The 239,909-nt window shown below is 44.3% G+C and overlaps 11 protein-coding genes, 2 long non-coding RNA genes and 1 pseudogene across 39 annotated transcripts; 9 read left to right on the forward strand and 5 right to left on the reverse strand.

Moving 5' to 3' along the window:
• Positions 1-3,381: 3,381 nt before the first annotated feature.
• G6PC1 (glucose-6-phosphatase catalytic subunit 1) lies at positions 3,382-14,053 on the forward strand. Of its 2 annotated transcripts, none has more exons than XM_069541577.1 (5): positions 3,382-3,957; positions 6,421-6,530; positions 8,862-8,967; positions 9,586-9,701; positions 12,062-14,053. In XM_069541577.1, the coding sequence occupies exons 1-5, from the start codon at positions 3,728-3,730 to the stop codon at positions 12,571-12,573; spliced, it is 1,074 nt and encodes a 357-aa protein (XP_069397678.1). In that variant the 5' UTR covers positions 3,382-3,727; the 3' UTR covers positions 12,574-14,053. The 2 variants fall into 2 exon arrangements, with proteins under 2 accessions (XP_069397678.1, XP_069397679.1); XM_069541578.1 differs by having other exon boundaries at positions 3,426-3,787.
• An 8,428-nt stretch (positions 14,054-22,481) lies between these two features.
• LOC138414351 (uncharacterized) lies at positions 22,482-36,024 on the reverse strand. The gene is made up of 3 exons (XR_011246797.1): positions 35,427-36,024; positions 32,559-32,628; positions 22,482-23,657 (listed from the first exon to the last, which is right to left on the reverse strand). It is a non-coding gene; the product is annotated as an uncharacterized lncRNA (long non-coding RNA).
• LOC138414353 (uncharacterized) lies at positions 22,991-38,048 on the forward strand. The gene is made up of 3 exons (XR_011246799.1): positions 22,991-23,101; positions 23,442-23,760; positions 36,685-38,048. It is a non-coding gene; the product is annotated as an uncharacterized lncRNA (long non-coding RNA).
• Positions 38,049-47,673: 9,625 nt separating this feature from the next.
• On the reverse strand, positions 47,674-56,987 carry AARSD1 (alanyl-tRNA synthetase domain containing 1). Of its 3 annotated transcripts, XM_069541574.1 has the most exons (13): positions 56,476-56,987; positions 56,209-56,340; positions 54,642-54,754; positions 54,386-54,545; positions 52,603-52,660; positions 52,052-52,208; positions 51,839-51,955; positions 51,486-51,616; positions 51,092-51,158; positions 50,825-50,916; positions 50,333-50,387; positions 49,167-49,261; positions 47,674-47,901 (listed from the first exon to the last, which is right to left on the reverse strand). In XM_069541574.1, exons 3-13 carry the CDS (start codon positions 54,693-54,695, stop codon positions 47,766-47,768), a joined length of 1,122 nt encoding a protein of 373 aa, XP_069397675.1. In that variant the 5' UTR covers positions 54,696-54,754; positions 56,209-56,340; positions 56,476-56,987; the 3' UTR covers positions 47,674-47,765. The 3 variants fall into 3 exon arrangements, with proteins under 3 accessions (XP_069397675.1, XP_069397674.1, XP_069459923.1); XM_069541573.1 differs by lacking the exon at positions 54,642-54,754 and having other exon boundaries at positions 56,476-56,873; XM_069603822.1 differs by lacking the exons at positions 56,209-56,340; positions 56,476-56,987 and adding an exon at positions 54,836-54,933.
• Positions 56,988-59,519: 2,532 nt separating this feature from the next.
• PTGES3L (prostaglandin E synthase 3 like) lies at positions 59,520-66,035 on the reverse strand. Of its 2 annotated transcripts, XM_069541610.1 has the most exons (7): positions 65,201-66,035; positions 64,715-64,828; positions 64,543-64,609; positions 64,341-64,439; positions 61,761-61,850; positions 60,894-60,947; positions 59,520-60,095 (listed from the first exon to the last, which is right to left on the reverse strand). In XM_069541610.1, exons 1-7 carry the CDS (start codon positions 65,206-65,208, stop codon positions 60,060-60,062), a joined length of 468 nt encoding a protein of 155 aa, XP_069397711.1. In that variant the 5' UTR covers positions 65,209-66,035; the 3' UTR covers positions 59,520-60,059. The 2 variants fall into 2 exon arrangements, with proteins under 2 accessions (XP_069397711.1, XP_069397712.1); XM_069541611.1 differs by lacking the exon at positions 60,894-60,947 and having other exon boundaries at positions 65,201-66,004.
• RUNDC1 (RUN domain containing 1) lies at positions 65,357-74,411 on the forward strand. The gene is made up of 5 exons (XM_069603804.1): positions 65,357-66,237; positions 69,857-70,015; positions 71,000-71,198; positions 71,656-71,775; positions 72,168-74,411. Exons 1-5 carry the CDS (start codon positions 65,740-65,742, stop codon positions 73,031-73,033), a joined length of 1,842 nt encoding a protein of 613 aa, XP_069459905.1. The 5' UTR covers positions 65,357-65,739; the 3' UTR covers positions 73,034-74,411.
• A 5,760-nt stretch (positions 74,412-80,171) lies between these two features.
• RPL27 (ribosomal protein L27) lies at positions 80,172-83,294 on the forward strand. Its single transcript, XM_069541612.1, has 5 exons — positions 80,172-80,892; positions 81,134-81,216; positions 82,061-82,230; positions 82,987-83,097; positions 83,212-83,294. The coding sequence occupies exons 2-5, from the start codon at positions 81,136-81,138 to the stop codon at positions 83,258-83,260; spliced, it is 411 nt and encodes a 136-aa protein (XP_069397713.1). The 5' UTR covers positions 80,172-80,892; positions 81,134-81,135; the 3' UTR covers positions 83,261-83,294.
• Positions 83,295-84,786: 1,492 nt separating this feature from the next.
• On the forward strand, positions 84,787-98,178 carry IFI35 (interferon induced protein 35). 2 transcript variants are annotated; one of them, XM_069541582.1, is made up of 7 exons: positions 84,787-84,972; positions 96,402-96,491; positions 96,783-96,930; positions 97,001-97,107; positions 97,209-97,395; positions 97,489-97,595; positions 97,825-98,178. In XM_069541582.1, exons 1-7 carry the CDS (start codon positions 84,931-84,933, stop codon positions 98,014-98,016), a joined length of 873 nt encoding a protein of 290 aa, XP_069397683.1. In that variant the 5' UTR covers positions 84,787-84,930; the 3' UTR covers positions 98,017-98,178. The 2 variants fall into 2 exon arrangements, with proteins under 2 accessions (XP_069397683.1, XP_069397681.1); XM_069541580.1 differs by having other exon boundaries at positions 84,792-84,972; positions 97,717-98,178.
• Positions 87,683-88,505, forward strand: LOC138414789 (RNA-binding protein with serine-rich domain 1-like; annotated as a pseudogene).
• Positions 98,179-98,325: 147 nt separating the features above from the next.
• On the reverse strand, positions 98,326-106,381 carry VAT1 (vesicle amine transport 1). The gene is made up of 6 exons (XM_069541575.1): positions 104,678-106,381; positions 101,564-101,771; positions 101,000-101,170; positions 100,805-100,894; positions 100,023-100,264; positions 98,326-99,859 (listed from the first exon to the last, which is right to left on the reverse strand). Exons 1-6 carry the CDS (start codon positions 105,089-105,091, stop codon positions 99,776-99,778), a joined length of 1,209 nt encoding a protein of 402 aa, XP_069397676.1. The 5' UTR covers positions 105,092-106,381; the 3' UTR covers positions 98,326-99,775.
• On the forward strand, positions 103,702-110,072 carry RND2 (Rho family GTPase 2). 10 transcript variants are annotated; one of them, XM_069541597.1, is made up of 7 exons: positions 103,702-103,839; positions 105,546-105,658; positions 105,808-106,034; positions 107,230-107,317; positions 108,123-108,232; positions 108,915-109,049; positions 109,244-110,072. In XM_069541597.1, the coding sequence occupies exons 3-7, from the start codon at positions 105,999-106,001 to the stop codon at positions 109,508-109,510; spliced, it is 636 nt and encodes a 211-aa protein (XP_069397698.1). In that variant the 5' UTR covers positions 103,702-103,839; positions 105,546-105,658; positions 105,808-105,998; the 3' UTR covers positions 109,511-110,072. The 10 variants fall into 10 exon arrangements, with proteins under 10 accessions (XP_069397698.1, XP_069397696.1, XP_069397694.1 ...); XM_069541595.1 differs by having other exon boundaries at positions 103,708-103,833; positions 105,805-106,034; XM_069541593.1 differs by having other exon boundaries at positions 103,717-103,839; positions 105,862-106,034.
• Positions 110,073-122,870: 12,798 nt separating this feature from the next.
• BRCA1 (BRCA1 DNA repair associated) lies at positions 122,871-191,756 on the reverse strand. 6 transcript variants are annotated; one of them, XM_069603731.1, is made up of 25 exons: positions 191,627-191,756; positions 190,195-190,400; positions 189,226-189,336; positions 184,181-184,234; positions 175,226-175,303; positions 174,181-174,269; positions 172,003-172,142; positions 170,883-170,985; positions 169,448-169,493; positions 168,379-168,455; positions 167,317-167,448; positions 164,020-164,091; positions 163,560-163,648; positions 153,833-154,004; positions 148,636-148,762; positions 146,694-146,878; positions 143,763-144,073; positions 140,551-140,638; positions 138,041-138,118; positions 137,509-137,549; positions 131,827-131,910; positions 127,226-127,280; positions 125,593-125,666; positions 124,917-124,977; positions 122,871-124,067 (listed from the first exon to the last, which is right to left on the reverse strand). In XM_069603731.1, exons 3-25 carry the CDS (start codon positions 189,303-189,305, stop codon positions 123,943-123,945), a joined length of 2,361 nt encoding a protein of 786 aa, XP_069459832.1. In that variant the 5' UTR covers positions 189,306-189,336; positions 190,195-190,400; positions 191,627-191,756; the 3' UTR covers positions 122,871-123,942. The 6 variants fall into 6 exon arrangements, with proteins under 6 accessions (XP_069459832.1, XP_069459830.1, XP_069459831.1 ...); XM_069603729.1 differs by having other exon boundaries at positions 170,883-170,988; XM_069603730.1 differs by lacking the exon at positions 191,627-191,756 and having other exon boundaries at positions 170,883-170,988; positions 189,226-189,324; positions 190,195-190,310.
• On the forward strand, positions 191,726-219,925 carry NBR1 (NBR1 autophagy cargo receptor). 7 transcript variants are annotated; one of them, XM_069603747.1, is made up of 22 exons: positions 191,726-191,826; positions 194,972-195,082; positions 196,280-196,342; positions 197,066-197,084; positions 197,839-197,861; positions 204,281-204,475; positions 204,789-204,866; positions 205,357-205,571; positions 206,051-206,218; positions 206,642-206,851; positions 207,642-207,801; positions 207,893-208,183; positions 208,944-209,090; positions 209,579-209,654; positions 210,175-210,285; positions 210,542-210,706; positions 210,922-210,999; positions 212,155-212,572; positions 213,017-213,111; positions 213,745-213,802; positions 214,547-214,664; positions 218,152-219,925. In XM_069603747.1, the coding sequence occupies exons 2-22, from the start codon at positions 194,981-194,983 to the stop codon at positions 218,323-218,325; spliced, it is 2,964 nt and encodes a 987-aa protein (XP_069459848.1). In that variant the 5' UTR covers positions 191,726-191,826; positions 194,972-194,980; the 3' UTR covers positions 218,326-219,925. The 7 variants fall into 7 exon arrangements, with proteins under 7 accessions (XP_069459848.1, XP_069459849.1, XP_069459850.1 ...); XM_069603748.1 differs by having other exon boundaries at positions 204,792-204,866; XM_069603749.1 differs by lacking the exon at positions 210,922-210,999.
• A 113-nt stretch (positions 219,926-220,038) lies between these two features.
• TMEM106A (transmembrane protein 106A) lies at positions 220,039-227,065 on the forward strand. 2 transcript variants are annotated; one of them, XM_069541588.1, is made up of 9 exons: positions 220,088-220,192; positions 220,539-220,572; positions 221,394-221,620; positions 222,153-222,216; positions 223,376-223,529; positions 224,109-224,249; positions 224,358-224,401; positions 225,073-225,126; positions 225,632-227,065. In XM_069541588.1, exons 3-9 carry the CDS (start codon positions 221,413-221,415, stop codon positions 225,750-225,752), a joined length of 786 nt encoding a protein of 261 aa, XP_069397689.1. In that variant the 5' UTR covers positions 220,088-220,192; positions 220,539-220,572; positions 221,394-221,412; the 3' UTR covers positions 225,753-227,065. The 2 variants fall into 2 exon arrangements, with proteins under 2 accessions (XP_069397688.1, XP_069397689.1); XM_069541587.1 differs by lacking the exon at positions 220,539-220,572 and having other exon boundaries at positions 220,039-220,192.
• Positions 227,066-239,909: the final 12,844 nt, after the last annotated feature.

Raw genomic sequence — 239,909 nt, forward strand, 5'->3', positions numbered from 1 at the left:
ATCTGGGTCACTCACATCAAAGGTAACAGCAGCTGATCCAGCCGATTTCTGTCTGCCCCTCAACCCCACCCCCCACCCCATGCCCCCATCACTGATCACTTTGGTAAGAAAAAGAGCACCCAAAAAGAAATTTGGTGGAGTGGGAGGAGAGTTCTTATTTTATTTTACTTTGGCTACAGTGGGTCTTCATTGCTGCACACAGGCTTTCCTTAGCACAGGCTTAATTGCCCTGAGGCATGTAGGATTTTAATTCCCCAAACCAGGGATCAAACCTGCATCCCCTGCATTGGAAGGTGAAGTCCTAACCACTGAACCACCAGGGAAGTCCCAAGAAATTAAAAAAACAAACTTTGTACATCTTGCGGTTACAGCTATCACCCTTCAGAGACATCTACATTGTACTCAAAGCCTTGGACTGAAGCTGGGTTTGGCCTCCCTGCTACTATGTGCAGACAAGATCCATTCTAGTGATCATAGCTGAGCAGAAAGGCAGCTCCTCTCTCAATAGGACCTAGAGCCCCAGCCACTAGAGAGGATTTGGCTGTAGATAAAGTCACAATCTCTTTTTGTTAATAAATGTAGTTTTTGGATGAGGTGCATGGTCAATTATGGCTCCTTCCCTTTTGCTTTCCTGTCAGCAAAGAAGCTTGTCTGAGTGAATGAGTCAACCTTGCTCTGGGAAGAAGGTGCCAGATACACTGGAACCAGCTGCTTTTAGTTAACGGCAGACCAGACTGTACTTTCTGGAACCTTGCCTTTATGTTCTTCCCAAACCAAGATCTCCAAGCCTCTGAATTTCTGTTTGTGCAGAGAGTGCCTGGGGAGTGCCCAGCTAATGTGCCTGGTGAAGAGGGAGGGACCTGTATAATTTTCCATCGTCACTGTTTCCTAGACTCAGCAGTTGTTCCCCCAGAGAGCATTAAGAAGCCTTGAGTTACTAAACTAAATCTTGTCATATTATTTAGCTAAACTAAATCTTGTCATATTATTTGTATGACTTTGAAGCTCCTTAATAAATTAACATTTGTGTTCCAAAAAACCAAACAGTCTTGAGCCATCTCTGCCAAGGACAAAATAATAGGGAACTCACTGACATTTGTATAAACGGATTCTGTTTTCATCAAAGGATCTCGCACTGGACATAGTTAAGTAAATGGCTTCCCTGCCCCACTAGAGACAGTGTGGAGATCCCTGAGGACAGCCAGGATTTAACTTTGAATTCCTCTGAGAGCCAGGCATGGTGCTTTGCTCAAGAAATGTTTGTTGAATTAAACTGGAGAACTTCTTGAAAGATGCCAGAAGCTGGAGGGAGATGATGGAATCCTCTCTCTGGAGATAGTTCTTTAAATGAGAATTCTCACCAAAACCTCCAGCCACTCAAATGCTTCTTCCACTGTATTCACCACAAATAGCCACAAGTCCCTGGAGGATTTGAAAGCTCCCAGCTTTTCTCTTCAGTCGGCTTTCTAGCAGGCTCAAGTTCTCGGGCTGGGGGGGCCTCACCTCTTTCTGCACCTGATAAAAATTTGCTGGAAGCAGCAGGTAGGGGCTGGAAGTTAGAAAAGTAGAGACCAGCAAATAGTCTCATGATGTAGGCAATTGCTCCAGACAAGAGAGTCCCCCTGCCAGGCAGGCGATCTGTCAGAAAGACTCCCCAGCCGCCGTGTGTGCCCAGAATGGGATATCAGCTCCATCTGCCCTCCTTATCAACTGGCTCATGCTCCCTGAGTTTCCCCCAGAAGATAGGGCTCTCCCCTGGCTCCCCATATGCTGAGCACGTGATGGTACCCCACCCAGCTGAGGCTCCTAGCAGCCGGCAGAGGGTGGAGACACAGATAGTGCCTCTAAATATGTTGTCAGAGCATCTGCCCAACTTGCCCTTGTCTCACCTCTGACTATAGAAACTTCAGTCCTGAGGGATCATTGCAATAGATACTCAATACTTTCTAGGAAGGCTTATCTGGTTAGAGGGAGGGGGTCACCTCTTCTATGGGGCCCACTCCCCGTGAACTGGCAGTCGCGACAGTGTAGAACACCCTCCCCCTCAACACCACAAGGACATCCACCATTTGCAGCCCACTCACGGCCACCAACACCACCATTACCCCAGCTCTCCCTGCAAGGGGTGGCAGGATAGGGATGCCTGGACCAGCAGAGACAGTAGAGTCAAAGGCAGTTAAATTCTGCTCGAGCTGAGGAGGAGCCCAGATGGGTGGGAATGAGACTCCAGATCATATCTCCTGGATGAGGTTTTAATCATTTCCAGCATGGAATGTGGTCAACCTTTGCTACAAACTCGTTTGCTCTGAGTTTCTTTTCCCTGTCCCCGAACTACCCCTTACAAAGCAATTGTGGACTGGCTAAGGGAGAATTCAGGTGGATTTTAACAAGTTTTATTCCCACCAGCTCTTATCCTTGGAAGTGCATCAGTCTGTCACCTGACTCGGACCCTGCTCTCTTCAGTCCTAGGTCATGTGAGTGTGAGGTTTTGGTCTCTGTGCTGATGCAGGGTGGTTTCTGCCTGTAGGGGTGAGCAGGCAGCAGTGCTTTGCATAACCTGATGTTTCTTACTTTATTTCTTGTCTATATCAATGGCTATAATAGTACTGTTTTGACTTCTTGGTGATTATTCTTATCTATCTGTATATCTCCAAGCACAAATGAAAGAAAACTCAAAGTACAAAGCCCTTTCCAGAGTCCCCAGTGCCCAGTTTGCTTGTGATTTTATTTAGAACCATTTATTCATCGTATGGGCCTCCCAGGGAGCTGAGTAGTAAAGAATCCGCCTGCCAATGCAGGAGACTCGGGTTTAATCCCTGGGTTGGGAAGATTCCCTGGAGAAGGAAATGGCAACCCACTCCAGTATTCTTGCTTAGGAAATCCCATGGAAGGAGGAGCCTGATGGGCTACAGTCCATGGAGTCACAAAGAGTCACGACTTAGTGACTAAACGGCAGCAGCAGCAGTTCATCATACTGTTTTTGACTGAGCCACCAAGCACAGACATATGTACTCTACTGCTTATACTTATGTGTTAAAACCCCAAAGGTCCTTCCTTTAAGGACGTTAAATGAATTAATCAGTGCATTCAAAGATGATTATTTTCTGGACCCAAGAGATACAGAGCCAATCCTGGAAAGAGGGTTTGATCTCCCAAATCAGAGGCATTTTCCAGATCCTAGTGAAATTCAGAAATGTCCAGCAATGTGACAGTCCCCATGACAATAGAACTTATTATATTTTAAAATTTAACTATTTAAAAGTTGAATTGCTAGAGCACCAAGACTTTTCTTTGTTCCCAAATAAGTGCAATTGCAGACAGGAAGTCAGACATCTTTGCAAGTACCATGGCTGATTTAGACTCTGTCCTGTGTCTCTGACCAGGTTTCAGAACCAGGAGGGCAACCCCTCGTACCGTCAGGCAGCAATGCCAAAGTTAATAATTGGCTGTGCCAGCCCGTGGCTGATCAGGCTGTTTTTGTGTGCCTGTTTTTCTATTTTACGTAAATCACGCTTTACATGTTTGCATCAACCTACTGGTGATGCACCTTTGATCAATAGATTTTAGACAAAAGTGGTTTTTGAGTCCAAAGATCAGGGCTGGGTTGGCCTGCAGACTGGATACAGGGTGTATAAAACAGAGAGGCAAGGCACAGGCTGATAGCAGAGCAATCACCACCCAGTCTGAAATAACTGCAAGGGCACAGCCGAAGGCTTCCGGAGTGAGGATGGAGAAGGGAATGAACGTTCTACATGACTTTGGGATCCAGTCAACACATTACCTCCAGGTGAATTACCAGAACTCCCAGGATTGGTTCATCTTGGTGTCTGTGATTGCAGATCTCAGGAATGCCTTTTATGTCCTCTTCCCCATTTGGTTCCATCTTCGAGAAGCTGTGGGCATCAAACTCCTCTGGGTAGCTGTGATTGGAGATTGGCTCAACCTCGTCTTTAAGTGGTGAGTAAGAGCCGGACAAAGAGGAAATCAGCAAAGAAAGAGGCTGGCATTGTCTTTGGAAATGTCTCTCCATCAGAAGTTGCTTTTTCATGCTATTCACGCAATTATAGTTTACTCCCCTCCTTTCTCTGGATCCTCTATAGAAAGAGAGAAGACAGAGAAAACCCTGTTAGTGAGTGAAGATAAAGGAAAGGCTGTTTCATATGGATGCAAGGCCAGCTAGACCTAGTGAATTATAGGCTATAAGCAAAGAAACGCCATTTTTCTGTTTGCTTGTTTTTGTGTTTTTTGTTTGTTTTTATGGCTGCTCTGGGTCTTGGTGGCTGTGTGCAGGGTTTCTCGAGTTGGAGAGAGCAGGCTACCCTCTAGTTGGGATGCACGGGCTTCTTGTTGTGGTGGCTTCCCTTAATGTGGTGCACGGGCTCTAGAGCTCAGGCTTCAGGAATTCTGGCACATGGGTTTGGTTGCTTCGCAGCATGTGGAATCTTCCCAGAGCAGGGATCAAACTCATGTCCCCTGATTTGGCAGGTGAATTCTTAACCAATGGACTACCAGAGAAGTCTGAAACTCCATTTTATTACTTTGGAGCAGCATAGGTGACACAAAGATAGATGTGTGAAGGAAGAAAGATGAGGTATGAAAAAAGGAACCAGGCAATTTCAAAACCCGTTGTGTGAGGTCATGAAAAGCAATTCAGAGACCTCTCGTGTTCAGCCAGCTTTATGTCTTGGGCAACTCAGAGCAACTCTCTGAGTTTCTGTTTTATAATCTGTAAACCGAGATTATCTCTGGGATCTTAATAATTACTATAATTATCAATGATTGTTGATCCTGTAGTATGGGCCAGGCCACATGCTAAGCACTTTTTTATAGGGTGTTACTAGCAAGAGACTAAGGCACTGAGTTAAGTGACTACAAAAACATAGGTAGTAAATGTCAGAGGCAGGATTCAAGCCCAGGCAGGCTGACTTCATAGGCACGGCTCTTACTGCTACTACTGCTAAGTCACTTCAGTCGTGTCCGACTCCGTGCGACCCCATAGATGGCAGCCCACCAGGCTCCCCCACCCCTGGGATTCTCCAGGCAAGAACACTGGAGTGGGTTGCCATTTATGTTATATCCAGTGCTAATAAGCTGACTTTCAAAAGGTAAAGAAGCCCCAATTTTAGTATTTGCCAATTTCTGCTGTGTCTGTTATCTCATTATGACCACTTTCAAGCTATCAATGGGTCTGGCTTGCAAAAACCCTGAATATTTTACAACTGTTAGCCAGTACCAGTTGACTCCAACACATCACTGTTTTGGTCTTTATTTCTTCATGTAGAAAATGAACAGTTTGGACCAGCTGCCCTCAGAGACTTTAACCATCCCTAAAATTATCTTTGTTCATAGTCAGGTGATTCTTAAGATCTCTTCTAGCTTTAATTTTGTTTGGCCATAAACAAGAAAAGTCTTGAACATTGTTATTGGGCTCAGAAGCCCAAGGCATACTGATGGGATTCTGAAATTTCTGTTGAAAAACCTACTAAGTTTTGTCTATAACTTCCATTTTCTCTAACTTGGTAGAGGTCAGAGTTAGTGGCTGTCGCCAGTTTTAGTGAGAAGTCACTATTCCTCCATTGCAGAGCAAAAGAAGCATCCTGACTGACCCTTCACACCTGTTTCCACAAGAAAAACATGCTTTTAAAGGGGAAGTGGTTGATTTGAGATATTCTGTTTCAAAGCCAGAGGATACAAAACAAGCAAATAGTAGCTATATATGTCCTTACAGAAAATGATTCTGATGGAAATAGAGACCACATCTCCTGGGAGGCTTGTCCTTGGGGCTGGGGCTCAAGTCTCTGAAGTCCGGAAGAAACCCAAGACTATGGAGGCCTGAAGAAATGAGCTGTAGGATATGCAAATCTAAGTCACAAACTGTAGTCCCTAGGCATCCTTCTAGGGCAAATTCTTCTCAGGGTTTAAAAAAAAAAAGTTACATAGCTGCTGTTAATCTGCCTGCCAATACAGGAGCCTCAGGAGATCTAGGCTCTATCCTTAGGTCAGGAAGATCTCCTCAAGGAGGAAATGGAAACCCACTCCACTATTTTTGCCTGCGAAGTCCCATGGACAGAGGAACCTGGTGGGCTACAGTCCATGGGGTCACAAGAGTGGGACACGACTTAGCAACTAAACCACCAGTAGCTGCTGTTAATATGGTTTTGAGGATATGAGATTTATTTACTTATGTTTCAATAAATAATACCTCCAAAGGCAAAATTCACAAGTTCTGTAAAGGATGCTCCATAAACGTCTCCCTCCTCTACTTTCCCCTAACAGCCCAGTTCCCCTTCTTGGAGGGGCTCGTGTTCTGGGTTGGATCTTATGGATCTTCTCCTCAAGCTACTCTCTCTTCTGGAAGGTGTGGCATCGGGCCAAAGCATTCCTTCAGTAACTCCAGACCCTCGTTCTGCTTTTTCACAGGATTCTCTTTGGACAGCGCCCATACTGGTGGGTTTTGGACACCGACTACTACAGCAACACCTCGGTGCCGCTGATAAAGCAGTTCCCGGTCACCTGTGAGACTGGCCCAGGTGAGAGGCCCAGCCCTCATCCAGACAGAAGCTGGGTGGGCCGTGCTCATTATGGACACCTGGTAACATTCGTGCTGGATGAAGCTGTCTTTGAAGGGGATGTGCGCAGAGCCACTCCTTCAAGCTCTGGTCATGGTCTTGGATTTGGTACAACTCCATCTGAATTCACTTCAGCAAGGCCTTCCAGAACAGCCTGTGACTGCCACTTTGGAATCTGCCTAATGTTTTCAGAACAGAAATTGCTAGTTCAGAGAGGCAAGGGCTCCCTCCCAGACAAAGGGCTCATGAGAGTAACTGTGCTGTGGCCGTTTGTCCAGGAAGGGAGCACCGTAGAGGCCTGAGCCTCCGGTCATCCTTCCCAGAAGCCTGGCCAGGGAGATGTGTCCTCCCCAGCTGACCGTTCAGTCCCACACCCTGTCTGTACTTTGCTAGTTACACCCAGACAGGCCTTGTTCAGCCAAGTGATAGATTTCATTTTTCAGTAAAAAGGAATATTCAACCCCTCCACTCCCCTGCAGGTCTCAGTGTTAGTTAGTTCCTAAACTCAGGGGCCCTATCCCTGACTCCCAGACTAGCGCGTTGTCCTTAGTTATTGTTTTCACAAAACCTTGATTCCCTTTAGAGTATATTCACTCATTCAAATGTTATTTATCTAGTATCTGTACCAAACATTGTTCTAGGCACTTGAAATGCCTCAGTGAATAAAACAAAGATCCCGACCCTTGGGAATTCCCTGGGGGTTCGACAGCTCAGCACCTCACTCAGCGCTTTCACTGTGGGTGGCTGCTCAGCTGCTCAGTCATGTCCAACTCTTTGCGACCAGCTCTTTGGACTGTAGCCCGCCAGGCTCCTCTGTCCATGAAATTTTCCAGGCCAGAACACTGGGATGAGTTGCCATTTCCTCCTCCAGGGGATCTTCCCAACCCAGGAATCAAACCCAAGTCTCCGTCAGCTCCCGCACTGGCAGGCAGATTCTTTACCACTGAGCCGTCTGGGAAGCCCTCCCTGTGGTGGCTCAGGTTCAGTCCCTGGAACTAAGATCCCACAAGCTGTGTGGTGCAGCTGGAAAAAAAGGCTCCTACCCTTGTGGAGCTTGTATTTAAATGAGATGTGTGTGTGATAAAAATTCATAATACACAAGTAAAATATTTAGGATATTAGAAGAAGGAGGAGGAAGAGGAAGAAAGGCAAGGGTTTTATGTGGGGTTCCCTGGAAAGCAGACTCAGATGGATATCAGCACGCAGGAGGTGCTACATTCAAGAGCAGTACTTGTGGAAGGAAGGGATGGAAGCCACCTGGGCAGAAGTCTAATTGCCATTCAGTCTCAGCTAACCCCGTAGGAGCTCTGAATTGACTCAAGGGGATGAGACCTTATACCCCAATAGAGATGACTTATTGGGTGCAGGATCCTCCCAGGGAAAGGGTAGTAATAGAGATGAGTGATTGGGTGCAGGGGCCCCCAGGGAAAGGGTAGTTTTGATCAAGATGGCTCTCATCAGCCCAGGGCAATGTCCAGTGAAGTCTGAGCGCTGAGAGCCACCTGCAACCATGCTCTCAACAACAGAAAGGAAAAATAAACTGTTTAGTCCAGAAAAGGAACTGGTGGCACAGAGCCCTCCACCTTTCAGGAAAAGGAGACCAGGAATAGCAATTGGATGCAGTGTTAAATAGAGCGGTCAGGGCAGGACTCACTGAAAAGGAGAAATCTGTGCAAAAACTTGAAGGAGGCAAGAGAATTAGCCAATAAATCCTGGAGGAAGAGGTGTCTGGATAGAAAGACCAATGTCACAGACACTGAGGAGGAAGTGTGTTTAAAGGAGAGTAAGGAGGCCAGCATGGCCAGAGCTGAGTGAGCAAAGAGAGTAGAAGAGAGGTAATGGAGGGCAGATCAATTTTCAATTATATACCCAGCAGGGTGATTCTGTGTGTAATCTCTAGACTGTGTATAGACTGTTTAATCTCAAGAGCTGAGGCTTTCTCTGACTGTGCCACACACTGTTCTCCCAGAGCCTAGCACATTGCTGGTCATGTAGTAGGAGCTTAATAGATATGTGTTACATAGATAACTAAATAGGTAAATGAATGGATGGCAGGATGGGTAGATGGGTGCATGGCTGGATGGGTGGATGGATAATTGAATCAGCGGATGAAAAGATAGATGACTGGCTGGCTGGATGTAAAGATGGATAGATGTCTGGCTGGATAGATGGATGAAAAGATGGAAGAAAGGATGAGTGGATGGATGATGGATAGATGATGGCCCCTAGCAATCTCCCAGATGAAGATTTTTTGGCTTTGGTTCATTCATTCATCTCTTTCCTATTCTTCAGGAAGTCCCTCTGGCCACGCCATGGGTACAGCAGGTGTATACTATGTGATGGTCACATCTATCCTCTCTATCTTTCGCGGAAAGAAAAAGCCAACCTACAGATTTCGGTAAGAACTCAGCTCTGGGTTGTGGGTGGTGGATGGCAGGAGGTGTCTCTCTTCTGTAGCGGACATACCACTTGCTCTTCCTCCATGCCCCCTGCCCACCTCATGCCTTGGGGTGGTCCTAATAAGAGCTGTGGCATTTCTGCTGGGAATGAACATTAGGGTCACAGAATGTTAGGGCTAGAAGGGACCCACATGGGCAACATCTAATTTTAGAGATCAAGAACAGGGCCTAACAGAAGAGGGCTTTCTCAAGATCAGCTAGTGAGGAAGAAGCAGGCGGTAAATAAAAGCCCATTTCTGTACCAAACATTGTGATGCCCCATCCAGGTTAAAATAAACAAAGAAGCAGAAAACACCACTTTTATGGGGAATTCTGAGTATGCAGCTACTGAGCAAATCTTTCATTATGAAACATAAAATAGAGAGGTTGAAATTCACACACACAGGGGTTTACCACTTGCCATGGCTATCTTTGAAATTTTGAGTACAGTCTTCAATTTACAAAAAATTCCACTAATGTAACCTGAGTTTGCCAGGCTCCAGTGTTCCTGCTGAGGCTATTCTCTTTGGTGAAGGATCTATATCTGGATTTTCTTATGACTGCCTCTTCCATCGCAGGTGCTTGAATGTCATGTTGTGGTTGGGATTCTGGATCGTGCAACTGAATGTCTGCCTGTCACGAATCTACCTTGCTGCTCATTTTCCCCATCAAGTTGTTGCTGGAGTCTTTTCAGGTACCACCTGCTCTGGTTCCCTCCCTCCAACCCCCACCTATACCATTCCTTCCTAATCAGGACAAAAAGCCAGCATTCTAGCCATGCTCTGTGTATAATCGATACCGTTAGTATTTCAGTGGGTTGGAAGTCAAGGGTGGGCAATTTAAATGACTTATTTCTATGGGAATTAAGTGTGCTTCAGAAAAATGACAAGACAGCAAATTAACTCACCCAGTTGATTTTGCCTAAAATCTCTGAGATATTTTTACATTCTTTATTTCTTACAGCTCTTCAGTTGGAAGTGGGCCCTAGGTTAGGGTTAAGAAAACCTATCAAATTTAACAAATTAATACAATGTTCTTGGAAAGCTCTTTAAATAAATTCATTTGCAAGCCTAATAGATACCCACAGCTGGTCTTTATTATAGGTTCTGTGTTTCAAATATGTTGTTTTCTTAGATTCACCTAATTAGGGGCAGAAAAGACTTAGGTAAGCTAAGTGTAAGAAAGAATTTCTTGACTTTGTGGGAGACACTGGAATATAAGACCTTAGGGGAAACGCAGAATTTTTCCCCTGGAGACCTGAAAAAGCAGAGGAGAGCAGCATTCACAGAAGCATGTTGAGAACAAGAAAAATGATAACTTCCTGGCAACTATGAAATTAACAGAGCATTATAGCACTGGGTTCCATGTTTGAGGAAGAGCCTGGAAGCTCATGTTACATGAAAGATCTGGGAAAGTTTAAGTCAGAAAGAAGAATAACTACCTTTATTTTTTGAGTTCACAATCTGTTTTGTCTAGTCTTTTCCACCCAGTTTATTATTTTTAAATTGAAGTACAGTTGATGTTCAATATCATGTTAGTTTCAGGTGTACAGCAGAGTGATTCAGTATATATATATTCCTTTTCAGATTCTTTTCCCTTGTAGGTTATTATAAAGTACTGAGCAGAGTTCCCTGTGCTATATCAGTTCAGTTCAGTTCAGTCACTCAGTCATGTCTGACTCTTTGCAACCCCATGAATCGCAGCACGCCAGGCCTCCCTGTCCATCACCAACTCCTGGAGTTCACTCAAACTCATGTCCACCGAGTCGGTGATGCCATCCAGCCATCTCATCCTCTGTCCTCCCCTTCTCCTCCTGCCCCAAATCCCTCCCAGCATCAGGGTCTTTTCCAATGAATCAACTCTTCGCATCAGGTGGCCAAAGTATTGGAGTTTCAGCTTCAGCATCAGTCCTTCCAATGAACATCCAGGACTGGTCTCCTTTAGGATGGACTGGTTGGATCTCCTTGCAGTCCAAGGGACTCTCAAGAGTCTTCTCCAGCACCACAGTTCAAAAGCATCAATTCTTTGGTGCTCAGCTTTCTTCACAGTCCAACTCTCACATCCATACATGACCACTGGAAAAACCATAGTCTTGACTAGACGGACTTTGTTGGCAAAGTAATGTCTCTGCTTTTTAATATGCTATCTAAGTTGGTCATAACTTTCCTTCCAAGGAATAAGTGTCTTTTAATTTCATGGCTGCAGTCACCATCTGCAGTGATTTTGGAGCCCCCAAAAATAAAGTCTGACACTGTTTCCACTGTTTCTCCATCTATTTCCCATGAAGTGATGGGACCAGATGCCATGATCTTAGTTTCTGTGCTATATAGTAGGTCCTATATCTATTTTATATATAGTAGGGTGTATATGTTAATCCCAACCACCTAATTTATCCCTCACCCCTGAGAATGAAAAAAAAAAAAAAGTGAAAGTGATAGTCACTCAGCTGTGTTGACTCTTTGCAACCCTGTGGACTGTAGCCCACCAGGCTCCTCTGTCCATGGAATTCTCCAGACAAGAATACTAGAATGGGTAGACATTCTCTTCTCCAGGGGATCTTCAAATGTGTTTAAATGTGTTAACAGAGGCTCTAGAGTGACTTACAAACTCCCGCGAAAAGAATTGAGATCTATCAGTTCAGTTCAGTCCAATTGCTCAGTTGTGAGAGATAGGTTTTAGCACAGCACAAGGTACCTTCTAATGATCAAATTCATGCAAAGATGAAATGGGCTGTCTGAGTGGGAGTGAGCTCTCCACCCTTGAGGGTATTCAAACAGAGACAGGAGGACCACCCCCGACCCTCCTCTCAACACAGGAAGTTTGCATGTGGTGGGAGGAAGTAACTGGCATATCTCTTCCATCTCAAAGAATCTATGGCTGAGGACAGGCTGGAATCACACATGGGAAAAAACCAAAAGACCCTCTGATCTGACCTCTGTGATTTAACTCCACAATGGTGGAACAGATGGCAGGTCACCCATTGCTCCAAACTCACCTCCAGCTGACGGGCCAGCATCTTCCCCAGTTCTCATGGTCATTCCTTCTTCCACTTAGGCATTGCGGTTGCTGAGACTTTCCGCCACATCCAGAGCATCTACAATGCCAGTCTCAAGAAGTACTTTCTCATCACCTGCTTCCTGTTCAGTTTCGCCATTGGATTTTACCTGCTGTTAAAGTGGCTGGGGGTCGACCTGCTGTGGACTCTAGAGAAAGCCAAGCGAAGCTGTGAGCGGCCAGAGTGGGTCCACATTGACACGACGCCCTTTGCTAGCCTCCTCAAGAATCTGGGGACCCTCTTTGGCTTGGGTCTGGCTCTCAACTCCAGCATGTACCGGGAGAGCTGCAAGGGCAAGCTCAGCAAGTCGTTCCCGTTTCGCCTCAGCTGCATCGTGGCCTCCCTCGTCCTCCTGCACCTCTTTGACTCTTTGAAACCCCCCTCCCAAATTGAGCTGATCTTCTATGTCCTGTCCTTCTGCAAGAGTGCAGCGGTGCCCCTGGCATCTGTCAGCCTCATCCCCTACTGCCTCGCCCGGGTGCTGGGCCAGCCCAACAAGAAGACTTTGTAAAGGGATGTGGAGTCTTCAGAATTGAAAGCCAATGACTCTGCCAAGGATTGAGGATGGTTAGGGCATTCTGCCAGCCCATCGTGAGACCAAAGTTACTAGAGTCAGCTCAGGTGGCCCCCCTTCCCCCTTTGCAATTCTAATTGTATTGGGTGATGTTTTATTGAAAAACTAGAGGAAGCTTTTATTTGAGAAAGCCTTATTGGAAGGTGGGTCATTCTGGATTGTTCCTGCAAAGGTGTGCTTTTTTTTCTGTCCAGTACAAAGGCAAGACTTCTTGGTAGTCTCAGCTCTTGCGACCTCATAGACTGTATCCCACCAGGCTCCTCTGTCCATGGGATTCTCCAGGCAAGAATACTGGAGTGGGTTGCCATTTCCTTCTCCAGGGGATCTTCCCCACCCAGGAATCGAACCCCGGTCTCCTGCCTTGCAGGCAGATTCTTGACCAACTGAACTATGAGGGTAGGATCAGCTCATAATGCCAGGCTGGGAATCACAAGTGAATGTCCCTTTTTTTTTTTAATGACAACATGTTTAATTTATAAAAGTTACCTTGCAGATATGGAATATGTTTATGCTAAGAGTCAGACACCACTAAAAAGTCAGTTCTTTCTTAAATCTTCTAGCTAACAACTGCATTTACTACTCATGCTCATCACTACCCAGAAAAGGAGAAAGGAGCTGTGGATTTGGTAGGGAAAGGATTGATTAAGGAGGATTTTTAAATATCTTGCATTCCCTGAAAATTGTATGTCAAACAATATCTTAATAACTTTGATTATATTCAAATCTTTAAGTAAAGGACTCTCAACACTGGGGGACAACTTCAAGTGTAATTAATCAGTGGTTAGTGGAGTACTTCTGCTTGTATTTTTCTATTATATATCCATGGTCATTGTATTTACTGAGATTTCTGAATGGCTGTGGTGACCTGGATATTGTACTAGGTCAGAAACTTCGTACAAAGTCAGCTTATCCTCCATAACATTTAATCTTTCTCCTTACTAGCCCAGCTCTGCTTTCGCCAGAATTTCCCACTGATTTTACACCCACCCTGCTGGATCCTCAGATGCCTGAAGGCAGCTCTGTAGTGGTGCTTTCGTATGTTTCAGTTAAGTTCTTAAATCTTAGGCAAAATGCCAAGGAGAGGGCCAGGATTCCTCTCTCCAGAAGGTCACTCCAATGTTACTTTTGATTCCTGGAGGGTAAATATGACTCCTTTCCGAATCCGAAACCAATCAAGAGCACATTCTTAGAGGAAAAGCCAACTCCTCCTCCTTGCCTGTTCTCTAGTCTCAACTGATTTGCAGACTATGTTCTTTAAAAAAAATATTGAAGCCTATTTATTTGAGAGTACTTGTTTTTTTCTACTAATTATATAAATCACCATATACTATCATTCATACCAACCATCCTGGTCATAACATCTTTGCAAAGAAAAATATATACATGCAGTATTTTATTAAAGCAACATTTTACTTAAGAATGAAGTCTTGTTGATTACTATATTTTAGAGGTAATGTGATCTGAAGCTTCTAATTCTGGCTCAGCTAAATTTCTAGCTCTTTCTCTATTTCCCTAAACAAATAATTTGGTTTCTGTGTACTTACATTTTCTTTTTGGAAAAGGAAGCTGTTTTGTCTTGGGTTGGACCAGAAGTCCCAACAGGGCTGCAGGGATTTGTAAAGTGTCAACAAGGACATAGGCAGAGTTGAGCATATCAACATGGGCACAATATCACTGGCCAAGATGGAACATTAGTTACCAGACCACAGCGCAGCACGAGTTGCTTTATGGGGTCAAACTGCAACTTGAGAGCAGACAGGCAGGATCACTCCCAAACTAAGCAATCAGGGAATGTAAGTTGTAGTAGCAGAATAAGGCTGAGCTGACTTGGGGGTTCTCCGGTGGCTCAGTGGATAGAACTCTGGCACAGGTTCCATCCTTGGTCTGGGAGCTGAGATCCCACACACTGTGCAGTGTTGCCCAAAGGATTAAAAAAAAAAAAATCTGAACAGACTATGGAATCCAATAGCCTGGTGTCAGCCAGGCTTTTGGTTACAGTTAAAGGAAGTCTGAACAGAGCAAGTGATAGCAGCAAAGGATACTCAGAGATACTGAAAGTGTCGCTCCAGGATTTATTTCCTCTTGGGTGTAGGGTCCCAACCTCCAAAAGCCTTGACTCACCAGCATAACTCTGGATCTACTGAGAGTGAGACCTGATCATTCACTTCAGAATGCTAGGGACTTCCCTGGTGGTCCAATGGTTAAGAGTTCGCCCACCAATGCAGGAGACATGGGTTCCATCCCTGGTTTGGGAAGATCCCACATGCCTTGAGGCAACCAAGCCGATGTATCACAATTACTGAGCCCACACTCTAGAGCCTGTGAGCTGCAACTGCTGAGCCTGAGCACTGCGATTAGAAAGTAGTCCCCACTCACTCAGCTAGAGAAAGCCTGAGCACAGCAGCAGAAAACTACAAAAAGAAAAAGAAGAACTTTGGGATGTGAATCTTTAGGGAAATTTGAGTCCTGCTGCTGCTGCGTCGCTTCAGTCGTGTCCGACTCTGTGCGACCCCATAGACAGCAGCCCACCAGGCTCCCCCGTCCCTGGGATTCTCCAGGCAAGAATACTGGAATGGGTTGCCATTTCCTTCTCCAATGCATGAAAGTGAAAAGTGAAAGTGAAGTCGCTCAGTCGTGTCCGACTCTCAGCGACCCCATGGACTGTAGCCCACCAGCCTCCTCCATCCATGGGATTTTCCAGGCAAGAGTACTGGAAGTGGGGTGCCATTGCCTTCTCCGAAAGTTGAGTCCTATGGAATTGTATTTCTTTGGGGTTGTTGGTGGGGCTAGCACCAGGCCCCTCTGAGATGCTAATGGTCTCATCAGGGGAGAAGAGAAATGGTCTTATTCAGTTTGAATTGAACCCCACTGCTTGGGCATGCCCCTCATCCTGTATGGTTTATTTGCCCTCGAGGACCAAAGCCAGATTCTTTGCAATAGAGCTCTGGCAGAAAGTAAACAATGCCCATGCCCCCAGTAGTTGGTCAGGTTGATAAAGACACATAATAAAAGATGAAATTTGTGCTTAATATATGCCAGGCTCTGTTTTTACTTATACATTATACATTTTATTTATACAGTGAACTCTCTTAATTCTCCCAATATCTCTGTAACGTGGGTGTTAGAATTTATCCTCACATTACACATGAAAAGGCACAGAGGCGTTAGGGAGCTGGTCCAGAATGGAGGAGCCAGTTTAAGAAGCAGGCAGTCTGACTCCAGAGTTCATCCCCTCTCCTCTACTCCATGGATGCCAGTTAAGACTAGTGGCTGTGTTAAATCATCCTTCAGATACCAGACACAACTTATAACACAGACCACAGAGATTTTGATTTCTTGTGGCCAAAGGACATTATAAAACTTAGAGTGATCCTCCCAGTGAGCTAGTACTGGTTTCTATGTATGAAGATACCATTTTTCAAAGTTCATTTCATAAACTCACTATTGAAACAGGCATAAAAATATTAGTTAACAACAGTGTCTAAAACAACCTTAGCTCTTTCTTTTCTCTCTTCTAAGAAAGAGCTTAAGGCAATTCCCTGGCAATCCAGTGGTTAGGACTCCTCCCTCTCACTGCTGAGGGCTCGGGTTCGATCCCTGGTCAGGCAACTGAAATCCCACAAGTCACGTGGCGTCGCAAAAAAAAAAAAAAAAGCAAGAGCCTAAAAATCATGCTGAGCCTCTGGGTCAGAAACTAACTTACTATCTACAATCAAGATAACACAAGAAGAGAGAATTACCACAAATAAGTTTTGGTATAGATCTATATAAAAGGGTAGAAAGTAAAGAAATGCTGTGGAAGATTTTTAGATCTGAGATTCCACCAATGCAGGACTGCTATCTTTCACTGGGACAGGCAAAGGCTAGAAATGGACAGCCCTAAAGGCTAACAGGGCCTCCCTGGTGGCTCAGATGGTAAAGAGTCTGCATGCAGTGCAGGAGACTTGGGTTCAGTTCCTGGGTGGGGAAGATCCCCTGGAGGAGGGCATGGCAACCCGCTCCAGTATTCTTGCCCGGAGAGTCCCATTGGACAGAGGAGCCTGGCGGGCTACAATCCATGTGGTCTCAAAGAGTTGGACATGACTGAGCAGCTAACACAAAGGCTAAGAACTCGTGATGGGTAAAGCCGGGAAGAGTGTCAGCCCATGATCAATTTGTAAAATAACCAATGTATTAGCACATTTTGATCACAGATCTGCTCCTCATGTTGCAGATATATGTTTACTTTAGACATGACTTGTGAATCCTCAGGATGGCAGTAAGTTTAAATGACCAATAACCATTTTATTCTTTTTCTTTCTTTCTTTTTTTAAATCATGAAATTATGATAACACATTTACAGGAGACTTGGAAAACAGAACAAAGTTACATATAATTCTGTTATATATTACAATTATTTTTTAGGTAGATAAATCAAGATTTTTAGTTGGAGTTTCAATAGAAAACTCTCAAAAATTAATAGAATGAATATGCAGAAAAGTAGAAGGATATAGTAGGCTTGAAAAGCACCATGAGCCAATTCACTGTAATTAAGATTTATACAATTTTCACACAACAGTAGGATACAAATTCTATTCAAGTTTCCACAGACTGTAAATTAGGAGGCATTGGACCATATCCAGGGACATAAAATAAGATGCAAAGATTTCATGGTCTAAAGGTATTGAAATCATAGAGTCTATTCTCTTATTACTGTAGAATTATGTTAGATCTATAGTATGCTAGATTTATGTTAGAATTATTATTAATTATGATAGAATTATGTTAAATCAATATCAAAAGATATTTGAAAATAATCCACAAGTTTGACCAAGGTCCACGTTATGTTATAATACAATTTGATAGATTGGTCTAGCAGTCTTTTCATTTTGAGGAAATGGGTTTAAGGATGATACAAACACACACACACACCTTACTATTGTCTTCTTGGCCTAAGAAAGCAGACCCATTAAGAAAATGCAAATTCTGCTGCCTGAGCCAATGCTGCTTCACCATGGAGAGACCAGGGGCTTGAAGTTTTGTTTCTGTTTTTTAACAAAATTTATAATAGATTTAAAAAATTTATAGCAACTTTATTGAGATGTAGTTCACATACTGTATAATTACAAACTGAACTATTCCAGGGTTTTTAGTATAGTCAGAGAATTGTACAACCACCACCACAAATTAATATTAGAACATTTTCTGTCACTCCATAAAGAAACCTCACACCAGGACTTCCCTGGTGGTCCGCTGGATAAGAATCTACCTGCCAATACAGAGGACACAGGTTTGATCCCTGGTCTGGGAAGATTCCACATTCCACCGAGCAAGTCAACCTCTGTGCCACAACTACTGAGTCCAAACTTCTAGAACCCATGCTCCACAAGAGAAACCACAGCAATGAGAAGTCCACACACCTAGTAGCCTATGCTCACTGCAACTAGAGAAAGCCCACTGTAGCAATGAAGACTCAGCACAGCCAAAAATAAGTAATTAAAAAAAAAAAGAAACCCCACACCCATTAGAAGTCACCTCCATCTCACCCTTACCTGCTCCACCCTCGGCCATCACTAATCTACTTTCTGTCTCACAAATCTGCCTATTCTAGATATTTCATATGAATGGAATCACACAACAGGTGACCTTTGGGGTCTGGCTTCTTTCATTTAACATGATGTTTTCAAGGTTCATCTATGTTGTAACATGTATCAGTACTTCATTTCTTCTTATAGGCAAAGAATATTTCATTGTGTGGATAAATTTTGTTTATCCATTCCTTAGTTGATGGATATTTGGATTGATTCTACTTTGGGGCCATTATGAACAATACTGCTATGAACCTATGAACATCTGTGTACAGGTTTTTGTATAGATGTATGATTTCATTTCTCTTGGGTATATCCCTATCCCTAGGAGTGGAACTTCCAGGTCAAATGGTAACTCTATATCTAACCTTTTAAGGAACTGCTGCTGCTGCTGCTGCTAAGTCGCTTCAGTCGTGTCCGACTCTGTGCGACCCCATAGACAGCAGCCCACCAGGCTCCCCCGTCCCTGAGATTCTCCAGGCAAGAACACTGGACTGGGTTGCCATTTCCTTCTTCAATGCATGAAAGTGAAAAGTGAAAGTGAAGTCGCTCAGTCGTGTCCAACTGTTTTCCCAAAGGTTTAGAAAGGAAAAGTTTCACAGTGCTCTTGGTTTTGCCATCTCTTTTGATTTCTTAGGATCATATCCTTCATCAGAATTGTCTATTTGCTTTGGGAGGGTTTCAAAGCAATATTGATCAAGTGATTAGATTTACATGATGAAATATCAGTGGGCACCTCCCACTTTTGTTGGTAATGATTTATTGTTCTCAAGAGTATTTCATTCGAAGACACATGGATATTTGAAGTTCCAGTCCTAATCAACCGACTAGTTGTTTGTAAAATGTCAAACTTTGCTGACTTGTTTTCTGAAAATCGTTACTTTAGCTGTTGAATTATTAAGGTTTCTTGATTTGACTCTGCAGTAATTGCCAAACTAAGACAGATGCCTTTAAGGCACATATGTGTAAATAAAATACCATAATATCATTTGTATCCGGGAGTTTTTCAAAAGCCTCTTGAGAATGAAAAACACTCTGTCCAAAGAAGTGTCCAAATCATCAGAAGGCTCTTTGGACAGAGTGTTTTTCATTCTCAAGAGGCTTTTCTGATGATGTTATTTAGGAAAGAACTGACTAGAAATGATATGACAAAGCAATCAATAAGTCACTTCCATTAGGGAACCAAGAACCGAATTCATCTGGAAGAGAAATCAGCAGTCATATAGTCCAACGATGGGAAACCCAAAGCCCAAGACCTAATTGTAGAGCGAAAGGTAAAAAAGCTGCCTCTGGATTGCTGGCTTCTTAATAAAAAGAAAAAAAATTTAGAATATTTTTCTTTTTCCTGAATTGGCCCTTATTTTTTTAAGGTGTTCACTATTAATTCTATTCAAAAAAATTTTTTTTCACTTCATAGATATAGAAATGAAGGTCTAGAGAGGTGAAACAGCTCTTTTAAGTCACATGAGTAACCTCTCCTCAGGTCTCCTGCTTCTTAGTAGAGAACAAACTCCTCTTTGCCTGACTCCAGCATTTACCTGAGCAGTGAGGTCAACAGGCAGCAGTTGCCACAGAAATGAAAGACATAAGTGACTAGTAGAGCCAGTATATTTGAACCAGGACCAGGGTCTGTTGAGCAAATTAAGCCACAGCTATTGAATAACTGTGTTCAAGGTAGCCTGTTCCTAATTAAGTTATGTGGTCCTGTCTTCCTTTGCTTTCATAAATCTTTCCAGGGCAGGACTGTAACTACAACAAGAAATGACTTGATGTTTTTATGGGAATTTTTTAGCGTGAGGGTAGTTTTCCAGTCAGCAGCTGTTCAGTGCTTTCTTCTCTGCCGTCTTCTGGCTTTCTTCTTTTGATACTCACATTCCATGGTTATTGCCTTCCACTCAGCTCAACTGCACTTCAGTGTTTGATGGCTAACCGGATTTCTCTCATTCTGCGCCATTACAGAGTTGGGGATTCCAATTGTTTTGGTTTTTTTTAATTTTTGTTTTGTTTATTTGGCTGAGCTGGGTCTTAGTTGTGGCATGAGGGCTCTTCATCTTAGTTGCAGCCTGTGGAATCTAGTTTCCTGATGAGGGATTAAACTCAAGCTCCTTGTATGAGGAGCATGGAGTCTTAGCCACTGGACCACCAGAGACATCCAGGGAATTCCAGTCTTGAAGAGCTGCAATTCTTCTCTGCAGACCAAAAAGAATGAAAATCTGATTCCTTCTTTTCCATGATGAAACTTTTTGGACTCTGGCTGTGGCACGCCACCTTGAAAAGAATGCCATCTTTTCACCTCTGTCTTTCCCTCCAGTCTCCTTCTTCAACCCCAGCCCATTGGCAACCCTGCCACTGATTCCTACTTGATCTCCCTAGTAATGAACTCAAGGAAGCCTTTGGACAGGTATGAATAGGCTTAACTAATAGCCCACATAAATTATGTTACCAACCAGGATTCTTGGCCTTCCCCAATCAATACAGATTGAGGCTGGACAAGAAATGTAGGCAAGGCTACATTGGGGCCCTTGCTGCAGTACTGGGACAGCAAAAACAAGCAACACTTTCCCTTCCTTGTTTCCCAAGGAGGGGCGAGCTTGTCCCTTATATAAAGTGAGGGTAGGGGTGCATCCAGGGGCTGGGCTGGCAGGGTGGCTTAGGTGGTTTGCCCATCCCTTTGGTGATATTAAGTGCAGGGGACATGTGCAGTACCCTGCTTTTGATCCTGACAACCTGTATTTGCTTCCAGCTTCTCAGAACTGGCAGTTGGGATTTTTCGCCTTTTTGTAGCTTTTATTTATTTATCTTTGGCTGCTTTGGGTCTTCGTGTCGTGAATGGGCTTCTCTCTAGATGTGGTCTGTATTTGCAGCGCGTGGACTTAGTTGCCTGTGGCATGTGGAATCTCAGTTCTCTGACTAGGGATTGAAAGTGCATTTCCTGCATTGGAAGGTGGATTCTTAACCACTGGATAACCAGGGAAGTCCCTATCTGTGTCTTTTTATCTTGTTGTCCAGAATTTGCCCCAACTACACAGGCATGCAGCTATTTTTATTCCCTTAAAGTTTCCTTGTATTTTATTACTCAGAGAGACGTTTGTCCAGGCGCAAGCACTGTAGCACTACAACAAAGGGCCCCAGGTCTCAGCCTGTCTCTATGTCTTTATTTGTTTATATAATTTTATTTATTTATGGCTGTGCTGGGTCTTCATTGCTGCTTTGGCTGTGAGCAGGGGCTACTCTCTACTTGCTGTGCACGGCCTTCTCATTGTGGTGGCTTCTCTTGTTGCAGAGCACAGGCTCTAGGGTTCACAGGCTTCAGTAGTTGTAACACGTGGGCTCCGTAGTGGTGGTTCACAGGCTCCAGATCACAGTCACAGTAGTTGTGGCACATGGGCCCGCTTGCTCCTCCACACGTGGGATCTTCCCAGACCAGGGATCGAACCTGTTTCTCTGGCTTTGGCAGGCAGATTCTTCACCACTGAGCCACCAGGGAAGCCCTGTCTCAATGTCGTTAGACTACCAATGCCCTTCTTACCAGTCCATCTTGTCCTCCATACTATGACTGCAATGAAATGACAGAGGCATCGTGTCTCCCTCCAGACCACAGAGAAACCGCCATGGACACCGTGTCAGAGACTCCAAAGGGCTCCTTTGCTCTGGAAGAGCCTCAGGGGAGGCCCTCACTGTTGACAGCCATCAGAGCTGATTCAGGAAAAGCTGACGCAGCAGCTCCAGGGTTTGATTTGCTCCCCAAGTGTCGTCAGTAGGCTCGCTACTCACAGTGGCCGCCAAACTGTTATCTCCAGAACTCTGCCCTTTCTCATTTCCTACCTACAAAGCTCCACACAGCTGCATGATATGCTTCTAAGAAATTCCAAAGGGCAGGTGACCCCAAACATAATAACTGTCAGACCAGTGAGTTAATTTCTCAAGTTGAGGGTTGGCTGAACTCAACTCATTTCTAAGAAAAATAAAAGGGGATTTCCCTGGTGGTCCAGTGGTTGAAGTTGTGAGCTTCCTCTACAGGAGGCACGGACTCCCTGGTTGGGAAACTAAGATGCTGCATGGTACAGCCACAAAAAAGAAAAAAAAAAAAGACCTGAGGAGGATTCTGCCACTTAGGGCTCTCTCACCTGAAAGGGCTCAAGGTTTCCAAGCTCCAAGTCATTACAGGTTTTCTTTGGGGAATTCCAGTAATAATCAGTCCTTGAGGAAGATTAACTGGGGGAAGAGATTTGAGGAAGAATAAGAAAGTGTTGGCGAAGAGCTTAATGAAAGGAAGAGTCAGGAATGAAAACAAGTTTTATTTTGGGCTGAGCCAGCTGGGAAGCCAAGGGCAGAGTAGAGGAAGTTGGAATGTTCCATTCTTTACAGAGACAGGGGAGAGTTTCATACTGTTGCCCGAATACCATCATGTCCACACAAAATATCTAATCAACCAACACTTCTCCACTGGGTGCCATTTTGCCTCCCAGGTGACATTTGATGGTGCCTGGGAATCCCAGGGACGGGGAAGCCTGGTGGGCTGCCGTCTATGAGGTCGCACAGAGTCGGACACGACTGACGCGACTTAGCAGCAGCAGCAGCAGGGGACATTTTTGGTCATTAAAACTGGAGGAGGGGGGCAGAAACTGGAGGGGTGCTACTAGTTTCTAGTGGGTAGAAGTCGCATAAACTGTAAACACAACCCCCACTCCCCGCAACAGATAATTATCTTGCCCCAAATGTTAATAGCACACCAGGATTGAGAAACCTTTTGACAAACCAGAAAAGGGGTGGCTCAATCACAGTTTATTCAAAAGAACTTTCCTCCAGCAGATGTTTTTCAACTCAATGTCAGGGCACTGCTGTGCCAAGGCGTCATTGTGGTGTACCAGGCAGCCCCTCTTTCAGTTCTCTCTGAGGTGAGAGATTTGTCACTCTAAATTCTAAGACCTTTCCTTCCAATAAGGTCAACTTGTGAAAGTAACAGAAGTTGTGGCATCCGGGTTCCTGCAAGCAAAACTGCTCTTGACTCCAGGACTTTTCTAGAGACCCTGAAGCTGAATGTTTTTCTAGGGATCCACAGATGGGGACATGATTAAACACAGGATGAAATGTGTAGATGGGTTGAGGGGTAACAGGGTCGGGGTCTGGCAGAGGCGGGGTCTGACAGGGAGCCACCAATTGTAAGAGTTTGGGAGACAAACTGCCCCCCTCCACCCAAAGGTTCTGGATGTACTTAACATGTTGTTAAATCACCAGGGAGAGGAAGGAGCAAAACAAAACACATTCTTCGATGAACAAAAGAGAACATAGTTGAGACACACCGCGTAACACTGGTGCTTAACTCCGCTGAGCTAGGACTTGACTTCTTTGGAGAAGACAGAAGAAATGAGATTCGTCTTTGATGTCTCATGACTACAAAATTCAGTGTCCGATACTGTTGGTGCAGGCTCCTGTTGTAATTCCTGTGAGCTGCTGATGAAAAAAAAGAATCCAAATTTGATTGTGTCTTACTGCCCAAGTTAAGACTGAGAAAGGAAAAAATTCATTCCAGGCCAAATAGCCTTCAGATGATAAGGTAAGAATTCACTAGAAAAAAAAATGACTTTTAAAATGATGTGTAAACTTTAATAATAGTTCATTCCAGCGGATGCGTTTCCTTGTTTACTAGTTGTTAAAAATTAATTCATACTCAAGATAATATTATTTTAAAAAATACTTGATATACCCCTGAACTTGCCATAAATATCTATCCATCTCCTTCCTATTTTTTTCCCCTTCCTGTTTTCTCACAGCTCCATGCTGTTAGTTTCTTGCTATGACTGTCCAGTTTTCCATTCTGAACTCTTGCATTCCTAGGTTTTTTTTTTAAGTGTGAGTTTACTGTAGGCCTGACTGTGAAAGTAAGTGAAGAAGTAATGTTATTTTGGTAAATATTTATTTGGCATCTCTGATACATTCTGGCCTCTGAAATCTAATTTCCTTCTCTCTCCCCATTAAAAAAAAATATATCACCACCACTTGGCTGGTTATTGGTGAGCTTTCAGCAAGATCTGAGGATTGATGTGCCAGGGGTCTAATTCCAAACAAGTTTTTTTTTTTTTTTTTTGCCATGCCATGCAGCATGCAGGATCTTAGGCCTGAACCCAAGCCCCCTACAGTGGAATCACAGAGTGCTAACTACAGGACCATCAGGGAAGTTCCTCCAAACAGGTTTTAAAACTCAGCATGTCTTTTGAGCAAACTCCTGGAGATAGTGAAGGACAGGGAAGCCTGGCATGCTGCAGTCCATGGGTCACAAAGAGTCAGACAATGGCTTAGTGACTGCACAACAAATGTCTTTTCTGCAACTCTTAGTCTCTCTAGATTCTAGAGCAAAGACTTCTGATGCCAGAGTTCATATTTTCCCAGGCTTTGGGACATAACTGTGAAGATGTTTTGCTACAAAACCAAGCCCACTGGTTGATTTATAATTATCCACTTTCTGTGCTCATATAGCTGTCGAAAGGGTCAGGCCCCAGAAGATATTACCATTACAACTTTACAGCAGTCCACAACTTGCCAGTAATCCACAAGCAACTTGACAGCAGTCGTACCACCGTCAACTCTGAACAACATTTTCCTTTCCTCAAGATCCGCCTCCAAACTTTTTTGCCCAACACACATTTTACACAGTTGCAAACTTTCCATTTGGTGTTCTTTGTCACTTAAAATAATCTACGCATTCCCTAGAGCCAGCAGAGGCTACATTCCCATCCTTGAAAATCGTTGCCTGGTATTTCCTCATGTCACTATACCATAATTTGCCGAGCCATTCCCTTATTTGGCGTTTGGCTGATTTCCAATTCTTCACTCTTATAAATAGCAGCACACGAACATCTTAGTACAAATCGCATTTTTTTTCCCTTTTGGGTTATTTCCTTGGGGTATATTCCCCAAACTGATAATACTGGGTTAAAGGGTTTGAAAAGTTTCATGGCCGTTGTTACTCACTGCCAGAATGTTCTCTAGGCAGACTGTGGTATATTTAGGTTTTTCAGATGTTTAATGTTTCCCATGAAATACAATGAAGTTACCTTTTATCTTCTCTTATTTTTCCATAATCTTCAGTAGGGGAGGGAGTTACAAAATTTCAAAACAAACCAAAAATAAGGATGGAAGAAATCTGTATAGACAGAGATGAGCTCTTTTAAGCTAACTTGATACAATGCTACCCCACAAGTGCTGGAGTGAAACAGCTGTATTCCAGGCAGAATGGAAAATGACGTTAAGGTTCTAGGAAGTCATGTCAGCTGCGGATATCTGAGGCTGAGATAGTTTCAGGGAAAAATTAAAGCTGGCAAGTGGCAAGATCAAGAAGACTTGATAAGGAGGGTGGGGAGAAAGGTAGGAAGTAAAAAGGAAGAATGGTGCTTTCTTGTCATTGCTGCTTTTGTGGTGATGGCACCAGCAGAGGGAGAAATAAGCTGATTGTGTGCCTTTGAGATTTAGATTAATCACCATCTGTAGGTGACTTCTAAGGATTGTGAATGCTTGAGGACCTTGGTCTCCTTGGTTTAAGAATCAAAACCAAAATAAAACAAAACAAAAATAACCTACTGAGTCATCCTTACCATCTGGTTCCTGAAGCTAATAATAGTGATGATGATGGTGGTAGTGATGATAATAATGACATGGTAAATGTGGTGGTGGTGATGGTGATTATGATGGTGGTGATGGTGGTGATGGTGGTGGTGGTGGTGGTGGTGATAATGGTGGTGACAGTGAGGTGCCTATCACTTTTCTGAAGACTTTACACATTTAACTTGTTTCATCCTCCCAATACCCTTTGTGATCCCCACTTTACAGATGAGGAGGCAGAATCGGAAAGCTAGGAAACTTCCTCAAAGTCACCAAATGAGTAAGCCAGATTCAAACCCAAGCAATTGACCACCATACCTGGGCTCTGACCACTGTACCATACTGCCCTAGGTGCTACAATAGAAAAATAGCTCGTGTATGGCTATGCAGTAGGATATATGCAATAGAATATCCAACTTTGGGGTCTTTAGGAAACGTCTGAATGTCAAAATTATTTCTGGTTCCTGTCTACTCATCTAAATTGAAACAATGTGCTATTCAAACATGTCTTGTTTAAATTTAAACTATCAGTGGGTCTGTGTGTATATATAGCAATATCATTTTAAGTGCCTAAGAAAAATGAAAGAAAATACACCAAAATGTTGGGTATTTTTTTCTTCTTTCCATGTTTCTATTTTTTCTCGATTGTTCTATACTAAGCAAGTGTTACCATTTTCCCCCACTCTTTATTTTGAAAAAAATTTTAAATAAATAAAGTGCAATGAATTTCAATATATGCTTCATCTAAATCATCAACTTTTCACATTTTGTCTTATTTGCCCATCACTCTCTCTCACTAGACACTTATAGGTATAGATAGACACATTTCTTATTTTTTTAAATCATTTATTTAAGGGTAATTTGCAGACCTCAGAACTCCTTTGTTTTTAAGTACTTCACATAGCTCCTAAGAACAAGGACAGTCTCTTACACAACCACAGTCATATGCATTCCTTTTTCATCCGAAGAACTTCAGTTTAACAAAAACAAATAATTATAAACAAACGAAGGCAAACTAAACATTTTCTGTTTCAATACCTGCACTCCCTGTTGTAAGAACTTTCCTTACTCTCGGAAGCTCACCTGCCCTGCCTTATCCTTATCCTCATACCCAACCATGCCCCATCCCTGCCTGGGAAACTTCCAGAACACTTTTGACTTCCAGACATCTGTGAGTCCAAGTTTCCTGTCAGTATTCTGAGTATCAGTGGTATCAATCTTGGTATCAATCTACGTACTTCCTTCTCTGAAAGTCAAAAGTTTGATTATTCAATTAATATAACACTTAGATTACTATGAAAGTTAATATTTTTGTTTTGTTACTATAATAGAAACGTTAAAACTCTAAATATTTTCAATTATTTTTTCCATAAAATGTCTTATGGTTGCCAGTCAGGTAAGAAGCGTCCATCTTTTTTTTTTTAATTGGTATTATTTTTAGTATTTATTTATCTATTGGCCACATTGGATGGCATGTGGGATCTTAATTCCCACACCAGGGATCCCTTGCATTGGCAGAGTGATAATATTTTTTCAACTAGAACAATTTATTCATTTAACAAGTATTTATTGAACATCCACCACATCCCAGGCATTATTGGAACTAAACTATTAATACCTAGCACTTTGGAGCATTTATTATGGCCCTGAAACTTTAATTAATACCTGAATTAATTCTCACAACTATTACCATTCCCATTTTCCAGACAGGTAAACTGGGAAGTTAAGTAATTTGCTCAAGGTCCTGTAGCTCACTAGAATTCAGACCTAAACATCCACCTTCTGTCTAGAAGAGGCACCAGGCAATACTGCTGGGGGTGCCTTAAAGGGATCCTTGCCTTAGATAGGGTTGGTTGGGGTCAAGAGAGGGACCCAAAGGCAATTCCATTTTCCCAGCTTCTGGGCTCTAGCAGAGAAAATAGATAAAAGCAAGAAAAGTATGCCTCTGGGAGTGGGTAATTATTTCTGTAAAAACTGCCAATTGTCTTGGCCTTAAATTATCTTCTAGGATAGTCTTGGTGATTCTGCTCCTTCTGGCCCCTCCTCCTCTGTCTCCTGGGGTGGATTGCTCATCCTCCTTCAGCCCCATGTCCAACATTTCAAGGACTCAAAACTGTCTCAGGCCTCTTTTGGCCTCCTGTCTGGTCCGAGGTTTAAATTACCACCTGTGCCGTCTTCTGTTTACCCCTCCAGACGCCATCTCTGCCCTTTCTCCTCCCGCTCTGGGCTCTGGAGGCGACCCTGGATGGACTACCTCAGGCTCCCTTTCCCTGTGCTTCTGTTTGGGTTGTTTTGTTTTGATTTTTAATATTCTTTCTTTTTGGCTGCACTGGGTCTTCCTTGCTGCTTGTAGGCTTTCTCTAGTTGCAGAGAGCAGGGGGCTACTCTTTGTCACGGCGAAGGGGCTTCTCACTGCGGTGGCTTCTCTGGCTTCAGTAGTTGTGGTGCCTGGGCTCAGGTGCTCCGCAGCATGTGGAATCCTCCTGGACCAGGGATCGAACCCATGTCCCCTCCATTGGCCGATTCCTGTCCACTGGACCATCAGGGAAGTCCCCATTTGGATGTTTCAGGTGGGAGGTGTAAACAGGAGACCAGAGGGGAGGAGGTGGGCCAGGGATCTATTTCTGAAGGCAGTGTCCCTATACCAAAGTCCGCAGCTACTGTTAGGCTCCTCCCCTCTGCACACAGTTCTTTCTGACTTTCAGTAACGTTTCAGGCCTGGAAGGGTTCATGGCTCCCCATTTGCAAGCCCCAGAACACTACTCTCTTTTGTAACAGATTTCCTTCAACCCGACTCACAATTTTATAAACAGCGCCTTTATTAAACTCTCCTCAAAGTAAACAATTGGAGCATACATCTGCTTCCTGCTGGACCTCTGCTTATCTCCCAGTGACTGTCAAATTAATTATCTCCTTCCAGAATAATCTCCACAGCTTTCTATTCTACTCACTTAAATTTCTCACAGTGCCTCACACTCAAAACACCCAAGCCTGGTATGGTGTGATAAAAAATATACGTGGTCTTTGTCCCTGGTTTTTGGCAGAGTTCCTAAAACCCTTGGAATTTCTAAGTGATAAGAGCAATAAAATTGTCTTGATATTCATAACAAATCCCTTTCAACCACACCCTAGTTTATGTTAATGAGGTGACTGTTGGAAAGGATGGGGTCTGCTAGCTAGGGGAACCATTTGGTTAGAAGGTTGGAACTTTCAGTCCCGCCCTCCTGACCTCCCAGGAAGTAAAAGGGACTGGAGGTTAGATCAACTGCCAACAGGCAACGATGTAATCATTCATGCCTACGTAATGCTACTGCTGCTGCTAAGTCGCTTCAGTCGTGTCCGACTCTGTGCAACCCCATAGATGGCAGCCCACCAGGCTCCCCCATCCCTGGCATTCTCCAGGCAAGAACACTGGAGTGGGTTGCCATTTCCTTTTCCAATGCATGAAAGTGAAAAGTGAAAGTGAAGTTGCTCAGTCGTGTCCGACTCTTAACGACCCCAAGGACTGCAGCCCACCAGGCTCCTCTGTCCATGGGATTTTCCAGGCAAGAGTACTGGAGTGGGGTGTCATTGCCTTCTCCAGCCTAGGTAATGAAGCCTCCCTAAAAACCCAAAAGGATGGTCTTTGGAGAACTTTTGGGTTGGTGAACGCAAAGAGATCTGGGGAGAGGGGTGTGTGTGGAAAGAGCACGGACGTTCCATGACTTTTCCCCATGCCTTGCCCTTGGCATCTATTCTGACTGTTTCTGAGTAAATATCCTATTATAATAAATCGGTAATTTAGTAAGTAAAGTGTTTCTCTGAGCCACTTTAGCAAATTAATAGAACCTAAGGAAGGGTTTGGTGGAACCTCTGATCTCTACCCAGTGGGTCAGAAGCACAGGTGAAAACTTGGGCTTAAGACTGCCCTCTGGGGACTTCCCTGGTCATTCAATGGTTAAAAATCCACCTTCCAATGCAAGGCACATGGGTTTGATCCCTGGTGCTGCAAATAAGACCTGGAGCAGCCAAAATAAATAAATAAATATTATATATATATATATATACTGGCCTCTGGGGAAGCCACGAAGCTCAGCCTCCCTCCCCACTCCCCAAGAGAAAACTGGCCTCTGAATGGAGGGTTAAGAGGAGGACAATCTTGTAGAACTGAGCCCTTAAACCTCAAACTCCAGGTAGATGGCGTCAAAATTGAATTGAGTTGTGGGACACCCAGGCTGTGTCCCAATAATTGCTTGTTGGATGTTTGGGGAAACACCCACATACACACATTGAAACCGGGTCCAGACCGTCCTCCGGGTCTGTGCACTACAGCCCGGTTCTTCCTGGCTTTTGCATAGCATTCTTCTCAAAACACTCTTCCTCCACTTCACACAGAAAATTCCTCCCCTTTGATATCACTTTCTCAAGGAAAGCACCCCTCACCCCAAGCCTAGATCAAGAGCCCCTGTTAATCCCATGCCTAGTCCCCCTTTCCCCTTCCTCTCTAGCTAGTGTCAGTGTGTGGCTTATAGAGCCACATCTGTCTTCCCCACTAGACTCTAACCCCGTGAGGGCAGTTTGCACCTGCTCGGAACACCACAGAAAGTGACTTCAGGAGAAGGCCTCTGAAAGTCTGTTGACTGATAGATGAAAAATAGACAGCTATTTGCTGGGAAAATAGTTGAAAAAAAAAAAAGCTAACAAATTATAGATTTAAGTAACTTCAAGTGCCACAAATGACTCAACCAAGAAGACATTCTTAGGCTCCCAACTGAAAATTAGAAAGAGGCTGAAAACCCAAAGGACCAGTTAGACGATGGAGAAACTTTGGCCTCTGGGTTCCCAGGAGAGGTTTACTTCCCAGTAAGCGGAGAAGAAACTCTCGAAGCAGCTGATGACAAGGAAGTCATGATTAAGAGACTTGCTGCTATTTTTCAAGATAGACTGATTCCCAAAGATCCCAGGGCAAGACAGAGTGTGAACTGAATGCTGTTTAACCCTGAGGCTTTCAGGTAGGACGTGATCTTTTTGTTGAAGGTCACAGACTTCTTGGTGGTGACCTCTTGCCTCAGCCTCTGTGACATTCCAGTTCCCTATCCCCTTTAGGATGCTTTGGACATCATAAAAGCAGAAAAAACATCCACGAACACCCAGTGATAACAGAACTCATTAGATAGTTGCACTTCAGTGTTTACATGTCTTAATACTATGGATGTCCATGCTCACCTTCCTCATCGCTGTATGTATTTTTATTACTTCCTTGTGTTCCCTTTCTAGGATTATCTGACACTCTCCTAGGTTCACAGCAGTTTTTTTGCCCCTATATCTTCGCAAGGTTACAGTAATTTTCAGAATCAAGAGAAAAAATACTTCTATCTCTGACCAGCCAAGATTAGGTTTCTGCATTATAAATCATTTGATTCTGGACCAGGATATTATCCATATATATATCCATGGTTGTTCTATCCAACCCAAGCTCCTCTTTTCTATTTAAATTTGACTTGCTACATCAATAGATTGTACAAATTCATCCCTTGGAGTCCAGTGTCTCTCACCATAATAGTGCATTCTACAATTTTACTGAGCCAAATCCTACATATGAATGTATGAGTAGTATTGACCAGGTCTGTTTCAAGTATTAAAAATGTATGTGTGCTTTATCACATCTCATTATGACTAACAATGAGCTTTGGAGGTTTCCCCTGCAGAATATTTGGGTAATTCTTCATCTTAGAAAACTTTGGGGTTGATCCACTCTGAGATCTCCACACATATAATTTCTGTTTATTGTGTGTGACCACTGATCTTGATCCATCTTTCCTGTTCTTGGTACAATTTCTACCTTTTTCCAGAACTATCCATCTCCCATTAATTTCTTGTGGTCACACTTTGCTAACTACACAGTAAAAAATGTATAAGCCTACTAATTTAATTTTAAAAATCCATATTTGTTGACACTCCTCTATTAATTAAAGCTAACATATTCTGGTATATTTATCATTTTAAGAAATTATATGTCAACTTCTTTGTCTTGAGACTTTCACACATTCACCTCATTTCAGTTTAGTTCAGTTCAGTTCAGTTCAGTTCAGTTCAGTCGCTCAGTCGTGTCCGACTCTTTGCAACCCCATGAATCGCAGCACGCCAGGCCTCCCTGTCCATCACCATCTCCCGGAGTTCACTCAGACTCACATCCATCGAGTCGGTGATGCCATCCAGCCATCTCATCCTCTGTCAACTCATTTCAGTCAATCATAATTGTTTTTTTCTTTTTTGATGTCAAAACTGTTGCATTTTAGTCAATGGCTTCCTTATCCTTCTACCATTACCTGTCTGAAACCTTTGTTTTCTAGCCCTATCCTAAGTTTTCCTTACTCCAAGATGCAGAGTCATCCTTCAAGAAGTCTCAGGTCATTTCAGTGAGAGTCAGGGGTTGGCAGAAGTGCACCTCTTAATGGAATGCAGTCAGAAAAACATATTTCTGTTAAAGGTCATGACTTCACAATGATTTTTCCAATTAAAATTACATTTTTTTCTAACGCAAAATCTTTTATTTTACCTACAGTATTTCTGCTTAAAGTTTGATTCCTTCACCCACAACATAATCGTACTTCCCTCTCTTTTTTGTTTCTCATATTCCTTGGCAACTACCAATCATGCCATCTCTTTGTTGACAGTCATGTCCATTGGCTTGGTCTCTTTGTTCTTGTTGACCAACCTGTCCTTTTACCACGAACAGCAGGAAATACACACCCACACACATGTACCCAGACTCACAGGCCAGGGCAGCATTCTTCTTGGAAGCAGCCTCCTGAAGCCAGCGATCCAGTTAAGACAATGACTCCTTCTGGAGTAAAATCATAAGAGAGTTTCAGAGAATGTTTAGTTAATATTCTTTTTCACTGAGTTGACATTTGAGAAGCTGCCATTTGTTCTCAAAGGGTATTTTAACTCAACCTTAAAAGATCATAGTTTCGGCTCTTCCTGATTATAAAAGTATCACACATAGGAATTACAAAGAAGACAGTTTCCGTAAGAAGTGTTGGCAACTATGGAAATTATAAAGATGACAATAAGAGTCACTCCAACCTCATTACCCAGAAGCAACTCCTGCTAACATTTTGAAATAAGAAGTAAGGAATGAAACTGAAAGAGCTGCTGAACTTTGGACAAACAGTTCATCAGATTCATTAGAGATTTCTCTAAAACTTTTTTTAATATGAGAAATATTAAGAGCAGGTTGGGTTGTTATGCTTTTTCTATTATTGTTATCTTCAACTTACAGAGTTGTAATGAAAAGTCATCATTCTGATTTAAAAGTTTGTACTCCAGTATCCTTGCCTAGGAAATCCCACGGACAGAGGAGCCTGGTGGGCTACAGTCCATAGGATCACAAAAGAGTTGGGACACGACTTAGCAACTAAACAACAACAAAATGGATTAATAGACCTTAAAGGAAAATTCAAAATTGAAAAAGTTTGTCCTTTCATGAGAAAACATCTCCTGAGTTAAAATGCCCTTCCAATAAAACCAGCAGAACGAAAACTGTGGGGGCCAAGGTCTCAGAATTTCCCTAATTTTTTTTTCTTTTTTGTTTAATATACTTTGTTTTCAGGTAGTTAAACTTAGTCAACTGTCCCTTAAAAATCAGAAGACCTCTCTGATGTCTAGCTGGATAATTACAAACCTACTTTTTAATTTAAAAAATTAAAAGTTTAGGGGACTCTCTGGCATTCCAATGATTAAGATTGTGAGCTTTCACTGCAGGGGACACAGGTTCAACCCCTGGTCAGGGAAACTAGAGTCCACATGCCTTGAGGTGCGGCCAAACAAATACATGAATAAAACTTTAAGATCTAAGCTTACTTAGGTTCATTTTCCAAGAGAAAAGAATGGGGAAAGCTGAACTCTAGGCACGATATCCAGGACTGCTGTCAGCAGGGAAGCGTGGGAACAGACACACTGCGCCTGCATCCGTGTGCGCTATGTCACTTCAGTCCTGTCCGACTCTTTGTGACCCTATGGACGCCCACCAGTTTTGTCTGTCCATGGGATTCTCTAAGCAAGAGCAGTGGAGTGGGTTGCCATGCCCTCCTCCAGGGGATCTCCCTGACCCAGGGATCGAACCTGTGTTTCTTAGGTTTCCTGCAACGGTAGGCTCTAAATAGCAGGTGGGTTCTTTACACTAGCGCCAGAGCTCCCCAAGTGCCCCTGCTGTCCTGACACCTCCTTGGGGACCCCCCTTGACTCAGCCACAGCACTGAAGAGCACAGCAAGGCCCCCCAGGATTCTGCTCCTGCCCCTCTTGGATCGACACCATCCTTCAAGGCCAGGAGTGGCCCTTTATCCCTCTCTCTCCCTCACTCCCACATCCAGTGAGTCAGGAAATCCCAAGGGCTCTCTAACTTTAGAAGTGTATCCAAAACCCACCTTTTCCCATCTGCAGGAGGAACGGGAAGAAGCAAGGGGGTCTGTCAGGGGGATGATGTTGTCGTCCAGGTCAGAGAAGATAGCATCAGCCCCCTGACAGACCCCCTTGCTTCTTGCCATTACTCCTGCAGTCTTTTTCCATCAGAACAGCCATAGCGATTTGGGGGGAGCGGGAGATGCACGGGGTCTTCACTGTGGTCTCCAGGGGCTTCTCTGTAGTTTCGGTGCTCTGACTTCTTGTCTAGTTGAGGTGCACAGGCTTAGTTGCCCTGGAACATGTAGGATCTTACTAACAGTTCCCTGACCAGGGATGGAACCCGAGTCCCCTGCATTGGAAGGTGGATTCTTAACCACTGGACCACGAGGGAAGTCCCGATAGTGATTATTTTAAATTGAAAGCCAGACTCTGGGCCTTTGTGCTCAAGATGCTTCAGTGGGTGGGATGTCATTCAGAGTAAGAACTGCACTCCTCCTGGTTTGGTGGCAGTCGAAGGGGAGGGGTGTGGAGGGGGGGTGTAGGGAGGGACAAAGGACCTCATCTTGTTCCTCTGCTTCCCCTATAGCCCCCACTCCTGCCACCGTGGCTCCTTGAGGTCCCTGAAGCAGATCAGGCGCATTTCAGCCTGAGGGCTTGGCAACAGCTCCTCCCCTGCCCCCATGCCCTACCCTCAGATACCCACCCGCCTGATGCTCTCATCTCTGTCGAATCTTTGCTTTAATCTCATCTTCTCAACAAAGCCTTCCATGAACATCCGATTTAAAATTTCCATTCCATATTTTTCTCTCCCCGTTCTCACCCTCTGCATTCCCAATCCTCTTCTTTCCTGCTCTCTTTCTTTCATTTTCTCTTACTGATTAGATTCATTGTTTCTGATGTGTCCGCATTACTAAAAGATAATCTCTACTAGGGCAGGAACTATTTTGTTCACTGGTGTATCCCAAGCACCTAAAATAATGCCTGGCACACAAAGGCACTCAATAAATACTTGTTGAAAATGCTTAGGGCTCACGCCATAGCAATTGGTAAATAATTTGAATATATCACCTAAAAAGATCCTGTGAAACTAGCCTATAAAAAGCAGTCAAAGGAAAAAGAAATAACAAAGTGCATCAGGGGAAACACTTGTGGTTAGCAACTATTATAAAGCCAAAATGACGGTTCACAAAATTAGAGCATCCATCAGTCCCCCTATCCCCACTCCCACCCCAAATTACCTGGCTGAAGGAGGCATGGCCTTCGTGGTATAGAAAATACTGCTCCTTCTGCTACTTCGGTTCTCAGGATCACTTATAAACTATATCCTGCTTTATTTTCAGTCCGTGACTTTCTTGAACAGTGTGTCTCTGTGACATTTTTTATTTTAGATGTTTCGAATCAGCTCTTGGAAGATTTCATGGTTCGTTGTCACATAAAGCAGCTTTTCTTTCCTTGCAGTTCTCAGTTTCAATTTCTTACATCCTATTTTTTTCTCTTTCTTGAATTCTTCTCTTGTTTGGCTGGAGTTGATCCAACACACCAAAGCAAATAGTTTGTTTGTTCCAGAAAGGGAACACAAGCCGTAACCTTTCTGAGTTCTTGTCTGTCGAACAGTATCCCCGTTTTGTTCAGGTCTAGAATTTTGACAAGTTTATATTCCAGGTGATTACTGACGCCATCAGAGGCCAGTCTGCAGCCACAACTTTCTGCACACGTTACCCAAGCTCCCTCTGTATTCTCAGAGACTCCTTTCTCACAGTGGCTGTGAAATCACATCGAAACTGTTGAAGCCAGCTCTCCAAGATGGATATATTCTACACTTGTCAGAAGTAGTGAGCAAGTTGAATGTGTGTCCATTACGTTATGAGTTCATTAGCCTATCTTGCCATAAAAGCCTGCTGTAAAGGATTTTATAAAAAACTGGTCTTACAAAGCAAATTAACTTAGAGCAAAGGTAACTGAAATAGCCAGAAATACAAAATGTTGCTGTTGTTTTTTGTCAATAATCAAGATGTGAAGGGGACTTCCTTGGTAGTCCAGTGGCTAAGACTCTGCACTGCCAATGCAGGGGGCCCGGGTTGGACCCTTGTCTGATCCCTGGTTGGGGAACTAGATCCCACATGCCACAACTAAGACCCAGTGCAACTAAATAAATACAAATAAATTTTTTTAAAAAAAGACATGAAAAGGGCTGTAGGGAGTCAAGAAGCTGAAAAAAAAAATGAGTTAAAGATGCAGAATTTCAGGAAGACTGAGAAAATTTGAGAGATAACCTGGAGGTAACATTCAAGCCTCAGCAAAAGCTGAGGCTTTTTAAAAAAAAAAGATGAAAAAAAGAAAAAATATCCCTTGTTGTCTTGCAGTAGCCCTTAATAACATCAATATAGAGGAATTCAGAGGTGTGGCGGGGGGGAACCTGGGAAATGGGAATAACAAATGCTATTTTCTTTTTTGTGTGTGTTTGTTACATAAATTAAGTCATTTATTATTGGCTAGCCATGTTTCAGATGGTGAAACTTCTACTGGCCTTGGTATATGCCTCCAGTCGTCTCGTGGCAGACGTGACTGTGGCTGCAGATGTGGGCTTAGAGGCACCAACAGCTACCATTTTCATACAGGAACCACAGTGCCACATCGCCACAACTCAGCTCTTCATTTCAGTTTCCTCTCCAGAAGGAGCAAGTGTGCTTGGTGTGCTGGCTGATGGTGATTTTCTTCACCATTCTTCCCAGGGAGGCATCAAAACAAGTTCCATATTTACCGATGACTCTGGACTTCTTAGTGTGTTTAGCTTCGTCATTGCCAGCTAAGGCTGAGCCCAGACAGCCGGATGCCATTTTCTGGATTAAGTTAGGATTCAGTACTATTCAGAATCTCTGGTCTTGGTGGAATCAAGGGCATAAAATATCAAGCGTCAACTTGACCAGGGCAGTGCTGTGCTTAGTCGTTCAGTCGTGTCTGACTTTTTGCAACCCCACCAGGCTCCTCTGTCTATGGGGGTTCTCCGGGCAAGAATACTGGAGTGGGTTTCCAGGCCCTCCTCCAAGGGATCTTCCCAACCCAGGGATTGAACCCAGTTCTCTCACATTGCAAGTGGATTCTTTACCATCTGAGCCACCAGGGAAGCCCAGAAAAGGGTTAAAACTCCCCAAAACACAAATGACAAATCCTTTCCAGAAGCCTGCACTTGTCTCTTGATTCCCTGTTGGCTTCTTGAGAACTGACTGCTCCATGTCCCACACACAATATCTTCAGAAGCCACAAGGGACCACGATGTGGAGCAGTCTGGCTGAATCAGCCGGGGCCTCCTTTATCTTTTTCCTGGCAGAGGCCTGGGCAACCCTAGGCTCACAGCACCCTCTGCTGTCAAATTGCAGAAACGGTGCCTTGGTGTTGAGACCGAGACTGCTAGAGGGTTCTGGTCTGGGGCGAAGAAGCAAATGACAAGAGCAGAAATTCAAAATTAGTTTTCATGCAAAACTTCAGGATGAGTTAATCTTGGTGGTAACAAGCAGCAAAGACACAGCCAAAGAAAATGGGACAGCGGAACTTTTCCAGCAAGAAGGCTTTTCAGTCTTTTCCAAAGTTGAATGGAAATCCCGGACTCACCCACACCAGGAGCCAAAAGAGGCCAAGTACACTTTTTCGAGCACCATTTGTAAAACACATAGAATGTTGTCTTCGTAGAAATCGAACCCAGAGTAACAGAAAGGAGGAGACAGACAAGCTTAGCATTAAATGTAGGGAATTCGGGGCTTCTCTCTTGGACCCTGTAAGAATAAACTCCTGGCTTTCAGCATGATAATGTATGTACCTGCTCTAACAGAGGTGAAATTAAAGGCTACGTGGCAACACTGTAATGGAAGGTTTTCACTTCTATTTATAGCTTGTTTATTTGATCCTTTTTCCTTGCCAAAAGTACCAGACAGCCTTAAGATCCTTAAATGCCCCTGTCCTGAAATCACTTATTTAACCATAAGAGAGATGCTAGTTTATAAAAGATATCGGATATGTACGTATACGTGCTAAGTCGCTTCAGTTGTGTCAGACTCTTTGCGACCCTATGGACTGTAGCCCTCCAGGCTTCTCTGTCCCTGGGATTTCCCAAGTAAGAAATGCTGGACTGGGTTTCTGTCCCCTCCTCCAGGGGATCTTCCCAACCCAGGGATTGAACCTGTGTCTCTTACATCTCCTACACTGGCGGGCAGTTTCTTTACCACAAGCCACCTGGGAAGCCCTATATATATATAAATATATACATAATTTGCATGCTCTTTTAAAGTATATTACTAGTACTTATAGGCATGCATGCTAAGTCCCTTTATTCATGTCTGACTCTGTGCGACTCCATGGACAGAGGAGTCTAGTCAGCTACAGACTCCTCTGTCCATAGGATTCTTCAAGCAAGAATACTGGAGTGGGTTGCCATCTTTCCTCCAGGGGATCTTCCCAACCCAGGGATTGAACCTGAGTCTCTTGTATCTCCTGCATTGGCAGGTGAGTTCTTTACCACTAGTACTTATATAACTACTTACTAATATATTCAGTTCAGTTCAGTCCCTCAGTCGTGTCCGACTCTTTGTGACCCCATAAATCGCAGCACGCCAGGCCTCCCTGTCCATCACCATCTCCCGGAGTTCACTCAGACTCACATCCATCGAGTCCGTGATACCATCCAGCCATCTCATCCTCGGTTGTCCCCTTCTCCTCCTGCCCCCAATCCCTCCCAGCATCAGAGTCTTTTCCAATGAGTCAACTCTTTGCATGAGGTGGCCAGAGTACTGGAGCTTCAGCTTTAGCATCATTCCTTCCAAAGAAATTCCAGGGTTGATCTCCTTCAGAATGGACTGGTTGGATCTCCTTGCAGTCCAAGGGACTCTCAAGAGTCTTCTCCAACACCACAGTTCAAAAGCATCAATTCTTCGGCGCTCAGCCTTCTTCACAGTCCAACTCTCACATCCATACATGACCACAGGAAAAACCATAGCCTTGACTAGATGGACCTTAGTTGGCAAAGTAATGTCTCTGCTTTTGAATATGCTATCTAGGTTGGTCATAACTTTTCTTCCAAGGAGTAATCGTCTTTTAATTTCATGGCTGCAGTCACCATCTGCAGTGATTTTGGAGCCCCCCAAAATAAAGTCTGACACTGTTTCCACTGTTTCCCCATCTATAGATATGATGCTGAGAGGCTGTACCACATGGTGGGTAGGTAGATGAATTCAAGAGCCGATTGCTGGTTCAACGTTGTGCCATGCCAGTTACTAGCTGTGTGACCTCAGGCAAGCTCCTTATCTCTCTGTGCCTCTGTATCCTCATCTCTAGTAACAAACTGTAGAAATGATCCCTGAAAGTATAGTCTTTTTTTCCTCATCTCTAAAGAGGATGACAATGTGATCATCTCATGGAGTTGTTTTGAGAATTGAACAAGTAATATTTATAAAGTGCTTAGAACCATGTCTGGCAGAACCATATACATTTAATACCAACTGGTAATTAAGCAATACTAAACAATAATAAAATAAAAATTAGGCGGTGGCACTGAGGTCTGCCTTTCACTATTTTTTAAATATTTATGTATTTTTTTAAGTTTTGTTGCGTGGGATCTTCGATCTTCATTGAGGTAGGCAGGATCTTTAGTTGCAGCATATGGGATCTAGTTCCCTGACCAGGAATTGAACCCCAGACCACTCCCTTGAGAGCACAGAGTCTTAGTTACTGGACCACCAGGAAGTCCCCGGCCTTTCTCTATTTGGAATTGCAATTAGCAGGGTTTTTTTTTTTTTTTTTATCAAGTGTAACTTCCTTGTATTCATGAGATCTTTTTCAGACTATGTTTTTATCACCCTCTTTTTGCTGGGGTGTAACAAAGCATTTACCTTCTGTTAGTGAGGAGGGAGGTGAGCCTATGGGGACCAGAAGAGGCCTAGAAGTGGTGGGAGAGACTCATTTGGACGAAGAGCAACACAAGCTTCATGTCTTATTTTTTGCCTCCTTCTTATAACAGCCACATAAAAGGTATCAAAGTATGTGTGACTCTGACGAATCCATCAGCCTCTTTAAGACCCCGGTCTTCTTCTGAGGCTGAGGACAGTTTGAAGTCCAGAATTTCATATAAAGAAGGAGGTTAGCAGTGACCATCCAGTTGCAAGGGAAACCAGCTGAGTTGTCTTAGAACAAACCAGCTTGGGAAATTCCCTGGTGGTCTAGTGGTTAGGGCTCAGGTGCTTTCACGGCCAAGGGCCGGGTTCAATCCTTGGTCAGGAAACTAAGGTCCCACAAGACACACAGCACAGCTCCCCAGAAAAACCAAAAGAAACTAGTTTTCTTTGCCTATGAAGCGCTCTGCTGTGTTGAAATGACCTGGATGCTGGTGCCCAGAAGAGACTCCATTCTTCCCAAGCCTCTGTTGTCACTGCTACAACCCTCCTTGCTTCTCTCCCCACCATTTTTCTCTCTTCTTCACCCTACTCTTTTCCTCTTTGTCTTAACAGAATGTATAATTTTACATTTATTTGCTTCTCTCCTTTAAAATGCCATTGAGAACAGTGATCACAGCTGTATTATCCACTAGTGTGACCCAGTTCTCAGCAGTGTCTGGCACTCGCTACTCTCAGTAAGTATCTCTTGAATACCTGAACAAATGAATTCTGGGATTGTTTATTATATGTCCAAACCAACCATAACAACAAGGAACTTTTGTCGGGGTCCAGTAGCTAGGATTCCATGCTCCCAATACAGGGGGCTCGGGTTCCACCCTTGGTCAGGGAACTAGGTCCGCATGCTGCAACCAAGAGCTCTCTTGTCACAAGTGAAAGATCCTACCTAGATGCTGCAATGAAGGTCAAAGATCCTGAGTGCCACAACTAGGACCCAGTATGACCAAATAAATAAATATTAAACAACAACAACAAAAAATGAGTTGGGCTTCCCTGGTAGCTCAGCTGGTAAAGAATCTGCCTGCAATGCAGGAGAACCCGGTTTGATTCCTGGGTTAGGAAGATTCCCTGGAGAAGGGATAGGCTACCCACTCCAGTATACTTGGGCTTCCCTGGTGACTCAGCTGGTAAAGAATCCTCCTGCAATGGGGAACCCCGGTTTTGATTACTGGGTTGGGAAGATCCCCTGAAGAAGGGAACTGTTACCCACTCCAGTATTTTGGCCTGGAGAATCTCATGGACTGTATAATCCATGGGGTTGCATAGATTTGGACATGACTGAGCGACTTTCACTTTCAAACAACAAAAACAAAAACAAGCCAAGCGACATGGAAGAAAGAGGGAATTTTATTTTCGCAGAGGGAAGGTTTGATTCTGAAACACTTGGCTTTCAGGTTGGTGTTTGAGGATGAGCAGGGATGTTTACAGGAGGTCTTGGCTGCAGATAGTTTCTGCAGGGAGTTCACGGAAGGGCTCAGCAGAAGACAGAGAAGGCTCTCACTGTTAGTGCCTCTTCTGCCCTGGACCCAGGCTCAGGTCAGTTTACCAAGACCCGCTCTTGTTCCTTGACCTTGAGAGCCAGGCACTCTGCCAGCAGTAGTCTGCACAGAAGGTGCAGACCTTTCTGGAAAAAAAAAAAGGGAGAAAATGTCTCTATCACTCGTTCCCAAATAACCCTAGTTGCCCTCTGTCAAGGGCTCTTTAGTCATAGCTTGGATCCAATTCAGGAAAGGAATGGGCGACATAGAAGCTTTCTGCATGAGTGTTTCATTAGGGTATGTTGAGCTGCCTGTTTCCCAGCAGGGCCTTGAAGTTTATTTAAGTTCTTATGAAGGGAAAGACCTGGCATTCTAGCATAGCTTGGCCGACTCTCTGGTTTCCACTCAAGACTAAAGGGTGGGGTGCAGCTATAGAACATTTAGGCTGTCTCCTGCCCTGTGTCTGGCTTTCATCTGATGTCTTTTGTCTCTCGTACTAAAATCTGATCCGGCACCTAAACGTGCATGCATAATTACAAAGGCGACCCTCACCTGGGTGTGAGCTGCAACATCTATGTCTTCAGCAATTTATGGGTACTTGAGTCATAAAACCTTCTGAGCCCAGAGCCCCTTCTCACTATTTCTATGCTGTAAAAGTGGATTCTAGGGACTTCCCTGATGGTCCAGTGGTTAAGACTTCGCCTTCCAATGCAGGGGGTGCAGGGTGGGTTCGATCCCTGATCAGGGAGCTAATTTCATGGGCCTCATGGCCAAAAAACCCAAAACATTACACAGAAACAATATTGTAACAAGTTTAATAAGACTTTAAAAATGGTACAGATGGGGAAAAAAAAGTGGATTCTAACAACGTTCCAGAATATACAATCTATGTGTATGTATGGGTACCTAAAACTCTACCACATTTTATGCTAATTAATACCTATTATTCTCTTGGTCCTCTTTTAATGTTACTCTAATAAATGTTTAAACTCACTCTGCTTGATTTTCTGGTGAACCCCACAAAAGATAACCCATCCCTTCCCTTGAATATAAACTGTTCCTCTCCCTGGGGCGTTGGACTAGGGCCCCTCTGACAGGCATGAATGACATCACTGGTTCCAAAACTCCTGCTTTATTTTCCCTTCCTTCATACAACTAGTTAGTGTTTTCATGGAATTTGCTCAAATGTTGATGCACTTTCCTAATTGAGTTATTTCTTTCTGAGGACATAGTGTTTATATCCCCACTTGCAGGTCAAGAAATTGAAAGTCAAAGAGAGTCTCAGCAGGGAAACCAGACACCCTGGGTTTTCCCGGAGACCATCCTGGTTTATGGGGGGCTTCCCAGGTGGCACTAGTGGTGAAGAACCCGCCTGCCAATGCCGGAGACGCCAGAGATGCGGGTTTGATCCCTCGGTTGGGAAGATCCCCTGGAGTAGGAAATGGCAACCCACTCCAGTATTCATGCCTGCAGAATCCCATGAGCAGAGGAGATTGGCAGATTACGGTTCATAGGGTTGCAAATAACTTAGTGACTTAGCACGCAGGCACACATCCTGCTTTGTGACTGTGGCTCCGGAGAGATGTGTAGAGCAACCCTTTCACTCTTAGAAATACACAAGTTTGGGGACTTCCCTGGTGGTCCAGTGGCTAAGGCTCTGGGCTCCCAGTGAAGGGGGCCCAGGTTCAATCCCTGGTCAGGGAACTGGATCCCACATGTGGCAACTAAGTTTTTGAATGCCAAAACTAAAGATGCCCCATGATGCAACCAAGGCCCAGCACAGTCAAATAAATAAATAATTTTTTAAAATCCCTTAAAAAAACAGTGCCCAACTGTTGTTTTTTAACGATATGGATAGTAAATGATATGGTCTAGTCTACATGATCAGAACTCACCTGAGTAGTGGCAAGCAGAGGCAGCCCCAGTCCACTGCTCTTTTTAGTATGCCCCGAGGAAACAGAAATATGAAGGGATAGAGGGAGATGACACACACAAGAAAATGAACTCACTTGGGAATTCCCTGTGGACCAGTGGTTAGGACTCTGCACTTTCATTGCAGGGGCCCTGGGTTTGATCCCTGGTCAGGGAACTAGGATTCCAACAAGCCACACAGCCATGCAAAACAAGACAAAATGATTCCACTTGGGTCTCTGCTCAAGGGAATCCTGCCTGAGTCCTTCTAAAAGTAAGGAGCCTTCTGTGAAGCAAATAATATTCCCCCAACTCTCATCAAAGATTACATTTTGTACTGCATAACTTTTACACTATGTTGTTTTTTTTTTAACGTGACACTCATTTAGTTGAGAAAAGCAAGATGCAGAGGGGTGTACAGTGTGTTTCAAAAGAAGGAAGATTTATATCCATCTATAAACAAAATACTACCAGATGATAGATAAGAAATTAGTGGTTGTCTCTGGCAGGGAAAATTGGGCAGGGGCAGGGTTGGAAAAAGACTTTTTAAAAACACATTTTGAGGGCTTTCCTCGTGATCCAGTGGTTAAGACACCGCACTTCCCATGCAGGGTACATGGATTCAACCCCAGGTTAGGGAACTAAGACCCCACAGGATACACAGTGAGGTCAAAAAAAAATTTTTTTTAATGCCTTTCATGACCCTCAGCAGCCTACTGATGCAACATCAATGCCCAAATTTTGCCTCAGGAATCAAACTCCTCTTCCTTCTGGCCACTTCCCTGCAGCCTACCTCTCCCATTCCTCTGCCTCCTGGCTCCAGCTGAAGTCTCAGGCTCCAGACTCTGATCCCCGACAAGTAGGCTGCCTTGTGGCTTTCAGTCTTACCAGATAAACTGTTTTAACTTCTTTCATTTGGGGAGAAAACTAATTGGATACCATCGTTCTCTACTTAGGGGCTCTTAAAACATGGAAAAATGTTATTCCCCACCAGAGCTGAATCTACCCTGAACTTTCTAGAGGTGTATCACACACACATGTAAGCACAGAACCTCATCAGGAGACTCAGGATTGAACCGTAAGTTTGATTTGAAGGACCAGCACAGACACCATAACTGAGTGCCCTGTGATGGAAAAACACAAGTGGTTGGGGGAGGGATTTGTTTATGCTTTGAAATGGAATGGCACATTAAAAAATTTCTTGTTGGACTTCCTTAGCAGTCCAATGGATAAAACTCTTGTGCTTCCAAGGCAGGAAGCACAAGTTTGATCCCTGGTTAGGGAACTAAGCTCGGTGGTAAAGAATCCACCAGCAATGCAAGAGCCACAGGAGATGCAAGTTTGATACCCGAGTCAGGAAGATCCCCTGAAGGAAGTATTCTTGCCTGGAAAATTCCCATGGACAGAGGAACCTGGCAGGCTACAGTCCACAGCGTCCCAAAGAGTTGGACAGGACTGAAGCGACTTAGCATGCACGCTCAATTAATAGTTTCCAAATGGTGCCATGGCTCCATAGGAACCCCTCAGGGACCTCCTGAGTGCCTTCAAAACTCCATGCCTCCACTTCCTTTCCCAACCAGGTCAATACAGCTTTCTTTCGTCCATTTCTGAATTGGGCTATATGTAAGGCTCATGAAGAAAAGCTTCGTTTAAACTAAAGGCAAAAGTCTAGAAGCCACTGCACTAGGCAACCACTCAGTTCCTTCCAGCCAATTCGATGACGCTGTGCTCCCTGCCTCCGTTATCTCTAGCAAAACAGTAGAACTTCTTCATGTGGGAATTTCACGTGAATAAACTTGTGGTGTGAACCAGAAGATGGACATCTAATCTCAAGCTATTTGCTGATAGTTCCTGGGTTCAAGGGAAGATCCCCTGGAGGAGGGCATGGCAATCCACTCCAGTATTCTTGCCTAGAGAATCCCAAGGACAGAGGAGCCTGGCGGGCTACAGTCCATGGGTGGCAGAGTTGGACATGACTGAAGCGACTTAGCACGCACACACGCACGTTCCCTTGGGCTCAATCATAGCTCTCATATAACTAGGAAAGCACATGAGGTGCCTGCATCCAAATCCATCCACAGCAGCCCCATCCAGGAATGCAGCTCACTGGGGGGTGGCAGAAGGCCAACTGCTCCTACTGTGACAATCAGTTCTCGATTTGCAGGTAAAGAGGAACAGAACATTGCTGCTGCTGCTGCTGCTGCTGCTGCTAAGTCACTTCAGTCGTCCGAATCTGTGCGACCCCCATAGACGGCAGCCCACCAGGCTCCACTGTCCCTGGGATTCTCCAGGCAAGAACACTGGAGTGGGTTGCCATTTCCTTCTCCAATGCATGAAAGTGAAAATTGAAAGCGAAGTCACTCAGTTGTGCCCAACTCTTAGCGACCCCATGGACTGCAGCCTACCAGGCTCCTTCGTCCATGGGATTTTCCAGGCAAGAGTACTGCAGTGGGTTGCCATTGCCTTCTCCGGAACAGAACATTAGGTGATCAAAAATGACCTGTTGCTAGATCATCTCTGGTACACTCAGGCTTTCCCTGGCTGCAGTCAGTGGGCTTCTCATTGTATTGGCTTCTCTTATTGCAGAGCATGGGCTCGAGTGCATGGCTGAGAAGTTGTGCTCACAGGCTTAGTTGCTCCTTGGCATGTAGAATCTTCCTGAACCAGGGATCAAACCCGTGTGCCCTGCGTTGGCAGGTGGATTCTTAACCACTGGACCACCAGGGAAGTCTCACAAAGTGCTTTCTTGAGCATGTACTGCCATGTTACCAGTCAGAAAAGGGAAGGTTGAAAAGGCAAGGTAACTTTCCTGAGTGAGTAAATGACAGAATCAGATATTTTTTTTTAGTTGTATTCTTAAATTATGAATGCCATGGAATAAAACATAAATGCAGGCCACAATGCAAAATTATTTAGCAAAGTGAAGTGTAAATCAGTCAGTCAAGTCTGACTCTGCGACTATATTGTCCATGGAATTCTCCAGGCCACAATACTGGATGGGTAGCCTTTCCCGTCTCCAGGGGATCTTCCCAACCCAGGGACTGAAGCCAGGTCTCCTGCATTGCAGGCAGATTCTTTACCAGCTGAGCCACTATTAATAAGCAAAAGCCTATGTAAATGCCACCCAAGTCAAAAAACAGAATGTTGTCAGCATTTGAGAAACCACTCTTCCACCCGCCTTGGGTCTCTGCTCTGTCCTGCTTCACTCCCTCCCGAGGTAAAAAATGCTGTCCTGACTTTAATCAGTTTCTTGCTTTTCTCTATAGCTTAACCACCTGTAGGTGCACAAAGCCACCATTTCTACTCAAGTCTGTGAAAATCCAAAGTCTATGCTCTTAACCTCAAGATAATGCTTCAATAATGATTCTCAAAGTCTTAGAGCCTTAAAGTCTCATTTATCTCATAATAATGACCCCAGCTTTCTCTTGGTTAGTTTTGCCTGGTATCTCTTTCTATCCTTTTCCTGCCTCAGTAGCAGACTTAGAACATCTTTCTACAAATATTTTTGTGGACTCTTAACCTATATACAGTCATTGATAGTTTTTAATTCTGAAATAAAAGACTAGGAAAAAAGTAAGAGAAAACAAGGAGATGGGAGACTAAGTCCTAAGCCAAGCCTCCAGCCTGACTCATATCTCCGTGGGCAGCTGCATTTCTATACAAGGAAAGACTGCAGCTGGATTCAGATAAATTCATACAGTTCATCAACATAACATTCACGGGTAGGGTATGACTAACAGGAGCCGAATAAGAAAGCTGTTTAAGACTCACAGACTTAACAGACTTGTTGCCACGGGGGAGGAGGGAGGCGGAGGATTGGGAGTTTGGGATTAGCAGATGCAAGTCATTATATATAGAACGGATAAAGAGCAAGGTCCTACTGTGTAGCCTAGAGAACTATATTCACTGTCCTGTGACAAACCATAATGGAAAAGACTATGAAAAAGAATGTATAGTTTGTATAATGTATAACTGAATCACTCTGCTATATAGCAGAAATTAACACAACACTGAAAATCAACTATACTTGAATAAAATTTTTTTTTAAAAAAAGGAAGAAAGCTGTTTATTCACAAAGACACTGACTGCATAAGCACACTGGAATACACTGCATAAATTCGTCACTTGTCATATAAATATACATGGTGCCACAATCATTTCAAGTCAAACTATTTTATTGTCCAAGAGACTCCTTCTGCAGTCTCAGGAGGCCCGCTATCAATGGAGGACCAGCGAGGCGCCCGAGTCCTCACTCCTCTGCGCTCTGCGTGCTGACGTAGTCCTGGAGAAGCGCCTGCACCTCTGCCCGCCGGCTCATCTTGGTGGCCTTGCCCTGAAAGCGGCCTTTCTTCCCAGCTCCCTTGCCTTCCAGCACCTCAGCCACCCTGGGGAGCAGACAGACAGTCAGGGGCGTCTCTGAGGGAAAAGTCACGGGAAAAACAAGGCCAGCCCTGAAGCTTTCCTCATGGGCTGAGGGGGGAGGGAGAGAAAAAGTAGAAGGCTTCTAGAAATAGTTGTACAGGGGCACAAAGATACATGTACCGTGTTGATTTCAAGAGTGAATAACTAGAAACAACAGAAGTGCCTAGAAATGGGCTAAATTATGACAACCTCCAGGGAGCAGGGCAAGCAAAATCAGGGGTAAAGAGCCGTAGGCACGAAGGCCTGTGGGAACAGCAGTGAGTGAAGCAACTGGGGCTGAGTGAGAAGGGAGGGCTCGCGGCACTGGCTGAGCCTATGGTGTCTGAAGAGGCGGCCAGCACTTACTTCCGCACAGACACTACCCTGCAGGCATGTGGACACAGAAATGCAAGAGCATGCCCTTTCCCACCCCCACCATTTTTGAAAAAAGCTAGAACTCTATACATTTTTAAGTAAAAATCTAATTTTAAAAGGTAGCAATTAATTTTGAAAATTTAAAATAGTACACAGGCCAAACCAGTCTATCTGGTAGGCCTCATCTGGCTAACCGTCAGCAGACAGACAGGCCTCATCTGGCCATCTGTCAGGAACCTCTGCTCTAAATACTTCTGTTTTCCTTTAATGTTTTACAATGAACATGTATTTATCAGAGCCAAACGCCACAAAGAATATGACATACTCCACCTCCATAGCTAATTTAAAATAAGAAAATACAAAAAATAAAAGTCCAACACAATTCTAATTTTTCTATAATAACTACATCAATGCCTTTTTTGATTCAGGGTCAAAATCCTAATTTTTTCCCCCAAGTTTGTCTGTGCCTCTATTTTGTGGATGCCTTAAACACCTATTTCATCTGCCTAGGGAGAATCCAAAACCTATATTCACGCATCACTTACGAATCTCAATATCTAAAAGAAAAAACACCAAATACATTAGATTTGGAGACAAAAAGTCCTGGGCTTGAGTCTCAGTTCTCTCACTTTAACAGTGAGATCTGAGGCACAGGACGTGCTGTCCCTCATATAGAAAAGTGGCGATGAAATGATGGAAAAGTGCTGATGGGAATGATGGTGGTGATCATTATTTCTGCTCAGCCAACCTCACACGGCTGTGATGGGATCAACGTGATGCAGATGCAGCGGCCCCTTGCATTCACCAAGGGCTGTGTTAGCAGGTTAGGCTTACAGGCTCTCCCACCCGCACACAGCTGTCCACAGAAAATTACCTGGGCCCCAGGGTCTCCACGGCCTCAGCTGGTCCTGCCAGTAAGAAGAGTCCAGCACCTTTCTCATCGCCCACAGTTAAGAAGAGGAGGGTCTCCTAGGACGGAACACAGGAAGATCAGCCCTGATACTTAACGACATGCAGCCAAACCCCTCTAAACTGCACTCTTTTCAGCCTTAAGAACACATTTTTATCATATTGCAATATATATATCAACACACTGTACATCTTAGACAATGTGATATGTCGATTGTACTTTAAAGAAAAACAGCTTTTCCCCCTAAACCACAAGTGATGTTCCTGATGCATGATAAGACAGCCCCTTCATTCCGGGGGCCATAAGGGACAAGAAACTTTTGACAGTGGCTTTAGGAACTCAGGTTGAACATTAAGTAGAGGGCAGAAGGCTGCTGACCATGATTAAGGATAAAATGCCTTTCATAATCTGACTCCTGCCAACCTCTGGAGCCTGGCCACCCCACTGCCCTCCTACACTGTGCCTGCCACTGCCTAAACCTCCGTGTTTTCCTCAGCCTGGCAGCCCTGGCTCCTGTGTCTGCCGACTCCTAAGCAGTCTTCTAGGCCCCTGCCCTGAAGCCTCCTGAGCCTGACAGAGAATGCACTCCTCTCACTCTAGCATTGACCACCCTAAATTACAAACATCAGCAGACATAGCTATCTTCCCAAATAAAAGTGAGCTCCTTGAGAATATGTACTCTCTACACAGAATCATGAAAAGAGATGTACACACTGCTTGGGCAAGAGTAAATATTTCAGAGTATTTTTGGAGTAAAGGCAAAAGAGAGACCTGGACAATCAGGACCGGGAGGAACACCTGCCTGAGGCAAAGATAAACAGAAGGGATGGCCTTCTAGGGACCAAGCCAAGCCCCATATTTCTGAAATCAGGCCCTGCACACATAAATATGGGCGGTAGGGAGGAATTACAGTTCTGATAAAAGGAGCTCCAAAGCTGGTAAATGTCACAGTCCCAGGAAGGTCAATACCACTGACCAAGTCTGACACGTAAAACAGAGCCTGGCTCATGGTTAGTGTTGAGAAAATGTCACTGAATGAATTTCTGTTTCCTGCTTTTCATGTGTTCATGAGGAAGACACCTTGTAAGGTCTCCAACTAGGGTGGACAGAGAACCTCACGCTCCTCTTACCTCTGACCCAAGCTCATTGGCGATGATATTCATGAACTCAGAATCGCCGTCCTTCCTAAAACAAAGGACACAGATGTGAGACCCAGGCTGCAAATGGGGCTGGGAAATTGCAGGAAGCCCAGCTCCTCCTACTGGCCTCCCCGCTGCCTTTCCTGCAAAGTGCCAAAGAAAGAGGGCAAACGGAGGGCCAGCCCAACATCCTTCTCGGCCTGAGCACGTTACAATAAGCTTTGCTTTATGTTGTTTCTACTTCCCTTAAACAGGATTCTCCCGGGTAAGCGGAGAATTGTTAGATGGTAAAGGATCTGAGGCAAAGTGCTAAGAAAGTTACAGTGAAGATGTTTGTATCAAACCCAGGAAACCTGGAAGGTAAAACATTACTCAGGGTCTTCTCAGTCTTGAGAATACCAGAGGGGTGATCGGCCTCCCACTCCTGCACTCTGTGCAGGGAAGAGGCTGAGCCCAAAGCCCAGCACCCCCAGCCTGTCTCACCTGTGTAATGTGATCACACCTCCCCAGTCTGGGCTGCTCCTAAGGCTGTGGGCAATGTGCACAGCCAGGTCTCTGAGAAGATTCAGGTTGTTCTGAAATGGACAGAACAGTCAGTCATCCGGCGGGGAAAGGGTAACCAGAGGGAGCACTGTCTTCTCCCTGGCCCCTCACTGCTGACACACTGCACATCCGGTCAGGTGAGGGGCTAAGTCTGGGAGCCTGTTCAGGCAGAGCCCACGCCCTTTCCACCCTCCATGGATAAATCACCTTCTGCAGGAGTTTGCTCGAGTTCTGCAGCTTCTTCACTGCTTCCACGTGGTCCTCTGCTCCACACCTGCAAGAGAAAGGTTCGTGGAGGCCTCCTCAGTTTCCCAACTGCTTCTGGTGTTGGGCATAAATCAACAATGCCCCTCTTGATGGTGTATCTCCCTCCAGATGGGACCTGGGGACATTTCGGGGGGGCCTCAGGAGGTTGCGGGGAGAAGATATAAAGGAAGAAACCATTCTGTGTGCATCTGGCTAACTACCCAAAGCGCTGCAGCATTTATGACTGCATTTCACCTCCCAGAGATAAGAGTATTCTGTCTCCCATACGGGTGGGCAGGCTACACTCTGACTGCCCAGGAGCTAAGAGTAGAGCCTGGGAAAGGGGCGTACGTACTTCAGCAGAGCTGTAAGCGCCTTCTCAATGCCATGACTCCTCTCCATCCACTTCAGCACCCGGTTCCCAGCCAGGAAGATCAGGTTGGTTTTGTTCTTTTTCCCCTTCTCAGTGCCCAGAATTTTAATGACCTACATGAGACAAGAATGTAACATACACAGATATACATGGATAAGCCATAGAGGTGCTGGAGGGTAAAAGAGACCAAGATCTCCCCAAACAGCTCAGGAGCAATAATGGAGTGACTTCACTCAGGACCCCTCGGGTGTCCCCTCCGTCACTCCCAGCCCTGCTGTGATCCCCTACCCCTGACACCCTCTCTCCCATCCATTCAAGAGCCCTTTCTCACCTACCTGAAGGTCACTGAGATTGCTCACATGGGTCCCGCAACACATATTGGAATCAATGTTCTGGATGGTAACAACTCGAATAGGCCCAGCGTGATCATCCGGCAAACCCCGGCCCCTCACCTGGAACACGAGGAGAGGAGGAGGGCTGTCTGAATTTTGATGAGGAGCCCTCGGGTGGGCACTCTCCAGAAGCCACCCCGCTGGCTCTCCCCTCACCTGCTCCACCTCTGGATCATCCAGGCTCAGTTCTCGCACGTTCACTGGCAGCCGATCTCGGATTTTTTCATTGACACTCCGCTCGATGGCAGCTACTTGCTCTGCGGTCACAGAGGGGCTGTCCAGCTCAATGACACTCCGGAGTCGCCCCAACTCCCTGCCAGAAGTAGAGTGGTCACAGGATGCTGATGGGGACGATGAACAGTATAAGGAAGATTATCGTTTACAGAGCATGTTCATATAAATGCTGTTATTGAATCCTCACAAAAATGTCGCAAGGCAGGGACTGTCACTTCCATTTTACAGGTGAGGGGGTTAATACTAAGGAACATGATAAAGGTCATACAGCTGGGATTCACCCTCTAGGTCACTGGGCTCCAAATTCTATGTTCACTCCTAAGCAAAGGCAGATGTTTCTCAGGGGGAAACACAAAGTCATCCACCACCCCATCTTCACGGGGACCAGGTGAGCACAGCAGATTTTATCTTCCTGCCCCTAACCCATGAGGAGCTGGCAGTCAGGGACCCATGCTGGACAGTCCTCTGCTCACCATGATGTTGTCTTCAGCCCAAAAAGATCATCAGCAACTGCGGTGATGAGATGCTGCCCTGAACAGAGAGAGGAGACAGGAGAAGAGTAAAGAGCCCAGGCAGTCACACAATCCCCATGTCAATGTCATCCCAGGAATTCTGCTGAAGACCTGCTGGACACTGGGTAATACTCTTGAGAGATACTTTATTGAAAATCCTCAGGAGAATTCTGCAAGCTTTATGACGCCATTTCATGAATGAGGAAATCGAGGCCTAGATAGATCAAATAAATGACTTGCCAAGGCAAGGTACTTCGTCAGAGGCAGGATTTAAACTCAGGTTCTCATTGAGCCACATCCATTCATTTGACAAAAAGAAAATTTTTTAGGCATTTTTTTGGTTTTGTTTTGAATTTTTGTTTTTTTCCTGGCTTCACCGCACAACTTAAAAGACCTCTCAGTTCTCCAACCAGGAACTGAACCTGGGTCACAGCCGTAAACCTGGAACACTTGCCAGTAGGCCACCAGGCAACTCCCCATCTGACAGAAATTTATCAAGTGCCTACACATAAAGGAACAGGGCTTGATACTAGAGATATGGTGCTATCCCTGATTGATGACAGTGAGGAGGAGGAAAAAACGCAAGAGGAAGAGAAGGGCCAACTGTGAAAGCAAGGGGAACAAGACAGCCAAAGGCCCTGAAGGAGGAAACAAGCAGGGTATACTGAAGAAATCAAGAGAAGGCCAGAATGCAGAGAGCAGGAAGCAGGGATACTGGATGAGGCTGGAGTAGGTAAGCACCAGCCCAGGCTGCTCTTACAGCCCATGATGAGATGTTTGGCTTTAGCATGAGATACAGGCAGCCTTTGAAAAGCTTGAAAGCTGGAAGCGGCTTGATCGGATTTTCAGTTTTAAATTATTCTGGCTGCTCTATGGAGAATGGGCTGCAAAGTAGCAAGACTGAATGTGGGGAGAGTAGCCAAAAGGCTATTACAGAGGGAGGGGGAGAGATGGCGAGAGGTGGGACAAGGACAACGGCGTTAACAGTGGAAGTGGGCAGAGGAGTATTGAGAAAGTAAACTGACAGGACGCAGACTGACTGGCTATCCCTAAAGAGGGGTCTGAACAGACTCCGAGGATTCAAGCAACTGGGTAGATGCTGATGCCATGCACTAAACGTAGAGAAGGCAAACGAAAAACTAGATCTGGGGGAGGGGGTGTCTTTTTAATTCCATTTTGGACATTTTGCGTATAAGAAGGCTATGAGACATATCCAGATGAAGACATCCAGTGGGAGTAAGTAACTTAAATCCAGCAGTTATTCTAATACTTTAACTGGTCATTCTGGAGGTTTCTTTTTTTTGGCTGTGCTTGGTTTTTGTTGCTCTGCGTGTGCTTTCTCTAGTTGCCATGAGCAGAGGCTACTTCCCTGTTGTGGTGCCCACAGTGGTGCTTATTCACTGCATCAGCTTCTCCTGTCGCAAAGCATAGGATCTAAAGTACGTGAGCTTCAGCAGGTGCAGCACATGGGCTCAGTAGCTGTGGTGCACGTGGAATCTTCCTGGACCAGGGATTGAACCTATTTCCCCCGCATTGGCAGGCACTCTTAACTACTAAACCATGAGGGAAGTCCTGCTCATTTTGTGTTTATAACGTTTATCACATCTTGCCAGAATCCTGATTCTGAATATGTCTGTCTCTTCTAAAAGGTTAACTCCTGGAGAACCCACACCGTATCTCAATCATCTTGACATTCCCAAACAGCAACTGCCCCTGCTAGAGGTGACCCATCCCACCCATCTACCTGAATGCTGCTGCATGTGGTCAAACCTCCGTTCCCAGTCCACCCGGACTTGAACCTCAGTCCCAGGGGTCAGGGGCGTCTGGGTGAAATGATCAGCCTGGGTGCCCCGGCGAGTCACTCTCAGCACAGAGATGTCATTGATTGTACCACGGTCATCAGGCTGTGTAAAGAAGTAAAGATAATCAGTGGTGGCAGGTAGGGCTCACCTAACTCCTGGAATCAAGGACTCTCCAGGGCAAGTATGTAAGAAACACACCCAAAATCTGAGGTTCCCTAAGGGAGAAAGGCAATGCCAAGTGAGGTGGTCCATTTTGTTCCAGGAGGGGACTGTCTCTGTCCTCTTCACTCTGAACACCTGTATATTTTGGTCTTCAGAACAGAATAACAGAGTTAAACATTGTAACTATACCAAGGAAACTTTTAGTAAAACCCAAAGAACTTAATCCTTACTCTCACTGCTTGGTTTAGATTCTTCTCTTTCAACAGTTTCTAAAATGGTCAGAATTTTTCTCCCTCCTTCCATTCTATCTTCTTCACTGCTACTAGAATTAAACTATAAAAATATGAAGTATTACAAAATACAACTGCTTACAAGACACTGTGCCTGCCCAAGAATACAATGTAAATAAGGCATGGTCCCTCATGCAAATGAAGAGTCTGGAAAAGATACAGACATGCCAATAGACAATTGCAAAATGACCTACAGCCTGCTATAGTTCAAAAAAGTACATTGCTCTAGAAAAGTTCAAAGGAAAGGGACCTAACAATCTTGGGAAATCAGGGAAGACTTCCTGGAAGAGGTGGTATATAAAATGAGACTCACTATGGATACCGGATATCACAGGTTTTCTTTCAGCAGATCAGAAAACCTCTGTGCTGGGCAATTTACTGAGTACGTTCTCTCACATAATTTCTTTGCCTAAGTACTTTTATTGCTCACCACAGCTTCTTGAGTGAAGTTCACACACCTTAACACATTCTTCAAGGTCCTCTGAAATGGCCCCCACTTAGCTTTCCAAAGCTATCTCTAGCCTGTCATCAACACGTACCATAAGCTCCAACTATATGGGACTATTTGAAGTTAACCAGACTTGTCAGATTCTTTCAGGCTTCCCTGCCTTCGACTGTGCTACTCTCTCTGCTGGGAAAGCCTCTCTCACAATGCCCACCTTTGAGTGAGTATCCTCCTTTCTCAAGTTCTCACTGGATCTTGTCCCTACCCCATCACAGTACTGGTAAGTCTGCCCTCTCTTGTGCTAATTCAGAGGAAACTTTTTCCTCTGTGCTAAACATGCTAATGGAATTCTGACTTCAGGTCCTTTGCACTTATTCTCCCTCCCTGGAAATACTTCCCCTCCCCCACCAGCACCACCAGATGCAGGAACGGCTTACCCCCCACTTCCCTTAGTTCTTGACTAAACTAACTTGTCCTCTACCCAGGAGATCATCCCATCACTCTCTTTCCCTCAAACTTTAGTTTTCTTCATAGAACTTATCCGAGCTGGTATACTATTTATCTAGTAACCATTTTGTCTGTTTCCTCCAACAAATAACACTATGTAGACAGAAACACTTTCTCGTTCAACCTTTATCCTCAGAGTCTGGAACAATACCAAAGAGGATATTTTAGGGCTGGATAAGTATCCGTTGATAAGTTGATAAGTATCTATTGAGTGAACAAACGAGCTGAATTGAGCTAATTTCCAACTGTATTCATTATAGCTGAGACTGAGAGACAAAAGACACTTCTCACTGGGTGAGAAAGGAATTAAGGGCTTCCGGGGAAGGGGAGGGAGGGGAGAGGAGCGAGATGGGCCTGGTACCTGTCCCCCGCCCTCGGGGAAAAGCAGCGTGTCTTCCAGTACCACTTGGAAACCGCTCAGCACTTCCTTCTTGCCGTTGCTTCCTTCGGTGTGCAGCTCCGCGGGACGGCAGGAGACCACGGTGGTGGTGAACTGGATGGAGAGGGATGCGAAAGTAAGCCGCGACCCCAACCCTCAGCGCACCGGACTGAATCCAGCTCGGCGCCCCCTCTCCCCGCACCGCCGCACCCGCTCGGAGCAACAGGTTTCCCGCCCCGCTGGCCGCACCTCTCTGGCGTAGCTGTCCCGCTGACACCGAAACGCCATCGCTGCTGTCTCCCGGGACGTGGGGATGCGCGCTCACCGAAACGCCCGGCGGCAGACGGAGAGCAAAGTGGGACAATCTTCACGCCGGACGCGTCTCTGCGCAGGCGCAGCAGGGCAAAGAACGGGATGCAGTTTGGGCAAATTTATATAAAACGCGACTTGCAGGCGCTCGGAATTGTTTAGCGACTGTTTGTGGAAAGGACCAGGAAAAAAAAAAAAAAACAAGACAAAACTGCGGTCTGAACTTGTCGAAGCACTTCGTTTGGCCCCTTTGGAGGGACATAATTCGGACCCGCAGAAGGCCGGTCGTTAGAAACGTGGATGGTACTGGTTTGAGAATACACACAGCAGCGCCGCCCAATGGAATTATAATACAAGCCACATATATTCATAATATTTTTATTTAAATGACCATATCTAAATTTTTTCATCATGTAATGAGTATTTTAAAATAAGAGTTTCTCCCCCACCCCGTACAAAATTTTCGAAACCTGATGTGTATTTTACACTTACAGCACTTCTCAGTTGGGGCTATCAATATTTCAAGTACTCAGTAGCCATGTGTGACCATTGCTACCTAATTGGACAGTGCAGATAAAGAGATTAAAAGGAGTTAAACTGCAATCAGTGTCTTAAAACGTTAAACGAGTTAAAAGTTTAGATTAACTTTCTTTCTGCTGTTTTGCTGCTAAGTGTTCAGTCGTGTCGGACTCTAGGACCCCATGGATTGTAGCCCACCAGGCTCCTCTGTCCATGGGATTTTTCCAGGCAGGAATACTGGAATGGATTGCCATTTCCTCCTCCAGGTTCTGTTCTTTTAAATTAACTAATAAAAAGCTTGAAGTCTCCAGATGCTTCAGAATTTAGGATTTTCCTGATTTTAGGCAGTAATGCAGACCATACCTATATGTTACCTAATGTATTCCATTTGGAATTCTGGAGCAACCCCTTGTGATCAAATGTATGAATATTTATACTGAGAAATAAATGCACTAAACCGAATAAACAAAGACTATAAATAGCCTAACATCATTTTAGGTCATGTTTTGATGCCAGATGAGTTTTGTTGTTAATTTTTTAAACTCATATTTTAGAACTTTTCAGTTTTCAGAATTGTAGGCGAAAAGAGATATGCTATACAAGTTCAGGTCCCAGCTTTGCCACTTACTGTAAACTGTTTGAGCACTATTAAGAAAAGAATTATTTTATACGGTTGATATGAAGTTCAAATAAGATATAAAGTTTACTTAGATAATATATAAATACTGTGCTTAGTCACTCAGTTGTGTCTAACTCTTGCAACCCCATGGACTGTAGCCTGCTAGGCTCCTCTGTCCATGGGATTTCCGAGGCAAGAATACTGGAGTGGATTGCCATCTCCTTCTCTAGTGGATCTTCCCAACCCAGGAATCGAAGCCAGGTCTCGTGAATTGCAGGCAAATTCTTTACTGAGGGAGGTTCTAAAAAGAAACATTAGTCACTAATGAACAATAAGCGATCTCATAATTTAAAGCAAATGAAACCAAGGAATTCCCTGGTGGTCCAGTGGTTAGGATCCTGCACTTTCATTGCTGAAGGCCTGGGTTCACTCCCTGGTTCGGGTACTAAGATCCTGCAAGCCTTGCAGGGCCGCTGGAAATAAAATAAATAAATCAAGCAAATCAAGCCAAGTATAATTTTATCTTGGCAAATACCTAAAAGGGTTTGGAGAATGGAGCACTCTTGGTGGTGGAAGTGAAAATCGGTATTTCATCTAAGAACAACTTAGCAACAGCTTTCAAAATGTTTACATGTATCTGCTCTTTGACCTAACAATTTCACTTCTAGAATTTACACTATATGTACTCCTTGGCAGTCCAGTGGTTAGGACTCAGTGGTTCCACTGCCAGGGCCCAGGTTCAATCCCTTGTGGGAGAACCAGGGTCCCACCTGGTTCTGGCAGGGGGTAGAGGTGAGGGGTGGTGTGGATTTACCCTACATGTTCTTGCCAAACATGTAAAGATGTACTTTTTAATGCAAGGAAATTTCAATTTTCACCTTCGTGAAAACTGAAAACGACCAAATTGATAAGGAACCAGTTAAATTATGGAAAATATGTTCAACTGAATAACATAGAGCCATAAAGAAGAGTCAGATCTATGTACACTGACTTGGGAAGAACTCCAATATATATTAAGTGAAAAAAAGCAGGGTGCAAGATATATATAATAGTGTGAGCCCCACTACACATGGACACACTGCATTTGCCCATGCATGTGTTAAATTTTAATATATATTGTACTGTATATACACAATACAGGATACTGTTTATGTTCCAGACATGTTATATATTGTTTTATATATAATTATATAAATTATAGGTATTATATAATTTATAATATATATAGATATATGTTTATTGAAGAAACTATTAACAGTGGTTACAGCTATTAAGAGAATACAAATCCTACTTTACATTGTACACCTTTCTATACATTTAATTTTTTAAACTGAGTCCATGAATTACTGATATAAATTTTGGTTTCTCTAAACAAATCTCAGTACTTTACCCTGAGTTCAAGGGTAAGGTCTGGGTATTGAATTTTGTTTAAGTCACAGTTTAAGTACACATTAGGTAATCAAAAAATGTTTATGGATGAATGGGGTAGCTGATGAATGGAGGAGTAAAGAGACATAGGCATTAACTAATGTAACAATTAGCTTTAAAAGTATAAAGATATTTCTGGAGTATGCAGGAAGCTGAAGTGGGTTTCTGGCTGATGCTAGAGATGGCAGTGTTAGCCATACCATGAAAGACTGGATCCTGCTCTGAAGATCAGAACATAGGTCTGGGCATGGAAAAGTTCCTCAGCTTGGTTACAAGTCTGCTCCCAACATCTTTGTTCTTCCAATCTCGACAGTAAGGGCCAGGACATCTGACACCCACCTCTCCACTGGAAAGGAGCTATAGAGGGGGAAGAGGCTTGCCTCCAGGAGGAAGAAGTACCAGAAGGAAAGAGACAGAGAACAGTTCCTAGAGATTTATTATAATCTATATGTTGTTTCTGTGGGTTTTACTTTAAGACATATACACACACAGGCTCAAATACTCAAGAAAGCCTTGATGAGTACAAATACAAAGATTATGGCCAATCCGTAGGAAGTCAAAGGCCCCATCTGTCTGCTCCTCTCCTATCCTGCCATCTGATATAGCAGACATATCAAGTGCCTAAGAAAAAAAAATAAAACATGAAGGAGGGAATTCCCTGGCAGTCCAGTGGTTAAGACTCTGCACTTCCAATGCAGGGGTGCAGGTTCAATTTCTGGTCAAGGAACTAGGACCCTACATGCTGCAGAGCACAGCAAATAATAAATAAAATGAAAGCAATGGAAGAAATTTAAAAAAACATGACGGAAGACCCTTAATAAAAAGCTTCTAGGAAAGTTCAGAGATCTCAGAGGACGCTGGTACACTATCAAGGAGCTGACAGAGATGCAAGTCCTGGCTTGTTAGAGTGACTAGACGATAGCCACAGCTTCCTCTTCAGCTCTGCTGTCACAGAAAGTTAATTACTTGTTGCATCGGCACTGTCAGAATCATCCTAGAGAAAAAAGAAGACAGAAACACCTGTAGAGTCTGCAGTGGACATCTGTGTTCACAAAAGCTGCTCACTCCCTCTGCTGCTGCTGCTCCTGCTGCTGCTGCTGGTACTAAGTTGCTTCAGTCGTGTCCGACTGTGCGACCCCATAGACGGCAGCCCACTAGGCTCCTCTGTCCCTGGGATTCTCCAGGCAAGAACACGGGAGTGGGTTGCCATTTCCTTCTCCAATGCATGAAAGTGTAAAGTGAAAGTGAAGTCGCTCAGTTGTGCCCGACTCTTAGAGACCCCATGGACTGCAGCCTACCAGGCTCCTCCGTCCATGATATTTTCCAGGCAAGAGTACTGGAGTGGGGTGCCATTGCCTTCTCCGTCACTCCCTGTAACTCCATCCAAAGTTTTCTTTGGTGATTTTCTAAATCACACAACTTCTAGGGAGCCTAACACAGAAGGATTTAAATTTTGGATGATAAAAAATAAGCCGCTGGTACTCTAAGCAGCACTGTGCCATGAATCATTTAATATGAGAATTTCAACAACTGGTCCGTACAGCTGTAAAGATAATAAACAGGACCAGGCCTGCTCTAAAATGGAGAAGCAGAAGGGAAGAGATGGAAAGGAGGAAGGGCTTTCTGGGGCTTTCTAAAGCATTAAAGAAGAACATTTGACCTCCTGTGTCAAATTCAGATTTGGCTAACGTGCACTGAGAATTATGATATGCTAGAGACTGGGACCTTTCTAGTATGTTTATTTTTAAGGACAGAAAGAAAAATGAAGGGTTAAGGAAGAGGCTTTACTTACATCCAGATCATCCATTGCAGGGGGTGGTCCCTTGGTGCTGACTTTTTTCAAAAGCTGGTAGGAAGAGAAGAGGAGTCACAGGAGATAAGAGGAGTGAAGGAAGAGCAACCTGCGTATCAATGAACCACCGGAAAATGGCCCCAGGCAAACAGTTGCCCCAGTTTTAAAGCCCCTATAACACTGGAATAACTGGAGAAAAGTACATTGATCCCCTTTTTAAAAGGAAATTTAAACACACACACATACACACCCTAACAAATCTGGGTTAGTGTCTATTAGTGTTTTTGCAACTTGAATAAATAGTAGCTGAAATTCTGAAACCAAATATCTTATGCAATGTGCAATTTATTGGGAAACAGTGATTTATTTTGTGATGTGAATTTTTAGACTGCATAGTTTGAGTTTCCCCTGAAGCTGTCTGGGTCATGAAAAATACAGATATGTAAAGAAAACAGAAGAGAGAACAAGAATTACAGAAAAGTAGGAAAACGTTTTGCCAAACTTCTTCAGAATACAGGCTCTACTCTAAACAGTGAATGAATCTGTTTATAGTTTCACAGACAGAATATTCATTTATTGCATCCCTACTAAACAATGCGCAAAACATATAAAGACTACCACACCAATAAGCAGGGAAGCTCACATACTTCTGCCTAGCCTGATGACCCTGGAGGAGGGCATGGCAACCCACTCCAGTATTCTTGGAAAATCCCCATGGAGAGAGGAGCCTGGCAGGTTACAGTCTATGGGGTTGCAGAGTCAGACACGACTGAGTGACTAAGCAGAGCACAGCACAGTTGATGACAATCCTTGAGTGTGTGCGGAGGGGCACCAAAAATGATTGAGATGGGCAGAAAATGGAATTACCTCTGCATAATGCTCCACCTGAGCCAGCTCCACTTCTTCATCCCCTTCCCAGTCTCTCCAGTTATCAAAGTCCACAGACAACCACACTGGCTGCAGGAGAAAAGCACACAGAGTCCCAGGTCAGGAAGGCAGCAGCAGAGGTGCATAGGTGAGTGTGGACATGTGTGGGAGCATGTTTGGGGGAAAGGGAGTCATTGGGGGTATCATCTTTCCCCTTTGACTAACCCCTCCTCTGGGCTGCCATGTCAACAGCAGCAGCAACAGCAAAGGTTGACCAAGAAGTTACTAAGTGCCAAGCACGATGCCAGGCACTGTAGAGGATGGAAAAGCATAAACTCTGCCCTCCAGGAGCAGACTGACTAGAGAGATAACACATCTAGAAAGGTAACTGTATCATAAAGCATCCTAGGAGTCAACAAAGCTGCATTCCCTGGAATCAGAGACAACTCTTGGAGGCTGATACTCTAGGTTCCCATGCTTAGACAGGGAAAGAAGTTGTTCACTCATTCACTGAACAGGTGTTTACTGAACACATACTATGTGATTCTGAGGTTGGCACTAGGATTATTAAAACATTTAATACTGAGTCCCAGCCATCAAGAAGCCAAGTAAGGGGACTTCTCTGGTAGTCCAGTGGTTAAGAATCTACCTTGCGATGCAAGGGATGCAGATTTGATCTCTGATTGAGGAACTGAGATCCCACATGCCATGGAGCAACTAAGCCCACCAGCTACAACTACTGAAGCCTGCATGCTCTGCAGCCCACACACCTCAACTAGAGTGTCCAGGCACCACAACAGAAGATCCTGAATGATGCCACAATGAAGATCCCACATGCCACAACTAGATCCAGCACAGCCAAATAAATAATAAAAATAAATTTATAAAAAGAAGTAGGGAAGGGAAATGTAAATAAATTATAATACAGTGTGGAAAGTGTGACAGTGGCTTAGGGGGTAGTATGGGAAACCAGGCTTCTTGGGGTTTCAGGGCTCTGCCTTGAAGGATGAGCAGGGGTTAGGTGGGCAAAGGTAGTGATAATGGAGAGTTTCTAGGAACAAGGCACAGTAAGAGGCAAACAATAGCCTGGTGCATGAAAAAGAGTTGCAAACAGTTTGCTGTGGCTGAAATGTGAAGTCCGAGGCAGAGAGTAAAGTGGTGTGAGGCTGCAGAAGGCAGGAATAGCAAAATCACAAGCTTATATACCACACTGCACTGTGGTGCTGAGACTTCAACCCAAACAGCAAAAGCTACACATTCAAATGCCTAAGCATGTCAGAGAGACAATGAAAAGAAGTGAAGTGAAGTGGAGCACATGCCCTATTTAAAGCTCAAACTCCAGGCATTTGAGAATTTAGACCAATGTGGTCAGAGTCTTCAGTTTCCAAGAGAAGTTGAGAATCTGGATTTTTAGGTGAAATCTCTCTTTTTTTCTTAATCTCTCCTTTAAAAAAAAAATCCAGGTATTTTATTTTCTTTACACCTTAGTTGATGGGTTGCAACAGTTCAGGCTCCCTTTCACTGGTTCTCATGAAGTGTCCTTCTCTAGGCAGGGCAGGCGGGTGCTTCAGCTGAACTCAAGGACGTTTCTCTTTGGCTTCCTTCCGTATTTCTTCACACATTTCAGGAAGCTACCTCAGCTCTTAGAATGCTTAATATGCTTTTGGCAAGAATCCTGCCCTTAACTTGTTTGTTTACAAAGATGCCAACAGCATGCTGGGTAACACTGTAGACTCTTCCAGTGTTGCTATGTTCCAATTGTAACAATTGTGGGGTATTCATTTTTGAACAGTGCCCCTTCCCTTTAGATCTACAACATCATCTTCCTTGTAGATTCACATGTATGTGGCCAAAGGAACAACTCCATGTTTCTAAAAGGCCTAGAGAACATGTAGCGGGTGGCCCTCCTCTTTCCCTGTTGGTCATTTTGGTGAATTACTGGAAGATGGTGGTTCTGGCAAAGAGGTGAAATCTCCACATTTTTAAATGTAAGTAACCCTTCAAAATAATTTTCAACACTGAGAAGACTGCTAAAAGTGAAATCTGAGAGCCAGATCCAGCTAGCAGGCAGCCAATTTTCAACTTTTAGGGGAACAGAAGCCACTGGAGGGTTTTAAGAAGAAAAGTGACAGGGTCAAATGTATGTTTTGGACAGACCATTTTGAATGCAGAAGGGCTGAAAATATGCAACAAACCTCACCCAGAAATGGATAGAGCCTGAATTAGGAAGACATGAAATCATGGATTCAAGACTATTTAGGAGAGGACTTCCCTGGGGATCTAGTGGTTAATGGGTTCCATCCTTGGTTGTGGAACTAAGATCACACATGCTTCAGAGCAACTATGCCCTTGCACAACTAGAGTTCATGCACCCCAATGAAAGATCCTGCCTGCAGCAAGTAAGACCTGATGCAGACAAATAATTTTTTTAATGCACTATTTAGGAGGTCAAATAGGCAAGACCTGGTGAGTAACAGAATGTTTGTGGGAAAGGAGCCAAGGCTGATTCCCAGACCTAACTTGGGTACCTGGGTACACAGAGCACATAGGAGAAAAAGCAGCCACTTCCCACACACCCACCTTGATATCCTCCTTGGTGAGCCTGGGCCAGGCCACCTTCTCCTTCCATTTCCTCACAAAGCAAGTAATGGAGCGGCCAGAGCGCTTATCCCGGGAGTCCTGCCAGATAGAGCTTCACTTTTAGGGTCCGAGGTTTAGAATGAATCTCCAGTTTCCCAAACAGCTTTCCCATCCAGTCCTTACTGTTCCACCCCACCCTTACCTTGCAGTTCACCTTGGCATAGAACTCAATCTCATTGTAAAACTCCACTCCATCAGGATTCTTGCAGCTGAGGAGACAATACTGCTAAAGAGATGAGGAAGGCTGAAAGTGGGGGGCAGCAGAGAAAGGAAAGATTCCCAGGAAGTGGGAGGGGGAGGGGGGCGGGGGTTACCTGAACACAATGCGGTGGTCTTCGATGAGCACGTGAACATCCGTGCTGTCCTCAACACAAAACTCCATGAACACATACTTGGGTCTGTCGTACCACAGGGTCCGGGCATGCTGCCTGAAGAGGAGTTGAGGTGGGGCTTCATAGCCGTGTCAGAGGGAAGGCAGGGAATTTGGGGAAGGTGGAGGGAAAACACAGTGACGTTTTATGCCACAGCACGGTCAAAGCGGGTCAAATAAGACTGAAGGGAGTGGAAGCGGGGCTGACAGGATTGGGGTGTGCGGTGAGGGGGAACCTGAGAAGAAGCGGAAAAGTGAGAGAGTAGAGAGGTAAGGGAGACATGGAGAACATTCAGGTCACATTTCTCTTCACCACCCCAAGGGTACAGACCCGGAGTCCAGGGCTCCCTTGGGACCTCACAGAACCTGGAGCGCCCAGAAAACATAGAGAAGCGACTCTCTAGTGAAAGAGGCGGCCAGAAGCACTTACCGTGCCATGGCTGCTCCCGCTGCCCTGCGGCGTTTGGAGTCCGAGGTAGGGGCTGCTATCTTTAGATCCTGGGGACGCCCCCAGCAGCTGCCTCTCCTTATATGGTCGGGGAAAGGGTTTAGAGGAATGGGACACGTTGCCTAAGCCAAGGGATTCGCATTCTAAAGGGTCTCTGGGAGAGCACAGTCCCTGCAGACCTTCACATCTCGGGGTCTCCAGAAATATACACGTTAGGAACAGACGACCCGCCAGCCGAAACCAGAGGAAGGGCTAGAGGTCGATACACACGGATGGACTTGTCCTGGCTTCATTCACCTGTTTCTCCAATGCTCAGTATACTCAGTGCCCGACACAAACCAGGCTCTCAATTTAAAAAACCATTGGCCGGAGTTAAACACCCAGGGAAGTCGGGCCCCGGGTGACGTCTCAACTCGGTGACGTCTGAGCCCCGCCCACCCGCTACCCGGGTTTCCCAGCTGGCGCGCCGTTGCCATGGCAGCAGGGGGGCGCGGCTGACGTGCGGCGGCGTTTCCTGAAACATGGCGGCTGTCGAAGCGGCTGCGGACCCGGTAACGGGGCTGGTGGGCGCTGGACCAAAGGCGAAGGACGAAGAGGAGGAGGAAGAGGAGTCGCTGCCGCCGTGCGAGGCAGTGCGCTGGGCGCCAGTGGGGGCGGTGGCGGAGGCCGGGCCCGGGGCGGCGGCGTTCTCCGAAGAGGCGGCGGCCGAGGAGCCCGGAGTGGTCCCCGGCTCCCCGCCGGACTCCCCCGGCCGGACGCTGAGGCGGCTGCGGGCCGAAAGGCGGCGGTTGGACTCTGCGCTGCTCGCGCTGTCCTCGCATTTCGCGCAGGTGCAGTTCCGCTTGCGGCAGGTGGTGCGCGGGGCGCCGGCGGAGCAGCAGCGCCTCCTGCGCGAGCTCGAGGACTTCGCCTTCCGCGGCTGCCCTCACGTCTTGGGTTACGGGGGCTCGGAGGACCCCACCAGCGATGATGGCGACGGGCTGCCGGGGGACCGACCACGGTTACGGGGCGAAGACCAGGTGAACAGCTGGGGCCGGGCCCCGAGGGATATGGGAATAGAAGGCTGGGTGGGTGGCGATGTTAACTCGAAAGCAGGTAGCACTGGTGAAGAACCGGCTAGTCTAGGTGGGTATGCGTGTCCCAGAAGAGACCCGACAGAGACCAGACAGAGAAGCCTGGGAAGCTGATGATGAGAGGTGTCCACCAAAGGTGTGGAAAGAGATGCAGGTGTGATGACATAAAAGGCAAAAGAGGGATGAGCGAGAAGAGGGTTCAGACAGCAGAGCAACCAGCTGAAACAATACTGCTCCCACTCACCTTGTTATTGCTTCCAGTACCTAAGTCTTGAGCACGTTTGCTGATAGAATACCCCGACCCCAGGGATTGAGAAAATTGGTTAGCGAAGAGCAAGCGAATTGAAATCCATGGAAATTTAGATCTACTCCTTATCTGTGCTTTCCTAGAATCTAGAGAATGTCTTTTATCTTCAGATTCTCCTGTGTGAGAGCTTTGGTAAACAGTAAGGTCTCAGTAATTGAAAAAAACACAACTCCTGATTATATAAATTTACTAATGCTGGTATTTTTAAACTCCTTCCCATCCTATTTAATAACTAGATATTCTGAAGGAAGCACCTTTGGCAGCTGTGACAAGATTCATTCAGTTAGCTGACACTAAGTACTGAGAATTTGTATGACATCCACAGGCAACATTTCCTTACAGTATTTGAACCTCTGTAAGTGCATAATTGTAGATAGCTTGTAGCTTGTTGGGCTTTCTTTTCCCCACCTTTTTATTGTTTAGGTTACAATCCACATGTGGCTTTCTTCCCACTAAAATTGGTTTTAGCCAAGAAGACTTATCAGTAGCAGATATTGACTTGCTTATTTTAATCTGAATGTTTCCAGTACAATCCTGTGTTTGCTGTACCACCCTTCTCTCCACATACCCACAGCTCCTTGCACAAGTCCCCACATTGCCAGGCTTTTAAGGAACAAATAGGATAGAATTACTGTGGTTGGGCTCTGTTCAGGAGTGAGGAGCACCAAAGGTTCTCTGTGGAGGTTTGGCTGTTCATTTTTACTTTTGGAGACACGGTACAGCTGAAAAAAAAAAAAAGTTTTGAGATCAAACACCTGATGTGCAGCTGCAGTCTTGTGTGCGTATATTGACACGTGAAGAAGTAGCACCAAAGCGGGGATGTGTTTGAACCAAATGATTTAGTATGTATTGATTTCAGTTTTTCAGGTTTTTTAACCAGTATTTTATCTCACTTCATACTGGAAATTATTTGTTATTTCCTGTCTTGCACCAGAGCTCATTGTTCTCACCTAGTAAACTTGTTTGCCCATACTCCCGTAGATAGGTACTCAGTAATTACCATCGCAGGTGAAGCGTTCAGCTGGTACACTCATGAAAATGGAATCAGTATCTATGACTGGTTTCTTTCTTCTTGGATTTCATAGCTTGGGAAGGCTTACAGTGAAAACAAAATTTTGCTACTTCTTTCCCTTTGGGCCAGTTAAACAACTGTCACCATAAGAGTTCAGTATTTAGTTATGTGTCCTTCTGAACATGATTGAGTTCAGTAACATACAGCAAATGTATACTGAGAGCTTACCCTGTGCCAGACACTGAGCTTGGCCCTGGGGGTACAATCAAGGCCTTTGCCCTTAAGGAGTTCATAGAACTGGGGAGACAGACTCCTACACAGATCTTTAAAATGTAACATGAGCTAGCATAAAAGTGTATATAAAATACAGAGGATGTGGTCGGTTCTGCCTGAGGAAATCAAGGAAACCTCTTAAAGGATATCTAGCCCTTCATTCAGTGGGGGAGAACAGGATTCTGAGAAAAAAAACTGCAACTTTGGGAAAGGATTGGAGAGCAGTATCCCCTGAGAAAAGGCTTGCTTTTCTATTGGACAAAACTAAAGCAAGAGGCTTGCTTTTTTAAGTAGCTAAACAAAAGTTAATTTGTTATTTTTCATTTGTTCTCTCTCATACCTTACTTCTGGAGGCCTTGGTAAGTACCATTTTAAGATTAAATTTAATATCCTATAGATATCTAGGAGAAGGCAATGGCAACCGACTCCAGTACTCTTGCCGGGAAGGTCCCATGGATGGAGGAGCCTAGTAGGCTTGCAGTCCACAGGATTGCTAGGAGTCAGACATGACTTCACTTTCACTTTTCACTTTCATGCATTGGAGAAGGAAATGGCAACCCATTCCAGTATTCTTGCCTGGAGAGTCCCAGGGACGGGAGAGCCGGGTGGGCTGCCATCTATGGGGTCACATAGAGTCGGACACGACTGAAGCGACTTAGCAGTAGCATAGATATCTAGTTTAAAATGCAGAGTTACACCTGCAAATAATTTGCTGCTTTTGCTTTTTATACTCAAGAAAGACAAGGGAGGGGCTTCCTGGGCAGTCCAGTGACTGAGACACTGCAGTCCCATTGCAGCGGGTGTAGGGATCCCTCATGCTGCACAGTGCAGCAAAAAAAAAAAGTAAGGCAAGGAAGAACCAGTTTTTGAGAGCATATTGGCAAGACTTTACCTCTCCAAAGAGTTTTTGTTTTGTTTTCTTGCCATACAGTACTGCATTTGAGATCATAGTTCCCCAGAGATTGAACCCACACCCCCTGCAGTGGAAGCACAGACGCCTAACCACTGGACCACCAGGAAAGAACCTCTCCAAAGGATTTTTAAGCATTTAAATGAAGAACTGACCCAGTGGCCAACAGTGAAGAAAGGAGTCACTGTTTAGGGAACCTTACCAGCCTTTTTTTTTTTTTTAAAGAAAACTTATTACCTTCCCATCCCTATTACTTGGCTTTAGATTTTTTTTTCACTGCCTTAGGCACTTGCATTTATTCATTTGATTTTGCAATATATTGAAGGAGCTTCGACCTTAAAAAACTAGTTATGAGTTACCAAGCCTTTCTCTACACCCTTACCTTCAGATTCTCTTGTACAATTTGGCTGCCACAACTGTTCAGGAGAATTGGCTATGGAGGATGGCATGTTTAATTCCTGGAAGGCTTCCTGGATGAAATAAATTGTGTCAATCTTAACTAGAACTTTGTGGGGTGGGAGGGGGAAGCAGTGTTAACAAAAGGCTCCATTGTATTCATATCCTATTTCCAGTGAAGGAGAAATTCTTAAAACACACATTTAATATAGTCTCCCGGATGAAATAATTCTTTTTGAGTAGTCAGTCTCATGAATTCTGTTGGAGAAGGCAATGGCACCCACTCCAGTACCCTTGCCTGGAAAATCACATGGATGGAGGAGCCTGGTGGGCTACAGTCCATGGGGTCGCTAAGAGTCGGACATGACTGAGTGACTTCACTTTCACTTTTCACTCATGCATTGGGGAAGGAAGTGGCAACCCACTCCAGTGTTCTTGCCTGGAGAATCCCAGGGATGGGGGAGCCTGGTGGGCTGCTGTCTGTGGGGTCGCACAGAGTTGGACACGACTGAAGCGACTTAGCAGCAGCAGCATGAATTCTGTATTTCATTTGGGTTACTTGGGAGCATTTTACATTTTACTAGTTGTTGTTGGCTTAAGAGGATTCTTAATATGTTCTGACTTTTCCTTTTCCTGTGAAATCGACCTAAATCTTTTCCTTTCTTAGAGTGAGCAGGAGAAACGGGAACGTCTGGAAACCCAAAGGGAGAAGCAAAAAGAACTGATCCTGCAGCTCAAAACCCAGCTTGATGACCTGGAAACATTTGCCTATCAAGAGGGCAGTTATGACTCCCTTCCACAGTCCGTGGTCTTGGAAAGACAGCGGGTGAGCAGACCTTGAGGCTCCTCCTTTACTGCCTCGGGTTCCTTTGTCCCTTCCAGCATTCACAGGATAGCCCTCCCCAGCTTGCTCACCCTCGGCCTCACCACTGGCCCAAATCAAAGGGAAATGTTACTACTACCTGGGACCAGTCTTTATTCACTCATGGAAACACAAGTGCCAAAGCTTTCTAATATGATAATGGAGCCTTTTTTTTTAAGTGGTGGTGGTTATTATTAATAGTCATATAATAATAACAACAATAATTTCTTTCATTTGATCATTAAAACCATTCTACTTGGGCACTTCATAGTAGTTTTATAAACTAGTTTTTTCCCCCAGCACCCGTTGAGAAATATTCCAGGACTCCTGACTTTAAAGCTGTATATATTAAAGCAACACCTGGGCAGACAGGTAAATCTGCTGGTCAGAATACAGCCTCTCCTGTGTGTTTGTCTTCCTGGAGCCGTGATATGGCTGTTTTTTCTGGCACAGCTGGAGTTATACATTATATGGTTTTCACATTGTTCCTCATATTGTCACTGGAATATTTTGGCTGTAACATGCCTGAGTATTTTGCAGAGCTTTTCCTTTAGTTGCCTAGAATAGCGCAAAGGGGGATGAGAAGGTCTAGAGACTAGGGGAAATCTGTATTTATTCTCTTGAAGGCCATGAGGGAATCTACTTTTGGGGCTTTTGGGATCATCAGCCACTTTGGATCATTCACACTGTTGTTCTCCTAAGTGAAGGTTACTGGCCAGGTAGAAAATTTGCAGCAAGAAGAGCCATTCTGTTGGAATCAAGTGTCCTTATGTCTATAAGAGAAGTAAAGGGCCTGTGCCCTCACCTTGATCAGCAGTTGCGCCATTTTGTCCACAAATTTGATTTCCATTTAAGGATAGAAGGGAGGCAACTAGTCAAGATTCTCCTTCTCCCTAACCCTCTCACTGAAAATTCCAAAGGGTCTGCTCATGGCTTTGGTCTTGGTAGGTGATCATTGATGAGTTAATAAAGAAACTGGACATGAATCTGAATGAGGACCTCAGCTCACTGTCCACTGAGGAGCTTCGACAGCGTGTGGATGCTGCTGTGGCTCAAATCGTCAACCCAGCCCGAGTGAAAGAACAGCTGGTTGAGCAGCTGAAAACTCAGATCCGAGACCTCGAGATGTTCATCAACTTCATCCAAGGTCAGAGCAGATGGCTGGACGCCATCATAATTATATGTATTTTTGAGTACTAACACCTAATAGGGTCGGTCCTTGATGAACTGTTAAAGAGGTTTGATCACTTGGTAAGGGAGCCAACACAGTGGCGTGGAAAGGACATGGATTTTAGAACCATAGAGTTAAAATCTCAGCCCTGTTGTTCACCAACTTCATGTCCTTCATGGACTAAAGAGGGTAGGCAGTTTCCTAACCTCTTTAGTCTGGCTCTCCTCCTCCATAAAATGATGATTCATGTTTCCTGCCCTGAGCAAATAGTTACTGAGTCAGCTAGTATATTGCTAGTCACTGTTCCACAGAATGAAATACTATTTGTAAAAGTCTTGTCACACGGTAGGCACTAGTAAATAGTATTTCTCCTTTAAAAACCTGCCAAAATGAGGCTAAACAAGGGTCTTCTCTTCATAACCTCTGATTGCAGATGAAGTAGGAAGCCCATTACAGACAGGGAGTGGACACTGTGAGTGCAAGGCTAGTGGGAAGACAGGAAGTGACTCCAGCAGAACTGGCAGCAGCAGACTGCCTCCAGGAAACAGCAAAAGTAAGTACAGCTTCCAGAATGGACAAATCTAGAGAGAGAGAAAGTGGACTAGCAGTTGCCTGGGCCTGGGGATTGGGGAGAAATGGGGAATGGAAAATGCCAATGCTACATGGTTACTTTGGGAGAGGATGGTTGCACAACTCTGATTATTAAAAAAACAAAACTGAATCATACACTTTTAATGGGTCAGTTGAATGTTATGTGAGTTATATCCCAAAATAGTTGTTATTAACCAAAATAGGTAAGTCCAGTGCCATCCTGGGTGGCTCTTGGCTTCATGCAGGACCTGTACTGTAGGTCAGAAGCCAGACTGAATCTCAGCTTCTAAGCTATAGGTGGCATGTCTGACCACTACAGCCTCTCACTGATGAGTTACTGTGTTTCCTACGCAGCGAAGGCAGAAGATGTGAAGAGAGTTCGGGAGACAGGGCTGCACCTGATGCGGCGAGCGCTGGCAGTGCTGCAGATCTTTGCCGTCAGCCAGTTCGGGTGTGCCGCGGGCCAGATCCCGCAGCCCCTGTGGCCGAGGGGCCAGGGCGACAGGGACTACTCTCCCTTGCTGAAGAGGCTGGAGGCCTCAGTAGACAGGGTGAAGCTGCTTGCCCTGAGACACCAGGCGCACGACCGCATCATCAGCTCCACCAGCCTCCAGGACCTCTCTCTGGGAGGCAAGGACGAGCTGACCATGGCTGTGCGGAAGGAGCTGACAGTGGCTATGAGGGACCTGCTGGCCCACGGGCTGTACGCCCCCTCACCAGGGATGAGCCTCGTCATGGCCCCCATCGCCTGTCTTCTGCCTGCCTTCTCCTCGTCCCCCGAGGCCATGCACCCCTGGGAGCTCTTTGTGAAGTACTACCACGCTAAGAACGGCCGCGCGTATGTGGAATCCCCAGCCCGAAAGCTCTCACAGTCTTTCGCCCTGCCTGTTACAGGAGGCACTGTGGTGACGCCCAAGCAGAGCCTCCTGACAGCCATCCACATGGTGCTGACGGAGCACGACCCTTTCAAGCGCAGTGCAGACTCGGAGCTGAAGGCCTTGGTGTGCCTGGCGCTGAATGAGCAGCGTCTCGTGTCCTGGATGAACCTCATCTGCAAGTCGGGGTCGCTCATCGAGCCCCACTACCAGCCCTGGAGCTACATGGCACACACAGGCTTTGAGAGCGCCCTCAACCTGCTCAGCCGCCTCAGCAGCCTCAAGTTCAGCCTCCCTGTAGACCTGGCTGTGCGCCAGCTCAAGAACATCAAAGACGCCTTTTGATGAGAGTGCCCTGGCACCAGACCAGCACCTTGCTCAGTGGGGATAGATGGCTCGTCTTCTAGGGTAAAAGCAAGGATTAGGAGGAGGGGCTAAAGACATTTTCACCAGCCAGATAATACGAAGTCTGTTTTCCCCATCAACTAAGCATCTCAGAAAGATATGCTGGAGACCCTCTTGTTAAAAGCTTCAGCCCTGGTGTGTGTGCACATATGAGCACATGTACTTGAGTCTGTGGAAAAGAAGTCAGTCATGGGTACACCTTTGTCATGCCGCACCTGATTTTTAGAAAATCCAGGTTGCTGTAAGCATTCTCTTCACAGTGGTGAGTGAGTTGTTGGTCCTGGAAGAGATTTAACTTGAGGCTCCTGTCAGTCACGTTGGGAGTCATCTTCCTTCACTTGAAGCAGGTTTGTGAGAGTCCTGGGTCAGAATTTAAATTCCTTTTGTGAATACCAATGGCTCTGTCTTCCTGAGCCCAGGATCGGGGGAGGCCATGTCTGTTCCATAGCTTCCTCTAAAGCCGGGAGTGGAAGTATCCGAGAACAGTATTTCTAAGGGTATTAACCACAGTTGGTTTTTTTCGTGGTGCCATAAAGCTTGTGAGATCTTAGTTCCCTGACCAGGGATTGAACGGAGGCCTATAGTGGCAAAAGTGCCACATCTTAACCACTGGACTGCCAGGCAATTTCCCATGGTTGATTCTAATATGAGCCCTTTTTCACATAGAGGTAAGAACTAAATTCTGTCCCTGACAAGGTAGTCATGGCCTAGGTGATGGTCTTTTAGTTTCAGAGCTCTTTTACAAGGACAACCACCACCTGGTACCATCTGCCCTGGCAAGTAACCTTTTCTCTGTGCACCTGCCAGCTCCCAAGAAGGAAATGTGGAGTCCTGGAGGCTGCTTGGTGGAAGAGGTCTGACCTCATGATAGTACTACAGCAGGGGTAGGAACTGTGGCCGATCACTGGTGATGGAGAAGGGGCTGAGCATTTCCTTGTAAAACTGACTCTAGATTGGTCATATTTGGTCTGTTTTAGCGTTTTTAGTTCATATCTGCTATTCAGCTTGCATACTGCTCTGGGACTGACCAAAGATGAGCAAAGTGTATCACCTTCTGGAAAGCCAAATAGGTTCCCCAGCACTACTGATTCAGCATCATTTCATGTATTAAATTGCCAGCTGCTCTTTGTGTCTGCACTGTTATGTAGTGCATTTTAACTTAATTTTGGGGGGTAAAGTATTATTTAAGGTATATTCTTGGTAATTCATTAGAATGAGTCTTCCTTCATGTGAAACAGGATAAGTGTAAAATATTGTGGAAAATGATAACCTGTGATTGCTAATAAAATCATAGTATTTTGTGTAGCTTCTCTGCAAAGACCTTAGAGACCATTGGCTTTGGTTTATAAGTCTGTCTGAGTACTGTCAGCCCATCTGATCCAGATCAGTATTTCCTTGAGTAATGTCTGGCTCCTAGCCTTTCTGCCTCTTCTCTGCCCTCTGCCCCAGATCAACTCAGCTTTGGTGGTATTGCCCCCACCCCTTGAAAAATTCATGAAACAGTGCCCTTGGCATTTTCATGTCATTCTGTTCAGGCCTGCAGTTCTGTCCCCACAGCAAATCTAACGACACATACCACTTTTGGATTTGGTACTTTTTTTTTTTGGTTTTGCTGGGTCTTAATCGGAGCATGTGGGATCTAGTTCCTGGGATTGAGACCAGGCCCCCTACATTAGGAGCTCAGAGTCTTCACTGGACCACCAGGAGGTCCGAGATTTGGCACTTCTAAATTGATTTGTCTGGGGCTTCTCTGGTGACTCAGTGGTAAACAATCCACCTGCTAACGCAGGAGACACTAGTTCAATCCCTATCCAGGAAGACCTCGCATACTCAGAGCAGCTAAGCCTGTGCACACAACTATTGAGGCTGTGGTCTAAAGCACAGGAGCTGGAACTACTCAGCCCACGTACTGGAACTATTGAAGCCTGTGTGCCCTAGAGCCCATGTTTTACAACAAGAGAAACCACCACACTGAGAAATGCACTCCACAACTAGAGAAAACACCCATGCAGCAAGGAAGACGCATCACAACCAAAACTAAAAAAAAAATAAAATATTTTAAAACTCACTCATCTGGGTACCATTTCAGTCAGTCAGTTCAGTTGCTCAGTCATGTCTGGACTGCGGCACACCAGGCCTCCCTGTCCATCACCAACTCTCAGAGCTTGTTCAGACTCATGTCCATCAACTCAGTGATGCCATCCAATCATCTCATCCTCTGTTGTCCCCTTCTCCTCCTGCCTTCAATCTTTCCCAGCATCAGGGTCTTTTCCAAGGAGTCAGTTCTTTGCATCAGGTGGCCAAAGTATTGGAGCTTCAGCATCAGTCCTTCCAATGAATATTCAGGACTGATTTTCTTTAGGATTGACTGGCTTGATCTCCTTGCAGTCCAAGGCACTCTCAAGAGTCTTCTCCAACAGCCCAGTTCAAAAGCATCAATTCTTCGGAGCTTAGTTTTCTTTATGGTCCACTCACATCCATACATGACTATTGGAAAAAACATAACGTCGTTTAGGGTGGGTGATAAGTGCTATAGCCAGTATAATCCTCACAAAAACTTAACTGGTATGAAGGCTTTTATGCTAGCATCATGAGAAGCATTTTGTGTGTGTCTTCCAAATTTAATTCTCGCTACTTGTAAGGCAGGACAATATTATCCCCATTTTTGTAGTTGAGGAAACCTTACTGCAGATAGGGTTAAATATTTTGTTCCCATTTACTTGTTGGAAGAGCTGGGATTTGAACTCAAGTTGCCCAAATCCAAATCCTATTATCTTTATACTGTTATGTTACCTCATTACATCAGGCTGCTTTGAAATCTTTTGTTCCTCTCTCTCCTTTATCCACCCCATCACTTCACCGTCACTCTGGTGACGTCAAGGTATTTTCCACATACCTGCCAGAAATTTCAGCTGCCAAATGACTGGACTGTAGGGAGATGGACAGCCATTGTTGTGCCAAGTGCTTCATGAAACTTAAAGACGTGTAGAGACAGAGACAAACATGCCAGCCATCACACTTCTACTAGTCACTGGTAACATCTGCAGTATAACTGAGGACAGAGGTCTCTGCTTGGCTTGGAGTGAGGCAGACAGGATGAAGGAGGAGAGAGAGAATTGTCAGCTCAGGTCTAAGGCTAGGCAAGATCAAAATGAAAGGGAGCCATGGATATGTATCCAGTGAAAGTGCAGGGTCCATGGTATGATCTGCAAGGTGTTAAAGATTCCCAGAGTGCTCTGCCTTCATTCATTCACTACTGACTACACACCAACTGCTTGGGCCAGGCTAGGTGCTCAGGACTTACCTCTCTCTGCCTTCAAGAACAAGATTTAGCAAAGGAGACACCAAACCGATTGGAGATTTTAGTACCTTGTTAAATTGCTGGGATCTATCCCGTTTTTTATTTAGTAGCTCTGGGGTGGGGCCTCAGAAGTTGCATTTCTAACAAGTTCCCACACTTGTTACAGTTACACTGATCCTGCTAGTCTAGGGACCACACTCTGACAACCACTGTCCCAAACCAACTGAAATATGTTCTACAATAAATTAAGTGTGGACTGGATTGCTGAGGGAGCATAGAGAAGGAAGAGATGAATTCTGCCTGGGAGAATTCTACAGTGGCCTTGAAGGATGGATTGGATAGGATTTTGCCTGGCTACAGAGGAGGCGAAGAATAAAGAAACATGAAACAGCCTGAGTGAAGACCCTGGGCTCAGAAGAGGTTGGATCTTTGAGTAGTTGAGCTGGCTGGAACCTGGGGGGATGTGAAGGGTGGTGTGGAGGAGACAGGAACTTATACTGCAAGGAAGACAGGAAGGGAGAGTTCAAACTTTGGTTTGAGCCAACAAAGGATTTCAGGCAGATGAAGAGGCAGTACTGAAGTAGTGTGTTTAGGACTTTCCTGGTGGTACGATGAATAACACACTGCCTGCCAATTCAGGGGACACAGATTCAATCCCTGGTCCAGGAAGATTCCACATGCCACAGAGCAACTAACGAAGCCTGTGTGCCACAACTACTGAGCCTGAGCTCTAGGGCCCACGAGCCACAACTACTGAAGCCCACACACCCAGAACGTGTGCTCCACAAGAGAAGCCACCATCATGTGAAGCCCATGCACCACAACTAAAGAGTAGCCCCCACTCTCCACAACTAGAGAAAGCCCACACAGCAATGAAGACCCAGTGCAGCCAAAAATAAACAATTATTTTTTTTAAGAGTTGTGTTTAGAGAAGTTTCTCAAAATAAGACCTGTAGCTCATGACTCCACTCCAGACCCGAATTGGAGTCTCTTCAGTTGGCAATGCATATTTAATAAATATCCTAAGCAATTTTGATCCACCCAAAGTTTTGAGGACGGACTGGAGAAGACAACTGAAGCTGGATCAGTTAGGGCGCTGGTGGGAAAAAATTGACTTAAAAGGTGAAATTCACAGGATTTAGTTACTAATTTGATTTGGAGAGTTTAGCATGTGAGAAGAGTTCAAGGCAATGATAAGATTTCAGGGTTTTGTTTCTATTTTCCAAGAGAGAAACAGCAAAAGAGACAGAAGCAAATAAGGGAGCTGAAAGAAGACCATGGAGGTGGAAATGGACAGGTTGTGTGGTGCAGTGGCAAAAGCACAGGCTTGGAAATGGGGGTGCCATGCTCTGTGGCACCAATTTTGTGACTTTGCTGCTCTAAAACTGTCCTCTAATCTTTGAGAGGCCCAACTAGATAACCTCTGAGGTCCTTTCCAACTCTAAAACATCATATTCTGAGTTAAAACATTTTAATTTAATATAAAAATGTAAGTTCAGTTCAGTTCAGTCGCTCAGTCGTGTCCAACTCTTCGCGACCCCATGAATCGCAGCACGCCAGGCCTCCCTGTCCATCACCATCTCCCGGAGTTCACTCAGACTCACGTCCATCGAGTCAGTGATGCCATCCAGCCATCTCATCCTCGGTCGTCCCCTTCTCCTGCCCCCAATCTCTCCCAGCATCAGAGTCTTTTCCAATGAGTCAACTCTTCCCATGAGGTGGCCAAAGTACTGAAGTTTCAGCTTTAGCATCATTCCTTCCAAAGAAATCCCAGGGTTGATCTCCTTCAGAATGGACTGGTTGGATCTCCTTGCAGTCCAAGGGACTCTCAAGAGTCTTCTCCAACACCACAGTTCAAAAGCATCAATTCTTCGGCGCTCAGCCTTCTTCACAGTCCAACTCTCACATCCATACATGACCACAGGAAAAACCATAGCCTTGACTAGACGGACCTTAGTCGGCAAAGTAATGTCTCTGCTTTTGAATATGCTATCTAGGTTGGTCATAACTTTTCTTCCAAGGAGTAAGCGTCTTTTAATTTCACGGCTGCAGTCACCATCTGCAGTGATTTTGGAGCCCCCAAAAATAAAGTCTGACACTGTTTCCACTATTTCCCCATCTATTTCCCATGAAGTGATGGGACCAGATGCCATGATCTTCGTTTTCTGAAGGTTGAGCTTTAAGCCAACTTTTTTCACTCTCCTCTTTCACTTTGATCAAGAGGCTTTTCAGTTCCTCTTCACTTTCTGCCATAAGAGTGGTGTCATCTGCATATCTGAGTTTATCGATATTTCTCCCGGCAATCTTGATTCCAGCTTGTGTTACTTCCAGCCCAGCGTTTCTCATGATGTACTCTGCATAGAAGTCAAATAAGCAGGGTGACAATATACAGCCTTGACGTACTCCTTTTCCTATTTGGAACCAGTCTGTTGTTCCATGTCCAGTTCTAACTGTTGCTTCGTGAAAATTAGAGATACCAAGGGAACATTTCATGCAAAGATGGGCTCGATAAAGGACAGAAATGGTATGGACCTAACAGAAGCAGAAGATATTAAGAAGAGGTGGCAAGAATACACGGAAGAACTGTACAAAAAAGATCTTCACGACCCAGATAATCATGATGATGTGATCACTAATCTAGAGCCAGACATCTTGGAAAGTGAAGTCAAGTGGGCCTTAGAAAGCATCACTTCGAACAAAGCTAGTGGAGGTGATGGAATTCCAGTTGAGCTGTTTCAAATCCTGAAAGATGATGCTGTGAAAGTGCTGCACTCAGTATGCCAGCAAATTTGGAAAACTCAGCAGTGGCCACAGGACTGGAAAAGGTCCGTTTTCATTCCAATCCCAAAGAAAGGCAATGCCAAAGAATGCTCAAACTACCGCACAACTGCACTCATCTCACATGCTAGTAAAGTAATGCTCAAAATTCTCCAAGCCAGGCTTCAGCAAAACGTGAACTGAACTCCCTGATGTTCAAGCTGGTTTTAGAAAAGGCAGAGGAACCAGAGATCAAATTGCCAACATCCGCTGGATCATGGAAAAAGCAAGAGAGTTCCAGAAAAACATCTATTTCTGCTTTATGGACTATGCCAAAGCCTTTGACTGTGTGGATCACAATAAACTGTGGGAAAAAATGTAAGTATTGATACATAATTAGGGTGATAAACCATTGAAATGAAGTCCTGAGGGCTGCAGGGAAAATTGGTCCCCAAAGAGTCTCCAGAGAAGAAATGATGAAACCCTGATTGTTCCCATGGCTTGCCCAAGACCTACAGATTCGTAAGTGTTCAGATGAGCAAAAACTGTAAGATGGTTTCTCTTGAACTTGAAAGACAACTGCATTGGGAGTGTGGAGTCTTAGCCACTGGACCACCAGGGAGTCCCTGAAGAGTTTTCTTTGGCAAACAGTCTCATGGTCTAAGAGCTTCGCTGGTGGCTTAGAGGGTAAAGAATCCATCTGTGATGAAAGCGGGAAACCTGAGTTCGATCCCTGGAAGATCAAACTGGAGGAAGGAAGATCCCCTGGAGAAGGTACTGACAACCCACTCTTGTCTGGAAAATCCCATGGACAGAGGAGCCTGGCAGGCTACAGTCCAGGGGTCGCAAAGCATCAGACATGACGGAGCAACTAACACTTTGCTTTTGCTTTGCTTTTTGCTCAATTACTTACTAGTTGTGGACTTGGGGCAAATTACTCAACCTCTCCAAACTACAGTATCTTCAACTGTAGAATAGAGATAACAGTATCTCCTAGTGTTGTTATGAGGATCAAAAGATAATGTACGTAAATACATTAACGTGTCCTGACACAAGGCATGCAGCTCCTGGCATCACTATAATCATCTTTTACCTCTCTTATTTTGGAGACGGAAATGGCAATCCACTCCAGTACTCTTGCCTGGAAAATCCCATGGATGGAGGAGCCTGGTAGGCTACAATCTATGGGGTCGCAGAGTCGGACACGACTGAGCGACTTCACCTCACTTCACCTCTTATTTTAGTCGGTTTCTGACATAGCTAAACTCTAAAGGTTGAGGGCAAGCACCCTCGTTTGATTGATCTTCGTCTCGTCATTATGCCTAAGAGTGCACACAGTTGGCACTAATAAATGTCCTACTTTGTTTCTGATTCTTCCAAGGCAAAAAAGGAAATTTCAAACTGTGTCTCCCCACCCTCTAGCGCCAGAGAAAGGACCTACAACAAGTGGAGCAGCGGAGCAGCTGTGTCCATTTTAAAAGCATTCCGCGAGAGACAAAATTCCTTTGCCCCGTCTACTGCTGGAGCTGCTAATAAAGTTTGATTTGAATAAACGAGCCGCCAGACTTGACTTTAGCCTCAAGAACTTCTTCCTCCTTCAACACAGATTCTAAGCGCCTCGGAAGAGGCGGGGAGAAGCCCAAAGAGGCGGGACAGGAAGTGAGATCACGCTCCTCGGGGTGAAAGGTTAACGGAAGTGCCCTTTCTTCCTTTCTGCTGTAGTCCCGAGTGGTAGCTACCGGTGAGTAGTGGTGGTGGTTGGGGTTTCCAATCCGCCGCCATCCGAGGCCTAGGAGTCGAGTTGCGGGGTGGTGCGTGGTGCTTTCCCTTCTCCGGTCTCTGGCGGCTTCCTACCAGGTCCTGTTCTGCGAGCAGGGCCCGCAGGCAACCTGAACCGAGACGGCAGTGAGCGCAGCTGAAGTTCCGGGGTCCACAGCCTGAGCTGGCGGATTTCTGAGCGCCCCCTTCTCCTTCCTCTGCAGAAATGGGCAAGTTCATGAAACCCGGGAAGGTGGTACTGGTCCTGGCCGGTCGCTACTCCGGACGCAAAGCGGTCATCGTGAAGGTACCAGCCCCCCGGGCCTGTGCGCCTTTATCCCGTGAATGGGCTGGGCTGGTGGGCAGCTTGAAATTCAAGACCCAGTTTGGGGTCATTACTCCGTGAGCATTGCGGGGCGGGGGGGTTGTGAATGCATGAGACCTTTTGAGAAAGACGCAAAATAAACGGGAGTTCAGTTGGGTAGTTAACACCTAACGCTGTCCTCTGTCAGAGAGGCTTTTAATAATAGTGACGGCCAAGGTTTATGAACTCTTGCTTGGTCCGTGGCACTGTCTTATAGGTGTCGTCATGTCCAGTCCTTACCGTTACTGCAGGGTTGCTTTCTATTGCAGAGGTTTAGAGGTGTAGAGTTTCACCTGTGCCGCTGCAAGGGACTCCGTGAAAAGAGAAATTTTTTCTAGTCCAAATGGTCACTTAGCATAACCTAGCTCTTCGATGTTTGCTTTCTGCCTACGTCTCCAGCCTTTTATGACATTTCCCTAAGCTCTGGTCACCTATATCACTGTTTTTAACTGGGGTGCCCTTGGTTCCCCTTCCTCCATCTCCCACATCCTGTCTCTACCTCTGGAGGAGATTAAGAGTAAAGTCCTGAGAACTGGTGCTTGACATATAGCAATCACTAATTATAATTGTTCATTGTCGTTACAATTTAAGTCTTTTACTTCCCAGGCACCCTGCCTTCCCAGTGGGAAAGATACCTCCCTTTTCACTGTTACTCTTTGGGCATCTAGCATAGCACTTAGAATGTTTGCTGTGTGGTTTTTACAGTAATGGGTCTGAGAGCCTAGGGACAGGGTTATTCTAGCACAGGGCCTAAATGGCTGGTAACATGTAATTCTTGCTCCTTCAGAACATTGATGACGGCACCTCAGACCGACCCTACAGCCATGCTCTGGTGGCTGGAATTGATCGCTATCCCCGCAAAGTGACAGCTGCCATGGGCAAGAAGAAAATCGCCAAGAGGTCAAAGATCAAGTCTTTTGTGAAAGTTTATAATTATAATCACCTCATGCCCACAAGGTGAGCATCTCAAGAATGGAAATGAAAATGACTTCTCTTTTCCCCTTCTCTGCCCTACTGAATAAGAGGACAACCTGGTGGCCACTGTAGTGTGGGGAGAGACATCATTTTGAATTTGTCATTGGCAGTGGTTTCCAGTATTGTCTCTCTTACTGTTCACTTTGGGCTTCCCTGGAGGCTCAGAGGTTAAAGCATCTGCCTGCGGTGTGGGAGACCTGGGTTCGATCCCTGGGTCGGGAAGATCCCCTGGAGAAGGAAATGGCAACCCATTCCAGTACTCTTGCCTGGAGAGTCCCATGGACGGAGGAGCCTGGTGGGCTACAGTCCACGGGGTCGCAAAGAGTCGGACACGACTGAGCGACTTCACTGTTCACTTTCCTGTGAAAACACTTCTGAAGTGTCTTCCCTGACTTGGCCAAGCTTAGGTGTTAAGGAGAGATTGTTCCATTTGTTTGCAGCCACAGTAAAACACAGGATCTGGCCTGCCCTCTTTCTTTCTCAAGGATAATAGTATTATAGGATAGGGTTGTTGTGGGAAATTGAGAGAAGGAAGCATGAAGTTTTTCAGTGGTTTGAATCTGCGTAGATGATTTTGTTAAAATTGGATGTTTCCAGAAAATGTCATCGGGACTTTAGCCTGTGTTGATAACTCCTGTAGAGTCAGGCCGTAACATGCCAGTGTCCCAGGAGTGGGATGGAGGGGAGAGGGCCCTGGTGGCCTGTGGGCTGCTCCTACCTTCCTACCATTGTCCCCAGGTACTCTGTGGATATCCCCTTGGACAAAACTATTGTCAACAAGGATGTCTTCAGAGACCCTGCTCTCAAACGCAAGGCCCGACGAGAGGCAAAGGTCAAGTTTGAGGAGAGGTAAGAAGGCTTTGGTAGTGAATGTTGGAGTGTGGTTTCACTGTCCTCCATGAAGACAGTTTTTTCTTCTGTGATTCCTGCTCTCATTTGTGTCTTTTTTCTTCCCCCCTCCAGATACAAGACTGGCAAGAACAAATGGTTCTTCCAGAAGCTGCGGTTTTAGGTCTGTCTCAGTTAATAAAAATATTTTAAAAGTGTGCATGTGTCTGCCTATTTCCTGTGTTATTAAACTGGGAAATGACATTGGTGCATGAGGGACTGTGGGAAAATGTAAAATAAAAGCTATGTCTGCTTTTATGAGACATGGGCTACTTCTGTCCTCAGCCTCATAATCCTTTAATGGTCTGACTGACGGGTAGAATGTGATACTGTCCTGTTCCCCCAGAAGAGCTATCTGGACAATTTTACGTGTGAACTTGTTTAAGCTTCCCTGGCTTCCACCCCGTTACATGTTTAGAGAACCCTCCACACACACACACGTACATTGTAACATCGGAAGATCCCTCTAAGAGCACACCATCTCCTTTGGATTGAGAATTGCTGAATTGTGGTTTGTTGAACCCCTGTGCCGGATTATTCAAGTGCTATTTGGAAGAGAACCACACTGGAGAACTGCTGTAGATGGGGATGGACACCAGCAATGAAGGCTTGAGCCACAGTGCCACCATTCCTGGTTGCGTAAGGGAGAGATCCCAAATGGTCTGGCAAGAAAGGGGTTTAGGCTCTGACTTGGCACCACTGGACTGCAGAAAAGGCATTTGGCCCTTTTAGCTGACATTTCACCTCTCATTGGGTACTTAACTGTGACCAGGTTTTCCTGATGAAATAGGCTCTCTAGCCAAGCTGGTTCTAAGCTACTAAATGGACTAGGATTTAAATGGGCCTACTTGCCAAGCCTCAAACTTGGCATACTAACATGAGGAGTACAGGGATTGATTGAGAAAGGGGCCCGAAATAGTGGGAAACCCTGGATTGGGTGAAAATATAAGACATCCTGCAGTATTTAATTATACTTGGATTTGACTCACCTTTGAGTGCTGAATGGCTCTATGAAATTCTCCAGGCAAGAATACAGGGGGGACCCATTCCCTTCTCCAGGGGATCTTCTCAACCAAAGGATCAAACCCAGGTCTCTTGCATTACAGGCAGATTCTTTACCAGGGAAGCCCTGGATGTCTCCAGTAAGTGTTAACAGCTTGCCTACTCAAGAGTCACAAATGAAACCAAAATATAAACCCTCCGTGGCAAAAATTCAAGTACTTGGATATTTATCACTTCAAGCAGTGGGACTTTGAGCAAGTTTCTATACTGTGTCTTACAAATTTAGAATCTCATCTGTAGAATGGAAAAAATAAAACCAACTTTGAGGTGTCATTTTGAAGGTTAATTCATGAAAAGCAGAATTGGACATTAACAGCTCTCAAATGCTGGCTATTACCACAGTTTGGCGAACATGGGGCTTTTATCTATCATGTTTGCAATTACCAACATCTGCATGTTCTGGGTAACATTCTAAGCCATTAACAAAGCAGACAAAATTTTACAAATAGGCCTGTACTGGGATTGCTACACTGGAAGGAACGGCTGATTTGGGCCAGCATTCAGTTTGTATTTGCTTGTAGGGTAACTTACCCGAGGCCTCATAGCTGGGGGAAGTCAACTTTGAAGGCCAGGAAGCCACCCAGGGGTGGAGCGTGGGAGGGGCAGGGACTTCAATGAAAGGAAAGTGAAAGCAAACAGCCTGCATAAGGAAGAAGTGTCTTCCAGGCTCCGGTGGGCGAGACCAAAGCTCCTCAAAGTTCAAGCAAGTTTTCGTTACTGGGGATTCTGCCAATGTGTGCCCAGCTCTTGCCAACTGGATCCCAGACTGTGTCGGTGAGGAGGAGGGTTTTGGGGGTGGGAAGAACCAGAGGAGCGCCCCTTTTGGCCAGAAATCTACCGGTTTCTCAAGAGTCTAGCAAGCAAGCAAGCCTTTTCCTGGTTTCTTGGAGTCTAGCAAGCAAGCCTCTTCCTGCCCATCTCTTAGACCTGCAGAAGGTCCAGGGAGAGACCAGCTGGGATGACATCTCTAGGGTGTTGGTCCTCTAACTGCCTCAGAGACAGTTCTAAAAACTGCACCACAGGAGATCATGAATTCCTTGTGTGGATGTGCATTTTTCTGGAGGAAGATTCCATCATTTTCATTATATACTCAAAAGGGTTATGTGACCCCTAAAAATTCAGGAACTGGTCACACCTTTATCTCCTGAGATCCTCCTTAACAAATTCCTCCCCTCCTTACATTTCCATTTCAGCTTAACCTAGGACTCTCTTCAGGATGAAGGGAAGAAGTGTTCCTCTTCTGAGACCTAACCCCCACCCCTTCTACCCCCGTCTGCTCTGGTCCCCCCTTTCCCAACCCATGAATGCCCCGGCTCACGATAGACTAAGCCCTCTGCTGGCTGGTCCTCTGTTTCAGCCTGTCCAACTTTGATCACCAGTGCCTGGCGTGCAGTAGGCACTCAGTAAACATCTGTTGAATGAATGAATCTCATCTAAACTCTTCAGCCTTTCTCACCTTCATACTATCATACTACCCCATCTGTTACAAATACATAGATCTCTTTCTTGGAAATGTTTCATCTGCCTCTCAAATGTAGGAAGAAAGACCCCAGACTTCAGAGCCAGCCTGACTGGTTTCAGAACCTGGTTCCTCCAATTGTGGGGCCCTGGGCAAGTTCTTAGCCTCTCTGCTGCTGCTGCTGCTAAGTCACTTCAGTCGTGTATGACCCCATAGACTGCAGCCCACCAGGCTCCTCCATCCCAGGGATTCTCCAGGCAAGAACACTGGAGTGGGTTGCCATTTCCTTCTCCAATGCAGGAAAGTGAAAAGTGAAAGTGAAGCTGTTCAGTCATGTCCGACTCTTAGCGACCCCATGGACTGCAGCCTACCAGGCTCCTCCGTCCATGGAATTTTCCAGGCAAGAGTACTAGAGTGGGGTACAATTATATAAGTCCTATACCCTTATCCATATGATGGGAATAGCAGTAACACTTCCACAGATGAATACCTATCTGCAAGAATTAAACTAAATAATCCCTAAAATACACAGTGAACACTGAGCACTCTGCTTGGCATATACTAAGTGCTCAATACCTGCTCATTATTGTTAAAAGTACCAACCTTTTCAGAACCCCAGTTCCCCAGGACGATCTTGATTCACCCCCACCTCACTCCTACCACTCTGCTAAAACTGCTTTCTCTCTTTTTAAAATTATTTTATTTATTTTTGACTGTGCTGGGTCTTCATTGTTGCAAGTAGACTCTAGTTGCGGTGACTGGAGGGCTACTCTCTAGTTGCGGGATGCCGGCTTCTCATTGCAGTGGCTTCCCCTGTGGCAGAACGCCGGCTCTAGGTGTATGGGCTCAGAAGTTGTGGCTCTGGGCTCTAGAGCACAGGCCAAGTAGTTGTGGCTTAGTTGCTCCGAGGTATGTGGGATCTTTCCAGATCAAGGATCGAACCTGAGTCCCCTACATTGGCAAGTGGATTTTTTTTTAAATGTATTTATTTTTAACCGGAGTATAATCGCTTTACAACATTGTATTGGTTTCTATCATATATCAGTATGAATCAGCCATTAAGTATATGTATGTCCTCTTCCTCTTGAACTTCGCTCTCCCATCTGCCACCCCATGCCACCCCTCTAGGTTGTCATAGAGCACTGGATTTGAGCTCCCCACATCATACAGCAAATTTCCACTGGCTATGAAATTTTACATATGGTAATGTATACATTTCAATGCTACTCTCTCGATTCATCCCAGGCAGGCAAATTCTTAACTACTGGACCACCAAGGAAGTCCTAAAACTGCTCTCTTAGAGGGACTTTCCTGTTAAACGGTGGTTTAAGGACGGTGGTTTCAGAAAACTGTAATTCTGAAAAATCACCCCGAGAGCAGGAGGAAGCCACAGTGGTGGGAAGATGATGCAGTCTGGCACAAATTGCAGTCAATTAGGGATCCTTTTTCAGATTCAAGTTAGAAGTGAGAGTTCAGATAAGTGAGACCACCATTGCTGCTTTGAACACCCCAGAAAGGGGGAGTGGTTTCACTGGAACTGGAAAAAGGAGCTTCAGTCAGTCAGTTCAGTTGCTCAGTTGTATCCAACTCTTTGCAACCCCATGGACTTCAGCATGCCAGGCTTCCCTTTCCATCACCAACTCCTGGAGTTTGCTCAAACTCATGTCTATTGAGTTGGTGATGCCATCCAACCATCTCATTCTGTGTCACCCGCTTCTCCTCCTGCCTTTAATCTTTCCCAGCATCAGGGTCTTTTCTGATGTGTCAGCTCTTCACATCAGGTGACCAGTTGGAGCTTCAGCTTTAGCATCATTCCTTCCAGTGAATATTCAGGGTTGATTTCTTTTAGGATTCATTGGTTTGATCTCCTTGCTGTCCAAGGGACTCACAAGAGTCTTCTTCAACACAATTTGAAACCATCAATTCTTTGGTGCTCAGGTTGCTTTATGGTCGAACTCTCACATCTGTACATGACTACTAGAAAAACCATAGTTTTGACTAGATGGGCCTTTGTTGGCAAAGTGATGTCCCTGCAGAGATAAAAGTCAAAAGAGGCACAGCACTTCCAGTGGTAGCAGCAGCTTCAGGTCTCGGTCCAGTTCTGCCTCCAGTCTGGGCTCGAGCACCAGCGCAGGCTCCATCAGTGGCTCCAGCTCACCTTCAGCATCAAACTGCTCAGGAAGTTCCAGCATTTTCCCCAGCTCCAGCTCCAGCAGCTCCTCTGGCTCTCTAAGTCCTTCTTGGCACAGACATGACAACAGGTGGCGTTCACGCTCCAAATGTAAACCAGCTGAAAGAGATGAAAAGGAAAGGAAAAGAACCCTTCCCCTAAACCCACCAAAGAACACCTGGGGAGGCTCACCAGGAATGTGATCAAGGATCACATCATGAAGATATTCTCCACCTCTGGGAAAATTAAAATGACATATGCCTGTAGAAAGCATCCACCCCCATCTGTTTAAAGGCTGTGCCTATGCATGAGTTTGAAAATCCACATGAGACTGAGAAGGCGCTGAAGCTCATGGACAGAGAATAAATCAACGACCAGGACATCATGGCTACTGCTTCTACGGCCCCTTGGCCGTGGCCACCCCCCAGGCAATCCCCCCCACCTGCCCCCGAAGAATGCTGCCACTGCTTCCCACATGGCGCAGGTGCAAGGATGAGGAGAAGGTCATGTTCCCCTCGACAGACTCAAGTCCCTGGTGCTCCCACGATCCCGTTCTCCCGGGGCTGCCGCCACAACAAGAGACACTCTAGTTCCAGCTCCTCCTAATAATCAGGGCCACTGAAGCTCTACCCCATCCAACTCATTTCTGTCACTTTTCTAGCCGAAGAAGGATTGGTAGGAAAGAAATCCCTCCTCAGGGGCAGACTTGGAAGGTGAAGGGAGCAGTTGAGATGTTCCCGGGGCAGCAGAGCTCCAGCTGCAGAGTGTTGTGGTTTGGTTTGGCAACTTGCTTGTAATGATCCCCTCCTGTTTTCTAGCTAGAAAGCTTCCACATTTCTAGTTCCTGAGAGTCAGTTTGGTGGCAAAGCCAACAGAGATGAGCAGGGGGCTCCTAGTGATGGGTCAACGCCAGCCTGGGAGCACGTTTTCCCATTCTACAGGTGACTTGGAGGCCTGTGGAGTCCCACAGGAAAGGACATGCTTTTACACAATGGCCATTCCTGTTAGCCTGGCCCTACTCCCCTGCCTGAGTCCTCTTCTGACCTCTGGGGTAAGATATCTCCAGTTATCTACCCAAATGGTTCTTTTTAGACATGTGCGTGCATACACCACCACCCCCCGCCCCACGTCTCCCTCTCTTTCTGAAATTGGTAAGTTGAGAGCCAGGTGTGCCAGGTCACCACAGAACCCCCACACTGTTGGTATTTGTGGTGGTCCTGCAGGTTACCTTGGCAACATGTACATGGCTTTTCTGGCTTTTATTGTACAGTCAGTACTATAAATTTTCTGTTTTGAGTTTTGTAAATTTGTAGCATTTTAGATAATGTTGTGTTTGTTGAGTAGAGTAAAATAATTGTGTTGAATAAACCTAGAATTAGAGTTCAAAAAAAAAAATCACCCTAAATTCGTTGCTGAGAGACAACCTCTATTAATGACATTGTGATGTCTAGCTTCCAAGAATTTTTTTGCATTTCTATACTTTAATAAATATCTTCATGAGTTGAAATATTTAAAATCAACAGACTAGGAAGAACATCGGCAATTTTATATTTTGATTTTTTGGTTTATTGTGAGCATTTCATGTTAAATGTTCCTCTTCACTATGTGTTTTAATTGCTATGTAATATTTTATATGGGCTTTACCAGGTGGCTCAGTGGTAAAGAATCCACTTGCCAATGCAGAAGATGTAGGAGATGCCAGTTCAATCCCTGGGTCAGGAAGATCCCCTGGAGGAGGAAATGGCAACCCACTCCAGTGTTCTTGCCTGAAAAATCCCATGGACAGAAGAGCCTGGCAGGCTACAGGCCATGGGATCACAGTCAGACAGACTAAGCACATAGCACCTAATATTTTATATTGAATTGTTTCTCTCCTGTTGGCCATGTAGATTTCTTTTTTTTTTTTTTTCTGTTGTAAACAAGGCTACAGTAATCATTCTTGTATGTGTGCCAACCTTTCCTTATGATAAGCAGGACTATTTTTTTGAGGATTTTTTGCTCAATCTCAGAGGTCACTATCATGCCTCCTGGCAGAAGGCCTGTTAGCAGCACTGTGCCCAGCCCAGGCTCTTCCTCCTTCAACATGTTGTTCTTCATGCCTGCTCTCCCTCCGGTTTCACTAGCCCCTCTTCTGCATTCTCTTCAGCTGGTTCTACCTTGTTTCCTGATCTCTTAGTGTTGGATGCCCCAGAAATCAGCACTTGAACCCCTTCTTGTTAATCTCATTTAGTTTGTGACTTTAAATATCTCTGCATGGATAACTCTCATGTTTATACTCATGGCCTATATCAATGGTAAAGAATCTGCCTGCCAATGAAGGAGATGCAGGTTTGATCCCTGGGTTGGGAAGATCTCCTGGAGAAGGAAATGACTGGTGGCTCAGATGGTAAAGCATCTGTCTGCAATGCAGGAGACCTGGGTTAGGAAGATCCCCTGGAGAAAGAAATAGCAACCTACTCCAGTATTCTTGCCTGGAGAATCCCATGGACAGAGGAGCCTGGTGGGCTACAGTGCATGGGGTCACAAAGAGTAAGACAGGAGTGAGCACAAATACGCACATACACATATGGCTCATCCCCTAGAATGTAAAAACTCCACAGTGAAATTTTCTCTGTTTGGTTCACTACTGTATCCCCAGAGCCTAGAGTAGGGTCCGGCACACAGTAGATGCCTCGTAGTTGATAGTTGTATGAGTGAATATGGAAGCAAATGAGGGAGGGGACTTCCCTGTAGCCTTCTTTTTCTTTCGCTGTTTTATTTTTCTTCTTCCTTTGTGTCTCTGACACTACCTAATTCTGGCCCTGGCCCTGTCCTGACTATGGCCTCTTTTTCCTCTCAGTATTCCTCTGCCTGTGTGCATGCTAAGCTGCTTCAGTCGTGTCTGACTCTTTGCAACCCTATGCAAAGAGCTTGCAACTGTAGCCCACCAAGATCCTCTGTCCATGGGATTCTCCAGGCAAGAATACTGGAGTGGGTTGCCATTTCCTCCTCCAGGGGATCTTCCCAACCCAGGGATCGAACCTGTGTCTCATGCATTGGCAGGTGGTTTCTTTACCTTTTCTCAGGGCCACCTGAGAATCCTCTACATTCATTTATCTTTCCTGAAAACTGACTAGGTATCTTGGAAGATTTTTTTTTTTTTCTGCTGTGCTGCACAGTATACAGAATCTTAGTTCCTGACTGGGGATCAAACCCTCGCCCTCTCCAGGGGAAGCATGGATTCTTAACCACTGGACTGTCAGGGAAGTCCCAAAGATCACTCATTATGTCTCTGGATGAGTTCTTCCACGTTTTTGGCTTCTATCATTAGCACATACTGTTCTAACCCAGAGTCCTATCCACCAAGTCCTGTTCCTGACACCATGTGTCTTCAGTACCCTTGGGTTTGACTCACTTTTGCCCACTAAGGGTATTTTTTGTTATTTTTGGTCCCACTGCATGACTTGCACTAGGACATAACCAGATGAAGGGGGAACATATTTTCCTTTTTTTAATTTCATTGCTATGTCTCTAGAGTCTATAATATAGGACTGCATGGCACAGAGCATAAAATCTATATCAAGGGTCCTCAACCTCCAGGATCTAATGCTTGATGATATGAGGTGGAGCCGATGTAATAATAATAGAAATAGTGTTAGTCACTCAGTCATGTCTGACTCTTTGCAACCAATGGACTATAGCCAGTCAGGATTCTCCAGGCAAGAATACTGGAGTGGGTTGCCATGCCCACCTTCAGGAGGATCTTCCCAACCCAGGGATCAAATTCAGGTCTCCTGCATTGCAGGCAGATTCTTTACTGTCTGAGCCACTAGGGAAGCCCCAATAGAAATAAAGTGCATAATAAATGTAATGCGCTTGAATTGTCCCCAAACCATCCTCCTCCCCAGTCCACGGAAAAATTGTCTTCCTTGAAACTGGTTCCTGGTGCCAAAAAGGTTGGGGACCACTGGCTTAGAGGATCTTAGTCCCCTGACCAGGGATTGAACCCGGGCCATGGCACTGAAAGCCCAGAATCTTAACCACTAGACCACCAGGAAACTTCCCTATTATTTAACCTTAACGGATCTCAGGTTCCTCAACTATCAAATGGGGATTATTAAATACAAAACATTTAACATAACACTCATCAGATGCCATAAACTACTTTTACAAATAAAATTATACATAGGTAGAAATTGGTATCCCCATTTTATAGATGAAACCAAGGTACAAAGAGTTAAACAACTTGCCCATTGTCTTGCAGTAGTAAGAACAGCTGGATGTAAGTCCTGGAGGTTTGGCCCCACAATTTATGTTCTTAATTGTCACGTTACACTACCTGCCAATACTGCTATGATGAATACAGACAGCATGAGATTTTATTGTAGGGGTGGTCAGGTTCTAAACTTCACAAATAAGGAGGAGAATGCATTTGTTGTTGTTATTGTTCAGTACCTAAGTCATGTCTGATTCTGCGACCCTGTGGACTACAGCATGCCAGGCCTCCAGGTCCACCAATGTCTCCCAGTTTTGCCCAAGTTTACATCCACTGAATCGGTGATACTGTCCAACCATCTCATCCTCTGCCTCCCTCTTCTCCTTTTCTCCTTCAGTCCTTCCCAGCATCAGGGTCTTTTCCAGTGAATTGGCTGTTCACATCAGGAAGCCAAAATACTAGAGCTTCAGCTTCAGCATTCTGAAGAATGCTTGCATGTAGTCAAATGAACCTCAAATCATTAATTCACTCCTAAGTATCCAGAATTTACAGTCTCAATGAGCTCAATGTAAAATGGATAGAAATTTTTTTTTTTCAGTTGAGCACCAGACAGATATTGGCAGGTGCCAATATTATAACTTGGTGCCAATGTTATAATGTTAAATTATATGTTATAATGTTAAAGAAATAAATAGCATGTATAACTGAATTCAAGTGCAGGTTGCTCAGTCGTGTCCAACTCTTTGCAACTGTATAGTCCATGGAATTCTCCAGGCCAGAATACTGGAGTGGGTAGCCTTTCCCTTCTCCAGGAGATCTTCCCAACCCAGGAATTGAACCGGGGTCTCCTGCATTGCAGGCGGATTCTTTATCAAGTGAGCTATCAGGGAAGCCCTGAATTCAAGTAAATCACTATAATCAGCCTTTGTTGTCCTTGAAAAGTCTGAAGTTTTGGCTGGGAATTGGAGATAGGAAGCAGTTTCATGATACTTAAATGGGATGGAGGCCAACTGTACCTGGCGTTTAGCAGGTCCCCAATAACTACTGGCTCTCTTCCCTTGCCTGTCGGGTCAATGACATTATATGAAACCCTTGAACACCCAGGTCTGCAACCTCAGCACTGTCTCTCCAGTCTGTCCCCTTTGTCTCCTTAATACAACATCCAGAGTCTGGGGGCTTTTCCTCAAGGGACATACTCACCCGCACGTGTTCCTTGTGCCTACCGCCAGAGGCTCAGGTCAGCTCCTGTCACATCTGTGAGAATTAGAGCTGCAGAATCTGGGCTTGTTTCCTCGTTCCACAGTTCCTGCTGCTCCAGTTCATCCTGCCATCACTGTCAGATAGAAATCTTTTATTTTTTTTTAGTATAGTTGATTTACAGTGTTGTATTAGCTTCAGGTATATAACAAAGTAATTCACTTGTACATATATACATATTCTTTTTCAGAGTCTTCTCTATTACAGGTTATTATAAGATATTGAATAGAGTTCCCTGCGTGATATAAGAGGTCCTTGTTGTTTATCTATTTTCTTCATAGTAATGTGCATCTGCTAATCCCAAACTCCTAATTTATCTCTCCCTCGCCCCTTTTCTCCTTTGGTAACTGTAAGTTTGTTCTTTATGTCTGTCTTCACTTTGTCAAAAATTCATTTGTATCTTTTTTTTTCAGATTCCATATATAAGTGATATTGTACGATATTTGTCTTTCTCATCTGATTTACGTCATTTAGTGTGATAATCTCTAGGTCCATCCATGTTGCTGCAAGATGGCGTTACTTCATTCTTTTTATGACTAATACTCCATTGTGTGTATAAAACATCTTTATCCAAATTCATCTATTGGTGGACACTTAACTTGCTTCCATGTCGTGGTTATTGTAAATAGTGCTCCTATGAACGTTAGGCTGCATGTGTCAGTGAAAACTCTACAAATTAGAGTTTTCATCTTTTCCGGATATATATCCAGAAACAACATTGCCGGATGATATGGGTAATTCTATTTTTAGTTGTTTATTTTTTGGCGGCCTCAGGGTCAGTTCTTAGTTGCAGCCTGTGGGGTCCTCCTTGCATCATGAGGCTTATTCATTGAGGCACATGGACTCCAGTTGTGGCGAAAGGGCTCAGTAGTTGCAGCACACAGGCTTAGTTCCTCAACCAGGGATCAACCCACATCCCCTGCCACTGGACCACCAGGGAAGCCCCTATTTTTAGTTTTTCAAAGAACCTCCATACTGTTTTCCATATTGGTTGCACCAATTTACATTTCCTGCAACAGTGCAGGAGGGTTCTCTTTTCTCCATACCCTCTCCAACATTTATTATTCATAGACTTTTCTATGATGGCCATTCTGACCTTGTCTGAAATCATTGTAATTTTGATTTGCATTTTTCTAATAATTAGTGATGCTGAGCATTTTTTTCATGTGCCTCCTGGCCATCTGTATGTCTTCTTCAGAGAAATGTCTATATAGGTTTTCTGCCCATTTTTTGATGGGTAAATTGAGCTCTTCAAACACTGTATCCATCACCTCACTCCCCTTTTCAGAAATCTTCACTAGTTCTCCATTTCCCTGCTGATAAACTTCCCTTCTTGAATATTTTTTAAAATTGTATTTATGAAGTTTTTAAAAATAAATAAATTTACTTATTTAAAGCTATGTATTGAATAGCCTTGCCAATTACTAGGTTTTCAAACTATACGTATAATTAGATCAAGATTTAAAGCAGAAGTAAAAAGAGGATAGGTTAAGGACTGAATCCAATTCAAGAATGCATTTTATTTTTAAAGTCAAGCCATCTTTTTCAAATAAAAAAATCCAGGTTTCTGATTTCTCTTAGAAATGGGACGATATAGGATACTGAAACCACATTCCATGTGAAGAAAACTTGGCTAGAGCCAGGATGGGGTTGCCACTCTAGTGGGGACATGCTGTCTCCAGGATGTCAGAGTCCCCACCTCCCCACATGACACTACATGGACTCCCCTGACTCATGGATGTCATCTCGCTGCCCCTGGGAATCACTGATTATTTCTCACTACTCATTACCCAGCATTACTTGATCAAGCCCTAGGTTTCGTCTGCTTAAAACAGAGTGAGCTCACCCTGAATGATTCAGCACCCTCTGTAATATGCTTCTGTTATGTCGTTCGTTCACTTCATTCATTTACTCAACACACAATTTACTGAATGCCTGTTTTGTGCTGGGGACACAGAGATGGCCAGGACAGAGTCCCGTCCTTCCTAGTGAGCTCACACTTCCCTGAGCTGACCTTATTTATCAGGCTTCCAACTGCAGGGTGAGCGATCCACCCCACAAACAAAGGTGCATTTATTCCTATCCCTGGTGTCATTCCCCTGGCCATTTGTCAGCTCTCACTCTCTCTCTGGACCTGCCCCAAATCACGCCCAGTCTGAAAGGCTGCTTGGCACAGTGGAAAGGGTGGCAGTCATGGGACAGGCTGGGAGATCTTGGATAAATTACTCCCCTATTTTGACTTTGATTTCTTCACTGTAAAGCACAGATTAAGAGTCTGGAGTCAGACTGCCTAGGGCCAGATGACTGTGGGCAAGTCATCTGATCTCTCTGAACTACAGTTTCCTCCTCTGCAAAATAAGGGTAAGAATGTATTTATTTCATAAGGTTGTTGCAAGATGTGAGTGATATAATTCATATAAAGGTCTTAGCACAGTACCTGATATATAGTAAGTGCCTAATAAATGTTAGCTGATAGTCTTATCTTACAACTCTAAGCCCCTATTCCTCCTCTAGGTCTCCCTTGTGTTAACCCCTATAGGACGGTCCCTCCTCCAAATTCCTGCTGTCCTCCACCATCAGTTGTGTGATTGTGAACCATTTTGAGTACCATTTTATACAGGCCTGAGGGCTGGACCTTTGTCTTCACTGCCCTGTGTCATGCCCAGTCCCTCATAGCAGGAGCTCAATCGATGTTTTCTGTTTTGTTTTGGACTGTGCTGGGTCTTCACTTGTGGTGCACGCAGGTTCAATAGTTGTGGCACGTGGGCTTAGTTTCCTTGCTACCTGTGGATCTCAGTTCCCAGACCAGAGGTCAAGCCCGCGTCCCCTGCATTGGAAAGTGGATTCTCAACCACCGGACTCACTAGGAAAGTCCTTTGATCAGCATTTGTTAAACTCTAGGGCTCCAGGAATGACCCAGCCATGGCTGCTGCAAAGGCTCCTGCCCTTCAGAGCAGCTGAGATGAGGGCATTCAGGTTGGGCCAGGACAAGCCCAGGCCAGGGTAAATGGGTTGGGTTGTTCTCAGGCTGAGCATCAGCCCTGCTCTTGGAGAGTCCTGAAGAGCACAGCACCCTTCCCCTGGCTCATTCATTCTCTGGTTGTTCCCCTCTGCTCCAACAGGCTCTCCAGGCCCTTCAGGAGGAACAGGCCAGACTAAAGATGAGGCTGCAGGAGCTGCAGAGGAATCTCAGGGACTGCCCCCAAGGCAAGGTAAGCTTCGAGGGGGTGTGGCCTTGTAGAGAAAGTTGCTGCTGCTGCTGCTGCTAAGTCACTTCAGTAGTGTCCGATTCTGTAATTTCACTCCTGCTCTGCCATTTCCTTTCTGTGTGACCTTATCCACTTATTCACTTACTCCACTTCTTCATCCAGCTCTCATTTCAGGATTAATCCGTGGCACTCAGCATCAGTCACATATAATCGGGGGTGCTTACCTCCTGGGAGGGAGTTGGGGGCTCTCCCCAACCTTGAAGTCTGCATCACCCTCTCCTCCCCTACCCGCAGGTCCCATTCCCTGTGCCTGAGTCCCCCCTGGTGTTCCGAGGACACTTTCAGAAGGGCAAGGCAATGGCCAAGTCTGTGGTTTCCCACGTGCGGATTTGTTACCCTCTGCCTGGAGGCTCTGCTCTGGTGACCTTTGATGACCCCAATGGTGAGCTCCAGGAAGCCCAGGGAGGGAGGCTGGGAGGCTTCCTAGGACCAATCCTGCTCCCCTTCCCCAGTGGCCAAGCAGGTGCTGCAGCAAAAGGAGCATCAGATCAATGTGGAAGGATTTCGGCTGAGGGTTCAAGTCCAGCCCCTGGAGCTACCCATGCTGACCACCATCCAGGTGACAGAGTGGCAGGGCCCTGGGCCCTGCAGGGGGCCCCATGCACTGGGCACAAGGGCGTTGGGCTGTGCCTGGGACCACTTCCTCCTGTCTTTCCCCAGGTGTCCAGCCAGATGAATGACCAGAGAGTGCTGGTCAGTGGGTTTCCTGCCGGGCTCAAGCTAAGTGAGGAAGAGCTGCTGGACAAGCTGGAGATCTTCTTTGGCAAGACCAAGAATGGAGGTGGTGACGTGGAGATGAGGGAACTGCTGCAAGGGGGTGTTATGCTGGGCTTTACTGAGGTTGGAGGTAAGGGCCTTGCTGGTGGGATGAGATCCGGGGCATCAGGCCACGGGAAGGGAGAGCCCTGGATGCTGAAGGTCTCCTGCTCCATCCCTGCAGTGGCCCAGCGCCTGTGCCAGATGGGCCAGTTCATGGTGTCACTGGGTAAACAGCAGTCCTGTCTGAGAGTCTCTCCCTATATGAGTGGGAAGATCCAGAAGGCCGAGGTAAGTGGGAAGATGAGGATGGCGACTGGGCCAGGCCACCTGTCTGCATGCCAGAAACTTGCCCAAGGAGGGAATCACTGCCCCAAAACCCCACTGACCTATTCGCTTCCTTCTTCTCCAGGCCTCCTGCCCCCTCCCATACTCCCAGGGTCACCACCTGCGCCAACCTCTGCCCCCTCCCAAGCCCAACCCGCATGAGCCTTTGCCCGTCTCCTGGCTCCCTTTCCAGGTCAGGCCCCAGCCTGTACCCCAGTCGGTGCTGGTCCTCAACATTCCTGATGTCCTGGATGGCCCGGAGCTACAAGACATCCTGGAGATCCACTTCCAGAAACCCACTCGTGGAGGGGGGGAGGTGGAAGCTGTGACAGTCGTGCCCCCGGGACAGAGAGGCCTGGCAGTCTTCACTTCGAAGTCAGGCTAGGAGCCCGCCTTACTCATTAAGCCCACCCCTCTGCCAAGGCTCTTAAACCAGGTTGGGGCTGGAGGCATGTACAGGAGAAAGTGATGACGCTGGTCAACGGAGGGAGGGATTAGGAGCGGTGAAATGTTGCCTGAGAACAGTAAAAGTGCCCTCATGGCGTGATCCTCTTCCTCATTTCACTTGATGAAAGGAAACTTGATGGGGCATAGAAGGAGGCTGGGGGAGGGGGAAACCCCAGCCTTCCGCTAGCTGTGCTGGCCTTCCACAAGCTCACCTTCCCCTTCACTATCAGAGGCAGGATCCAGGACGCAGGGTTTGGCGTTTTATTGACACAAACACAAAGGCAGCTTCGGTAATGGGGTGGGTACACACAAGCGAAAACAATCGCACTTCACATGTTATTCGGCCTCATTCAGATGATGAAGAGGCTGAGCCCCTCCCCCTCACCTCCCATTGGCAGTGGCTCGGGCAATAACCCTCCCTTTTCCCAGATCCCAGGGCAGAGGGAGCTACTGTACCCCCTGCCCCAGGAAGTCCCCACTTTGGTTCCAGTGGCCCAGGTCCTAAACCACCCCACTTTGAACCCCTATTCTATCTCCTTACCCACGTAAACAAAGTCTGGGGCTGACTAAAAAGCTGCCTCCCTGCTCTGAGGAGGCAGTGGGCCTCCCTTGACGACAGGGGGAATGTGCTTTGATTTTTACATTGGTCCCAGAACAAGACACAGATGGCATCGTCTCTCAGAGCTCTGGCTGGTAAATGCCACACTTAGCTGCAAGGTTGGGAAAGCTCCCCCGCCTCTTTCTCCTCCACCACCACAGAGAAACGACGGCCCCAGAGACAGGACAGGCCCCAGGCCCCAGGAGGCTAGGGGCTGGCCCCCCACCCACTGGCACACACACAGATTTTTGGCAGTGTTGTGGGACTGGGGAGCAGCGAAACCCCAGCTCCAGCAGAACAAGGAAGGCACTGGGGAGGACGGCGGGGGGAGGAGGTGTGAGGCAGGGACCCCCACATACACAAGCAAGGTTTCCTTTGCTAAGGCACTGAGAGCAAATCCAGAGAACTCAGTGAAGGGCTGAGGGGGCTCCACGTCCCTCCCACAGAGAGGGGCAGATCTGACTCCCGCCCCAGTTGGAAGAGGCACCTCTGGTTGAGAGCGTCAGAACACCTGGAGGTGGGAAAAGCCCGATTGTGCTCGAGAAGCTGGCGACAGGACGAGGCCTTGCGACAAGGGGGGCGCTGGCTGGCCCGGGTTGAAGGGACACTAGGCAACACAGGGACATGCTGGATTTACATAGATTGGCCCCATATCCTGAGCTGACATTTCAATTCTTTGGGGAGGTGTGGGGCAGGGGCATGGCGGGTGATGACGGGTAGGCGGAAGCACACAGAACAAGACAGGAAGGGACTGGCTAACCTTAATCTTGGCACAAAAGCAGCACAGTGGGCCTGGGGAAAGGGTGGGGGCAGGAAGCAGCTGGCCTCCCTCTGACCCTCCCTGTCCCCTTGGCAGGGCCCAGACATCCAAGTGGTCACTTCCCAACCTCTTCAGAGGGCAGGAAGGCGGGAGGGGGAAGCCCTGACTAAAGAAAAAGAACAGGGCACGAAAGAGGCCATCGCCACGGGGGCCTTGCGGGGAGAGAGGGCAACGTGCGGCGACGGAGGATGGACCGAACAGTGAGGGTCTGGTGGCCAACAGCACACGGCTTCCTAACTTCCCTCTTTCCCGGGCCCCGAGGGCTGCCTAGCCCCCAGCCTAGTTCTCCTTCTCCGGCCCAGGCACTAGGAGGACTTTGCCCACATTCTTCTTCTCCTGCATCTGCTTCATGGCATCCGCCACCTGGAGAGGAAGACAAGACTCTGCTTTCAGCACCATCCGGCTCTTCTAAGAGCCAGCCTAAAGGGGTCAGCCCTCCCCCTCCTCCCTGGACTCCTCCTCTGGGGACCCCCAAGCCTTCCTGGGTGTCCTACCCAGGCCCTCCGTGCAGAGCCACCACACTCACCTTCTCAAAGGGCCACACGGAGTCAATACGGGGCTTGATGTGGCCCTGGTTATATAGAGCAAGGAGGCGGGTCACCACACCGCTGACCAGCTCCACCTCGCCCTCCAGGTAGCCCAGGTGGAAGCCACACACGGCTCGGTTGGCCGGCAGCAGCTGCAGAGCCGTCACACTGAACTGATTCCACCACGTGCGCGCCAGGGCCATCAGGTTCCGCTTGGGGCCCGTCAGCAAGTTGGCCATTCCTGAGGCATAAAGACACACAGCTGTGCATCCAGGGGCCAGGCACATCCCAGCGTGTCTGGATTCATGCTCATCTGCCCACTGCGGGCCCCTTACAATTATCCATGCCTGCACCAGGAGTGCCAGGAGAACCTTCTACCACCTGCTGGCTACCTGGCCCAACCGACTCAAAGACTGCTCTGAGCTTTACTTACTTATTTTGGGTGTGAAGTAGTTTTTTAAATGAAAATGCAGCTGGCCCAAGAAGCCCAGGAAGTAGGACAGGGGAAAGCAGACAGGTTGATATTGTATCAGGAATAATCCCCAAACAAAACCACAGAACACTGATTTTGCTATGACTCATGAAAGAGAAGGACAGTAGGTATACCCAGGAGGCAGCAACCTGAATGCAATAACCAGGACCATCCTAACAGCAATGCTTTCTCAGAGCACCAGAGTCTCCACACCTTCTGCCTTCAAAAGCCCTGGGCCCCAAATATCCCACCCCTCAGACCCACAATGCTTCCACAAACTCCCCCTTCATCTCTGGCCCATTCACTTACCATAAGTGACTACTTTGCCCATGGGTTTGAGGAGGTTGTAGCCCTTGGCAGTATCTGACCCACCCAGAGGGTCCATGACAATGTCCACACCTGTCACAGAGTAGGAGGCCCAAGAACAGCATTAGGAGCCACAGACCTAGAGATGCCCCCCCTCCCTAGTCCTATGCCACCCGAGCCCTTTCCATTCCCTGAGACCTTTGGGGGAGATCTTCTTGATCTCATCCACGTAGTCAGTCGTGTGGTAATCGATGGGGTGTGTGACTCCGTTCTCCTTCAGCACCTCGTGCTTGCTGGCTGAGGCTGTTCCGAACACGGTCACATTCTCCACTGTTCGGCACAGCTGCAAGGCAGCCATACCCACACCCCCTAAAGCAAGACACTTTCATAAGGAGGGGATATGGGTCACCTAGCCACCACTCCCCATTCCCACCTCTCAAGGATCCAGCTCATCATTTTGCCTAGGTTCATCCTGAGGCTTTCTTCCATCATCCCATGTCTAATTTCCAAGACTGACAACTGAGGGGAGAGTGACTGGCAAGGAGGGGGTGCTGGGCGGGGGCACGTTGCTATGGATAGCACACCAGGTTGGACCTGGTGCCTGAATGTTACCATGGCAACAACACTGCAGAGGCCTCTAGGCACCATAGGCCGAGGCAGCCAGTGTTGCCATGACAACAGTCCAGACATGCAGCAGGGAAGGGGCCTGGAAGGAAATCTGAGTGGGATAAGGGAAGCGGATAAATGGAGGGTGCCTGTCACCTGCAGCCATGTGTACCAAGACGCTGTGGCCAGGCCGTAGGTTGCCAAAGTCGAAGAGGACCATGTAGGCTGTGATATAATTGACCAGCAAGGCAGCAGCTTCTTCAAAAGTCATGGCCTCAGGCATCAGGAATGTCTGGGCCGAAGGCACAGTCACCTCCTCCTGCCACATGCCTGACCGGATCAACACCATCACTCGGTCCCCTATCTTGAAGAATGGAAAAAGAGACTGAATCACTTTGCTGTATACCAGAAACTAACACAACATTGTATGTCAACTATAATTTAAATAAATAAAGAGCATCATTCATTCACTCATTCATTCACCTGTTAGTAATTTACGACATTCCACTGTGCACAAGGCCCTCTTCTTGGCAATGAATAGTACAAGCAGCAGCAGGGCTCAGAATAATGGTTGTAACAATAACAGTAATAATATCATCAAAAACAATAACAATGTATCTTTACTGACTGTTTACCAAGGGTCAGGGCCTATTGTAATCACTATATATAAACACTTAAAACTCATGTCAGCTCCCTGAGGAAGATACTAGCCTTATCTCCACTTACAAAGCTTACACTTTACTATTGTGTAAGAAGCATATAGTTGAGGCAAAATACTGGTGAAGACATCAAACTGCTCTGGCTATAAAAAAGAAAATGGCTCCATTGTTTGCTGACAGTATGATCTGGGGCACATAAACACTGTCTAACCTTTTTGCGCCCCAGGTTTCCTATCTGTAAAACAGGGCAGTTAATGAGGATTAAGTGGCAAAAATATATATATATATCATTCAGTGATTTTTAAGCCTAATATCTGGCACACAATAAGAACTTGGTAGTGCTAGCCAATAATCATGACGACGATGATGACAATACCAGAAGCAAGGAGAGGCAGTCACCAATCTTAAAACTGAAGGAATAGGGCAGTATGTGCTAAGGGCCATATGGAAGTGCAAGTAAAGGTCTCTGAGTAGCACCCAGGGCTCAGAAGGAACCTTCACCCAGTGACTGGGGAAAGGAGCAGTGGACAAGGAGAGCCACCCACACCATCCCATCTATCAGGAAAAGACATCGCTCTTCTCCTTCCCCAGGCCCTCAGCCAATGCACAAGAGCCTCCTAGCAGGAGGGAAAGGGAGCAAAGAAAACAGGAGCTTCCCCTCCAGTTTAACAACCAGGGTCCAGGGGAGGACAGGGGAAAGGGGCAGTCTGTGGAGGAAAGCCTCTCATGGTTCTCTGAGGAGCGTGGAGAGGGAGGTGTGGGATCTGTTCCAGGACAATCTGAGTCTGTCTTGGATCCTGCCAGGAATGATGGGAATTCGGCATAGTAACCAGACTTGAGATCCATGGGGTAGGGGGATGGGACACCCACACATACCCTTTTTTCATGTCCTCAAACCCCCACACTCCACTGAGGAGGAGTACAGAGGGCAGACTAGCATCTTTCTTCACAAGCACCGGCCTGATGAGGTCTGGGAAATGGCCTCCCCAGGACTCAGGACTAGCGGACTCAGAAATAACCATCGACAGCTGGGAAAAGTGTACTGGTCAGTCTAGGTGGTGGCCAGTCCCAGATTTGGTCCAGAACAAGATCCACTCACCAAGGCTAATGTTCATCCCTCAGCCCAGGACCCCTCCCAGATCAGATATCAGAAGCGAGGAAGGGCTCTCCCCTCAGAATTCAGCCTCTTACATCAGATTCTTACTCTGGACAGGATATCCTGTATTTTCAAAGTGGAAAGTGTGGGGAGAAGGGGTTAGGTAGTTGGCCTTGAGCAGTAACATGAACTAAAACTACCCCCATCAAAAAAAAAAAAAAAATTCCTCTTAGCACCTTCTCAGAGTAGGATTAGTTAGAAGTCAGGGGAAAGGGTGGAGTGGAAGCTGAATCCAGGGAGAAGCCCTTTAAGGAGGAAGGTGATGTATGCTTGTACAATAAATCCAAAATTTTCAGCTCTGGGATCTGGGGCCCATAGGTCTGGCAAGATGAAGTCTGCCTTTGGTGAGTCTCTCAAGCAGGGGCCTGATTTGAAAAGAAAACCCCTCAACAAACGACATGCAAAGGCCTTATTACCCCAGGTCTCTCAAAGAGTTGATCATTTGGATCTATTCGGTGTCTGGGGTTTTGGCCAAGATTAATGATAAACAACAAGGAGACACAGACCGGCAGAGCTGGGCCAACCTGCTCACGGTGCCACACCCCCACCCCCTTCCCCGGTCCAAATGGGCACCGGCCCGGTTTCTGAGGCGAAGGTCCCCTCCGAGGAAGGTAGAGGTGGGTTCTGCCCCAAGTTCCCAAGGGCGGCGCCCCTGGGGTCGTGGTCCGCTTGGCTGAGTCACGGGCGGAGAAGATATTGCAGTCACGGGAGACAGAGAGCCCAAGACAAAGATCCAGACACCCAATCTCGCCTCCCGCCCCCCCAAAGCAGTCTCCACTCCTACCCCTACCCCCACGATCAGTGGAAGGCCGGTATGTGGGGAAGCGGGTGGCGGACTCCCTCTCCTCCATGATGGGCGTGCCTGTCTCCCCCGCCGGGGTCTGGGAGGGGCAGCCTCACACCCCCACAGACCACGGGGCAGCATGTGACTAGCGCTCTGGCACGGCCCCGAGCCCCCGCCCAACTCCGACTACAGAGCTCTTCAAGCTTCCTCGGCAGGGGTGGGGGGAAAGACCCCCCCCACCGTCACTCAGAGTCACAGACGACAATTACCCGCGGAGAGTTCAGGGGGCAAGGGTACCGAATAGGTTTCGTGGGTGGTGGGAGTTGGGGGCGCGGGGGGCGGGGGGGGCGGCGGCCGGGAAGCTCACTGAGCGCATGCGCATAGGCTCCTTATTGTTTTCCCACCCACCCAGCACCACCGCGGCTTCTGGGCGGCGGCCACGATTAAAACGTTTAGGGAGCGGGCAAGGGTTCCATCTCAACCCCCACTCCCCAGTATAAGTCCAGTTCTCCAGGAACCTCAGAGCACAGTCTCCTGTCCTGTGCTCTTCCTACCCCGTCTACCCGGGTTCGTGCCAGTTTCCCCCAGTTCTGCCACACCCCCGGCGCCCGCCCAATCGTGCCCCACTGCCCGGTAGCCTGCGCAGCCTCTCCCCGCCCTGCCCCGCTCACCTTGCGGTCGTTTACGCCCTCGCCCACAGCGATCACCACGCCCGCGCCCTCCATGCCTGGAGTGACGGGCAGCGGCGGGAGCCGATCGTACAGCCCCTGCCGGGCCATAAGGTCAGCGAAGTTGAGCCCGCAGGCCTTGACGCGCAGAGTCAGCTGGCCCGTCCCCGGGGCTGGGGGCGCGGCCGGCCGGGTCTGCAGCTTCACCTTGTCGTAGCCGCCGAAGCCCGTGAGCACCAAACAGCGCAGCAGCGGCGGCGGCGGCGAAGGGGCGGCGGGCCCCTCGGAGGCCGCAGACGGCTGAGTGTCGCCGGCTGCCTCCGTCTTCGGGGGCTGCGAAGAGGCATCTTCTCCAGCCCCTGCCTCGGTCGCCGCCACCGCGGTGGCCGCCTCGGCTACCTCTCTCTCGGCGGACATGGCTGAGATTCCCGACGTGGGCGCACAGCTGGACGGAGAGTGCACCGCTGGGGAAGGCGGGGCGCGTCAGGACTAGCGCAGGCTGCGGACTCTGAGCGGGCGGGGTGGGGCGCCGAGACGGGGGCGGGGCCTCGTGCGCCGACTTAAAGGGCCAGGGCCACCCGGCAGGTGCGGCGGGAGCGCGAGAAGGGGAGAGGAGCTTATGAGTACGGACTCATGCGAGATCACTCTTGGGATCAGGAAGACTGCGAATTAATTTATGTATTCATGACAAATAAGTTTTAAAATATATTGAGGGACAGTCTGAAGGACGATCCCAAAACCTGGTCTTTTTACCTAACACTGAGCTTACGTCAGATGCGGGGAGCCAGCCACCTGTGGAGCGGAACTCGACCCAGCTGGTCCTCAGGCTCTGACACTACCCATATGTGATCCACTCTTTGTGTTCTTGCAGTGGCCAAGCTGGAGCAGGGTGACCGAGCCATCTATCTTTGTTAAAGCTCTGTGCCTCAATTGTTCCTTCCGTAAAATGGAAATGATGTTGCTTGTTCCAGTTTTCCTTACAAGGTAAAGATACAATTAAATTGAGTATCCTCTATTTAAAGAAGCGCTTTTGAAAGGTAAAAGATGCCAGACACATGCAAAACAGGTTTGATTAATGTTAGGCTCCGAATCAAGCCTGAAATGATTTTAGAATTTGTCTCTGGTTCCAGCAGGGCTGTCACCCTGGGCAGTTCTGTCTTCCTCTTCTTTCTCTCTTCTCCGCGAAGCATCCACCAGAGGACGCAGCTTCCCCCAAACCTTCCACCCTGCGCTTGGCTGGAGAAACTCAGTCCATGCTTTCCTGCTAGTCCGGGCCCGCGGTCTTAACCGCTCACTGCAGCCCCAGAACCGACAGGCCGTTGCCATGGAAACGGAAAGCCATGACGTCACCATTGTCCTGGTAGGTGTGTTGGAGTTCTTTCCTACATATCCTCAAGACTCCCTGACGGGACGAGAGTGGAGGAGAGACACTAAACCAAAAAGACTCCTTTCCCCCCCCCCACCTTCTCGCGCCCCCTTCAGTTCAGAAAGTGGATGGGTGCCCCTGCGCGTGTCCTCAGTAACACACCGACGTTCACGCGTGGGCACGCAGAAGGCCCAAGCCTCATGAGTGTGCAGCTCCCACCCTACCTCTCAGAACTTTCCCCGAACTCCGCCCCAATCCTAGGCGGGAGGAAGTGAAGTCAGTCAAACAACCCCGCTCAGCGGCCCCAAATCTGCAGGGGACCTATCACTCCGCGCGCCAGAACCCTGTTCCTGGGCCCCGGGCCCCGCCCCTCTGCTCTGGGCCCCGCCCCCCGGCAGCGAGGGTGGGAGGCGGGGCCGGGGGCGCGGCCGCCGGGTTGGGGGCGGGGCGGAGAGGGGGGCCGCGGCCCCGGGCGGGGGCTCGGCGCGGGCCCGAGAGATGCCGGTGTCGGCGGCCCGAGCGGCTGCAGCTGCAGCGGCGGGGGAGGCGGCAGCGGAGCGCGGGAGGGGGGCTGCGCGGGGGGCCGGCGCGTAGCCGGGACTATGGAGGGGCAGAGCGGCCGCTGCAAGATCGTGGTGGTGGGGGACGCGGAGTGCGGCAAGACGGCGCTGCTGCAGGTGTTCGCCAAGGACGCCTACCCCGGGGTGAGGAACCGGCGTCTTGGGAGGGGGGCGCTGGGGCCGGGGCGTTGGGTGACTGGGGCCTGGGGGACGGACAGAAATGGGTGCTGGGGTAACCAGGGATCCAAGAGAGGGGTTTGGAGGACTGGGGAAGGCGTTAGGGTTTCTGGAAAGACTGCAGAGGTTTGGGGTGGGAGGAATTGGGGAACAGGGTGAGATGAATGGGGCTTGGAAGAACCAGAGGATCCCGGAGGGGGCGCCAGGGAAATGTCGAGGGGGGTGGTCTTAGGCATTGGAAAGAGGAAGAATTAGGGCCTGAAAGGACCGAGAGTGGGGTCCGGGAGCCTGGCAGAAATTCCGCTGAGGCAGCCGCTCCCGGGATCTCCCCTTTGCCCAACACCGGGCCAACTTGGGTCCTGGGGCTGGGCTACATGGGATGTGGGAATTAGGAGTGCATTTGTCTGGGTTGAGGACTGGAGGATCTCATCTTGACCCATTCGTGTCTGCAGAGTTATGTCCCCACCGTGTTTGAGAACTACACCGCGAGCTTTGAGATCGACAAGCGCCGCATTGAGCTCAACATGTGGGACACTTCAGGTAGCCAAGTCCCTCGGGGTCACCCTGACTTCCAGGCCTCCCAGTAATCCCTCCCTGGACTAGATCCTTAGGCTCTCGTTCAACCCAGCCCGTCCATCCAATTCTAGGAGGAAGGAAAATCAATATTCTGCTTAAAGCCAGGGAAACTGAGGCAGAGCTTTCAGACACCTTGACCTGAAGGAGAAAGCCTGTCCTCTCAGCTGGATTCTGCATACCTGGGAAAGTTGGGAAGGAATGACTTTTATTTTGGAACATATTTCTTAGGAAATAAGGCTGGGTTTAGAAAAGACATTTAGAATTTCTTGGGGTGAGGGGGTACAGCAGGAAACTGCTTCTCTAGACTGAACTGTAGAAATCCAAGATCAGTTCCCAGGAGGAGAGTGAAAGAGCTCTGCCCCTGCCCATTCATCTCCAAAAAGGGAGGGTGTTTTGTTTTGTTTTAAATTTTTGCTTGGCTCCCCTGGAGAGCTATAGAAGATGTCTGTCAAAGCCCAGAAAGCACATGCAAAATTTTGTGAGAATGTTAAATGATTTCATGAGCTTCTCAAAGACCCAGAAGAGATTAAGAATGATTACTTTTAGAGAACCCCCTAGGGAAGTGAAAAGCTTATTTCTGCCCCCTAACCTCCCTTCTGTCTGCTCTCCTTGGAGAAACAGACTCCTTGATGGGGACTAATACCTGCTCTTTCCCATTCTCTGCTCAGCATGCCTTAACCACCAGGATTGCTAAGGTCTCCCATTCCCTTCCAGGCTTTCCTCACTCTCAGGACCCTCGTCTGTCCCCTCCCTCACTGTCTTCTCTCAGGTTCCTCTTACTATGATAACGTCCGGCCTCTGGCCTATCCTGACTCGGACGCTGTGCTCATCTGCTTCGACATTAGCCGACCGGAAACACTGGACAGTGTCCTCAAGAAGGTGGGAGTCTGGGGAAGCAGGACAGCTAGACTGAGGGGGACAGGGAAACACATGGGACAGGAGGAGGGAGTTAAAGCTGAGCATGGCCATTAGGGAGAAAGTGTGTGACACCCTCAACTTTTCTCATCCTCCCTGACTTCCTGGAAGTCAGTCCTAGAGCTGGATATAGCACCTGGGGGACATGGGGGACAACAGGGAGAAGTACTCAAGGGATTACTTGTCCTTGGATGTGGGAGCCCCGGGATGGAGGAGATGGGAATGCTGCTGCTAGAGCTCAGGAAAGCCCCTGTGGTGTCCTCTGCAGGCCCCTATTTCCATGAGAAAAGCCCTTGGTGAATGGACAGAAGTCGGCTAAGGCAGCCCCAGTTCTCAGTTGCAGTTGTGGGAAGAGAGGGTGGGATTGGTCTGTTCCTAGGAACAAATTTGGGAAAGCGAGTGGGAATGGGAAGATTCCAAGCTAGCCGACCCTGCATGGCCCCCACCCTTGCCTTCTCCTTCTTTCCCTTCTCCCACAGCTCTGCATGCTTTTCAGCCCAAGCCCACCAGTGTCACCTGCTTGCTTAATTACATGGGAGAGACTAGAGGGGTGCATGATTCCAGCGTGCTGTGAGCCAGGGGGGTGGTTCCTACATGTTGTGCCTCCTTCTACCCCTGCATAACTTTGTTTTCTTGCTCCAAATAGTGGCAAGGGGAGACTCAAGAGTTTTGCCCCAATGCCAAGGTTGTGCTGGTTGGCTGTAAACTGGACATGCGGACTGACCTGGCCACACTGAGGGAGCTGTCCAAGCAGAGGCTTATCCCTGTTACACATGAGCAGGTGGGCCTCTTGATCTGTGACCTAAGACCTCTCACCTCTGCCCCTCCCAGCCTCTTTTCTGAAAACACCCTATTTGGCTAATCCCTTGCCCTGGCCTCTGACCTGATCCCTTAACCCCCTGCCCCAGCTTCCTTGCCCCTTGCTGAACCGCAGGCTAAGTCCCATGACCCTCTCCACTCACTCCATCCTTCCAGGGCACTGTGCTGGCCAAGCAGGTGGGGGCTGTGTCCTATGTAGAGTGCTCTTCCCGGTCCTCTGAGCGCAGCGTCAGAGATGTCTTCCACGTGGCCACTGTGGCCTCCCTTGGCCGTGGCCACAGGCAGCTGCGCCGTACTGACTCACGCCGGGGACTACAGCGATCTGCTCAGCTGGCAGGACGGCCAGACCGGGGGAATGGGAATGGGAACGGAAACGAGGGCGAGATACACAAGGATAGAGCCAAGAGCTGCAACCTCATGTGAGGGGTCCTGTGGGAGGAGGCGGGGGGCCTGGGGCACAGTTGTCCCACTGCTGGTCCTGGCTTCCTGATCTCCTGACTCTGTTTGGGACTTTAGGGTGGGTGAATGAACAGTTCTTCCTGACAAGGGAGTTGGAGGCAGAAGGGTGCCACTGTTCCCCACATCCTCATTCCGCTCCTGTCCAAGGCAAGTTGAGGGAACTAGCAGAGCAGGCATCTGGGCTGCGGGCTGGGATGGGGCCAGGGGTCTGGGGAAGCCAGCAGCAAGCAGTGACCTTGGTTGAGTCTCAGTGTATGAGGGGTGCCTTCCTCCCCACCTCCAGTCTCCATATCCTGGTCCTGGCACTCTTCCCCAAGGAAAGTGTCCACTCGCTGACCTTCCTTCTTCCTCACCTCTCACTTCCACAGCTGTTCTCACTCATCCTAACCTCCAGGCAACATGCACTAAATTAAAAAGCAAACTGAGAAGCCTCTCTCTCTCCCCCTGTCCCCTTTTACCCACCAGTCCTAGCTCCCTCCTTCCCTTCCCCCAGTAGAGTCCAAATAAAGCCCATGTCCATGGAAAATGACTGTGGGTTTAGTTTTGTTGCTTTCTTAAAAAACAACAATCACCATCTACCAGTGTCTAGTAGCTGGAGGGAAAGTTAGGCTTCAGGAAGAACTTCCCTGTCGATGTCCGCAGATGGAGCAGGGGAAAAAGCTGTGGGCTGGATCAGCAATGTTCTTCTAGGAGCCAGAGGTGGGAGAGAGAGGTGTCTTGGGACTATTCATTTCAGTTAATGAGCCAGACAATCCTAACGCCATTAGGGGGTTTTAAAGTGCAATGTGCAATTCATTACTCAGCCCAACTGGGGCCCCCTGCTAATGTGGGAGGGGACCTGCTGAAGTGGTCCAGGACCCTTGATCACTATCTCCAGCCCCAACTTGGAATCAGCTGGTGCCCTGGGAGCTCTGGGGTAGGAGGACATTAAAAGCCTCTGCATCCAGCTGACCCCATGCAGAGTGAAGTTTCCCAAGGGGACAGTCATTTGATTCTGGGATCTCCTTGGTGGCTGGGGCAGGGGCTGAATCCATCTTTCCATCCTGAGCAACTTGATTTTGGAGGGAGCACAAGATGAGAGTTGAGGGTCACACCTCCTCAACCTCGGCTAGAGAAGGAAAGCCAGTGGAGGGACTGGCCAGAGTACTTGTAGTCAAGAAAGACAGTGCTGGTCTGTTTTCTCCGGAGTCTGGTTTCACATTGTCCTGTATTCCCTCCCTGGCTCTGATCCCACTGGCCTCTTTTCGGTGACATTCTCCCCCAGGAACCATCCATGGCTCTCCCCTCCCCCAGCCCCAGCCCATTCTTGAGACACACTTCTGGGAGAGAACACAGACCTTACCCTCCCATCTGCTGGGATCCCCCGCTTCTAATTCACAGCCCCTCCCTCCCTCATTCATTCAGCAAGTGTGTACTGAGCACCAACTGTGTGCCTGACACTGGCTTGGGATTCTGAAAGGACTAGCCTCTATACTCTGGAGGCCAGCCCAGTGGGGAAGAGAGGTACCCCTGGTGTGATGGTGCCTCAGGTGTGGGAGCTCCTTACTGCCTCAGAAGCCCATCCTCTGAGCCAGGTCCTTGAGGGTTGAAGAGGAGTTTGCCAGGCAGGGAAGGGGTAGGAAAGGCACTCTTGAGTGGAGGATGCAGCATGTATGAGCACGTGGAGATGAGGAAGAGCATGGCACATTTGCAGCTGCCATGGCGGGGAGAGAGGAAGATAAGGCTGGGAAGGTACATCAATGCAGGCCCCACAAAGGCACCAGGAGTTCATTCTGGGGATGTGAGGTGGCCAAAGAGGTTTCAAGCAGAAAATGAAGTGACCAGATTTGGTTTTTTAGATAGATGGTGGTTTGGATGAGGTGACCCAGGGTGGGGGTGGGGGGCCGGCTGGGGGGTTTGGCTCTGTGATGCTATTAAAGCTGTTAAAATAGCTTCTCCCTTGGGACTTCCCTGGTGGCCCAGTGGTTAAGACTGCTTCCACTGTAGGGTGCATGAGTTCCGTTCCTGGTCAGGGAACTAAGATCCTGCACGTTGCATTGTGTGGCCAAATAAATAGCTTCTCCCTTCCCTTTGCCAGGGTCCAGTCTTGAGAGGAAAGGAAATCCCCACCCTCTCCTGGCTTGTCAAACACTCCATATTCTCCCTCTTCCTCTGAGACCCTGTCCATCTCAGCCAGTCTCCTCAAGGATTCTGGGACAGCTTCAAGGGCACTGGGTACCCCACCCTCTGAAACTAAGACCTGCTTAGGGGCTAACTCCAAGATCCTCTACAAGTCCTGGACTGAGGGTGCTGGAGAGAGCTGGGGCCCAGCTCTGTGGATCTCAGTCTGGCCCTAGAGGCCTGACCCTTCCCCCACAGGGGCCTGACTACCATTGTCTTGGGATTTGGGGGCTGTGACTTCTCATCACTTTGGTACAAAGCAGGCTCAAGCCTGTAGCCACCAAAGTACATCCCAACCTCCCTCTCCTGCCGGGCTCAGGGAACGCAAATGCATTTCAATATCCGCCTAAAGCAAACATAATTAGGAAGATAAATCAGCTGGAGGAACCCCCAAAGTTTAATACATTTCCAGTACCACCGGGAACAGATTTTTGTCCCCTCTGCAGGTCTGGGCTGTCAGATGTTTTATTTCCAAGGAGGAGGCGGAGGCTGTGCCTCTGGGCTGAGGAGCCCAAAGGATAGGAGGAGAGAATGGGACTGTTTCTGTTCCTAGATCCTCAAAGGCCCGTGCGGGCCAGAATAGGGGGGACCTACCCCCACCCCAGATGCAGAAGTCAGACCCAGCTTCCTCCCCTGCAGCTGTTTCCCCCACAAATTAGACACCCGTTTGGGAAACAATGTAGCCTCGTTAATCATTTAATGAAATAAACAACTAATCATACTGTGATGCCGCCAGTGTTTCTTAACACACTCCCCTGCCCTCAATCAGCCTGCCCTGGAGGGAGGAGGGGAAGGAAGGGATGGCAGAGGGGAAGAGCCTACGGCTGACAGAGGGTGATTCCCCTCAGGACCCCAGCCTTTCCAGAAGGGACGGTCATGGAAAGTTCTTGAGATCTAGAGGCAGAGGTCCAAGGTCTGGGTCCCCACTCTGCTGCTGCTTCCCCGGGGGAGCCTTTGGGGAGCCCTGCACACATCTGAACCTCGGTTTTCACACATGGAAAAGGGAGCTGATGGTCACATCTGCCTCACTGCGCTGTTGAGGATTCAGAGGGAAGAAAGAATGTACAAAAGTTGTTTGACCCTTTGGATCAGACCCCTTTGGGTCTGAGCTGCTGTCAAGCTTTATTATTTACAACTCCAGGATTGAGTGTCTCTAAAGCAGGCCTGATGGAAGCAGGAAAAGCTTCTTGGAGCAGCCCTCTTGTGCTGGGCTTCAGGCTGGAGGAAGACCAGAAGACAGGAAGGGGAGCTCAGATGTCTCCACACCTATCCTGAGGGCCAGAGAGAGTGCTCTAGGGACTCCTCCAAAGGCTGATGTCCTTTGGTCCCCATTTTTCTGAACTCCCCTCATTACTACCTTTTCTGAAGTCTGGGTGAGGGCCCCATGTTGCCATAGTAACCCCACTCCAGATACGCAGAGTGGTCGGGGGTGGGGGCTAAGGTCACGTCCCTGAGGTTCCTGGTGGATGCCAGAACCCTGGCAGGCGATCCTAATACAGCTGTCTCCTTTGCTCCACTCTCTTCCCCAGGAAAGGGGTTCAGCTCTTCAGAGCACCCCCCACTTCCCTCTCTGCCAACAAAGGAGTTTCTTCTACACAGTGCAGCCCCCTCCCCCACTTCCCCCTTCCAGCTGGGTTCCCAGGTCTCTCTCCATTTCTAGCCAACCCTCTACTCCTTCTCCTCAAGGCTGGAAATGAGGGTCAGAGAGAGGGGAGGCTCCCAGTCTAGGCATGTGGGGTGATTGCCGAACAGTTACCCGCCCCCCCAACCCACCCCCCTCCCCTGCTCCCCAGCAGCCAAAGAGACAAGAGGGACACATACATGAGTGTTCCTCCCCACCAAGAAAATGCCTCTGCTGTTGACTCCTAAATAACAGATGTCTGTCTGCATATTAATGGGATTGGACGAATAATTGGTGAGTTTTTCATTCAGTGTCAGAATGAACCCGGAGGCCTTATGTTCATGCACACAGACACCCACTCACCCCGAATATCCCCTTCCCCCAGAGCACAATGAGACAGACGCAGATGCTGGCAAGCTTGACCCACAAAGGGGAGGGGCAGATAAGGAAGTGGGAGGGGGTGTCTGCAGGAAGGGGACTGCCACAGTCTGGGTCTGTCAGTTTTCTCCCTCTTGACTGCTATCTCACCACCCCCCACCCCCACCAGGGGCAAAAGCTTGCATCTGTGAGATTTCACCATCACGACAAAGGGGCCCAGAGAAAGGTGGGACCTGAAGGTAGGGAGGGGCGAGGCAGGTTCTGCCCCAGGGAAGCAACAAAGCAGTGGCCTCCTTCAGCAAGGTTGTACCTAAATGAACCTGGAATCAGGGGCCTCCATACCCTGCTTTAGCCTCTGTGCCAGAGAGTGATGAGCGAGCGAGGTGGAGATTTTTGAGTCAGAAATGGCAGCTGGGCACTCTTGTGCAATTTCCCCAGCCTCTCTGAGCCTGTCTCTAAGATCACTGCCTCCAACAATTGAAACGATGGAATGAGGCAACATGTATCATGTGTCTGTTCTAGTGCCTGGTTTATAAACTGCCCCCCCACACACCCTAACAATCCCCTAAACACACCAAGACAGTTTCAAAATTGCTCCCTCTCCTGCCAGATCCACCCTCATTAGGGCAGGGGTTAATTAGAAGTTTAGTAATTATCCTAGCTGCCTAGAAACCAGGAGGAAAAAATACAGAGAGGAGCAGGAACAGAGAGAGATTAGATAGACACAGGAGAGAGAGAATTGATGAAATCCAAGGCCTAGAACAGAAGGAAGGAGACCACAGAGAGGTAGAGCGGCAAGCTGGGAAGGAAAAGGTGTGGCAGGCCAGTGGAGTGAAGCCTGAAATGAGAGTCTAGAATTGAGACTATAGATTCTAGAAGCCCCAGCTGTCATGAACTCGCTGTTTGACTTTAGCAAGTCTCATCCCCTCTTAGCATCTTAGTCTCCTCATCTGTAAAATGAGGGGGTTGCTTTGCTCTTGGGGTCCCTTCTCATTGTGTGAGAACAGGAGTTGCAGTGGCGGGGAGAGGGGACAGGGGAGGGGAGGTGGGCTCCCCCCTCCCCCCCAACTTACTATGGCCCATCCATCAGTCACTCTTGCTCTGTGTCCTCTTTCCCTTGGTAAATGGATCTGCTGCGCCAGCAAACAACTGTCCATTGTGTCCTAATGAGGGACGAGCAGGGAAAACCAATCACTTATGATGCAAATGAGCGGCGGCTGCGGCCTCCTCGCTTTCACTGAGTGCTGTATTCTGCAGCAGCGGCAGTGCCCCGGTTGGGCCTTTCTCCCCAGCCTCAGTTCCCATCTGGTCCTGCTGGAGGAGGGGGCGGGCCCAGACTGGCCTTCCCATTGTTGTTCTTTGCCACTCCCAGCAAGGGGGCTCCACCCTCACAGCCTCCCAGAGGCCCAGCTTCTCTCTCCTCGCCCAAGAGCTCCCAGGGCAGCTCCATTCTTGTTTTTAACTAAAGTGAAACCCACATAAGGTGACACTAACCATTTTAAGGTGTACAGCTCCATGGCATGCAGTGCATTCACGGTGTAGTGCAACCACCGCCTCTCTGGGCAAGGGTGTCATGCTCCTCTGTCCCTCTCCACACCCCCCGGGCTCCAGAGGCACCGGGAAGCTGCTGAGGCCTTAGCAAAGAGTTGAGGAGTAATGGAGGTTGGTGTTGGGCTAAAGGCTGAGAAAAGCCCAGAGCTGGCCTGGGGGTGCAGAGAAGACAAAGCCTGCGCTTTAGGATGGATCCTGGGGAGAGAGATCAGGCTTTGGTGGGAAGCAAGAGATTATCACTGTCTTCTCCAGCACAGCCGTGGGACCACATCTTTAGGGAAAGGGCTCTTGTTTTTTAAATCAATTAATTAGGCTGTGTCAGGCCCACGGGCTTACTTGCCCTAGGGCATGCGGGATCTGAGTTCCCGAATTGGGAGTTGAACCTACTTCCCTGGCATTGGAAGGCCGATTCTTAACCCCTGGACCATCAAGGAAGTCCCAGGAAATGGCCTCTTGAATTCCTGTAGAGATTATTATTCTGACCTTAGGTTAGAAACCAGAGGCTCCAGCACAAATCTTGGTTTCCATGGCTTTCACAGCCTCTGTGTGCTTGCTAGACGATGATCCCACCAGAAGGCTTCTCACCCTGGCAGCTGCAGAGCGCCCTGAGACAGCCTCCAAAGCCCTTTGCCTCCAGGAGACCTCCCCTCACCAGACCCCAGGCTTCACCAAGGGAAGATTTTTCTCTCCACTTGGGACTAGTTATATTGCAGAGTCCCACAGCCTAACAGCTGGGAAGGCCCACATAAGTAGTCATTTGAGTTTCTCCTGCCATTTGGCTTGAGATTGTTTTCAAGAGAAGATGGTAAACATCTGCTTACCTGTGTCTGTTATCTTTGGATTCACCTCATTCCTGCCTCCCGCCCCTGCTCCCATCTGGGACATGTGGTGATGTTTTAAACAAAAACAAAAAAACACACAAAATCTCTTCTGGAACTAACCAGTGGCAACTGCTACAGGATTGCAGAGGAAAAGCTTTACAGGGTCACAAACTTTCTTTTATCTTTCCGTATCCCTACTCCCCCAGAATCCACTCTCTCTCTCTCAGACAAAACAGCTCAGACACCACAATGAGAGCATTTTCATCTGTGCTCTAATGAATAGGGAGTCCTGGGTTAGTCAGTTCTAGGTGTGCCATCAATTCACTGGGTAACCTTTGACCAGACCCTGGATACTTCAGTTTTTGTTTTGCTGCGTGGTGCAGCTTGCAGGATCTTAGTTTCCCCAACCAGGACTAAACCCCGGGCCCTCAGCAGTGCAAGCACCAAGTCCCAGTCACTGCATCACCAGGGAATTCCCATGGACCTGTTTTATCACTTATAAAGTGAGGATAACAATCTCTATCCTAGTGATCTCCTAGGGAGCCAGCAAGGAGAGAGAAATAATGGTTGTGGCAGTGCTTTGAACTTGCAAGATTATAGTGAGCATCCTAGTTATTTCTCCAGTGATGGTGGCACAGCAGCTTATCTGTTGCAAGTATTCAGTCTGTGGAGGCCCTGCTGGAGGAAACATGGGTGGGGAAATACCTTCTTTGTCTGGGAAGGTAGTGGTTTGACTCATCACAAAGCAGTGGGCTTCATGAGATCAAGGAGGAAATCTGTAGGTGTGAGCTTAGAAGAGAAAGAGGGATTCTTGGACATCTGGATCTCTCATACTGTTTCTGGAATGAATTTGGGTGCTAGAAAAATGGGTGGGAGGGACTGAAAGAAATTAGCACTCTCAGTGGCAGAATGTGGCTGGTTTTCTTGCAGGTGGGGTCAGCAGTTGGATAAGGCCTTTACTCAATGAGTCTATTCATTTATCCTTTACCCATTCATTCAGCAAATACTCACTGAGTACCCAACAAGGTATCCCTAAGAACAGAGTTAGGTTATAACAAAGATAAAATGATACTAATCCTGCCCATAAGGACCTTCTTGTCAAATAGAGAACATAGAATATGTACAGAATAACTTAGAAAGTATCAATAAAGCGAAACTTCTGGAATGTTTGGGGATGGTGGTGGCGGGGGAGGGATTCTCGCCTGGAAGAGGTGGGAAAGGCTCTGTGGAGGAGGTGAGGTGGGCAATATTGGGGCCTGCAGAGATGACAGAACAGGACACACTGAAGACAAGACAGAATGTGAGCAGAAATCTGTGAATCCTCATATATGGTGGCTAGGGTACCTGAAACACACAGCAGGTGAGGCACTGATGAGGATAGGCTTCAGCTTGGAAGGGACAGTCTAAGGCGTGGTAGGTCAGAGAAATACATCCTTAGAAGACTTTCCAACTCTTCTTCTGGACCCTTCCCCCAATTCTGCTAGTTGAAGGTGAACTGGGACTTCTGCAATCTTCTGACTTTCCACTTGGCCAAATCCTATCCAAGCTCCAAGGGTCAGTTTGAGATGTTTTGCCCCTAATACTAAGCCAGTGGTTCTCAAACTTGAGCAGCCTTTTTTTTTTTTTAATAGTTATTTGTTTGGCTTCACTGGGTCTTAGTTTTGGCACACAGGATCTTCCATTTTTAATTGCAGCATGTAGGATCTAGCTCCCTGACCAGGGATAGAATCCTTGAGCTTGTTTTGGAATTATTGCTTTCCTCATGGTGTTTCTGATTAAGTGGGTCTGAAGTGAGTCCCTGGAATTTGCTATCTAACAAGTTCCTAGAGGATGCAGTTTCCGCCCTCCCCCATCCCCCATCAGGGGCTCATGGCTTGGTTTGAGAATCATTGCACTAAGATTGCATGCCAAACAGCCTTATCATTCTGGGTCTCTGAAACTAGGTCTCAAAGCTCCTGTTTGCCAGCCTTCATAATGTGGACATGTGAGGTGCCCTGCAGCAGGCAGAGCTCACCACAAAGTCCCCTAAGGACTTCTGAACCAGAAAATGCTATTCTTTTTTTCCCCCTGGCTGTGCTGGGTCTTCCTTGTGGAGCACTGGCTCTAGAGCACATTGGCTTCTTTGGTTGTGGCGCGCAGGCTTAGTTGCCCCACAGCACATGGGACTTTAGTTCCTCACCTAGAGACCGAACATGCGTTCTCTGCATTAGAAGGCAGATTCTTAACCACTCGAACACCAGGCAAGTCCCCAGAAGATACAATTCTGCAAAGGTAATCAGTGGCTTCCTTGCTACACCCATTGAATAGTAAGCAATTAGAAGGCCAGGAATGGATCTTTCCTCCACTCTTCCACAAGCCTAGCACATAAGAGTCCACCATAGAACCGGGATGTAGTCATCCCTCAATCATTAACCTTGTTATCATCTCCTAGGACTGGTTCCCAGCAGTTTAGCTTTACACAAATCTTTGAATCAAACTTTTGCCACCTCCTTCTGTAGTGTGACCTTGGGCAGGCTGCTTGACCTCTCAAAATGTCATTTTTAAGTTGGGAATAGAGCCTGGCACTTTGTAGGAGTGCTGCAAATGATCAGTCACTTATGATTATGATTATTTATTTGGCCACATCGGGCCTTAGTTGCAGCATGCAGGACCTTTATTGCACATTCTCTAGCTGTGGCTCCGGTTCAGTTGTGGCACACAGGTTTAGTTGTTCCATGGTATGTTGGGAATCTCAGTTCCCAGGCCAGGGATTGAACATGTGTCCCCTGCATTGCAAGGCAGGTTCGTAACCACTGAACCACCAGGGAAGTCCCTTGTGATTATTATTGTTGCTCCTGAGAGCTGGCAAGATCAGATGGTCCCCAGAACCCAGGATTGGGGTTCCATTTCTCTTTTTAATTTTGTCTTCTTCTTCCCATCGGCCTCTGGTTTTGCCCTCCTTGGACCTTTCTTGTCACTAGGGGCTTCCCTGCCTTTCTCCCTCCAGGCCAGCTTTCTCCTCCCCTCAGAGCCCACTGGTGGCCACCTCTCACTGTGTAAGGGCTTGATTTCCGTCAGTCTATAAAGGTAAATTATAAAATCATTTGTTGTATTTGTTCTCATTACCTGGAGGGTTGTCTGAAATTGTCTTTTGTTGCAATGCCACATTTGCATATCTCTATGCTGGAGTTAAAGGCTGCAGCCGTGGTTTCACTGCAATTTAAATATTAATAAAACCTCCTAAACCTCAAGCTGTTGTTTTAAGCAGCCTGGCTCTTCGGCTCCTAGGTTGCTAATATAATTTAATCTTTGTCCTTTGCTTCGTATTTGTTTAAAGAGCCATTCTGGAGTCAATTGGAGCCAGCTCTGTAAATAAGATCCACTCACGGACCCCGGGAACCTTAGTTTTCCTTAAGGGGACTAAGACCTACTTCTCCTGGAGACAGAAGAATAGACCATGGGTGACATTTTATACCAATTAGTAGCCCCTTCCACTAAGCCAGTGGTTCTCAAACCTGAACTTGCTTCAGAGTCTCAGACTGCTGGGCTCTTCCCCCAGTTTCTGATTCACCAGGTCTAGAGTGAGGCCCTGGAATCTGCATAGTTAGCAGGTTTTGTCTCAGCCTCCCCCCTCACTCCTCATCAGGGGACTGTGGTTTGAGAATCACTGTGCTAACATGCCCTTTCATTCTGGGTCCTTGACCTCTGGTTGGCTGGCTCCCACAACATGCAGGGAGTCTCCTGTTCTCCATTTCTTCCAGCCCCTCAAACCATTACTTAAGATTTTCCTGATTTCTGAGACTCATTTCGGAATCCTCCTCCTGCACTTCCCTGATTCCTGCTCTCCACGGCAGCTGGCTGTCTCCAGTTCTCCTTAATTTTCTATTTGCCCAGATTCATTTAATTTTCTCCTTGTTAGGGGCAGATTTACAGGCTGTTGAAGGGAGCCAGGCATTCTTGGAGTTTGGTACAGGGTTCCCGGGCTTAGCCATTTCACAGCTAGCTCCCCCATTCCTAACCAGAAGGCCCCACTCTCTCCTGGGTTCTATAGGTGGATCTGCAGTTCCCGCCTCACCCTGCCCTCCTCCGTGTGCTCCCTGCCTCTGGGGCTGCCTTTATCTGCTCCTTGCAGCCTTCACAGGATACATTCTGGGCACCTTGGCTCCTTCCGCTCTAACCACCCCAACACCGATTCCTTTCTTCTTCCCCTGCATGTTTTTGAGCCGATACTTTGTGGATGATTCTGGTTGCATTTTTTAGGAGGGAGATAATCTATGAGCTCTTCTCTAGGCTCCCCTCCCTGCGCCTGCATGATAATCCTTCCTCTTCTCCTTCCCTTCCAGCTTCTTTGCTGAAGTTCATTTCATGAAATGAGATAAAGGCAGTACAGGAAATCATTCCCCAAAGGCTGCTAAAGGGCTGAAGATTTCGGGATGGAAAAGTGGGAGAATACCTTAAAGCCAGAGGTCAAAAAAGCAAGTAGCTTTACTCCATCATCAGATAAGATTCTTAAGCTCTGCAAAGCATCATGAGGCCAGGCCCAGAAGCTGACTTCTGGGAGAGGTTAGGCAGAGTGGGGAAAACAGATTGGGTGGATGTTTGTTGGGAGATCTTAAGAGACAATTACGGAAAACTTCTTAGTCTCTGCTTTCACCCAGGATTCCTGGGAAGGCATGATATACTACATAGATGTCACTTTTTCTATTAACCCATTAGTGATAGGGGAAGCAGGATGAGGCCTAGCTTACTCTCAGGGTCCAGTAAACCATGGCTTGTCAAAGGAATGAGACATTTTGGACTGAAGACTGTGAAGCACTTGCTTCCTGCCTGCCTTTATGGACTCTTCTGTCAGGTAGACAGGAAGCTGCCCTGGGCCCAAGAGAGGCTGCACAGTGGGTGAGGCTGAACTGGACTGATCTGGACAACTAGAAAGTAAACAACCCTAAGTGAGGAAGCTAGATGGGAGTGGAAAAACAAGTAGCTAGCATCCAGTCCTGTAAATCCCCTTGCCTAGGGCTGCTTTCCAAGTAGAGCTGCCATCAGGAGGTAGGAATTTTCTACTGCCTCCCACTGTAGCCCATAAGAGAGACCAGAGAGGGATTCCCCTGGCACCCTGGCAGTCCAATACAGGGGGCACAGGTTTGATTCCCTGGTGGGTGACAAGATCCCATATGCCATATGGTGTGGCCAAAAAAAAAGCCAAAGTGCACTAATTCCTCTCACAATTCACACCTCTCCCCAAATTCCCTTGACCTGAACCGCTCGCTTTCTGACCCAGGGTCAGTGACAGATGCAAGTGAAAAGCTGAATGGTGGGATGGAAAAGGCATGGGTTCAGATCTTTGCGTTGTCATTTATTAGCTGTGCACACTGAGTAAAATCTTGAATTTCTAGCTCCTGGTCTTCAAATGAGGTGACAAATACCCACCTCACAGAGCTGTGATGAAGACTAAATGGGGGATTTCCCTGGTGGTCCAGTGGTTAAGAATCCACCTGGTGAAGCAGGGTACATGGCTGGATCCCTGGTGTGGGAAGATTCCATATGCTACAGGGCCAACAAAGCCCATATGCCACAACGACTGAGGATTTGCTCTAGGGCCCATGCACCACAACCAAGAGGAGCCCCGCTCACTGCAACTAGAGAAAGCGCACGCACAGCGTTGAAGACTCAGCGAAACCAAAAATAAATGAAAGGACTAAATGAGATAAAAATATAATAATGGCAGGTAGTTCCATTTTCTCTAGTTCTCCTTCACCTATCCGCCTTCCTTACAAATAAGGCAGTACTGAATTATGCAAGGATTTCCCTCTCTGTGTCAAAAAGGATGCTAATTTCTGAAGAGAGCAAAGACCGAGAAAAGATGATACAGTTATCAGTGGGTTAAGCATGTTAATTAGGAAGGGTTGTCTGAATTCTAAAGATGTCCTCCCTGGATTTCTGGCCCCAGGGGTTATTCAATCAAGCACTAAGCTAGGTGCTGCTGTGAAGGGACTTTGAAACTCTAATTATGGTTACAGACTTTAAGATAGGGAGATCACCCTGGATTACCTGGTGGATACACTCCTACCAGAAACAGAAATTTCTCTGGCAGGAGTTATGAGGTAGAAGCAGGAGTCAGAGAGATCGCGTGAGACAATCTGAGCAGGCAATGCTGGCTTCTGAACATGTAGGTAAGAGGCCATGAGTTTGGAATGTGGGTAACCTCTAGAAGTTAAGGATGACCTCTGGCTGACAGCCAGCAAAGAACAGATATCTCAGTCATAAGACTGCAAGGAACAATCTGGACAACATGAAATGAACTTGGAAACATTCATTCCCGGAGCCTCTGGGAAGAAACACAGTCCTGTGAAACCTGAAACAAAGAAACCAGCTGAGTTGTCTTGGACTTCTGACCTACGGAACTGAAAGATAATAAATGGGTACAGTTTTAAGCCACTAGATTAGTGACAAATTTGTTATGGCAGTAACACAAAACAAGTACAATAAGATTTTGAAGTCCCCTTGATAATCCTAGGAGGTAGGTACTATTATTACCCCCATTTAACAGATGAGAGGGGCTTTCCTGGTGGCTCAGTGGTAAAGAATCCGCCTGCCAATGCAGGAGACTTGGGTTGGATCGTTGGGTTGGGAAGATCCCCTGGAGAAGGAAATGGCAACGAACTCCAGTATTCTTGCCTGGGAAATCCCATGGACAGAGGAGCCTGATGGGCTACAGTCCATGGGGTGGCAAAGAGTTGGACCCATGACTTAGCAACAACAACAGAGGAGATAGTGAGAAAAGACTCTGAGTAAGACTGCAAGTGAGCCATCAGACTTGGTGTTGCTACCAAGTTTATTTGCAGGTGAAAATACAACATTTACAAAACATATTTTGTATAATCAAGTCTTTACTGCCCCACACACTGGGGGACTAAGGAAGACCTAGTCCTTCCAACAGTTATAAACAGTCCTGCATCATGAGTTTATGAAACACTTTCTCTTCCTTCAGCAAACAAAATTATTTATTAATCTGTACAGTTCAGCAATAGGGAGCAAAGGGAAAAAAATTACCTCAAGGAAAGCAAACAGCTCCTTTCCTGGTGGGATCCGTCATTTTACGGACTTGAAATATTTATATCAGAGATCTTACATTTCAAGAGGAATGGGTCACATATCAGAGCAACAATAAACATTTTATTTGTTACTAATGGGGAGTTAGAAGACTCTCTTTGGATACCAGTTCTTGAAAAGATTTTGCTTTAGACCACATTAGTGCTGAGAAATTCTTTAGAAATCCAACAACTACAGCCCAGACTTTAGGAGATCAGGGCCAGAATGACTCCCCTCTCTTCAAATAACCCTCAAATTTTATATTATATCCACTACCTGCCTCTGGATTCACTACCCAATGCTCCATTCCAACACTTGAGAGCTGCCCTCACTGTTCTGATTTTAAGTCACGTCAAGATTCCCAAGCACCCACCTTCCATTGAAGGATCTGACTTTTGGCCTTTTGAGAAACAAATTTGGGGAAACCAGCTATTCTCCTGAGGCCAGCCACTCTGTGCCTCCAGCTCACGCTTGGATGGGGAATAGGGCTGATAAATAATGAATCAGCATCCTGTTCAATTGGTGGGGTTTAAATTATTTTAAATTCTTTTCAGGTGAAAAATTACTACAATTTTGTGCTCATGGCAGATTTCAAAGGGAGACCTGAAGCAGAAAATCTTTAAGCAGCCCTTGCAGAGCCAGAAGTTCTTTTCAGGCTGATGTACATAAAATATTTAGTAATCGGGTGGAAGTACTGAAGAGGCACTTCTTAAACATGGAAAAAGACCACTTCTTAAGCTCATTCTTGGGGTCCTGCAGAGACAGGCCCTATCTCTAATATACGCGGCTGGCTGGAATCAGCAGCAGCTCTGGGCGACCTGGGGGACCAGGTAGGTGTCCAGCTCCTGGCACTGGTAAAGGGCCACACTGTCCAGTACCCACTCTCGGGTTACCACAGGTGCTTCACACATCTGCCCGATCACTGGGGACAGAGAACACAAGCAGAGATTAGTATCAGTTCACATTTTCCAGATGAGACTCTAAATCTACTTGGGGCAACTGGTTGGATGAGTTTGTAGAGCTCCTCAGGCAGGAGCTAAATCACGGATCCTCAGCAATGCTTCAGGATGTAGTAATAGAACCTTACTCTGAAGCTCAGGAGTGACTACTGGTAAAAGCCTACAGCCTCTGGCAACTTTATTAACATGTGCTCCAATCTGTTAAAGGAAAAATCAACAGAAAGAGCAAAACAGCATTGCAATTTAATGTGGAAACATGTTTGCAATATCTTAAATGAAAAAACAAAACAGTAGATGAGCATGATCACATCTGTATAAAATATACCTGTGTATAGACAGACACACGAACTTTCTGGTGATCCTCTCCAAGTGGACGATCTTGGGCTTACTGGTATTATTTTATTGCGTTTGTGCTCATTTATATTTTATGTGATGAATTTTCATATTTAACCCTCCCCCCCCCCGGGAAACAATTCAGGCACTACTTTTAAAATATAAAATAAACAATAAACATGTTTTGAAAGGACATTTCGGCCATTCATTCATTCATGCAACAAATATTTATTGAGCATGTAGAGTGTACTGAGAACTGTGTTAATCAAGCACTGGGTAATCTGTAGTGAATAAAATGCATCCAGCCCCATAGGACGCAGGTACAAGCCTATGGCTTTCTGGAGGCTCTCACAGGTGCACCCTCCACCCAGATGATACAAATAGGACATTTAAACCTAAAGGCACCACAGTAATCTGCACACTTAACCTGGACCTTCTACCTCAGACTCCTCTGGATGAAGCCTTACAGAGAGACTCACCATGGAAGCCAGCATCCTCTGTCCAGGCATCCGGCTGCACAACCACAACTGGGTGAGTACCCTGCACCCCCAGGAAGGAAAAAGCATTGAGGGTTTCAGAACAGGACTTCTGCGACAGTCACTTCACCACTTCTCAATGGTTTGCTGAAGCAGACTACTCTGTGGGCGACCACACAAATGAGGGAGAAGGGCACATGGTAAAAAGGAAGGGTCAGAGGGAAAGAGGGCTTCCCAGGTGGCTCAGTGGTAATGAATTCACTTGCCAACGCAGGACATGCAGGAGACCTATGTTTGATCTCAGGGTTGGGAAGATCCCCTGGAGGAAGAAATGGCAATCCAGTCCAGCATTCTTGCCTGGAGAATCTCTTGGACAGAGGAGCCTGGCGGGCCACAGTCCATGAGGTCGCAGAGTTGCATCCAACTAAGCGACTGGGCACACACGCACACAGAGGGAAAGAGTATCCCCTTAGGTGTGTTAAATACCTGGAGCTCTTGGGTTCTCACTTACCCCTTAGAGACAGAGTCTTCTGGCACAGGTACAAGGGCAGAGAAGGGTCAGGGTGAGGTGAGGCACCTGAGGGTACATTTGGGGGGTTCCTAGGGACTGATGGGTTCTGTCTTGCTCAACCTCAGGACGGGATACTATGTCCTCCCTGATAGGGCACCAAACACTTACCCGGCCTGGGGTGAATGATGAGGGCTCCTTCACCACAGAAGCCCCACACAGCTGCACCATCCATTCTAGTTGATCTAAACAGGACATTTAGACTCAAAATCACCACAGTGATCTACACATTTACCTGAGCTCTCTACCCCATCCTCTTCTGGAAGAAGGCTTACAGCAAAACTTCTCAGTGGGAGAGTCCATGTTTTGCCACTCCAAAGGGACAGAAAGGCCTTAAACTACAAATTCTAATTCTACAAAGTCAATTTGCCACGGATATGCTACCTACTTTGCTTATCAGTACCCATAAGGTCACTTGGTAGATAAGGTCAAAGTCTTTCAAATGAAACTCTTTGGAAGAAAAAAAAAAAAAAGATCTAATTTCCATTAATTTGCTAAATTGCTGGCTAAGATACTGTGAAAAAATACCCACCTGCCATCCCTCCTTCCCTGCCTAATTCTGTGTTGGTAATTGATAATCACAGCCACTGAGAGCACCATGCTTGGTGGTAATTACTGTAAATGTCAAAAGACGGGAAGATAATTCATTCAGTCAAGAAAAAAATACAAGTCACTCTGGACAGAGACTCAGCACATTGGTGGGGAAAGGCTGTCTACAGAGCTGGGATCAAATCCCTTGGGGGAAGAAAAATTGGAAGAGATCATAGAGATATGCCACTTGGACCTGGAAAATCAGCAGAACTGACCACTGGGTGGCTTCCAGGCAGCTTCAAGTTCTCTTTTCCATCAGTCAGTCCATTTCTAGGGATTGCTGAGATGCTCCTTCTTGTTTGGCTGAGTACACTGAGGTCCATTAACTCACCTCCAAAGTGACAGCTTGCTAGAGACCCTGGTTCTCATTATATCAAAGTACAGAAACACGGAGAAAGCTCTGAGTGGCACTTGGAAATTTCATAAAAATCCAATCAGTAAACAATAAAGACAAAAGCAAAATTACTTTGCCAGGTTCTGCTCATCTGGTCCTTGGGGGAGTAGGAGGACCTGATCTCTGGGACAGAAGTGGGTACAGAGGCAAAGCTGGGTAGCCAGAAGGCAGCCTCTATTTGGAAAAGGCCAGAGGGTAGCCTCTGTTTGGAAAAGAATGAACTAAATCTATACACACCTCAGGACCTCAGCGCTGTACAACTCCAGAGCTGAGCTCCACAGCACTTCTCAACATAACATTACATTCAGTATTGAATTTAATTAGAAAATGTTCATCAAGAGTCTTCCTCTGCTCTGGGCCTGTGTGGGGCCCCAGGCCCACAGGGCTTAGGCAGCTGCTGTGCTTTGGTCTCTGTTTCAAATAAAGATGGTTTAGGAGGAGCAGAATTCTTTCTTGACATTTACAAGCCAAAAAGGTATCTTCTCCCTAACTTATTATTTCCCCCTTTCTTAGACCAAAGGTAAAAGCAGCTCTATCCCACTGAGCACAGAGCACACTGTGTGCTAACTCTTTACCACCTTCTAGCTCTTGAGAAGGGGCACTAGGCTAGTTCTCTGCCATAGGCTATTTAGGTGCAGTTTTGTCTGATGGGTGGTAGAGAAAGAGAATAACCTCTAGAACATCTCACCCAACTGAGGGAACCCCCATAAGGTGATGATGTAGGGGAGAGGTTGGTGCTGGATTGAGCAGTTCTCTTACCTGTGGGCATATTGGTAAAAGGTCCATAGCAACAGATTTCCAGGCCCTTGAAGATCTGGGAGAAAAGAGGGAGAGGGGTGGAAAGAAAGAAACGTTCATTGTAAAAGATATGGATTTTATAAAAAGCAATGTAGAGGACTTAACCTGGTGGTCCAGTGGTTATGATGGCACTTCCAAAACAGGAAGGTCCCTGTTTGGGGGACAAGGGTTTGGTCCCTGGTTGGGGAACTAAAATCCCACATGCCATGGGGGCAATTTTCCCCCAAAGCAATATAGAGACTCTCAAAAGTAAGAACTTTTCCTTTTCTTTAACACCTGATAATTTCTGCTGCTCTTTTCCAGAGATAATCAGCCCAGTGTCCACAACACTGATGGATTTTAGAAGAATTTAAGTGCTCTGTGTATTTGATCTACTTTACAGTCATTCATTGTCGTTCAAGAGCTGAGGATCCCACCTTGCTACCAATCAGGTCCAGGCTCTCCCCTGACCTGTGCAGGTAAACTATACTTCTTGTATGATCAGAAGAAAAAAACTGGTCCTCCTTTATCTTTAAGAAAAGGCTTGGATGGCAAAAGATTCAAGTTATCATCTGAAGTTTGATGTCTATCCAGACTTGATAAGTCAGTACGAACCCTGACCCTAACTGCCAGAGAGGCTTATATTTATTTTATGTGTACATGCTCCTTTTCTTCTAGTCCCAGAACACCTGTTCCTGCCTTCACACTGCTCTTCGAATGGCCATTGTTCCAACCCAAGTTGTCTTTAACCTGACAGTGAAGCCTGATTCTGCCTCTCTCCACTAAGCTGACTGCATAAATTTCAGGAGACACAGATCACACTGTAACTTGTAGGTACCTCTTCTACTCACAGTACTCAACAGACTGTCCAAAAGAACTTTCTGTGATGGTAGAAATGTTCTATAATTGCTTTAATGAGTTACCTGTAGCTAACAAGCACTTGAAATGTGATCATGATTGAGGAACTGAACTTCGTATTTTATTTAATTTTAGTTAATCACAATGTAAACAGCTTCATGTGGCTGGTGACGACTCTTTCCACACAAGCAAATTCTTACCCATGCTTTGGCACAGGTTCTTAGGAAGGAATTAGGTATCATTTTAAAGAAAAAGTCGAAATTGTACCAGTTGGCTGGATACATACGATTTAGGTAGCCTATGTTCTCTCCTGACCCTCCGTCTTTCTCCCCATTCCACGAAATCTAAAACTGTCTAGGCCTAGAACTCACAAGGCTTCAAGAGAGACTGGAGCAGAGAAAAATCAGGAAGCTAAAAACACATGATGGCCTTTTAGGAAATGTTCACCTTTCTCCTTCCTCCCCTCCCACTTTAACCTCAGCCAGAGGAATAAGGACAGATAGCAGGACAAGTCTGCTTCTGCTGTAAATGACAGCCTCCATCTGTGCCATTCTTACTATCTCTACAAATAAACGGCATCCTAAACCTGTTGGCAGGACCTACATGTTTATGATGCTAAAAGTTGTCTCCAGACAGCCAGCTGGAGCCAAGTGAAGTGAAGTGAAAGTCACTCAGTCGTGTCTGACTCGTTGGACCCCATGGACTATACAGTCCATGGAATTCTCCAGGCCAGAATACTGGAGTGGGTAGCTGTTCCCATCTCCAAAGGATCTTCCCAACCCAGGGATCGAACCCAGGTCTCCCACATTGCAGGTGGATTCTTTACCAGCTGAACCACGAGGGAAGCTCAAGAAAACTGGAGTGGGTAGCCTATCCCTTCTCCAGCGGATCTTCCTGACCCAGGAATCAACAGGGTTTCCTGCATTGCAGATGGATTCTTTACTAACTGAGCTACTAGGGAAGCCCGACTGGAGCCAAATGTTGCTGCAAATAGTACAAAAGATTAGGAATTCTAATTCCTAATTCCATTCTGGATGTCAACATCCAGGCTGACATTCACTGATGAGGATGTCTAGTTATGAGATAGGAAATCTGAAATTTCACCTCTTCAAATACATTTCTCTTCCACAAAAAAACACTATGGTAACACTTGGTGTCTTATGAACGACATTACTTTGACCAGCATGTTCCGTCACTGCCATTACAAATGCAGGACAAAACTCCAAATGCTGGACTTTCCTTTCAAGGAGGGAAGAATCTGGTGCTGACTCTGCCTCGCATCCAGTGGAATAAAAACAACTGACTGGCTCACACAGAGCTGCCCTGGGGCCCAAGCAGGAGGAGAAACAGGGCAGCAATTTTTCTTGGCATCTGAAGTTACTTGATAGACTCAAAGGGTGAGGGTACGCCAACCCCAAGGGTTTCTGAGCTCCAGGGCTTCATCTGTGCTCATCTCCCAAAGCAGTTTTCCTCAGAAAAGCATCTCTGTTGGCTCTCTCTCAAGTCCTATAAAGGAACAGGAGGTGCTCTGTATGGGGATGTTGAGATGCCCAGCGGTGCACATTTGGAAAAGGAGGGAATGCAGACCAGGAACATCAGCGCTCAGTGACCCGAGAGCCAGCTCAGGCCTGAGAGGCAGGTGTGAAATCTTTTTCTTTTTTTTAAGTTGGAGTATAATTGCTTTACAAGGTGGTATTAGTTTCTGCTGCACAATGACGTGAATCAACTATATGTATGTATATATATCCCCTCCCTCGTGAACCTTCCTCCTATTTCCCCAGCCCATTCCACCCCTCTAGGTCATCACAGAGGACTGAGCTGAGCTCCCTGCGCTATACAGCAGCTTCCCACTAGCCATCTATTTCACACATGGTAGTGTATATATGTCAATGCTATTCTTCCAATTCATTTCCCCTTCCCTTCCTACACTGTGTCCATGTTTGTTCCCTACATTTGCATCTCTCCTCCTGCCCTGCAAACAGGCTCAACAGTATCATTCGTCTAGATTCCACACATTTGCATTAATATACAATATTTCTTTTTCTCTTTCTGACTTCCCTCTATATGACAGACTCTAGGTCCATCCACTTCGCTACAAATGACCCAATTCCATTCCTTTTTATGGCCGAGTAATATTCCATTGTGTATACACCCCAAATTCTCTTTATCCATTCACTTATCGATTTGTCCTGGCTACTGTAAATAGTGCTGCAATGAATACTGGGGTACCTGTGTCTTTCTGAAGGTGTGAAATCTTGCCTGGATTTCTCCTTGAGAGAATGACATAATTTTGGCTACATCATCCACAATGGTATGATCTGGGGAGGAAAGTCACTGAATCTTCCTAGGCCTATAGTCTTTTATTTGTAAAGTTGTCAGAATAATTAATTTTCCTCCTGTATGAAACCTCCTATAACATGCCAGGAAACTATGGTGTTGTCATTAAGAGTCAGATTTGAGAGGGAGACTGCAGGGGTTCAGCTTCTAGTTGGGCTCACAACTAGCTGTGTGAGCTTGGGCAATTTACTCAACCTCTTTGAGCCTTAATTTTCTCATCTATAAAATAGGCATAATTATAGTACATGCTTCCTAGAATTGCTGTAAAATTCTTAATTAATTAGCAGTCCCTGGATATAGTGAACATGGCATAGATGTTAATGATTTCACTTCCTCTTCTATGCTCCCCAGACAGAACTGGGTACACCCCTCACAGCACTTACCACACTGCTATAGAGAAACACCACTGCAAAGGAGAAAGTGCAAAGGTTTTAGATTCACATCTATCTCAAATGCCAGCTCTGCCATTTACCAGCTAAGATTTGTACCCTAGAAGGAAATCCAAATTATATAACTTCTCTAAACCTCTAAGCTCCCTCATTTATAAAACAGATAATACAGTTGGCCCACTGCCTTATTGGATCCAACAAGTTCTATGTCCAGATTTAATCAACTGTCAATGGAAAATATTTGGAAAAAAAAAATTTTTTTTTTTTCTCCTAGAAAGTTCCAAGAAGCAAACATGAATTTGCTTTTTGGCAACTATTTATATAGCATCTACACTGTACTAGATATTAGAAGTAATCTAGAGTTGATTTAAAGTATATGGGAAATGGAATTCCCTGGTAGTTCAGTGTTAAGAATCTGCCTGGCAGTAGGAGGGACATGGGTTTGGTCCCTACTCTGGGAAGATCCCACATGCCTTGAGACAAACTATGCCAGCGTGCCAGAGCTACTGCGCCTGCGCTCTAGAGCCCCTGAGACCTAACTATAAAGCATACATGCCCTAGAGCCCATGCTCTGCAACAAGAAAAGTCACTGAAGGAGAAAGCAGACCCTGCTCGCAGCAACTAGAAAAAGTCTGAGCACAGCAAACAAAGCAAAAATTTTAAAACAATATAAGGGAAGATATTATATGCAAATGCTACATCATTTTTAAAAGGGACTTGAACATCCTTGGATTTTGGTTATCTTCAGGGTGTCCTGGTACCAATTCCCCAAGGGTATTGAGGAATGACTGTACTTATTTACTTTGTTGGGTTAGCAAAGCTAAAAAAAAAAAACAGAAAACAAAACCCTATTATGAATGCACCTACTTGTTGTTCTAGCAGTGTAAGGGACCATTTTATAAGGCCCCTTATAAGATGAATAAGACCATCTCCTTGAAGAGGGTCAGAATGCAGAGGAGTAGGTGGGCTTTTTGTCAACACTGGGGAGAAGGGCTTTACCTTCTTGTCTCGGGATTCTCTTGCTCGTTTTGGGCCTTGATGGTTTCTTCCATTGACAACATCTCCTCTGACTTCAAAATCATGCTGAAAGAAACCAAACCCAAACCACAGGGGTCAGAGAAAAAGCTTCCTTCAATGCAAACAGAGGAGATACATCATATTTAAGGAATGTATTGCCAGGCAGTTTTGACCCCCTTCCCCCAAAATCATCCTTATTGGTAGAATGAATGAAATGACCAGCATCTCAGCTGCTGAAATCAATTCATTGAAGCAAATCTTTCTGGACAGATACTAACAACTGGCTTTTCACCTCACTGGGACTTGATGTATTTTAATTTTCAACATCTATCTCCTCTGAAAACATTCACTTAGCGTTTAGATTAAACTGCTAATACTGGGCTGTTTAAAGATAACTGGAGAATTCCTGATCTTTTAAATCAATCTGTATTACCATCTAAAGAAGTAAGGGCTTCTCAGGTTTCCCATTGAGAGATTTATAGTTAATGAAACCAAAATGATAAAATATACATTTAAAATACTGAAGAAAAAGGCTTTTCATAATCATATTTTGACTGGTCAAGGATGAGGAAATAAAGACTAATCAAATTGAAGAGGTTACAGCTTTTGGGAGAATTTGGGGAAAAGAATGCTTAGAAACAGTTCTTACTGAAACTCAGACTCTCAGGGACCACATTTGTTGCTAAGAGTATTATAAAGAAAAATAAAGTCATGAGTATAATCACAGGCTGTTATTAGGTAAAATAACTCTGACACTTTCCTGTGGTCCAGTGGTTAAGACTCTGTGTTTCCAGTGCAGGGGGAATGGGTTCCATCCCAGTTGGGGAACTAAAATCTCAAATGCTGCGTATGGTAAAAAAAAACAACAACAACAACAAAGAACTCTGAATATTTCCTGGTCACGTTGAGTGAGAAAGAGTCTAGTGATAAATAATGTGTCATCTGTTTGAAGATGACCCTAAAATTAACAGTCCTCGTCATACCCCTGTGCCTACTAACCTCTCTATCTGGGTGTCACACAACATAATTTCCCAAATCCATGCATCTGAAACAGAGCTCATGGGGCTTCCCTGGTGGTGCAGTGGTTAAGAATCTGCCTTGTGATGCTGGGGATACCAGTTCAGGAAGATCCTACATGCTTCTGGGCAACTAAGCCTGTGAGCCGCAAGTACTGAGCCTGCACCTTAGAGCCTGCAAGCCACAACGAGACGCTTAATGCAGTGAGAAGCCTGTGCACCAAAACTAAAGAGTAGCCCCTGCTCTCCTGCAACTAGAGAAAGGCTGCCTCCAGCAATGAAGACCCAGATCAGCTGAAAATGAATAAATAAATAATTTAAAAAATAAATAAATAAAACAGAGCTCTTGATTCTACTCCTGCCTCTCACTCCTCCCCCTCCCAACACGCTCCTCCCTCATGTCTTCCTTATCTAATTAACATCACTAACATTCACTTCATTGTTCCTGACAATCAGAGGTTCCTGACAATTGTACAAGACGCGTGATCAAGACCATTCCCAAGAAAATGGAATGCAAAAAGGCAAAACCGTTGCTTGAGGCCTTACAAATAGCTGAGAAAAGAAGAGAAGCTAAAGGCAGAAGAGAAAAGGAAAGATATACCCATCTAAATGCAGAATTCCAAAGAATATCGAGGAGAGATAAGAAAGCCTTCTTCAGTGATCAGTGCAAAACAGAGGAAAACAATAGAATAGGAAAGACTAGAGATCTCTTCAAGAAAATTAGAGATACCAAGGGAACATTTCATCCAAAGATGGGCTCAATAAAGGAGAGAAACAATATGAACCTAACAGAAGCAGAAGATATTAAGAAGAGGTGTCAAGAATACACAGAAGAACTATACAACAAAGGTCTTCATGACCCAGATAACTATGATGGTGTGATCACTCACCTAGAGCCAGACATCCTGTAATGCGAAGTCAAGTGGGCCTTAGGAAGCATCACTACGAACAAAGCTAGTGGAGGTGATGGAATTCCAGTTGAGCTATTTCAAATCCTGAAAGATGATGCTGTGAAAGTGCTGCATGCAGTCAATATGCCAGCAAATTTCGAAAACTCAGCAGTGGTCACAGGACTGGAAAAGGTCAGTTTTCATTTCAATCCCAAAGAAAAGGCAATGCCAAAGAATGTTCAAATTACCACACAATTGCACTCATCTCACATGCTAGCCAAGAAATGCTCAAAATTCTCCAAGCGAGGCTTCAATAGTATATGAACTGAGAATTTCCAGACATTCAAACTGGATTTAGAAAAGGCAGAGGAAACAGAGTTCAAATTACCAATATTCAAAAAAAAAAAAAAAGCCAACATTCGTTGGATCATAGAAAAAAGCAAGAGAGTTCCAGAAAAACATCTACTTCTGCTTTACTGACTATGCCAAAGCCTTTGACTGTGTGGATCACAACAAACTGTGGAAAATTCTTAAAGAGATGGGAATACCAGACCGCCTAACCTGCCTCCTGAGAAATCTGTATGCAGGTCAAGAAGCAACAGTTAGAACTAAGTATGGAACAAAGACCTGGTTCCAAATTGGGAAAGAAGTACATCAAGGGTGTATACTGTCACCCTGCTTATTTAACTTATATGCAGAGTACGTCATGAGAAATGCTGGGCTGGATGAAGCACAAGCTGGAATCAAGACTGCAGGGAGAAATATCAATAACCTCAGATATGCAGATGACACCACCCTTATGGCAGAAAGTGAAGAGGAACTAAAAAGCTTCTTGATGAAAATAAAAGACGAGAGTGAAAAAGCTAGCTTAAAACTCAACATTCAAAAAACAAAGATCATGGTACCTGGTCCCATCACTTCATGGCAAATAGATAAGGAAACAGTGGAAACAGTGACAAATTTTATTTTCTTGGGCCCCCAAACCACTGCAGATGGTGACTGCAGCCATGAAATTGAAAGATGCTTGCCCCTGGAAGAAAAGCTATGACCAACCTAGACAGCATATTAAAAAGCAGAGACATTACTTTGCCAACAAAGGTTCATCTAGTCCAAGCTATGGTTTTTCCAGTAGTCATGTATGGATGTGAGAGTTGGACCATAAAGAAAGCTGAGCACTGAAGAACTGATGCTTTTGAACTGTAGTGTTGGAGAAAACCCTTGAGAGTCCCTTGGACTACAAGGAGATCCATACAGTCCATCCTAAACGCAATCAGTCCTGAATATTCATTGGATGGACTGATGCTGAAGCTGAAACTGAAACTTCCATACTTTGGCCACCTGAGGCGAAGAACTGACTCACTGGAAAAGACCCTGATGCTGGGAAAGTTTGAAGGCAGGAGGAGAAGGGGATGACAGAGGATGAGATGGTTGGATGGCATCACCAACTCAATGCACATGAGTCTGAGTAAGCTCTGAGAGTTGGTGATGGACAGGGAAGCCTGGCCTGCTGCAGTCCATGGGGTGGCAAAAAGTTGGACATGACTGAGCGACTGAACTGAACATCCACGTCGTTGTTCAGGACAAAAATTTAACCATTATACTCTCAATTCCTTTCTTTACCCCATCCTCCAATTTAACCTACTGCTCCTGCTTCAGTTGTGTCCGACTCTGTGAACCCAGAGACAGCAGCCCATGAGGCTCCCCCGTCCCTGGGATTCTCCAGGCAAGAACACTGGAGTGGGTTGCCATTTCCTTCTCCAATGCATGAATGTGAAAAGTGAAAGTGAAGTTGCTCAGTTATGTCCGACTCTTCGCGACCCCATGGACTGCAGCCTACCAGGCTCCTCCATCCATGGGATTTTCCAGGCAAGAGTACCTGAGTGAGTTGCCATTGCCTTCTCCGATTTAACCTATTAGTAAGTCTTATTTTCAACCATCGTAAACTAAACTCTTCTTACCATTTCCAGGCCTCATTACTGTACAGATAACATTCAAACTCTTTACCATGACTCACACCAAACCTGGCCCTTGTCTATGACCTTCTCCAACCTCTTGTCTAACCTCAGCTGCCTACATGCTGCTACTGCTGCTGCTAAGTCACTCCAGTCATGTCCGACTCCATGTGACCCCACAGACGGTAGCCCACCAGGCTCCCCGGTCCCTGAGATTCTCCAGGCAAGAACACTGGAGTGGGTTGCCATTTCCTTCTCCAATGCATGAAAGTGAAAAGTGAAAGTGAAGTCGCACAGTCGTGTCCGACCCTCAGCGACCCCATGGACTGTAGCCCACCAGGCTCCTCCGTCCATGGGATTTTCCAGGCAGGAGTACTGGAGTGGGGTGCCATCGCCTTCTCCGCAGCTTCCTATATAAGATCCACCAACTCCCAGCTATACTGGCCCATTTTTCTTTCTTTTTCACTGGGTCCTAGTTGCAGCACACAGGACCTACAATATTCAGCTGCAGTATGTGAACTCTTAGTTGCAGCATGTGAGATCCAGTTCCCTGACCAAGGACTGAACCTGGCCCCCTTGCATTGGTAGTGCAGTCTTAGCCACTGACCACCAGAGACGTTCCTCCCTGGCCTATTTTTCTTTAACAAATCAAGCTCATCCCTTTCTTAAGACCTTTATGTTTGCTGTCCTCTGCCTGTAACATTTGTTTCCTACATTTTTCAAGGTCAATTCTTTCTTGTTTCTTGGGTTTCAGCTCAAGCTTTTCAGAAAGCTTCCTGGGTCTCTTTACCTAAATATTAATAGTCAACCTCTGTCCCCAGTCAACTGCCAGTCTGTTGTTCTGTATATTTCTTCATAGTGTTTATTGATATTTAAACACATCTTTATCTGTTTATCTTTATTTATCTTATTTATTATGTATCTCCCACCCTTCAATGAACATTCATCCCACCAAAGCAGAGGCCTATCAGTCTTGCTTTCTGCTGTATTCCTGGTGCCCAGCAGATAGCAGGCTCCCAAAAATATGGCATTGAAAGTTAAAACCAACAGAAATGTCAGTTAATTAATTATGAATATATTGAACAGTGCATAATAGTTTAAAACTGTTTTTTGGTAATTTTATTTTGCCTGATCCGTTGTCACCAGCAGCTCTAAGATGGCTGTGCTAAAATTATTCCTCCTCCTACGCTCTATCTTATTTACCTTTCCCTGTTCTCAGTATCAAAGAGTAAAATCTCTTTGAAGGAATCAGATTTCTAAACAGACACATTTGCATGTTAACATGAAGGATTCTTCTTCAACTGTGAATGAGTTTTCTACAAAGGTGTATGTATGCATGTAAGATTTAGGTGGGCCTGTTTCTCCTGCTTATGAATCTTTGTTTGCTACTTTATAAATTCCTTTTCTTTTCTCTGAGGAAAGGATTGTTTCTATTAAAACAAACAAGTGAGAACATAGAATTTCCTACTTTGCTCTGCATAACTCTTGTTTTCTTTTTTGGGGGCTATACTGGGTCTTCACTGCAGTGCGTGGGCTTTCTCTAGTTGCAGTGTGCAGGCTTAGTTGCCCAGCGGAATATGGGATCTTAGTTCCCCAACCAGGGATTGAACCCGCATTGCCTGAATTGGAAAGCAAATTCTTAACCACTGGATCATCACAGAAATCCCTGCATAACTCTTGATGATTGATATTATCAAAGAATATCTTTAGAAAGTAGTGCAAGGCAGGAAGCAGATAAATTTTTGGTGACTGTATGACTCAATGGTATAAGGTCTCTTTGATTAGTTTGTAGAACAGAGTACCTACCTCATCCAGCATCTTTCTTTCTTTAATAGACTGGATGACCCCTGAAAAGATCATAGAAAAGACAGGTTACACAAGAGCAGAAGACCTCCCTTCATGGAGGTGGATGGTGAAGTGATTCACATAAGAGTGTGGGAGAAATAACACTGAACAGTGATCCTCTCTTTGTAAAACCACAGCTCCTTAATAGACTTCTAGAAGAGACCGTTGATGCTTAATTTAACATTATAAAAGTGCTTGCTGCACGTGGATTTCTGCCTACAATTAAATAAATCCCTAGATTTTATGCTTAACATTGCCAGGAGCAGATTAGGTCCTATTAGTTATCAAAAGAAAAACATTTCCCCCCACACCACCAGCGTATCTGAACAAAGACATATGCACTAAAGATAAAACTTAGTTCAGTGTTACTGTTAAAGACCTTTCCTTAATTCAGATTCAGCATCAGCAAAAACCTTAGGTGTTAAAATGTTAGGTGTCAAAATGCAATTTGGAGGTGTTAAAGGGAAGAGGGGAAAAATTATACGGTACTTACAAAAATAGCTAACTACCCATTTTCCTCCTGCAATTCCCAGAAAATATTTCAGTGTCCGTTCACACACAAACTCAGGATCTGCAAAATGGAAAACATCCAAAGGATTAGAAGTTTAAAACTAAATTAGGAAAGGCTGCCATTAAGAAGCTGAAGCACCCCAGGCTCCTTACGCTACCTGAGATCAGTCTGGATGGATGATTCTAACACCTCTGGTGATAGACTCAGAGGCTGAAAGCAGTTATAATTCTAACCAGCCAGTGCGGATCTTTGGAAGTTTGGAAAAGGCTGACAGGAAGGCAAGATCACGGGAAATGTCAGCCCTATTTTCTAGATGCCAATGCAGTTAAAGGTGTCTGTTATTGTGCTCAAGGAATTACCCATGTTGGTAGTATTGATATGTGTGGATGGGGAAGATCTATTTCACTAGATGGTACATGTGAAAGGAGAAAAAAGTATTATTGAAATCCTAAATTTGAAATGTCAATGTAAGTGATGAATTTTCACCCCTAGAACTTCTACTTGGGGAATCCTAACCCTAATTCCTAATTCCCTTCCAAGTGACCAAAAAAAAAGTATTTTCATAGTTTTCCTCTTTTCAACCTAAGTATTTTAGAAAGCAGCTGAAGAATTGCTTCGGTTTTTTTTCGTGTTTTAAAGGCCCCTGTGAAGGACTAAGGTAACTCAGGAAAAAACACTTAGTTTTAAACAGGAGAAATGTATTTAACTAAATCCTGAACACAGCAGGCCATCTGCTGGGAGTAGCAACTGCTGTTCTTCCTAACCAGAATTCTTCACAAATTAAAAAAAAAATCTCTGCCCCTCACCACCCTCCACACACAATTTTTTAAAGCTTTTTGTTTAACTGCCGTGAAGGCTGATTTAATAATATGTTTTACACACAGAAACTTTAGGTCATTTCTAGTTTAAAAGCAACAAATGTATTATTACCTTTGAGTTTAAAGACTTGAACCACTTTCAATTTAATTTGCATTTTAAAGTTTTCTTTTCACCTATCAGCAGCCTTGATCCAAACCTATAGCTTAAGATATATTCAAGTTTAAAGATATTCATCTCTACATTACTTAGTTCACAGTACCTTGTTTTGTTGTCTGGTTCCTGTGAGCATTATCCTCTGTCCCTGTGGTTCAATCGTAATACAGTAGAAACCTAAGCTCTTAGGAGTTTTAAGGCAATGTGTCCCTGCCAAGGAGTCTTGATCCCACGCTCAAGAACAGAAAAACCCCAGAGAGGACTACAGAATCCATTTTGTTAGGGAGGTTTTAGGGGTGTGCTTCAACCTGCATCTTCTGTTTGCCACAGGAACCCATCTTTGCTTTCTAGAGCTCATGAGTGAGCCTAACTCCTTCTCCAGACAACGACTCTTCAGATATTTGAAGACGCTTGTCTTGTTTCCTTAGGTCTTCTTATTTCTTCATTTCTTCTTCAAATGACATTGCTCTAAATTCCCTTTCCCCATTCCCTTCATCTACCTCTGGATAAACTGTTGTCAGGGACCAGTGTGAAAAGAAAGCATGGTGCTCAAAACAGAGCACATATCTTTCAGGAGCTCACTCTAGAGGGGGTGGGGTTGTGTGTGTGTAGGGGGTGTCAGAATCATCACCTCACTTGCTCTGGCGTTAGGCTTTTGTATCACTAAGGCCCAATTTCAAATGAGCTTTGTTAGTGGCCCTGAAATGTTTACTCAGATTTACCTTACAGTCAACTAAAAGCCTCTGAGGTCTCCCTTGTCATCACATAAGTGGAACTTAAGATTTTAAAAGGGGAAGGTGTCGGACAAATGAATTTTCCTTTCTTTTTCCTTTTTCATATGCTAGGCTATCTCAGAGCAATAACTGGACTTGTTTCCTGAAAAACTCTCAACCACACTGAAACTAGGGTTGGAGTGGGGTGAGGACATGGAGTGGACATGGAGCCAGGGTTTCCAACCACCTAGATTTTGAATAAGCAGATTTCACTTCTACTCATTAACCTCTTTGCCCCATGTGTTTCGCTAGGACTTGGGCTCTGTCCTACCCAGAAAGCCCTCACACAGTATAGTCCAGGCAGGGTGGACTAGAAGTGATTCATCGTTCTGGCTTATCATTCTCCAGTATTAACCCAAAATAAAAGAGGTTCAGGAAGTAGCAAAACTTATTATTTTTCTTTTATCAGGTAACAACTGACTACTGGAAGAAGATCATTCATGCTATGCTTAACAAATACTCCCATTTCTTCATATAGTTTTACCCAACATTACATGATGAAGTCGCTCAGTCGTGTCCGACTCTTTGCGACCTCATGGACAGTAGCCCATCAGGCTCCTCTGTCCATGGGATTTTCTAGGCAAGAGTACTGGAGTGGATTGCCATTTCCTTCTCCAAGGGATCTTCCCAACCCAGGGATTGAACCCAGGTTTCCCGCATCGTAGACAAATGCTTTACCGTCTGAGCCACCAGGGAAGTCGTTTTACACAACAGATATAGCATATTCTGTAAAGGCTCTTGGTATACCTGTTTTCATAATGACATGAGTAGTCTCTTCAGTAATTAGATTAGTTAAAGTGACGTGATGTTTTCTGGCAAATTTCTGCACAAGCATCTGAAACCAAACCAAATATTACATTATAACAAATTACCTCTAGTACACAGCTTGAGAGTTAGTTATCCCAGTTTTGAATTTCCATTTTTTCTCATAAAAGTACACCCTTTTTATTCTAATATGAAGTCTCAAAATAAGTAGTAATTTAATAAAAATTATGTACAAATCAGAGGAAGAAATTCTGAAGTAGTCTGTGCTAACAGACATAGAATTATAACCAAAGATTCAAAATAATTTTAATTTTCCCTTTAATAACAGATATGCAGATATCATTTGATTCCCTAAGATAGTTTCTTTGTGGAGTGACACCCTTTTATATTGTAATTTAGATTTATGAGTCTATACTTTATAAACTGAGGGGTAACTAGCCTATACAGAAAGTTATGCTTAGATAAGTGGCTTATAAAGAACTAGATTCACCCTGGTGACAGTTTCAAAACATTCAAGTCAAGATGCTTCTAAAGGTTAGTACAAATCTATCAATTCCTCTTAAGGAGAAGGATTAGAAGAGACACACACTTGCCTCAAAAGAAATCTAGAGCCTTTGAGCTATTATCTAGCAACCAAATAAAAAAATCAATAGGCAGTAAAAGAAATTAACCAGATCCATTATGGACACAGCTGACATAATTAGCAGCTACTGCCTGGTAAATAATTTTGTTTACTAAGGGTCATCATTGACTAGTCATTGCCACCCACGCCAGTATTTATGGGTGCTACGACTGCAGTGGAGGCCTAGCAACTTTCTTTCATGCTGCCTCACTCCGTACTGCCACAGGGCACTGAAAAAGACAAACTGGAGAAGTTAATGATATCCTCCCCCTTTTCCTACTGCCCTCTGCCAGGATCATTAGCAATTCTGAACTGATTAATTGCTGAAATCCCAGCCTTGAAACAGTGTTCAGTTAGAAGAGCAACTGCTGAAAAGATCATCTTAATATGGGCTTCAGAATTAATCATGTGTAATACAGTCAGAAGCTTTCATAATAAATTTACCACACTTCAGCAAGTCTGAATAGAGTTGAAAAGTTTTCCTCTTTGCTTGTTTAAAGACAACAGTACCCAAGCCACTTAGAATCTAATATGCAGTTCAGGATTGCCCAGGGCAAGAAAGATTACATCATTTTAGCCTCCTCTGAAAAGCTGATCTCACAAAACAAAGGAATGAGAAATGCTAATTTTCAACGAATAAATGAGAATTTTAGATGTGTTGGCAAAAGACCAAAAGCAACACTATCAGACATAGGTATGAATTTTTAGAGCAAACAGCTATTCTGGGCACATGGTTATGAGGTGAGACTTCTCGCATTATTGATGAGATTCACAGTCTCTACTAGGGCAGTCATAGCTTACTTTTTGCCATTTTAGTAGTGAGACATGTCTGGCCATAGAGATCAGGTGCAGCTGCTAACCTATCAACAAGCTAGGATGAGAAATGGCTCCTATCCCAGGAAGGATATATCAAGAAAGATATTTAAGAATGAGTGTGTGCAAGCTACGTTGCCTCAGCTGTTCAGCTCTTTGTGATCCTGTGGACTATAGCTCGCCAGGTTCCTCTGTCCATGTGATTCTCCAGGCAAGAATACTAGAGTGGGTTGACATGCCCTCCTCCAGGGATCTTCCCAATCCAGGGATTGAACCTGAATCTCTGATGCCTCCTGTATTGACAGGTGGGTTCTTTACCATGAATGCCACCTGGGAGGCCTCATTTAAGAATGACTGAATCATTTCTCTGCATGCAATAAATGACATCCACTATTGAATCTTTTTGGAGAAGGAAATGGCAGCCCACTCCAGTATTCTTGCCTGGTAAATCCCATGGACTGCAGAGCCTGGTAGGCTACTGTCCATGGGGTTGCAAAGAGTCGGACACGGCTGAGCAACTTCACTTCACTCACTCAGTATACGGAGAAGGCAATGGCACCCCACTCCAGTACTCTTGCCTGGAAAATCCCATGGACGGAGGAGCCTGGTGAGCTTCTGTCTATGGGGTCGCACAGAGTCGAGTTGGACATGACTGAGCGAATTCACTTTCACTTTTCACTTTCATGCATTGGAGAAAGAAATGGCGGCCCACTCCAGTGTTCTTGCCTGGACAATCTCAGGGACAGAGGAGCCTGGTGAGCTTCTGTCTATGGGGTCGCACAGAGTCGGACATGACTGATGTGACTTAGCAGCAGCAGCATTGAATCTTTTCAACAGTGAAAATAGCTGAAGCTCCAATACTTTGGCCACCTGATGTGAAGAACTGACTCATTAAAAAAGACCCTGATGCTGGAAAAGATTGAGGGCAGGAAGAGAAGAGGACAGCAGAGGATGAAATGGTTGGATGGTATCACTGATTCAATGGACACGAGTTTGAACAAACTCCAGGTGATAGTGAAGTGTTCTGGCATAGCCTGGCGTGCTGCAATCCACGGAGTTGCAAACAGTCAGACACAACTTAGCGACTCGACAACAACAACAAAGAATAGTCAAATTCATAGAGACGGAAGGAGAATGGTGATGCCAGGGGGAATGAGGTGTTATTGTTTAATAGGTATAGAATTTTAGTTTTGCAAGATGAACAAACTTCTGGAGACTGGTTGCACAATGTGATAAACTTATCACTAACAGAACCATACACTTAAAAATGGTTAAGAAGGTAAATTTCATGTTGTGTGTAGTCTACCATAACAGTATAACAACATCAAAACAATGTAATAAGCCAGGATTAAAAAAAAAAAAAAAGCAATGGAAAAATGCTACTATCTGATGATGTGCTTAGAACCAACTGAAATTTAATCATGCAGGTAAGTTCACTCAGGTAGGAAAAAGATGCCTTATACTTGTTTTTTTCAATAGAAAGAAAATTAAAATTAAAAAAGCTCTGTATCATACTCAACACTCTAATCTTTCTGCTAATACTATTTCCTTTAGTAAATATATACAAAAATAACTCATGCTATAGCTTTATCTAGGTATAAATTTTTAGAAATTAGTAATGGAAATTAAATTACATAGAAATGAGCTTGTTGGCTAGATTTCTTCCTATAGGTTATTTACAGTTAACACCCATTTAAAACCATCTGCAGTATATTAATGAAGGCTTGGTCGTTAGGGAAATACATATGGAGACACTCACGAGTTCTTTTGGGGTCAAGCCTGATGCCACCATAGAAAGTCTTTTGTTGCTTCTTTCTGTTGAAGATAACACTTCTGGCTTCTCTTTGCTCACACTTTCTTCCCTCAGGTTACACCCTGTAGTATTAGTAATGTGAGCAGCAGCTGGATTCTTGGTAGATTCTTCTACTCGAAACTGGGATAATTTCAGTGCAGAGGCTGTGGGTGGCATGCTGTGAACATGAGCTGGCTCTGGGGCTCTGTCTTCAGAGGGATCAGACTCGGGTTCATGAGAGAAGAGGCTGATTCCAGATTTCAGGTAAGGGGTTCCCTCTGGAAGGAATGAAGAAAGAAGTTTAATCTATATGGCCATGTATCTTGAATTATAACATCTAGTCTGCTAAGAATTTAAAAGATTAAGTAAGGTAAGAGAAAAATGGGTACATTAATAACACCGGGTAGATGTGCAAAGTGACAACTTTTCTAAAGGAAATCTGGCACGATGTGCAAAAGCCTTGTGTGTTTATACTCACAGTCAACAATTCTAGTTATAGAAATGTATCCTAAGGACATTAAAGAGGTCTGCACAAGTGTAGTCGTGGGGAGGTTCACTGCAACAATGTTTATAACAGTAAAGCTTTAGAAACAAACTAAAAGTCCAATAATGAGATTAAAAAAATCATGCCACATCCATCACAATGGAGTACTTACTCATCACATATTCCATTGAATTACAATAAAATAAAGAAATGTACACATGCACATTCATTGTAGAATTATTCACAATAGCCAAGAGGTGGAAGCAACCCAAATGTCTCTCAATGGATAAATGACTAAAGAAAATGTGATACACACACACACACACACACACAGAGTTTTTTTGTTTGTTAGTTGTGTTAATTTTTTTTTAGTTCATCTTGGCCATGCTGCTCGACGATCCCAGTTCCCTGACCAGGGATAGAACTCGAACACCTTGCATTGGAAGCATGGAGTCTTAACCACTGGACTGCCAGAGAAGTCCCTCACACAATGGTTTTTAAAGAAAATCCTGTCACATGCTACAAACATGGATGAATGTTGAAGACAGTATACTAAATTAAAGAAGTCAGTCACAAAAGGATAAATACTGCATGATTCCATTTGTATGAGCTATCTAGAATAGCTAAACTCTTAGAAAGTAAAATGCTGACTCCCAGGGAATGGGGGAAGAAAAGGGAGTTGCTATTTAACGGGTACAGAATTTGTTTTATAAGATGAAAAATTTTAGAGATCTACTGCATAATAATCGGAGTATACTTAATATTGCTGAGCTCTTAAAAATGGTTAAGAGGTAAATTTTATGTCTTTTTACCACAATTAAAGATAAATTAAAAATTTTTAAAGATACCATTTTTTTCCTTATAGGAATTATGTTTTATTTATTTATTTATGGTTGTGCTGGGTCTTCGTTGCCGCTTGGGCTTTTCTCTGTTTGCTGTGAATGGGGGCTACTGTTGTGGTTCCTGGGCTCTAGAGGACAGGTCCAATAACTGGTAAAAAGGGTTAGTTCCTCCAAGGCATGTAGGATCTTCCCAGACCAGGGACTGAACCCATGTCTCCTGCACTGGCAGACAAATTATTTACCAAACCCACCAGGGAAGTCTAAGATACCATTGATTTTTAAGATGCTACCTTATTTCAGTCTTAACATGAAATATGTTTATATCTTAGAATCCCTTAGATGCAATATTATAAAGCCTGCTTTCTATAATTTCTGTCATTTATCTATTTTAGTTCTTAGGGGATGGTTTTGATTCAAATGTATACTTCAAAAAAGTTTTTATCTTATATTGGGGTATAGTTGGCTGACAACATTGTATTAGTTTCAGGTATACAGAAAAGTGTTTCAGTTATAATCAAATGTATATTTTAATCTTTGGACTGTTTGTGAAGATTTTGGCACTGCCTATATCAGTGAAACTTAAAAAAAAAAGGACCAAATACAAATAGTTGACTAAAAACAATCAAAATGTTTTGAAATTAGAAAAAAAAAGACATGCTCCTGATATATTAAAGATGGCAAAGAAATACTGATCATGATTTTTTATTAGAAAATTAAAGTTTATGTAAACTGCCTAAAGATATATAGCATATTTTATTATTGATGACAAGAATATAGGTAGTTTGAAATGGCTTTTTTATTACTTATATTCTCCAACCATCTGGTACTGAACATATTAATACTTTTGTAAAGAAGGAAAAAGGGTTGAAAATGAGACAGCTACTTACGATGGTATCATTAAATTTTTCACTCAATAAATTATCAGCTATCATTACCAAATTAAAAAAATACACCATCCCCAAAACATTTCAGAAAATGTCACTATATCAGCAAGTAAGCACAGCTAAGTAGAATGTATGAGATTACTAAAAAGACCCCAGTGAATATGGCTAAATACATTTAGGTGCCTAAGAGCACCTTTTATGATGATGTGTTTTTGAGGATTAATTTAAAACTTTCTTTACTGATTAAAACCTTGATTTACAAGCCATAAAGCACACCTTTCAGTTATAGTGATTTATAAGGCATAAGATATATAGCAATTTATAGTCATTAATTCATAAAACAAGAGCTTACTTTAGAGATCTAACTCATTTTTCAATAAAAGACAGGATTAAAACTTTACCCTAGGGCCCTAGAACTCTTATTTAACAGTTGAAGTAAAATGTTTAGCAGTACCAAGAACTCTCTCATCCTCAAAACTGCTAGAGTTAAACCAATGTAGACAGATTAACAGTGGCAATAATTTTCCACTTGGATTAACATTCAAGCTATTTTTCTAACGGGTTTAGATATAACAGATGCATTCATGATAGGCTACTACATTAGAAAGTTGATTTACTCAGAATGTCTTTAGGTAAGACTCAGAGTAAAATAAAAGTGTTTTCTCCACCAGAGCAGATGAAATATTACCTTGATCTTGTCTCGGCAAATAAGACCCCATTAAATCTTGGGCCTCACACTTAGCCAGTTGTTGCTCCTGCATGTCAGCGACATTAATGCGCTTCTTTTGAGATGGGCAGTTTCTGTCCTGAAGACTCCTTGAGCTGTGCATATACCACCTATTACCCGGCAACTGGGATTTAGAAGGGGAAGATCTGGAAAAAAGGAAGAAAGCAGAAAACCACTGCTGCAGCTTGTGAAAGGACTCATCACACTTTCTGAACAGCCAAGGCATAAGTGAAACAGCTCACTGTCACAAGATTGGGAATGACTAGCGAAAGAGAACACAAGAGATGGCTAGGAGACTGGATTCATGATGTCTGCCAACATGTCAGGGCTGACATGTAACATCTCCCCTTAGGTGCTGGTCTGAGGCAGCTTATCTCCTAGCTGTTTAAAAGCATGTCAGCAAATTTCAGCAAATTATCCACTGACACTCACATTCTAGACACTATTTCAAATGAATGTATGAGAATCAGCTCTCATGAAAATAGAAAATTGATTAATTTTGACATTGTTACACTCATTCTTTCTACCCTATTTTAGCAAAATTCAGAGCCATCCCTACTTCCTGCCTTTTCAAGGTCCAAAATCACTCTAAAAACAAAAATCAGCTAGAAAACATCGTTAGAAGAGCATATGCACGTTGTAATTACTCTACTCTTCCAGGTGTTTAGAACTTTGCTGAATAAGATATTTACCTACAGATTTAAAGGACCTCAGAGATCAGATAATTAATTCAAATAATTATTGGGTATTTACTATGAGTCAGGCATTAAAGCTAGGCTCCACAGATTAAAGATGAGCAAGACCTGAACTGTTGCTCAAGAGTCTAGTAGAGGGAGGAAGTTCAATCAATGTGTAGGTTCTTTAATAGAAGTCTCAGGAGGGTATACTGGGGTGGGGAAGGAGGAAGTGGAATATTTCATCTAAATATTAAATGGGTGATTAGCTCAATTGGATAAAGCACGGCAATGAGGTCATTACCTCTAAACACGGGTTCAGTGCTCTATCACAGCCACCAGGCCAGCATCCCAGCCTCAAAAATATATCCTCAGTTCAGTTCAAGAGGTTTGGAAAAGATGATGTGATTACATTATTGACAATATGTCACTATTCCCAGTTAGATAAGTGGAAATAGACGTATATTTGGTAGAAGCTCCATACGTATGAATTCCCTTTCTTTCCTAGAGTGGTGAGATGTGTGATTCTATCAGTTCTGAGACTCTTTCCTGGACTATCAATTTGGAATAACAGTCTAGAACTTGTCCTTTTATTTTCACTGTTATTAAGATCAAATGAAGGTACTTTTAAAACTAGGTAGTGTTTCATAGTCTTATATCAATAGTGATGTGAATAAAATCTCTGAAAAATATTCTGAATATTTTCTGGGGTAAATCAGTAGCTAAACTTTTTCTAGGAAGGCAAAAACTTCAATGAGGGCAAGTATGGCCTTAGAGAAATCTACCTTCAGCCTCCAGGCTTACTGAGGCTTTAGTTTTATACACACACACACACACACACACACACACATATATATTTTTAAACAATTTTTAAATTGGAGTATAATTGCTTTACACTGTTGCTAGTTTCTGGTGCACAATGAAGTGAATCATATATCCCCACGCTTGAACCTCCTTCCCTCCCACCCCTCACTAGTTCTCTATTTTATTCCAACATTGAGAAAGGGTAGATCTACTGTACATGCCTCATGTTCTAGCTCATGCCTGGTATAGGTCCAAAAAGCCAACATGAAATTAAACAAAAGAAGTGTCCTAGGGCAATGAGAGGTTAGAAATGTCTATGTACAAAAACCTAGAGAAAGTATGGCAAAAAAAAAATTAACAGTAAGAGTTTAATGTCAGTACAGGTGCTATTCAGTGTCCCAGACTTGACATTTATTACTTCTTACCTTTCCATTCCTGGTTCTTTATTTTTATTGGTAGAACTATCCAGAGATACTGGAAACTTGTCAGCAGACAGGCTTTCAGGATTCTGGCTTCTAGAATAGTCTCTACTTTTCTCTGAAGTTAATATTGCTTTAAGTGGAATGAGAAAACAAAGAAATCAACTTTACTGCTTTGTCTTGATGGTGATCATTTAGGCGAGATTATTGATTTTTTTCAAAAGCAGCAATCTGTGACAATCAAATTGGTTTTTAAACAGGTATACCAGACAGAATTATATAAACATAAGCAATACTGCACCAAATGGAACTAAATCACTAAAAAATAATAATGACAATAAAAAGGAACACTTTAAAACTGGGTAAATAAAGATACCCAGCTGAGACAAGGTTGAAAAAATCATATATTTATATTTTTTGACCCTGAATGATAAAGAAAAAGAATAGGAAATGAATTTTTATCTCTGCTGCAAACTACACTCAAATCCTCTCATATAATAGGGAAGAGAAAGTACTAGAAAGCACAAAGCACATCCCTCTTCCATCCCTATTTGCCTCCACATCAAAGATTGTATAGGATGGGGTTTAAGCTTCTACATGTGTGTGGAAACAACAGGGAGGGGTTAGATGAGAAAGAAAAAAGAGGTGACATTTTGCTTCACATTTTCAATTATTAAGAAAATAATAAACTGAAAAACCAATACAAATGAAAAACTCAAGGTGCCCACTGATAAGGAACCTAGAAGTAATATATGGAACTAATGATGAACTGGTGCAAGAAAGGAAAAAACACAGAAGAGACCCAAGGCAAGTTCTGACATGTTAGTACATCCTTTTTATTTATTAATTCCTCCAAATGTATTATTGTACCACTTCTTTCCAGAAAGTGGCTTAAAGGCAGAAATATTTAAAAAGCAAAAACAAATACTTAAAAATTACAAATGCCTTCTATCCATTACAAAGTCACTGACAACTGTAATTTATTTTGAGCTTTTATTAGGAAAGCCAAACTCCATACATCTAGACAGAAAAATGTAAACAAAGAGCTGTATTAATTAAACTATTTTTTAAGACACTGGGTAGCCTAGGGGGAAATAATCATTGATTTCCTGAGTTAATCCTCAAATACATTATTTATAGTTTCCTTTATAGTCATGTTTTCTGGACCTGTGCCTTTCTAGGAACACAAGAACCCTACCCTGGGGGTAAGGTGCTGAAACGAAGGAGGGTCTAACCATGAACCAGCGGGTTTTTCTTTCAACTGGAAAATAAAGTGTTTTTAATATAGGCATCATTTTCCGCCTAAATATAGGGTGATCACTGATAGAAGGTAATGTGCAGTCTCTAAGGAAACAAACAGAATTAACCACTGGAAAGGTTTTTTTTTTTGGTTGTTTTTAAAGTGAGAGAGTGGGAAGGGAAAGGCCTCAGACACAAACACAGATATTAAAAATCATTCTATCATCTGGACAGTTAACATATGAGTTCCTCTTTTCACTACAATAAAGCCCAAACTACAAAGAAAATAAGCTACCCTGAGTTAGGATGCAATAACTCAGTATTACTTAAAAAAACACAGGGAAAAATGTTTCTGCTCTTCTTTTTCCTTAATCCTTTTTTCATAAAAGCAGGGATCCAGTGCCCAAGTATTAGAATAGTATTGTAATCTCCCCAAAATCATTCCTTCATCTGCGGATCTTAACATTAGTTATATTCTTCATGGGTAGGGAGTATGGGTCAGACCAAACATTTAATAAATTTTAGTGACTGCCTATTAGGTACTAATAAGCATTGTTGCAAAGTATTGGGAAGAATGAAAGGAAAAGACATTGAAGAGGGAGGAAAGAGATACTGACTTGTGATAAGCCCTAAGTGTCGACAAATGAATGTACTGTAGGACAACAATCAGATTGTCTGAAGATTATCTCAGCTATAACAGACTATGATGTTTCAAATGCTAATGTTTGCTTTACGAATGACAGGTAATCCAGGAGGAAAACAAAAAGCAAAAAAAAAAAGCAAACTGCATGGTATGAAATAGCTTTACCTGGGAAGTACACATAATTTGTAATGGTTAAGAATACACTTGGGGATGACCCTTAGATAAACAGTAGGGCAGATACAGGCTGAGGACAGGACGTTTGATATAAAGACCTTAGAAAGGGGGCTTTCATCATCCTTAAAAATACTGAATCTTAAATAAAAACTTGTGAAATCTAATTAAGTCGAGTTTCATTCACTGCTAGTAATGTACTAATGTTGATTTCTTAGTCTTGACAATTGTACCATGGTAATGTAAGACAACATTAGGAGAACCTGAAACTAGGTAAGGGGTAAGAGTTCCTGCAGGAACTCTCCGTACTATCATTGCTCCTTTCCAGGAAATCTAAAGTTATTCAAAAATAAAACATTTATTTAAAAAACAAGTTATTTTAATACAGCTGAAGGTAAACAGAACTTTTCCCAGGATTAAGAAGCTGCGTGTTCCAATGCAGGGGACGTGGGTTTGATCCCTGGTAGGGGAAGTAAGATCCCACATGCCATGCACTGTGGCCAAAAAAAAAAAAACAGTTTCCTTGAATTTCAGTTAGAATCACACCAATTTAGGAGGGAAAAAGACACAAAACTTAAGCTATTAAGTTGATGCTCAAAATGTTTCAGAACTAAAGCCACAAAACTCCAAAATCCATATCCAGAAATTTTCTTTCAGTAACTCTAGAGTGGGCTTCAGAGTTTTGTTTTCTATTTGTTTTAATATTTATTACTTGGCTGTGCTGGGTCTTAGCTGTGGCAAGCAGGATCTTTAGTTGTGGCATGTGGGATCTAGTTCCCTGACCAAGGATTGAATCCAGGTCCCCTGTGTTAGGAGTGTAGAGTCTTAGCCACTGAACTACCAGAGAAGTCTCTGGGCTTCAGAGTTTTAATCAAGTGAATTAAAATATTCATTGAGGGGACTTCCCTGGTGGTCCAGTGGCTGAGAATCTACCTTACAACAAGGGGGGACGTAGGTTTGATCCCTGGTCAGGGTGAAGTAACTAAGGTCCTACATGCTCTCATGAGCCATAACTAGAAAGCCTGTGTGCCACAACTTTGTTGCTGAAACTAAGACCCAACACAGCCAAATAAATAAATATATTAAAAATATATATATTTATTGAGTACCTACTGTGTTCCAGGCACAGGTGTAAGGGTTCTCTGCCCGCATGGATTTTATATTCTAGTGGGAGGTAATAAGGAACTCTAAACAATATGCAAGACAAATTAGATATCGTTAAAAGTTAATAAGGGCTATGAAAAAAAGTAACAGTCTAAAAAAAAAAAGAAAAAAAGTAACAGTCTAACAGGGTAAAATGGGGCTGGAAAAATCAAGAGACTTAAAAATCACGATTAAAAAATACTGTGTTTATGGGTGATCCTGAGAAGTAGCATTTCAGCATTTTGAACAACGTATTCAAGTTATGCAAACAAAAGTGGTCATGGCAGACACTCCCTGTGGAGTTGGAACTTTTTTTTTTAACGGGGATCTTCTCATAATCCTCTCTTCCCCTCCTCTCAACATTTACCCACTACCTTCGGAAGATGTTATAATTTCATAAGAAAGCAGACCAATGAATACGTTTATTACAAAGGATAGAATAAAAGCTTTCTCTAAAGAAAAATGTTTTATATAGAGATTCGGAAGAAATTTTCAGTTTGTCAAATTCATAGTAAAACAGAATATATAAAACTATACCAAATTTGAAAAAAAAAATTTTTTGTGTACAGATCTTCAGGAAAAAATAAACACCCTTCCCAAAAAGATGAGATAACAAATTTACAGACATATTCAAAACCAGACAATAACATTTTGTCTCTGGTGCACTAAAATTGAAAGTCATCTGTTTTTAGACTGAAGATGGTGAAAGCATCAAAGAGAATTGTGACGGGTTTGAGATTTTGGGCTTCGTTATCTGGGAGGTGAACTGAATGAAGATAAAGTTACAAAGAACGTATTTAAGGAAATACATTTGGAACCACTGCCATAGCAACAGAGTTCCTAGCTTCTCATGCACGAGCTACTTACTGTTTCTGAACATAAAAACACTGCAAGGCACACTCTACAATCAAGGCGACTCTACTGAATAATTAAGAGTAGAGTTCCTAGAAAGACTCAAATGAAGGACCTTTGGCCCCTGTAGCACTGATGAAAGGAGCAATGAAGAAGGGACTTTAACACTAAGTTAGCTAGACAGCTATCACTGAGGTAGCTGTAAAGAGCACTGTGGGAGGGCCCACCATACCTGCCAGTTCCTAAGCACCAGCTCTCCCCTAGGACCCAGGCTTGTGTCTGGCACTTTTGCTTCTATTTAGAACAATGACTGATATGTTGTCTTTCACAGGCCTTTTCCAATTAAAATTCAAATTTTCATCTCACTTTCATTTATGTGAGGTTATTCCTCAGGTCAGTGCTCACTTCTTCCAGCTCAGAACAACTCTACCTGCCCGGTTACTCCAAATGCCTCCTCTTGTCTGGGTGATAACATTCATGCATAATTGGGCTTTCTGTGGATCAAGGTGCAGTTCCTAAAGTACGTAAATCGTGTCCTACTCTTGTGACCCCATGGACTGCAGCCTGCAAGGCTCCTCTGCCCAGGGGACTTCCCAGGCAAGCATACTGGAATGGATTGCCATCTCCTTCTCCAGAGGATCTTCCTGACCCAGGGATCAAACCTGCATCTCTTTGTCTCCTGCATTGGCAGGTGGATTCTTTACCCTTGAGCCAACTGGAAAGCTCATGAAGTATGTATAGACATCTCTCTCTACAAACCAAAAAGTACATTAAATAGAGTTTTGTGATCTGACACCAGTGTTATAGAAGTAAGTCTGAGTGGTTTTTAGAAAGTTTTCTAAAATTATGGGGTCACCTATTTCCAGCCTGCCCCATGACATTCAGGTCCCTGTGGGCAGCCCCATGGCATTTTCTTACTGTGGGTAGTCAGAAAGCAACCCTTACTAACACTCTTGGTCCCTCTGAATGGCAAATTAGTTGTAAGCAGGAACTGTAAGTAAGGCTCTAAGATTTCTCACCACGTGACTCAGCAAATACATGCTGAGCAAAGATCATAAAATACTGGTGCTGGGTTCATACCTTTCAGAAAGAGATAAAGGCTTAGAGAGGGAAGAATTTTGCTTAAGGTAACAGAGATTGGCCAGTATTACAAACCTCTTTCTGATGTGTCTTGCTCTAGATTTAGCAGGTGCTCTGGGCCACGAGAATCAGCTGTGAGGGAAGCAGAGCTGTGGGAAGGCTGGCTCCCGTGCTGCTCTAACACAGCTTCCAGCTCGGCCATTTCCTGCTGGAGCTTTAGAAGGTTATCTTGCATGGTATCCCTCTGCTGCAGACAAGAGAAAATGAAACCAAAAAAGTCACATGCTTTTACAATAGAATCTTGCCAGAAAGCAAGAATATGTCAAACCAATTAATTTTAGCATGGGAACTGAAATCACCTCGTATGGAATTATGAGTTCTGGCTGAACACCTTTTAATTTGACCATATTCACACAATTAATGCCCATGAAATTATTTCAAAACAATGTTAGAGGAGGAAGAAAAATTCCTCAAACCCTCTCAAGTTTCCCCTAGCAGTGGAAGTGCAGAGTCTTAACCACTGGACTGCCAGGGAAGTCCCAACTGTGATGTCTTAAAAAAAATTTTTTTAAATTATTTGGCCACACTGCAGGGCATGCAACATCTTAGTTCCTTAACCAGGAATCGAACCCATGCCCCCCTGCAGTGGAAGCTTAGAGTCTTAACCATTGAATCTTCAGGAAATTCCCAATGGTGATGGTCTTTTGAAGTTAGTTATTTTCTTTTAATGCTAGGGAGTAAATAAATAATTAAGGTACTTAAATACTTTTGGTATTTACAGTTAGCATGATTGGAGAAGGAAATGGCAACCCATTTCAGTATTCTTGCCTGGGAAATCCCATGGACAGAGGAGATTAGAGGGCGACAGTCCATGGGGTCGCAAAGGGTTGCTCTTTCACACTCAGGGTGGATTTTCGAACTCCAAGTCACACATTGAAGAACTACCTCATTTTATACTGCTTTGTGTAAAAATAAAGACTACCGTTTAACATTAAAAAAATTAGCATAAGAGTTAGTCCATACAAAAATGTCTGACTTCTGGCTTGTGAGGTCTCTTCCTTTTCGGGGATTCTTTGAACATTTATCTCTAACAGGAAGAGCACAGAGTTAACTCATTAACTTATCTATTTGTTCATTTAACTATTTGCTGACCACCTATTATATGCCAGGCACTGTCATAGGCTGGGGATACAGCCCTCGTGGTGCTGCCATTCTAGACAGTGACAGGGTACCTAAAGATCCATAGCCAAGAAGAACCTGCTAGAAGAAAGGGGCCCACAGAAAAAGCCCCCAGAAAGCCTGTAAGCCGTTACTGTTTTCAACTCAAGATAACAGGCTCCTCTTGCTTACGGGGCTCCTGATGTTTATTTCTCCAGATGAAGAAGAAACCTGCTTAGTCTAAGGTTTTTGATTAGCAAAGTATCAGGTAAGTAAGGCGCTCTCCAAAATACATATTTATCTTCTGTTAAAGACTTTTTAAAATTTATTTTTAGTTGAGTGGGGTCTTCTTTGCTACGTGAGGGCTTTTTCTAGTTTCAGTGTACAGGCTTCTCATTGCAGTGGCTTCTCGTTGTGGAGCATGGGCTCTAGGGCACATGGGCTCCTGTAGTTGCAGTGTGTGGGCTTGGTTTGTTTTGGCTCGTGAGCTCTAGAGCATGGGCTCAGCAGCTGTGTGGCATGTGGAATCTTCCAGGGCCAGGGATCAAACCCTACACTGGCAGGTGGATTCTCATCTACTGTACCACCAGGGAAGTCACAAAATACACGTTTCTTCATTACTTTTAGAAGGAGCACGTATGGCTGCCAGCAAACCCTGGGGAAATACAAATTACTTCACCCCATTTCTTCTTCAGATCCTTGCAAATGACTTTGCTCTCTACTAAAAACAAGTCATCTACTTTCCCCTGCTACACTGAATTCACAGTTTTTAGGAGGTTTTTATGACTGGTAAATGTATTCCCTGCTCCACAAAGGCTTCTACTGCTACCCTGAGACTGCAGTGCTGCCAGAGTGTCCACAGTAGCACCATTGCCACCACGTGGTGCTTCTGAGTAGTTCCATCATTGATTGGATCCTCCTAGTCAAGGGCTCACTGCAGAAATCTGGGATGAAATCGCAGGTATCAGATGAGGTTCAGGACCTCTATTGGTCACTACTGTCATGATCATCACCTCTAACTTCTGTGGCCATTAAATAGGTTAGAAAATCAGAAAATATTAACAGTAATGGGAGAATAATAGGTAGATAACTTTCCTTTAGGTTTTTCCAAAACAATTACTTCATAACTTGGACAAATTCCCCTATAGGCAACTGGACAGATATATTTGGCAGACTAAACCCAAATTGGTTACCAAGTTTTCCTGATCAGAATTCTTATGTTTCTTGAATTTGTCCTACTTTTCTTATCTATTTCTACTCTGCTACTCTGATCTCTACTTTCACTACAGCTAAGGTTCCCTAAAAGCCATGTTTATCATATCTCTCCTTCTCCAGTTAGGAACTTAGTAGTTCACCACTGCTCAGATAATAAGTTAACACTTTCTGAATACTATATAATTATTATTTGTTACTGCTCTCATGATAAATTCCTAAGTACAGCATTCAAAATAGGCCTTCATACTCTGATCTTCTCTTACTTCTCCCTAAACCACCACATATGCCCTATTTTCCAGTCACAATTTTGTGCTTCCTGGGCATTTCATGCTTCTGTGTCTTTGCCTTGATTTACTGCCTCCCTTCTCTTCCTACCTGGAAAAAAATTCTTCTCATTTTTTAAGGTCCAGCTTGACTATCTCCTTTGGAAGTCCCTACTAATAATACATCTCCTATCAGGAACATAATTCCTCACTCTACTTCATTTATATTGCTAATATATTAGTATTCCAAAGTGCAATACCTGACTCTCCGAGATGGGAACAATCTTTCCTTAAGCATTCTTGTATTCAAAACACCCAGCAGACAAAGCATTTAATAAGTATTTAATGCAGACATGAATTAATGAATTTAGTTAATCAGCCTTTGATAAAGAACAGACACTAATGATACTGAATTAGCATTTATCCCCTAAATACGTCCCCCCAGTTCTGTATAAACAGACTTTGGGAAAAGATCCCACTTCAACCATTTTGCTTGTTGGCAGTACTCTAGATTTAAGTTAGCCCTGAAATCTGACTTTGGCTCTATTTTGGGTAGATGCTTGATAAAAACACTTCACAAAATGAATCTTGAACAAACAGATACATCTCTAGGAGTAAGATCAGAAATATAAAAAACAAGGAGATAGTTTAGTTTATTGAATGTCATACATTCTACAATACGGCTAAAGCAGATGGAATCAGAAACCAGACATAACTCTAAAACATAAGGTATAAAAAGGCGAAAGCCATGTTGACAGAGCCCCAAACCCACACCCAGAAAAGATCATAGGAATTGCAAACAGAGAAAAGTCTTCCTAGGGAATTCCTTGGTGGTTCAGTGGTTAAGACTATCCTTGCATTGCAGCGGGCACAGGTTTGACCCCCGGTTGAGGAACTGAGATCCTGCAAGCCCCACAGCATGGCCAAAAAAGATAAAAAAGAAAAGACCTCCTGAATCCTTTCATGAATTTAGTCACCATGGCAATCCTGCAGAAGTGGAGAATATTGGCAACAGTTCAGGCACAGAACAGGCAGTGGTCTGACTCCAGAAGGCTTCAGTCCTAGAGGGATTTGCTCCATGTAGAAAACAGGCCAAAATAAGACAAGTCCTCTACCTACAGTCCTCAGAGCGATGCCAAGACTTAGAAGTTTAAAACTGGATACTACCCAGTGCTGGCCAAAGTATAGGAAAATGGGGGCTACCAAGTATTACCAGGGCTCAAAGAGCACAGCTTGGTTCAGTCTTTCTAAAGAACAATTAATAATGTGTCAAACACCAAAATTCCATACTAAGGAAGTCACTGGGGATATGAGCAAATTATTTAGTTATCAAGATAAAGAGCTATACATGATAGCAAACTGTATATTTTGCCCTGAAACCCTCATATTCAACCCTCAATTCAATTTTCACTGAAGAAAATTTAGTGACATAGTAAAAACAATATTAAGGCCTTGGTAAATTAAAAAAAATTGAAATCACTTCAAGCATCTTTTCTCTGATCATAATGCGGTAAGATTAGATGTCAACTACAGGAAAAAAAATCGCTAAAAATACAAACATGGAGGCTAAACAACATGCTTCTGAATAACCAACAAATCATGGAAGAAATAAAAAAGAAATCAAAATATGCATAAAAACAAATGGAAATGAAAACACGATGACCCAAAACCTATGGGATTCAGTAAAAGCAGTGCTAAAGGGAAGGTACATAGCAATACAAGCTTACCTCAAGAAACAAGAGAAAAAATCAAATAAATAACCTAACTTTACATCTATAGCAACTAGACAAAGAAGAAATTAAGAGCCCCAGGGTTAGTAGAAGGAAAGAAATCATAAAAATCAGAGCAGAAATAAATGAAAAAGAAACAAAGGAGACTATAACAAAAATCAACAAAACCAAAAACTGGTTCTTTGAGAAGATAAATAAAATAGGCAAACCATTAGCCAGACTCATCAAGAAAAAAAGGGAGAAGAATCAAATCAATAAAATTAGAAGTGAAAAGGGAGAAATGACAACAAACACAGAAATAAAAAGGATCATAAGAGACTACTATCAGCAACTATATGCCAATAAAATGGACAACTTGGAAGAAATGGATGAGTTCTTAGAAAAGTATAACCTTCCAAAACTGAACCAGGAAGAAATAGAAAATCTTAACAGACCCATCACAAGCACAGAAATTGAAACTATAATCAAACATCTTCCAACAAACAAAAGTCCAGGACCAGATGACTTCACAGGTGAATTCTACCAAAAATTTAGAGAAGAGTTAACACCTATCCTACTCAAACTCTTTCAGAAAATTACAGAGGAAGGTAAACTCCTAAACTCATTCTGAGGCCACCATCACACTAATACCAAAACCAGACAAAGATGCCACAAAAAAAGAAAACTACAGGCCAATATTACTGATGAAAATAGATGCAAAAATCCTCAACAAATTCTAGCAAACAGATTCCAACAACATATTAAAAAGATCATACATCATGACCAAGTGGGCTTTATCCCAGGAATGCAAGGATTCTTCAATATTCACAAATCAATCAATGTGATACATCACATTAACAAACTGAAAAATAAAAACCATACAATTACCTCAGTAGATGCACAGAAAGCCTTTGACAAAATTCAATACCCATTTATAATAAAAACTCTCCAGAAAGCAGGCACAGAAGGAACATACCTCAACATAATAAAAGCCATATACGATAAACCCACAGCAAACATTAGCCTCAATGGCGAAAAATGGAAAGCATTTCCCCTAAAGTAAGGAACAAGACAAGGGTGCCCACTCTTACCACTACTATTCAACATAGTTTTGGAAGTCTTAGCCACAACAATCAGAGAAGCAAAAGAAACAAAAGGAATCCATATTAGAAAAGAAGAAGTAAAACTCTCACTGTTTGGAGATGACATGATCCTCTACATAGAAAACCCTAAGGACACCACCAGAAAATTACTAAAGCTAATCAATGAATATAGTAAAGTTGCAGAATATAAAATTAATACACAGAAATCCCTTGCATTCCTATAAACTAACAATGAAAAAACAGAAAGAGACATTAAAGAAACAATCCCATTCACCACTGCAACAAAAAGAATAAAATACTTGGGAATAAATCTACCTAAAGAAACAAAAGACCTATATATAGAAAACTATAAAACACTGATGAAAGAAATCAAAGATGACACAAACAGATGGAGAAATAAACCATGTTCATGGATTGGAAGAATCAATATAGTGAAAATGAGTATACTACTCAAAGCAACCTATAGATTCAATGCAATCCCTATCAAGCTACCAACAATATTTTTCACAGAACTAGAACAAATAATTTCAAAATCTGTATGGAAGAGCCAAAGCAATCTTGAGAAAGAAGAATGGAACTGGAAGAATCAACCTGCCTGACTTCAGACTATACTACAAAGCTACAGTCATCAAGACAGTACAGTACTGGCACAAAAACAGAAATATAGATCAGTGGAACAAAATAGAAAGCCCAGAGATAAATCCACGCACCTATGGACACCTTATCTTTGACAAAGAAAGAAAGAAAGTGAAGGCGCTCAGTCGTGTCCGACTCTTTGCGACCCCATGAACTGCAGCCTACCAGGGTCCTCTGTCCATGGGATTTTCCAGGCAATACTGGAGTGGGTTGCCATTGCCTTCTCCAGGGTATCTTCCCAACCCAGGGATCGAACTCCGGGTCTCCCGCATTGCGGTCAGATGCTTTACCATCTGAGTCACCAGGGAAAATATACAATGGAGAAAAAGCAATCTCTTTAACAAGTGGTACTGGGAAAACTGGTCAACCACCTGTAAAAAATGAAACTAGAACACTTTTTAACACCATACACAAAAATAAATTCAAAATGGATTAAAGATTTAAATGTAAGACCAGAAACTATAAAACTCCTAGAGGAAAACATAGGCAAAACACTCTGACATAAACCACAGCAAGATCCTCTACGACCCAACTCCCAGAGTTGTGAAAATAAAAACAAACAAATGGGACCTAATCAAATGTAAAAGCTTTTGCACAACAAAGGAAATTATAAGCAAGGTGAAAAGGCAGGCTTCAGAATGAGAGAAAATAATAGGGAATGAAGCAACTGACAACAAATTAATCTCAAAAATATACAAGCAGCTCATGTAGCTCAATACCAGAAAAATAACTGTCAACCCAATCAAACTGACTGTCAACCCAATCAAAAAATGGGCCAAAGAACTAAACAGACATTTCTCCCAAGAAGACATATAATTGGCTAACAAACACATGAAAAGATGCTCAATCACAACCACAATGTGGTACCATCTCACACCAGTCAGAATGGCTGCTATCTAAAAGTCTACAAAAAATAAATGCTGGAGAGGGTGTGGAGAAACGGGAACCCTCTTATACTGTTGGTGGGAATGCAAACTAGTACAGCCACTCTGTAGAACAGTGTGGAAATTCCTTATAAAACTGAAAATAGAACTGCCATATGACTTAGCAATCCCACTGCTGGGCATACACACTGAGGAAACCAGAATTTAAAGAGACATGTGTACCCCAATGTTCATCGCAGCACTTACAATACTTGTTTACAATAGCTAGGACATGGAAGCAACCTAGATGTCCATCGGCAGATGAATGGATAAGAAAGTCGTGGTACAAATACACAATGGAATATTACTTAGCTATTGAAAAGAATGCATTTGAATCAGTTCTAATGAGGTGGATGAAACTGGAGCCTATTATACAGAGTGAAGTAAGTCAGAAAGAAAAGCACCAAAACATTTTATTAACACATATATATGGAATTTAGAAAGATGGTAATGACGACCCTATATGCAAGACAGCAAAAGAGACACAGATATTAAGAACAGACTCTTAGACTCTGTGGGAGAAGGCGAGGGTGGGATGTTTTGAGAGAATAGCATTGAAACATATCTATTACCATTTGTGAAATAGATGACCAGTCCAAGTTTGATGCATGAAACAGGGCACTCAAAGTCGGTGCAATGGGACAACCCAGAGGGATGGGTTGGGGAGGGTGGTGGGAAGGGGGTTTGGGATGGGGGACGCATGTACACCCGCAGCTGATTCATGTCAATGTATGGCAAAAAAAATCACAATACTGTAAAGTAATTAGCCTCCAATTAAAATAAATTAATAAAAAATATAAGTATGTAGAGTATTAACTGAATGATTTTTTTTAATTTTTAAATTGAAATATATAACTGAATGATTTTCAACGATAAGGTATACACACAACACATACCCTTGTGTACAATAGGAAGAGTAGAAGAATATATACCAACTCACAGAATTTAATTTTAAAAATAACTAATACAAGGGCATGATATAAAATTCAAGACAAAAAAGGATATTCAGAGAAAAATAAGGCTTTCTCCTTCTGTTAATCATCTATTTCCCCACCTGAAGGCAACTTCTATTATCTATCTTTCGCGTATGCTTCCAGAGATAAATGTTAAAATTTACCAAACCATTCTCTTTGGGTGAGTTTTAAAACTGTGGTAAAATATACCATCCTTAAGTATATAGTTTAGTGGCATAAAGTATTTTCATTGTTGTCCAACCATCATCAGTATCTATCTCCCTATCTTTTTCACCATCCTAAATTGAAACCCTGGGCCCATTAAAGGATAACTTCCACTTCTGCATCCCCAAGTCCCTGGTAATTACTAGTCTACTTTTTGTCTCTATGGAGTTAACTATTCTAGGTCCCTCATAAAAGTAGAGTCATACACTGTTTGTCCTTTGGTACCTGGCTTATTTCACTTAACGATGTTTTCAAGGTTCATCCGTGAATGATTTTTATTTATTTGCATTTTCTAGGTTTTCTATGATGCACATATATAACTTTATATGGCTTTTCTCAGTTTTATCTAATCTGGCATTTCAGGAAGTCCAGAAAAAAAAGTCATTCACTTGCTAGTAGCTGAAGGTGTATTTAAGATTTGGTGAGAAAAATTAATTAATTAATTAATTAAGAAAAAAAAAGATTTGGTGAGAAAAAGAAGTCAGGGCAGGATGATTTCAGGTAGTCCAGATATCTCCACCTTAAGAATGTGCATTGGGACTTCCCTGGCAGTCCAGTGGTTAAGAATCTGCCTTCCAGTGCAGGGGATGTACATTTGATCCCTGGTTGGGAACTAAGATCCCACATGTTGCAGGGCAACTAAGCATACATGCCGCAACAAAAACCCAGTGCAGCCAAAATAAAAAAAAATAAAATAGAGAAAAAAAAATGTATATCATAGTTCAGGAATAAGGAACAGAGTCAGATATAGAACTCTCTTCAGTATCACACCAGCAACCACTGTGCTTGTCCTCTAAAAAAATAAGCTGAGATGAGCCTGAATTTTTGAATATAAGAACTTGAAAAGTTTGGTGTCACTTCTACAACATAAAAATTAGGAGACAAAGCCAGGTTCTGGGAGGACTATGATGTTAATTTTCAGTAGAGAAGGCCTTTTTCTAGGAGACTATTCTGCCAGCAGCACTGAAATAGTTATGTTACTAAATGTTGTAGATATGACAAAGCTGTTATGTCCCTCACATGTAACCAAAACATTGGATGTTGACCACTAGGTACAGGAAGTAAAATTGTGTACGTTTTTTTTTAAAAAGAGATGACTTATCAGCGCTAAAGAACAAATAACTAGCTGATTAACAAAGAAAAAACAGAAAGAAATATTCATCAAACAGTGAAAGGTTAGACAGTCTCTAATAGGAAGAGAACTTTGTAGGTAACAATTTGGTACTGAGAAGAAACACACCCCTGTCTGATATAGTAGTGCTTTCACATATATTTCTGCTATAGAGCAAATGGGTTTTGAAGGTTTCACTTTCTCATTAAGTTCAGTATTTAATGTTCTGCAATGAATAAACTGGTTAAGTGTATGTGTGTGTAAGTGTGTGTGTGTGTGTGTGTGTGTGTGTGTGTGTGTGTGTGAGAGAGAGAGAGAGAGAGAGACAGAGACAGAAGGTAGCATGTGTCCCATCTGGGTATTTACAATTCAATTTGAGGAGACTAGATCCCACACACATCTGTTATACCATTAATTCTAAGGGAGGATGTAAGCAAATGTAGAAGGCAGGAGGCATAGCAGTGAATGCAAAGAACACTGCACACACACCCCCTTGTGCTTTTTACCTGAGTGGTTAAGATATCACTCTGAGAGGACAGCCCCACACAGTCTTCAGAGAGGCTTGTTTCACTCACATGGTCGGATGCTGCTTCACCTTAAATGATAATAAAAATAGATTCAGATGTAAAAAAAGATGGCAAGACAAACTTCACTTTCACGTCATACAAAATGATTATACTCTTTGGGGACACCCAGATGGATTTCCTCTAAGAAATCATAATGAAAACCAAATGTAAGTCTGCCAGTAATTAGGGCATTAAATCTCATTCAAATAGAAAAGATGTTCTAGCTGGGTAATGGACTTTTTAAAGGAAAAGCACCCTGGGAGGAACATGTTTAAAGTTTAAGAAATAGTTACTTTCACTGTGCTTGGAAACTCCTAAAATGTGCTCCCCCAAAGGCATAGACATTTAGCTCATTTCTATAAAACAGATGGGGGCAAACACAAAAACTTGGTTCCAATACCTAAGTCTGAATCCACACTCTGCTCTTCTTGGCAACTATCTTCTTCCAAGCCAGTTTCCCTTTCTTCATCATCTGAAACAAATTCCTTGTCACTCAGAACTTCCTCGCTTTCAGACTGATACACTTGTTTGGAAGGACGCTCAAACATCAAGAAAGGATCCTGGGTGTTTGTATTAGTGGTCAAGTCTTCCATTGCACTGTACTGTGAGGAAAATAAGCTACCAGAACATCTCGCTTCCTCATTAAGGTGATGTTCCTGGGATACCTTGGCTGATGTTTCCTGGCCACTACAGTCATTTAAACCACTCTTCAATGATTCTAGGTTCTCCTCTGTTTCCTTAGACAGACCCTCAGTGGCAATAGTGTTCCATCCGGTAGATGGAGACAGTGTATCGGTTACTTTACCAAACAGTAATTGTTGGAAGCAGGGAAGCTCTTCATCCTCACTAGACACAGTCTCTTCTGACTCTAGTTTCCCAGCCCCTCTTTGGTGACCCTGAGCCAAATGTGTATGGGTGAAAGGGCCAGGGCTCCCTCTGAATTCTCCTTTTTGGACACTTTCACTAAAAACAGCAGATCTTTCCTTAATGCCACTTTCAGCAAAGTGGCTATTTTCTTTTATTTCGTCGTCATTTAACAAGTTGTCAGGTGTCTCAGAACAAACCTGAGAAGCATGACAGCTTCCCATAGGTTGTTTGAGGTTATCTGAAATTAGACATGGGGAGAAATCTGCCTTAACAGCCTGAAGCATGTCCTCATTTTCTCCTTGCCTTTTTATTTCAGGATGGTGACAGTTACTTACAGGAAGACTTTGCTTATAGACTTCAGGTTGCATAAGACCTAATCTGAGTAAAGCTCTTAATTTAGGTTCTCTGTTTCTACCTGGTTCTGCTTGAATGTTTTCACCACTGGAACCTACTTCATTAATACTAGAGCCTACTTCATTAGTACTGGAACCTACTTCATTAACACTGCTTGAGTTGACTTCTTTAAAAGTGCTTTCTTGAATGTCATTTTGGCTGATTGTGCTCACTGCACTTTGAATGATGCTCTCACTTCCCAATGTTCTTTCAGGTGACATTACAGGTTCCTCAAATTTCTCTGATGGGCTTTTCTTACATACGGTTTTAACAGATGACTTGATGGGAAAAAGTGATGGTATTAGATTTGGTTTTTCTGAAACCCCTTGCTTATTAGCAAAAACAAGTTCAGTTTTGTGGCCTCTCAACTGTAATGACTGACAAACCCTAGTGACTTCTTTTGCACTACATTTGGCATCGTCACCCAGCGTCTTATCTTTCTGACCAGCCACAGGAAAGTGCACTGTTGTACAAACGGCCTGCACATGCTGGCTTTTAGACTCACTCTTTCCCCGACTGTCTTCTTTTTGTCTGCATTTGAGGGGGTCTCTTGGACTTTGATCCTTTAAGGACCCCGAGTGGGCAAAGACTGTGGCACATTCCTTTTGTGGATTTCCTGGATTGGAAAACAGAGCAAATGTCTGACGCTTTGAAACCTTGAACGTATTCTGCAAATACTGTGTATCAAGTTCACTGTCTTCCATTTCTCCTCTTGTCTCCTGAATGACATAGTTAACGTCATGTCCCAGGAGATCCTGAAAGCCCTCTGTGTTGTTTTTGTTATCTTTAAAATCCCTATGGATAAGTTCCTTGGGGTTTTCGATTGCTGCACACAGACTCACACATGGATTTGGTGCAGTCTTTGCCTTCTCTGGGGTTTTAGCTTCTAGTAATGAGATACTATCCTGAGTGCTATAATCAGTATCAGGAACCAAGGAAATATTGGTATTCTCTACAGATCTTTCCATTTGCAAAGCTTTTCCTCCTCTTAATATCAGATCTTTGGGGTCTTTGGTATTATTCAACACTTGAATTGTTCCTAGATTCTCCTCTCTTTGAAGGCTAGGATGAACAAACTCTTCAGGTTTACTAGAACAGTTAGTAAAATAACCAGGTGTGTTTGCAAAATTTAGTTCTGGAAAAGCATCACTAGCAAGTCTTTTATTTATTTGTTCATATGTTCTGTTACTCTTCTTGGCTCCAGCTGTAGGTTCTTTATCTCCCATGAGTTGAAGCTTTTGGCTGTGCCTGACTGGCATTTGGCTAGAATGGTTTTTCTTCATCTCTTCATTGCTAGAACTGCTATCAATTAGTAGCTCAGTATGATTAGGTGGACTTGGGTTTCTACTGACAACTAGTTCAAGTTCAGGAATTTTCCTGGTAGAGGATTTCCTCTTCAGCCTATTCTTAGGTGCTTTTGAACTGCGGACATTCAATTCTAGTTCCATATTGCTTATACTGGTGTTTATAGGTTCAGCCTTAGTTCTGAAAACAGATTCGTTTTCCAATGATTCTGTTGGGTTAGCGTTTTGCTCTTTCTGAACATCATCATGTTTTGTTTTATTCTCATGACCATCACTAGTAATATTTATCCCGTGATGTTTCTGCTCTGTTTGGTCAGTTCTCTCAATCATCTTTTCAGGAGTCTTTGGAACAATCGTCAAATCGCCTTTCTTGATAAAATCCTCAGGCTGAAGGCCTGATGTACCTCTCCTTTTACATTTTAGCTTATTTGTGAGGGGCTGCTCTTGTGTTTTCTGAGGTTCTACAGTAAATGCACCTATAATTAGATCTTCAGCTATGTGGCTGAAGTTAGGGAGACTCGACTTCCTCCGATAGGTTTTCCCAAATATTTTATCTTCAATATTACTCTCTACTGGTTTGGAGTGGACTCTTTCATGTATTAAAGTACCATGAGGATCACTGGCCATTAAGTCGATTTTCTCTGAAGAACCTGAATATCCATCAACGTTATTTGGAATTTCCACTGCACCAGCTACTTCATTATTTGATTCAGACCCCCCATCGCACGAGTCGTCAGAAGTTAATATTTCATCACTTCTGGAAAACCAGTCATTAACTTTCTGTATGCTATTATTCAGGGTTACCCAAGGAACATCTTGGGAATCTCCAGGACTGTCAGAGCATGCAGGTTTCTGCTTACACAGTTCTTTTCTTCTGTACAGGGGATCAGTATTCAGAACTATCTTTTTCCCAGTGCTGGGAATCTGCCTATCCTTACATGTGCCCTTACTTTCAGCCCATCTGCTCTGTTGGCTCTTTACTAAGACAGGCTGTTTGCTTTTATTACAGAATTCAGCCTTTTCTACATTCAGTCTGTTTTCAGTGAGCAATAAACTGCTATTCTCATGCTGTAATGAGCTGGCATGAGTATCTGTGCCACATGGCTCCACGTGAAAGTCTGAAACAGAAATACCCTGATACTTTTCTGGATGCGTCTCAGCTGCATGCGTCTCAGCTGCATGCTCCTGGGTGGTGATCAGATCTTTAATACTGAGATGATGATGTTCAGTATTTGTTATGTCCTTCTCAGAAAACTCACAAGCAGCTGGAAACAACAACAACAACAAGGTGCTTAGAAACAGAATTATTATGAAAACAATATGTACTTAATACAACTTAGTAACTTGGTTGGAGGGTAATGAAGAAACTGGCTAGTCTTAGAGAAATTAACCTCAGACTACCAAGTATACTGAAGATGTAGCTTATACTCTTTTGCTTAAATCCTATTTGTCTAGATTCTCATTATTTCTGCTCAAGATAATTAAAATTTTAATTTCAGAATTCTCCCTACTCATAAATCACACCTTCTATTTCCCTAACCTCTAACAGTGAATTAAAAGGACAGTTTGAGACTCAAAGACACAGAGAACAGACAAGTGGTTGCTAAGGGGGAAGGGACTTGGAAGAGGGATGGAGGGGGAGTTTGGAGTTAGTAGATACAAACTAGTATATATAGAATAGATAAATAACAAGGTCTTACTGTATAGCACAGGGAACTATATTCAATATCCTGTGATAAAACCATAATAGAAAAGAACGTGGAAAAAAAAAGAATGTGTATTTTATACATATGTAACTGAATCACTTTGCTGTGCAGCAGAAAACACAATGCTGTAAATCAACAATACTTCAATTTAAAAAAAGCAGTTTGCACATCAGACATATAACATTCTATCTTCAGATACTCCCTGTATCTGAGTACTAGTAAGCAAAATATGAAATACGAACACAGCAATTAAAAGTAAAAAGGCAACAACCAATCACATAGGGTACTATTATAACCACACTGATCTAGTGCCATTGAAATAGATCAGGCTGCACTATGACATCTGAGAAAGCACCATATCCTAACTCTGCGAAAAGATATTGCAAATTATAAAAATGTTCCGAATGGTTCTTCAAAATACTCTAATTACAGTACTGTATCTACCTATTCTCTCTTTAGTGTCTGTTGAGTTAGAAGACTTGCCATTACCCTTTTTTGCAGGATTCAAATTGGTCTTGGCCTTGGCTCCTTGTGGGGTGATTTCTAACAATTCATGGTCTCCCACACTATAAGGAAAAGACACAAGCCTTAGTGAAAAACAGTAGTTTATATGTGCACAGGGCTGTCAAACAACCAAGTATTTTAGCTCCACTAGGTAGGGCTGTGATAAGCTGATCGATTTGATTCACTTTCTGAAATCAGCACTCTCCTTTGGTAACTTCTAGTCAAAATGAAATGGTCATAGACAGAACACAAAAATCAGAGCAGGAGTATAGAACATTACTTTATGGCCATACAAATATGAACCAGAATTTAAATGACAGTTGAATAATAGCCAAAAGATAGTAAAGAAAAAACCAACAAAACCTAAAGTGTGTATTAATGAAAACACAAGCACAGTTACCTAAACAAAGGGAGCACTGGGATGGAACAGACATTCCAGTAGAATGCAAAGAACGTATCATTTTGCAACACTGCCTTCTGGGCTTTTTCTCAAGCTAAAAACCATTTTCTCCCGATCGGGAGATCAGGAAAATGTCACTTGCAAACGAAATCTCATTGACAGTGACATTATCATAGTTCAGACAAGCCATCACAGATCTTAGGGTCATGCAATAATTCCTAAGGAAAGCAATTTAACAAGTAATCCATTTTGGGGCTGCTTGCAAATTATGGTTTAATTGATGTAGACAAAGTCTGAGTTACAGACAGAATTAAGGAATAGTAAAAGGAAAAATTGAAAACTGAGTAATGTTTTCAGCAGCCACAATCACCACTGAGTCAACACTGTTGTACACAAGGAACTAAGCCAGAGCACAGCCATCTGCTGGAAGCAAGTCTGTGCAGAGTTCTACTGTTACTTTAACTCTTACAAATGCTTTACTAAGAAACCAAACAAACAAAAAGGATATCTTCTCAGCTATAAAATAAGGAGGTTAAAGTAGATGATCTTTAAGGTCTACTCCAATGCCATGATTCTGACCTAAAGAAATATCAATCCTTAATATTAACTAAATACAAAAATGCCAGTTTCATAGAAAAAGGCTCTCTGACTCACCTGAGATAACTGGCCTTATTAACTGTGTCTTCAGAAGAATCAGATCCTAAAAAAATTCCCCAAAGACCCCAAATAAGAAATCAATAAAAGAATTTTTATTGAAAGGGTTAAACTCAAAAAACTATACTTATTGCAAAACATATTTTCAAGGAATATTTACTGAGCACCCAGTTCATGGCAGGGCTTCCCCGGTGGTGCTAGTGGTAAAGAACACGCCCACCAATGCAGGAGATGACGAGGGTTTGATCTCTGGGTCAAGAAGATCTCCTGGAAGAGGACATGGCAACCTACTCCAGTATTCTTGTCTGGAGAATCCAATGGATAGAGGAGCCTGGCAGGTTACAATGCATGGGGTCGCAACAGTCAGATACGACTAAAGTGACTTAGCACACATATACTACATGGCAGGAACAATGATACATATGTCAGGCAATACAAAATTGTGGTTACAAGTACAGGTTCTGAAGCCAGAATTCCCAGGTGTGAATTGTGGCTTTGTCACTTACTAGCTTTACGACCCTGGCAGAATTTAACCTCTCTGTGCCTTAAATTCCCTCATCTATAAAATAGTGTAATAGTAGAAACCACCTCAGGTTTGTCATGCATCTTATGTGAGTCACACAAGTAAAACCCCAGTGCCTGGACTACAGTAAGTGTTCCTAAATATTCTCTATTATACTTATTTTTATGAGGCAACATCTGTAGTCTAGGAATTCATGATCTTATAAGGGGAAAAGACATACAAGAAATTTCTAAAGAATCTGCTTAGTGCTATGGCAAACATATGGTGGTGCCTGGGATCCCAAAGGAGGGCCATTCTTTCCAATTATAAATATATTCTACAGGATAAAGCATAGAGAGACCTGTTTGAACTGAGTTCAGCTGTTCTTAAGTCTTTCTGCTGCTGCTGCTAAGTTGCTTCAGTCATGTCCGACTCTGCGCAACCCCATAGATGGCAGCCCACCAGGCTCCCCCGTCCCTGGGATTCTCCAGGCAAGAACACTGGAGTGGGTTGCCATTTCCTTCTTCAATGCATGAAAATGAAAAGTGAAAGTGAAGTCGCTCAGTCAGCGACCCCATGGACTGCAGCCTACCAGACTCCTCCATCCATGGGATTTTCCAGGCAAGAGTACTGGAGTGGGGTGCCATTGCCTTCTCCGCTAGTCTAGCTGTGTTCAGTCGGACACAACTGAGCGACTGAACTGAAAACCACATATCCTTCATTTTGTTCTCTTTATAAAGTAAGGTGCTTTAAAGTAAGACCTGCATCTTCCTACATTATTTATCACACATCATAAGGCTAGTAAAATTATTTTATTCTTACTTTCCAGGGCTCCCTGCTATTGCATAAATTGTGACCAAAGTTTTTAGTAAAACTCTTAGACAAGGAATTCAGCAACTATTACTCTAAACTTACAAAATCTGAGACTCTTACCCAATTCAATGTAGACGGACTTATTCTGAGATTGTGTCTGCTGCTTTGTCCTCAGAGATCTCACAATTCCAAGGTTAGAGAGTTTGACAGTAAGACTGGTTTCCTGCTAAGCAGTAAATGATCAACAAATCATTAGCCAGTTCTATGCATCTTTTTCTGTTAAGAGAAACTCAAAGCTCTGGACAGTTGTCAATGAGCTAACCTCGAAAAACCACTTGGCAAAACTACACACTAAGATGTACGAGTCTTGTGTGGTTTGAATACTTTCTCCCTCTCTCAGTTGTTCTAAATTTTTCTATACGTTAGTGTGTATCATCTCTGTAATTTCTTTAAGGATAAGGAAAGCATTTTTTTTTTCATTTTCCTTTTTTTTTAATGGGGAAAGAATATTTTAAACTAATACTTTATATTATAGTGTAGAAAGGGAATGAAATTGATCTATTACACACTTCTAATCACATCTGATAACAGGCGATAACTGAGATAAAGTAAATTTTTAAAAAGGATAAATGAAAATAATAAAATCCAGCAAGCTTAATATTCAGTACAGGAAAGAATATTTGGATACCCAACTTTACTCTGATGAAGCTTTCCTTCTTTTTGAGCCCTTCAACATCTCCTGAGAAATGAATGCTGGTACTATGAGAACTATTATTTTTAAGATCCTCATTATTCATTCACATATGAGTAACAATAGAGCAAATCTCTGTATTTTCTTTGACAATTACACTTAAAGTTGAAGCAATTTTCAAGTATTAAAAACTGATTATTTTCCCCCCAGGCAACTTTTCAGAGGAAGTAAAATAGAAGATACTTCTTCATGTCTGGAGAAGTGCCATAAGATGGTTATTTTAAAAATTAGCAAATAAATAATAATGAAACAAAAGCTAGCAAGCTAAAAACTATCAGTGTCCTTGTGGCTTTCTTAGACAAGCATCAGAATGGATAAAGCACTAAAACCAGGGATCTTCTCTCAATTCCTATAACTCTTTTTCAGACACTTAATTGACCATCTTCCCTTGTTTACTTGATTTTATATAAATCCAAAAGCATCCAGCACATTCACTAATTCACATGCTCCATAAAGAGTTATTATCAGAACACACAAAAGTGGCCTTACCAAGGTAGGATTTTCAGGTTCACTCTGCCAAAGTCTTTTGGCCCGGTTCCGGTAGCCCATACTTTGGATTATAGAAACTTCCTCCTTCAGATGCTCAGGAGAGTTATTTTCCTTTCTTGAAAAGTTATAGCTGTTTGCAACTGTGAGTTACAAAGAGAAACACTATTTTTGCAGTTAGAAAAATCCACCTGCCGATGCAGGAGTTCCCTGATCCAGGAAGATCCCATATATTATGGAGCAACTAAGTCCATGCACCACAACTGTTGAGCCTGTGCACCTAGAGCCTGTGTTCCACAACAAGAGAAGCCACGGCAATGAGCAACTGGAGAGTACCCCTTGCTTACCGCAACTAGAGAAAAGCCTGCACAGCAACAGAAACCCAGCACATCCAAAAATAAATAAATAAAATTTAAACATATATATAGTAAAAAAAAAAAAAAGATTACAGGTAGATAAAATTAACCTAGGCCAAAAGGTCTGGTCTTATCACCTATTCATATAAAATAACTGCACAAACTTCCATTTTAATAGATGGCCCCTTGAGCGTTGGTGGCAAGAATACACAGAAGAATTATACAAAAAAGTTCTTCATGACCCAGATAATTGCGATAGTGTGATCACTCACACTCAACTAGAGCCAGACATCCTGGAATGTGAAGTCAAGTGGGCCTTAGGAAGCATCACTACAAACAAAGCTAGTGGACGTGATGGAATTCCAGCTGAGCTATTTCAAACCCTAAAAGATGATGCTGTGAAAGTGCTGCACTCAATACGCCAGCAAATTTGGAAAACTCAGCAGTGGCCACAGGACCAGAAAAGGTCAGTTTTCATTCCAATCCCAAAGAAAGGCAATGCCAAGGAATGCTCAAACTACCACACAATTGTACTCATCTCACACTCTAGTAATGCTCAAAATTCTCCAAGCCAGGCTTCAGCAATACGTGAACTGTGAACTTCCAGATGTTCAAGCTAGTTTTAGGAAAGGCAGAGGAACCAGAGATCAAATTGCCAACATCCGCTGGATCATCGAAAAAGCAAGAGAGTTCCAGAAAAACATCTATTTCTGCATTACTGACTATGCCAAAGTCTTTGACTGTGTGGATCACAATAAACTGTGGAAAATTCTGAAAGAGATGGGGATACCGGACCACCTGACCGGCCTCTTGAGAAACCTGTATGCAGGTCAGGAAGCAACAGTTAGAACTGGACATGGAACAACAGACTGGTTCCAAATAGGAAAAGGACTACGTCAAGGCTGTATATTGTCACCCTGCTTATTTAACTTATATGCAGAGTACATCATGAGAAATGCTGGGCTGGTGGAAGCACAAGCTGGAAGCAAGACTGCCGGGAGAAATATCAATAACCTCAGATATGCAGATGATACCACCCTTATGAGAGAAAGTGAAGAACTAAAGAGCCTCTTGATGAAAGTCAAGGAGGAGAGTGAAAAAGTTGGCTTAAAGCTCAACATTCAGAAAACTAAGATCACGGCATCCAGTCCCATCACTTCATGGCAAATAGATGGGGAAACAGTGGAAACAGTGGCTGACTTTATTTTTGGGGCTCCAAAATCACTGCAGATGGTGACTGCAGCCATGAAATTAAGAGATGCTTACTCCTTGGAAGGAAAGTTATGACCAACCTAGATAGCATATTAAAAAGCAGAGACATTACTTTGCCAACAAAGGTCCGTCTAGTCAAGGCTATGGTTTTTCCAGTGGTCATGTACGGATGTGAATTGGACTATAAAGAAAGTCGAGGGTCGAAGAATTGATGCTTTCGAACTGTGTTGTTGGAGAAGACTCTTGAGAGTCCCCTGGACTGCAAGGAGATCCAACCAGTCCATTCTAAAGCAGATCAGTCTTGGGTGTTCATTGGAAGGACTGATGTTGAAGCTGAAACTCCAATACTTTGGCCACCTGATGTGAAGAGCTGACTCATTTGAAAAGACTCTGATGCTGGGAAAGATTGAGGGCAGGAGGAGAACGGGATGACAGAGGATGAGATGGTTGGATGGTATCACCAACTCAATGGGCATGGGTTTGCGTGGACTCCAGGAGTTAGTGATGGACAGGGAGACCTGCTGTGCTGCGGTTCATGGTGTTGCAAAGAGTCGGACATGACTGAGCGACTGAACTGAACTGAGCATTGGTACCTGGATTATGCAATACTTACACTGCAATCCTGTGTCAAGCTCAAAAGCATGAATGATCTTCAACAGCTCTTCAACAAGTTGACTAAATCTTGTACTTTCTTGTAGGCTTCTGAAAGTAAATTGATTGAAAGACACACTTAGCAAGAGATTATCAACTTAAGGACACTAAAATAAGAAAAGATATTAAACTAATAAAAAAAGATACAGCAACAGTAAAAAAAAACAACTATTTGGTAAGAACAGAGCTATTAAGTGTATTACACTATAATCAAAACATCATTGACAGCAGAATAAACCATAGAGCAGTATTGTTTTTATATACATGTATTTTTGCCATTCAAGCTTATCAAAAGCCTATAACTATCTAAAATAATAGTACTTTGAATGCACAGTAGATATAAATCCACTGCATGCAGAATTTAGTATTCTTAACATCTGAACCCCATCCACCCAAACACCTACTTCTAGCTCTCAGGGATTTCTGCCAAATGATGATTACACTATTTTGAAATCACAGATAGATAACAATGTCCAAAGAGAGATTTTGGTTTAGGAAAGTTGTAGGACAATATAATTTATTTATTCATTTAAATCTGAGTGACTACCATGTGCCAAACATTGGATAAATAGTATTGACCAAGATAGACAAAGCCAGTGTCCTAAAAGAACTTACATCCTGGCCAGAGGGACACACAATATATAAATCCACTGTTTGTGTGTAAACAATTAAGTAGAAACAAGTGCAAGAACGAAAAATAAAATCAGAATTAAGATAATGGGGAAAGGGTGGTACAGTCCTATATTAGATAAGACTGTAAGTTCTTATATCATTCAGAAGGATTAGAAAAAGGCAATGAATTGCAAATAACTGTACAAGGCAGATATACTATAAAACTCTCAGAAAAATGATTTTGAAAATAATTTACTCTGTCAGCTAAGCACCCTTTTATATATTTTTCTACTGATGAGTGGTTTGATAGGAACACCAACTATATTATTAAGGAATTCTCACTTTTTCCTGATGTTGTCACTTCTAACCTCCCATCAACTACCAAAATTATATACCTTTTGGTTATATCATTCTTACACAATGGACATTGTGAAGGCCCTTTCTTCTGGTTGAGAAGTTTCAGCATACAAAATCTATGAATTATAACAAATGAAAAGAACTCAAGTTATATTCTTTTTTTGCAGATAAAATATTCAAAAAGCAAATAACCATGAAAAGATAATCTCTTGACTGCCCTTAAGAGCCATTTTAAAGGTAATAGCAGATGAGTTACAAGTGGCTTTCTTTAATTGTTTTTAGATGCTGCATAAGAAGAAAACCAAACTACATAAGCAATAATCTATGAAAACTGAACTTACATCCATATGTCTTTCTGTTATGATCAAATAAAACTTATTAAAAGTTAACATAGCATATTTAATGATATACTCATAAGCATTTCAGGCTGCATAATCGGAGAAGGCAATGGCAACCCACTCCAGTACTCTTGCCTGGAAAATCCCGTGGACGGGGGAGCCTGGTGGGCTGCTCTCTATGCGGTCACACAGAGTCGGACACGACTGAAGTGACTTAGCAATCAGATGTAAATGGTTAAGTACTTCAGGTAAAATTATTATAATTAGTTTAAAAACTTAGCATCTCAATACAAAAGTTATAGTAATCAAGACAGTATGGTACTAGCATACAGATAGATAAACAGAACAGAATGAGAGTATAAGTCATACATCTGTAGTCAGGTGATTTTCAACAATAGCACCAAGACAATTAAAGGGAAAAAGAATAATCTTAACAGTACTCGGACAACTAAATATTCACATGCAAAAAAAAACAAATATAGATTCCTACCTCACACAATACAGAAAAATTAACTCAAAATGGGTCACAGAACTAAATGCAAGAACTAAAATATAAATGTTTGTGACCATGGGTTAAGCAGTGATTTCTTAAATAAAGAAATGGCAAAAGCACAAGCAACCAAAGGAAAAAACGGGAATATCAAACTTTTGTGGTACAAAATAATACCATGAAAAAACTGACAGGACAATCCACAGAACGAGAAAATATCTGTTAATCATATATTTGATAAGGGACTTGTATTCAGAATATATGAAGAACTCTTAAAACTCAATAAAAAAGAGACATAACCCAATTAAAAAATGGGCAAAGGATTTCAGAGCCATTTTCTCAAAAGATAAACACGTGACCAATAAGCACATGAAAAGCGACTTCTCTGGTGGTTTAATGGTTGGGAATCTGCTTGCCAATGCAGGGGACATGGGTTCGATCCCTGGTCCAAGAAGATCCCACATGCCATGGGGCAACTGAGCCTGAGCACCACAACTAGAGATAAGCCCTCTCACTGCAATTAAGGCCTGATATAACCAAATAAATATTTTTTAAAACAGACAAAACAAAAAACTGAATTGTACACTTTAAATGAATGGATTTTATGGCATGTAAATTATATCTCAATAAGACATGTGTTTTTTTTTAAAAAAAGAAAAACCTCAAAGCAGGAAGAAAACATGCTCATTTTTATATTTACAAGGCCCAACAGAGTGTCTGCTGAACCAGGTATTTGTTGAACCAAGCTGTTCACCAGAAATCTAAGGAATGAAGGAGGCTCACTCAGGCTTTTAGGATGGCTTGGGATCTAGAACAATTGTTTTGGTTGTCTCAGACAGTGAATATGGCTAAGAAGACTTTGATGATCATATGTAATGTGTTCAGAGTCAGCTTCCTTAATAAAGGAAATTACTGCTCCCATTGGCTGGTTGTGTCCATAAAGATCAACATTCCTTTAGGAAAAAGACAAAAGACCCCAGAGGTAGACAGAAAAGGGAAGACAGCAGTAGAAATAGCTGTGGTGATGATTATTAAAAGCAGTGATTTACTCATACAACCAATATTTAATGTTAGGAATCATTCTAATGCAAGAAATTCAGTGAAAAAGGAAAATAAAACCCCTGCCATTATAAAGGACATGATATTATGGCGAGGGAGGTGAGTGGGGAAGATATTAGAGAAGATACCAGGAAAGAAAAGATTATGGGAACTGAAAAGGCAGTGGGAAAGGTGAGTCAGCACACTTAAGAGAAGCCCTTTTAACTGGCCATGTCCTTTAACATGCATTGCTCTGCCAACACAACCCTGAAGTATCATCTTCATTTTACAGTAGAGATTTGTCCCAGATCACACAGTCATCAAGTAAGTGGTAAAGGTGATATTGGATCTAGAACTTAAATGTATTGCAACAGCAAAGCCCATGGCTTTTCCACCAGAGAAAGTAAATGTAGGTAGGGTTGGTCAAGGAGACCCAGGGGTCCTTCTACAACCTCTACACCTATATAGATGCTTAAACAACCACATTGCACTTGACAACATATAGGTTAGGAAATGGGGGGTGTCAAAAAGCTAGCTGCTTTGTATAAAAAGTCCATTTAAAGAGCCAAAACAGGGACTTCCCTGGAGGTCCAGCGGGGGAATTAAGATCATATATGTTGGTGTGGTGTAGCCAAAAAATAAACTTTTTAATTAAGAAAAAAAAAAAAGAGCCACAAAATAGAGGCTACCACTCCTTGAGAAGATGCAAATACTACCTGCACTCTACCACAATGGGTCTGCTGCTGCTGCTAAGTCGCTTCAGTCGTGTCCGACTCTGTGCGACCCTAGAGACGGCAGCCCACCAGGCTCCCCTGTCCCTGGGATTCTCCAGGCAAGAACACTGGAGTGGGTTGCCATTGCCTTCTTCAGTGCAGGAAAGTGCAAAGTGAAAGTGAAGTCGCTCAGTCGTGTCCGACTCTTAGCGACCCCATGGACTGCAGCCTACCAGGCTCCTCTGTCCGTGGGATTTGCCAGGCAAAAGTATTAGAGTGGGGTGCTATTGCCTTCCCCAATAATGGCTCTAGGAGGCATCAAAGCATTGCACTGGCAAATGGCACAATTCAGCAATTCAGAGTAGAGGCAGGGAGGTCATTCCCTAAACACAAGACTGTAGAATACAGTAGGGAAGCTATAGGATGATAAGCTAAGCTATAGATGCTGCAGCCTGTACATAATTACGCAAACAACACCAGAGAAGCAGATAAGTAGAAAACAACCAAGATATGGGTTGCAATCTTTCTTTAAGGTAGGAAGAGGACAGACGCATAAAGGTTATTAACTAAACTCGAAAGAGAAAATGAACTTATACATGATTTGAAAAGACTGAGGTAAGGAAAACATTGACAGATCAACAGAACACTGGCATGTCTTTCAGGGCTCTGAAGACCTTATTAAACTCTATTTTAGAGCTCTGGGGAATCTACATAATATACTGATTAAATGAGAACACGTATACAAGTTCTACACAAGGTTCTCAATGAAAAGGTCTGAGACAAGTTTTGGGCTTCTTGGGTTTCTAAAGCCCAATGCTTAAGGAAAGGCAATACATTTTTAAAGCAAATGTAGTTATGTTTTCCAAAGGGCAGCTTCACCTTTACAAGAAAAAACTGATGGAGAATACTAAAATCACAGTGCCACAAAACTAATTTAGGGGATTTTGAGAGTACTCATTTTTGAGCATATCTGTACCCTGAACAGTTTAACAAGTTATGGAAACTCATTTAATTTTGAGTTGCTTGTCCAAGTCTATCCTGGCAGGAAGTAAAGAATAGTTTTAAGTCTAGGCAAAATAAAGGCAAGCTGACTTTTTGGCTACATTGTTATACTGGGTGCCCTGGATTACTGTCAGGAGAGCCAAGATAATGGACTAATACTGTCCCTTGTTAGAGGAAATAAAGACCCTGACAGCTCCATGGCTTAGTTTCTCAGCATCCACTTACGTTGCTGGTCCCACCAAACCTTGTCAGTTTGTTTTCTTGATCAAACCTCTGGTTTGTACTTCAGTTCCAACAATTAAGATGCTATCTTGAGTTCTTCATCTGGGAGATTCTGCCTGACTTCCTTCCCGAGTATCGCAGTCCTGTGGATCAAGGCTCTTGTTTCCTCGGGATGAGAATCTTACTGCTAACCCTCAACCTCCCGTGGCTGGGTTGCTGTTACTTTTCTTCCTTTGTAACTGCCACCCTGAACTTCTCATTTCTGCTGCTAGACTCCTGCAAGACTACGTTCATCTACTTGATAGAGTATCCATCTCTTGCCTACTTCTGGCCCTCTGACATACCAAGCTATTGCTACATTCCAGAATTCCCTGATATCATGATCTAATGTATCTGGCCATGAAACCTCCCTGACACTGACTTATCACTTATCTGGATCTCCTCAGTTAACTGACCCCAAGACTTGCTTTACTTGGTCTTTCTGGTCTTTCAACCTCAGCCATGCTTGTTCTAGTCTCTCTTATTAATACTATCCTCCAAATAAGTGTCTAGAAAGGTCACCATTTCAGAACACTGCTTCTTAAACTTTAATGTACATAAGAATCTCCTAGGGATCTTGTTCAAATGCACATTCTGATTCAGTAGGTTTGGGGTAAGGCTGAGATTCTAGCAAGTTTCCATGTGATGTGGTTGCTGCAGAGCCAGGAGTCCCACTTTGAGTAGTCAATTTTCTAGAGCTGTGTTATCCAACACAGCTGCCACATGTGGCTACTGAGCACTTGAAATGTGGCCAGTCTGAACTAAGATGTATGTTAAGTATGGAAAAACACAGGCTTTCAGAGACTTACCATAAAAACGAATGTCAATTATTTCACTAACATTTTTATATTTTGAAATGATAAAATTTTAGTCATAACTGGATTAAAAATATATAACTGTAGTTAATTTCACCTTAAAAAAAAACTTTTAGTAGGGACTTTTCTAGTGGTCCAGTGGTTAGGACTCCACACTTCTAGTGCAGGGGGAATTAAGTTCCATCCCTGGTCTGGGAACTAAGATACCACATGCCTTGGCACAGCAAAAAAAAAAAAAAAAAAATCTTTTAATAATGTGGCTATAAGAAAATTTAAGTTAGATTTATGGCTCAGATTATCTCTCTTTGGACAATGTGGTCTAGATCTTTCAAAAAGTACTATACATTTCATCTGTTGTTTAGAAACTACAAGCTAATGCAGGAATGACCTAACATTTTCTAAACTGGTACTAATGTAGCTTTTGTTTACCTCAGGAAAGACTTCAGATTTAATGCTTGGGGGTATTTTTCTGAGCTTTCTTTTCATATAGATCAAGGTGTTATTCAGACTATAAAGGTATTACAGAAGCTGCTGCTGCTAAGTCACTTCAGCCGTGTCCGACTCTGTGTGACCCCACAGACGGCAGCCTGCCAGGCTCCCCCGTCCCTGGGATTCTCCAGGCAAGAACACTGGAGTGGGCTACTTCATGAAAAGTTGATATATCACACTGGCATTATATTACAATTTTAATTCTAATATACCACTTAAAATATGGCTGCCTTTTCTGCCTGTCGTATCCTCCATATTAAGAATTGCAAGCCTTTTTCAATCTCCTCTAGTTACCAACTTTATTTAACCTTCTCAATCTCAACAATGTCTTCACCTCCAACTTCACTGAGCTCAACTACCTCATCCACCCCTACTCTATCTCAAAATCTTTCTATAGAATTTCCTTTTCCTTCATTACTGTTTATAAATAACATTTCTCTTTCTTGCATCCCTTTTCTATTTCAATCCCTTCTGTCTCTTCTTGCACTTTCTCTGTTTTGCAAGTATCTCCCCTCTGAGGGCTCCTTTCTCTTCTAGTACGGCTCCTCTATATTAATTTATATGCAGAGTACATCATGAGAAAGACTGGGCTGGAGGAAGCAAAGCTGGAATGAAGACTGCCGGGAGAAATATCAATAACCTCAGATATGCAGATGATACCACCCTTATGAGAGAAAGTGAAGAAGAACTAAAGAGCCTCTTGATGAAAGTCAAAGAGGAGAGTGAAAAAGTTGGCTTAAAGCGTAACATTCAGAAAACTAAGATCACGGCATCCAGTCCCATCACTTCATGCCAAATAGATGGGGAAACAGTGGAAACAGTGGCTGACTTTATTTTGGGGGGCTCCAAAATCAGTGCAGATGGTGATTGCAGCCATGAACTTAAAAGACGCTTAGTCCTTGGAAAGAAAGTTACAACCAACCTAGACAGTATATTAAAAAGCAGAGACATTACTTTGCCAACAAAGGTCTGTCTAGCCAGGGCTATGGTTTTTCCAGTGGTCATGTATGGATGTGAGAGTCGGACTATGAAGAAAGCTGAGCGCCAAAGAATTGATGCTTTTGAACTGTGGTGTTGGAGAAGACTCTTCAGTCCCTTGGACTGCAAGGAGATCCAACCAGTCCATCCTAAAGGAGATCAATTCTGGGTGTTCATTGGAAGGACTGATGTTGAAGCTGAAACTCCAATACTTTGGCCATCTGATGCGAAGAGCTGACTCATTTGAAAAGACCCTGATACTGGGAAAGATTGAGGACAGGAGGAGAAGGGGACGACAGAGGATGAGATGGTTGGATGGCATCACCGACTCGATGGACATGGGTTTGGGTAGACTCCAGGAGTTGGTGATAGACAGGGAGACCTGGCGTGCTGCAGTTCATGGGGTCGCAAAGAGTCGGAGACGACTGATTGACTGAACTGAACTGATTACATAGGAAAAGTTAGTTTCTTTTTCCTGCACGTATTTTTTCTTCTCTTCATACCTCTGGTCATATTACTTCCTCTGCCTGTAAAACTGCCTTTTTCCACATGCTCTCAAAGAAATGAATGTTCATAATTTAATCTCTCCTTTACACACTACAATACTGTGTATTCATTATTCCAGGTGATAGGAAAGCATACAGGACATTTCAGAAAGATTCTTGTCAAACAACAGTGAAAGTTCCAGCATTTAAAAGGTTAGTCTTCAGTGCTCTGTAACCTTTTCTTTTCTTTTCTTTACTTATTTTTGTGTGTGTAACCTTTTAAATACTGGGACTTTAAAATGTTGTTTTACAAAAGTATTGATAACACTTCCCTGGTGAACCAATAGTTAAGACTGCCTGCAATGAAAGGGATATGGGTTTGACCTCTGGTCCAGGAAGATGCCACATGCCACAGGGCAACTAAACTGGTATCCCACAAGTATTGAAACCCACCCACCAAAACAAGAGAAGCCACCACAATGAGAAGCCCATGTACTATAGCCAGAGAGTAGTACCTGCTCGCCACAACTACAGAAAGCCTAAGCACAGCAATGAAGACCCAGCACAGTAAAAAAAAAAATTAGAAAAAAAAAAGTTTCTTAAAAAAAAAAAATCTACAAAAAAAACTGCCCCTATACCACAGGTAGTTTGAGACGCTTCTCTCTAGAGGCCACAGAACTAAAAATTCTTGAAGCAGCGATAAAGCCTTGCTGTCTTGGCACCTGACCAGGGAGATGGACCTGAGGAATGAGAAGGAAAGTGCTGGGAAGAGAGCTAGGCCAGTGGGCTGTCCTGGGAAAGGTGCGAGAGGCCATGATGGCCTCTGGATCCTTACTGGGACAGCTAAATAGCAAGAAGTAAGATTCAGAGGAAGGAAGGGGCTGGCAAGCTGGCAGCCTTGTGTTCAGAGGATATTCCTCCAAAGGGAACAGGTTTCCTCCAGTTCCAGTTAGTCCTTTTTTTCCAATAATTTTTTTCTTATTTTTAATTGAAGGATAATTGCTTTACAATATTGTGTTGGTTTCTACCATATATCAACATGAATCGGTCATAGGTCTGACCAATAGGTCATCTGTCACCTCCCTCTTGAATCTCCCTCTCATCTCATTATTCTTAAATCAGAAGCTTTTCAGGAATTTTTAGGTTATAGTAACATTCCAAGCTGATGAAAATTATGAACTATCTTCCCAGAAAATTGCACAGGCCCATAGTTTTTAATATAATTGAATTTAAAATTCAATATAATTCTAGGAAATTAAAGAAAACCATTCAGGAGTGCTAAGTTACAAACTCTTGAATTTGAAAATTTCTTACAGGATACTTAAGAAATTGATTTTTTTTTCCCCCTGGGGATGGAAGGGGAGGCAGGGGTTCTGAGGTAGGAGGAAAGAATACTTTGCATCATATAACCTTCTATGCTAGTAGACTCATTACCATGGACATAGCATTCCTTTTCAATTAAAATAGAAAAAAATATTTAAAAACAATTGGCATGCAGGGCAAGTTTCAATCATAGTTTAAAATCAGGGAAAGGAGAAAACCCTTGTTCTACAAAATCACCTACCAAACTTTTCCGAAATTCTTCTATCCAAGAAAGATATCCATGGACTTCCCTGGTGGTCCAGTGGATAAGAATTCGCCTATTAACGCAACAGACACCAGTTCAATCCCTGGTCCGGGAAGATTCCACATGTCACAGGGCAACTAAGCCTGTGTGCCACAATTAATGAGCCTGCGCATCCTACAGCCCATGCTCCAAAACAAGAAAAGCCACTGCAATGAGAAGCCTGCACATGGTAACTAAAAGTAACCTCCATTCACTGCAATAGAGAAAGCCCAAAGTGCAGCAACAAAGACCCAGTGCAGCCAAAACAAATAAATAACTACAAGGAAAAAAAAAAAAACAAACCCCAACTGGCTTGAAAAAAAGGAAACATCCATTCCAAAGGAGAAGATCCTTAAAAATATAACTTGAACCACTGGTATGAATGAATTTCAGCCTAAATATACACTGATATCAGATTCCTTATTTTCACAAGGATTATGAAGCAGGCAAACATTGAACCTTAGAGGTCAGAGAGCAGAAGGACATCCAGAAATGAACAGAAAGGAGAAAACTGGGACAGTTGAAACACAATTTGATAATTTCACAATTGCCTGCAATCTGCTTCCACCCTTGGACACAAAAAACAAACAGCTCTTCAAAGTGATTTCATATCCCACTAGATAAATGTGCCAATATTTTACCTCAAACTATGGCTACAAGCAACTTACAATTCTTTTCCACATAATTGAAGAAGCTAAAACTTCAGTAGTTGTTTTCTGTATTATGAAGAATAAGTACAAAAGCTAATGATGGAGCCACATAGAACATTCAAACTTACTTGCAAAATATGTGGTCACACTTTGTAGAGACAGGCTCTTTGATCAACTCCAGACTATAAAGGTGGGAGGGGGGAGAAAATAAACGAAGGTCAGTAATTCATTTAAAAATAAGTGTGTTCTGGGGTACATTAACTCTGGCGATCCAGTGGTTAAGACTCCGGGCTTCCAACGCAGGGGACTTGGGTTCGATTTCTGTCAGGAACTAGGTAAGATCCCACAAGCTGCGCAGCACAGCCAAAAAACAGATAAGGATTTTTTTAGTATAAACATGAAACTATTATTACTCCTAAAAAATAATTTCCTTAACATCATCTAATATACAACTAATGTTCTAATTTCCTTCACTGTCTCATAAAAATTTAATCATTACATCCATTTAAGTCAGGATCCAAACAAGATACACATCCTGCATTTGGTAGATATGTCTCAAGTTTCTTTTAATCTACAGACTTCTCTTTTCCTTCCTTGTCATTTATTTAAAAAACTAGGTCATTTGACCTGTAGAATTACCCAGATTCTGGATTTTGTTGATTATAACGCTATAATATGGTTTAACTTGTCCCTCTAATCTCTACTTCCTGTAAACGAGGCTTGATCAAAACCAGGTTCAATTTTTGTCAAGAACACTCTACAGATGGTTCTGTGTACTTTTATTACATCACTGCAGGAGGTACATGATGTTTGGTTTGTGATTACTTTGTAAGAACAGTGTAAAAAACCCTCACTGAAGAAAATTCAGAAAACAATAAACTTGGAAAAATAATCTCTCCAGAAAAGAAAATATATCATCCAAATTGCCATCCCTGCCCATCTAACCACAAAATTTCAAGGTGCTCCTGAGATTAATTCACTTAACAATTTATTAAGTATTTATTGTGCTTCTCCTATGTGCAAGTACTGCTCCCAGAGATAGAAATACAGCAGCAAACAAAATAAAGACTGCCCTCATAGAACTTACATTCTAGCTGAGGTAGATAGTTGGTTGAGAAACAAAGATATATGGGAATGGTGCTAAAAAGAAAAACAAACCAGGATAAGGGGAAAGGGGGTGCAGTGTGTTGTGGTGAGGGGTGTACACACAAGGTAGTCAGAAAAGGTCTCATGAAAGGGTGACACTGGTGGACAGCTGAGCAATGTGAGGAAACCAGTTGTGCAAAGGTTGGAAGAAGAACATTTCAGCAGGGGAGCAGAGAAGACGGTCTCTGAGCAGGACCATGCCCAGGGTTTTTGAAGGACAGTGAGTAGGCCAGGGGCCAGGATGGAATGATTAAGGTGGAGATACTAGTGGAAGAGGTCAGAGAGGTAGCTGGGAGCCTGAGTAGGGAGGGACCTACAGGCTGTTTTAAGTCTCTGGTGTTTATTCTGAATGAGAGCTTCAGAAACTGATTTTTGGTAAAGTCCAAGCAAGGCATCAAAGAACAGGTAACCTGTGTGTATGATAGGAATGTGGCCTGTTAAATATTTAACATTTTAGAAAGGGATGACAAGAAAAGCTGGGGGACAATAGTCTCTTGTGAAGGGCTCAGTAACATAACTCTTGCAATCATGGGGTTTCTGACGCAGCACAGGGCAATAAAAAGGAAAATACCAGAGTAAGTCAGAGACTGGGTTTCTACTACAATTCTCTTTGTTAGCAGAGTGATCTCAGGCCAACCACTCTACCTAAACCTCAGTTTCCTTCTTGGTCACCCACTCTACCAATGTCTTAAGGCTATTGTGAGAACAAAAGTAAATGCTACTTAGGAAAATGTTTACAACCTGTTACCAAATCATTATTCCTCAGATAGGCTAGATAGCAAAAGAAATTCTCAGTAAAAGAGAAATTGGATTTAGTTATGACACCAGATGGCTCTCATTCTCACCACTGACTCAATTTTGAAATAATTATATTTCAGTATGGTAATTAAAAACTAAGCTATACAAACATACTGTAAACACAAACTTTGAACAGATGAAAATTCCAATATGTAAAAAGGTAATGACTGTCGAAGGAAAAGCCTGGAGAATGGGAATGAAAGAAAAAAAAATGTAAATGTTTTCTTCTAGATCATGATGAGAGTAAATGTTTACTATAAAAGTGATTCAAACTTTTTAAACATTCTTCAAACCTGGAAATATTTCAGGCCTACTTCTACATTTTGAATGTAAATTACTAATTATCTTTTGAGCTTCCAACATGGTAAATGATTGCAAAAAGCAGCTAGGTTAGGCTCGAAATACAACCATACCACCCACTAGATACACACTTTAGCAAACTCTTCTGAAAGTCAAATAATTTATATATTCATGTAAAAGTTAGAAAAAAAAAAACCAATTATCAGAAATAAACGCCAATAGTGACTCAGAGGCCAGCAGAAGGAATTTCAGCTTGAGACCTTAAAGAAGATGGAAACCTACCCTACAGCTAACATAAGTAATACTGTTTCCAGTCACAACCAGGAATCACTTATTAAAACATAACTGAAAACTATAGTTCTGGGCAATTTTTTTTAAAAAATGAACTAAGTATGATTCCCATCCTAGAATTCCCCACTTAAATGAGTTTAAGGTTTAACAACAACCAAAAATAGTTTTAGTTTAAAAACCCATGTCTATGTCTAATAGAAAACAGATTGAAAATAAAAAAGGAGCTAGAAAATACACACTAATTGACTGAAAATAAAATTTAACATTAACTTTCATTCTCACATCTTTAATTTTTACCTTATCTGAGATTTTAAATTGATGGATTAATTTGCCAGAATGAGAAAGAATATTATATAATATTATGACCGAGTCTCATGGAAATTGTAAAGTAAATGGACCCAAATACCATATTATTAAGGACTTTTTGATCACTCTTTGTAATTATCATGAGTAAGTTTTATCCTGTTTCAAAAGCAAGTTTTCCCCAGTTGTCATTTCCTGCTTCCCTGGCTCTGATGGTTCATAAATTTGGCTGTAAAGCTCATTCAGCTTGGGTTCTTGTTTAGCTGAAATGTTGAGGGGCAGGAAAGCAGAAGGTTGGTTACTTATACATCTTGTTTCTCTCTGAAAACACAACTTGCATTTTCTTTCATATTATTTTCTTGACTCCAAATATGAAAAACAACTTTCATGAAGCACAAAGGAAAGGTGTGACTTTCCAGATCATTTTTTGAATAATACTCACCACTATCACCATATTAAAAAACTCAACTATATCAAAGAACCAATTTAGTTTATTAACACCTTCAACAAATGTTGACTGAGTGGCTATTATGTCCCAGATTCTGTTCTAACTACTGATGATATGAAGTAAATAAAACAAAAAACCTCTGCCCAGAGTTTATATTCTGTCGGGGTTGAGAAAAAGGATAAATTATACAGAGTGTTAGGTAGTAATGAGTTATGAAAAAATTAAGCATTATGGAGGAATGGGGGATAGAGAGTATGTTAGGGGTGGGAGTGTTTCAATTTCAAATTAACACTGTCTGCCTCTTTGAAAGATGGCATTTCCATCAAGATTTGTGAGCCATGCAATTACTAGGGGAAGAACACTGTAGGCAGAGGGAGCAGCAAGCAAAAAAGCTCAGACACAGGAGAATGTCTGAAGATCAGTGAAGAGGACAGAATGACCAGAGAATAAGAGGAGAGAGGGTAATCAATAAACTTTCTAAATTTCCTTTCTGGCTTTTCACCAAGAAATTCTGAGATATGGTTTTTAATTTATTTTGTAGATTTTATTTAATAGATTTAAGAGACACCATTGAGATCATTTAGCCTGGGGTTCATAACCTTTGTTGTACCATTGACTCCTTTCGGGAGCTGATAAAGCTCATGAATCCCCTTCTCACAGTGATGTCTTTAAATATATAAAATACAAGATATAAAATTACATTAAGAAACTATATAGGAATATAGCTCTATCTATAGGCCTCCAAGGGTCGTGGAGAGCCAGTAAGTTAAGAGCTCCAGAATCCACATAAGATAACTTTCCGGGTTGAAAAAAACGTTCCATATCTTGACTGGGTTACAAAGATACACACACTTACCCAAAGTCAAACACTTGTACACTTACGTTTTCTGCATTTCACTGTATGTAAATTATAAGCCTTTAGAATTCTAGTCCCCTCTTTATATTGTAGATGAAGAAAAACAAAGGTTCACTCATAATGTCTAAGAGTGGGGAGGGGCACGATAGGATTGGGGGTAGTGAGAGGTGTAAGAGACTACAAGGATATATTACATTGGGATGGCCAAAAAGTTTGTGCTTTTCCATATCATCCTACAGGAAAACTGAATGAAGTTTTTGGCCAAACCAATACAACATGGGGAATATAGCCAATCTGTTGTAATAACTGTAAATGGAGAGTGATCTTTAAAAATTATAAAAAAAAACTGTTAAATAAATAAAGGGATTTAAAAGTCAAACTGCTAACTGCTAAGTCACTTCAGTCGTGTCTGACTCTGTGCGACCCCATATATGGCAGCCCACCAGGCTCCCCCGTCCCTGGGATTCTTCAGGCAAGAACACTGGAGTGGGTTGCCATTTCCTTCTCCAATGCATGAAAGTGAAAAGTGAAAATGAAGTTGCAGAAACTTGCCAAAGGTTTTGAGGACTTGCAGTATTCTCATTTAAATATACAGCGCTAATTTCAGCCAAAGGTTCTCCCAGGACATACCCACTCACTGACATCAAGCATTCGTGATTTTATATTCCCATTATCAATTATGTCCATTCCAAGTGATCAAGCTGGTTACGGAGCTGGATGAAAACTCCAAATATCACTTAAGCTAAACCAGATCCCTGGTTCTACATTGGTAGAACCAATCAAGACACTTTGTGGACATTCAAGACAGGGAGCTGTGTGTGCTGAGGTGACAGAGAGAGCCCAAGTGGAGAAAATGGAGAAATTTCCTATATTCTTAAAGGTCTTCAGCTAAGAAAGCAGCAACTTTAATGGTTTAATCTTAACAGACATAACCATTTTTCTCCTTACCATCTTAAAGTCAATTCCATTCATTTGCATAGGATATACTGGATATACAAGAATCATCTCAAATTAATTAACTTTCGACTTACCATATTGGACACTCTAAGATTTTCTGCATAGCATTAAGGACATTTTGTACTTCTTCAACATGATCCGCAGATAAATCCATTTCTTCCTGTTCCAATGAACTGAATAAATCACTTTAAAACGGTTATATAAACAACAGTTTATTAAGTGTTATTTAAGATTGGAATGCTTTAGAATCAGACCATAGAACTAATGACCAAAGCCTTATTTTTTAAAAAATTCTAAACGTTTTGTGTAATTAAGACCATTTCAACTCTGTTTGAGCACATCTAGCCTCCAATCATTTCCTTTTGATTTTTTTCGTTCTCCAAGAAAGGGAAAGCCACAGTGGGGTAACTGACTGGGTGAGTGGTGTACCCTCTTATTTCTCCAATCATCACAGTTGTTTTTTTTCTCATCCTTAAAATAAAAATCAACACCAACCAACGCTCCTAGCCCTGTCCTTCCCCAGATTTTCCCACTGGCCTACACTCAGGATTCTCCTCAGGCACATCGGTACCAGCAGTTTCTGGGCCTATGGAGGCTCCTCCCTCTTCTTCCTTCTGGCCCCTTCACAGAAACTCACAAGAATCCAGTTCTTAAGGGCTCTGCCTCGCACAAAGGCCTTTCTCTTCCTCTTCCCAGATAGAGTCCTGCCCCCGTTTTCCCTCAGGGTCCCTTTCTCAAATATACCAGCTCCTCTTTTTATACCATGTCGTCCCCCTCAGGATTCTCCCTAGGACACACCCTTACCCCGCCCTTATCATCTGCACCTCCCCCCAGATCCCGTGACCCACAAATAGACCCTTTCCCCACGACTTCCCCAGATTCAACGTCTTAGGCTTCTCAGGTTCCACCTTCCGTCCGCCCCCCGCCCGATAACATCCATCTTGCTCGCCTTCAGAAGTCACCTCTCCCCGGCTCTCCCCACACCTGTTTACTGCCCCAGAGCACCCCATGGGCCGCTCTCCCTTCCCCCACGGCTCTCTCACCTTTTACCTAGAACAAGAGGTCCGGGCTTCCCGGGCCCAGAGGCCCAGTTCTCTGAAAAAGCCCCTGGACAGTCCTGGGTCCCGAGAGCTCACACCGCGCAGTCGCAGTTTCAACTAATCCGTAATTCCCGCGCTTTACTGTTGCCACGGAAACCGGCGGCTGCCGCGAGCGAGAGCCTCTCACAGCGCGAGAACCGGTTACGTAACTGAAGGGCGGAGCAGAAAGTATTGAGTCTCTTGGGGGCTCCCGATTGGTCATACATTCTTTCCCTATTTACGTAATTAGAAAGAGACGGAAGAGACCAAGTTCTCCCGGAGGTTTTTGTTTGTTTGTTTGTTTGTTTTTCGTAAAAAATAGGTATTACTTTTTATTTCTGAACAGCCACTTGTACTTTAGTAGGTACGTCATCTAGGATGTATTTATAATTTTGGGCTGAGGACTTGCAGAATGAAATACATAGTATAGAGAAGCAACACTATGGTACACTGCTGCTGCTGCTAAGTCGCTTCAGTCGTGTCCGACTCTGTGCGACCCCACAGACAGCAGCCCATCAGGCTCCCCCGTCCCTGGGATTCTCCAGGCAAGAACACTGGACTGGGTTGCCATTTCCTTCTCCAATGCAGGAAAGTGAAAAGTGAAAGTGAAGTCGCTCAGTCATGTCCGACTCTTCGTGACCCCATGGACTGCAGCCTACCGGGCTCCTCCGTCTATGAGATTTTCCAGGCAAGAGTACTGGAGTGGCGTGCCATCGCCTTCTCCATCCCGGACTTTTTAAATAGGCGCCCTCCCTCTCACTTCTACGCTTCCAGTTGAGGGTTATTACGTCACAGTGATTACTGTACTAAGGTCGAGATCGCTCCCTGGACCCCTAGTATGAGCGCATGATAGTGCCTAAAGCAGTCGCAGGAGAGGCCCAGCTCCCTCACCCTTTCCGCCGCAATGGGAGTTTCAAGTTTAGGTAAATAATAGCGTTGTGAGGGGAAAACTACGATTTCCAGCATGCATTGCGGATCGAAAGGCCTTGGCCACAGTGTTCCTTGGAAACTGTAGTCTTACGGAAAGGAACTTCCGATACGGGAGGCAGACACGAGTCTAACAACTCAGTTGATAAACTGAAGAGCTCCGCGCTCTTATGCATGTCAACAGATATGGATTGGAGTGTTATGTTTTCGTACATCGAGTGGATAATAGGCTAAAGAACCTACAAGTCCTAGTAAGACTACAGTCCCCATCCAGCCCCGCGAGTCTCCAGCAAGTCGTCCTCTAAGGTCGGTGACCTAAAGAAATGCAACGGGCGCGTTTTTTACCTAGGAAGGGGAAATCATCCGGGGCCCCGGCCCACGGCTGCGCACTCACAGTTCCGCCCCTTTGCCCCGTGTTTGTTATTGTTGTGAGGGTCAATCTCCTCCTGCCCCGCCCCGGCCAACTTACCTTCGACCAATCAGTGGGGCTGTAGTTTTGAGGGACACTTGGTAATAACCAATCATCTTGTCGAAAACTCAGAGAACCTGGGGACTAGGCCCTGTCTCTATCCGCCATGTTAGATTCACCCCGCAGGGATAGCTGGAGAGCTGGCAGCGAAAGGTTCTTGCATTGGCCTCCGGCAGGCGCCCCCCGGGGGCGGAAAGCTGGTAAGGAAACAACTGCGGTTACCTAGGGGTGGTGTCACGTCTCACTGAGAGGACTTGGGGAAGTTCACGGGAGGAAGCCTCCAAAGGAGAGGGGCGACTTCTTCCATAACTTGGACAACCGATCTTTCAGTGACCGGATGGGAGAGCCGTTCGTGTTCTGAGGGGCCGAGGGTGCGGATACCACAGGAGGGACGGAGGGTCCGTGGTTCAGAACGCCTAGCTTCTGGTGAAGGACGCCGATACTCCCCAGGACAAAAAAGGCCTGGGCAAAGGAAACGAGAGAGTCTTCGGGGTGGTGACACTGTCTTGGGGACAAGGAATGCTAGGAAACCATAAGTGGAAGACTAGGATGAAGTCTGCAAGAAAAAAAAAAAGATGACATTGCCCATACAGCCTCCTCACTCCCCCTAATCCCACTTTTGGGGAACCTCATAAGAAGTCTCCTTGTTCAGGGACCTCTGGTATTGGAAAGGCACCGTTTTTCCTTTTTATGGAACACACAGCTTTCAGGTCACACATTTTAACTCCAAGATAGGCCTCAGGTGGAGACAGTAATCAAAGCTCAGGTTCCAGGTCAACTTCATTAAAGGGATGTTTGAGATCCTGGAAAAATCGACTTAAAGGAAAAGCTGACTTGTGCCAGGGAAAGCTGAGCCAGAGCATGAATTTGATATAATCCAGTTAATGAAAGCTGAAGGCCTAGGCCACAGCTACCTGACTTGACTAACTACAGTGACAGAGGACAGTAACCACAGCTTTGGTATTTTCACAAGTTCAAGACTAATGCTCTCGCTGAAAGAATTTCACATCCAAGGCAAATAAATAGGCAACTCTTTATGAAGACCTGGCAATAGTCCAGCTAAACTAGAATCTCCCACTTCCTGTTTTCACCTCCCTAGTCAGCCAGCTGGATGAGCTCCAAAGTATCTAAACTTATTTCCAGTTGTGTAATTTGAGAAAGAGGGAAGACGGTTAGCTTCCTTTTCGATTCTCAAAAGTGCGGAAGTGTGTTTCTCAGAAGTTGAAAACTGAGAATGTGTTTTAGAAGATCCAATTGGCAGAAAGAATTAGTCAATCGCCCCGATTTTTTTCCCCAGGATTCTGGGGCGTTGACAGGAGTTTTGTCCAAATTTTAAGGACCCCAAGAATTGCATTCTGTATGAATGAAATACTGGGTGTCAGCAGAATTGGTGTCAGAAACTATTTTGATAATGCTCTTGGCTCTAGGTGGAGACAGAGATTGGAAAAAGTTGGGGGATGTTTGTGTTTATATTTACCAAAAACCCCCAAATCCCTGATTCTTAGAGAGTTCAAGGTCCTTTTTAATGACAGTCTCACAGTTGTATCGTTTTACAAGGCAGTTCATTATACTTGGGAAAACAGCACTATGTCACATTCTAAAGGCTGATCTATATAATAATAACTTTCATGTTTTTTAAGTACTGTTTTCAAAGAACCAGCATACACATTTTTACTTAATCCTTACGATAGTGTTATGAGGTTAGCAAAATGGAGATCTCAGGCTTATTTTACAGGTTCAGAAACTGAAGCTCAGAGTTTAAATGACCTGCTCACACTTATATGGCTAGTAATGTGCCAGAGCTGTCTGGAATCCAGCTCTTCTAAATCACTTTGCTCCCTCCCTTCTTCACTGTAAACTCCTGAGACTTAATCTTGGTCCTCTGCAGTGTCTGTGCCTGGAGCAAAATCTGAATCTGTAGATGCTTAGTCAGGATTCATTAATGAATATGTTTAAAAAAAAAAACATGAAAAGGCTGTTCTTTTACATTACAACTTACGTTTAGATTTAAACTTTTCTATAAAGTCATAAAAAACAATCTAACAATTTGTAAGTAAGATTTCTTTGAGAGATAAAACCCTCAATTATTTTATGGATAAAATGATGGCTGTCAAATAATCCAGTAGAAGGACTTCCCTGGCAGTCCAGTGGTTAAGACTCCACGCTCCAAATGCAGGGGACAGAGGTTTGATCCCTGGTTGGGGAACTAAGATCCTGCATGTGGCATGATGTGTTTAAAAACAATAATAATAAAATAATCCGGTAGGGAAAGGGCATTGCTATAACAAGATTAGTCCTGAGTTGATGGTAATTATGAAGACAGTTGATGGGTCTTTCAGGGTTCATTGTATATTAATCTCTCTTCTTTTGTAAAGGTTTAAATTTTCCCATAATAGTTAGATTTTAAACATTAGTTGACTATAGTCAATCCATATTGGAGGTATGGAAGAGTATAGCTGAAATGAGGGTAACTTTGAGTTGATCATTATAGTTAGATCATCACTATTCTCCACTTTTATATATATTTGAAATTCTCCATAAAAGAAAAAAGTAGACTGCCAAAAAAAAAAAAAAAAACCCTGAGTAAAGGGTGTTGACTGGTACACCTGTGTAGTTTCTTGGCTAGTGTTTCAGCCTCTAAATTGTTAAAATAGATCTCATAGAAACCCTAGGTTGCTCAGTTTAGGAAAAGGCATCTTTTCCAAGAAAAATGTATTAGAACATCTTCAAGCTTTAGTAATATAAATTCCCCAAGGGTAGAGTCCTACTCTTAACTCATCTTGGTATCCTACTAGTAGATATGTAACAGCAGGTATCTGTTTAATTAAGCAGTCATCATAAAGTTCATAAAATCCAAACGATTTTACAAATGTTAGATGATTTCTATGAATGTGACCAAAATTTACATTCTCTTTGCAAACATATGGCAGTGAGATTTGTTTTAAACCACCTGAAAGTGAAAAGTGAAAGTGAAGTCGCTCAGTGGTGTCCGACTCTTTGCGACCCCATGGACTGTAGCCTATCAGGCTCCTCTGTCCATGGGATTTTCCAGGCAAGAGTGCTGGAGTGGATTGCCATTTCCTTCTCAAGGGGATCTTCCCAACCGAGGAATCAGACCCGGGTCTCTCCCATTGTAGGCAGACGCTTTACCGTCTGAGCCACCAGGGAGCACCTACTAGACTGTAAATGGCAGAAGAGCAGGGACATTATCTTCTCATCCACTGCTCTGTCCTCCTAGGCTAGCCCATATTAGGTCCTCACAGACATTAGCTGATTGAATGTTTATGCATTTACAGAAAACCCTGTCTAACGTGTTCTCTCCCTCACCCATCCTGTCTTCTCTAGCCGCACAACATGGAACCACAGGTTACACTAAATGTGACTTTTAAAAATGAAACTCAAAGCTTTCTAGTTTCTGACCCAGAAAATACAACTTGGGCTGATGTGGAAGCTATGGTGAGTGTTATTTTGTTTTGTTTCGTCATCCTTTGAGCAGGGATATTTTCCCCTAAAGTAGTTATTTTTAGCCATGCTTCTTAGCTGTAAAGTCTGTCATATTTACCATTTCTGAACTTTTTGGAAAATAATTTTTATCAAGGGTTCTGTGTTCATATATATGTACTGGTAGAGGAAACAAATTCGTCTTGAAGAATTTATAAAGGAAAGGTAAAACTTTTTTTAAGTGCAATAGGACTTAGAAATTCTTTCCTTGTAGATACAGCCTAAGGAATGAATTAGTGTGGGCCCCACCCTAACCAGGCCTCAGGTTAATGTTCTCTTGATTGAGAGCAGATAGGTTACTGTGGGTTTTGAACCACCAAAGATACAATTTGTGTTTCTCAAGATCTGATCAGTTGCTTTTATTGGTAGGTCAAGAGGATGAGTGTCTGAGTTGAGCAGGAAAACTGCCACAGATGTTCACACAGCAGCTCATTCTGTTCCGTTTGTTGTTATTGGTGCCTTTCCTCCTCTAGGTTTGCCCTTTGTTCTGTTTTTGTTTGATTTGTGATAGTGAATGTTTTACTTCCTGTGTAACTGTTTGTCTAATGAAACTCTGGTTAGAAACCTACTTTTACCAGGTTATGCGTTATGGTAAGACATGGTGGAGAGACCTCAAAAGATGATCTGATCTAGTCCTCTGTCTTCCAGGAAAGATTTCTTTATATTTATTTATACTGCCTGGACAGATAGTTATCCAGAAAGTTGGATCTTGTTTGTCAAATGATCTGAAAATCAAAAACAGCTATCTTTCTTTTCCTATTAGTTAAATGAGCTGACAGCTTGCCTTTTTTCTTTATGGTAAATTTTAAATTACTTTGTATAATATGTGCCTGTTATAAGAAATGAAACAATCCAGATATATATAATGAAAAGATTAATATCCCTCCACTCCCCTCACTCTTCACCCACTATTTCAACCTCTTTAGGAATAATCAGTGTTAACAGCCCTGTATGTACTCTTAGTTGCAGCATGTGGGATCTAGTTCCTTGAACAGGGATTGAACCCAGGTCCCCTACATTGGGAGCGTGGAATCTTAGCCACTGGCCCACCTGGGCAGTCCCTGACCATCCTTTATATTATGATTTCTAGGGTTCTGTTGCAACCTGCCTTTTTGATAACTTGATCATATAGTGTGCACATTTTATTTGCAGGTAAAAGTTTCGTTTGATCTGAACACTATTCAAATAAAATATTTGGATGAGGAAAATGAAGAGGTAAAGTATATTCTAGTACCCATGCCCAGGTATCTATAATAAGGATCTTATTTCTCAAGAGGGGTATGTGTTCAAAAATATCAGAATACTGTTTATCTCATTTGTGTAGGAGTTTAAATATATTTGATAATTGCACGTTCTAAGCCAACTTGTGGCGTCTGAAATGGAGTTGAGAAATAGGAAAGCAGCACTGAAGAAGAAAATCTGAGAGATAACTTTTAAAACTACATAGTGATCTTATGTTCAACTATATCACAAGCTGCTATTCAGTCTATAATAATAAAAAATAATGGCAAACCCTCATTGAGTGGTTATAATGTGTCACACTAACAATAGTACTATGTGTGTATATACTATTATCACCATTTCTGTTTTATTCATGAGGAAACTGAGGCACAGAGAGTTTCAGTAACCTTGCCTAAAAGAGCAAAAGCTGGGAAGTTAGTAGAGTAGGGTACCACTCATACCCTCTGACACATGCTTCATACTTTCTGGCTCCAGAGCCCAGGCTCCTAGCCACTATACCATGCTGCTTCTCAGTGGACCTGAAATAAAGGTAGATGTAATAGTTAGGCAATAAAATTAATTATTCACAGTTAGTTCAGGTCCTGGAAAAGTGGAACCGCTAACCTGAGATTTTGCATCTGTCCTGTGAGGCTGGATATGCTGAATTGCTCAGTTGATGAGGGGCTTATAATTCACTGTTGCTTTTTTTCCTTACAGGTATCCATCAACAGTCAAGGTGAGTCCCTAAGAAAACCTATTAAGCTTTATTTAAAATCTTAATCTGGTCATAGGCATTGGTCTTTCCATTTACACTCAAATCTTGTTGCAGTAATAGAGTAGAATTTGGGATAAATGCACTCATTTACCCATGGGCACTAGATTCATGGCAAATCTTTATCTTTTAGCAGTTTTTGTGTGTAGGTTGGTACCTTGATTGGACCCAAAGGACCTCTTTAATGAGACGTTCTCTTATATTTAAGATGCTAATCTTTTGAAAATACACTTCCCAGTTCAACACATTTAACTTGTTATCCTGATATTGCTTTTTTCCTTGACTTGGTGTACATGTTAAAGTCCATGTATAAATAAGATGGTTGTTCAGAACATGGGTGCATTTTCAATAGGAACAATGTTATATTTTTAACTGGCTGAAATGATAGTATTAACATTATCTTTGAACTTTGTTGAGTCTTGAGCTTCGTTAAGCCTAGTGTAAGGGAACTGGATTGAGTTTTTTTAATTGGAAGGCTCCGGTAGCAAAGAGAGAAGGATTTAAGTGGGAGAACTAATCTGCAAGGAGCTTCTATTTATGACAGCATGAGAAGGGAGTTTGTCAGCTAAAAGGTAGTAGCTGTTTGTGTATAACAATTGTAAGCTAAAAATATATTTGTTTTGTAAGCTAAGAATTTTTAAAAGAATTTACTGTGCTTAATTGAATCTTTTGGGCTGGTTAAAAAAAAAAATCACAGTATGTATTTTTGTCCTTTTAGGAGAATATGAAGAAGCACTTAAGGTAATGATTATTTCATCTTATTTTCAAATAATTCAAAAAATATTCATGGACTAAAACTTGACCCTGAATTCCATTGGCCATGGGGAGAAACTAATGACTGTAAACACAGCAAAACCCATTTTTAGGGAGACTGGGTTGAGTTTGGCATACCACGCAACAAAAGGTACATCCTAATGTAAAGATTCTTTCTGATGATCATGGCATCTCATTGCTGATCTTGAAGCCACCATCCTGGCATTTCAGAATTCAAAAAACTCTGGATTGATGCTTTCTGGTTCACACTTTTCATCTCCTTCCTTCACTTTGTTCCCTGTAGAATATTACACTACAATGTGAAAGGTGTAACCATGCAGTTACAAATATCCTCTTGTTTATCAGTGATCAATTAGAGCATTCCTCAAGGTCACTTATTTAAGGTGTGCTAAGCTGACCTTTCATTGACTATCCTTTGTGAACTTCTAATCCAGATTAAGTCATTTTCCATAATCACTTTTGGTCTAGGGAGAGAAGAAGGGAAAGGCAAGATTTTTTTTTTAAATCAGGAGCTGGATTTACCCTTTCCAGTTGATGGTCAAATCTGCTGTTCTGGGTGCCACTTGTTTCAAAAATTTAGCCAATTTTTTCTTGTTTTTTTTACTGAGAAATCTGTATTTCCCAGCCAGTCTCTTGGGTTTTTTTTTTTTGTTTTTTTTTTTTTTTTGAATTTCAGTCCACCGATGCTGGGACCTTCTTCCCCTGGGTGTGTCTCTTGGTTTTAGATATCCATGTCCTCTCCTGGTTTCTCATAGTTGAAATACCCATCTGTGTTAAGAATTTTTCATGCTTTGTAATTTTTCTCTGCCCCAGTTTTCATGCAATCTTCCTGTTTGCTCTTTGCTTTTAAGCTGTTTTCACATGATGTTTCCTAACACTCCTTTACTGTTCTTCAACTCTTCCAGCTTTTCGGTTTCCCAATTCTCAGAAGCTACAGTAGTTTCACTAAAAAAGTCTTTTTAAAACTTCAGAATTCCTCTACCTTTCCCACATTCACTATTTTACCCATTCATTCAGAAATCTTGGATGTCAGGAGTCTAGAGTTTATATAAGCCTGTCTTGCCCTAGGAAGCAAGGCTTCTTTTATATGCATAGTTTTTACATAATTACTATAAAATCCCACATTTATATTTTGACACAGTTTCATTATAGTTGTTTCTTGAGCAGTGTTTTTCACAGACTATACCAAGTATTTTAGAAAAAGCTTCTTGGTTTCTGGCCTAGAGTAGGAGTTGACAAACTATACCTGATAAGTTGGTTGTGTCTGTGTGTGTGTATGTGTGCACGGGCACGTGCACACGTGCATGTGCGCATCAGTTCAGTAGCTCAGTCATGTCCAACGCTTTGTGACCCTGTGGACTGCAGCACTCCAGGCTTCCCTGTCCATCACCAACTCCGGGAGCTTACTCAAACTCATGTCCATAGAGTTGGTGATGCCATCCAACCATTTCATCCTCTGTCGTCTCTTCTCCTTCTGCCTTAATCTTTTCCAGCATTGGGGTCTTCTCCAGTGAGTCAGTTCTCCACATCAGGTGGCCAAAGTATTGGAGTTTCAGCTTCAGCATCAGTCCTTCCAATGAATATTCTGGACTGATTTACTTTAGGATGGACTGGTTGGATCTCCTTGCAGTCCAAGGGACTCTCAAGAGTCTTCTCCAATACCACAATTCAAAAGCATCAATTCTTCGGTGATCAGCTTTCATTATGATCCAACTCTCAAATCTATACATGACTACTGGAAAAACCATTGACTAGATGGACCTTTGTCAGCAAAGTAATGTCTCTGCTTTTTAATATGCTGTCTAGGTTTGTCATAGCTTTTCTTCCAAGGATCAAGCATCTTTTAATTTCATGGCTGTGGTCACCATCTGCAGTGATTTGGGAGCCCCCAAAAATAAAGTCTCTTACAGTTTCCATTGTTTCCCCATGTGTTTGCCATGAATCTTAGCTTTCTGAATGTTGACTTTTAAGCCAACTTTTTCACTCTCTTTCACTTCACTTTCTGCCGTAAGGGTGGTGTCATCTGCATATCTGAGGTTATTGATACTTCTCCTGGCAATCATGATTCCAGCTTATGCTTCATCCAGGCCAGCATTTCACATGATATACCCTGCATATAAGTTAAAGAAGCAGGGTGACAATGTACGTCACGTAGACGTACTCCTTTCCCAATTTCTCTGTTGTTCCATATCCCATTCTAACTGTTGTTTCTTGACCTCCATAAAGATTTCTCAGGAGGCAGGTAAGGTGGTCTGCTATTCCCATCTCTTTAAGAATTTTCCACAGTTTGTTGTGATCCACACAGTCAAAGGTTGGGTCTAGTCAGTAAAGCAGAAGTAGAGGTTTTTCTGGAACTCGCTTGCTTTTTTGATGATCCAGCGGATGTTGGCAATTTGATCTCTGGTTCCTCTGCCTTTTATAAGTATGCTGCTGCTGCAAAGTCGTTTCAGTCGTGTCCGACTCGGTGCAATCCCATGGACTGCTGCCCACCAGGCTCCTCCATCCATGGGATTTTCCAGGGAAGAGTAGGGGTGCCATTGCCTTCTCTGGTTTTCTAAGTATATATATATTATTTAAAATTTTTTCTGAACATTGTATTTCATCTGAATTTAAATGATAAAAGTATTATACCTGTCACTCAACCAAAAGGTTCTTTCAGTTCTCCAGGCCAGCCTTCCTTCAGAGGTAAATAAATAAGAAACAGATCACCTCACGCCTGTCAGAATGGCTATCATCAGGAGGGTCACAAATAACAAATGATGGCAGGGCTGTGGAGAAAAGAAAACACTTGTACACTATTGGTGGGTATGTAAATTTGATGTGGCCACTATGAAAAACAGTCTGGATGTTCCTCAAGAAACTAAAAATACAACTACTGTATGACCCAGCAATTTTACTCCTGAGTATATATACAAAGGAAATGAAGATACTAATTTGAAAAGGTGTATGCACACAATGTTCACAGCAGCATTATTTATAGTAGTCTAGATAGGGAAGCAACCTAAATGTCCATCAACAGATGAACGGATAAAGATATGTACACACACCCACAGTTAGTTGTTGTTGAGTTACTAAGTCATGTCTGACTCTTGCAACCCCATGGATTGTAACCTTTCAGGCTCCTCTGTCCATTAGATTTCCCAGGCAAGAATACTGGAGTGGGTTGCCATTTCCTCCAAGGGATCTTCCTGACCCAGGGATCAAATGAACATTTCCTGCATTGGCAGGTGGATATCACTGAGCCACCAGCGAAGTCCAGGAATACTAGTCAGCCATAAAAAAGAATGAAGTTTTGCCGTTTACAACAATATGAACGTAGCACAGTGAAATAGATCAGGAAGAGAAAGGCAAATACTGTATATTGTCATATATGTGGAATCTAAAAAGTAAAATGTGAATATAACAAAAAAGAAACAAACTCACCAATACAGAAAACAAACTAATGGTTACCAGTAGGGAAGGACAAGAAAGGGGTAGAGGCTTTAGAGATGCAAACTATTATATATAAAATAAATAAGCTACAAGGAATGGAGAATTTAGCCATATCATATTTTATCATAACTATAAATGGAATATGATCTTTAAAAATTATGAATTACTAGGTTATACGCCTGAAAGCATATAGTATTATAAATCAACCATACCTCAGTTAAAAAAAGAAAGGAGGGACTTTCTGAAGGTCCAGTGGTTAAGCCGTCATGCTTCTGAGAGGAGGGGCTCACGTTCAATCCCTGAATGAGGAACTAAGATCCCACATGCCCTGCAGCTTGGACAAAAATAAAAAGCGAAAGGAAGAAAAGGAATCATGTATTTAGATATAATTTCTTTTTACAAAAACAGTATTTAAATGTTTTCAGTATAGCTTAGCAATCCAGTTTCTGTTAACAAATTTAGTTCAGTGTTAGGAGGGGTAGTACATACCCGAACTCAATAGCCAACAGATATCTTAATCCTTTCCACCAGAAAGTGCTGGTGGAAATTCCTGAGTGGTCCAGTGGTTAGGACTCTGAGCTTTCACCGTGGAGGGCACAGGTTATCTGGTTAGGGAACTAAGATCCTATAAGCTGCATGGTGTAGCCAAAAAAAAAGATGATACTGGCCTTTTTAGTAAAGCTTTAGAGCTTCTCTCTTATTTCCTCCTAATTCTTATTCTTCAATAGCACAGTTATCTTGTACTTGTTCACATTCTTCCTGTGCTTTAAAATTATTATTTTTTGGTTGCACTGGGGTTTTGTTGCTTCATGGGGGGCTGTCTCTGTTTCCAGGGGGCTACTCTTGGTTGCACAGGCTTCTCATTGCAGTGGCTTCTCTTGTTGCCGTGCAGAAGCTCTAGGCATGTGGGCGCGGTAGTTGTGGCACACAGGCTTAGTTGCCCCATGGCATGTGGGATCTTCCCAGACCAGGGATTTAACCATGTGCCCTGTGCATTGGCAGATGGATTCTTATTCATTGCACAGGGAAGTCCCTCTTCCTGTGTTTTTTGGTATGTTTTCTTTTAATTAATATTTTTCTTTGGAATAGCAGGAGAGTTTACTCTTATGCTACATTGTTCTTCTGGCTGAGACTGCTCAAAGCTCAGAGTTCTTCAGACAAAGCCTGACCAGTACTACATTGTTCTAGCAAATGTTGATCTACTCATCCTTCTGACAAAGGATGGTCAACTTCTAGTTCTGACAAGGACTGGTAACTTTTCTAGGTTGCTTCCTGAATCTTTCCTCTTTAGCTAATTAGAGATATTTCAAATGATCAGGATATAAATCTGTGAATTGAGATTCCTGTGAGGTTTAAGCCTTCATCTCCTGCCATAGCAATTTCTTAGTATGTTGCTGGCTTTTTAGTTTTCTTCAAAATGTAAAGCTTTCCCTTGCTAGGAAGGGAACTTTCCTTGTGAATTTTACCCACAGAGGTCTATAGATGATTGGTGGTTAGGTCACCACGTTTTCTATTTCAGGTTCTTACTTCTGAATCAGACCGGTAAAATTCATTTGCCATATGTCCCAAAACTCCTTGTTCACCACCTTGCTGCTGACCTTACCCTGGCCACATGTTTAAAGCTTTATTAGAACACAGTCATGCCTGTTCATCATGTTTTGTCTCTGGCTACCTTTGTGCCACAATGGCGGAGTTGAGTAGTTGTAGCAGAAATTGAATGGCCTACAAGCCTAAAATACTTCTTATATGGCCCTTTAAGAAAGTTTGTTGAACAACAAGAACCTCCTATATAGCATGGGGAACTATATTCAGTGTCTTGTAATAACCTATTATGGACAAGAAACTTGAAAAAGTGTGTGTGTATATGAATTGCAATCACTTTGCTCTACACCTGCCCTGAGTCATTGTAAATCCACTATACTTTAGTTAAAGAAAAGAATTTTGCTGATCCCTCACCTAAGATAAGAGCTTTCAGATGTTTTGGCCACAGAGTGCTGTTTCTAAGTGGAATCTTCAGAAATCTAATGTGTGAAAACAGATAAAGAACAGTTCTTGTCACTGGGTAACAAGTGGGAGGAGCTAGAACCCCACAGACTTGACCGTTAATCTCTCCTTGGATGCTGGAGTACCTTCTTGAAACCTCAAATGCTCTTTGAAGTAGAGTTTTTAAAAATAGAGTGTTTGAGAAGATTCTCTTCAAAAAGAGGTGACCACTTAAGCATGCTTCCCAAAATACTATTCTTAGTGGGAAGGTAAAGACTTACCTATGGGACATAAGTTTAACTTTTCTGAGTCTTAGAATTGACTTTTGTTAAGTTGAGATTAGAATCCGTAAATGGAGTCCTACATTATAAACCAGTTAACAGGTGGTAACTGGACAAAGGTGGTGATCATTTCACAATGTATACCAATGTCAAATCATTATGTTGTCCACCTGAAACTAATGTTATGTCAATTACACTTAAATTTTTAAAAATCAACCCAATTAATGAAAACATCTCACCTAATGAAGAGCTACACTAAAAACTTCATTTTTAACAAAACCATTCCTAGTTAACATTCTTGGCAAAGAAACAGCAGGCTGAGCATTAGCATATTTGTCATTTGACCTAATTTAAAAAAAGCATGAATCCTTGGGGATTTATCGCACTACTCCTTCTACTTTTGTGTATGTTTGAAATGTTTCATAATAAAAAAGTTTGAAAAAATACTCCCCCCACCCCCAAAAAAGAAAGAAATCATTTTGAGGAATAGGTATAGTCTTGGAAATCAGCAGACAGTTTACCTCTAAGATAAAAGAATATTAAAAAAAATATTACAGATATACAAAGAAGCATAAATCATGATATTTTCCAGCAAATGTTCCCATACCTTTTCTTTTTTTGTGGCTTTGAATTTTTATTTAGGAGAAGAATCACATAATATTGTTTTTATTTCATAACTTATGCTCTCAGATGGCAGTTAAGCAGGGAAACCAGCTGCAGATGCAAGTCCATGAAGGGTATTGTGTTGTTGAAGAAGCCCCACCCCCCATTGGAACAGAAAAACGACCAGTTGCTAGGACAGGAAAGAAGCCCCTTGCACATTATTCTTCACTGGTGAGAGTCTTGGGGTCAGACATGAAGACCCCAGAGGATCCTACAACACAGGTACGAAGGGAATGACCTATCTCTATGATTTTTCTGACCTGTGTTTCATTGTCTCTGGTCTAAGATTTGAGCTGTTCTTCAGAGGTTTGGGAGTTAATTGTGACTGTCTCTGTCTGACTTTTTGAACTGGTAACAGTGGTTACTTCTGGAGAGGACCATGAATAGGGTGACATTTTTCTTATACTTTTTCGTGCTCATTTTTAAAAACTATACATTAATATTATTTGACAAAAGAAACCTCAAGATAATACATTATAGGACAGTTACTTTAAACAGAAGAAAAAAAGTATCTTGGATTTGTGTTTACTTGCAGCAGCTTCCACCTGCTCGACGTAATCCAGACCAGCCTCAAGACAAGCCCCCTGACTGGTTCACAAGCTACCTAGAGACAGTGAGTGTTCTTTGCAGCTTGGGTTTAGCAGCACTGTTGGCACAGATGGATTGTTGACGAAATAGAAAGCTAGCTCCAGAGGGCTGCTGCCTCTGGTACAGGTGAACAAAGAATGGTAGCTAATAATTTCCAAACTACAGCAGTTCCAGTCAAGAAAGTTCCTGGCTTTTGCAGTGATGTACTAAAAAAGGGGTGAGTTTAAGTATGTAAGGGAAAGAGACAAATTTCTGTCCTTGAGAAGGAAGTATTAGAAATTTACTCATCAAAGGGCTTCTTGATACTTGCTTTGAAGCCGCTTCAGCTGTGGAAGGATTAGACTTTTTTTCTTCCTATGTTTCTGTCCATTCATTCTGTATCTATTATCTGATTATTGTGTTCTTATACCAGAGATGGTGAGGTTTCAGGTTTATTTTATATTTTCGTGCCTTTTTCCAGTCTTGGAACTGAGAGAATTCCACCCCCTCTTCCCCCCGCTTCTTCTGTATTCTAGTTCAGAGAGCAAGTGGTTAAAGAAACGGTTGAAAAGCTTGAACAGAAATTACACGAGAAGCTTGTCCTCCAGCATCCATCCTTAGGTTCGTGTCCCTCAGAAGGTTCAATGCCTGTTTCAGAGGAAACACTGTTTTTGCCAGAAAACCAGTTCAGCTGGCATATTGCTTGTTGCAGCTGCCAAAGGAGCATCGTGGGTGTGCGCTACCAGTGCAGGTAAAGCAACAGCTTGGGAATGAACACCCCTTAGAGCGGGAGGTTCTAATGTTCTGGGGGGGTAAAGGGTGTACTTACTCTGAGCATCAGACACAGCAGCTCTGTATTGAAAACAAGCTACTCTTCATCCACAAGAGAAAATAACTGTTTGAAGAGTGAGTAATTAGATTGCTGTGTTCAGATATACATTTGAATTGAGAGAGCCAGACAAAATTAAGTTCCCCAAAACAAAATTGGATCCCCAAGGGTTGTCTCCCTATTCCAGATGCTTTCATATTTTTCCTCCCATAGATTGTCCTTTGAAGTAGATATAGGTGAAGTGTCACTATCTTCATTGATTCATGAGGATTGAGACTTGGCACGTGTGGGTGGCATGCTCAGGTTCCCACCTCAGTGGTGATAGAGCAAATATTATGGAAGTCTGGGTCCATATCTCCTGACCTCAGGTCCTTCCTACTGTGCCATTCCTTTCCTCACAGCCTCTGCTCATCCTACAATATCTGCGAAGATTGTGAATCTGGGCCGTATGCCCATGACTCCAATCATGTCCTGCTGAAGTTGCGGAGACCTGTTGTGGGTTCCTCTGAACCATTTTCTCACTCGAGGTTCTCTACTCCTCGTCTTCCTGCTGCTCTGGAACAGGCCAGGTAAAACCATATATATATGCGGTGTTTGTTCTCTGGTTGGCTTCTTGGTTTTGGTGACAGAGTGGGATCACAAAACTAAATAGTCTCCTGGACTTCCCTTGTGGTCCATCCAGTGGTTAGGACTCTGCGCATCCATTGCCGGGAACACAGGTTTGATCCCTGGTTGAGGAACTGAGCTCCCACAAGCCGTGTGGCACAGCCAAAAAAAGACCGAAGAGTCTCCTTAGTTCCAGCTCCTTTCCAGTTGATGGGCGGTGACAGGGATAATTATCTGGAGCTAATGAGATAAACCAGAACTGCAGAAAGAAATTAAGAAACTAGAAGCAGATGCTGATGAAGACCACAGGTGGCTCAGAATAGCTTCAAGGTTTATTTGTGAGATTTGTATTTTAAGACTTTTTTTTTTTTTTTTTAATCTCACAGGCTCCAGAAGCAAGTTGATAAGAACTTTCTTAAAGCAGAAAAGCAAAGGTTGCGGGCTGAGAAGAAACAGCGTAAAGCAGAGGTCAAGGAACTTAAAAAGCAGCTTAAACTCCACAGGAAGATTCATCTATGGAATTCGCTTCATGGGCTGCAGAACCCCAAATCTCCTTTGGGCCGACCCGAGAGCCTGCTGCAGTCAAACACCCCGATGTAAGCCCAGGGCCAGGGCAGGAGCCAGAGCTTTAGGTCCAGCCATCTAAAACTGGAACTTAAGCCAACTTCTGTCTTATTTATTATTGCTAACTCCTAACACTCAAACCATTAAAACTTCCCATTTTCTGATCTTTGTGTTCTTGAAGGGTGGTTTGCTAGTTATCTTTGACACTTCCATTGTTGCCTTCTTCAGAAAAACAGAAACCAGTAAGGTTCAGAAACTGGTGTAATCTCTCTTCACTGGAGGCAGTCTGGATTTGAAGTAGAAGGAACAAATGTTTTAAGAGCCCAGCTCTAGTTGTGGTATTTATGGACCCTTTCAGTTATCCTCACCATAGCTTTTTAACTTAGGAGTCAGGTCCCCTTGTTTTGTTCTTTCAGCTGTGCCATATGGCAGGTAGGATCATAGTCCACTGGTCAGTGATCAGACCCGTACTCCCTACAGTGGAAGCATGGAGTCCTAACCACTAGACTGCCAGGGAATTCCTTAGGTCAGCTTGTTTTCTTAAAAAATGTTTGTAGTTTATTCTCGTTGTTGTTGGAGGGTTTTTTTTTGCTGCACCACATGAAGTTTGCGGGGTCTTAGTTCCCAGACCAGGGATCCAACCCAGGCCCTCAGCAGTGAAAGCAACGAGTTCTAACCACTGGACTGTAAGGGAATTCCCATTATAAAGCAGATGCACTAGTATGCCCTCCAGGGTCACGGTCTGCATATTGAACCACACATTATATATTCAGAATACATCACACCCAACACAAGTAATTAAATACCTAAATTTCTATTCAGGCTCCCTCTGCAACCCTGTGCCCCAGTTATGCCAACGCTCAGTGCAGCGTTTGTGGATGAGAATTTGCCTGATGGGACTCACCTCCAGCCAGGAACCAAATTTATCAAACACTGGAGGATGAAAAATACAGGAAATGTCAAGTGGAGCACAGACACAAAGGTAGTTTTCCCCACAAAATGTGAATGTGAAGTAGTTGAGATGGCAGAGTGTTAAAACTGACAAACTTTCTTTCTCCTGTTAATATTTTCAGCTCAAGTTCATGTGGGGAAACCTGACTTTGGCTTCTACTGAAAAGAAAGATGTTTTGGTTCCCTGCTTAAAGGCTGGCCATGTGGGAGTTGTGTCTGTGGAGTTCATTGCCCCAACCTTGGAGGGGACGTACACTTCCCATTGGCGTCTTTCTCACAAAGGCCAGCAGTTCGGGCCTCGGGTCTGGTGCAGCATCATAGTGGATCCTTTCCCCTCCACAGAGAGCCCGGATAATAGTGAAAAGAGCATGATCAGCTCAAGCAGAGGTGATGATCTCACCTGCCAGCAAGAGGTGAGCATTGGAAGGGCCTGTTCACAGCTGGTGGATCCTCCAGAAACCTGGAAAGGCCAGCTTCTCCCCTCCCCCCAAACACGTCAGTATGCTTATATTGGGCCTAGTCTTCTGGGGCTTTGTTTGTGTGTCCTAAGGATCTGAGTGCAGGTGTCCCTCAGTGCTTAACCTTGCTTGTTACTTGGTGCAGTTTTCTGATTTTTTTTTTGTTCTATTTATTTTTTGCTGCACTGGCTCATCGATGCACAGGCTTTCACTAGTGCTGTGAGTGGGGGCTACTCTTTACTGCGGTGCACTCACTGCAATGACTTCCGTTGTTGTGGAGCATGGGCTTCAGGAGTTTTGGTGCACCAGTTCAGTGCTCCACAGCACGTGGGTTCTTCTAAGACCAGGGATCATACCTGTGTCCCCTGTATTGGCAGGTGGATTCTTAACCAGTGGACCACCAGGGAAGTCTTGTGCATGTTTAAAGGCAACTTCCCTATTTACTGCTTAAATTTAAGTTACCCAGTGATGATGTCCTGGTTTTGACTATTGTTATTATGGTTAATCTAAGTTACTGTCATTAGGGGAAGCTAGATGAAGGGGGTAATTAGTAAACTCTCTGTACTCTTTTTGCAGCTTTTTCATAGAAAAGTGTGAAATTAAAACAAAAAGTTTTACTACATACAGTGCATTTGACTTTAGGGAGGCAGCCGTCAACTTGCTTTTTGAGTTCTGTTGAGGGCCGAAAATGTGTCCCAATGGTTTCTCTCCATAGGAAGCTTTTCTGGGTAAAGAAGAAATTCTGCCCGGTGAAACAACTGAGCAGACAGAAGGGACAGGAACCCACATCCCACAGAAGGCAAAGAGTGCTGCCAGCAAGAGGGAGCTCTACATCCCATCCGTGGATCTTCTGACTGCCCAGGTGGAAGACTGAGCATTTTGAGGGGAAGGGACAGAAAGCCCTGGGGAACAAGTTCTTAACTTGTTGAAGGAAAGCGGGTAGAGCCATCGGTGGTGCCCAGGAAGTTAGAGATAGGCCCACTCTAATCTAGTGAGATGAGTCAAATGGCAGGAACATCTCCAATGGAAGCAAGTTTCTAAACTAAATGTTTCCTGTTTGAATTGGAAATTTATCTTGTGCTTCCCACAACTTCCCCTTCACTGCCTCTTCTTTCTGCCTAACTGGTTCACCTTCACCCCCACTGCATCTGCTCTCTCTCTTCCCAGTGGCTATTTGAATGTTTGGTTCCCATTAACTCTTCTTGTTCTCACTTGACTGAGATGAGGCATGAATTTGAACATGAGTTGCATCTAGGACGATGTGGAGCTCAGTGGCCTTTAACACAAAACATGGCTCTAGCATGTGTTGCAAGTAGCCTAACATGCCCTCCCCTCTTTTTTTTTTTTTAGGATCTGCTGTCCTTTGAGCTATTGGATATCAATATTGTCCAAGAGTTGGAGAGAGTGCCCCACAACACTCCTGTGGGTAAGAATGTCATTTGGTCCACCTTGTTTATTAACAGGCCCAATAGTACTGCCCCCCTGACTCTGGTAGTGACTATGTCATTCGGAGATATTAGTAGGCAAGGATTTCTCCCACAATGTGATATTAAAACTGCACCCATGGGCCCATTTTCCATTTCCCTATTGTCCGTCAGAGGCAACAAGTTTGTACAGAGTTTCTCCACCATAAAGGGACCCTCTTCTCCGTTTCTCTCTAGGCGTTTGTGTCCCTTTGTTACTTTACATTCATGGTTCTGTGTCTTGGCCATGGTCTTCCAAAGCCAAACAACTGTTTATGATCCTTCCTGTGTTGATGGACCTGTCTGAGATACTTGTGTACTTGATGGTCTGGAGAAATTCTTTACAACAGGCCTTGAAGCGTACCTGGGTTTATTTTAGTTCTGCAGGAGGCAGGAAACCTAGAAGCTGCTGCTTCTGGACACTGAGTATTGATGATGCAATGCTTTTTCTTGGTTGATGGTTCTCCTGTCTTCATTCTCCAGATATGACTCCCTGCATGTCTCCTCTGCCACATGACAGTCCTTTAATAGAGAAGCCAGGCTTGGGGCAGATACAGGAAGAGAGTGAAGGGGCGGGATTTAAAGCACTTCCTGGTAAGGGGTTAAATATTTGTAAAGCATTTGCATCCTCCCCTTCCATACCACGCCCTGTTGTTATCCATACCTTCTACTAACCTTACCTTGGTGTGTGAACGGGTTTTCCAACGATCCGATTTTTTGAAGTCTCCTTACCTTCACATAGCACAGACAGCAGCTATTCCTTGGCATCATATCAGCATGGGGACATGACTGGAGAAAGCTCTGCAATACTTTATAAACACCAAGTGCAGACAAAAATTGTCCTTTCCAGATTCCACAGTGTCAGTAAAGAAAAAGGCCGAGAATGTTTCTTCCATGGAGGAACCAGAAGATGATTTGAGTGGGACCCAGTTCGTGTGTGAGACTGTCATCCGATCCCTTACATTGGATGCCGCCCCGGATCACAAACCACCTTGGAGACAGAAGTCCCCGCATAGTGAGTGTCCCTGAAATTCCCGGACCTCACCCCACGCCCCCACTGGGGTGACGCCTGACTTGCGATTGCCAGACCTGAGCAGGTAGAAGTGCTCTTCTTTACTGAGAGTGGAGACGGGAATCTTTGTTAGAGGTTGGATCATGGTTGTTCGTTTAGACTCTACATGTGCATCAGGAGCAAAGCAGCTCCCGTAATTCATTTCTGCACTTTCCCAGGGGCTGAATTACAGCTGTATGCCACAGAGGAACAGCAGCCAACTGTGCTGCCTGGGTTCTGCAATAAGAAGTCTTCTTGTAAGTGGACGGAGCCCCTCAGCAGAGAACCCTCCCCTGCCCTCCCACCCCCACCCCCACCCCCACCCGCTGAGTTGTCTCATTTCTCCAAGGGCAGCAGTCAGGAAATAGTGGGCAGAAACAGGAGCACCAAGCTAAAGCTTCTTAGGGTTAAATTCTGCTGTCATAAATTTCTTTGTGGCAGAATTTCTAGAGGTCAGATAGGTAGAACCAATTTCACGTATTTCAGATACTATTCAAACACTCAAATTTTAAAACTATGTATTTAAAAAATATATATGTATTTCCACACACACACTTGAGTACAAATGGATAACAAAAAAAGTCTAAACCAAGTCTAGAAGAACTTACACCAAAATGTTCACAGTAGTTGTCTCAGTAAGATTATCGGTGGTTTGTTGTTATTTTTTTCTCAACTCATCCATGTTTTGCCAGTTTTTCTGTCATGACTACTCATTACTTTGCAAAGAGGAGGAGGAAAGGAGTCAAAAGTAGTCATATAGTCCTGCGGTACTTAGCACCAGATGTTTTCTCTTCTCATAGCACTGTTAGCTACTTTAGCAGTTTCAATTTGAAACCATCCCAATATGATAGGGGCTTCTCTGATAGCTCAGTTGGTAAAGAATCTGTCTGCAATGCAGGAGACCCCCGGTTTGATTCCTGGGTCGGGAAAATCCACTGGAGAAGGGATAGACTACCCACTCCAATATGCTTGGTCTTCCCTTGTGGCTCAACTGGCAAAGAATCCACTTGCAATGTGGGAGACCTGGGTTCAGTCCTTGGGTTGGGAAGATCCCCTGGAATAAGGGAAAGGCTACCCACTCTAGTATTCTGGCCTGGAGAAGTCCATGAATTGTATAGTCCTTGGGGTTGCTCTGACAGTTATGTTAGCTGTCACCTGAAGGGGAAAAGGAAAGGGGCCTCCTTGTTTTAAGGGTCATAGTGTTCTCAGAAGCTTTATTGTTTCTGCTGACCTTGTTTTTATGAACTTTGGTTCTTTTCAGCTTCAGACTTTGAATATGGCCCTTTGGTTTATCCCTCTCCTCTGGCTTTCATAATTATAGCTCATGACCCACAAGGCTTGGTATAGGGTAGGGAAAGCACGAGGGACTGTTCTTAGCTTGTACCTTAAAATTGGATGCTTTCACCCTTTAGTGAAATTTGCCTTACCTGAAGAGGGACCACTTGCAGACGAGAGGGAGGAGATTGTCCAAATTGCTGAAGAAGAGGCTGTTGTGGAGGAAGAGGATGAGCTCAAAGATGAAGTTCGGAGTCAGTCCTCTGCTTCTTCAGAGGACTATATCATCATCCTGCCTGAGTGCTTTGACACCAGCCGCCCCCTGGGGGACTCCATGTACAGCTCTGCACTCTCACAGCCAAGCCTGGAGCGAGGGGCTGAAGGAGAGCCTGGGATTGAGGCTGGGCAGGAACCAGTCGAGGCTGGGGAGAGACCCCCTGGAGGGGACAACCAGCCACAGGGGCACAACATCAATGACATCCTTATGACCTCACAGACTCTGGACACAGTGCCCCTAACCCCAGAGGTGGTGGGGCCTCCGCCACAGCTGCCCAGGTACCATCTGTACCCTACTCTGCTGGGCTCTCCTTCAGAGGTGGAATAAAGAGAGAGGACTCAACCTGATCTCAAAACCTGTTTCTCTGTCAGCGGGGGAAATGGCGATTTCCCATAGTAAAGTCTGATGAATAAAAGTTGTACTTCCCAGTGTTTGTGGATCCTGGATTTAAAGAAATACTTGCTTTAGTTAACTTTTATTAGCTGAGTAATTAGCAGGGGAGTGACCAGACTGCAGCCAGTCTCTCTAGCTTGACTGTGGCTGAAGAGGAAAACTGAAGAGTGAGCCCTTCCCACCTGATCCCTAGATGCAGACTTGTGCTCTGGATCAGCAGTGCGAAACCTCTGTAGAGACTCTAGCTCTGCTGTGCCCTGTTTGCTGTTTCTCCACCGTTACCAGAGGTGCCTTCTCAACTTACTTTCAATATTATGTTTTTCTGAAAGGAGTCCTCCCAGTGCACAGCATCATGGTTCCCCAGGAGTGGATTTACCAGTTACCGTACCAGAAGTTTCTTCAGTCCCTGGTCAGATCAGAGAAGGTAATGACCTGCCTGAGCTTTCTCTCTGTGCTCTTTTCTCATGGAAACCAGGTATAAGTAGGCACTCTGGTTCTTGGCAGTTTTGCGAAACTTGCCCTTTGACTTTTTCTGTGCTCGTCCCCCCTACTCTTTTTGTTCTATCTTCTAGCTTAATATTTATTAGATGAGACCCCATAGATGCTGGCATTGTGCTGTAGTAGAAAGAACACAGGTTTTGGAACCAGCCCAGTCTAGGTTCATCCCCAGCTCTGCCTTTGCTCACTGTGTAACCTTGCAGTGGTTCAGCAGGTTGATAATATCTGAAGGTCTGTTTCCTCATCCACGAAATAAAAGAGAGTAGCACCTTGGAGTTGTGAGTAGACCCTCAAAGTGGCGTCCCTCTCTTCCTCAAAAAACAAAACCTGGACTTCCTGGCGGTCCAGTGATTTAAGACTACATCCAGTGCAGGAGGCACAGGTTGAATCTCTGATCAAGGAACTAAGTGCCCACATGGCATGTGGTGCAGCATAACAATTAAAGGCTTGAAATGTTGTGATCAGATTGTTACCTGCCTCAGAAATAGCCCTGCTGGGAGTTAGGAAATCCCAGGCATTTCTAGATGCTGCATCTAACCAACAGCTCTTTTGCTTTTAGAGCTCAGAGGCTCATCAGGACTTGTAAACAGCAGACCGAAGAGCTATGACCACTCAAGGTAACTGGACCTTGCCTGTGCAGCCTCTTATTCAGAAGCAGGTTACCTGCTTCCTAGTGTCCTAGTGTTACCCTGCTTACACGAGCCTTTCAGAGCACGTGCCCCCTCCTGAGAGTGACGGAGGAGAGCCATCATTCCTTCTTGTTATTTCTTCTGAAGCTCGTGAGCAACCCTGAGCAGAGGGCTAACGTTGATGTTTAAGAGTGTTGCCAGTCCAGACCAGGAAGAAGCGCCCTTAGGTTCAATTCCTGCTTAGTAACAAAGGAGGGTAGGAAGGTCCAGGCCATTGTGCATCTTGTAACTTGTTCTTAGACAAACCTGCCTCTCTGCTTCTAGTCGTCTCAAAGCAGTATCAAGTTGGGCCCCTCCCTGTATACAGTGTTCAGAAAATCACATTTCCTTTGGGAGTTGTTTCCTCTGAGATGGTAACTGAGCAGATCCACTGCCAGTACCTCACGGCGCCCTTGACCACATTAATTTTCCAGTGGGGCTGAAAGCTGGCATGCTAACCAGAGTGACATGTTTTCTGCAGTGCCCATATCTTGTAGCAGTAAGAACTGAGCCCTACATCGAACCTAGATTTGTAACTATAAAACTGATAGGAAAACAGTCACATGCTCATTTTACATTTGATTTTTTTTCCTCCAGGAAATCTCATTTCCTTTCAGGATGAGAACCCAGATTATCTTGTAGGAAGGTAATAATTAGCGTTTCTTAGGGAGATAACTTGGTTTTCCTCCTCAGGCACCACCACCACCACCACCACGGGAACAGCATTGCTGGAGGACTGGTTAAGGGGGCTTTGTCTGTTGCTGCCTCTGCGTACAAGGCCTTGTTTGCTGGACCACCAGTCACTGCACAGGTCAGTGTGTGTTTTATTTTCCTGAACCAAATCCAAGTCACTAGTAAAAACAGTGGCATCTGCCTGGGCTGGAGAGAGTCGCACATCATCGTAGAAAGCATGAGCTTTAAGTTTAGTTTTCTTTTAATTGGAGGATAATTGCTTTACAGTGTATGTTGGGTTCTGTATAGCAGCCGAGAATCAGCCATAAGTACATGTATGTCCCTTCTCTCTTGAACCTCCCTCCCATTCCCCCACCCCATCCTACCCCTCTAGGTTGTCACACCGGGTTGAACTCCGTGTGCTATACAGCAGCTTCCCACTAGCTATGTATGTTTCTTACATATGATGACACATATGTTTCAGTGCTGCTCTCTCAATTTGTCTCACCCTCTCCTTCCACAAGTCTGTTCTCTATGTCTGCGTCTCTATTCCTGCCCTACAAATAGGTTCATCAGTACCATCTTTCTAGATTCCACGTATATGTGTTAATATACGGTATTTGTTTTCCTCTTTCTGACTTCACTCTGGATAACAGGCTCTAGGTTCATCCATCTCTCTAGAACTGCCTCAAATTTGTTCCTTTATATGGCTGAGTAATTCCATTGGATATATGTATCACAAAACTTAGTCTTTGATTAACACACAAAGACTTGGCCACTTTCCACTTATATAACTTTGGCTAAGTTAAGGGAGGAAAGAAAAAAGACCTAATGTTTGTTGCAGACCTAGTGTGTGTGTGGCGCTTTCCCAGGTGCTAGTGCTACAGGAGGAATCAGACACCAGTTCCTGCCCAGAGTGGTGGGAAACAAGTGAAGTAAACAGACATTTGTCTACGAAACTTTTGAAAATTGCAAAGCACTATAGAATTTAAGGAATCTTTCATCTAATTAAAAAAAAAAAACCAAAACACATTTATTGTGCAGTGTAAGATACTATACCAGTTTTCTCAGACTGGTGGAACACCTCAGTCTGATATTAGCCCCACAGTGCAGCACAAGAAGGCTTCCTGGTAGATGATGCCTGAAGTCATCCTAAAAGTGTTTGCCAGGAATCAACAGAAAGGGTAGACAGAGAGTAGCCAGTAAAGAGATCTGGAAATGTGAGCCTGGAAGGTAAATTTATTCTGAGAAGAGAAAGAAGAGAAAAGACCAGTGATGTAGGTGGGATGCTGTGTTAAGTAATTTGGATTTTATTTTAGGACCCGTGGGCAGCCTCTGAAGGATTTTAGGGAAGTAATTAACATGATCAGATTTGTTCTTTGTAAGATCACTCCACTCCTCCATAGTGTGGAGGCTGAGGGAGCCTTAAGAAATCCAGCTGAGAATCCACATGTAAGAAGAAAAGAAGGATAGAAGAGAAATAGAAATGGCAGAACTTGGAGGCCATAAGGCTAAAAAGAAGTCAAGGATAAAAGTTTCTAGTTTAGGTAGTCAGCGTAACATTCATTAAGAGAGGATATATAAGAACGGTATATTTGGGCAGGAGGAAAAGAAAATCCAGTCGGTTTTGGGCTGGTGTTGAATTTGAGACACACCCAGGTCAATTTATCCAGAGTATAGTTGGGTTTATACATTTGAATTAAAGAGAAAAGAAGTTTGGCCTGGAAATGAAGTCATTTATGTACAAGATATGACAGGAGCCACAGATTAGATAAAAATTTCCAGGAAGAATGGATAAAAGAAGGAGCAGCCTCTAAGAATCATGGAAAGAGGGAGGGCTCTGCAAAGAAGACTGAGAACTAGGAGGAGAATGAGGAAGGGAAGGGAGTTCTACACTGGAGCTTAGGGAAGGGAGTTTTAATGAGGAGGGCATGGCCAGCAGTGTCAGATGCTGCAGAGGAGTGAGAAGGAGCAGAGAGAACTTTAAGAGTACAACTGTGCCTCACTTTCAAATAGCTGGACTATACAAAGGGAAAAGGAGCGTGAAAGCTGGGACATGTAAGGCAGAGGGAGACATTTTTAAAGGTGAGCCAGTAGCAAAGGAGGTTAACAATCAAAATGAGAGAGGTTAATTAGTAGAAAAATATTTCCGAGGTGACGAGAGGTAATGAGATACAAAGTAAGGTTCATTCAGAAGGATTAACCTGGAAAGGAGGACGGGTAACTTACTCTGAAATAGAAGGGAACAGAAGAGAGAAATACCAGAGACAGTGCTCAACATATTGACATGCTTTTCTTAATCCATTCAGTTCAGTTGCTCAGTCGTGTCTAACACTTTGTGACTCCATGGACTGCAGCACACCAGGCCTCCCTGTCCATCACCAACTCCCAGAGTTTACTCAAACTCATGTCCATTGAGTCGGTGATGCCATCCAACCATCTCATCCTCTGTCGTCCCCTTCTCCTCTCGCCTTCAGTCTTTCCCAGCATCAGGGTCTTTTTCAAATGAGTCAGTTCTTCGCATCAGGTGGCCAGAGTATTGGAGTTTCAGCTTCAACATCAGTCTTTCCAATGAACACTCAGGACTAATCTCCTTTAGGATGGACTGGTTGGATCTCCTTGCAGTCCAAGGGACTCTCAAGAGTCTTCTCCAACACCACAGTTCAAAAGCATCCATTCTTCAGCACTCAGCTTTCTTTATGGTCCAACTCTCACATCCATACATGACTACTGGAAAAACCATAGCCTTGACTAGATGGACCTTTGGTGCCAAAGTAATGTCTCTGCTTTTTAATAGGCTCTCTAGGTTGGTCATAACTTCCTTTCCAAGGAGTAAGCGTCTTTTAATTTCATGGCTGCAGTCACCATCTGCAGTGATTTTGGAGCCCAGAGAAATAAAGTCAGCCACTGTTTCCACTGTTTCCCCATCTATTTGCCATAAAAGTGATGGGACTGGATGCTGTGATCGTAGTTTTCTGAATGTTGAGCTTTAATCCACTCAACCACACTGCAAAATACTAGCTAACCTGTGTCTCCTTTTTTTTTTTTTTTAATAAGAAAATTGGTACTCAACACAGCTGTTAAGTAAATGATGAGGGTGTTCCAGGTGTTCGGAGGATTTAGGAAAGTTATGAACTTGGCCCAAAGAAGAAAGTAAAAATAAAAGATTAAGTAAATTAGCAATAAATAATTGCTATTCTTTATTTAAAAAAAAAAAAGCCAAGAAGGTTGCCCAGGATATCATTTCCTGAGCAGTTTCTGGTCCGGCTTCTTTGCATATCTGATTAAATTTCCCAGACTTTTTTCCGGTAACAGCTCTTGGCCCATCATCATGATCACCTTTATCTTCACAGTGTTTCCAGAGTGTGTTTGTATCTCTTCCTTCATCTAGTTCTAAAGACAGTTCATTTGTTACCTGGTTTGGGATACAAACATACCTCATCCAAAATAGAGTTTTCCCAGTCCTTATCCCCTCAGAAGACCCATTGGTATTAGGTGGACAGGAGTGCCATAGTCTTGCACCTAATTACCTAGCGTTTTGAATAAATCTGGAAAGATTAGAATTACTCAACAAAATAATACAGATTTTTACAGAAACTTTTTCTGCTTTTCTTGACTCTACACAGCCAGTAGTTTCTGAAGATCAGACAGCGGCCCTGATGGCCCATCTCTTTGAAATGGGATTCTGTGACAGGCAGTTGAACCTAAGGCTGCTGAAGAAACACAATTACAACATCCTGCAGGTGGTGACAGAACTCCTTCAGGTCAACAACAACGACTGGTACAGCCACCGCTACTGAGGAGTGACCTCGTATTAAATAACATTGCCTGCTGCTCAGAGATGATCTTTATTCTGTTGGGGCATGGGGTAGAGACCCTTGGTTATTTTTTAATCTGATGAATCTATAATAGAGCCCATCATTGAATTATCCAGACAATACCTGCCATTGCAGTATTTTTTGGAGCAAATCAAAAACTAGAACTTAAATTTTCACGGTAGTCATTAGGTGAATTGTAGGAAGAGCATTTTTCAGTTGATTTGGATAAAGCTCCTTTCTCTGTTTTAGTGCACTGAAGAGTATAACTTAAACTTCCTATAGAACCATTTTTCTTTCTGCTTGTACTGAAGTTGAGTATTTTTCTTTGCTTAACGTGGATGTTTTTATGGGGATATGTTGTCAGTTTTTAAAAAGAATTAACCTTGGAAGTTGTTTTCCAGAATTCTCATAATTTCTCTAACCTATCCCAAGCTTAAATAGCTATGTGGTATTAAAATGACACCTAGAACGTGATAGGAATTTTGTTACGCTTCCCATTTCAAGTAGAAAGTCATTTTTCTGCAAGTCTTGGAAATCAGCACTGTTGTTTTCTAAAGACCCCACTGATGCGTTGAAGTATATCCGCCTTCCATGTCTCTGCACTTCTGCGTGAGGAGCGGGGAGTGTGCTAATTAACCCACCAGCACCTGTTGAACAGTGTCTATTGTAGCAATTTTGCATACATTTGTATTTTATTTAAGGGAAAAAATTTAGGTAGTGTGAAATATTTTGCTAATCCTATACAGAAGGGAAAAATCTTCTATTAAAGGAAAATAAATTTAACAGTTACCCTTTTTCTTTATGTCGGGGGCAGGTCTTATTTACAGTAGAGTGGGCAAGGGCTGTATAGAAACATGAGAAAACTGAACTTCTATTATGTGAATCTCAGTAAAATTCAGGAGCGGGCAGATGAGTGGGTGTGAGGCTTTGACATGGGATTTAGGAAGTCCTGAATGTCTCTTGAATGTTTGAAATCTGTTCAAGAGAACTTAGAACTAGAGAAAGAGGCTGTTTTACAAAACTGGGATGTGGGGGGCGGCAAACTCAGAAAAAAGTTCTGGTTTAATTTAACCCCAGGGTAGGTGAGTGGGAAAGAGCTTGCTTACAAAGGTCCAAAGTCCTCACTCTGTTAATAGAAAGGAGTCTTGGGTACAGCTGGTAGAGGTAACAAAAAACACTGAAGATTTTAGTCATAAGAATTGCTTGCAGAAAAAGAAATCTGACCCCCCCCCCCCCAGCCCGAAGGGGGAAGGATAATAGTATTATATAACCTGGTTGGTATTACAATGAATGATGATGTAATCATTAGCCATAATGATGTTTATTTACAGTATAACCCTTGAATGCTGTTAAATAGGCCAGGATTCAGACTGCAAGCCAACCAGTCTGTTCGTTATTTAAAACGTTTTTATGGGGCCTTCTGGGTAGAGGCTGAGCGGCCGGTTGTGTGTAATTAATTGGGTTGATTTGGGACGGGATCTGCCTTGACCATCTGAGTCGTATTGTTAGGGTCCAGTCGTCTGTCCCAATGTACTTGTACGTAACCGCTTAAAGAATGGTGAAATAAACTTTGAAACTCTTACCTGCCCTGGCTGGTACCTTCGTCCAGGACCTCGCGTGGCCTTTGAAGATCTGAGAAACGTTCTGGCCGCTGTGTTGAGAAGCGGGCCCTGGCGGGGCGCGGGGGGGGGGGGGGGGGGGGCGGGGAGGGGGCGGGTCCTGGGAGGGCGGGTTCGGAGGAGCCGGGGCGGAGCTTCCCAAGGCTTTGAATCAAAAGTTGGGGCGAGACCCGGCTCCCGCAGTTTCGGTTCTACTTTGCAGGCGTTTCTGTCGCCGCGGTCGCCAGAGGGTAAGGTGCTTTGAGAAATTCCTTTACTTTTCCTCTGGGAGACAAAGGCCCAGGCCCCTCCTGTGCCTCCTCCTCCTAAACCAACACGCAGGTACCGAGCTCTGCTAACGGCCTCTCGGGGTGTCTGATGGGACTTAAAATCCTCTTTCGATGAAATCCTAGCCTCTCAGTCCACGCCCAGCTTCAGAGTAGGGCGTAAAGCAGCTGGGGCTATGGGTAGGCCACAGTCACGGCTCCCCACCTGCCCCAAAGGGGCACTCGCTTCCCCTAGGACTCTGGAACCACCCTTCCCTACCGGCTGTCGTCCCAAAATTACGTACTCCAAAAATCTCTCGTCCTCCTGCAGCTGAGAGGAGCCCGGGATCTCAGACCTAAGCCAGGTGAGGCTCACTTTATTTTAGCCGCGAAGGTCAGAGTTCAGCTCAGGATGCCCATTCATTTGACTCCACCCTCTAGGGGAGAATCTAGATTTTTAGCCTCAGTTCTTCCTCATAAAGGACTGACCCAGACGTTGCTCCTCCCCCAGACATTCTTTCCCATCCCAACTCAGAAAGCAACATAGAAGAGGTTTATGCTCCCTTCCACGAACTTTTTAGGGTCTTTTAAAGCCACATCTGTGGCCAGTCTAGCTTCCTTTTTCTTTCTTGTTCCAAAGAATCCCTACCTTCCTATTACACCAGTACCTGCCCAGGTTCAGGAATGGAAGCTTTTCTTCCACACCCAGGCTGGGAGACCTCAGGCATTTCTGCCTCGGGGTGCTGGATAGACATCTTCAGAATCATCTTGTCTCAGAGGATGAAGGGACTCTCTTGGTTGCTGCCCTCAAGCCAGCCCTATCTAACTTCCTTCCTTGGTAATCAGTGACAGCTCAGCAACTTTTCCAGAACAAAATAAATGCTCCGCTTTCGCTTATGAAAGTCCCTTAAAGTGAAATAACCTCTGCTTTGCTTTTCCCTCTCGGGAATTGAGCTGTCCTACAATAAAGAGAGGAGTTGAAATGCAGAGATTCCTGATCTGAGAACCACGTGTAACTGCTTGAATTTCCATACCTTCACTTTCTTAGGCTTGAGCTTGGTGAAATTGTGGTGGGGCCCCCTGCCAATCTCAAAAACTTAAAACCAGAGTGACAAAAAAAAAAAAAAAAAAAACCAGAGTGACACCCAGCATCCACTCTAACTGAATTTTGTTCTTTCTTCATCAGTGAAAAATACCCCTGAACAATGGGTGCAACATTCTCCCAGCTGACCTCTCAGGAGGATGAGAACAAATTGATCCTGCCCCCCGACCCAGCCTTTGGCAGCAAGGCTGCCAGCTACTCCAGCACTGGCAACAGCAAGCCTTTCTGTTCCTGTGTGCCATGTGACAGGGCTGCTGGTACTGGCTTTGTAACTTGTCCCACCTGCCAGGGCAGTGGGGAGATTCCTCGAGGTGAGTAGCCGCAGGCTCTGGAAATAGCCTGGGATCCAGGAAAGGCTCTTAACAGCCAGCTGGCCAGCGCCAAGCCCCTCTGAGTCTCCCTGGATGGTGTTAGGTAGTCCGGCTCCTAGTCCCCCAGTTTCAGGCTGGCCCAGGGAGATTCTAACCCTCCCTGGGCTCTCTGCAGAGACCTCCCTCCTGCCCTGGTTGTACCACCCAACCCCAGGGGATTTCCAGCCTCTCTGCTTCCTTAGCAACCCTGCCGTAGGATTCAGGAAGTTACCATGGCCTCTCCAAAGAAACTGGACTTTTCTGACTTGTGGTGACTTGCAGAAATTCTTCACTCATGTTAATGAAATCTCACCTCCATTCGAGAGGTAGCAAATCTGAGCTGCCAACAGCCAGTGTCCCCAGTCCTGCCCTGGGTCAGAGATGGCATGCTTCTAAGACTGCTCTGTGGGATGGAGGGGTGCTTCTCGCAGGCTGGTACAGGAAACTTGTCATGAACACTTCGTGGCCCTCCTCACCCTCTTTCTCTCTACAGAGCTAGAGAAGCAGCTGGTGGCCCTTATTCCCTATGGGGACCAGAGGCTGAAGCCCAGGCACACGTAAGCCCCTCTTCCTACCCCAGTTCTTCAGGCATTGCCCATGGGGGCAATTCCTCTTTGTCATCCCAATGTGCCCTCCTCTACTAAATTTTCTCCATTGGTTCTCCTCCAAAAGCCTGAGCTTCACTGGGCTCAGACATATTAGCACCCTGTTTCCACAGATTTTCCTAGTTAAAGAATCTCAGAGCACAGCAGACCACCTGAGGTCAGTTGGTATCCAAAGCATCACTGCTTCCAAGAAGCATGGCTCCCTTTTGAAGACAGAGAGGACCTCTTGACTCTGCAAGTCCTTCCAGGATGGAGGGAGTTGCCAGTGATTTGGGGAAGTGATTTTTCCTAAGAACTTCTTTTGCTGTGGCAGTTCAGACCTGCTTGTTCTCTTCCCCGTAGAGATGGAAAGCCAGCTACTCCCTGACCTGGGACCCTTCAGAACCTCAGAGGCAGCCATGAGTTTCAACTGTGGGGGCCTGTGACTCTGTTTGTCATCTGGGTCGTTTGACATGAATCCCTGGAGCTCCTCCTCCCAGGGTCCACAGCTTCCATCTGGGAGCCACCACCCAGCCCTCCCTGACCCCTGCATCAGAGTCCAAATCTGGCAGTGCCCCTTAGAAGGTGCTACCAAGGTGCAGTCTCTTTAATGCGTATTACAATTTTGAATTAGATGGACAGACGATGTCTGGTTCTGAATATGAGTATTAAAATTCAGAACTCTCAAAATTCATGTGGACTTCTTCCAGTGATTATAGCTGGCATTGGTTTAGCCTTTGACTATGCACCAGGACTGGGGATTGGTGGCTTTTCCTGAATTAGCCCATAACAGATTGTACAAGGTAGGTAGGTACAATGAATGATTTCCATTTTATAGACAAGGAAACTGAGGCTTAGGGCAGTTAAATGGGTTGTTCAGAGTTACTGGGCCAGTGGGTACAGAGAGCTGGGGATGGACATCAAGCTGCTGGCTTCTCAGTCCTGTGCTTCTCCCCACTCTGGGCCACCCCTGACTCTAGGCTGGTCCTCCACACCTGAGAAGCTAAGTGTCCAGTTGTGAGGGGAACTCAGAGGAGAGCCTTGTGTACAGAGAAGAGTATCTGAACACCCCTGGCCAGGTTGCTTCTGTGTTCAGACTTCACTTCCCTACCTGGGTCCTGCTTTCCCACAGGAAACTCTCCGTGTTCCTGGCAGTGTCCATCTGCCTGGTGACCTCCTCCCTCATCGTCTTTTTCCTGTTTCCCCGGACAATCGCCGTGCAGCCTGTGGGCCTCAACTCTTCCACGGTGGCCACTGATGAGGCCAATGTCTACCTCAACATAACGGTGGGTGGGTGCCTGTGCCCCTGTGCCCCTGGGCTCCAACCCCACCTTCCAGGCACCACTTCTCTGAAGCCCTTGTCCCGTGTTCTGACCTTGGGCATGGGTAGCCAGGGATCTTACGGCACTCAGAGGATGTCAGAAGCCTAAGGAGAAGCCCCTAACAGATTGTGTAGGATTGGAACTGTGAGAGGTTAGAATTGAGGCCAGAGCAGTATTAGGGAGTGGTATGCCTGAGACATTCCGGGTGGGCAGGGGAACAGAAAGAGCCTTGAAGGGTGAGACAGGATTTTGAGACAGCTTAATGTCCCAGTATTCTTGCCTGCAGAACTCCATGGACAGAGAAGCCTGGCAGGCTGCAGTCCATGGGTCACAAAGAGTTGGACAAAACTGAGCGACTAACACTTTCACTTTTACGGTCTTAGTTAAGGTGACCCCTCCAAGGGGCTCTGGCACTGGTGCCCCAGCAGCTGAAGCTCTCACTGGAAGTGGGGCTCAATCAGGCTGGGGGTTTTTGAAACTGGTTGACTTCTTCTTGCCAAGGATGGTTACTCTCACCCCTCCCTTCCCTGTCTTCCTCCCCAGAGTATCTTGAATATCTCCAATAACAATTACTGCCCTATCACTGTGACCCAGCTGACCATCGAGGTTCTGCACCTGTCCCTCGTGGTGGGACAGGTCTCCCACAGCCTCCTCCTCCACATCGGCTCTTTGGCCAGTGAACAGGTGATTCCCTCTCCCTGGCCAGCCCCACACCCCGCAAGTGTATGGACACAGGTGGGAGGAAGGGGGCAGCTGCAGCTGGGGCTAACCCTATGACCATTTGGTTGACAGATATTTTATGCAGTGGCCAACAGGATATGGGATGAAAACACATAGTGAGTAGCCCTTGATCTCTTCTTCCTCACCTCCTTCCTGGTTGGAAACTCAGTTTGAACCCCCACCAGATTTCTTGATTGCTTAGCAACCCTGCAGCCAGCATTCAGCCTGCACGCTTATGGCCAAGTCTGCAGTGTGCAAGTGTTCAGGGCCTCCTGTTTGGAGCAGGATTGGAATGAAAACCAGGCTAGAATTGGGTTAATCCTTACAATATATGGGACTTCCCTTGTGGCTCAGTTGGTAAAGAGTCTGCCTGTAATGTAGGAGACCTGGGTTTGATCCCTGGGTTGGGAAGATCCCCTGGAGAACAGAAAGGCTACCCACTCCAGTATTCTGCCCTGGAGAATTCCATGGACTGTAAACGTCCATGGAGTCCCAGAGTTGGACACAACTGAGCGACTTTCACTTTCACTTTTACAATATATGACTTTGAGCTCTTCAGCCTGACTCGCTGTATTCTACTAAGGGAATGGCCAGCACATGCCTGGGCCAGGCCAGTGGGGGTTGGAGGAGTGAAGTGCTCACCTTAGGTAGAGGGAGCAGGAAGGCCTGGGTCCTTGCCTTCCCCATGGAAAGGAGGCCAGGGGCCTGGGATTGCAGGTCTCCTCTGAACTGACAGGATGCTCAGTGTGAAATGTGGTCCTGTGTTCTTCCTCTCTGTCTTTCTCAGCAAAATCTGTACCTGGCTGGAAATCAAAGTCCACCATGTGCTTTTGCACATCCAGTAAGTAGGATTTGAAGCCCTGGTATCCCCTCTCCCACTTCTTTTTTTTTTTTAATAGTTATTTATTTTGGCTTTGCTGGGTCTTAGGTTAAGCATGCAGGATCTTTAGTTGTGGCATGTGGACTCTAGTTCCCTGACCAGGGATTGAACCTGGGTCCCCTGAATGGGAAGCTCAGAATCATAGCCACTGGACCACCAGGGAAGTACCCCTCTCCCACCTCCTGACTCCAGCTCCCCCTAGTGGGAAGGAAGTCATCCAAGCTGACTCCATATATCTGTTGGCCCTTGATAGTGGCAGGTCCAGCCCTTCCTCTAGGGTCCACCTTGCTTCTGAGCTGTTGATGTGACACCTGTGGTGCTGCCCGGGACCCAGGTGGGGCAGGTGGGGCAGCTGTCCCAGGAGCCATGACAGAGCAGGAAGCCAGCCCTCCCCAGAGAGCAGAGCAGGGCCAAGGCTTTCCTCTTCCTCCCAGACACAGCACCAAAGCCTGCTTTTCCTCTCCAGGGGCACCCTGACCTATTCCTACCTGAGCCGTTCCGAGCAGCTGGTCTTCCAGAGCTATGAATATGTGGACTGCCGGGGAAACACGTCTGTGCCCCACTTGCTGGTCTCTCACCCGCCGTGACCTGTCTGCTGCCCTCAACTCCAGTCGCCTGCCGGCCTGGTCTGTACCTCCCACAACTCCGTGGTGCCCAGTAGGACAATAGTGACTTTGCCAAAGGAAAAACCCTGCTTTATCATACCCTCCCCACCCCATGCACCCCCAGCAGAGGAAGCTTCCTGTGGAAGTTAACTTCATATACACTCATACATCCCTACACACTGTCTCTCTCTCATACATACACCCATACACACAGTCTCTCTCTCTCTCTCTCACACACACACACAAATACACACACACACACACACTCTCTGATTTCCACAGGATCAGAAGCCTGATTCTTCTAGAGGCCAGCACCAGAGGCCTCTGGTTATGTCTTGAGCAAAGTCTGACCCAACGTTTCCTCAGAGCTGCCTCAGAGGCGTGGAGCAGCACCCACCTTCCTATGCTGAGCACCTTGGTTGCCTGGTTCCTCCAGGGAAGGCCTTCTTCCTGCCTGAATGCCGAGACAACTTTCATTTTATCTGGTTTGACTCCATGGATCCTTTTCCAGTTCTCCACCCAGTGATGGGAATGACTTAGGGATCAGCCCGTGCTGTCACCAGGGCCTTTTGCTTTGGTCATGTGACAGATCGTTGGTGATGGCCTGCTTCTCTCCTGGTAACTTGTTGCCCACCCTTTGGCCAAGGCCCTTTGGCTCTGCCTCCTTCCTGGTTATAGATGGTCTGGGTCTCCAGGAACATAGAGCTATTCTGCAGCTAAAGCTTCTCTTCTCCATAAAACACTTTTAGCAATATTATTCTCTGCACAGCAGGAACAAAAGGAGAGGAGGGAAGGGAGGCACCTGGTACCCTCTGGGCCTGCACAGGAAAAACAGAGACAAAGCCAGAGTCATTTTAAAAGGTATTTATTGAAGGAGGTCACAACCCTGAGCCCATGTGAGTGGACACAGACAGGTCAGATGGTGCCACAGTCGCCTTTACTATGGTTTCTATCACTCAGACAAGCAGAGAGATGAGCTTGGATGGTGGGGAAAGTTGAACTTGAAGTAGGAAGGATGGAGAAAGGGAACTGGGGACAGAACCTGATGACTAGCTGACCAGGGGACAAGAGGAAGGAAGGAGTTCATGCCGTCTGCACGCTTTCATGCCTGAGTAACGGGTCAAAGTGGTGCTGGCAACAGCATGAAAGTCCATGAAGTCCAGGCTGGAGCTTGTGCTCTGTGGAGTTTGGAAAATGTAAAGGATTTGTATTGTATTCACTAAACTATACTTAACAGTGTTTAAAAAAGAAAAATAAAGGTCTCCTATAATTGGGAAGGGAGCTGCTGGTGTACACTCCCCGTCTCACAGCCTATTTCTTAATGTCCAGGTGGGCATCAAGGTCTCTTCCTCAGTCCCTGAGCCCCTTGGGAACATGCCCTGCTTCTCTGACTTCTCTCCCTTTCTCTCGTTACATATCCCTGCAGTCCCATCCCACCTTAATATTCTTGTTCTGTGTCCCCACCCTCCCCATACCTCCCCCAAGTGCTCCTCTCAAGAAACACTGCACTGAGAGGTTCCTTTGTGCATGCTGAGTCACTGCAGTCATGTCTGACTCTGCGATGCTATGGACTGTAGCCTTCCAGGCTCCTCTGTCCACGGGATTCTCCAGGCAAAAATACTGGAATGTGTTAATTTCCCACCCAAAGGCCATGCTACAATGAAAGGACTCAGGCACCGTCCCCCCTTACCAGTCAAGAGTGGAAGAGGGGATGAGCCTGGGGGACCCCACCTGTCAGTTTCAGGAAGTGGGGAGGGGGATACCTGAGGGCTTTAGAGCCTCTTAGCTGTCTCTGCTACATGGAAAGGCTGAGACCCAGGGAGAAAGAAGCCTATGGATTTGGGGGGGAGGACCATTCTGATCAGCAATCAATGCAAAGAAATAGAGGAAAACAACAGAATGAGAAAGACTAGAGATCTCTTCAAGAAAATTAGAGATACCAAGGGAACATGTCATGCAAAGATGGGCTCGATAAAGGACAGAAATGGTATGGACCTAACAGAAGCAGAGGATATTAAGAAGAGGTGGCAAGAATACACAGAAGAACTGTACAAAAAAGATCTTCACAATCCAGATAATCACGATGGTGTGATCACTCACCTAGAGCCAGACATCCTGGAATGTGAAGTTAAATGGGAGCATCACTATGAACAAAGCTAGTGGAGGTGATGGAATTCCAGTTGAGCTATTTCAAATCCTGAAAGATGATGCTGTGAAAGTGCTGCACTCAATATGTCAGCAAATTTGGAAAACTCAGCAGTGGCCACAGGACCAGAAAAGGTCAGTTTTCATTCCAATCCCAAAGAAAGGCAATGCCAAAGAATGCTCAAACTACCACACAATTGCACTCATCTCACACTCTAGTAAAGTAATGCTCAAAATTCTCCAAGCCAGGCTTTAGCAATACGTGAACTGTGAACTTCCAGATGTTCAAGCTGGTTTTAGGAAAGGCAGAGGAACCAGAGATCAAATTGCCAACATCCACTGGATCATGGAAAAAGCAAGAGAATTCCAGAAAAACATCTATTTCTGCTTTATTGACTATGCCAAAGCCTTTGACTCTGTGGATCACAATAAACTGTGGAAAACTCTGAAAGAGATGGGCATACCAGACCAACTGACCTGCCTCTTGAGAAACCTGTATGCAGGTCAGGAGGCAACAGTTAGAACTGGACATGGAACAACAGACTGGTTCCAAATAGGAAAAGGAGTACGTCAAGGCTGTATATTGTCACCCTGCTTATTTAACTTCTATGCAGAGTACATCATGAGAAACGCTGGGCTGGAAGAAGCACAAGCTGGAATGAAGATTGCTGGGAGAAATATCAATAACCTCAGATATGCAGATGACACCACTCTTATGGCAGAAAGTGAAGAGGAACTCAAAAGCCTCTTGATGAAAGTGAAAGAGGAGAGTGAAAAAGTTGGCTTAAAGCTCAACATTCAGAAAGCTAAGATCATGGCATCTGGTCCCATCACCTCATGGGAAATAGATGGGGAAACAGTGGGAACAGTGGCTGACTTTATTTTTTGCAGATGGTGATTGCAGCCATGAAATTAAGACACTTACTCCTTGGAAGGAAAGTTATGACCAACCTAGATAGCATATTAAAAAGCAGAGACATTACTTTGCCAACTAAGGTCCATCTAGTCAAGGCTATGGTTTTTCCAGTGGTCATGTATGGATGTGAGAGTTGGACTGTGAAGAAAGCTGAGCACCGAAGAATTGATGCTTTTGAACTGTGGTGTTGGAGAAGACTCTTGAGAGACCCTTGGACTGCAAGGAGATCCAACCAGTCCATCCTAAAGGAGACCAGTCCTGAATGTTCATTGGAAGGACTGATGTTGAAGCTGAAACTCCAATACTTTGGCCACCTCATGTGAAGAGTTGACTCATTGGAAAAGGCTCTGATGCTGGGAGGGATTGGGGGCAGGAGGAGAAGGGGACAACAGAGGATGAGATGGCTGGATGGCATCACCAACTCAATGGACATGAGTTTGAGTGAACTCTGGGAGTTGGTGATGGACAGGGAGGCCTGGCATGCTGCAATTCATGGGATCACAAAGAGTTGGACACGACTGAGCGACTGAACTGAACTAAGTCCCCGTCTTCCTAAGGTCAGGTGTCCTGTGCCTGAGACTGTAGTCCCCCTTTCCTCTGAGTTCTTTATCTCCATCCCTGCCTCTCATCATCAACAGCAGAGTGCCCACAGTGGACCAGACTGACGCTGGACTTGGGGGAGGGGGTCCCTGTCTGCCACTTCTTCCTATCGCTGCCCTAGGTCTGCTCTGGTGTGATACAACCCCTCCTCCCCCAGCTGAATCTCAGTAAGCATCCTCCAGGGGGCCGGGCTGATGGCTCCAATGAGAGTCATGAACCTGATGAGCTCCCGACAGACCTATCATTGCTAAATAAGGGCCAGTAATGGAGCTGTAGACTTGAGGGGTGCAAAGCCAAGTTCTCCCATAGGTTTTGCCTGGAGAAGCAGGGACTTACCTTCCACTTTCTTCCCACACTCCCTCCATCCTCTTCCTGCCCCTCCTCCTCATCCCAGTCTCACAGAGCCTGACCAGTCTCTTCGATTCTTTCCAGGAAGAAATCATTTTATTCCTGGCTCAGCTCCTCTGCCAGAGTGGATCAGGAGGGACTGGCTTTTGAAGTGGAGGTGTTGCTGGGTGGTAAGAAGGTCGGGTCACTTATCTGATTTTTGCCGATGGCCAGTGGAATCTTGGGTCTATTTCTGAATCACCATTGCTGGATGTAATTTGTTGACTGAGAAAGAGAGACAGGAGGCAAAACAGGTCAGCTGTTCCCAGGCCCACTGCTTTTGCTTACTGTATTAAGTAAGCCAAAGGGCTTCCCTGGTGGCTCAGACGGTAAAGCGTCTGCCTGCAATGCAGGAGACCTGGGTTCAATTCCTGGGTCAGGAAGATCCTCTGGAGAAGGAAATGGCAATCCACTCCAGCACTCTTGCCTGGAAAATCCCATGGACGGAGGACCCTGAGAGGCTACAGTCCATGGGGTTGCAAAGAGTCAGACATGACTGAGCGATAATTAATTAATAAATTACTTTGAAGCCAAAGGAATCAAAGTGAAATGTAGTGAGTGGCCCAGTCCTCATCTTAAAGGACTAGGATCGGGTGTCAGGGAAAAAAAAAAAAAAAACCTTTCTAAAGCTCATCCTGTTTTATGTAATTCCCAAGACACTCAAGAGTCTTCCTGGGTTTGATGGTCTACAATTAGCTGGACACTAAGCTAAGTGCTTCAAATGCCTTCCCTTTTAATCCAGTCCTCATGACACTGCTACTATGGAACTGGTATCATTCTCCTTTAATGGATGGGCAGCTGAGGCTCAGAGAGTGAGTCAGGCTACCAGAGAGTGGTGATCCTAACTGAGACCATACCTCTTACTTCAGGTCTTACCTCCCTCCTGCCTAGCTGGCTCTACCCTAATCAGCCTCCAGATTTTGCTTCTTTGTACCTGTCCAGCCTTCCCAACTAGACTGTCAGCTCCTTCACTTACACTTAGTGCTGAGCAATGGGGCCTACAAAGACATTCTTATGGGGTGAGGAATGGGCCATCCAGAAATGACTAAACAGCTTCAGTCCCCTCTCCCAACTCCTGCCAAGGAAGCCTTTCTAGACTCCCCCACACTTACACGCAGGCACACTCAGACACGCAGCCAGAAGCTATCTGGCTTTCACACTCTGAATCTGTCTCACCGTGAGTCGTGAGTACTTGGTTTGCATATCTGGGCTAGATTTCTTGCCACCTGATGAGGAAACAAAGCACAATTACTCATCTGGCAGTTTCTGAGAATGGAACATGACACAGCTGGATTCTTTACCAGGCAGGCCATGGCCCCTGTCTAAGGCAAGGCACAGACCCAGCCCACACTGAAAATTCTCTACCAGGAAGCCAGCCTGTGCTTCCCTGTTCCAGACCCCACAGGGCTCAGGATATTGTTGCTAAGCCTACAACTCATCTCCCACCCTCTGTTGGCTCTCTCCCCCATCTGTCCCCCTCACCCTAGAGGAGGGACTGACGACTTCTGAGCCACCCTCTGTGGAAGTTGGCAGGTTTCTCTGCCACCCTAGATTGGCACAAATCCACTCAGAGAGAGTGACTCCCAAGTAAAGGAGATTCCCCCAAATATGGAATCTTGGCCCTAACCAAGGACTCCCTCCTCACTACCTCCCGCTGCCGGGCATCTTACTTACCAGGACCATGAGGGTTGGTCACCTCTCCTTGGTATGTGTCCTTGTGGGGACCTGGCCTCTGGGAATCCTGGTGGATGTACTGGGGGGTGCACTGAGTAAGACATTCTTGGGCGTTTGGCTGCTTTGCCTGAGGCGGCTGTGGTGGCTGCTGGGACACCTGTGGCGGCTGTGGCATAGGTGGCAACTGTGATTGCGCCAGGGGTGGCTGCGACTTCTGCCGGGACTCCTGAAGTGGCTGGGTTTTCTCCTCACATTGCCGTTCCTGTTCTTGGCGTTTCTTCCGTTCCTGGCAAGAAGCCCCCAACAAGTGGAATCCTCCTCCCACCCCGTCCAGTCACCACCTTGCCAGAGACACTGCAGGAAGCAAGACATGGGAATCCTGAGGCGGAGGTGACTGCAGGGTCTCTGTTCCCTGGAGTTGAAGGCTGAGCCATCTTGCCTCACCCACCCACACCCTAAACTGTTTCTATAGCAACAGTGCCCCCGGCACAGCCCCTGCCCAGTAAACACAGCCTCTGACCACCTACCTCCTAGCTTGAGAGCTGTGTGCACTGAAAGCCGTTTGCAGTGCCAGAGAGTAAAGAATAATCTCTCACAAATACCTCAAAACAGCACTGTCCAGTAGAAATATAATGGGTACCATATTCGGAGACGAACACTTAACGCTTTCATATATAATTCAAAATTTTCTATTAGCCACATAACAGAGGAAGAAGAAATAGGTGAAACTAAGTATAACAATGTATTTTATTCAACCCAATACATCCAAAACATAAACTCAATATGATAATATTGATAGTTTATAGTGTTTGTTTTTGTACTAAGTCTTCAAAACACAGAGGGCATATTATACTCAACAGCACATCTGAATTTAGACATTACAGTTTTCCAAAAAAATGTTTGGTTGCAGGATTTCCCTGGTGGCTCAGTGGTAAAGAATCTGCCTGCCAATTCAGGTGACACCAGTTCGATCCCTGACCCTGGAAGATCCCACATGCCGAGGAGCACTTCAGCCCATATAGCACAGCTACTGAGCCTGTGCTCTAGAGCCCACGTGCCACAGCTACTGAAGCCTGCGCTCTGCGGCAAGAGAAGCCGCTGCAAGGGGACGCCTGTGCACTGAGACTGGAGAGTAGTCCCTGCTCTCGGAAACCAGAGAAAAGCTGGAGCAGCAAGGAAGACCCAGCACACCCGTAAATAAATACATTAATAATAACAGAAGTGTTTGATCAAGGGATTTCTCTAGTAGTCCAGTGGTTAAGAATCCACCTGCCACTGTAGGGGCATGGGTTCGATCCCTGGTCCAGAAAGAGTCCACATGCCATGGGGCAACTAGGCCCGTGCACAATTTCTGAACCCGCACTAGAGCCCACCAGCCACGCTGAAGCCCATGCACCTAGAGCCTCTGCTCCGCACAAGAGAAGCCACCGCAACGGGAAGCCCTCGCACTAGAAAAAGCCTGCATGCAGCAACAGAGACCCACCACAGCCAAAAGTAAAGTAAAACAAATTCTTTAGAAAGGCAAGTTTTACAAAATTAACTTGATATTTCGGGTTCATATAATTTACGATCAAAAAAGTAGATTTACATACCCAAGTTGTTCCAAACATACTTAAAATTTTGCCAGTGTGTAAAGTGGATATTTGCTTTTAAATTTATATTTAAATTATGTAAAATTTAAAATTCAGTCACTTAGTCTCCTAGCCACATCCCAAGGGGTATAGCACACAGGCTGGTAACCACCCTATCAGACAGTGCAACTTTAAAACCTCCTGTGCCTGACCCCTCAGTCCCACATGAGGCCTCAGCCTAGTATAACTGCAAAGCTGACTCACCCCAATGCACACACACACATCCATGACATCAAAGGTTTCCTCCAGCTCCCAGCAAAACAACATTCACCAGATAATAGCTTTGTGGGGATCTGTCTTCCCTCCCCATCTCCTCCCTATCCCTGGAAGGACCCCAGTGAACCCGGCCCCTCTCATGCACCTGCTCTTGCTGCTGCTGGGCCATCAGCCACCTCTTCCGATCCAAAGCCATCTGCCGCCGACGGGCCTCCCAGTGGTAAGCACTGCCCATGACAGTGAGGGTGACAGAAGGGAGGGGTGACAGAAGGCAGAGGGTGGGGGCAGGCAGAGCCCAGGAGGCTGCCACTGCCCCCACCACTTCTGTCTCCTCTCACCTCAACCCTGTGGCCTGTAACCAGAACCACCTCACAATGTGACCACTACCAGGGCAACTGGGCAGGCCCCCCTCCCCTGCCATGGGAAGGAGGGAGGTGTTCCTCCAAAGCCTCCCAGAGAACATCTTTAAAGCACCTTTCTCTCTGGGGCCCTGAGCAGGTAGAAGACACCTTTTCACCTTAGCTTTTGAGTTTCAATGGACCCCAGGGACAATTCCCAAGCAGTCTGACTTTTCTCTCTGGTTTCTTTCTCCTACCCACCCCAGGATTTCAGCATCTTCATCTGGCCCTCTGCTGACCTCTCCTCCTCCTTCCTTAGTTCTCCATCTTGTCCCCCGGTTCTGAGTCAAGAAAATGCAAGGACTTCCCTGGTGGTCCAATGATTAAGAATCCACCTGTCAATGCAGAGGACATGGGTTTGATCCCTTGTCTAGGAAGACTCCACATGCCATGGGGCAACTAATCCTGTGTGCCACAACTACTGAAACCCATGAGCCTAGAGCCTGTGCTCCGTAACAAAAGAAGCCACTGAAATAAGAAGCCCGTGCACCACAGCTAAAGAGTAGCCTCAGCTCTCAGCAACCAGAGAAAGCCCAAGTGCAGCAACAAGGAACCAGCACAGCCACAAAAAAATTTTTTTAATTAAAAAAAAAATACAACTAACTTTCACTGGGGTCTGAGCTCTGTGAATACAAGGTGGCTTATTAGAAACTACCCTATTCTTAGGGACTTAATATGCTGGGCTCAAGTCAACCCTCTATCTCCTCTTCTGAACTTGGGCCCAGTCTTACCTCTCTGAGAATCCATTTCATCACCTGGAAAACCAGAAAGGTCATATTTGTTACTGTCCTCCACAGGGTTCCGGAGAAGGCAATGGCACCCCACTTCAGTACTCTTGCCTGGAAAATACCATGGATGGAGGAGCCTGGTAGGCTGCTGTCCATGGGGTCACTAAGAGTCGGGCACGACTGAGCGACTTCACCTTCACTTTCACTTTTCACTTTCATGCATTGGAGAAGGAAATGGCAACCCACTCCAGTGTTCTTGCCTGGAGAATCCCAGGGATGGGGGAGCCTGGTGGGATGCCGTCTATGGGGTTGCACAGAGTCGGACACGACTGAAGCGACTTAGTAGTCACAGGATTCAGTTCGGTTCAGTTCAGTCGCTCAGTTATGTCCGACTCTTTGCAACCCCATGAACCACAGCATGCCAGGCCTCCCTGTCCATCACCAACTCCCAGAGTCCACCCAAACCCATGTCCATCAAGTCAGTGATGCCATCCAACCATCTCATCCGCTGTTGTCCCCTTCTCGTCCTGCTCTCAATCTTTCCTAGCATCAGGGTCTTTTCCAGTGAGTCAGTTCTTTGCATCAGGTGGCCAAAGTACTGGAGTTTCAGCTTCAACATCAGTCCTTCCAATGAACACACAGGACTGATCTCCTTTAGGATGGACTGGTTGGATCTCCTTGCAGTCCAAGGGACTCTCAAGAGTCTTCTCCAACACCACAGTTCAAAAGCATCAATTCTTCAGCGCTCAGCTTTCTTCACAGTCCAACTCTCACATCCATACATGACCACTGGAAAAACCATAGCCTTGACTAGATGGACCTTTGTTGACAAAGTAATATCTCTGCTTTTTAATATGCTGTCTAGGTTGGTCATAACTTTCCTTCCAAGGAGTAAGCGTCTTTTGAGTTCATGGCTGCAATCACCATCTGCACTGATTTTGGAGCCCCCCAAAATAAAGTCAGCCACTGTTCCCACTGTTTCCCCATCTATTTGCCATGAAGTGATGGGACCAGATGCCGTGATCTTTGTTTTCTGAATGTTGAGCTTTAAGCCAACTTTTTCACTCTCCTCTTTCACTTTCATCAAGAGGCTTTTGAGTTCCTCTTCACTTTCTGCCATAAGAGTGGTGTCATCTGCATATCTGAGGTTATTGATATTCTCCTGGCAATCTTGATTCCAGCCTATGCTTCCTCCAGCCCAGCATTTCTCATGATGTACTCTGCATAGAAGTTAAATAAGCAGGGTGACAATATACAGCCTTGACATACTCCTTTTCCTATTTGGAACCAGTCTATTGTTCTATGTCCAGTTTTAACTATTGCCTCCTGACCTGCATACAGGTTTCTCAAGAGGCAGATCAGGTGGTCTGGTATTCCCATCTCTTTCAGAATTTTCCACAGTTTATTGTGATCCACAGAGTCAAAGGCTTTGGCATAATCAATAAAGCAGAAATAGATGTTTTTCTGGAACTCTCTTGCTTTTTTGATGATCCAGCGGATGTTGGCAATTTGATCTCTGGTTCCTCTGCCTTTCCTAAAACCAGCTTAAACACCTGGAAGTTCACGGTTCTCATATTGCTAAAGCCTGGCTTGGAGAATTTTGAGCATTACTTTACTAGAGTGTGAGATGAGTGCAATTGTGTAGTAGTTTGAGCATTCTTTGGCATTGCCTTTCTTTGGGATTGGAATGAAAACTGACCTTTTCTGGTCCTGTGGCCACTGCTGAGTTTTCCAAATTTGCTGACATATTGAGTGCAGCACTTTCACAGCATCATCTTTCAGGATTTGAAATAGCTCAACTGGAATTTCATCACCTCCACTAGCTTTGTTCGTAGTGATGCTTTCTAAGGCCCACTTGACTTCACATTCCAGGATGTCTGGCTCTAGGTGAGTGTGAGTGATCACACCATCATGATTATCTGGGTCATGAAGATCTTTTTTGTACAGTTCTTCCGTGTATTCTTGCCAGCTCTTCTTAATACCTTCTCCTTCTGTTGGGTCCATACCATTTCTGTCCTTTATTGAGCCCATCCTGGTATCTCTAATTTTCTTGAAGAGATCTCTAGTCTTTCCCATTCTATTGTTTTCCTCTATTTCTTTGCATTGATTGGTGAAGAAGGCTTTCTTATCTCTCCTTGCTATTCTTTGGAACTCTGCATTCAAATGGGTATATCTTTCCTTTTCTCCTTGCTTTCTGCTTCTCTTCTTTTCACAGCTATTTGGAAGGCCTCCTCAAACAGCCATTTTGCTTTTTTGCATTTCTTTTTCTTGGAGATAGTCTTGATTCCTGTATTCTGTACAATGTCACAACCTCCGTCCATAGTTCATCAGGCACTCTGTCTATCGGATCTAGTCCCTTAAATCTATTTCTCACTTCCACTGTATAGTCATAAGGGGTTTGATTTAGGTCATATCTGAATGGTCTAGTGGTTTTCCCTGCTTTCTTCAATATAAGTCTGAATTTGGCAATAAGGAGTTCACGATCTGAGCCACAGTCAGCTCCTGGTCTTGTTTTTGCTGATTGTATAGAGCTTCTCCATCTTTGGCTGCAAAGAATGTAATCAATCTGATTTTGGTGTTGACCTGGTGATGTCACAGGATTCACACAGGACCAACTGGAGTAATAGATGAGAAATATATGAAATGAAGTATAAAACTGCTGAGCTACAGGTTAGGATTCTTTATTATTCTACCTAATTTGCATCCTGTTGAGGAGGAAAAATTTGTTCTCTGGATTTCTAGGTTCTTTGGCTGGTCTAATAATCAAATGGACACAAGACAGATTGCCTGCATGCATGCTCAGGCACTCAGTTGTGTCCAGCTCTTTGCAGCTCCATGGACTGCAGCCTGCCCAGACTCCTTTGTCCATGGAATTTCCAAGGCAAGAATACTGGAGTGGGTTGCCATTTCCTTCTCCAGGGGATCCTCCCAATCCAGGGATTGAACCCATGTCTCCTGTGTCTCCTCCGTTGGCAGGCAGATTCTTTACCACTAAGCCCCCTGGGAAATCCCTAGGACAGATGAACAGGAGCAAAACAAGTGTAATTACATATATTCAGGGATCCCATAAGAATATAAGGGCCTGGGACTTCCCCGTGTGGTCTAGTGATGAAGAATCTACCTTCCAATGCAGGCAATTCAGGTTTCATCCCTGGTAGGGGAACTAAGATCCCACATGCCCCAGGGCAACTAAGCCCAGGTACCTCAACTAGAGAGAAGCCCAAGCTTTGCAGGTAAGACCTGATTCAGCCAAAAATAAAATAAAATTTCTTAAAAAGAATATGAGACCCAAGGACAGTTGAGGCTAATATGCCATTCTGAGCTAAGGAATGGGATAAAACTGAGGAAGGGGTACTTCTCTGGTGGTCCAGTGGCTAAGACACCACGTTCCCAATGCAGGGGGCCAGGTTCAATCCCTTGTCAGGGAATTAGATCCCGCATGCTGCAACTTAGGCATTCAAATGCCATAACTTGAGTTCATGTGCCCATGTGCCACAGCTAAGACCTGGCACAGCCAAATTAAAAAAAAAAAACAACAGGAGGGTAAATCACAGGACAAAAAGAGATCATGTGTTTGGTAATGAGATGTTTGCCCTGCTGTGCAGATGAATCTCAGATAAAAGTTTTCTCTGATAATAACTCTCTCTGAGACAAGCCCCCTGTCTAAATTCTTTTAGGCAATTGAGTGAGAGATAAAAAGCTCTTCCTGGGTCTTTGGATCCTCCACTGCCTTGAGCTCAAATCACTGGAGCCGGTGGCTCTGTGAACCTTGCTACATCTCTCTTTTCCTATTTAAATCTTTTGTAATATTTATTTATTTGGCCGTGTTGGATCTTTATTTTATTTTTTAAATTTTGGCTGTGTCGGGTCTTCGTTGCTGCTCCAGCTGCTCACTGCGGTGGCTTCTCTTGTTGCTAAGCAAGGACTCCAGGGCACTTGGGCTTCAGTAGTTGCTGTGAGTGGGCTCAGTAGTTGCAGCTCCTGGGCTCTCGAGCACAGGCTCAGTAGTTGTGGCCCATGAGCTTAGTTGCTCCAAGGCATGTGGGATCTTCCTGGATCAGAAATCCAACCCATGTCTCCTGCATTTGCGGGCGGATTCTTTACCTCTGAGTCACCAAAGAAGCCCTTCACAGGATCTTTGTTGGGGCACAAGGGCTCCAGAGCATGGAGGGCTCAGTAGTTGTAGCATGTAGTTTCCCCAGGCTGCTCTGTCCATGGGGATCCTCCAGGCAAGAGTACTGGAGTGGGTTGCCTTGCCCTGCTTCAGGGGATCTTCCCAACCCAAGAATTGAACCCAGGTCTCCCACATTTCAGGTGGATTCTTTACTGTCTGAGCCACCAGGGAAGCCCGAATACTGGAGAGGGTTGCCATTTCCTCCTCCAGGGGATCTTCCCAACCCAGGGATCAAACCCAAGCCTCTTATGTCTCTTGCATTGCCAGGTGGGTTCTTTACCACTCGCACCACTTGGGAAGTCCTGTGGGATCTTAGTTCCCCAATTAGGGTTTGAACCCACCCATGTCCCCTATATTGGAAGGCAGATTCTTAACCACTGGACCACCAGAAAAGTCCCTTTTTCTTCCTTTTTAAAAGAGGTGCTACTCCCTTCTCCTCCTAGCACCCAGGGGTGTTATATGCAACAATAGATACACAAAGTTTTCCAGACACAAAATGTGAAGCTGAGGCTTGTCACTGGACATTTATTTTCACAACGCATATATCTTCCTATAAACTAATTCTACAGACATGTAGGTGGAAAATAACAATTATAAGAGGAAGAGAAAGGCACTTGACTGTCTCAATAATTAAATGGGCAAAAGAGGTTGTTGGTTTCTGTTTGTATCCCATTGTTTCTCCCTCTTCCTCTCTTCCTACCCTAGAAAGAGGGCTTCCGAGGTGGCTCAGTGGTAAAGAATCTACCTGCCAATGCGGGAGATGCAGGCTCGATCCCTTGGTCAGAAAGATCCCTTGGAGGAGGGCATGGCAACCCTATTCTTGCCTGGGAAATTCCATGGACAGAGGAGCCTGGTGGGCTACAGTCCATGGGGCTGCAAAGGGTTGGACACACCCTAGAAAGAATAGGATTCAAATGCAAAGATGCTCAGGGTGTGGGAGGTGGGTTGGGCTGAATTAGGGGAACTGTTTTCAATCCTCTGAGCCTGTCCTCCTGCCAGAGGAAGGATTTTCAGGGTAAATCTGCCAAGACTGTGCCCTTTCCCTCCTCATCTCTCTTTCGGAGCCTCTCTCCTGCTTCTGTACACCCTGCCTCTCCCATTTCTGACCTCAGAGCTCCTTCCAACTCTAGATTCCACTCCATGCCCCCCTTCACCCCTTCCAATCTGGATTTTAACTCATATCGGTCCTCGGGGAACTTTCTCGTGCTGCTATCTAATTGTAGTCACTTGGACATTTTCATCTTTCAATAAAGCTTGTTAGTACGCAAGA

The sequence above is a fragment of the Ovis canadensis genome, chromosome 11, assembly GCF_042477335.2.
Source record: "Ovis canadensis isolate MfBH-ARS-UI-01 breed Bighorn chromosome 11, ARS-UI_OviCan_v2, whole genome shotgun sequence".
NCBI classification, from domain to species: Eukaryota; Metazoa; Chordata; class Mammalia; order Artiodactyla; family Bovidae; genus Ovis; species Ovis canadensis.

Coding starts and splice junctions, on each gene's coding strand:
- TMEM106A (XM_069541587.1), top strand. CDS start 221,413: ATGGGTGCAACATTCTCCCAGCTGACCTCTCAGGAGGATGAGAACAAA. Junction 222,217..223,375: donor AGGCTGAAGCCCAGGCACAC/GTAAGCCCCTCT, acceptor GCTTTCCCACAG/GAAACTCTCCGTGTTCCTGG. Junction 223,530..224,108: donor ATGTCTACCTCAACATAACG/GTGGGTGGGTGC, acceptor CTTCCTCCCCAG/AGTATCTTGAATATCTCCAA.
- AARSD1 (XM_069603822.1), bottom strand. CDS start 54,908: ATGGAAGGAGGGAGAAAAATTCTGACCATTTTAGAAACTGTTGAAAGA. Junction 54,546..54,641: donor TAGGGAACCTCAGATTTTGG/GTGTGTTTCTTA, acceptor TTCTTTACACAG/CCTGATGACCGTGGTACAAT. Junction 47,902..49,166: donor GTGGAGACCCTGGGGCCCAG/GTAATTTTCTGT, acceptor TCTGCTCCCCAG/GGTGGCTGAGGTGCTGGAAG.
- BRCA1 (XM_069603727.1), bottom strand. CDS start 189,305: ATGGATTTATCTGCGGATCATGTTGAAGAAGTACAAAATGTCCTTAAT. Junction 174,270..175,225: donor AAGAATGATATAACCAAAAG/GTATATAATTTT, acceptor ATTTACTTTCAG/AAGCCTACAAGAAAGTACAA. Junction 163,649..164,019: donor GAGTGTGGATTCAGACTTAG/GTATTGGAACCA, acceptor TTATCATTTAAG/GTGAAGCAGCATCCGACCAT.
- VAT1 (XM_069541575.1), bottom strand. CDS start 105,091: ATGTCCGCCGAGAGAGAGGTAGCCGAGGCGGCCACCGCGGTGGCGGCG. Junction 101,772..104,677: donor AGGGCGTAAACGACCGCAAG/GTGAGCGGGGCA, acceptor CCATTCTTCAAG/ATAGGGGACCGAGTGATGGT. Junction 101,171..101,563: donor CTTGGTACACATGGCTGCAG/GTGACAGGCACC, acceptor GTCTTGCTTTAG/GGGGTGTGGGTATGGCTGCC.
- NBR1 (XM_069603747.1), top strand. CDS start 194,981: ATGGAACCACAGGTTACACTAAATGTGACTTTTAAAAATGAAACTCAA. Junction 204,476..204,788: donor CAGAGGATCCTACAACACAG/GTACGAAGGGAA, acceptor GTTTACTTGCAG/CAGCTTCCACCTGCTCGACG. Junction 212,573..213,016: donor CCTCCGCCACAGCTGCCCAG/GTACCATCTGTA, acceptor TTTTTCTGAAAG/GAGTCCTCCCAGTGCACAGC.
- RND2 (XM_069541602.1), top strand. CDS start 106,643: ATGGAGGGGCAGAGCGGCCGCTGCAAGATCGTGGTGGTGGGGGACGCG. Junction 107,318..108,122: donor CAACATGTGGGACACTTCAG/GTAGCCAAGTCC, acceptor GTCTTCTCTCAG/GTTCCTCTTACTATGATAAC. Junction 109,050..109,243: donor TCCCTGTTACACATGAGCAG/GTGGGCCTCTTG, acceptor CCATCCTTCCAG/GGCACTGTGCTGGCCAAGCA.
- RUNDC1 (XM_069603804.1), top strand. CDS start 65,740: ATGGCGGCTGTCGAAGCGGCTGCGGACCCGGTAACGGGGCTGGTGGGC. Junction 70,016..70,999: donor TGGTCTTGGAAAGACAGCGG/GTGAGCAGACCT, acceptor TGGTCTTGGTAG/GTGATCATTGATGAGTTAAT. Junction 71,776..72,167: donor GCCTCCAGGAAACAGCAAAA/GTAAGTACAGCT, acceptor TTTCCTACGCAG/CGAAGGCAGAAGATGTGAAG.
- IFI35 (XM_069541580.1), top strand. CDS start 84,931: ATGTGTGCCCAGCTCTTGCCAACTGGATCCCAGACTGTGTCG. Junction 96,492..96,782: donor GGGACTGCCCCCAAGGCAAG/GTAAGCTTCGAG, acceptor CCCTACCCGCAG/GTCCCATTCCCTGTGCCTGA. Junction 97,108..97,208: donor CCATGCTGACCACCATCCAG/GTGACAGAGTGG, acceptor GTCTTTCCCCAG/GTGTCCAGCCAGATGAATGA.
- RPL27 (XM_069541612.1), top strand. CDS start 81,136: ATGGGCAAGTTCATGAAACCCGGGAAGGTGGTACTGGTCCTGGCCGGT. Junction 81,217..82,060: donor GCAAAGCGGTCATCGTGAAG/GTACCAGCCCCC, acceptor TTGCTCCTTCAG/AACATTGATGACGGCACCTC. Junction 82,231..82,986: donor AATCACCTCATGCCCACAAG/GTGAGCATCTCA, acceptor CATTGTCCCCAG/GTACTCTGTGGATATCCCCT.
- G6PC1 (XM_069541577.1), top strand. CDS start 3,728: ATGGAGAAGGGAATGAACGTTCTACATGACTTTGGGATCCAGTCAACA. Junction 3,958..6,420: donor CTCAACCTCGTCTTTAAGTG/GTGAGTAAGAGC, acceptor GCTTTTTCACAG/GATTCTCTTTGGACAGCGCC. Junction 8,968..9,585: donor AAGCCAACCTACAGATTTCG/GTAAGAACTCAG, acceptor CTTCCATCGCAG/GTGCTTGAATGTCATGTTGT.
- PTGES3L (XM_069541610.1), bottom strand. Junction 61,851..64,340: donor TCACCAAGGAGGATATCAAG/GTGGGTGTGTGG, acceptor TTTCTCCTGCAG/CCAGTGTGGTTGTCTGTGGA. Junction 60,096..60,893: donor CTGCAATGGATGATCTGGAT/GTAAGTAAAGCC, acceptor TTTTTTCTCTAG/GATGATTCTGACAGTGCCGA.